At 42.7% G+C, this 219,752-nt stretch overlaps 3 protein-coding genes and 1 non-coding gene across 22 annotated transcripts; 1 reads left to right on the top strand and 3 right to left on the bottom strand.

Annotated features, from left to right (window-relative positions):
* Positions 1 to 3,330: 3,330 nt before the first annotated feature.
* On the bottom strand, positions 3,331 to 132,916 carry LOC129859393 (E3 ubiquitin-protein ligase MARCHF8-like). 6 transcript variants are annotated; one of them, XM_055929132.1, is made up of 8 exons: positions 132,525 to 132,916; positions 102,979 to 103,168; positions 36,490 to 36,540; positions 16,370 to 16,449; positions 7,670 to 7,850; positions 6,105 to 6,240; positions 4,572 to 4,586; positions 3,331 to 3,964 (listed from the first exon to the last, which is right to left on the bottom strand). In XM_055929132.1, exons 2-8 carry the CDS (start codon positions 103,072 to 103,074, stop codon positions 3,660 to 3,662), a joined length of 864 nt encoding a protein of 287 aa, XP_055785107.1. In that variant the 5' UTR covers positions 103,075 to 103,168; positions 132,525 to 132,916; the 3' UTR covers positions 3,331 to 3,659. The 6 variants fall into 6 exon arrangements, with proteins under 6 accessions (XP_055785107.1, XP_055785117.1, XP_055785127.1 ...); XM_055929142.1 differs by having other exon boundaries at positions 132,699 to 132,916; XM_055929152.1 differs by having other exon boundaries at positions 132,786 to 132,916.
* trnav-uac (transfer RNA valine (anticodon UAC)) lies at positions 86,408 to 86,477 on the top strand. The gene has a single exon. It is a non-coding gene; the product is annotated as a tRNA-Val (tRNA).
* Positions 132,917 to 152,702: 19,786 nt separating the features above from the next.
* zfand4 (zinc finger, AN1-type domain 4) lies at positions 152,703 to 183,520 on the bottom strand. 3 transcript variants are annotated; one of them, XM_055929109.1, is made up of 11 exons: positions 183,467 to 183,517; positions 182,996 to 183,094; positions 181,427 to 181,744; positions 168,901 to 168,976; positions 167,899 to 167,966; positions 167,451 to 167,640; positions 165,633 to 165,783; positions 164,040 to 165,308; positions 163,475 to 163,526; positions 157,751 to 157,868; positions 152,703 to 156,132 (listed from the first exon to the last, which is right to left on the bottom strand). In XM_055929109.1, exons 3-11 carry the CDS (start codon positions 181,608 to 181,610, stop codon positions 155,997 to 155,999), a joined length of 2,244 nt encoding a protein of 747 aa, XP_055785084.1. In that variant the 5' UTR covers positions 181,611 to 181,744; positions 182,996 to 183,094; positions 183,467 to 183,517; the 3' UTR covers positions 152,703 to 155,996. The 3 variants fall into 3 exon arrangements, with proteins under 3 accessions (XP_055785084.1, XP_055785075.1, XP_055785093.1); XM_055929100.1 differs by having other exon boundaries at positions 183,277 to 183,509; XM_055929118.1 differs by lacking the exon at positions 182,996 to 183,094 and having other exon boundaries at positions 183,467 to 183,520.
* Positions 183,521 to 184,153: 633 nt separating this feature from the next.
* On the bottom strand, positions 184,154 to 219,488 carry washc2c (WASH complex subunit 2C). 12 transcript variants are annotated; one of them, XM_055929014.1, is made up of 32 exons: positions 219,218 to 219,488; positions 218,458 to 218,601; positions 218,004 to 218,168; positions 217,302 to 217,397; positions 217,042 to 217,215; positions 214,439 to 214,532; positions 209,177 to 209,238; positions 208,974 to 209,027; positions 208,573 to 208,665; positions 208,254 to 208,356; positions 206,769 to 206,834; positions 206,012 to 206,133; positions 205,751 to 205,823; positions 205,388 to 205,441; positions 204,912 to 205,103; positions 198,392 to 198,561; positions 198,051 to 198,152; positions 197,797 to 197,889; positions 197,493 to 197,594; positions 197,300 to 197,401; positions 194,751 to 194,920; positions 194,547 to 194,664; positions 193,931 to 194,176; positions 193,410 to 193,595; positions 193,200 to 193,331; positions 192,896 to 192,994; positions 192,703 to 192,783; positions 187,452 to 187,508; positions 186,684 to 186,899; positions 185,764 to 186,510; positions 185,320 to 185,482; positions 184,154 to 184,945 (listed from the first exon to the last, which is right to left on the bottom strand). In XM_055929014.1, the coding sequence occupies exons 2-32, from the start codon at positions 218,599 to 218,601 to the stop codon at positions 184,797 to 184,799; spliced, it is 4,425 nt and encodes a 1,474-aa protein (XP_055784989.1). In that variant the 5' UTR covers positions 219,218 to 219,488; the 3' UTR covers positions 184,154 to 184,796. The 12 variants fall into 12 exon arrangements, with proteins under 12 accessions (XP_055784989.1, XP_055784981.1, XP_055784963.1 ...); XM_055929006.1 differs by having other exon boundaries at positions 192,703 to 192,786; positions 208,974 to 209,024; positions 219,218 to 219,487; XM_055928988.1 differs by having other exon boundaries at positions 192,703 to 192,786; positions 219,218 to 219,486.
* Positions 219,489 to 219,752: the final 264 nt, after the last annotated feature.

Here is a 219,752-nt window from a genome sequence, read left to right as displayed (position 1 = left end):
GAGGGGGTCCTAAAATGTACACTGTACATTGAAACCGTGTCCACAGATATAATACAAATATAATATCTATTAATACATATCTGTGCTGGTCCTGAGAAGCATTAGGCCCTTATCAAACATGCTTCTCAAATACTACACTACCCACAACTCCAAACCTGACTTTTACAATTGGAGAATACAATGGAGCTTTACATTTCAGGAAATACAGATGTTGAAAGAACAATTTTGTTTGTCGTCATTGTACAGTAGAAGTGTCATGGACGCCGCATTGGTTGGACCTCTTGTTATGTATATTTACACTGGTATCAAAAACATTGTTGTTAAAAATGTGTGTTTGCTGGAATGGCTGTATAGGGCCTGAGAGGACCCTGGGAATGTGGTTCTCCCACAGATACAAAAGCACTTACACAACAGACTGTAAGCCCAAAACCGTGCTGCCTTGAGAAGGCCACAACTCCCCTGTTTAGACTGCACTTCCCTACTCCCAACACTAGATGGCAACCCAATCAGGTCCTTACCCCCACACTTTTTTGCTGACAGTTCCAATAGTTCATGTTCTGTCATGCTCTGCACTTTTACAGTATTGTAATTAAGTCAAGAAATCATGTTATTGCATTTCTGTGCAGCTTGAATTTTACATTATATTAGACTCTTACCAAGTTACATTTAACCAGTGGTGGAAAAAGTACTCAATTGTCATACTTGAGTGAAAGTAAAGATACCTTTTAATAGAAAATAACTCAAGTAAAAGTCAGTGACCCAGTAAAATACTACTTGAGTAAAAGTCTAAAAGTATCTGGTTATAAATGTACTTCAGTACAATGGTGGATAAAGTACTCCTTTCTCATACTTGAGTAAAAGTAAATTATTTAAATTAAATGTATTATATTACGCAAATCAGACAGCACAATTGTTTTAACTTAAAAAAAATACAGACAGACAGGGGCACACTCCAACACTCAGACGGTTTATAAACGCAGTATTTTTGTTTAGTGAGGCCGCCAGATCATAGGCAGTAGGGATGTTAACCATATTGCGGCCCTGCCTGAGCAGTTAAAATGCAACGAGTACTTTTGGTTGTCAGGAAAAATGTATGGGAGTAAAATGTACATATTTTCTTTAGGAATGTAGTGGAGTAAACATTGTCACAAATAAAAAGTAAAGTACAGATACCCCCAAAACATACTTAAGCAGTACTTTGAAGTCATTCTGCTTAAGTACTTTACACCACTGCATATGACTAACAACACAAGGCATTTGGCTCAGGGAAACAGTGTCTTTATTGTCAACATATGGCAACTCTGCTTTACTGGAGAGAAGCCATCAGATGTTACTTTAGAAAACATTATCTGGACTGAAACTGATCAATTTACAAATGCATCTAATCAAACCCTCATAATGCCAGATGTGATCCAGAACGATACATTAAGTTACATTGAATAATAATTAGTGAAACAGCAGGTGGGTTAGGGACTGATCGTTGTAACGTAATACATCAGAGTTATCGTCGTTGGAAACTGGAGCCTGTCTGACTGTGCAACAGAGACTTTAGCTGGACTGAAAAATGTATGTTGTGTCGCGGGTCTCTGTATCAGGTGATTGTCCGTTGCTCACCTGAGTCTCACTGACTGACTGTATGTATAAAACTAAACCAAAAAGACATGCTACAGTATAACCCACCCACGATCATCACCATAGTAAAAATAGGCTCAGTATTGTCTCATAGGGCCTCTCATAATAATGATAATAGGCCCTGTATCCTATCTCTTACTGCCTCTGAGCAAATTCACATAATCTTATGTAAATTTGGATTTGAATAATCCCATCTGCATGATCATTATTAGTGTGGTCAGAGAAGTCAATAGGAGGATAAGAGAACAGTCTAAATATAGCAGGCTGTAGCTTCCTCAAGGCATCGTAAAACCCATGATTACTATTATTAAAAACTGCACATGGAATACCACAAGTACTGTATCATTCGCACAATAGAAAAAACATGACCGATTGGTTGGTTTTGGTTGGTGTTATGATGATGACTGACATGGGAGATTATTTAGCGATTTCCTGTGAATGAATGGTTGGTAGAAAATGCTTTTAAAAACGTTACATTCTCAGAGCCTTCAGAGAGTTCTTATGGTAGAGGGAGGTAATGTCAGGTGGATGGCTGTATCTGATGTTATCGCAAAGTTGTGTTTTGGTTGTATTAAAAACCACAGGGCTTGAGTAAATAGTAGGCCATATTTAGCATTACTTTTAGTGTTAAGTGAAAAGTGCAAAGATTATTTCATCAGAATTCCATTTCCCCCCATCATTCATTGCTTTTCACGATTTCCATCCAAGGGAGGGCAGGTCTGTGTGTGGGACAGAAATGTCAAATATAAAACAAGGGATTTTTACACAAATCTTCCTATTTGTTGCTGTACAATTTCCCACACTTATCCCTGCAAACAAAAGTGTCCATAGGACATCCCCAGAACGTCAGGATATTGTATCCTAAATTTGTCAGGACACTGAGTCATGGTCTTGTGTTTTTGTCTACTTCCCGGTTATCAAAACCTATTTGTAATGTTCCCTATTGGACATCAAATGACCTTATTATTATTATTATTATTATTATTATACCAAACTGGGATCAGTACTGAACGTCCCCTTATCGTCCTGATGTTAATGCCATGTTTTAATATTCCTAGAATGTTCTCAGAACGGCAGTGGAATAACATTTAGCCAAAACCCTAAAAGGGGCCTAATGGCAATGTTGCTTAGGACGTCCCCTGTTTGCTGGGATATACTATAAAGTACTTTATTCATATTAAAAGAGAAGAGGGTTGAGAGGGGTATTGGTAGAAACCAAAAAGTGCTTCAATGCATGGTCAGATCCGGTCCAATCCAGTCAGATCCAGTCTGATCCAGACCCAAACTCAGAGAGGCGGGGGAGCGGGCCTTAGCGGGCTCTCGGACGACAGCAGTACGGTGGCAGTAGTTGGAATGTTCAATGTTCCAGAATGTTCTAAAATATTCCAGAGAAACGGCGGCGCTACACACTGATCCATGATGGTTTAGCCCATGATTTACAGGAAGTAAAACAAATAAACCAAACAAACAAGCTAACACACTAAGCAACAAACAAACAGCTCAACAGAAACACTGAAACCTCTGGAGCCGAGTGAGATCCTCTGTCACAGTCCTGTTCCCCCAGAGGGGGATATATGTGTGTGTGTGTGTGTGTGTGTGTGTGTGTGTGTGTGTGTGTGTGTGTGTGTGTGTGTGTGTGTGTGTGTGTGTGTGTGTGTGTGTGTGTGTGTGTGTGTGTGTGTGTGTGTGTGTGTGTGTGTGTGTGTGTGTGTGTGTGTGTGTGTGTGTGTGTGTGTGTGTGTGTGTGTGTGTGTGTGTGTGTGAGGGGTCAATTGGCCCAGTGAAGGAGGTCTAGTCCTGGGAGAGGGGAGGGGACTGGTCCATACTGTTTCAGACTGTGTGGAGATGGGGGCAGGGTGAAGGTGGGTCACTCACACCTTAGTACAACCCCCATACTATAGTCTTATGCATGTCTGTGTGTTTTTTACTCGGTTTGCTCGTGTTTGTGTGTGTATATGTTGGTCAGCCAGAGTGTGCCTGTGTATTAGTATATGTAAAATGGTGTGGGCGCTTCAGTAATATGTTGGTCAGACATGTAGCACTTCCATACTGTAGTCCTCTGTCTCTGTGTACTGGGAGGAGTTTGTGTCAGACTGGGTGAGGGCCAGAGCCTCCTTGTGCTCCAAACTGGGCTCCATGAGGGGCAGTTTCTCGAACACTTGTTTTTTACACATCTCTGGGCGGTTCTGGACGTAGATCACCCGGTTGTAGGCCTTGAGTCTCCTCCACAGCTGGATGTAGACTTTACACTGGACATACATGAAGACCAGGCCACCCGTGAAGCCGATGGCTACCACCACCAGCTTGGTCCAGAATGGCCACTCCAGGATACCTGGGGTTAGAGTCAGAAGAGCGAGAGCGAGAAGAAAGAAAGAGGGAGGGAGAGTGAGAGAGAGACATGTAAAATACATTGCCAACAGTCACAAATATTTATATGCTTATCTAGGATGCAGATGCTACAAGAGATGGAGGGTGAAATAATTGGATCAGTTCTACCATGAGGAGGAGAGTAGGGTAAAGAAAGGGAGGGTATTGTACTGTAGGAAGGAGGAACAGGAACTAGGCTCTATCTCAATTCCTCTTTCTGCAATTCCTTGCGTCCTATCTCCTCACCTCCTTCCCAAACAGATTGGAGAAGAAGGTCCAAGGTCCCTCCACTCTGGCCTTCTCCAATGCGTTTTAAAAACATTTTACATTTTAGTAGGCACTCTTATCCAGAGCAACTTACAGTTAGTGCATTCATCTTAAGGTAGCTAGGTAAGACAACCACATATCACAGTCATAGTACAGTAAGTACAACTTTTCTGGGGGGGGGGGGCAAAGAGGGAGGATGACAGGAATCAAGGTAAGATTCAATTAGAAAAAGCCCTATACACCAAAGCCCAGTCTCACAGGAAATTACATAAAACATGGTTAACGGTCAAAGGTGAAAAGTTTACCTGGGATTCTTCCGGCTGCATGGGTGAAGAGATTGCCATTACAATGTATTACCAGTGATAGACAGAGAGGGTGGAGAGTTTATAACTCAGTTTATCATGCACTTATACTGCTTATTCACTTACACTGGTGAAAAGAGGGTGGGGCTCTATCCCCTCCCCCGACTCCTCTCTCTAGAGTACAATAACAGCTTAAAGGGGAGCTGAACTTCCTGATTTAGCCTTGGTTTCAATTCTCCTCATTAGGAAATGCGACTGAGATGGAGATTTTTTGGAGGCGTGCTTTGATGTGGGTGTCTCTTGTGTATGTGTTCGAACGTGGGGAGCGTTTTGTCTTTTTACTCTGCCAAAACAGTGCACAGTTACAGCCACTCACCCTTCTAGACAACTTGAAACAGTCTAACCAGGTCTTGTGTCTGGAAGTAGCCAAGACTACCAATCAAGATAGGCAACGTCTTTCGCCAATTAGCTTCATCCGGATAGCCTATCTATGGGGCTAGTTAGGGACCGTCAATACATTTCACAATGTAAATGGATCAATATTTTCATGTTGCACACCTTTAAGTTGTTTTATTAAATGCTTTCAATATTTGTATATGCATTTCTACAATTTAGAGTTGGTTTGAGGTTAATTAATTGAAATTTGGAGCTATTGACATTTAAAAATATTGTCCCATGTATATTGTGTAATTTACTGATGTTCCCTAACTAGCTCCATAGGGATATCGAATTTCAGACAATTTTGACCATGGGCATTACTATCAGGTCGCGTGCAGATGCTCTAAGAATTGATGATTACTTGGATGATGCCAGCTGTGGACATGTGGGCAGGATTGAAATAAACCAAATTCAAGGAAAACTGTTACGATACCCTTCATTCAGTGACATACCATTTTTTCCTAATTATCTCGCAAATCTCTGTTTTGAATGAGACTAACTTTATGACCAAAAGTATCATAGTTTGTATATTTCACACTAGAATACATGTTTCTGACTAATATCATAGGCTGTTTTCTACCCGAAGAAGTTGTTAATTGCCTTCAGTTGCTCTTTACCAGACCCAGAAAAACAGTTCTAATTGTCACCATGCTGAGAGTGCTGTCTACCAAGTGACTTGATGTAATAAGAGAGAGATAAAGAGAGAGATACAGTGGGTACTTACTCGTTATTACAAATAAATATCACAAACACTGACTTTAGATTTATAATGATCCTCACAACATGTCAATCTGCGCGAACGGGCCTGACCCGAGAGTAGGGAAAGGGGATACCTAGTCAGTTGTACAACTGAAATGTGTCTTCCACATTTAACCCAACCCTTCTGAATCAGCGCGGGGGGCTGTCTTAACTGACAACTACGTCACAGTGTGTGTGTCACGTTGTACTGTACTAGAGTTGTGTGTTGTGGTGCTTTGGCATGTTATGACTGTATTGAGTGAGGGGTGTAATGAGGTTTTTGCCATGCAGTGAAAGTATTTAAGGGTGTGCAGTGTCCACTCTGAGGGGTGTTGTGATGGTTTTGGTGCCTGTGATGACCTGCTCTGATCTCGTCTGCAGTGCGGTCAATGAGCACGTAGAGGGACCACACCACGCAAGTTATGGCGATGACATGGAACGTCACAGAACACATGATCTTCCTCCTCTCACTAGACGTCATCTGGAGCTTCTCCCACTGAGAGAAAGAGATGAGGGAGGGAGGGAGGGAGGGAGGGAGGGAGAAAAAACGAAAGCGTTTAAGTCAGATACACACACTTAAATACTCCATTGTGTTCTCTCGGACAGGGTTTGGGCGATTGACCATCAATGGACTATGAGCAGTCTGGCAGAAAGTGCTCGCATGCCTCTCTTCACAAGCTGCTTAAATGAGTGCTAAATATTTGATGGCCATCATTCTGTCCGTGTTATGTGGATCATTCAGTTACACACTGATGCTGGTTAACTATTTATCAGCTGTCCAGTACTACTCAACCTCTTACAGATCCAACACACGGGACTGTTTCTTTATTGATCCATGAAACCCATTGAAATCAATGTTCAAAGTCAAATACATGACGAAAGGTTTTGCTACATTATACCTCCTGAATATCAGATGCAATCTCTCAATAACCTTCATAGATGTCAACATGCTTTGAAATGATTTATGACAAACATGAAATGAATGTAGACAATTTATTGGCATTGATTTGAGGAAAGGGAGAGATGAGAGTGGAGGAGAGGAGAGGTATGACAGAATATAGAATGGGGAGAGGACAAATTAGAGAATAGGAAGAAGAGGAGCAGGGAGGGAAAGTGGACTTCTCTTCCTATCCACTGTTCCTTGGCAGAAAGGAGGTATAGATCTGTCTTCCTTGGCGATAGATCCCAGTGTGCCAGTCCTATAAACCAATATCCTGGCACCATGACTTCCTGAATAATGCAACATTTACAGAGGAACAGAGGTAGATAATAAAGACACTTCATCCTGATGGAGAGGAGAGGAGGAAGAGGAGGAGGGGGAGAGAGGAGAGAGAGGTCAAGGAGGAGGGAGAGAGAGGAGGAGGAAGAGGAGGAGGAGGGAGAGAGAGGAGGAGGAGGAGGAGGCAGAGGGAGAGAGAGAAGGCAGAGGGAGAGAGAGGACGAGGAGGGAGGATGAGGCGTAATGAGAGAGGACGAGGAGGGAGGATGAGGCGTAATGAGGATTTGGCCTGGTTTCCATGGTATTGTACTGAATTAACCCAGGATCTAAATTAACCCGGGGGGGGGGGGGACGGGGACGATAACTATTAACAGAATTTAAGTGCTTTTGTTCAGTTTATCATTTTAATTAAAATGTTGAATCTGCAAGCGTTAAAGATTGATAAATGCCTTAAATAAGACTGTATCATGTCAAAATCACTCGAAACCGAAAAGCCGAAAACCCAATGTCACGCTACTCTTATCAGTATTAGATAAATAAAACAGCTTTCTGTCTTCTCAGTGTCTTCGAGTGGGATTCACATCTGCATGTTCTGGTCACAGTCATCTCTGGGAGTGTAGACTAGAACAGAATGAGTGTAGTATGTGCACACACACACACACACACCCCCTCACCCCCACAAACACACACACACCTTCAGTCTCACCTTGCGAAGGGGTTTGAGCTTGGTCTCCATGATGAACTGGTACTTGCAGAGTTCACAGCAGCGTGTGTCCGAGGACTTGATCCACTGCTGCAGGCACGCCTGGTGGACAAAGCGTAGGCTGCCCGTACAGTTGCACGGTGTTATCAGTGGGCTGTCATCGTCTCCTTCGCAGTGACAGATCCTACAGAGAGAGACACAGACACAGATTAGTAGACCATAGCAGATATTCAGACAACAGACAGTCTCTAGACAGTTACTGACACAGAGTTAACACACTCTCAGTGACCCTAGAGGAGTATACAGACAGGACTCCAGAGGCAGAATACAGCCCAGACAGAGACACAACTCAGTGATGTTACCAGGAAATGTAGATATCAGAGTCTATATCAGACACAGACAGACATACTGATCACATCTGAACTAATAACACAACCCCAACACAGAGACTGTCCCCAAGAGGAAACTCAATAATGACAAACTAATGTAATTATTCCCAAATCAACTTCACAGTCATGAATCATTTGCTGTTTTCTGAGAGACATGGGTGGGAGGTGTCATAATACCCATAAAACTGGAAATTGGAAATGGTTCCAATAATTTCCCCACCATAAACTTTTCCCATAGGGGATTTTAGAAACACTTAAAATAAGGGCTGTGTTTTGTGTAGTCTTACCCTGGCGTAACATTTTCATAACCATGTAAATCTCTCTCGGACAAGGTGACTTCTAAAATCCCCTATGGGAAAAATGAATGGTGGAAAAACGATTGGAACCATTTCCCTGTTTGACCGCTAGGTTTTATGGGTATTATGACTCATACTGTGGTACTCATCCCTAGGGAAGGCCTAGAATGACATGTATAGTTTGTTACAGTTTGGCTTACAAACACGACAACTTAAAGGTCTTTTACATCAGCAGCATTCAGCGTTGAGGGGCATGAGATCACTATAGTGACTCTGCGCACACACACGCCACTCTATTGAGAATTCTGAGCAACCTCCCTAATAATAAATAATATAAAACGAGAGCAGGAGCACAAGACGATTGAAATTTCGGGCAAATGTGGCCTTTGTCAGAACACTGACCTTGCCCTCTAACAGAGCTGAGCCGAGACAGAGATGAATCCTCAATGAGCCTGCTTCACAACACAAGGCTCCAAAAAGGCCTGGCTGATTTGAAATAGGAAAATATGAGGTGGTTTTATGTAAAATAGAATAGGATTGCATTGAGTAAAGGGAGCTATGGGACAAAGTGGTTTTACGTAAAACAGAATAGGATTGTGTTGAGTAAAGGTAGCTATGGGACAAAGTGGTTTTACGTAAAACAGAATAGGATTGTGTTGAGTAAAGGTAGCTATGGGACAAAGTGGTTTTACGTAAAACAGAATAGGATTGTGTTGAGTAAAGGTAGCTATGGGACAAAGTGGTTTTACGTAAAACAGAATAGGATTGTGTTGAGTAAAGGTAGCTATGGGACAAAGTGGTTTTACGTAAAACAGAATAGGATTGTGTTGAGTAAAGGTAGCTATGGGACAAAGTGGTTTTACGTAAAACAGAATAGGATTGTGTTGAGTAAAGGTAGCTATGGGACAAAGTGGTTTTACGTAAAACAGAATAGGATTGTGTTGAGTAAAGGTAGCTATGGGACAAAGTGGTTTTACGTAAAACAGAATAGGATTGTGTTGAGTAAAGGTAGCTATGGGACAAAGTGGTTTTACGTAAAACAGAATAGGATTGTGTTGAGTAAAGGTAGCTATGGGACAAAGTGGTTTTACGTAAAACAGAATAGGATTGTGTTGAGTAAAGGTAGCTATGGGACAAAGTGGTTTTACGTAAAACAGAATAGGATTGTGTTGAGTAAAGGTAGCTATGGGACAAAGTGGTTTTACGTAAAACAGAATAGGATTGTGTTGAGTAAAGGTAGCTATGGGACAAAGTGGTTTTAAGTAAAACAGAATAGGATTGTGTTGAGTAAAGGCAGCTATGGGACGAAGTGGTTTTACGTAAAACAGAATAGGATTGTGTTGAGTAAAGGTAGCTATGGGACAAAGTGGTTTTACGTAAAACAGAATAGGATTGTGTTGAGTAAAGGTAGCTATGGGACAAAGTGGTTTTACGTAAAACAGAATAGGATTGTGTTGAGTAAAGGTAGCTATGGGACAAAGTGGTTTTACGTAAAACAGAATAGGATTGTGTTGAGTAAAGGCAGCTATGTGATAAAGTGGTTTTACGTAAAACAGAATAGGATTGTGTTGAGTAAAGGCAGCTATGGGATAAAGTGGTTTTACGTAAAACAGAATAGGATTGCGTTGAGTAAAGGCAGCTATGGGATAAAGTGGTTTTACGTAAAACAGAATAGGATTGCGTTGAGTAAAGGCAGCTATGGGATAAAGTGGTTTTACGTAAAACAGAATAGGATTATGTTGAGTAAAGGTAGCTATGGGACAAAGTGGTTTTACGTAAAACAGAATAGGATTGTGTTGAGTAAAGGGAGCTATGGGATAAAGTGGTTTTACGTAAAACAGAATAGGATTGTGTTGAGTAAAGGCAGCTATGGGATAAAGTGGTTTTACGTAAAACAGAATAGGATTGTGTTGAGTAAAGGCAGCTATGGGATGAAGTGGTTTTACGTAAAACAGAATAGGATTGTGTTGAGTAAAGGCAGCTATGGGATAAAGTGGTTTTACGTAAAACAGAATAGGATTATGTTGAGTAAAGGTAGCTATGGGATAAAGTGGTTTTACGTAAAACAGAATAGGATTGTGTTGAGTAAAGGCAGCTATGGGACAAAGTGGTTTTACGTAAAACAGAATAGGATTGTGTTGAGTAAAGGCAGCTATGGGATTAAGTGGTTTTACGTAAAACAGAATAGGATTGTGTTGAGTAAAGGCAGCTATGGGACAAAGTGGTGGTAATTCTCTGGCAGAAAAACCAACCACTGTAGTTGAGATGGTCACAGTTTGGTTAAAAAAAATATTGCCCTTTCTCTCACCCAATACGGGTGGCTTCACTTCAAAATGAATGTAAAATGAAGGCATAATTTGTGTTCAAACAGAGTAAAGGGCAAATCCTTGAAGATTAATACTTAACATGAAACTAGTGATTTTCCTCAAGGCCTAAAGACACTTGAAAATGACCTGCCATGGTAATTTACTGACAAAGTCTTCTTAGTTGTCCTTGACAAGCGTTATAGAGCCATATTACATTGAATTACAATGAAAACAGCATTTTGCATGATATTCAGTCAGAATAAAATAACAAAATGGAACAGAGCAGAAAAAAAGAAAGGAAAGAACAGAGACTGAGAGCACAGAAATAAGTTGGTCAAAGGAGTGCCTCCTGTCTGATCATAACCATGAGGTGATCACGATCTCACACACACACACACACACACACACACACACACACACACACACACACACACACACACACACACACACACACACACACACACACACACACACACACACACACACACACACACACACACACACACACACACACACACACACACACACACACACACGCACACACACACGCACACACACACGCACCTTGGTTAAGGGGGGAGGTGAGTATAGCGAGTCAGTTAGGAGGATAATGAGTTTGATCTGCCCAAAGCCTCACAAGATTAAACGACAACATGAACAAAGGAGGAGTCGAGGTGGAGGAAGATGGAGTGGGATGGAGGTATAGATGGAGGGATAAGAAGAGGTAGTGTTTATTGCTGGGGTAGGTTGTTGTGGTGTGTTTGTATGCAGCTCTGCAAAGCACTGAGAAAAACAAGTTGATTCCCTCAATCCGTCTCACTAATTTAGAAGAGTTAACGAGAGATTTTAATCAACACGTACCACACCAGACTGAGTCCATAATGTTATTCATAAAGTATGTGTACTAGTATTCTAATTTGTGAGACAGTGCTTTACCAGACGACTGTGAGTTGTTCCTAAGCTCTCTGTTGATTGGCAAATAAATTGGCTGTATTGGTGTACATTTTATGCACTGCTGGCTTGCTGGTAATATTACAGAAACAGGGATTAAATTTGCTCCGTCAGCCAGAACACGTCTTGTTGCGCAGAGATAGTGAGATGGCAGGTGCCAGATCTCGACATGGAACGTATTCAAATGCCAGCGGGAAACACGGGTTAAAATGATGATGGAAACAGGATGATAGAGAAACAAAGATAACTTCATTATAACGACTGTGTATTCCTGCAGAGATGTAGGATCTTCATTTTACCTACATTGTCACAGCAAAATTATCTTGCAGTAACAGGATTTGAACGTTTAGTCCATATTGTTGCTTGATCAGTGGTTAGGCTATTAGATGGCTTAAAGTATACATGAAAAGTGCAATGCTGTTAAAATAATCACGTGTTAGTATAGGTTTTCAGTGAATTTATGGAAATCAAGAAGCTCATCTGCATTTCCTCATCTGAAAATTCTCAGCAACAAAATTCTGTCTCTCCAACTCCCACTGTACTGATATCTCTTGCAATACATTTGTGCTGGCTCGATTTCTGATCATTTCCTCTTGTTCAGGTCGACTCAAACCAGGGAGAGCCACTCCAATAATGTGTCAGAAAGACTGTTCTATTAGGGTAATAGCCAGGACAGAACAGAACAGAGCAGACAAAACAGGAAGGATTTGCATAAGTGGTGATCTCAGTCCATCAGGGTTGGGTGTCAATTCCATTTAAATTCCAGTCAATTCAGGAAGTACACTGAAATTCCAATTCCAATCTCTTCAATGCTTTTCAATGAGGAAAATGTGTAATTGGAATTTGGTTTACTTTCTGAATTGCCTGGAATTAAATTAGAATTGTCTCAACCCTGCAGTTCATGTGTGCGTCCAAAATGGCACCCTATTCCTTCTATAGTGCATTACTTTTGACCAGGGTGCATAGGCCCATATAAAGGGAACAGGGTCCAATTAAAGCTCCTTGGGCTCCCGAGTGGCGCAGAGGTCTAAGGCACTGCATCTCAGTGCTAGAGGCGTCACTACAGACACCCTGGTTGGAATCCAGGCTGTATCACAACCGGCAGTGATTGGGAGTCCTATAGGGCGGCGCACAATTGACCCAGCGTTGTCCGGGTTTGGCCGGTGTAGGCCGTCATTGTAAATAAGAATTTGTTCTTAACTGTCTTGCCTAGTTAAATAAAGGTTATTTAACCTCTGACTCTACAGGAAGTACAGAGCAGTGGCGGTCGGTGACATTTAAGATGAGGCAGGACAATGTTTTTTTTAATGAGCATGGACTTATTACTATTATAGCATATTGGATGACTCTCATTCATATTCCATTCACCCAGCTCAATGTAACAGCATAGGTTTAGGCTACTACATGATACTCACCTTTTCCCTGTACCCATCATGAAGTTGCTACACCCTAACTTGGCCTATGAATGAACGTTTACAGGTCAAGAGAAAAATTTGAGTAATCAAGGTGGCAGACAGTGACACATTCAATACCACCTTGCACACTCTTGCCTGCATCTATCAGTTGCAAACAAGAGTTTCTATTGGACACATTCAGGTATGTTTATCCCCGTTTCTTTACGTTTTCTTTTGTTTAAGAAATGTTTTTCAACAGAATCGGCGGAATGAATACACCCCTGATCACATGCAGACACAGTTCACATTCTTAGCAGCCACAGCATGATAATTTTACTCATTGTATAATTCCTCATCGTATCTACGCTCTCTCCTCCTCTCACCTTTTCCCTTCAATTGTGGACTTAATTGCACAACACATCAGTTGTCTGTGACCAGGCAAAACAACCTTTCCAAACCAAACCTTCAAATCATTACCGCTACACACAGCCTACATCGTTGTCAGCATATTAGCTCACGTCATAGTCAACATAGCTACTAGAACTAACGCGTTAGTAAACCCACTACAATCATGCAGTGCGGTGTACATTCAGCAATCAGTTTAGCAGTTACACCGGCAGAAAATAAAACCAAAAGCTTACCTTGATTTGGAAGAGGTTCCAGCGTTGGATAGCCATAGCCAGCTAGCTAACATAGCATCCTCCACTGTTTGAGCCTGGTGTTTGAGTAGGCTAAACTAGCCAGCTGCATTCACTAGCTAAGTGAATATACAACAAAATATAGCTAGCCCTCTTTCGCTCAATCTCTCTAGCTTCTCCTTCATTTTTAAAGAAATTAATTTGTTAAAAACTGCTCAACTATTGTCTTTCTCTCTCTGAGTCAACTACTCACCACCTTTTATGCACTGCAGTGCAGCTTATGCAGTGCAGCTGTAGCTTATTCTTTCAGTACTAGATTAATTCTCTGAACCTTTGATTGGGTGGACAACAGTTCATGCTAAAAGAGCTCTGATAGGTTGGAGGATGTCCTCCGGAAGTTGTCATAATTACTGTGTAAATCTATGAAAGGGGGTGACAACCATGAGCCTCCTAGGTTTTGTATTGAAGTCAATGTACCCAGAGGAGGAATGAAACAAGCTGTCCTCCGCCTTCACCATAGTGCTACACTACAGAGTGCTTTTGAGGCTACTGTAGATCTTCATTTCAAAACAGTGTGTTTTAATAAATTATTTGGTGACACGTGAATATATTTAGTATAGTGTTATCTAAAAAGGATAACATTTTTAATGTTTCACAATTTTTATTAAATTCACTGAGGAGGATGGTTCTCCCCTTCCTCCTCTGAGGAGCCTCCACTGGTACAGAGGAGGAGTGATAAATCAGAACACCTTCATCCAAAAGCACTTGCTCCCTCTCGCCCTTTCTTTTTGTCTTTCTCTCTCCTCTGTCTGTGTCTCTCCCCCTCGCCACCACCACGCCTGCTGTCTCTGTGGATAACCAGCAAGCTAATTATTTAAATTAAATTTTTCAATTTAAAAATAAAATACACCCACGCAAGCATACTTGGAGAATAGACCAAAATGTGACTGACCATTCCATTCCAGCTAGTCCCTGATCGCACAGTCACTACCACTTCACAGGAGGGATGGGCAGGGCTCTACCACGTCATATCACAGGAGGCGTAGGCAGGATCCAGCCATGGAATTCTATGTGTCTCTACCACATCACAGCACGGGGGTGAGCAGGAGAAGTCTACCACTTCACAGCACAGGGGGGTCACAATCCAGGAATCACCCACCTGCAGCAGTCTCCGGACAGCGAATAGGGCGAGAGCGGGCCTGGCGTGAGAGGCCCCATTTTGTCCAAATGGGCAGGTGACGAACACCGGTCTAGAATTGAAAAACGGTCCAGATCACTGTCTTCGTCCATGTAGCAAAGGGGGGCTGCCCCAAGCCGACCCGAATCCCCGCTTCTGGCACCACTTCCTGGGGCTCCAGCTCCAGCCCCTGTCCAAGTTCCGGTCCTTCCCAGGGGGATCTCAAACACATCGTCATCCCCCAGGAGGCCCTCTGTTCCCCCCCAGGGGAGGCTCATTGCGCCCCATTAGGGTGCTGGAGGATTTGGTGATGTGGAGGCGGGAGGCATAGCTACCCAGCTCAGAACACTGCAGACTGGCAGAGGTAGAGGAGCGAGAAAAGGGGAGGAAGAGGCGGAGGAGTTTGGAGCTGGGCGGGTGGAGGTGGGAGTTAGGAGGTGGTGGAGGAGGAGGAGGGACGCCGGAAGAGTGAGGTTGGAGGCAGTGTTCGTGGGTGAGGTACTTGTAGTTGTTGGTGAATGAGGGAACGAGGTGAGGGTGTGTGCGGGTGAGTGTGTGCGTGGGGAAGGGGGGATGGTTCGAGGCCGGGTGTGGGAGTGTGGCTGCTTTGCCATTGAACATCTTGGACTTCTGGTCCGTGTTGGGTTGTTTAGGTTTTACATCCAGCTCTCCTTCAGAACAGGTCCGGTCTATGAAGTGCAGTCCGCTACAGAGGCTGTCCATGCGCTGGTCCACATCGTTCAGAGAGTGAGAGAACTTCAGCGTCCCGTTGACGGTGGAGGGGCGGAGCAATGAGAGCCATTCCGTCCCGAAGGAGAGCCCGCCCCGGCCTTTGGAGGGCTTGAAGGCTGGGGGGGTATCCAGGCAGAGTGTTGTCACAGAGATGCCTCCTCCTGACCCCTGAGAGGTTTTGCTGTTGGAGTTCATCAGAACCACAGTGGTCTGCAAAGGCTTCTGGGAGCCCTGGTCTGGAGATGTGGCGGTAAGGCTGTGTGTGTGGGATCGTAGGGATGGAGGTTGGAGGAGGGGAGAAAGGAAGGGATGGTCGGGCAGACGATAGCAGAAAACCCATACAGGAGAGAAGGATAGATGGATAGCAGGATGGAGGAGAGATGGGTAGAAAAAATATATATGAAATGAAACAAAAGGCCAGCATGCAATCAAACAAAAAAAATAAAGGAAAGGATGGAGAGTTAAATCAGGGAAACTCCCTTCCTGACCTTGCACAAAGGGGTTGGCATAAAGCTGAACACCATTTCTGGACAATAAAGTATTATTCTTCAGTACAGTGTAGTACTCCTCACTGCCATATCTAGCTCCCGTCTATTCTGTTTAGCATCAGACAACACCATATGTAACCCATCTGGCACCTTGCTTTCAATCAACTAAATCAACTAAACATGGGACTGCTAAGATCCAGAGCCAGTAAACCCTCAGCAGCCCAAAGCATTTGAAGGATGTACACCAGCAGATGTCATGGTTGGAGGGTTAAAGGTCAGGGGTTCAGGGGTTAGAGTTTAAAGGTTATTGTTTAAAGGTGTGTGTACAGTACCTGCAGATGTCCTGGTTGGAGGGGGTGACCGATGACCGTGAAAAGCTGCAGGGGGCGTTGACGGAGGTAGGACTCCCCGCCTGAGGAAGAGAGAGAGAGAGAGAGAAACCAATATAATTCTGATTAGTCTCATCGGCATCACCAGAAAAATAGTAACATTGGGCTTCATTTACAATAAAGAGAAAGAGCTGGCCTTCGATTAGCTCTGTATCTTCCTCAGATAGCAAGCCGTTAGCTAGCTAGCAAGGGTATTTTCTGAGACTGCCAAAGGAAATATCTCCAACGTTAGAGAACAAGCAAATAGCTTATGTAGAACTTCATCCAGTCCATTTTACTACACTTCCACGGAATGCATCATAAACATGGCATGTACTGACGCACAGCGTGATAAAAACAACAACCACACTGACAGAGTCCAGGAGATAAAAGGGATTCAGAGCTGTCAAGAGTGCCGACCAAACTTATACAAATATACACAGTACAGCTGGCTGTTAGTTCACATTACATTACCACTAGCTGGCATCTGACGGAATTATTTCAAACGGCAAAACATTTGAAAAAAACAACAACTGGAAAACCAGTTTCAAAACTTAAAACTACTTCTGCAGATACTCGTATTTTCAGTTAGTCGGTTTATTAATTATCTGTTAATTTAAAGGTTGAACGTGAAAGTGTTAAAACATTTTCCATGGACTCAATGAAGTACTTCAAAACTGCCACGCGAGCCTGGATTTCAAACGATCATGGTCATGGCGTGAATAAGCTCTATACCTCATTAAAACACTCATTAGCAGCACTGGTGTGGTAGTAACAAATGGGATCAGAAATCCTTTTGTCTATAACCTTGGTGTAGCCTTATAGTCAGTGGTAGTAGAGGTGTGTTGTAATATTATGTCCCGGTACATCTGGTGTAGGCTAGTGGTTAGAGCATCGGGCCAGTAACCGAAAGGTTGCTGGATCGAATCCCAGAGCTGACAAGGTAAAAATCCCACTGTTCCCCAATCATTGTAAATAAGAATTTGTTCTTAACTGACTTGCCTAGTTAAAAAAAGGTTACATTTAATAAATAAATAAAATCAGAAGCCTCCCAGGCTACAGGCACTGTGTGCATTAGCCTCTACTACCCACTAATTACCTATTGACTACATCTGTAACTATAGGGCAATTTATAGCTCAGGGGTTGGATGAGATCAATAAATTATTCAATGAATTCAACTCTGCCTTCACCTTCTCTCTCTGCCTGTCAATTCAAGGGCTTTACTTGCCAAAGCAAGTGAAGTGGATAATGAACAAAGTGAAATGAACAGTAAACATTACACTCACAGTTCCAAAAGAATAAAGACATTTCAAATGTCATATTATGTCTATATACAGTGTTGTAGCAATGTGCAAATAGTGAAAGTTCAAAAGGGAAAATAAATATGGGTTGTATTTACAATGGTGTTTGTTCTTCAGTGGTTGCCCTTTCTTGTGGCAACAGGTCACAAATCTTGCTGCTGATATGGGAGTTTATCAAAATTGGGTTTGTTTTCAAATTCTTTGTGGATCTGTGTAACCTGAGGGAAATATGTGTCTCTAATATGGTCATACATTTGGCAGGAGGTCAGGAAGTGCACCTCAGTTTCCACCTCATTCTGTGGGCAGTGTGCACATAGCCTGTCCTCTCTTGTGAGCCAGGTGTGCCTACGGTGGCCTTTCTCAATAGCAAGGCAAGTGAAGTGAGTCTGTAGTCTGTACATAGTCAAAGCATTCATTTAGTTTGGGACAGTCACAGTGGTCAGGTATTCTGCCACTGCGTACTCTCTGTTTAGGGCCAAGGAGCATTCTAGTTTGCACAGTTTTTTTGTTATTTCTTTAAAATGAGTCAGGTAATTATCTTTTTGTTTTCTCATGATTTGGTTGAGTCTAATTGTGCTGCTGTCCTGGGGCATTGTGGGGTCTGTTTGTGAACAAAGCCCCAGGACCAGCTTGCTTAGCGTAACTCTCTCTCTCACTTTGTTGTCTGATTGTCGTGCAATCTTGCACACACACACACACACACACACACACACACACACACACACACACACACACACAAATACATATGAAGAAAAATAACCGCATGTAGGGGTGTGATGATCAAAACAGAGGAACTGTCTTTAAAATCAATAAGACGAGACAATATTTAACTGTGGAAGTAGAACATTTACATAGTGTGTTATTACACACCAGCAAGACGGGGAAAATGAGGAAGGTACTGTGTTAACTATATAATTCTCAGATATACTGGCTATAATGGCACTGGAGAGGATGGCTGCCGTTTTACGGGTTCGTAACCAACTGTGCTATTTTGTTAGTTTTTATTCTCATTGTTTGTAACTAATTTTGCACATAATGTTGCTGCTACCATCTCATATGACCAAAAAGAGAGTCTGGACATCAGCACAGCAATTACACACCTCGAACTGGACAATTAAAAAAAATAATTAATGAGTCTGACACAAAAGATATACTGCTTTGTCGAGACAAGGCCCAAATCCCCATTAAATCCCCGACGAGTAGGTAAACCACCGCTACCCTCCGTATTATTGGCCAACGTGCAATCATTGGAAAACAAACTGGATGATCTATGATTAAGACTATCCTACCAACGGGACATTAAAAACTGTAATATGTTATGTTTCACCGGCTAAACAACGATAAGGATAAAATAGAGCTGGCTGGCATCTCCGTGTTTCGGCAGGACATAGCAGCTATGTCTAGTAAGATGAGGGGATGGGGATGTGTGTCTATTTGTCAATAACTGCTGGTGCGCGATGTCTAATATTAAAGAAGTCTTGAAGTATTGCTCGCCTGAGGTAGAATACCTCATGATAAGCTGTAGACCACAATATCTATGTTATTGGTAGTCGTCTATTTACCACCACGAACCGATGCTGGCACTAAGATCCCACTCAGCGAGCTGTGTAAGGCCATTAGCAAACAAGAAAATGCTCATCCAGAAGTGGTGCTCCAAGTGGCTGGGGACTTTAATGCAGGCAAACTTAAATCTGTTTTACCTCATTTCTACCAGCATGTCAAGTGTGCAACCAGAGGGAAAACTCTAGACCACCTTTGCTCCACACACAGAGATGCATACAAATCTCTCCCTCACCCTCCATTTGGCAAATCTGACCAATCCTTCTGATTCCTGCATACAATCACTGAAAAAACTAAAGCAGGAAGTACCAGTGACTCACTCAATACGGATGTGGTCAGACGATGCGGATGCTACGCTACAGGACTGTTTTGCTAGCACAGACTGGAATATGTTCCGGGATTCATCTAATGGCTTTGAGGAGTATACTACCTCAGTCACTGGCTTCATCAATAAGTGCATTGACGACGTCGTCCCCACAGTGACCGTACGTACATATCCCAACCAGAAGCCATGTATTACAGGCACCATCCGCACGAGCTAACGGCTAGAACTACCGCTTTCAACGAGCAGGACACTAATCTGGACGCTTATAAGAAATCCTGCTATGCCCTCAGATGAACCATCAAACAGGTAAAGCGTCAATAGAGGACTAAGATTGAATCCTACTACACCGGCTCTGACGCTTGTTGGATGTGGCAGGGCTAGAAAACTATTACAGACTACAAAGAGAAATCCAGCCGCGAGCTTCCCAGTGACGAGAGCCTACCAGACGAGCTAAATGCCATTTATGCTCGCTTCGAGGCAAGCAACACTGAAGCATGCATGAGAGCACCAGCTGTTCCGGGCAACTGTGTTATCACTCTCTCCGTAGCCGATGTGAGTAAGACCTTTAACCTGTCTAGGACTGGGCGGAACCCCTCGCCAACAGCCAATAAAATTGCAGGGCGCCAAATACAAAACAACAGAAATCTCATAAATCAAATTTCTCAAACATACAAGTATTAGGCACTATTTAAAAGATAAAATTCTCGTTAATCCAGCCACAGTGTCTGATTTCAAAAATGCTCTACAGCGAAAGCTCCACAAACGATTATGTTAGGTCACCACCAAGTCACAGATAAACACAGCCATTTTTCCAGCCAAAGAGAGGAGTCACAAAAAGCACAAATAGAGATAAAATTAATCACGAACCTTTGATGATCTTCATCAGGTGACACTCATAGGACTTCATGTTACACAATACATATATGTCTTGTTCGATTAAGTTCATATTTATATCCAAAAACCTCAGTTTACATTGGCGCCATGTACAGAAATGCCTCCAAAATATCAGGAGAAATTGCAGAGAGCCACGTCAAATAACAGAAATACTCATCATAAACTTTGCCGTTTACTTGACGTTGACGTTTACACTTGTTCTTAACCTGTCTGGCTCCGGCGTTACGCTAGCGGAACTCCTCCCACATTCCACTGAAAAGGCAGAGCGTGAAATTCAAAAGATATTTTTTAGAAATATTGAACTTTCACACATTAATTAACCTGTTAAAGCTGGGGGCGCTGTTGTCACTATTTATGGTAATCGTGTAATTTTTGAAACGGCTTCCTACAAAATTCTTGATCGTACAATATGCATATTATTATTATTATTGGATAGAAAACAGTCTATAGTTTCTATAGGAGTTGAAGTGTTGTCTCTAAGTGGAACAGAACCCATTCTACAGCAATTTCCCTGACATGGAGTCAGATTTCAGAAATTTTGGCCACTGTTCTGGAGTCAGTTTTAAAGCCAATGTTATTCCTATGAGTATACGGACACTGCTTACGTCTTCCCCTGGATGCCTTTACGTGATGACGATTTGAATGGGGTCGATTGCGCAATCACAGGCACTATAAATTAAAAAACCCTGTAGCTAGTAACTCCTTTGCAGCTGCGTCATGCGCGTGGAGGACACCGACCCGCACCTGTTCCAAGCATTAGTGTTGGGAGTAATCTTTCTCCGGTCATGTTAAGACTCGTTATAGGAGTTAAAAACATCATAAGGTAGTTAATTTAAAGCGTTTTATAGCAATTTATATCCGTTTAGTGCGATTTTGGGACATTTATTTCTGAGACGCTGTGAATCTCTGGGCACGCTTCCAGTTCATCCCGAACGCAGTTGGCATTTCCACATGGCAAGAGGACAGCTTTCCACCAAAAGACGATTAGACCCAAGAAAGGATCCTTTGCCCAAGATACTGATGGAAGAACAGCTCAAAGTAGGAAATTTTTATTATGATAAATCGTGTTTCTGTCGAAAAATGTTAGTGGCTTAGGACGCCATGTTTTTTGACGTAGCTTCGCTTGGCGCAAACTGTATTGAAAAGTAAGGATAATTTAAAAAATGTAATTCCGCGATTGTATTAAGAATTAAATTGTCTATCAATCGCTGTCCACCCTATATTTTTTAGTCACGTTTATGAGTATTTATGTATACGAGTAGATCACTGTCTAATATGGCGCACGGACATTTTCTCACCAGCTGGGCTATATTTCTCATTGTCTAACCATGATTTTGGTGGCTAAATATGCACATTTTCGAACAAACTGTATATGTATGTTGTAATGTGATGTTACAGGGGTGTCATCTGAAGAATTCTGAGAAGGTTAGTGAAAAAAATAATATATTTTGGCGATGTTTACGTTATCGCTCTCTTTGGCTAGAATCAATGCTGGGGTAATGTTTGCACATGTGCTATGCTAATATAACGATTTATTGTGTTTTCGCTGTAAGACACTTAGAAAATCTGAAATATTGTCTGTATTCACAGGATCTGTGTCTTTCGATTAGTGTATGCTGTGTATTTTTACGAAATGTTTGATGATTAGTAGTTAGGTAAACACGTTGCTCATTGTAATTATTCTAGTCCATTTGTGACGGTGGGTGCAATTGTAAACTATGCCAGCTACCTGAAATATGCACATTTTTCTAACAAAACCTATCCCATACCATAAATATGTTATCAGACTGTCATCTGATGAGTTTTTTTCTTGGTTAGGGGCTATAAATATCTTAGTTTAGCCGAATTGGTGATAGCTACTGGTGTTGGTGGACAAATAAAAGATGGTGGATTATGCTAATGTGTTTTTAGGTAATAGATTTACATCTTTACATATTGTGTCTTAGCTGTAAAACATTTAAAAAATCGGACATGTTGGCTGGATTCACAAGATCTGTGTCTTTCATTAGCTGTATTGGACTTTAATGTGTGAAAGTTAAATATTTAAAAAAAATATTTTTTTTGAATTTCGCGCTCTGCCTTTTCAGTGGAATGTGGGGGGGGTGTGCCGCTAGCGGCACCCTCATCCTAGACAGGTTAACAAGTCCAATACAGCAAATGAAAGATACACATCTTGTGAATCCAGTCAACATGTCCGATTTTTAAAATGTTTTACAGCGAAAACACCACATATATTTATGTTAGCTCACCACCAAATTCAAACAAGGACAGACATTTTTCACAGCACAGGTAACATGCACAAAGCCAACCTAACTAACCAAGAACCAACCAAACTAACCAAGAAACAACTTCATCAGATGACAGTCTTATAACATGTTATACAATAAATCTATGTTTTGTTCGAAAAATGTGCATATTTGAGGTATAAATCAGTTTTACATTGCAGCTACCATCACAGCTACCGTCAGAAATAGAACCGAAGCAGCCAGAGTAATTACAGACACCAACGTCAAATACCTAAATACTCATCATAAAACATTTCTGAAAAATCGATGGTGTATAGCAAATTAAAGACAAACATCTTGTGAATCCAGCCAATATTTCAGATTTTTTAAGTGTTTTACAGCGAAAACACAATATAGCATTATATTAGCTTACTACAATAGCCTACCACACTACCGCATTCATTCATCAAGGCACGTTAGCGATAGCAATAGGCACGTTAGCGATAGGGAATAAACCAGTAAAATATATTAATTTTCACTAACCTTCATAAACCGTCATCAGATGACAGTCCTATAACATCAGGTTATACATACACTTATGTTTTGTTCGAAAATGTGCATATTTAGAGCTGAAATCAGTGGTTATACATTGTGCTAACGTAGCATCTTTTTCCCAGAATGTTTCCCAACTATTCTGACCAAATAACTATTCATAAACGTTACTAGAAAATACATGTGGTATAGGAAATGATAGATACACTAGTTCTTAATGCAATCGCCGTGTTAGAATTCTAAAAATAACTTCATTACGATATGCAGTTTACGTTATGGCGAGAGCGTGCCCAAAACCTGGCCGCAAACGACTAGTACAACATGTTCGACAGATATTTGAAATAGCATCATAAAATGGGTCCTACTTTTGATGATCTTTCATCAGAATGTTGTACAAGGGGTTCTTTGTCGGGAACAATCGTTGTTTGGATTTAGAATGTCCTCTTCTCCAGTCAATTAGCACGGAAAGCTAGCAAAGTGGCGCTAAGCTCTCCTTCCTGAACAAAGGCACACAACGCAACACGCCTAACGTCCCGAATAAATTTCAATAATCTAATAAAACTATATTGAAAAAACATACTTTACGATGATATTGTCACATGTATCAAATAAAATCAAAGCCGGAGATATTAGTCGTCCATAACGACAGCTTATCAGAAGGCAAATCCAGGTCCCTTCACGCGCTCTCCAGAAAACAGGAAACTGGTGACACGTCATGCCGAGAGCTATTATTCGACCCCAGATCAAGTTATTCACTCAATTTCTTCTCTCACTGCCTGTCGACATCTAGTGGAAGACGTATGAAGTGCATGTATTCTAATATATATCAAGGACATTAATGGGCAGGCCCTAGAACAGTGCATCGATTTCAGATTTTCCACTTCCTACCAGGAAGTTTGCTTCAAAAGGAGTTCTGTTTTACTCACAGATATAATTCAAACGGTTTTAGAAACTAGAGAGTGTTTTCTATCCAATAGTAATAATAATATGCATATTGTACGAGCAAGAATTGAGTACGAGTCCGTTTAAATTGGGCACGATTTTCCCCCAAAGTGAAAACAGCGCCCTCTGTCCTCAACAGGTTAATGCAACTGCTGTGTCAGATTTCAAAAAGCTTTACGGCAAAAGACAATATTCAATAATCTGAAAACAGCGTTCAGCCACAAAAGCAAGCCATACAGTTGCCCGCCAAATTGTGCAGTCAACAAAACTCATAAAAAGCATTATAAATCTTCACTTACCTTTGCTGATCTTCGTCGGAATGCACTCCCAGGACTCCCACTTCCACAAGAAATGTTTGTTTTGTTCGGTAATGTCCATCATTTATGTCCAAATAGCTATTTTGTAGCGTGTTTGGTAAACAAATCCAACGTCAGGAAGCGCGTTCACTAAAAGCTGACGAAATGTCCAAAAGTTCCGTAACAGTCAGTAGAAACATGTCAAACGATGTATTGAATCAATCTTTAGAATGTTTTTAACATAAATCTTGAATAACGTTCCAACCGTAGAATTACATTGACTTCAGATGAGTGATGGAACAGAGCTCCCTCTCTCGCGCATGGTCAAAGAATGGTCAGGTCATGGCAGACCTGACTAATTCCCCTCTCATTCGGCCCCCCTTCACAGTAGAGGCATCAGACAAGGTTCTACAGACTGTTGACATCTAGTGGAAGCCGTAGGAAGTGCAAACTCATCCATATCTCGCTGTGATTTCAATAGGATCTTGGTTGAAAATCGACCAGCCTCAGAATTTCCACTTCCTGTTTGAAATTTTTCTCAGGTTTTTGCCTGCCATATGAGTTCTGTTATACTCACAGACATAATTCAAACCGTTTTAGAAACTTCAGAGTGTTTTCTATCCCAATACTAATAATAATATGCATATATTATCAACTATGACTGAGGAGCAGGCCGTTTACTCTGGGCACCTCTGTGCACCTTTCATCCAAGCTACACAATACTGCCCCTGCAGCCATAAGAAGTTAATGCAACCGCTGTGTCAGATTTCAAAAGACTTTACGGAAAAAGCATAATCTGAGAACGGCACTCAGAGGCCAAACCAGCCAGAGAAATATACGCCATGTTGGGTAGTCAACATTATTCATATTATTCATATATACAGTGAGGCAAAAAGTATTTAGTCAGCCACCAATTGTTCAAGTTCTCCCACTTAAAAAGATGAGAGAGGCCTGTAATTTTCAACATAGGTACACTTCAAATATGACAGACAAAATGAGAAAAAAAAAATCCAGAAAATCACATTGTAGGAGTTTTAATGAATTTATTTGCAAATTATGGTGGAAAATAAGTATTTGGTCGCCTACAAATAAGCAAGATTTCTGTCTCTCACAGACCTGTAACTTCTTCTTTAAGAGGCTCCTCTGTCCTCCACTCATTACCTGTATTAATGGCACCTGTTTGAACTTGTTATCAGTATAAAAGACACCTGTCCACAACCTCAAACAGTCACACTCCAAACTCCACTATGGCCAAGACCAAAGAGCTGTCAAAGGACACCAGAAACAAAATTGTAGACCTGCACCAGGCTGGGAAGACTGAATCTGCAATAGGTAAGCAGCTTGGTTTGAAGAAATCAACTGTGGGAGCAATTATTAGGAAATGGAAGACATACAAGACCACTGATAATCTCCCTCGATCTGGGGCTCCACGCAAGATCTCACCCCGTGGGGTCAAAATGATCACAAGCAAAAATCCCAGAACCAAACGGGGGGACCTAGTGAATGACCTGCAGAGAGCTGGGACCAAAGTAACAAAGCCTACCATCAGTAACACACTACGCCGCCAGGGACTCAAATCCTGCAGTGCCAGACGTGTCACCCTGCTTAAGCCAGTACATGTCCAGGCCCGTCTGAAGTTTGCTAGAGAGCATTTGGATGATCCAGAAGAAGATTGGGAGAAGGTCATATGGTCAGATGAAACCAAAATATAACTTTTTGGTAAAAACTCAACTTGTCGTGTTTGGAGGACAAAGAATGCTGAGTTGCATCCAAAGAACACCATACCTACTGTGAAGCATGGGGGTGGAAACATCATGCTTTGGGGCTGTTTTTCTGCAAAGGGACCAGGACGACTGATCCGTGTAAAGGAAAGAATGAATGGGGCCATGTATCGTGAGATTTTGAGTGAAAACCTCCTTCCATCAGCAAGGGCATTGAAGATGAAATGTGGCTGGGTCTTTCAGCATGACAATGATCCCAAACACACCGCCTGGGCAATGAAGGAGTGGCTTCGTAAGAATCATTTCAAGGTCCTGGAGTGGCCTAGCCAGTCTCCAGATCTCAACCCCATAGAACATTTTTGGAGGGAGTTGAAAGTCCGTGTTGCCCAGCAACAGCCCCAAAACATCACTGCTCTAGAGGAGATCTGCATGGAGGAATGGGCCAAAATACCAGCAACAGTGTGTGAAAACCTTGTGAAGACTTACAGAAAACGTTTGACCTCTTTCATTGCCAACAAAGGGTATATAACAAAGTATTGAGATAAACTTTTGTTATTGACCAAATACTTATTTTCCACCATAATTTGCAAATAAATTCCTTAAAAATCCTACAATGTGATTTTCTGGATTTTTTTTCTCATTTTGTCTGTCATAGTTGAAGTGTACCTATGATGAAAATTACAGGCCTCTCTCATCTTTTTAAGTGGGAGAACTTGCACAATTGGTGGCTGACAAAATATTTTTTTGCCCCACTGTAAATATTCACTTACCTTTGATGATCTTCATCAGAATGCACTCCCAGGAATCGCAGTTCCACAATAAATTTTTGTTTTGTTTGATAATGTCCATCATTTATGTAAATTTATGTCCAATAGCTTCTTTTGTTAGGGCGTTTGGTAAACAATCCAAAAGCGCGATCTGGTCCATTCGGACGAAACCTTCAAAAAGTTATATTACAGGTCGAAGAAACTTGTCAAACTAAGTATAGAATCAATCTTTAGGATGTTTTTATCATAAAAGTTCAATACTGTTCCAACCGGAGAATTCCATTGTCTGTAGAATTGCACTGGAACGAGAGCAACCTCTCAAGTGAAAGCGCAGGACTGAGAACGAGGCTGTAGGCAGACCCCTTAGTAAAACAGCTCCCATCCGGCCCCCCTTCACATGAGCAGCCTGAAACCACATTCTAAATACGATTGACATCTAGTGGAAGCCGTAGGAAGTGAAAAATAACCCATATCCCACTGTGTATTCGATAGGGGTGAGTTCAAAAACTACAAACCTCAGAGCCTACCAGACGAGCAACACGGAGGCATGCATGAGAACATCAGCTGTTCCGGATGACTGTGTGATCACGCTCTCCGTAGCCGACATGAGTAAGACCTTTAAACAGGTCAACATAGACAAGGCTGCGGGGCCAGAAAGATTACCAGGAAATGTGCTCCGGGCATGTGCTGACCAACTGGCAGGTGTCTTCACTGACATTTTCAACATGTCCCTGATTGAGTCTGTAATACCAACATGTTTCAAGCAGACCACCATAGTACCTGTGCCCAAGAACACAAAGGCAACCTGCCTAAATGACTAAAGACCAGTAGCACTCACGTCCGTACCCATGAAGTGCTTTGAAAGGTTGGTAATGGCTTACATCAACACCATTATCCTAGAAACCCTAGACCCACTCCAATTTGCATACCGCCCAAACAGATCCACAGATGATGCAATCTCTATTGCACTCCACACTGCCCTTTCCCACCTGGACAAAAGGAACACGTATGTGAGAATGCTGTTCTTTGACTACAGCTCAGCGTTCAACACCATAGTACCCTCAAAGCTCATCACTAAGCTAAGGATCCTGGGACTAAACACCTCCCTCTGCAACTGGATCCTGGACTTCCTGATGGGCCACCCCCAGGTGGTGAGGGTAGGTAGCAACACATCTGCCACGCTGATCCTCAACACTGGAGCCCCTCAGGGGTGCGTGCTCAGTCCCCTCCTGTACTCCCTGTTCACCCACGACTGCATGGCCAGGCACGACTCCAACACCATCATTAAGTTTGCAGACGACACAACAGTGGTAGGCCTGATCACCGACAACGACGAGACAGCCTATAGGGAGCAGGTCAGAGACCTGGCCGGGTGGTACCAGAATAACAACCTATCCCTCAACGTAACCAAGACTAAGGAGATGATTGTGGACTACAGAAAAAGGAAGACCAAGCACGCCCCCATTCTCATCGACGGGGCTGTAGTGGAGTAGGTTGAAAGCTTCAAGTTCCTTGGTGTCCACATAAACAACAAACTAGAATGGTCCAAACACACCAAGACAGTTGTGAAGAGGGCACAACAAAGCCTATTCCCCCTCAGGAAACTAAAAATATTTGGCATGGGTCCTAAGATCCTCAAAAGGTTCTACAGCTGCAACATCGAGAGCATCCTGACTAGTTGCATCACTGCCTGGTACGGCAATTGCTTGGCCTCCGACCGCAAGGTACTACAGAGGGTAGTTCGTATGGCCCAGTACATCACTGTGGCTAAGCTGCCTGCCATCCAGGACCTCTACACCAGGCGGTGTCAGAGGAATGCCCTAAAAATTGTCAAAGACCCCAGCCACCCCAGTCATAGACTGTTCTCTCTACTACTGCATGGCAAGCGGTACCGGAGTGCCAAGTCTAGGACAAAAAGGCTTCTCAACAGTTTTTACCCCCAAGCCATAAGACTCCTGAACTGGTAATCAAATGGCTACCCGGACTATTTGCATTGTGTGCCCCCCAACCCCTCTTTTTACGCTGCTGCTACTCTCTGTTTATCATATATGCATAGTCACTTTAACTATACATTCATGTACCTACTACCTCAATTGGGCCGACCAACCAATGTTCCCGCACATTGGCTAACCGGGCTATCTGCATTGTGTCCTGCCACCCACCACCCGCCAACCCCTCTTTTATGCTACTGCTACTCTCTGTTCATCATATATGCATAGTCACTTTAACCATATCTACATGTACATACTACCTTAATCAGCCTGACTAACCGGTGTCTGTATGTAGACTCGCTACTTCTATAGCCTCGCTACTGTATATAGCCTGTCTTTTTACTGTTGTTTTATTTCTTTACTTACTTATTGTTCACCTAATACCTTTTTTGCACTATTGGTTAGAGCCTGTAAGTAAGCGTTTCACTGTAAGGTCTACAGCTGTTGTATTCGGCGCACGTGACAAATAAACTTTGATTTGATTCTGTAAAAGGTCAATCCAATCATTGTGTCTGCCAATCTGTATGACTACAACCTCAGATCTGAATGGAACAGGCATTAATGATAATCGGCTATACATTTTACTAACATTTATGCAATATACTTTTTACTTATCTATCCATTATCACCAGAACGTCTGTATGAAGCGGGTGATGAAACAAACAGAAAACTAAAAAGCTTCTATCCAAAGTGACTTAAAGTACAATGTATGCATACATTTTTCAGAAATGAACCCACAGTCGTGGCATTGGCAAGTTCTAACAGAGCCTGTTAATGTGTGTCAGAATGTACACATAATTTACCATTCCTGTCATTCTCCTCATACCTCAAACACATCTCTATCCAACTCTCTGTTCTTCTCTGTTTGCACAGCCAACATTTCCTTGTTCTTTAAATGTAATTTCCCTTTAGGTATTTCACCTCAGTGAACAAAATGATGGTATGAGTCTTACTGAGGCCAAAGACCAAAGCAAATAACTCAGGCTTGGAGAGACCAAGATGAGGCAGACTCAATCCAACCTAGTAACCATGATAATGACACTTACCGCAATAACAACTAGAAGTAGGCACTGTGTGCTACTGAGACCAGATTCTAATAAAAAAAACGTATTCTACTGCCAATATGGGGCTCCCGAGTGGCGCTGCGGTCTAAGGCACTGCATCTCAGTGCTAGAGGCGTCACTACAGACCCTGGTTTGATTCCAGGCTGTATCACAACCAGCCGTGACTGAGAGTGCCATAGGGCGGCGCAAAATTGTACCGAGTTAAGGTTTGGCCGGGGTAGGCCATCATTGTAAAATAAGAATTGGTTCTTAACTGACTTGCCTAGTTAAAAAAAGGTTATATAAAAAGAGTGAGGAAATCTACAAGACGGAGATGGCCTATATCTGGGTTATGTTGGCAAGACTGTGGCAACTGTATAGCAGTACAAATCAAATAGTATTCGGTCACTTCCTCACAGTCTAACCAAGGTGAAGGAACTGAAGTAAAACGGAATGTACAAGAGGACTATTCAGCCACATAGGAACATGTAAGGTCAATAGAAAGTCCATTATAATTAAAATGTTTATGCAGTTGCATGGCAGTGCAAAAGAAATAGTATACTGTCGCTACAAACAGCAAAGTGCAGTGCGCTCCAAAGCAATGGTCAGTTGTCAGCATTGGAGAGAGAACGAGAGACAGTGATGTAGGCCTAAACAGTAGCAAACTCCTGCAAACCATAGCCACGGGAAGTAGGGGTGCTGCAGCACCCCTTGATAAATCCAAAACATGTCCCCACCAAATTTGTGCACTAGGCCTTTATTACTCCTGTATGAATGTAGAAAATAGCCCCTCTTCTCTGACTAACTCATATGGTCTCTGACTCCCCAGTAAACTACTCTGGTATGATAAGATGCTGTTTGCCATACTACTCTGGTATGATAAGATGCTGTTTGCCATACTACTCTGGTATGATAAGATGCTGTTTGCCACGCACGCACGCACGCACGCACGCACGCACGCACGCACGCACACACACACACACACACACACACACACACACACACACACACACACACCACACACACACACACACACTGAATACTAAGAGCTGCCTGCCTCACGCATGACACATGTTCATAAACACGCCTGAGTGCTCAGTCAAACACGCGCCATTGTGTGACTAAAAGTGTCTGCCTGGATATAACCTTGTCCCAAGGCTATTGTGCACAGTGCATATACAGTGCCTTCAGAAGGTATTCACACCCCTCGACTTTTTCCACAATTTATTGTGTTACAAAGTGGGGTTAAAATTGATTTAATTGTCAAATTTTTGTCAACGATCTACACAAAATAGTCCGTAATGGCAAAGTGGAAAAATTATTATTATTATTATTATTTTTTAAATAAAAAACTAATATAGCTTGATTACATGAGTATTCAACTCTCATAGTCAATACATGTTAGAATCACCTTTAGCAGCAATTACAGCTGTGAGTCTAAGAGATTTTCACACCTGGATTGTATAATATTTGCACATTATTCTTTTAAAAATTCTTTAAGCTCTCTCAAGTTTGTTGTAAATCATTGCTAAACGACCATTTTCAATTCTTCCCATAGATTTTCAAGCCGATTTAAGTCACAACTGATACTAGGCCACTCAGGAACTGTCACGATCTATCACAAGGATGACGCTGGAGAGACGAAGCAGGTACGGGGAGTAACATTTAATAAATAACGGACATGGAACGAGACATAAACAGCTTAGCAAACAGAAAACAATCAATGCAGAAGCGGGGAACAGAGCTGGGGACCGACACATATAGGGGAGAAAATGAACAGGTGATAAGAGAGTCCAGGTGAGTCCAATAACGCTGATGCGCGTGACGAGGAAAGGCAGGTGTACGTGATGGATGGCAGGAGTGAGTGATGCAAGGCATTCTGGCGCCCTCAAGCGCCAGGGGGGGGGAAGAGCGGGAGCAGACGTGACAGTATCCCCCCCACTAGGGGCGCCACCCGGCGTCCCACCTGGGCAAACCGGCCGAGACATGGGCGCTGGGCAAGCCGGTTGAGGCGTGGAAGCCCGACGAACCGGCTGGAGCGTGAGAGCCTGGCGAGCCGGCTGAGGCATGGGAGCCTGACGATCCGGCTGAGTCCAGACGCCTGTCGATCCCGCTGAGGAAACCCGATGATCCGGTGGATTGTGACGTGGGATGGGAAGCCACCGAGCCAACCGAGGCAATGAAACCTCTCGAGCCAGCCAGGGCATGAAAGCTCGACGGGCTGGCTTAGGCACCCCCGGTTCGATCGGCGGCAGAATCCACCCCCGACGTCACCGACAAAACAAAAAACAAACAAACAAAAAAACTCCTGGACAGGCTGGGCAGACAAGAACTGACGATCCAGCTGAGGCCCGACGTGGGATGGGCGCCATCCGAGCCAACCGGGGCAAGGAAACCTCTCGAGCCTGCTAGGGCGTGGAAGCCCGACGAGCAGGCTAGGCACCCCCGGTTTCATCGGTGGTGACCCAGAGCCGATGCCACTATACCAACCAGAACGCCAGTACTCCCCGATGCTTCGTGTGATGGCTTCTGCATTCTGTCACGATCTATCACAAGGATGACACTGGAGAGACGAAGCAGGTACGGGGAGTAACATTTAAAAAAATAACGGACATGGAACGAGACATAAACAGCTTAGCAAACAGAAAAACAATCAATGCAGAAGCGGGGAACAGAGCTGGGGAACTGACACATATAGGGGAGGAAATGAACAGGTGATAAGAGAGTCCAGGTGAGTCCAATAACGCTGATGCGCGTGACGAGGAAAGGCAGGTGTACGTGATGGATGGCAGGAGTGAGTGATGCAAGGCATTCTGGCGCCCTCAAGCGCCAGGGGGAGGGAAAGAGCGGGAGCAGACGTGACAGGAACATTCAATGTCGTCTTGGTAAGCAACTCCAGTGAATATTTGGCCTTGTGTTTTAGGTTATTGTCCTGCTGAAAGGTCAATTTGTCACCCAGTATATGCTAGAAAGCAGACTGAACCAGGTTTTCCTCTAGGATTTTGCCTGTGTTTATTTTCATGATAAAAAACTCCATAGTCTTTGCCGAAGACAAGCATACCCATAACATGATGCAGCCACCACCATGCTTGAAAATATGAAGAGTGGTACTCAGTGATGCGTTGTGTTGGATTTGCTCCAAACATAATGCTTTGTATTGAGGACTTAATGTTGATTTCTTTGCCACATCTTTTGCAGTTTTACTTTAGTGCCTTATTGCAAACAGGATGCATGTTTTGGAATACTTGTATTCAGTACAGGCTTCCTTCTTTGCACTCTTATCAATTAAGTTAGTTATTGCGGAGTAACTACAATGTCGTTGACACATCCTCAGTTTTTCTCCTATCACAGCCATTGAACTCTGCAACTGTTGGACTCATGGTGAAATCCCTGAGCGGTTTCCTTCCTCCAGCAACTGAGTTAGAAAGGATGCCTTTCTTTGTAGTGACTCTGCCTATTTATTTACCATCCAAAGTGCAATTAATAACTTCACCATGCTCAAAGGGATATTCAATGTCAGATTTTATTTGTATTACCCATCTACCAATAGGTGCCCTTTGTGAGGCATTAGAAAACACTTATCACTGGTCTTTGTGGTTGAATGTGTGTTTGAAATACACTGCTCGACTGAGGGAGCTTACAGATAATTGTATGAGTGGGGTGCAGAGATAAGGTAGTCATTCAAAAAATCATGTTAAACACTATTACTGCACACGTCACAGTGAGTTTATTATCAACTTCTTATGTGACTTAAGCCAATTTTTACTCCTGGATTTATTTAGACTTGCAATAAAAGGGGTTGAATACTTACTGACTCAGGACATTTCAGCTTTTTATTCTTGCAAAACGGTTTTCGCCAGGCATAAATGGGACCAATGTCATCCAAAAAGTTAAACTTTTGAATCATCTGTCCATAGAACATTCATCCAAGAGTCTTGATGATCATCCAGGTGCTTTTTGTCAAAATTGAGTCAACCTTTTGGATGACATTGGTCCCATTACGCCTGGCGAAAACCAAACACTGCATTCCACAGTAAGAACCTTACACCAACAGTCAAGCATGGTGGTGGTAGTGTGATGGTTTGGGGATGCTTTGCTGCCTCAGGAGCAGGATAACTTGCCTTAATAGAAGGAACCATGAATTCTGCTCTGTATCAGAGAATTCTACAGGAGAATGTCAGGCCATCTGTCTGCGAGCTGAAGAGCAGCTGGGTCATGCAGCAAGACAATGATCCAAAACACACAATCAAGCTACATGAAAGTGGCTAAAAAGCAACACATTTTAAGTTTTGAAATGGCCCAGTCAACGTCCAGACCTAATCCCAATTGAGATGTTGTGGCAGGACTTGAAACGAACAGTTCATGCTTGAAAACCCACAAATTACAGAGTTAAAGAAGTTCTGCATGCAAGAGTGGGCCAACACTTCCAAAGCATTTGGTTGCAGTCATTGCAGCTAAAGGTGGTACAACCAGTTATTGAGTGTAAGGGGGCAATACATTTTTTACACATAGGAATTGGGTGTTGCATAACTTTGTTAACTAAATAAATAAAATAAGTATACTTTTTTTGTTGTTGAAAACTCAGGTTCCCTTTATCTAATATTAGGTTTTGGTTGAAAATCTGATAACATTCAGTACAAAAAGGCTGAACAATCTTTTCACAGCACTGTGCATTTGCACGTACATGTCTTAACGACAACAACATTCTCAGTACCAAAATAAAACCCTTTTACTTTGTACCTTAGTTGAATGCACTGAATAAGTTGCTCTGGATAAGTGTCTGCTAAATGAGCAAAATGTAACAATTAACAATTGCAACGCACACTGGGTATTATTATTTTCCTTTTTGGGGGGGCGGAGCTCATTAAGATAATGATCTCCTTTCTTGTTACCAGGGTGGCATTACATCCTGCCTACTCATGCCACCCGGCTCAAACATGGCCAATGGAGCATTGCCACGGCGACGAAGTGACCCTGACTATTAGCAAATGTAAAGGCTTTATCCCACTAAGAGGCTCACAGGCTGCTCAGGAGAACACAACCAATCTGTCCCTGGCAGAGAGAAGGGAGCGGGGGAGAGGGATAGTGGAGAGAGAAAGAGAGATACAGAGGGTAGATCGAGTGAGGTATGGGGACTAGTATTGTTCCAATATAAGGAGGAGGTGAGACTGTGGCTGCATTCCAAACACTTAAAATACACACCCTCTCCCCTCAGCCCTCAAATGAAGTGGACAATTCTGATGATGCATCATGACGTAGCGGCAGGTAGCCTAGTGGTTAGAGCATTGGACTAGTAACCGAAAGGTTGCACGATCGAATCCCCGAGCTGATAAGGTACAAATCTGTCGTTCTGCCCCTGAACAAGGCAATTAACCCACTGTTCCTAGGCCGTCAATGAAAATAAGAATTTGTTCTTAACTGACTTGCCTAGTTAAAAAATGAAAAAATCGATGTCTGACGAGTTGACACTTGCAGGGCGAGGGAAGAATGAATTCCTTTTAAATGGGCCGCTCTTGCCCGGAAATTTGTCACTCGTTCATCAAAGTTGTGTTTTCAGTCAGCATGGAACTGTTGTGTGCCTTACATGCGATATGATTGCATTTCATATCTTGGCTAGAAGACAATGCATCCGCAGACATCGAGTGTTAGCCATCCTAATACATGAGGTAAATCGAAAACTACAATGTATAAGTGTGATGTCAGGGAAAGTTGTGTGCAAGCTAACATTTCCAAAAGCTAACCAAACAAAAACATCATTACTTTTATGATAAATGTTTGAGCCGTCATGTGCATAGAGCACAGTTTCTAACTTATTTACATTAGTTTTTACTTACACTTGTATGTAGACTTCTCCATATTAATGCTGGTTTTAAGTTTTGGCAGACTTTTCTTAGCAGATGTACAATCATCGCAAATTGAATTATGGGGCGTTTCAGGCCCCGGAGTGAACATAATTGTACACTCGCAAACTCGATCAAAAACGAGGGCTGATGGGCTTTCGTTGCCAACTTCCCTTGCTTGGCTAATCATTTGGCCCGACGACAAAGATGGCCGCGGGGATTCTCCCAAGGGCATAAGGCGAGGGTAAGTGGAGGAGGGTGCGTCTTTTATGAGTTAGAAACGCAGCCTGTGTGTTTGGAGACGTCTCTCTCAATAAGAACTGATCAGAGAGCTGTACCTCTGACTGTGGAAGTGACTGGCATGTTAGGACCCCCTAGAAGTCTAGGCCTGACTCTCTTTCTCTACAGGATGTCCCCATTCTGTCCATCACCCTCTGTGTTATTCTCACTTTTCTATCTTTCTCTCTCGCTCTCTTTTATCTCTCTCTCTTTCTATCCCTCTCTCGTCAAAATAATTTTTTGGTAGCCCTCAGTTCTTTAATCCCCTCTTTCTCTCTCGGTTGCCCTCTGGTAGGTACAGGTCTGTCATATACCATTCATCCTGTATGTTCCATCTCTGTCCTTACCTTGGAAATATTGCTGGACCTGCTGGCAGAATGACCCAGGTGCTTCTCATTCTGAAAAAGAGGAACAGAAAGACAATATTAGACACATTTAGTCATTTTGAAACACCAACCACTGTAGCAGCAGATACTGTAAGTCATATCAACGTTTGACTTGGCCAATAACCGAAAGGTCGCTGGTTTGAATTCCCGCGCTGACTAGGTGAAAAATCTGTCCTTGAGCAAGGCACTTAACCCTAATTGCTCCAGTAAGTCGCTCGGGATGAGAGTGTCTGCTAAATTACTAAAATGTAAATGTAAAATACCTTCTATCTTGAACTGTGTTAGAAACATAAGAGACAACAAGGAGAATCTGTTATAACTTTTGCAGTGATTACACATGATAACTGGTATGGCTGGTAATGATTATTACATTTTTATAGCACTGCACACTTACCAGCTGTTTGGTTATGGACATAAAACACACCTACGCAGGCATACTACGTCTCTCTTGCTCTCGCTCTCTCTGTCTATACATTACCATACTGATGCTTTCACAACAAGTTCAGTGGCATAGTCAGAAGATTTTCGGAAGACGATGAAAACTAGTTGATTAACTTGTTTCATGCTGAAGAAACAGACTGACACGCACCAGCATCCACTTTTTTCTTCTAATTACTCGATCCCTTCCCTTGTGTCTCGTCTTCCATAGTTGCCATGGTGATGCTAGTGAGAGGTCTGTGTTAAGTCTCCATTCTCTCCCTTCCATCCCAACCTCTCTCTCTCTCCATGTATGTCTGTGTGTTAAGTCTCCATTCTCTCCCTTCCATCCCAACCTCTCTCTCTCTCCATGTATGTCTGTGTGTTAAGTCTCCATTCTCTCCCTTCCATCCCAACCTCTCTCTCTCTCCATGTATGTCTGTGTGTTAAGTCTCCATTCTCTCCCTTCCATCCCAACCTCTCTCTCTCTCCATGTATGTCTGTGTGTTAAGTCTCCATTCTCTCCCTTCCATCCCAACCTCTCTCTCTCTCCATGTATGTCTGTCATTGGCCGAACTTCAGCCTAAAGATACATAAGCAAGCAACAACACACACACACACACACACACACACACACACACACACACACACACACACACACACACACACACACACACACAACTCCCCCACAAAAAAGCACCCACCCACAAACATGTATACAACACACACACACAGTATGATTAACGACTGAACTGTGAACTGGTGGTGTGCCAGCATCACACTATTACTTATCTCTGAGGGAGGCAGGGGCTGTGAATGATCTGCTGTCAAATAGCAGGTAAGCATTCAACACACGCATGCACACTCACTTCTGATAAACAGACCCTGATGAATCCACACACAGCACATGCATCTGAGAACCTGTGTTTATTCATCTGTGTGTGTCCATAATGGTTGGCTCATGTGATACAGGTTCTTTATGAAGAGCAGACTTAAACATACAGTATCGTACTGAGAAACAGAGCAACAGACAGATACAAGGAGATAAGAAGAGAGAGTGAGAAGAGACGATAGGAAGTGAAAAAAAGAGACAATGAGATAGAGAAGGAAAGAAAGAAAGAGAGAAAGGGAGAGCGATAATAGGGGGAACATAAAAAAAAATTGTCCTCTGTTTCCTCGAGTAATGGAGTAATGATGAGGAACTCATGGTTGCCATGAGAGCCGCTGCGGAGGGGAAATAACAAGGCCACTAATACAGAGCCTTCCCTCCAATTTAATAGGGCAGGATGATTAGGATACGAGGAGAGGAGGAGAGACTGATAGATAGATGAGAGCAGGGAAGTGCTGAACACTCTCCACGCTCAGATTAGAGAGGAAGGTCTTTCGTCCCAGTAAGGAACTGAAGCAGCATTTATGTTCTCTCTCGCCAGCTCTCTCAGTCAAATATGTCACCAGTCTCACTGGGTTTGAGAGTCGTCTCATTGAACACACACGCACGCACACACACACGTCTTAAGCCTGTGTGTTTATCTATCTGTGTGTGGTCATAATGGCTGGCTCATGTGACATGTGTTCTCTTTGGTTCTTTTCACTCATTATCTTTATGAAGAGTACACAGCGTCGCAAACTTATATGCTTTATGATGGACTGAAGCCATCTGAATTCTAGACAGAGATATACAGTACACTGAGTATACCAAACATTAGGAACACCATCCTAATATTGAGTTGCCCCCCCCCCCCCCCCCCCTCTTTGGGTGGTGGACCATTCTTTATACACACGGGAAACTGTTGAGCGTGAAAAACCCAGCAGCGTTGCAGTTCTTGACACAAACCTGGCACCTACTACCATACCCCGTTCAAAGGGACTTACATTTTCTGTCTTGCCCATTCACCCTGTCAATGGCACACATACACAATCCATGTCTCAATTGTCTCAAGGCTTGAAAATAATTTTTTTAACTCTCTCCTCACCTCTACACTGATTGAAGTGGATTTAACAATTGAAATCAATAAGGGATCATAGCTTTCACCTGGATTCACCTGGTCAGTCTGTCATGGAAAGAGCAGGTGTTCCTACTGTTCTGTATAACCAGTGTACAGTACATGAACATAACACATACAGTATCATACTTATACCGAGAAACAAACAGATAAAAGGAAGATAAGAGGGGAACAAGAGTGAGTAAGATAACAAGAAAAGGGATGATCGAAAGAGAGAAATATAGACAATGAGATTAAGAAGGAAATATATATAGAGAGAAAGAGAGTGATAATAATCTTATTTTTTGTCCTCTGTTCCTTCGCTAGTCTAAGATGTAGTAATGATGAGGAACTCAAGGTTGCTATGAGAGCCACTGCTGAGGGAAAATAACAAGGCCACTAATACACAGCCGACCCTCCAATTTAATAGAGCAGAATAGGAAGAGGCGATGAGGAGAGATGGATGGATGGATAGATGAGGAGGGAAGAGCAAAGTGCTGAACACTCCAGACAAAAGAGAGAAGCATTTCATTCTGGCAAGGAACTAATCGACTTTCTCTGTTTATGTCTACCTTTCTGTGTCCTTCTCTGCCTTTTCCTCTGTTCTTCGCTCCCTCCCTCCCTCCCTCCCTCCCTCCCTCCCTCCCTCCCTCCCTCCCTCCCTCCCTCACACACACACACACACACGCACACGCACACGCACACGCACACGCACACGCACATTATCAGTGGTCTATAAAAGGACTAAGTCTCGTGAGTCATCCATTATTCTGTGAGAGAAACTCAAGTTTCAAACATCTCTGTCTCGCTCTCTTCTCCCTCCCTCTTCTCTCTCTCTCCCTCTGTCTCTCTGTGGACTGGGTAACAACTCCTGGCTGTGATGATCCAGGCATGTGTGAGGGAGGTAAAGGGAGGCTCAGGAGGATATGACAGAGGAGAGGAGACATTTTGTCTTGGTGGTTCACGGCTCCGAGGCTTTAAGTCTCTGTTCAGGGGCTAAGAGCTTCAGGGCCTCTGTGTGGGCTGCCCCTTGCCTCTGTCTGAACCCTGAAGACTTTCACAATGTTCCATCTTATCAGAACAGAGTAATGTTGAGGAATTCTAATCTTCATAAGTTCCCCTCATCTCCAAATCAGAGTTTGTCAGAAGTTTTAATTTCTTAAAAGTAGTCGAAAGTAGAATTATATCAACTATATCATCTTCTTTCCCTGTACCAGACAGTTACCTCATAACCATAGATATATAATGTGGATATCAGTTCTATTAAGTGTATTTCTATTTCTGACCCGTCATCTATTTCTGCATATAGCCTACAGTACAACCAGCCTACTACAACGTCCCCACCCACAGATTCAAAACAACGTGACATCAGCTAGTCTATTAGCCTCCGGAAGCTAATCAAATCAAATTGTATTAGTCACATGCGCCGAATACAACAGGTATTACAGTGAAATGCTTACTTACGAGCCCCTAACCGACAGTGCAGTTTAAAAAAATATGAATAAGAATAAGAGATAAAAGTAACAAGTAATTAAAGAGGAGCAGTAAAAAAATAACAGGGGGGTTCCGGTACAGAGTCAATGTGCGGGGGCACCGGTTAGTTGAGGTAGTATGTACATGTAGGTAGAGTTAATTAAAGTGACAGTGCATAGATGGCAGTGGTGTGGAGAGGGGAGGGGGGCAATGTGAATTGTCTGGGTAGCCATTTGACTAGATGTTCAGGAGTCTTATGGCTTGGGGGTAGAAGCTGTTCAGAAGCTTCTTGGACCTAGACTTGGCGCTCTGGTACCGCTAGCCTTGTGGTAGCAGAGAGAACAGTCTATGACTAGGGTGGCTGGAGTCTTTGACAATTTTCAGGGCCTTCCTCTGACACTGCCTGGTATAGAGGTCCTGGATGGCAGGAAGCTTGGCCCCAGTGATGTACTAATGCTAATTAGCACCGAATTACTAACTAACTCAGCTATGCACAACTTAAATAAATTACCCTTTAATTAAAGTCTCAAGTAGCAGAACATGTTTTAGATTTTCTTAGGAGCTCATGCGTTGGCGGAAATCTGTCTGGGCTAGCTGCTTACATACAATAGGTTACCGAATCAAACCGATATTTAATATTGTATCTCTGGGTTATATACTAAATAGGAAAAAGTTTAAATCCATTTGAATTGAATCACTTTTTGAAAGTTTACCTATTTTGCATACCCCACCATACCATGAGACACCCTTTATCACTGGAAAAGATTAATGTTTGAGATTGATATAATTTAAAGCTTACAAACAGGGTTGTCAAACAGTTTTATAATTTCTTGAAAAAAATGCTTTTACATTTTTACAAAAATATTATTTTTTTTACCTTAAACTACATTTCCCCCCCAAATTTGCATATGTTGTAGTGTAGACCCTATTTTACATAATCAGAGGTATTGAATACAGGGTGGGTGTCAGATTTTGGCTGATAAATGTACTAAAATATAAATATAATTGAAATCACATCAGAGAATGCTGACTTGAATGGGAATATATGTTGTTTTAAATTATACTGTCAATCCTCCATAGGAAACCTATTGAAATCATAGAAATGTAGATAATAGAATAGACATGACCATTTAAGTTGACATCTGACGGTGGGTGGAGCGGTGGCCATCTTTGTGGTTGTAATTAGAAGGTAACATTTCAATTCAATTTCAATTTCAATGGTGTACCAGCTAAATTGCGGTGGTGTGAATTGAAGGGATAGGTCCCTATGATTGAAATGACACCCACCTGTATTCAAGAGCATGTTGTGTCTTAACCGATGGCAGGCATAACACAAAATGACAGATGATGTAAAGTAGGGTCTAAACTACAACAAATGCAAATATGAAAAAAAATCTGAGTTGACATTTTTTGATAATTTACTTTAAAAGGTTAAATGTCAATTTGTCCATTTTTTTGTTGTTGAAATTATCAAATCGTTTGACAACCCTGTTTGTAAGCTTTTAAATGATATCAAACTCATACCCCCCGGTATGCAAAATGGGTCAACTTTGAGCTCCTCTTTCTCCTGAATGTTTTGGCACTTAGCAAAAGAGTGCCACCTGCACTGCTATTTTGGTTATTAGTTAATCTGACTATTCTCTCATTGATTTCCTTTACTTATTTCAGCAATTTGAGTTTTCAGTATAGTTGTCCAATGTTGGTGGAGCAGATTATTCTGTTTTAAGGTTATTCCTGAATCACTATGATAAATATAATCGTTTTTCTTCAGTGTATTTTTAACATAGCTGAGATGTACTTTGAAGTACAAAGTGTAGGAATACAGGTGAAATCAGTCATTGATACAGACATGGTGGTGCAGCAGGAAGATCAAAGAGGTTGTGAATTCAACTCCCAGGTGATGTGAAATAATAATTACTGTATGAATAAAGATACACAATGTAATCAAGTATGTCAAATATGTAAGTTGAAAACACTATGTTAAAAGCACTGTGCTATTATAAGCACAGAGCTGTGACTGGATGAGTGGGATATTATTTTTGAAGACATCGTATCGTTTTGACAATATCGCAATATAATTTCTGCGCTAGTTTTCCTTCATTGCTTGTTTTTCCAACTTCTTTTAAATTATGGAGCCAATTTGATGATCAAAACTAATTTTCTCATGGCTCTCTCTTGTCCCTCTGCAGCAGACATATGGTGAGAAATATCAAATCATACTTTATTGGTCACATGCGCCGAATACAACAGAATACAACCTTACCGTGAAATGCTTACTTACAAGCCCTTAACCAACAATGCAGTTCAAGGAAGAGTTAATGAAATATTTACCAAATTAACAAAGGTAAAAAATTATAAAAAGTAACACAATAAAATAACAATAACGAGGCTATATACAAGGGGTACCGGTAACGAGTCAATGTGCGGGGGTACTGGTTAGTCAAGGTACATATAGGTAAGGGTAAAGTGACTATGCAAAGATAATAAACAGCGAGTAGCAGCAGTGTAAAAACAAATGTTGTCAATGCAAATAGTTTGGGTGGCCATTTGATGAATTGTTCAGCAGTCTTATGGCTTGTGGGTAGAAGCTGTTTAGAAGCCTCTTGGACCTAGACTTGGTGCTCTGGTACTGCTTGCCGTGCGGTAGCAGAGAGAACAATCTATGACTTGGGTGACTGGAGTCTTTGACCATTTTTTGGGCTATCCTCTGACACCGCCTAGTATATAGGTCTTGGATGGCAGGAAACTTGGCCCCAGTGATGTACTGGGCCGTACGCACTACTCTCTGAAGCGCCTTGCGGTCAAAAGTCGAGCAGTTGCCATACCAGGCGGTGATGCAACCGGTCAGGATGCTCTCGATGGTGCAGCTGTAGACCTTTTTGAGAATCTGGGGACCCATGCCAAATTTTTTCTGTCTCCTGAGGGGGAAAAGGTGTTGTCGTGGGGGGGAGGGGGAAAAAGGTGTTGCCCTCTTCACGACTGTCTTGGTGTGTTTGGACCATGATAGTTTGTTGGTGACGTGGACACCAAGGAACTTGAAACTCTCGACCCGCTCCACTACAGCCCTGTCGATGTTAATGGTTGCCTGTTCTACAGGAAACTAGACACAGGTCCTCCAGAGAACATTCCCTTGGGACCATCACGCAACGTCCTAAGAACTAATAAAATTAAAGTCTTGAGAACACCCTAAAAAAGGTCCTGACATGGCCCTCAGTGACATCCTGGGAACTTACAGGGAACCAGACAATACTGGGACCTGTACTGAACGTCCTCTTATGGTCTCGAGGTTAACGTCATGTTTTAATGTTACTAGAATGTTCTCAGAATGTCAGTGGGATAACTTCTTGGCAAATTGGCAAAACCCTTAAAGGGACTGAATGGGAATGTCGCATCATTTCCTTAGGACATCCCCTGTTTGCTGGCTTAATACAATCATCTAGTATGACATTCCAGGATGCACTTGCACACACACACACACACACACACATCCCTCAACATACACAATGGACAGGATATGTGAAAGCATTATCATTCACTGTCCCAGAGAGTACATAAGAGAGGCGAGAATTATATGGACTGAAGAGAGGGATGATTACATGGTGATAGGCTAAAAGAGAATGGCTGAGAAGGTCCACGGGGACTCTAGAAACTCCTATAAAAGGGTTTTCTGTTAAACAGAAACATCACATCTACTCAGGACAGGAATATTGCAACATACATTTTTATAAAACCCATATAAAAACAGACATATCAATGACATGTTTAATTTAACAGAACATTACAACAGACATTTAGATTTTATAGCAGCATCAGAAGAAGCCTGGGTATGTGGGTAATGAATTATTTAAACAAGCAGCTTCTCTCTCTCTGTAGGAAAGGTGCCAGAGATGTCACTCTTAATCATCTACTGTCAGATCATATGCCAAAATGTTTAGAAAAGAACTGAGGGTGAGAGACAGAGGGACAAAGAGACTGGGAGGGAGAAGGAGTTGGAAAAAGAGAGAGAGAGAGAGAGACAGACAGTGGGAGGGAGGGAGAGCGAGATGGAAATAAAGAGAGAGAGGGGAAGTGGGGAAAAGAGAGATAGTAGAGATAGCAAGCAGAGTCAGTGAACATGAGGAGAACGGAAGGGAGGAAACAATTAAATCATCAGAACTAATGGTCTGCAAACAAGCACACACACAGACAGACAAACACACGCTCACACACAAAAAAAAACACAAGCATATATATACACACACACACACACACACACACACACACACACACACACACACACACACACACACACACACACACACACACGTTGATGAGGATAATGGGGAAATCTGTGTGATGTGAATGACTAATCCTATCCATTGATCTCTCCATAGAGGTGGACACATGTCATTTACATATAATAACCACAGCTCAATGACCTGGAGGTTATACAGACCAGCACAGACCGCACTGTGTGTGTCATATACACTGAGTATACAAAACATGCTCTTTCCATGACATGATGTCACTTGTTAAATCCACTTCAATCAGTGTAGATGAAGGGCAGGAGACAGGTTAAAGAAGGATTTTTAAAGCTTGAGACATTTTTTTATTTTATTTCTTATTTATTTTACCGTTATTTTACCAGGTAAGTTGACTGAGAACACGTTCTCATTTGCAGCAACGACCTGGGGAATAGTTACAGGGGAGAGGAGGGGGATGAATGAGCCAATTGTAAACTGGGGATTATTAGGTGACCATGATGGTTTGAGGGCCAGATTGGGAATTTAGCCAGGACACCGGGGTTAACACCCCTACTCTTACGATAAGTGCCATGGGATCTTTAATGACCTCAGAGAGTCAGGACACCCGTTTAACGTCCCATCTGAAAGACGGCACCCTACACACAGGGCAGTGTCCCCAATCACTGCCCTGGGGCATTGGGATATTTTATTAGACCAGAGGAAAGAGTGCCTCCTACTGGCCCTCCAATACCACTTCCAGCAGCATCTGGTCTCCCATCCAGGGACTGACCAGGACCAACCCTGCTTAGCTTCAGAAGCAAGCCAGCAGTGGTATGCAGGGTGGTATGCTGCTGGCGTGGATGGATTGGATTGTGTATGTGTGCCATTCAGAGGGTGAAGGGGCAAGACTAAATATTTAAGTGCTTTTGAACTGGGTATGGAAGAAGGTGCCAGGTGCAGCGGTTTGTGTCACGAACTGCAACGCTGCTGCAACGCTGCTTCCACAGTTTCCCGTGTGTATCAAGAATGATCCACCACCCAAAGGGTGGTGGATCATTCTTGATACACACGGGAAGCCAACTTGACAACTGTGGAAAGCATTGGAGTCAACATGGGCCAGAATCCCTGTGGAACGCGTTCGAAACCTTGTAGAGTCCATGTCCAAACAAATTGAGGCTGTTCTGAGGGAAAAAGGGGGTGCAACTCAATATTTGGAAGGTGTTCCTAATATTTGGTATACTCAGTGTATATTCGGCAGCACACATACACAACTGGGTATATTGAGTTACTGGTAGTGAATCATATTCTTAGGACATGAGAGAAGGCACTTCAGAGACTTGGTGAACACCTCATCTCAGACGATTCTCACCACTGGTTCACTGGCAGCACATACGGAGGCTTGGCCTCAAACACACGAACAAACACGAACAAACACACGAACACACACAAGGCATGAGATTACACAGTTGCTAGTCCTCCCGGGTAGCCATCCTTCCAAATCCATCTCGTTAACCCTCATGTGCCTCTGCTCAATTATGTCCTATAAATGTGTTTACTAATGCATGTAGACACATACAACCTGCTTTGCCTGTGTATGAATATCTATCACTGAAGAGCTTATACAATATCATTGTGCAGAATATGTATCTGAGACAAGCACACCATACTGTATTTCTCAACATGGCAGAGAAACAGGCTCACACAAGAGTTCAACCTTACAGCGCTCTAAAATATCTCTGATTCCTGTAAAGACAGAGACACACAGGATTACACTCCATACCAAATACAGAGCCATATCTGTAACAGACTACTCCGAAGAATATGGAGACAACTAACACAAGCAGGCGCACACACACGCAAGCGCACAAACACACAGACAGTTTTTCCCTTGGGGACCCAAAAGGGTGCGCATTTTAGTTTTTGTCCTAGCACTACACACCCGTTCCCACTAATTAAATATGTATGGGTTTATATGTAGATAGAGTGCAGTCATTGACCCCTCACTGTATTCCCCAAATCTTCCCAAACTCACACAAACAGAGGCAGGATAGGGTGTATCCTATATCACTGAAATAATCTGATCACACAGGAAGAGTGCGGTGTCTACTGTCTAGGTATGGTTTCCTGTCTCTGTCAGCATACGGTGACTTCTAGGAAGGAAGATGCAAGGCTGAACACATGCAGATATAGGTTGTGATGACAAAGTGGTCAGCGAACAGAGGATGCGGACCAGATGAAATGTTAGAATGTGAACTATGCACAGTAACAATAATCACCAGCGGTTGCTGTCAACCACAACACAGGACTCCAGTTCCAGTTGTAACCAGAGCCATGTATTTACACTGAACCAAAATATAAACGCAACATGCAAAGTGTTGGTCCCATGTTTCATGAGCTGAAATAAAAAATCCCAGAAATATTCCATAAGCACAAAAAGCTTATTTCTCTCAAATGTTTGCACAAATTTGTTTGCATCCCTGTTAGTGGGCATTTCTCCTTTGCCAAGATAATCCATCCACCTGACAGGTGTGGCATATCAAGAAACTGATTAAACAGCACGATCATTACACAAGTGCACCTTGTGTTGGGGACAATAAAAGGCCTCTTTTAAAATGTGCAGTTTTGTCACACAACACAATGCCACAGATGTCTCAAGTTTTGATGGAGTGTGCAAATGGCATGCTGACTGTAGGAATGTCCAGCAGAGCTGTTGCCAGATAATTTAAATGTTATTTTCTCTACCATACGCTGCCTCCAATGTCGTTTTAAAGAATTTGGCAGTACTTCCAACCTGCCTCACAACCACAGACCACTGGTAACCATGCCAGCCCAGGACCTCCACATCCGGCTTCTTCACCTGTGGGATCGTCTGAGACCAGCCACCCAGACAGCTGATGAAACTGTGGGTTTGTACAACCAAATAATTTCTGCACAAACTGTTAGAAACCGTCTCAGGGAAACTCATCTGAGTACTCGTCGTCCTAACCAGGGTCTTGACCTGGCTGCAGTTCGGCGTCGTAACCACAGCCAGCCCAGGACCTCCACATCTGGCTTCTTCACCTGCGGGACCATCTGAGGGGGAGGAGGAAAGCCCTTTTGTGGGGAAAAACTCATTCTGATTGCCTGGGCTTGGCTCCCTAGTGGGTGGGCCTGGCTGCGAAGTGAGTGGGTCTATGCCTTCCAAGGCCCACCTGCACACCAGCACAGTCGTGTGAAATCCATAGATTAGGGCCTAATGAATTTATTTCAATTGACTGATTTCCTTCTATGAACTGTAACTCAGTAAAATCTTTGAAACTGTTGCGATTATATTTTTGCCTAGTATATTTAGAGCCTAAATATACACACATATCCTAAATATATGGCTCTGGTAAGAACCGGCATGGGATGACCCTGTTTGAGAACCAAAGTGAGAAGTACAAGGCTACGAGACAATAGGAGTGGGATATAGACATTGCCCATAAGACACTGATCTAAGATCAGTTTTTTCTTTCTCCCTAATGGCTATGGTTAGGATTTTGGAGGGTAAGGTAGGGTAAGCTGATCCTAGATCTGTGACCGTTAGTAAAATTATAGCGACAGTACACACTACATGAGACAGCAGCGATCATTAGCATTTGCTCAGCAAAACCACAGTCTCACAGTTAGCTTGTAAACTAGTGTAGGTCTGAGAGAGAGGAAAAAGACTGTTTTTGAGTGAGAGAGAACTAGAGACATCTCTGTAGTCTCAGAAATCCCAGACCTAGAACAACAGCACTTTGTTGTAAATATTTAGGGGTCAAACTGGTGGCAGTTGTGAAAAAATACAATAGTTTGAAAAGTTTGTGGAGTGAATTGAAAACAATGCAATTGTTGATTAGATGCTTTCCCAAAATTATATAGGTTATTTTTCTCTTGAACCATATAGTCTATCCACTAGAAACTCATGGACATTATGGTCACAGATATAATTTTTTTTATACTATATATGAATAGTGAGAATCATGCCAGATTTTCTTGGCCAATTCAGGGAGGGCGCTCCTCAGACAGAAAAATCGCCCAACAAATCATGTGTTTGGGTAGACAGAGCTTAAAAAGAATCCCCTCGGAAACATGACAGAGGTGGACACACAATGCAGACGCAGATAGCTAGGATAATGTTAGCCACAGCCAGTCAGTGGTTGTAACGCTAACGTCATGGTGCATGCAAACTACTGTACTCACTTAAAATACACTCATTGAAAATATCCTCCGTGAGCTCCATCTAGCTAGCTTGAGGAAATGCTTACGGCAGGGCTCTGGACGGATTTTCCGGCGCCCAACTCCGCCCTTTCCTCTGCCAAACTGACGTTGGTTTAAGTACAGACGTGTATGCTGAAAGATTGGTACATTGAGGGAGGCAAGTCTGACTGAAACCACATTTCCACAGAAACAGCTCCTAAAGTAGGCCTGCAGCGGGGTACAGGAAACAGCCTCTGTGTGTGTGTGTGTGTGTGTGTGTGTGTGTGTGTGTGTGTGTGTGTGTGTGTGTGTGTGTGTGTGTGTGTGTGTGTGTGTGTGTGTTTGTGTTTCTGAGAAAAAAAATACTTCACAATATCAGGATTGCTAATTGCACTCTCTCTCATCTGCTTGTCATCTTCTTCCCCCCTCTTTCTGTCTCTCATCCAATCTTACCCTCTTTTCCTCCTCCTCTTCCTCCACCCTCTCATCTGCATCTCACCCTTCCATTCCCCTACTCCTCCTCTCTCTATATCTGCTTCTCATCCATCCCTACTAAAACCTCTCCTAATTGCATCAGTGTGTCAGAATAGGAACAGGAAATGGGAGACCAGTATGTACTGATTTGTCACTGCAGGTCTGCTCCCTGAATAAGCAATTTCTAATAGTTAGCAATGATAAAGGGCTGTCTGAATGGTGCTAAGCTACTGGAATTGCTAAGGCACTAGTTAGAGGAAAGGAGGTTGTCTCATTGAATGAACTGGAAGGGAGGAATGGATAGAGAAAGATGGGAGAAACAGAGAGAGAGAGGAGCGAGAGAGAGATTAGACGACAAACAAAAGAGTGAGAGAGTGAATGACAGAGAGAAAGAAAAAGAGAGATGGTGAGAAAATGAGGGAGGAAGCAAAAAGTGAGTGTGTGTCAAAGTACTTGTTTTGGTAGCCAGATAAGGACGCAGGTGTCAATTGGAAGTCAAGGTATTTCCTCACAAGTATAAGTTGGTTTGCTTTTCTCTCCTCTGAATCACTTGAGTCATTATTTATGTTAGAGTACAGAGGTGCATTCCAAACAGCACCCTATTTCCTTTATAGTGCGCTACTTTTACCCCCTTTTCTCCCCAATTTCGTCATATCCAATTGGTAGTTACAGTCTTGTCCCATTGCTGCAACTCCCGTACGGACTCGGGAGAGGCGAAGGTCGAGAGCCATGTATCCTCCAAAACACAACTCCACCAAGCAGCATTGCTTCTTGACACAAAGCTCGCTTAACCCGGAAGCCAGCCGCAACATAGTCTTGGAGGAAACACCGTACACCTAGCGACCGTGTCAGCGTGCACTGCGCCCGGCCCGCCACAGGAGTCGTTAGAGCGTGATGGGACAAGGACATTCCGGCCGGACAAACCCTCCACTAACTCGGACAAAGCTGGGCCAATTGTGCGTCGCCTCATGCGTCTCCCGGTCACGGCCGGCTGCAACACAGCCCGGTATCGAACCAGGATCTGTAGTAACGCAGCTAGCACTGCGATGCGGTGCCTTAGACCGCTATGCCACTCGGGAGGCCCTATAGTCCAATATTTTAGACCAGAGCCTTATGGGAATAGGGTGCCATTTGGGAAGCAGAGCAGAGCTTGAAAGAACAGATAATTACTTCAGTCCAGTTCACCATAATTAACTGTGTTGACTGGCTGGGCTCGCAGCTCTCCTGTGATCAGACAGACAGACAGACACAGACACAGACACAGACACAGACACAGACACACACACACACACACACACACACACACACACACACACACACACACACACACACACACACACACACACACACAGAGAAAGGCGAGTTCAGAACAGCAGAGATCACAGTAGAGAAGAGCACAGTCCTTGATTGTTAATGACAAACACTAACAAAACACTGTACTTTCTAGAGTGCCTTGAGAAAGTATTCATAACCCTTGAACTTTTTCCACATGTTGTTGTGTTTACAGCCTGAATTTAGAAAGGATTACATTTCGATGTTTTGTCACTGGCCTACCCACAATACTCCATAACGTCAAAGTGGAATTATGTTTTCTTTTTTTTGAGTCAATAAATATTCAAAGTAAAAATGTAAAAATGTGCTTAACAAGTCACATAATAATATGCAATAATAGTGTTCAATTTTTAGTCTTTGATTTTTGAATGACTACCTCATCTCTGTACCCCACACATACCATTATCTGTAAGGTCCCTCGGTCAAACAGTGAATTTCAAACTCAGACTCAACCACAAAGACTAGGGAGGTTTTCCAATGGCTTGCAAAGAAGGGCACCTATTGTAGGTGGGTAAAAATTAAAAATATCATGCTCCCTTTTAGCATGGTGAAGTTATTAATTACACTTTGGATGATATATCAATAGACCCAGTCACTACAAAGATACAGGCGCTCTTCCTAACTCAGTTGCCAGAGAAGAAGAAAACTGCTCAGGGATTGGCAAATGGTGACTTAAAAACAGTTACAGAGTTGAATGGCTGTGACAGGAGAAAACTGAGGATGGATCAACAACATTGTAGTTACTTCACAATACTAACCTAATTGACAGAGTGAAAAGAGAGAAGCCTGTACAGAATAAGTGTTATGTTTGGGGCAAATCCAATACAACACATTACCGAGTACCACTCTCCATATTTTCAAGCATAGTTGTGGCTGCATCATGTTATGGGCATGCTTGTAATCGTTAAAGACTGGGGAGTTTTTCAGGATAAAACAACTAAAATGGAGCTGGTTCAGTCTGCTTTCCACCAGACACTTGGAGATGAATTCACATTTCAACAGGAAAATAACCAAAATCACAATGCCAAATCTACACTGGAGTTGCTTACCAAGAAGACAGTAAATGTTCCTGATTAGCCGAGTTACAGTTTTCACTTAAACCTACTTGAAATCTATGGCAAGACCTGAAAATGGTTGTCTAGCAATGATCACCAATAAATTTGTCAGAGCTTGAAGAATTTTGAAAAGAATAATGGGCAAATGTTGCACAATCCAGGTGTGGAAAGCTCGTAGAGACTTACCCAGAACGACTCACAGTTGTAATCGCTGGCCAAAGGTGCTTCTACAAAGTATTGACTCAGGGGTGTGAATACTTATGTAAATGAGATATTTCTGTATTTCATTTAGTTTTTTGGCAAAAAAAATCATAACAAATGTTGTAATTATGGGGTTTTGTGTGTAGATGGGTGAGAAAGAAAATCTGTTTGATCCATTTTTTATTCAGGCTGGAACACAACTAAATGTGGTATAAGTACTTTCTGAAGGCATTGTAGGTGTATAACGTCACAAAACACTTGTTATTTGTTCATCTCAACAACACAAGCTGAAAGAAAGCCTCTCTGTGTGTGGGCATGATGAGCATCTTCAAACGGATGTCTGATGGCGATATCAAACAGAGATACAGTGTGTCCTGCACAACCAGGATGCTTCCTTCCCAACAAGGAACAGGGATGAGTCCATATAGGAAGACAGGGATTGACTGCCAAACCCATTCAAATTCCCTGTTCCCTCTCTCCCCAACAGGTTTTAAGCTCCCGTACTGACATGTGACTACTAAGCTCTTTCTTCCCATCTCCTCTCCTCTCCCCCATCCCTCCATCCTGCTTAGAGATTTACACAAAGCTCTGTCATTTGGTGCATAAGTCAATGATGTGATGTGCTACACTGTGGATTTGAGGAGAATCACTCATATTGCTCTCCCGTTGTGTGTGTGTGTGTTTTAGGGATGTTTGGGTCCAAAATCAGACAGGGAAATTATATGATTTGCACCTGTCTATCTATTAGCCTACCGAGGGTATATTCCTGAACAGCAGTGTGTGTGTCCACGTGACCGCTACTTACAGCAAGTCACACTCCAGAGTAGGTAATAAAGGAAGCATAACCAGAGCATCAGAAGAGACAGAGTGAGAGAGAGACAGAGAGAGGTAACAAATGGGACAAACACCTAATTGAGACTGTGTACAATCCTCTGTGTACAACGTAAAACACCAAATAATGCATGCAGAGCAGAATTAGGCCGATACCCGCTAATGATCAAAATCCGGAAAAGAGCTGTTAAATTCTACAACCACCTAAAAGGAAGCGATTCATAAACCTTCCATAACAAAGCCATCACCTACAGAGAGATGAACCTGGAGAAGAGCCCAATAAGCAAGCTGGTCCTGGGGCTCTTTTCACAAAAACAAACAGACCCCACAAAGCCCCAGGACAGCAACATAATTAGACTCAACCAAATCATGAGAAAACAAAAAGATTACTTGACATATTGGAAATAATTTACAAAACAACAGAGCAAACTAGAATGCTATTTGCCCCTAAACAGAGAGTACATAGTGGCAGAATATCTGACCACTGTGACTAAACCAAAATTAAGGAAATCTTTGACTATGTAGACCCATTGAGCATAGCCTTGCTATTGAGAAAGGCCGCCGAAGGCAGAACTGGCTCTCAACAGAAGACAGGCTATGTGCACACTACCCACAAAATGAGGTGGAAACTGAGCTGTACTTCCTAACTTCCTGCCAAATGTATGACCATATCAGATTACACAGACCCACAAAGAATTCAAAAATAAATCACATTTTGATAAACTCCCATACCTATTGGGTGAAATAACAATGTGCAATCACAGCAACAAGATTTGTGACCTGTTGCCAGAAGAATAGGGCAACCAGTGAAGAAGAAACACCATTGTAAATACAACCTATATTTATGTTTATTTATTTCCCATTTTGTACTTTAACTATTTGCACATCATTACAACACTGTATATAGACATATTGACACTTGAAATGTCTTTATTCTTTTGGAACTTTTGTGAGTGTAAGGTTTACTGTTAATTTTTATTGTTTATTTCACTTTAGTTTACTATCTATTTCACTTGCTTTGGCAATGTTTACATTTGTTTCCCATGCCAATAAAGCCCCTTGAATTGAATTGAATTGATAACGAGAGAGGGGAAGAGTCAATGAGAGACCACGTGGATCTGGGAGTAGAGAAACACCATGTTATTGAGTTCACCTACCAGACCATAGTCTGCTGAACCAAACACACACACACACACACACACACACACACACACACACACACACACACACACACACACACACACACACACACACACACACACACACACACACACACACACACACACACACACACACACACACACACACACACACACACACACACACACACACACACACTCTTTCTCTGTCCCGCTTTCTTTACATTCCTCTTGTAACGTCTGTCACCCTTTCAGTCAGTTCTACACTCATTTAGGAGTAAGATACAGTCTCATTCAGAAGTCAATGCATAGGAGAGTAACACTAGCTCTCAAACTCCAAGTGCCGAGATCCAAACCAGAACATTTTACATTTATTTTAATTCCCTTCCATTCATTTCACAGCATGGCCCTAGTCGTTATCCAGGAGGGACTTGGCTCTGGCCCACCAGCGGGTCTGACCTGCTATTTGGATTAACTGGTTTAGAGTGGCGGTTGAAAGAGGTGGGAAATTGGACCATCCTTTCATACTGTGATGGTGGCAGATGCTCCCCTCACATGCACTCACACACACGCATGCCCCCCCCCCCCCCAATACACGTGCATGTACCCCACATCCCCAATAAACACACAAACACATATAGAAGACAGATATATCAAGAAGTCTGCTAGACGCCCTCAATCTCCCACAAATTATCAAGGAACCTACCAGGTACAACGCTAAATCCGTAACCATGGGCACCCTCTTAGACATCATCCTGACCAACTTGCCCTCTAAATATACCTCTGCTGTCTTCAACCAGGATCTCAGCGGTCACTGCCTCATTGCCTGCGTGCGTAATGGGTCCGCGGTCAAACGACCACCGCTCATCACTGTCAAACGCTCCCTAAAACACTTCAGCGAGCAGGCCTTTCTAACCGACCTGGCCCGAGTATCCTGGAAGGATATTAACCTCATCCTGTCAGTAGAGGATGCCTGGTTGCTCTTAAATAAGCATGCCCCATTCAAAAAATGTAGAACTAAGAACAGATATGGCCCTTGGTTCAGGAACTAATATACTCAGTCAGTTAGGAAAGCTAAGGCTAGCTTTTTCAAACATAAATTTGCTTCCTGTAGCACTATTTCCAAAAAGTTTTGGGACACTGTAAAGTCCATGGAGAATAAGAACATCTCCTCCCAGCTGCCCACTGCACTGAGGAAAGGAAACACTGTCACCACCGATAAATCTACGATAATCGACAATTTCAATAAGCAATTTTCCACGGCTGGCCATGCCTTCCACCAGGCTACCCCTACACCGGGCAACACCTCAGCACCCCCTGCAGCAACTTACCAACCCCCCCCCCATTTCTCCTTCACCCAAATCCAGATAGCTGATGTTCTGAAAGAGCTGCAAAATTCTGTATCCCTACAAATCAGCCGGGCTAGTCAATCTGAACCCTCTCTTTCTAAAATTATTTGACGAAATTGCTGCAACCCCTATTACTAGCCTGTTCAACCTCTCTTTCGCATCATCTGAGATCCCCAAAGATTGGAAAGCTTAGCCCCGAACACTCTACTCAGCCAACTGGATGTAGTCTATCACAGTGCCATCCATTTTATCACCAAAGCCCCATATACTACCCACCACTGCGACCTCTATGCTCTCGTTGGCTGGCCCTCACTACATATCTGTCGCCAAACTCTCTGGCTCCAGGTCATCTATAATTCTTTGCTAGGTAAAGCCCCGCCTTATCTCAGCTCACTGGTCACCAAAGCAACACCCACCCTCAGCACGGGCTCCAGCAGGTATATTGCACTGGTCATCTCCAAAGCCAACACTTCCTTTGGCCACCTCTCCTTCCAGTTCTCTAATGCCAATGACTGGAACGAATTGCAAAAATCTCTGAAGCTGGAGTCTTATATCTCCCTCTCTAACTTTAAGCATCAGCTGTCAGAGCAGCTTACCAATCACTGTAAAACTACACAGCCAATCTGTAAATAGCACACCCGACTACCTCATCCCCATATTATTACTTATTAATTATTACTCCCCATATTATTACCCTCTTGCGCCCCAGTATCTCTACTTACACATCATCATCTGTACATCTATCACTCCAGTATTAATGCTAAATTGTAATTATTTTCGCCTCTATGGCCTATTTATTGCCTAACCCCTTAACTCTTCTACATTTGCACACACTGTATATATATCTCTATTTTTCTTTTCTTATGTGTTATTGACTGTACGTTTGTTTATGTGTAACTCTGTGCTGTTGTTTTTATCGCACTGCTATGCTTTATCTTGGCCAGGTTGCAGTTGTAAATGTGAACTTGTTCTCAACTGGTCTACCTGGTTAAATAAAGGGGAAATGATAATAAATTAAAAAAGGGGGCAACTCTGCAGAGAGTTGCAGAGACAGAAGTGATGAACACACACACACACACACATGCACCACCAGTAGAGTATTTTATCTAGCCGCCTCTTAAGAGGTGCTCCCAATAACCACGGAGACAGCGGGCCTCCCCATAACAACCACAGAAAGGAAACTGCTCTTAAGAGGTGCTCCTAATAACCACGGAGACAGCGGGCCTCCCCATAACAACCACAGAAAGGAAACTGCTCTTAAGAGGTGCTCCTAATAACCACGGAGACAGCGGGCCTCCCCATAACAACCACAGAAAGGAAACTGCTCTTAAGAGGTGCTCCTAATAACCACGGAGACAGCGGGCCTCCCCATAACAACCACAGAAAGGAAACTGCTCTTAAGAGGTGCTCCTAATAACCACAGAGACAGCGGGCCTCCCCATAACAACCACAGAAAGGAAACTGCTCTTAAAGCTGGAATCCGTACATGGTGAAACTGCCACGTCTGTTTGCAATATTACAACAATGAAGAAGTTACTTCAAACAACAAACACAGTTTGTCCCCCTTGGGCATCATTGTTAGGTAACGTGTGATAGAACAGCAGAGTATATACTGAGATCATTTTATTTTTACTATGCTGGATGCTCCTCTCCTCCATTTCATCAACAAAACTAAAACAATAACAAATGAGCTGCGGTGAACAGTGCTGTTGTTTCACCTTCTGCAGATTTCAGCTTTAACACATTGCTTCTCCCGCTCGCACACACACACACACACACACACACACACACACACACACACACACACACACACACACACACACACACACACACACACACACACACGTCGGTGGTTTCTCTTACTGCGTTTAAAAACACATAAATACACACACAAGAACGCTGAAGGATGTCCCCCAAGACAAACAAACACACACACTAAGACAATACAAAACTATCTGCTGTCAGTATCAACAACACCAATGAGAAAGAGCCCGTCATACCTTCATCTTCCAACAGGTATTCATGGCTGCTAGATCCTTGATCCCTACACACGCCCTCAGAGACACACAGACAGACAAAGAGTCCTGGGGGGGTTACATGCCCCTGTGTAAATCCTCTCCGAGGGAGATGAGACAACCGTTAGTTAATACAGAAATGGAAGCGCAGCAGTGTCACCCAGCTGTCTCCTTGGCGATGGCAGCTCCAATAACACACCCCTAGACAAAGACAGACAGAGCAGTAATAGAGAGATAGAGAGAAGGAGGGATAGAGGGAGGGAGAGAGAGAGACTGAAAGGCTGTCCTATATTTGCCTCTCACAGAGAGAGAGGCTCTGAGCTGCTGCTGCTATACTTGTCTGGGCTTGCCCTCTCCCAGCTACCCCCCCCCCCCCCCACACACACACACACACACACACACTAAGCCAACCCGGCAGGGCAGCAATCTGATTGGCCCCAAAAAAAACACTTCCTCCAGCTGATCCCAATGAGGGGAGCAGCGGTCTAAGGCGCTGCATCTCAGTGCTAGCGGTGTCACTACAGACACCCTGTATCTATTCCAGGCTGTATCACAACCGGCCGTGATTGGGAGTCTCATAGGGCGGCGCACAATTGGCCCAGCGTCGTCCGGTGTAGGCTGTCATTGTAAATAAGAATTTGTTCTTAACTGACTTGCCTAGTTAAATAAAATGTTAAATATTCCCTATGCTCACTCAGCTTAACCAGTGCCTACCCCTAACCTCACTCAGCCTGTCACTCGGCTACAAGCTCGATTGACACGCACGCACGCACGCACGCACGCACGCACGCACGCACGCACGCACGCACGCACGCACGCACGCACGCACACACACACACACACACACACACACACACACACACACACACACACACACACACACACACACACACACACACACACACACACACACACACAGAGCCTTAGGTGCGGGCTTGTCCCATTTAGATGGGAAAACACATGTTCATCTCCCTCCACCAATCAGAGATGACCTTACTTCCTGGCCCTCCAATCATCAGCGGGGAGAGAGACAAGTCTATCTACCCAATTTTTCACAAACTCTACGCACACTCACAAGACAATATATGCACACTATACTTTATACACACTCACTCTCACACACACACACTATGCTGACACAAAACCCACACACATTCACATATACACATTCACACACACACACTCACAACCACACACACATGCTTCTGCTACTCTGTTCTGTATTTTACTCTTATTATCTATCCTGATGCCTAGTCACTTTACCCTGCCTTCATGTACATCAGTGGCAGTCGGTGTCGTTTAATATGAGGGAGGACTGTTTTTTTATTAAGCATAGCCTTAATTCTATTACAGCATATTGGATGACTGTCATTCATATTCCATTCATCCATCTCAATGTAACAGCGAGAGGTTTAGGCGACTACATGATACAAACATTTTCACTATACCCATCATGAAGATGCTACAACCTAGCATACGAACAAAAATTTTAAACATAGGTGCACAGGTCAAGAGAAATTTGAGTAATCAAGGTGACAGACATTGACACATTCAATACCGCCTTGCACACTCTTACCTGCATCTAGCTGATCTAGAAAAAAACTTTCCAAGCCAAACCTTCATATCATAACAGTTAACTGCTACAAACAGCCTCTACATCGTTGTCACCATATTAACATCCTAGTCAACATAGCTACTAGAACTAACACGTTAGTAAACCCGCTACAATCATGCAGTACGGTGTACATTCAGCAAGCAGTTTAGCAGTTACACCGACAGGCCCCAGTGGCAATACATTTATAAAACCAAACACTAATTTGACTTGGAAGATTATCAGTGTTGCATAGCCATAGCCAGTTCAAATAGCAGCCTTCTCTGTTTGAGCCGGGTGTTTGAGTAGGCTAAACTAGATAGCTGCATTAGCTAGCTAAATGAGAAAAAAATACAACAAAATCTCCCTCCCTCCTTCACTCACTCCCTGCATTTTGGAAGAAATTAATTTGTTGAAAACTGTTCAACTATTGCCTTTCTCTCTCTTTGAGTCAACTACCCAACACATTGTATGCACTGCAATGCTAGCTAGCTGTAGCTTATGCTTTCAGTACTAGATTAATTCTCTGATTCTTATTTTTTTAAATTTTATTTAACATTTATTTAACTAGGCAAGTCAGTTAAGAACTTGTCAGTTATTTACAATGACAGCCTACCAACCGGCCTCCTGCGGGGACGGGGCTGGGATTAAAAATAAAATTTAAATATAGGATAAAACACACATCACGACCAGAGGGACAACACTACATAAAGAGAGACAACACTACATAACGACAACACTACATAAAGAGAGACCTAATACAACAACATAGCATGGCAGCAACACATAGCATGACATTGATTGGGTGGACAACATGTCAGTTCATGCTGCAAGAGCTCTGATAGGTTGGAAGACGTACTCCGGAAGTTGTCATGATTACTCATTAAGTCTATGGAAGGGGGTGAGAACCATGAGCCTCCTAGGTTTTGTACTGAAGTCAATGTACCCAGAGGAGGACGGAAACTAGCTGTCTTCCAGCTCCACCATAGTGCTACCCTACAGAGTGCTGTTGAGGCCACTGTAGACCTTCATTGCAAAACAGTGTGTTTTAATCAATTATTTGGTGACGTGAATATATTTAGTATAATTTAATCTAAACATGATAAATGTTATTTTATTCCTTGTCTTAGAATTTTTTCTTTTTATTACAATTGTGTAACTCTACATCATTGGGAAGGGCCCGTAAGCAACCATTTCACGGTAAAGTCTACACCCGTTGTATTCAGCGCATGTGACAAATAAAATTAGATTTGAAGTCAGAGGGAGTTCAGTTGACAGAGATTCATTTATTAGAGACATCCTCACAGCTGGATCCAAGAGCAAATCTAGATCTAGAGCCCCAATGGGTGTCAATTATATTAGTGTTACTGTTTATACATGGATGCAATTAATTTAGCACCATACTGAGTAGAACTGTAAAGATGTCAGAGAGATCAAATCTAATTATATTTGTCACATGCTTCATAAACAACAAGTGGACTTGAAATGCTTACTCAAGCGTCTTTTTCCAACAATGCAGAGTTAAGATTTTAAAAATCAATAACAAATATAAATGATATTAGAGGGAGAGAGGTAGGGAGGGAGGGAGAAAGAAGGAGAGAGGTACAGACGGAACAAGAAAAGGAGAGAGAAGGGGTGAGAAGGGGAGAGAAAGAGGAGAAGAGAGGGGGAAAGAAAGAGGAGGAGAGAAGAGGAGAAGTGCTACACACTGATATCTATTGAGTGGAAAAGACAATGATGAGAGATATGAGAGAAAACATGCTCATACTCCCAGATATTTAGAGTGGCTGAGAGGCTAAATCATTTTTTGGCAATAGACTATAAAAGTCTGTCTGTTTTATCGTATAAATACAGCATTATCTTATTTTGTATACAGGTATCATATTATTGTATTAAGTTGATGATCAGTTGCTGGTGGACACCAGGCTGTCTGTCTGATTTGATTCAAGACTAACTCCTGACTGAAGAAACAGAAGGCGAAAAAACTGCAGGCTTTGTCATGACATTAAATCAATCAATTGGGGGTGGTGGAGCTAACAAACAAAAAACAATAGCCAATCAGTGTTGAGTACAGTGGCATCCATGCCGCCAGCCTTTGTGGCGACAGCTTTACACAACACACGTTCCACATGACATGGTCAATTTGGCATCAACCAGCAGGCATGACGCTGTGTTTCTATGTTCACATTTAGGCTAGCTTAGGACATAGAGTGGGTCTATGTTAAGCACACACACACCCACACCCACCCACACCCACACACACACACACACACACACACACAGTCAGAGAAAATCTCCCACGTCTCGGGAGACTCACAGGGAGCTTAACCATGAGCCAATCAGAATAGGTCAGGCCACAGCTGTAGTGTGTGAGTACCACAAGAGGCTGCTGAGGGAAGGACGGCTTAGTCCTCACTTCCCCCTATCTGAGATACCTACTGCAGCCCTTATCCTCCACATACAACACCCGTTCTGCCAGTCAATTTGTGACAGGTCCCCAAATCTCTTCATTCAAAGACTCAATCTTGGACACTCTTACTGACACTTCACGTGATATTTTGTTGTCTCTACATTCTTGCACTCTGTGCTGCTGTCTGTGCCGAATAATATTTGTACCATGTTTTGAACTGCTACCATGTTGTGATGTTGCCATATTGTGTTGCTGCCATGCTGTGTTGTCTTAGGTCTCTCTTTATGTAAGAGAAAGGGGGGATACCTAGTCAGTTGTCCAACAATGTATTCAACTGAAATGTGTCTTCCGCATTTAACCCAACCAGTCTGATTCCGAAAGGTGCGGGGGACTGCCTCAATCGACATCCACGTATTCGGCCCCCGGGGAAGTGGGTTAACTGCCTTGCTCAAGGGCAGAAAAACATATTTTTACCTCGTCAGCTCGGGGATTCGATCCAGCAACCTTTCGGTTACTGGCCCAACATTCTAATCACAAGGCTTTATGTAGTGTGGTGTTGTGGTGGCTCTCTTGTCGTGATGTCTGTTTTGTCCTACCAAAATGCTTTTTGCCTTTTGGTAGGCTGCCTAGTTAAATAAAGGTTAAATAAAAATAATGTCTGGAATGGAGTTAATGGAATGGTATCAAACACATGGAAAACCAGGTGTTTGACGAGTTCGATACCATTCCATTGATTCCATTCCAGCCATTACTATGAGCCCGTCCTCCACAGTTAAGGTGCCACCAACCCCCTGTGGTGTGCATGTGTGTGTGTACTGTGTGTGTTCCCGGGGTTTTAGGTCAGGGCCAGGTCAAAGGACAAAGAGCTAAGAAGTGCTTTCACTTTCACTGAGCAACGCTGCTAATCGGCTTTGGGCGGGTAAACCCAGCCCTAAAAGGCCCTTACTGCTCTGCTCATGGACTTTGACCAGCAGTCATCACGCCACAGATTAACTGAAACAGCACAACAGCCCATAAAACACACAACTACAGTGCTCTCTGGGCATTACTGACAACCATATACGGTTTTATCAGAATGGCTCTATTTTTCTCAACTGACCACAATAAAAAAGTGGTCAGATGAAGCAGATGCTAAGCTACAGGACAGTTTTGCTAGCAAAGACGGGAATATGTTCAGGGATTCCTCCGATGGTATTGAGGAGTACACCACATCAGTCATTGGCTTCATCAATAAGTGCATCGATGATGTCGTCCCCACAGTGACCGTACGTACATACCCCCAACCAGAAGCCATGGATTACAGGCAACATCTGCACTGAGCTAAAGGCTAGAGCTGCCGCTTTCAAGGAGCGGGACTCTAACCCGGAAGCTTATAAGAAATCCCGCTATGCCCACCAACGAACCATCAATCAGGCAAAACGTCAATACAGGACTAAGATTGAATTGCACTACACCGGCTCTGATGCTCGTCGGATGTGGCAGGGCTTGCAAACCATTACAGGCTACAAAGGGAAGCACAGCCGAGAGCTGCCCAGTGACATGAGCCTACCAGACGAGCTAAACTACTTCTATGCTCGCTTCGAGGCAAATAACACTAAAACATGCATGAGAGCACCAGCTGTTCTGGAAGACTGTGTGATCAGGCTCCGCAGACGATGTGAGAAAGACCCTTAAACAGGTCAACATTCACAAGGCCGCAGGGCCAGACGGATTACCAGGACGTATACTGCGAGCATGCGCTGACCAACTGGCAAGTGTCTTCACTGACTTTTTCAACCTTTGTAATATCAACATGTTTCAAGCAGACCACTATAGTGTCTGTGCCCAACAACACTAAGGTAACCTGCCTAAATGACCACCGACCCTTAGCACTCACGTCTGTAGCCATGAAGTGCTTCGAAAGGCTGGTAATGGCTCACATCAACACCATTATCCCAGAAACCCTAGACCCATTCCAATGTGCATAATGCCCTAAAAGATCCACAGATGATTCAATCTCTATTGCACTCCACACTGCGCTTTCCCACCTGGACAAAAGGAACACGTATGTGAGAATGCTATTCATTGACTACAGCTCAGTGTTCAACACCATAGTACCCTCAAAGCTCATCAATAAGCTAAGGACCCTAGGACTAAATGCCTCCCTCTGCAACTGGATCCTGGACTTCCTGATGGGCCAACCCCAGGTGGTAAGGGTAGGTAACAGCGCATCCGCCACACTGATCCTCAACACAGGCACCCCTCAGGGGTGCGTGCTCAGTCCCCTCCTGTACTCCCTGTTCACTCATGACTGCATGGCCAGGCACGAATTCAACACCATCATTAAGTTTGCAGATGACACAACAGTGGTAGACCTGATCAAAGACAACGACAAGACAGCCTATAGGGAAGAGGTCAGAGACCTGGCTGTGTGGTGCCAGGACAACAACCTCTCCCTCAACATGATCAAGACAAAGGAGATGATTGTGGACTACAGGAAAAAGAGGACCGAGCACGCTCCCATTCTCATCGACGGGGCTGTAGTGGAGCAGGTTGAGAGCTTCAAGCTCCTTAGTGTCCACATCACCAACAAACTAACATGGTCCAAGCACACCAAGACAGTCGTGAAGAGGACACGACAAAATCTATTCCCCCTCAGGAGACTGAAAACATTTGGCATGGGTCCTCAGATCCTCAAAAGGTTCTACAGCTGCACCATCGAGAGCATCCTGACTGGTTGCATCACTGCCTGGTATGGCAACTACTCGGCATCTGACTGCAAGGATCTTCAGCGGGTAGTGCGTACGGCCCAGTACATCACTGGGGCCAAGCTTCCTGCCATCCACGGCCTCTATACCAGGCGGTGTCAGAGGAAGGCCCTAAAAATGGTCAAAGACTCCAGCCACCCTAGTCATAGACTGTTCTCTCTGCTACCGTACGGCAAGCGGTACCGGAGCGCCAAGTCTAGGTCCAAGAGGCTTCTAAACAGCTTCTACCCCCAAGTCATAAGACTGCTGCACATCTAATCAAATGGCTACCCAGACTATTTGAACCCCTCCCTTTACACCCCTGCTACTCTCTGTTGTTATCATCTATGCATGCATAGTCACTTTAATAACTCTACCTACATGTACATATTACTTCAACCAACCGGTGCCCCCACACATTGACTCTCTACCGGTATCCCCCTGTATATAGTCTCGCTACTGTTATTTTACTGCTGCTCTTTAATTACTTGTTACTTTTATTTCTTATTCTTATATATTTTTTCAACTGCATTGTTGGTTAGGGGCTCGTAAGTTAGCATTTCTCTGTAAGGTTTACAGTATACCTGTTGTATACGGCGCATGTGACTAACAAAATTTGATTGGATTTGATTAGATTTTTGACAATAGTACTATTTCACAAGGTTATAGGTCTCTAACTTTTATTCAGCATTACTGTGTAACACCAGAATATCTTGACCTTCTCCAACACAACACTGGCTGCTGTGGGCCTGCTGTAGGACAAATCTGATTTAGTAATCAACTCAGTCTCATCGCTGAGCTTATTATACTGATAACTGTGTAAAGCAAGCTTGACCTTGAAAAGAATTTGCAGTATAAAATTGGAATGGTTATAGCCTCGTACAACCAGCCAGATCTCGCAAGTTTACATCATCAGTCTGGTAATACGAGGCAAGAATAGTTATTCCCCAGAATTAAATAAAACATTATTATATTGTATCTATGGTTATTCCTCTCTACGTACTCGAGCCAATAGTAAATAATATACTGTCAGAAGACTGGACCAAATTTGGACATTTGCAAGATGATAAGCTTATGCTAATTTACATGTAAAAGGACCAATGAGCACCAACATGTGAAGTTCATAGGAGCATGTTAAATTGGATTTTAAATGAAAGCTAAGAGTCTAGTTTTTTTTTTAAATTAAGGTATATTCATTTTTATTTTATTTTTTACATTTTCCTTCCTAAACATTTGGAATAAGCAAAGGCTTTGATTTCTTGTCAAACAGATAGGTCTTAGAAAACACCTGAAAAAAATCTTAAAATGTATTAGAAATAAATCAAAACACAATAATGTTGAAGTAAAGAACCCTGCCAACTAATATCAGAATTTTGTCTGACTTCTGTAAGTTTAAGAAACATTGCCTTTTGCTTTAAAATTCCCTTACAAAAACTCACATATCTTTAAGATATTTTCAAATGTCTCTCCTTCATGAGGAGGGAGGATAATGAAAGTTCATAAAAGTAACAAGGTAGACCTATCATTTAGTTATAGTGTTTATACTGATACCAAATTGGTAACAGAATTTCAGAAAAATCAGTAACAGATTTTCTGCAATTGAATTGCATACAATGGGAAATCATAATAGTCACAAACCATAGTTGGTTCACCTGCTACTGTCCTCCCTTCCACTGGCATATGTTAGCTGATAACTGTTTTAAAAAAATCTTTCTGTCATCTGGGGCGGCAGGGTAGCCTAGTGGTTAGAGCTTTGTACTAGTTACCGAAAGGTTGCAAGTTCAAATCCCTGAGCTGACAAGGTACAAATCTGTTGTTCTGCCCCTGAACAAGGCAGTTAACCCACTGTTCCCAGGCCATCATTGAAAATAAGATTTTGTTCTTAACAGACTTGCTGTTAAATAAAGGTTAAAAAAAATCTGGTGGTTCACAAACAAACTTGTGAAACATAAACGTCTATGATTGGTTCAAATTTGGTCTGAACCAACCAAATTGTCTTGTTTGGTGGCGGAGCTCATTAAAATAATAGCCAGTGTATAGAATAATATCCAAATATGCAAAGGAGGATATTGCATATTTGTACCTATTTAGGATACATCACCACAAAGAGAAAGACATTCATAGCCATAATTCAATTCATGCATTTTTTCGTAGTACAGATAACCCATGATAAAATTCCGTTACCGCAAATCTGTTACAGGGTGTAAATCTACTTCACTTACTGTAATTCAATAACCAAAGAAGATGTTTTCAAACTCAAGGTGTCATGTCATAGCTGACATCACATTCTTTCTGCAGATATCTTTGAATCATAATTCAGAGCAGATATTTAACAGAGTTTTGGGAAAACGTGGTCACAAAAAAACAGGGAGATTTTACAGAAATTCTGTTACCAAACTTTGCATCTGCACAGTTCTGTTTTTGTAAAATGTTCAGTATAAATTGTTACAAGTAGTCCTTGTGCATAGAGTTGTATACTTTGTTTGGTATACATTTTAAGTGAAACATTTTAATCTCAGCGCAGTGGAATTGCCCTTATAAATACTCATAAATTATAGCGTTGTGTATTCATGTGTGTGCGTGTTTGAGTGCGTGAGTGTTCGTCTATGCGTGCTTGCGTATGTGTCCGTGTGCATGCTCATGGTTGTGTAGGCATCCACCAAACGCTAAGCGGACTATGATATTAGGCTGACTTGAGTGCAGGTCCATTGACTAATGAGTTTGATAAGAGTGGGAAGGCAAATAGCAGCATAACATGAAATTACTGTTGACATGCGGTTAACTGTGCTAATTATAGCCTTTCATTATACTGACAGGTCTCTGTGACTGACAGGACAATACTGCTATTATGTTTACCTGACGCCTCATTCATCATCATACAAGAGAGGTTTAAAAACCAAGAGACACAACATACAATCACTTCCTGTTACGTGCCCAAAGTCGATTAAGCAGGCTGGACTATGATTTGATTGTATTGTTGTCAATGAGGAGAGAGACAAATTATTCACTAATTAATAGGTTTGATTAGAATCTGACTCATATTACACATGCATGAGAGTAAATTGGCCTTCATGTTCATATAGGCTCTTGAATTATTTCACATTGTGAAAAATGTATATTTCAAGCGACAATATTTACAACTTTATTGTCCCTTCTGATCAGGAACTGAATGATCAGTTCATGTTGAACCATCAGTAACATGAATTGATTCATTATAGACTTCCAGGTAGAAAAGAAAACCAGCAGAACGTTGGTTCCACCGGTGCACAAACTGTGCAGAAATAATACAGAACTTTGTAACTGTAAGTTTGTGTTGAATCAAACATTCATATTGCTTCAGCTCACCAGCAATACCACTTCATATTGTAGTGTAATTTGTGTAGAATTATACAGAACTTGTAACTGTAATTTTGTGTAGAATTATACATTTAGATTACTTCAGCTCGCCGGCATTGATATTGCTTCAGTAAAGCTTTCCATTTACCCATGGGTGCAAAATCGGCATGGCTAGCCTATTATGTAAAGGCATGCACTGTGTAGGCATAGAACATCATGTTCTAATGACAACCTGCATTCAAGTGGACTATAAGGCAGGTACAGAGTAGATGGAGAGCAGCAAAGTAGAGGAGATTGAAAAGGAAAAGTTGTGGAGGGGAGAGAAGAAAGAAAAAAGACAGAGAGAAAAAGTGTGATAGACAAGTAGAGAGGGAGGAGAAGGAGAATTTAGCATAGTGAAAAAGGGCATAGTGTGAGAAAGGATGAGAGGGAGGGAGAAAGCGTTAGAGAGAAAGGAGAGGAGAGAGATCGAGGGAAGGAATAGGAGAGTGAGGAGGTGGTGAGAGAGAGAAAGGGAGAAATGTTGAGACAGGAGTGAGAGAGAAGAGAGAGAGGTTCCACACACTAATCTCTATAGAGTAAAGAAGACATCCGATCTCCTGTGGGGTGTGAAATTACCCTGTAATAGTCATTTCAGTTCATTTTCAAATATACACTCATACATACTGACCACAGCAGTGTACAGGGGCTGCCTGGGCTGCACAGCATGCCTTTACCCAACAGTTCTATTAAAGCATACTGGAGAGATGGGTGGGTGGGGTGGGGTGTGTGGATACAGGATGGAGGGAGTATACTGTATCAGCCCTATTCTCGTCGACAGGGCTGTAGAGTGGAGCAAGTTGAGAGCTTCAAGTTCCTTGGTGTTCACATATTTTGGCCGTGAAACGAGGCTACTCAGGCAAGAAAAAAAACTCACCCAAATGTATAGCCCCGTTGGAAAATATAAATTAACTGTTTAAAAATGTGGGGGGGAAAAAATATATAATTATTTATTTTTTTAAATGTGAAGATTTTTATTTGGAGTACCCCCGACGGCATTGTGCGTACCCCAGTTTGGGAATACCTGGTCTACACCTACCTGTTGTTTATGAAGCATGTGACAAATAACATTTGATTGATTTGATGCACACACCACCAGACTTCATCCACGGTGACAGAGTGAGGACAGGCATTGGCCAACAACCAACTCAGCCCCCGTTACAATCTACTCACAACAACAAATCACCTACAGCATTTACTGCTTATAATCTTTGAATTTATCTTAGTTTAAATCAACACCTGGGGCCTGTAATAATCTTCTAAATCTTCTAAATAAGATAATGTCTGGACAGTGTATCAGGGTGTTAATGGCAGTAGACATCAGGGTGTTCTGGTGGCAGTAGACAACGTTTCTGCACTAGTGAGACAATGGACCCTGGCAGAGAGACCCGAGTGCATCTGTGGTCGCTTAAATGCATTACGGTATCACAAAGTCACATAATTAAACCTCTGCCTGGAGTGTGTGTGTGTTGCACTATGAACTTCACATGTTGGTGCTCATGGATCCTTTTACATGCGTTTTCATTTCTCTAGGAGGCTATGCTAGTTGGCGTTGCCGCGGCTAAAAGGTTTGGAGGGAAAGAACAGAGGGACATGTTCAAAGGCTGTGTGCATGGAGACCGTGGTGGTAAAGTCTCACAGGAACTGCAGTGTTTGGGTGTGTGTGTGTGTGTGTATATATCATTCACAGATCTGATATGCTGACCTACTAAGGGGTTCAGTAACAGTTTCTAGAACACACCAAATGTCAAGAGTCAAACTTTCTAATTTCACTTGAGAAACTCTTAAATCTCTCTCTTCTAACTTTTACAAAGTGATAATATAACTTTATTGTTTGCAATGACTATTACTGTAATTGTTGACTGTATTGCAATTATACTGCAGAGGCATGAAAGAGCCCAGTCAGCCAGTGATGACATCATTACTGGACACCAGATGATCGTCCTCCTCTGACCGTGACAGAGAGATGGGAAGACCACTGCAGCTTCTGATAAGGACACTTTGCACACACAAACACACATACACACTGGGGTGATACAATGATTCAAGGGCATCAGAGCAGCAGGTCTGTAACTACTGTTTACTGCTACTGTTTACACTGTAGGATCAGTGCTTTTTAAAGGGGAAATCCGCAGTTGAAACAATAACAAAGAGCACCACCGTTATTTTTTCGGTAAAAAGCTGAGGGATGGTGCTGGAGAAATGTAACCACTCTCAAATTCATAGACAAAGCTATGGATGCAAGGATATCAAAATTATAGTTTTAACCAAGTTGAGATCATACAGTGTTTGTTTACATTTACTTTGTTTACAAACATTGGAGTAAAACAAGCGTATATTTGGGTTTCTGATGGGGTACGGCAGTTGAACTATGAGGCATTTATAAGTTATATTTTTCAAGAATCAATGGGTACATATCGGGTCGTTCCATTTGATTTCAATCACTTCTTGACTGCACCCCTTTTGATTTGAACTAAACTTTCCATACATATTTCCCATGGTAGAGGTGGTCAGACTGACTTTTTGGAACTGAATGCCAAAACATTCAAGATATAAATGTGCTCATAGTTGACCCATTTTGCATGCCCCACCATACCATGACACATCAATGTCTTCATCACTGGAAAAGATAAACAGTTGAGGTTGATATAATATATCAGTTGTTTTAAATGACACTGTCAATATTCCATAGGAAACCTATTGAAATCAGAGAAATATAGATAAAACAATAGACATTACCATTTAAGTTGACATTTGTCAGTGGGTGAACTGCCGGCTATTTTTTGGTAGTAATTGGAAGTTAAAATATCAATCCAATTTCAATGGCGTACCATCTAAATTGCAGTGGTCTGAAGGGATAGGTCCATTCTATGAATACTATTTATATGATTGAAATGACACCCACCCTATATTCAAGAGTATGCTGTGTCTCAACAAATGGCGGGCACAACACATACACCTCAGATGATGTAAATTAGAGTTAAACCTATAATATGTGCATCAATATTGATAATTGACGTTAAAGGTAAAAAATAAAAATAAAAATGACAACCCTGCTTGTAAGCTTTTATATTATATCAAATTCAACTGTTTATATTTTCCAGTGTTGAAGACATGGATGTCTCGTGGTATGGTGGGGTATGCAAAATGAGTCAACTTTGAGCTCCTCTTTCTCCTGAATGTTTTAGCATTCAGGTCCAAAAAGTGGTCAAAAAGTGATTAAAATCAAATGGAACGACCTTATCCACTGAATGCCTCAAATTTCAGAAAATGCTCCTTACTGAATCAATACCTGGTTTCCCTGGTGAAAAGTAGGACATCACTGTAAGATACACGAAAACAAAATCCTTCTACATCGTTATCATTAACAATGAACTGTTCCTAATGCTATAATTGGGTGAAAATGTTAAAAACAAAAACAGAGGGAAAGTTGTGTGTGTGTGTGCATGCATACTTGCGCCTGTCTATGTGTGTGCTGTGCCTGGGGAATGTTGGTTGCTGTCCAGGCTGTTCACTAATTGAGTCTGGTCATGGAGTGCACAGGATTCCTATTCCCTATATAGTGTACTACTTTTGACCACAGTTCTGAGACAAAACAGCACTGGACAATGGAGCTTTGGATGGGAGCATAAGTGCAGTAGCTAACTGTGCTGTGCACGTATGGTAAGCATGGAATGCATACTCAGTTTTAAGGCTTTGCTTTCCCCTTATAAGGGATGCTCTGCTTTCTCACCAGATCTCTGGGAGCGTAACATGAGGTGTGAGAACTTCCAGAATGACCACAGGGGATGTTACTCATCACATAAATGTACATAATATCACAACATACAGACACACAGACACTCTCTAACTCACCCACACACCATTTCCTGAATGCAGAGCATACCAGATTAGTATGTGATAAAACATCAAAACATGCCACAGCGGCATCATTTCTCTTCTGGTGTGTGGATCTCAGAAGGGTTCCTGGCAGGCCAGGGTTAGAGAAGTACCTCATCTATGCCAGCAGAGAGGTTGTTTAGTATCACTACTCTTGCTCACACAGCCCGGGGCACACAGCCCGGAGCACACAGGCCGGGGCACACAGGCCGGGGCACACAGGCCGGGGCACACAGGCCGGGGCACACAGGCCGGTGCACACAGCCCGGTGAACACAGACCGGGGCACACAGCCCGGTGAACACAGACTGGTGCACATACAATATGCCGCGCAAACTTCTTACAGCTTCATCTGGCTGTGGGTTTACATTTATATCATAGTTTACAATCACCGCAGGGTACACCTACCCACCCACCCACCCACACACACACCCATTCCCCTCCCACACACTTCCTGTCCCCCTGCTGTGATGGATGAATGGTGTAGTAATGAAAACTGCCTCCCCTGCTCCCCTGTTCTCGCCCGTTCCTCCCCATGAAGTCCAGACTCATTTGGCACCCCGAGATATGGTCAACAGCAGAATCACATTTGCATTTAAAACCAGTACATCTCACAGCACCACAGATTGAGTGAAATGTCCATTTGCATTTTGAGTGCCTGAAAATCAAAAGCCTAAAATGTCAATCAAAGATGGTGATGAAGGGAGTGGAGAAAAACAGAGAAAAAAATATGTGGTTTAGTATACTGTAATTTGTCCTCTGGTGCCTGTTGCTATTACAGTAGTACGTCTACAGTGAACGTTATAGCTCTGACTACAGTAGTTCAAAGTCTGGAAGTTCAGAAATATGAAAAAGGTAATGGAAACATTCACAACACTTGGATCTTGAACTCTATTGCACAGGCAGTAAATCATTTAGGTGTTAACATGTTGACATGACATGTTCTATTATCAATACATACCTGTGTCGCTCTTACCCTCGTGACCTAAAACAACTCTCAAGCCGTAACCGTAACTATTGGGATGAACAACGCTAAACCTGACCTTAGATCAGTGTTGTGTCAATATGATGCCTTTGATCAGAGATACTGGATATAATGACAAGATGCTTGTGTCTCTGACCTAACAATGGGAATTGTTGTCCACAGAGCGGAACGGCGGGCTGTCAATCTCCTGCCTATTCCTCTCTTTGGATTGATGGATACAACTTCTTATTTGAATACTTTTTTAAATATTCGATGAGAGGTGTTGACGTCAACCGCCTGTATTCGATGGAGAGTGAAATGCTAGCCTCATGAATAGGCAAAGGACGTCTCGAATTTCAACAGGGACAACTCCAATATAAAATGTTTTTTTCTCAAAGCTGCTGGGATGTCACGTGCATCACACTTACAGTGCATTCGGAAAGTACTCAGAACCCTTGACTTTTCCACATTTTGTTACGTTACAGCCTTATTCTAAAATGGATTCAATCGTTTTTTCAATCATCAATTGTTAATGACAAAGCAAAAACTGTTTTTTATAAATTTTTGCAAAAAAACAAGAAACAAAAAGGGAAATATCCTTTACTCAGTACTTTGCTGAAGCACCTTTGGCAGCGATTACAGCCTAGAGTCTTTGGGTATGATGCTACAAGCTTGGCACACCTGTATTTGGGGAGTTTCTCACATTCTTCTCTGCAGATCCTCTCAAGCTCTGTCAGGTTGAATGGGGAGCATTGTTGCACAGCTATTTTCAGGTCTTTCCAGAGCCAAACTGAGCAATCGGGGGAGAAGGGCCTTGGTCAGGGAGTTGACCAAGAACCTGATGGTCACTAACAGAGCTCTAGTCTTCCTCTGTGGAGATGGGAAAACCTTCCAGAAGGACAACCCTCTGTGCAGCACTCCATCAATTAGGCATTTATGGTAGAGTGGCCAGACTGGAAGCCACTCCTCAGTAAAAGGCACATGACAGCCCGCGTGGAGTTTGCCAAAAGGAACGTAAAGGACTATCAGACCACGAGAAACAAGATTCTCTAGTCTGATGAAACCAAAATTGAACTCTCTGGCCTGAATGCCAAGCGTCACGTCTGGAGGAAACTTGGCACCATCCCTACAGTAAAGCATGGCAGTGGCAGCATCATGCTGTGGGGATGTTTTTCAGCGGCGGGGACTGGGAGACTGAGAGCAAAGTACAGAGAGATCCTTGATAAAAACCTGCTCCAGAGCGCTCAGGACCTCAGACTGTGACGAAGGTTCACCTTCCAACAGGACAACGACCCTAAGCACACAGCCAAGACAACACAGGAGTGACTTCGGGACAAGTCAGAGTCTTAACCCAATCTAACAGAGACTTAACCCAATCTAACATCTCTGGAGAGACCTGAAAATAACTGTGTAGCAATGCTCCCCATTCAACCAGACAGAGCTTGAGAGGATCTGCAGAGAAGAATGGGAGAAACTCCCCAAATACAAGTGTGCCAAACTTGTAGCGTCATACCCATAACCTGTTTTTGCTTAGTCATTATGGGTTATTGTGTGCTAAGTGAAAAAAAAACATTTAATACATTTTTTAATAAGGCTGTAACTTAACAAAATGTGGAAAAAGTCAATGGGTCTGAATACTTTCCGAATGCACTGTATAAAGCAACACCTCCCCTTTAGCATTGCTGTCTCTTCTATAGATGTCATATCCTTGTATTGCTACTGCTGTTAATTCGTCATAAAAAAAAAAAATTAAGAAGAAAAAAAAAGCCTGGACTCGAACCCAGAATCACAGCTAGCACTGCGATGCAGTGCCTTGACCACTGCGCCACTCGGGAGGCCACTGTTACCACTCTTATTTACACTCTTCCTTACCGTGAGCTGTTTTCCAGCAACATCACAAGTCTCTTCCTCTCTCCTGTGCTTCACACTGTTTATGCCAGTCCTCCATCCTCTCTTCCCTATTCCTTCTCTCTCCCTCTCACTCTTCCTTCTCCCCTTCTCTCTTCCCTCTCACCCCTTTCTACTCTCTCTTTTCCCTATCCTTCTCTTCATTGCCTTCCCTTTCTCTCCTCTAATTCTTCACTCCTCCATCTGTAGAGAGGTCAAGGAAGGGTAGAGAGTCCTGCTGTTAGCTGGAGGGCTGTGTGTATCTCTGTTAGAGAGGCTGGACTTAATGTTCTACTGCCCGTATAGTCCAGTAGTCAACAGGGAAAAAACCTCACACACATCTCCAACAACCATGATTGCTTTCCAAATGGCTCCCTATTCCATTTATAGTGCACTACTTTTACATTACATTGCTTATGCCTAGGGACAGGGATTTTCCTTGTCATGTAAGCTGTTCAGTAAAATCTCCTGCCCCTACCAAATCCCCAAAAGCAAAGACTGGGAAATCACCTCAGGTAGGTTTCGTTTTATAAGAAGCTTTGCACAAAGGCTGGCTGTAAGCCAAAAGAAGATTCCAAGATGTGTACTGGGTAGCGCCCAGATTTGATCGCTTCCGGGTTCCAAACATCTGGAGCTCCAGTGTAGCCCTGAGAGTTCTCTCTCGCTCCTCAGCTTCCATGAAGAATTCTTATAAGAAACCATCAAAACAAAAGCCTATAATATCCATCCTAAAATGAATTTCAATAGTCTACAAATCAAATCAAAGTTTATTTGTCACATGCGCCAAATACAACAGGTGTAGACCTTACAGTGCAATGCTTACTTACAGGCTCTAACCAATAATGTAAAAAAGGTATTAGGTGAACAATAGGCAAGTAAAGAAATAAAAACAACAGTAAAAAGACAGTGAAAAATAACAGTAGCGAGACTATAAAAGTAGCGTGGCTACATACGGACACCGGTTAGTCAGGCTGATTGAGGTAGTATGTACATGTAGATATGGTTAAAGGGACTATGCATATATGATGGACAGAGAGTAGCAGTAGCGTAAAAGAGGGGTTGGTGGGTGGTGTGTGGCGGGACACAATGCAGATAGCCCGGTTAGCCAGCACTGGTTGGTCGGCCCAATTAAGGTAGTAGGTACATGAATGTATAGTTAAAGTGACTATGCACATATGATAAACAGAGAGTAGCAGCAGCGTAAAAGAGAGGTTGGGGGGGGCACACAATGCAAATAGTCCAGGTAGCCATTTGATTACCTGTTCAGGAGTCTTTTGGATTGGGGGTAAACACTGTTGAGAAGCCATTTTGTCCTAGACTTGGCACTCCGGTACCGCTTGCCATGCGGTAGCAGAGAGAACAGTCTATGACTGGGGTGGCTGGGGTCTTTGACAATTTTTAGGGCCTTCCTCTGACACCGCCTGGTGTAGAGGTCCTGGATGGCAGGCAGCTTAGCCACAGTGATGTACTGGGCCGTACGCACTACCCTCTGTAGTGCCTTGCGGTCGGAGGCCAAGCAATTGCCATACCAGGCAGTGATGCAACTAGTCAGGATGCTCTCGATGTTGCAGCTGTAGAACCTGTTGAGGATCTGAGGACCAATGCCAAATCTTTTTAGTTTCCTGAGGGGGAATAGGCTTTGCCGTGGCCCCTTTGTCGTGCCCTCTTGGTGTGTTTGGACCATTCTAATTTGTTGGTGATGTGGACACCAAGGAACTTGAAGCTCTCAACCTGCTCCACTACAGCCCCGTCGATGAAAATGGGGGCGTGCTGGGTCCTCCTTTGCCTGTAGTCCACAATCATCTTCTTGGTCTTGGTTACGTTGAGGGATAGGTTGTTATTCTGGCACCACCCGGCCAGGTCTCTGACCTGCTCCCTATAGGCTGTCTCGTCGTTGTCGGTGATCAGGCCTACCACTGTTGTGTCGTCTGCAAACTTAATGATGGTGTTGGAGTCGTGCCTGGCCATGCAGTCGTGGGTGAACAGGGAGTACAGGAGGAGACTGAGCACGCACCCCTGGGGGGCTCCAGTGTTGAGGATCAGCTTGGCGGATGTGTTGTTACCTACCCTCACCACCTGGGGGGCGGCCCGTCACGAAGTCCAGGATACAGTTGCAGAGGGAGGTGTTTAGTCCCAGGATCCTTAGCTTAGTGATGAGCTTTGAGGGTACTATGGTGTTGAACGCTGAGCTTTAGTCAATGAATAGCATTCTCACGTATGTGTTCCTTTTGTCCAGGTGGGAAAGGGCAGTGTGGAGTGCAATAGAGATTGCATCATCCGTGGATCTGTTTGGGCGGTATGCAAATTGGAGTGGGTCTAGGGTTTCTGGGATAATGGTGTTGATGTGAGCCATTACCAGCCTTTCAAAGCACTTCATGGCTACGGACGTGAGTGCTACGGGTCTGTAGTCATTTAGGTAGGTTGCCTTTTGGACTATGGTGGTCTGCTTGAAACATGTTGGTATTACAGACTCAATCAGGGACATGTTGAAAATGTCAGTGAAGACACCTGCCAGTTGGTCAGCACATGCCCGGAGCACACGTCCTGGTAATCCATCTGGCCCCGCAGCCTTGTGTATGTTGACCTGTTTAAAGGTCTTACTCACGTCGGCTACGGAGAGCGTGATCACACAGTCGTCCGGAACAGCTGATGCTCTCATGCATGCCTCAGTGTTGCTTCCCTCGAAGCGAGCATAAAAGGGATTTAGCTTGTCTGGTAGGCTCCTGTCACTGGGCAGCTCGTGGCTGTGCTTCCCTTTGTAGTCTGTAATAGTTTGCAAGCCCTGCCACATAAGACGAGCGTCGGAGCCGGTATAGTATGATTCAATCTTAGCCCTGTATTGATGCTTTGCCTGTTTGATTGTTCGTCGCAGGGCATAGCAGGGTTTCTTGTAAGCTTCCGGGTTAGAGTCCCGCACCTTGAAAGCGGCAGCTCTACCATTTAGCTCAGTGTGACTGTTATCTGTAATCCATGGCTTCTGGTTGGAGTACGTACGTACAGTCACTGTGGGGACGACGTCCTCGATGCACTAATTGATAAAGCCAGTGACTGATGTGGTGTACTCCTCAATGCCATCGGAAGAATCACGGAACATGTTCCAGTCTGTGATAGAAAAACAGTCCTGTAGTTTAGCATCTGCTTCATCTGACCACTTTTTTATAGACCGAGTCACTGGTGCTTCCTGCTTTAATGTTTGCTTGTAAGCAGAAATCAGGAGGATAGAGTTGTGGTCGGATTTACCAAATGGAGGTCGAGGGAGAGCTTTGTACGCGTCTCTGTATGTGGAGTACAAGTGATATCGAATTTTTTGCCCTCGGTTGCACATTTAACATGTTTATAGAAATTTGGTAGAACTGATTTAAGTTTCCCTGCATTAAAGTCTCCGGCCACTAGAAGTGCCGCCTCTGGGTGAGTGGTTTCCTGTTTGCTTATTTCCTTATACAGCTGACTGAGTGCAGTCTTAGTGCCAGCATCTGTCTGTGGTGGTAAATAAACAGCCACGAAAAGTAGAGCTGAAAACTCTTGAGGCAAGTAGTGTGGCCTGCAATTTATCACAATATACTCTACTTCAGGTGAGCAAAATCTAGAGACTTCCTTAGATTTCGTGCACCAGCTGTTGTTTACAAATATGCACAGACCCCCCCCCCCCCTCATCTTACCGGAGTGTGATGTTCTATCTTGCCGGTGCAGCGTATATATCCCGCGAGCTTAATATCCATGTCGTCATTCAGACATGATTCCGTGAAACATAGGATATTACAGTTTTTCATGTCCCGTTGGTAGGATATTCGTGATCGTACCTCGTCTAATTTATTGTCCGATGATTGCACGTTGGCGAGTAATATTAACGGTAACGACAGCTTTCCCACTCGCCTCCTGCGGGTCCTCACGAGGCATCCCGCTCTGTGTCCTCTCTTCCTGCGTCTCCTCCTCTTGCAAATAACGGGTATGTTGGCCCTGTCGGGTGTTTGGAGAATGTCCTGTGCTTCCTGCTTGTCGAATATTTTGTTTTGTCTAATCCGAGGTGAGTGATCGCTGTCCTGATATCCAGAAGCTCTTTTCTGCCGTAAAATACAGTTGCAGAAACATTATGTACAAAATAAGTTACAAATAACGCGAAAACCCCCCACATAATAGCACAATTGGTTGGGCGCCCGTAAAACTGCTGGCATTTCTTCCGGCGCCATTGGTTCCCTCTCCTCTCCACTAATCTGAAACCACCAATTAGGTGAAATCGGAATAGTGGATGCCAACTATACATTTGCAGAGCCAAGCAGAGGAAGCCAGTTAAGACTATTAAGATGCACCCCTAGTATTCGTTACATAACCTTGTTCATGTAATTTGGTGTTAGACTTATGTCAACCGTAATGAGCAAAGATTAGAGAGAGGTTCAATCATGGACAGATACAGGGAACAGTCAATGCTTTCAGGTAAACTGGAAGTTATGAACCAAGACAACAAGCTATTTCCATGAAGGATTAAGACAATCAAAATTTTGTTCAGACATGACTCACAGTTTCACAGTCTGAAAATAATTTTCGGTTGAACTAGATTCCTCTCCACTCCCATCTCCAGAAGAAAAAGATAGAAGGCAGAAAATAGCCTGGATGTTCTTCTTCCTACGACTAAATGGCACCCTATTCCCCAATTAGTGCACTACTTTTACCTGGGCCGATAGGGTTCTGGTCAAAAGTAGTGGATTATGTAGGGAATAGGGTGCTATGTAAAACAAAGCCTTAGTCCTTTAAGGCTAACGGCTAGGACGGTAAAGAGTGATATATCAAGTCAACTCTGTCATAGGATGTATCATTAGATGTGAAAGAGCACAGTGCCTAGTAGTCTTGGTAATCATAGAAGTACTGAACAGCAGAAGAAAAACCCGGAGAGTGAGTGGAGAGTGCAAATTGAGACTGAAGATAAATCAGAGTTTTTGCTTTTTAGAGTGACACCAGCAATATTCGTCCTGAAGACTCCATATCCATGTCATCATTATTATCATCTGAAGCTGTGGAAGCTGAAGCTGTGGAAGCTGAAGCTGTGGAAGCTGAAGCTGTGGAAGCCATCACCCAAGAATCTGCCAGATCACCTTGAATTAGTTTTCGTTTTTTTAAAGTGACTTTGAGATTCTGTGTGTAATGAAAAGCTCTATATAAAATACATTTATTATTATTATATTACTACATAGATTTCCATAGTACATCATATATAGTTGTTGATGATTAACATGCATACAGCTTCAGCCCCCTTTATCTTACATAACACATAATATTTCAACACATACTGTATATGTATTTAGTATACTGTTATCCTACTTATACTGCATTAGCAGTAACGAGATTACCCAACCAAGAGAATGAAGGGAGAAAGTTTCGTGAAGGCTTACCCTGGCATGACATTTTGATAGCTGTGTAAATCTCTCTCGAACAAGATGACTTTTATCAATATATTCGCCTGTATTTACCCCCAACAAATGAAATGCTAATTAGCTACTAATGTGGCTATCATAAAGAACTACAAATGTCATGATGATCTGGTTGAGACTGCCGAATCGAAGCAAAGGTAAGAATCTCTGGATTAACTATCTAATGTTAGCTAAATGTAGTAATTAATTAATTGGCTACATTTCTATAAATTGATAACTCTAAACTGTTTTGGACAAGTTTAAAATGTACATAATATCCGTTAGCAAAGGTGTCAGCTACAGATGACACCTTTGAGGAGCTTGCAGGGATTTGTAGTCTTGCATGATGCATGACCATTTTCGAATCTGAGAGTAAATTGAGCCAAATATATTAATAAAAGTCACCTAGTCCGAAAGAGATTTACATGGTTATCAAAACTTCACACCAGGGTTAGCCTACACAAAACACAGCCCTTATTTGAACTGCTTTTAAAATCCCCTGTGGGAAAAAATGGTGAATGGTGGAAAAAATGATTAGAATAATTTCCCTGTTTGACTGCAAGGTTTTATGGGTATTATGACTCCTCCACTGTGGGGCCAGTAGTACAGCAGACCATGCTATTACAGTCCACAGCAGATGATAAAAGGAAAGTTCACAGATTGGAAAGTATGAGTGGCAATGAATCCAATGATGTAGAGTCACGGTATGCAGTGCTTACCCTGTGACAATCACATTTTTTAAAAGCTGTTATGAAATATATATATATTTTTTTTTTAAGTAATTATTTTTATCTACAGTAATGTTTTTTCTCAATGATTCTGCTGTGGACTGTAATAGCATGGTCTGCTGTACTACTGTCCCAGTAGTGACATAAAGACTTAGTCTGCTCTGCTGTGCTGGCCCAATGTCCCCACTGATAGTGCTGATGTGGAGATGGGCCAACCATAGAAATATATTCTACATTATATTTCTGTGAGGCCAACACTGTACAGTTTATGAAAACATTCAGAGACGTTTTTTCCGCTCTTGTAGCAAACCAAACTGTAGAGATGTGTGCTTAAGTAGAGGCACTTTGTCCACAGTGTTTTGGAAAGGCTGTGGAAAACGAACCCATATCAAAGTTGAACTGATCTACTCATGGTACTCTAACAGTATACAGTATACAGAGTAATAATACCCATAAAACCTAGTGGTCAAACAGGGAAATGGTTCCAATCGTTTTTTCCACCATTCATTTTTCCCATGGTGGATTTTAAAAACAAAAAATAAAAATGCTAAAACTACCTCAAAACCCCAGGAATAGCTATTTCATATTTTACGCATGCGTATTGCCTAAACATGTTGTGTGGGTATTTCCTGCCAATGCCTACGGTAAGCTGTGCACACTTGGGCGTCTACATAATTTGTCCCTCGCATCCCTTAAACTGAACAAAGCTAGCTAGCAAAAACAACCTGACAAATGGACACTACTATACTGCACCTCAAACAATTTTACAAGTTGGAATAATCATGTAACGCACCGTTTGGAGGGTTCGAAGAGTGCAACGTCAACTATAATGAAACTTAAGACCAGACGGAGGCAGCATACAGCATACAAGATGTGACTTCATTCATGACACTCAGGGCTCCTGAGACACTGCATCTCAGTGCAAGAGGCATCACTGCAGTACCTGGTTCTATTCCAGGCTGCATCATATCTGGCCATGATTGGGAGTCCCATAGGGCATTGCACAATTGGCCCAGCATTGTCCGGGTTTGGCCAGGGTAGGCTGTCATTGTAAATTAACGTCATTGTTCGTAACTGACTTGCCTGGTTAACTTAAAATAAAAAATGACAGGCACAGCAACTACCATCAAGCAGTTGGTCAGGTGAACAGTGACCAACAAGTCATTAATCATTTTTACCCAGACTTTTACATATCTTGGACATTTCATTTTGCTTTGTGGCAGTAGTGGGAATGGGGCTTCTCCGCAACTCAATGCAGGTCCGAGCTTTGGCTTCTACAAGATGGAATGTGACTAACTACACTACAACCATTCTAGCTCCATGCATGGCTGCCCTGGGCGTGTGCATGCAGACTAAAACAAATGGACGTGGGGTTCTGCTTTGACTTCAACTACGCGCTCACCAAAAGGAAGGACAGAATAATAGACTTAAATTAAAGTAAAGGTCTGCCTAAATGCATTTTACTTTGCAAGTTAGGCTACTGTAGAATCATGTGAATAGACAACATCCTTTGAATGCATTTGATTTATCAAGCAAGAATTGTTTTTGATGAGACATGTTTTGAACTGCATTTTCAGTCATTTCAATTGTTGATATGGAATGTTGTTAGAACCATATATATATGGTTCTAACAACATTCCATATCAACAATATACACATATATACAGTCGTGGCCAAACGTTTTGAGAATGACAAATATTAATTTTCAAAGTCTGCTGCCTCAGTTTGTATGATGGCAATTTGCATATACTCCAGAATGTTATGAAGAGTGATCAGATGAATTGCAATTCATTGCAAAGTCCCTCTTTGCCATGCAAATGAACTGAATCCCCCCAAAAACATTGTCCATTGCATTTCAGCCCTGCCACAAAAGGAGCAGCTAACATCATGTCAGTGATTCTCTCGTTAACACAGGTGTGAGTATTGACGAGGACAAGGCTGGAGATCACTCTGTCATGCTGATTGAGTTTGAATAACAGACAGGAAGCTTCAAAAGGAGGGTGGTGCTTGGAATCATTGTTCTTCCTCTGCCAACCATGGTTACCTGCAAGGAAACCCGTGCCGTCATCATTGCTTTGCACAAAAAGGGCTTCACAGGCAAGGATATTACTGCCAGTAAGATTGCACCTAAATCAACCATTTATCGGATCATCAAGAACTTCAAGGCGAGCGGTTCAATTGTTGTGAAGAAGGCTTCAGGGCAGCCAAGAAAGTCCAGCAAGCGCCAGGACGTCTCCTAAAGTTGATTCAGCTGTGGGATCGGGGCACCACCAGTACAGAGCTTGTTCAGGAATGGCAGCAGGCAGGTGTGAGTGCAGCTGCACGCACAGTGAGGTGAAGAATTTTGGAGGATGGCCTGGTGTCAAGAAGGGCAGCAAAGAAGCCACTTCTCTCCAGGAAAAACATCAGGGACAGACTGATATTCTGCAAAAGGTACAGGGATTGGACTGCTGAGGACTGGGGTAAAGTCATTTTCTCTGATGAATCCCCTTTCCGATTGTTTGGGGCATCCGGAAAAAAAGCTTGCACGGAGAAGACAAGGTGAGCGCTACCATCAGTCCTGTGTCATGCAAACAGTAAAGCATCCTGACACCATTCATGTGTGGGGTTGCTTCTCAGCCAAGAGAGTGGGCTCACTCACAATTATGCCTAAGAACATAGCCATGAATAAAGAATGGTACCAACACATCCTCTGAGAGCAACTTCTCCCAACCATCCAGGAACAGTTTGGTGATGAATAATGCCTTTTCCACTATGATGGAGCACCTTGCCATAAGGCAAAAGTGATAACTAAGTGGTTCGGGGAACAAAACATCAATATTTTGGGTCCATGGCCAGGAAACCCCAGACCTTAATCCCATTGAGAACTTGTGGTCAATTCTCAAGAGGCGGGTGTACTTACAAAAACTCACAATTTCTGACAAACTCCAAGCATTGATTATGCAAGAACGGGCTGCCATCAGTCAGGATGTGGCCCAGAAGTTATTTGACAGCATGCCAGGGCAGATTGCAGAGGTCTTGAAAAAGAAGAGTCAACACTGCAAATATTGACTCTTGGCATCAACTTCATGTAATTGTTAATAAAAGCATTTGACACTTATGAAATGCTTGTAATTATACTTCAGTATTCCATAGTAACACCTAACAAAAATATCTAAAGACACTGAAGCAGCAAACTTTGTGGAAATTAATATGTGTGTCACCGCACATCACTGCATGAATCCATAGGGAGGGATTAGGTGAAATTAAGCTTTCATCGGACAGGCAGATTGAGAACAGGAGGAAAAGGAGTCGAAGACCTTGAGGAAGAGGGAGGTTGAATGAAGGGCATTCACAGGGTGAGAAAGGGAGGAGAGTGTTTGTGAAACAGAAAGCTGATCTCATCAGATATAGTATAAGAGGGATAACAGGTCAAATTAAGGTCAATTAAAAAAGAGAAACATAAAGAGAGGAAGCGAGAAAAAGATAAATAGGGGAGAGAGAGAGAGGGGAGCTCAGATAGACAGCCATTTATCTGAGTGAATTACCCGGGGTGTGTAAATTCTAAAACACAAATCAACATGGCATTTGTCACAAAGGATTAAGCAGAACCCTGACACAGACAGGCCATGGCCTACGGTGGCCTAGCGGACTAGGCCGCTGCCTCCGTTGAACATTTACCGCTGCAGCATGGGTTCGAATGCGGCCCGCTGCAACACTACATTGCCAAAAGTATGTGGATACCTGTCCGTCGAACATCTCATTCCAAAATCATTGGCATTAATATGGAGTTGGTCCCCCCTTTGTTCCAATTCATCCCAAAGGTGTTCGATGGGGTTGAGGTCAGGGCTCTGTGTAGGCCAGTCAAGTTCTTCCACACTAATCTCCACAAACACTTTCTGTATGGACCTTGCTATGTGCACGGGGACATTTCCTGTTTCAGCATGACAAGGGCCTTTCCCAAGCTGTTGCCACATAGTTGGAAGCACAGAATCCCCTTCACTGGAACTAAGGGGCCTAGCCTGAACCATAAAAAACAGCCTCAAACCCTTGTTCCTCCTCCACCAAACTATACAGTTGGCACATTGCATTCGGGCAGGTAGTGTTCTCCTAGCATCCGCCAAACCTGCCAGATGGTGAAGCGTGATTCATCACTCCAATCCAATGATGGCAAGCTTGGCATTGTGGTTGGAATTGCACATTGTGATCTTAGGCTTGTGTGTGGCTGCTTGGCATGGAAACCAATTTCATGAAGCTCCCGACGAACAGTTCATGTGCTAACGTTGCTTCCAGATCCGTTCTGTGAGCTTGTGTGGCCTACCACTTTGCGACTGAGCCATGGTTACTCCTAGACGTTTCCACTTCACAATAACAGCACTTACAGTTGACCGGTCAGCTCTAGTGGGACATAAATTTGAAGAACTGAGTTGTTGGAAAGGTGGCCTCCTGAGCTCTTCAGTAAGGCCATTCTACTGCCAATGTTTGTCTATGGAGACTGCATGGATGTGAGCTTGATTTTATACAGCTGTCATCAACGAGTCTAGCTGAAATAGTCAAATCCACTAATTTGACGTGGTGTCCACATACTTTTGGCAATGTAGTGTATTTTACGACACTCTCCTCTATCTTTCAGCTCCATCTCTCTCTATCAACTAAACATACAAATACTTAAAAATATATATATATGAATCATTTCTCCCTAGCCTCTTTCTCAAAACGCATAAGAGAAAATGGTTTGAGGGACAGACAGACAGATCATGGAACAGAACACCGAGCGATAGAGAGAGAGAGAGATGCTAGGTCTGGTGCACTGCCAGCACTACCACCTCCTCACTAGAGATAATGTAGTACAGAACTCTGACTGATCTACTTACTGCATGATGCTCCTGTTATATGGTTTTAAGCCTCTGCTTTGGAACGGGCTAAGCCAGATCTGTCCTTCCCTCCACAGAGGGACAAATGGTGTGGATTTTAAGGATTGTGGTATGTGTGTGTGTGTATATGTTTCAAGTTATATTTGTCGCATAGACAAGTACAGTGAAACTCTGTGTGTGTGTATTTATGTATTTGTATTTATTAGGGATCCCCATTAGCTGTTGCCAAGGCAGCAGCTACTTTTCCCAGGGTCCAAACACTAAGGCACTTACAGTACATATAAAACAAAAGATAACGCTACATCATAACCTTATTATACCACTACATATCTACAATACAATATGTATAATACCACTATACAACAATATTAGAATGTACGCGTGTGCAGAGTGTGTGAGCTATCGTGTGTGTGTGCGTATGTGTGTCTTCACAGTCCGCGATGTTCCATAAGGAGTAGTTTATATGTTTTTTTGTATAATCTGATTTTACTGCATGCATGAGTTACTTGATGTGGAATAGAGTTCCATGTAGTCATGTGTAGTACTGTGCGTTTCCCGGAGTATGTTCTTGACCTAGGGACTGTGAAGAGACCCCTTGTGGCATGTCTTGTGGGGTATGAATGGGTGTCTGAGCTGTTTGCAAGACATTTGAACAGACAGCTCGATGCCTTCAACATGTCAATACCTCTCACAAAGACAAGTAGTGATGCAGTCAATCTCTCCTCTACTTTGACCCAGGAGAAACTGACAGGCATGTCATTGATGTTAGCCCTCCGTGTACATTTAAGGGCCAGCCGTGCTTCTCTGTGTTCTGGGACAACTGTAATGTCCCTCTTTGTGGCACTTGACTATATGACTGGACAGTAATCCAGGTGCGACAAACCTAGGGCCTGTAGGACTTGTTTTATTGATAGCGATGTCAAGAAAGCAGAGCAGCGCTTTTTAATGGGCAGACCTTGTCCCATCTTAGCTACCGTTTCATCAATATGTTTTGACCATGACGGTATACAATCCAGGGTTACACCAAGCAGTTTAGTCTCCTCAACTTGCTACATTTCCAAATGATTCATAACAAGATTTAGTTGAGGTTAAGGGGTTTAGTAAAGGTTTGTCCCAAATACAATGCTTTTAGTTTGTGAAATATTTAGTACCAGCTTATTACTTGCCACCCATTCTAAAACTGACTGCGGCTCCTTCTTAAGTGTTGCAGTGATTTCACAGTGACAGGTCATCAGTAAAGGTTGAAAAAAGTAAGGGGCCTAGACCACTGCCCTGGGGACTGCCCAACTCTACCTGTATTATGTTAGAGAGGCTTCCATTAAAGAACACCCTCTATGTTCTGTTAGACAGGTAACTCTTGATGCACGAGTTACCGTGTGGCTCAGTTGGTAGAGCATGGCGCTTACAATGCCAGGGTTGTGGGTTCGATTCCCACGGGGGGCCAGTACAAAAAGAGTATGAATGTATGTACTTGTAAGTCGCTCTGGATAAGAGCGTCTGCTAAATGACTTAAATGTAAATGTAATAGCAGGTGATGTAAAGCCATAACACATATGTTTTTACAGCGGATTATGAGCAATGTCAAAAGCTGCACCGAAGTCTAATAAAACAGCTCCCACAAGCTTCTTATTATCAATTACTGTGAAATAGTATTGTATCTGGTCAAAAACAATTATTTAAAAAGGTTTATTAAGGGTTGGCTGATTGGTCGGCTGTTTGAGCCAGTAAAGGGTTTATTGCTATTCTTGGGTAGAGGAAGGACTTGTGTGTGTGTATCACTGAAAGTAATGTTTCGGGGTTATAATTGGAGTGTATCATCACCTCCTCGAGCCTCTTTCACCAAAAAAACAGGGGGGAAAGAGACATTGTTGGAAGATAAAAGGCCTAGTGAAGAGTTTCATTCCAAAACGCTATATAAAAAATATGAAAGAGATTGGTGTGTTTTTTTTCATTAACTTATCATGGCATTGGGATTTTCAATTGCAGTCAGAGAAATAAGTAGTACTACTCAGTTTTCCACAGTCAAATGTAGTAACTACATTTTTAATAAAGAAATGTTTAAAATGATACATTTGTGACATCAATAGAATGTTTTTACAGCTAAAATAATTCAATATAATATGAGACCTGCATATAAACATTTACATTTAACATTTTAGCCATTTAGCAGATGCTCTTATCCAGAGCGACTTACAGAAAGTGCCTTAAGATATCTTAAGATAGCTAGGTGAGACAACCACATATTATAATCAGATATACAGGATACAAACATTCCGTTCCAGCTAAACAATGGGTATATAGCGTTTTGCAAACATCTAAAATCTATGAATGAAACAGAAATATTTTACACATGAAGGTACCCATAATAATTTCTGATGATAAATTACACTCAAAAAAATAAAAAAATTGTGGATATAGCATTTTGGAAATAAACTCTTCACTTGTTCTTTCAACGCTTAGTCCTATAATTAAGTGATGCATCTTAAAAACAAGAACTATGCACTGGGGACTTCAGTTAGAGGCCAGGTCCCAAATGGTATCCTATTCCCAATTTAGTGCACTACTTTTGACCAGAACCCTGGGCCCTTGTCCCCAGCCGTCTCAAGAGATAGTCAAGCATCAACAAGTTATCCACTGCTGGAAGTCAACCACACACACAGACACACAGACAGACAGACACACAGACAGACAGACAGACAGACAGACAGAGACAGACAGAGACAGACACACACACACACACACACACACACACAGACACACAGACACACACACACACACAGACACACACCTCAAGACTGAAACAACTGAAGCCTAGGCAGCCTATCTGTGAAGTAATTCCCAGCACAGCCGAAGGCCCCAGTCAGTCAGAACCCTCTGCTTCTCTGTTTCATATTCTTTCCTCCAAATGTACACTGAACAAAAATATAACATATATAAAATGTTGGTCCCATGTTTCATGAGGTGAAATAAAAGATTCCAAAAATGTTCCATATACATTTGTTTACATCCCTGTGAGCATTTCTCCTTTGCCAAGATAATCCATCCACCTGACAGGTGTGGCATATCAAGAAGCTGAATAAAGAGCATGATCATTACACAGGTGCACCTTTTGCTGGGGACAATAAAAGGCCACTAAAATGCAGGCTTTTCACACAACACAATGTCAAAGATGTCTCAAGTTGAGGGTTTGGGCAATGCTGAATGCAGGAATTTCCACCAGAGCTGTTTCCAGAGAATCTAATGTTAGTTTCTATACCATAAGCCACCTCCAACGTCTTTTTAGAGATTTGGCAGTACGTCCAACCGGCCTCACAACCGCAGACCAGTGGTGGCAAAAGTACCCAATTGTCATACTTGAGTAAAAGTAAAGATACCTTCATAGACAATTTGTCAAGTAAAAGTCACCCAGTAAAATACTACTTGCGTAAAAGTCTAAAAGTACTTGGTTTTAAATATACTTGAGTATATTTAAAAAGTAAAAGTATAAATCATTTAAAATTCCTTTTATTAAGGAAACTAGACGGCACTGTTTTTTTATTTAGCCAGGGGCACACTCCAACACTCCGACATAAATTACAAAAGAAAGCATGTGTGTTTAGTAAGTCCGTCAGATCAGAGGCAGTAGGGATGACCAGTGATGCTCTCTTGATAAGTCTGTGAACTGGACACGTTTCCTGTCCTGCTAAGCATTCAAAATGTAATGAGTACTTTAAGGGTGTCAGAGAAAATGTACGGAGTAAAAAGTACATTATTTTCTTTAGGAATGTAGTGAAGTAAAAGTAAAAGTTGTCAAAACTATAAATAGTAAAGTAAAGTACAGATACCCATAAAAACGACTTTAGTATTTAAAGTATTTTTACTTAAGTACTTTACAACACTGCCGCAGACCACTTGTATGGCGTAAAGTGAGCGAGCAGTTTGCTGATGTCAATGTTGTGAACAGAGTCCCCCCAATGGTGGCGGTGGGTTATGGATTGGGCAGGCATAAGCTACGGACAACGAACACAATTGCATTTTATCGATGGCAATTTGAATGCAGAGATAACGTGACGAGTTCCTGAGACCCATTGTCGTGCCATTCATCCGCCGCTATCACCTCATGTTTCAGCATGATAATGCATGGCCCAATGTCACAAGGATCTGTACACAATTCCTGGAAGCTGAAAATGTCTCAGTTCTTCCATGGCCTGCATACTCACCAGACATGTCACCCATTGAGCACATTTGGGATGCTCTGGATCGACGTGTACAAAAGCGTGTTCCTCAACCATTGAAGAGGAGTGGGACAACATTCCACGGGCCACAATCAACAGCCTGATCAACTCTATGTGAAGGAGCTGTGTCGCTCTGCATGAGGCCAATGGTGGTCACACCAGATACAGACTGGTTTTCTGATCCACACCCCTACCTTTGTTTTAAGATATCTTTATTTCAAGTCATGTGAAATCCATAGATTAGGGCCTAATGAATTTATTTCAATTGACTGATTTCCTTATATGAACTGTAACTCAGTAAAATATTTGATATTTTTGCATGTTGCATTATGGTTTAGAGTTCTCAAATCTCAAGTGGCACAGCAGCACACACACACACACCAACTGAGTAACACCACCAGCTGACCAAGGTCTTCACTTCATCAATCCACAACTTAATCTTTATTTCCCAAAAATGTTTGAGAACCACTAACAAACCTAAAGTGCCTTCAGAATGTATTCATACCCCTTGACTTTTTCCACATTTTGTTGTGTTACAGCCTGATTTTTTATTTTATTAAATTGATTAAATTGAGATTTTGTGTCACTGGCCTACAACACAATACCCCATAATGTCAAAATGGATTTAAGTTGTTATACATTTTTACAAATGTATTAAAAATGAAAAGCTGAAATGTCTTGAGTCAGTAAGTATTCAACCCCTTTGTTATGGCAAGCTTAAATAAGTTCGGAAGTAAAAATGTGCTTAGTAAGTTGCAGGTCTGCAATAATAGTGTTCAACATGATTTTTGAATGACGACCCCACACATACAATTACATGTAAGGTTAAGGTTTTCTAATGCCTCGCAAAGAAGGGAACCTATTGGTAGATACGGGAAAGAAAAGCAGACCTTGAATATCAATTTGAGCATGGTGAAGTTAATAATTACCCTTTGGATGGTGTACCAATAGACTCAGTCACTACAAATATACAGGCATCTTTCCAAACGGAAAGAAAAGCTCTCAGGGATTTCACCATGAGGCCAATGGTGACATTAGAACAGTTACAGAGTTTAATGGCTGTGATAAGAGAAAACTGAGGATGGATCAACAACATTGTAGTTACTCCACAATACTAACCTAAATGACAGAGTGAAAAGAAAGAAGCCTGTTCAGAATACAAATATTCCAAAACATGCATCCTGTTTGCTCACTGTAATATATCTACTGCTGTACATATCAATCTTAGTATATATTTTTGGTGTATATACCCATAGATTGTGTTTGGATTATGGATACAGTATATTTGGGTTGTTAATTGGATTCATTCTGACATTTGTGATTTCTTGTTTTTGATTATTTGTGTACCTGACATTAGGAGCTAGTAACACAAGCATTTCACTGCACCCGCTATGACATCTGTTAAACTGTATACGCGACCAATTAACTCTGATTTGATGAGCTTCACTAGATAGTGCACTACGACCAGGGGTCGCACTTTACTTTACTTTATTACGTTTATTTTTTCAGGGAAAATGCACACAGTAAATCAACATTCCAGTAAAAGTCCCGGATTTAGCCAGCCGGCTAATTTTCAACACTATAGGGGTCGTTCCACAAAATGAGTGCCATTTGTGCACCAATTCTCATCGACGGGGTTGCAGTGGAGCAGGTTGAGAGCTTCAAGTTCCTTGGTGTCCACATCAACAACAAACGAACATGGTCCAAACACACCAAGACAGTCATGAAGAGGGCACGACAAAGCCTATTCCCCTCAAGAAAATAAAAATATTTGGCATGGGTCCTGAGATCCTCAAAAGGTTCTACAGCTGCAACATCGAGAGCATCCTGGCTGGTTGCATCACTGCCTGGTACGGCAATTGCTCAGCCTGTGACCGCAAGGCACTATAGAGGGTAGTGAGTACGGCCCAGTACATCACTGGGGCTATGCTACCTGCCATCCAGGACCTCTACACCAGGCAGTGTCAGAGGAAGGCCCTAAAAATTGTGAAATACTCCAGCCAACCTAGTCATAGACTGTTCTCTCTGCTACCGCATGGCAAGCGGTACCGGAGCGCCAAGTCTAGGTCCAAGAGGATCCTAAATAGCTTCTACCCCCAAGCCATAAGACTCCTGAACAGCTAATCAAATGGCTACCCAGACAATTTGCATTGCCCGTAGCGGGATTTCTTATTTTATTTTAATTTATTTTTTTACTTTTTAACTTTTACCCCTTTTTCTCCCCAATTTCATGGTATCCAATTGGTAGTTACAGTCTTGTCTCATCGCTGCAACTCCCGTACGGACTCGAGAGAGAGGCGAAGGTCGAGAGCCGCACAGAGCCGCGGGTCGTGGGCCGCACTGCTTCTTGACACAATGCCCACTTAACCCGGAAGCCAGCCGCACCAATGTGTCGGAGGAAACACCGTGAACCTGGCGACCGTCAGCGTGCACTGCGCCCGGCCCGCCACAGGAGTCGCTAGTGCGCAATGGGACAAGGACATCCGTACTGGCCAAACCCTCCCCTAACCCGTACGACGCTGGGCCAATTGTGTGCCACCCCATGGGTGGTAAAGGGATTGATTCAATATGCACATTGACAATGCCATCCCCACAGTGACTGTACGTACATAACCCAACCAGAAGCCATGGATCACAGGCAACATCCGCACTGAGCTAAATGCTACAGCGGCCGCGTTCAAGTAGCGGGACACTAATCCAGACGCTTATAAGAAATCCCACTATGGGGCCTCCCGAGTGGCGCAGTGGTTTAAGGCACTGCATTGCAGTGCTAGCTGTGCCTCTAGAGATTTTGGTTTAGAGTCCAGGCTATGGTTTAGAAACCAGGCTCTGTCGCGATTGGGCGTGCTCAATCCTCCTTTTCTTGTAGTCCACAATCATCTCCTTTGTCTTGATCACGTTGAAGGAGAGGTTGTTGTCCTTGCACCATATTGTCAGGTCTCTGGCCTCCTTTTAACCTTATTGTTTACATAATGTTGCTGTTACTGTCTCTTATGACCGAAAAGAACTTGTGGACATCAGAACAGCGATTACTCACCGAGTACTGGAAGAAACTTTTTCCTTTAACGAGTCAGACGAGAAGGATATCCTGCTTTCACTGGAACAGGCCCAGATCCCCACCTTTTGCGTGAAGAAAAGACCCAGGAAAAGGAGCCGCAGATCGGGCAGCTTTCGAAGAATCCGTTCTTCTTGCTAACGTGCAATCATTGGAAAATAAAATTGATGACCTATGATTAGATTATCCTACCAACTGGACATTAAAAACAAACATCTTATTTTTCACCGAGACGTGGCTGAACAACGATACGGACAATATACAGCTAGCGGAATTTTCCATGCACCGGCAGAACAGAGATGCTACCTCTGGTAAGACGAAGGGTGGCGGTGTGTGTCTATTTGTCAATAACAGCTGGTGTGCCATGTCTAATATTAAAGGAGTCTCGAGGTATTGCTTTCCTGGGGTAGAGTACCTTATGATAAGCTGTAGACCACACTATCAACCAAGAGAGTTCTCATCTATATTATTTGTATCTGTCTATTTACCGCCACAGAACGAAGCTGGCACTAAGACCGCTCTCAACCAACTGTATAAGCCCATAAGCAAAGAAGAAAATGCTGGTGATCTGCTTGAAACATGTTGGTATTACAGGGAGAGGTTGAAAATGTCAGTGAAGACACTTGCCAGTTGGTCGGCGCATGCTCGGAGTACACGTCCTGTTAATCCGTCTGGCTCTGCGGCCTTGTGAATGTTGACCTGTTTGAAGGTCTTACTCACATCGGTTGCGAAGAGCCTGATTATACAGTCATCCGGAACAGCTGATGCTCTCATGCATGTTTCAGTGTTACTTGTCTCGAAGTGAGCATATGAGTTATTTAGCTTGTCTGGTAGGCTCGTGTCACTGGGCAGCTCTCAGCTGTGCTTCCCTTTGTAGTCTGTAATAGTTTGCAAGCCCTGACACATCCGACGAGCGTCGGAGCCGGTGTAGTACGATTCAATCTTAGGAAGGGAAACCCAGCCGCGAGCTGACTAGTGACACGAGCCTACCACACCAGCTAAATGTCTTCTATGCTCGTGTTGAGGCAAGCAACACTGAACTATGCTTGAGAGCACCAGCTGTTCCGAACAACTGTGTGATCACGCTCTCTCTCTGCATTGTTGGGAAGGGCACATACGTAAGCATTTTGTCTGTGTCCCAAATGGCACCTTGTTCTTTATATAGTGCAGTACTTTTCACCAGAGCTTTATGGGAGGGAATAGGGTGGCATTTGGAATGCAACCTAACTGTATAACTTTGTGTCTCACAATGTGTTGCTTCAATTTGTTTCAGAAGCATATTTTTCCCAAACACAATTTCATATGGATACAGTGTTAACACAGTGGATTTACTCAGATATGTGAGAGACAGTCTGTGTGTGTGTGTGTGTGTGTGTGTGTGTGTGTGTGTGTGTGTGTGTGTGTGTGTGTGTGTGTTTTAAAAATAAATAGATAAGAGAGACTGAGAATAAATTATTTATTGAGCATTTGAAAAGCGTTGAGAGTTTCTTTCTGAGGAAGCAGCTGACTAACACAGAGTTCTAAATAGAGGCAAATGCTCCCTCTCTCCCCCCTTCTCTTTTTTTTGGAGGCACAAAAAGACGAGGTGTGTCTGTTTCGGACAGATGGGCTGCACTCTGAGTGTGGTTGTGCCTGCCGTTTAGTCAAACACAAACACACACACTTCCGCTAATCAGAATGCAGGGTAAGCAATAGCTATTTCTCTCCTCCGCTCCATCCCCCTCTCCTCCACTCCTCCGATGGATCCAGAGGGAGGAGAGGAATCACCTCCATTTATCCCTCCATCCCTGAGAGGAATAAACGGATCTTAGCCGCAGGGAGAGAGGGATTGGTGCAGAGCAGAGGGATGGAAGGAGGGATGTTAGCAAATAACAGAACAACAGAGAGAAGTAGGCCAATTAGAGCATATCCTCTGTCAAGGATGCAGACAAAGCATGGATATAGTACGTAACTTACTGAATGACTGCAGCCATCTTAATTCACAAACTATTATGGACTCTTCAATCTGAAAGTGTCTGCAGCTAAATCAGGCTATGTCAAGTCCACCATATGTACAGGTTTACTGGGCTCTTGTGAACACCTGTGTTGACATGCTGAGGTATTCAGACCCTGATAAACAATATACCGTGTTATTGAGTATTTTGTTGGTAAGAAGACAGACACCAGACAGACAGACAAACAGAAAGACATGTTGACAGCACAACGCTTTGTTTAGCAGATCTACAGCTGACCACTACTGCCAGCCTTTCACACACACACAAACAAACACACACATACACCCTGCGTGTAAAAAAAGAGATAAAAGAGAGACATACACACACTCATCCTCCCGTGTGACCTTATGGCTCAGTATAGTAGCACGAAAACGACTACAAACTGAAAGCTTCTCCATATTAAATCACTTCAGCTTAACAGTGGAGCCTCTATACACACAGACACAGGCAGACACACAAGAACACTATATAATACAAAAGTATTTGGACACCCGTTCAAATTAGTGGATTCAGCTATTTCAGCCACACCCGTTGCTGACAGGTGTATAAAATCGAGCACACAGCCATGTAATCTCCATAGAGAAAAATTGTCAGTAGAATGGCCCATACTGAAGAGCTCAGTGACTTTCAACGTGGCACAGTCATAGGATGCCACCTTTCAAAGAAGTCAGTTCATCAAATGTCTTCCCTGCTAGAGCTGCCCCACTCAACTGTAAGTGCAGCTATTGTTAAGTGGAAACGTCTAAGAGCAACAACGGCTCAGCCGCGAAGTGGTAGGCCACACAAGTTCACAGAACGGGACTTCCGAGTACTGAAGCGCGTAAAAATATCTGTCCTCGGTTGCAACACTCACTACGGAGTTCCAAACTGCCTCTTGAAGTAACGTCAGCACAAGAACTGTTTGTCGGGAGCTTCATGAAATGGGTTTCCATGGCCGAGCAGCCGCACGCAACCCGTGCAATGTCAAGCATCGGCTGGAATGGTGTAAAGCTCGCCGCCGCGTTCTCTGGAGTGATGAATCACTCTTCACCATCTGGCAGTCTGACGGACTAATCTGGGTTTGGCGGATGCCAGGAGAATGCTACCTGCCCCAATGCATAGTGCCAAATGTAAAGTTTGTTGGAGGAGGAATAATTGTCTGGGGCAGTTTTTTTTATGGTTCGGGCTAAGCTCCTTAGTTCCAGTGAAGGGAAATCTTAACACTACAGCATACAACATTCAAGACGATTCTGTGCCTCCAACTTCGTGGTAACAGTTTGGAGAAGGCCCTTTCCTGTTTCAGCATGACAATGCTCCCGTGCACAAAGTGAGGTCCATACATAAATGGTTTGTTGAGATCGGCGTGGAAGAACTTGACTGGCCTGCACAGAGCCCTGACCTCAACCCATCAAACACCTTTGGGATGAATTAGAACGCCTACTGCGAGTCCCCGACCTCACTAATGTTCTTGTAAGCAAGTCCCCGCAGCAGTGTTCCAACATCTAGTGGAAAGCCTTCCCAGAAGAGTGGAGGCTGTTATAGCAGCAAAGGGGGACCAATTCCATATTAATGCCCATGATTTTGGAAAGAGATGTTTAACGAGCAGGTGTCCACATACTTTGGGTCATGTAGTGTATGTCTAGGCTACAGAAATTGGTTCAATTATGGACTAAAATAAATGTGTTAAATAAATAAATGAAGAATATTGAATATTGCAGAATATTGAATATTGTATATAAATGTATTTTCGTTTAATCTAGTTTTTACACCATCCATTAACACCAACCATTCACTATAAAACATTTGTTTATCAACAAAAAAGCTAGGCAAAAATAATAGGTTTAAAAATAAGTGCGCCTAAAACATTTATTTCAAATAACCTAAAAATACAACAAAATAAGAGTATGCCACATGACAATGCAGTGCTATAGAAACAAGTTCATAAACAAATTGTCCAAGAATGTGCTTAGTGGTCTGGTCTCATACATAAGGATTTGGAGTCATTGAAAGGGTGGGACGAATGCGAACACACCAAGCTTCCTGATCTCTTGGGCGTAGTCGGTGCTGTTCAATTATTTTTGTCGCACTATGGGAAGCATTTGTATTTTTCACCAAATGGCCTGTTTCATGTGAAAGAAGCAACCCCAGTTGTGAGTCCCAGGAAGCACCTTCATAAAGGCTTTAAAAGCAGCTGTCTCTAAGTCAGTCACAACTTGGTCAGTTTCTTCCTGGGTCTTCAGGCTTCTCTCCTTCAGGCCATTCATCACCTTTCAGAGCATTGTCTGGGATATCGTTGTGTTCTCCATATAACTTGGAAATAACCCCATCAGTGAGGGTTATGCGACCACGGCATTTGAAAGCATCATATTCGGTGCACTTCCAGAATAACTTATTTGTGGCGTTCGTTCCCATCTGTAGGTGTAGCCTTCATTCACCAGGATAATATTTCAAATAAAATCAAATTTTATTTGTCACATACACATGGTTAGCAGATGTTAATGCGAGTGTAGCGAAATGCTTGTGCTTATAGTTCCGACAATGCAGTAATAACCAACAAGTAATCTAACCTAACAATTCCACAACTACTACCTTATACACACACGTGTAAAGGGATGAAGAATATGTACATAAAGATACATGAATGAGTGATGGCACAGCACGGCATAGGCAAGATGCAGTAGATGGTATAGATTACAGTCTATACATATGAGATGAGTAATGTAGGGTATATAAACATAAAGTGGCATAGTTTAAAGTGGCTAGTGATACATTTATTACATAAAGATGGTAAGATGCAGTAGATGATATGGAGTACAGTATATACATATGAGATGAGTAATGTAGGGTATGTAAACATTATATTAAGTGGCATTGTTTAAAGTGGCTAGTGATACATTTTTACATAATTTCCATCAATTCCCATTATTAAAGTGGCTGGAGTTGAGACAGTATGTTGGCAGCGGCCACTAAATGTTAGTGGTGGCTGTTAAACAGTCTGATGGCCTTGATTTTCAGTCTCTCGGTCCCTGTTTTGATGCACCTGTACTGATCTCGCCTTCTGGATGATAGCGGGGTGAACAGGCAGTGGCTCGGATGGTTGTTGTCCTTGATGATCTTTATGGCCTTCCTGTGACATCGGGTGGTGTAGGTGTCATGGAGGGCAGGTAGTTTGCCCCCGGTGATGCAATGTGCAGACCTCACTACCCTCTGGAGAGCCTTACGGTTGTGGGCGGAGCAGTTGCCGTACCAGGCGGTGATACAGCCCGACAGGATGCTCTCGATTGTGCATCTGTAGAAGTTTGTGAGTGCTTTTGGTGACAAGCCGAATTTCTTCAGCCTCCTGAGGTTGAAGAGGCGCTGCTGCGCCTTCTTCACAACGCTGTCTGTGTGGGTGGACCAATTCAGTTTGTCCGTGATGTGTACACCGAGGAACTTAAAACTTTCCACCTTCTCCACTACTGTCCCGTCGATGTGGATAGGGGGGTGCTTCCTCTGCTGTTTCCTGAAGTCCACAATAATCTCCTTTGTTTTGTTGACGTTGAGGTTATTTTCCTGACACCACACTCCGAGGGCCCTCACCTCCTCCCTGTAGGCCGTCTCGTCGTTGTTGGTAATCAAGCCTACCACTGTAGTGTCGTCCGCAAACTTGATGATTGAGTTGGAGGCGTGCATGGCCACGCAGTCGTGGGTGAACAGGGAGTACAGGAGAGGGCTCAGAACGCACCCTTGTGGGGCCCCAGTGTTGAGGATCAGCGGGGTGGAGATGTTGTTTCCTACCCTCACCACCTGGGGGCGGCCCGTCAGGAAGTCCAGGACCCAGTTGCACAGGGCGGGGTCGAGACCCAGGGTCTCGAGCTTGATGACGAGTTTGGAGGGTACTATGGTGTTAAATGCTGAGCTGTAGTCGATGAACAGCATTCTCACATAGGTATTCCTCTTGTCCAGATGGGTTAGGGCAGTGTGCAGTGTGGTTGCGATTGCGTCGTCTGTGGACCTATTGGGTCGGTAAGCAAATTGGAGTGGGTCTAGGGTGTCAGGTAGGGTGGAGGTGATATGGTCCTTGACTAGTCTCTCAAAGCACTTCATGATGACGGAAGTGAGTGTTTAGCTCAGTTACCTTAGCTTTCTTGGGAACAGGAACAATGGTGACCCTCTTGAAGCATGTGGGAACAGCAGACTGGGATAAGGATTGATTGAATATGTCCTTAAACACACCAGCCAGCTGGTCTGCGCATGCTCTGGGGACGCGGCTGGGAATGCCGTCTGGGCCTGCAGCCTTGCGAGAGTTAACACGTTTAAATGTTTTACTCAACTCGGCTGCAGTGAAGGAGAGCCCGCAGGTTTTGGTAGCGGGCTGTGTCAGTGGCACTGTATTGTCCTCAAAGCGAGCAAAAAAGTTATTTAGTCTGTCTGGGAGCAAGACATCCTGGTCCGCGACGGGGCTGGTTTTCTTTTTGTAATCTGTGATTGACTGTAGACCCTGCCACATACCTCTTGTGTCTGAGCTGTTGAATTGCGACTCTACTTTGTCTCTATACTGGCACTTAGCTTGTTTGATTGCCTTGCGGAGGGAATAGCTACACTGTTTGTATTCAGTCATGTTTCCGGTCACCTTGCCCCTGATTAAAAGCAGTGGTTCACGCTTTCAGTTTCACGCGAATGCTGCCATCAATCCACGGTTTCTGGTTTGGGAATGTTTTAATCGTTGCTGTGGGTACGACATTGTCAACGCACTTTCTACAGAACTCGCTCACTGAATCAGCGTATTCGTCAATGTTGTTGTTGGACGCAATGCGGAACATATCCAAATCCACGTGATCGAAGCAGTCTTGAAGCGTGGAATCAGATTGGTCGGACCAGCGTTGAACAGACCTGAGCGCGGGAGCTTGCTGTTTTAGTTTCTGTTTGTAGGCTGGAAGCAACAAAATGGAGTCGTGGTCAGCTTTTCCGAAAGGAGGGCGGGGGGGGGGCCGTATATGCGTCGCGGAAGTTAGTATAATAATGATCCAAGGTTTTACCAGCCCTGGTAGCACAATCGAAATGCTGATAGAATTTAGGGATTTTTGTTTTCAGATTAGCCTTGTTAAAATCCCCAGCTACGATGAATGCAGCCTCAGGGTGTGTGGTTTCCAGTTTACATAAAGTCAGATAAAGTTCGTTCAGGGCCATCGATGTGTCTGCTTGGGGGGGAATATATACGGCTGTGATTATAATCTAAGAGAATTCCCTTGGTAGATAATGCGTACGACATTTGATTGTGAGGAATTCTAAATCAGGTGAACAGAATGACTTGAGTTCCTGTATGTTGTTATGATCACACCACGTCTCGTTAATCATAAGGTATACCCCCCCAACCCCTTTTCTTACCAGCAAGATGTTTGTTTCTGTCGGCGCGATGCGTGAAGAAACCAGCTGGCTGCACCGACTCCGTTAGCGTCTCTCGAGTGAGCCATGTTTCCGTGAAGCAAAGAACGTTACAGTCTCTGATGTCTCTCTGGAATGTTACCCTTGCTCGGATTTCATCCAGACCAGACCAGAAGATTGCTTCGTTTGCCCCTTTTACGGCGTTGTTGTTTAGGGTCGCCGGCTGGGATCAGATCCATTGTACTGGAGGGAAGGCAAAACACAGGATCCGCTTCGGGAGAGTCATATTTCTGGTTGTAATGACGGTGAGTGGACGTTGCTCTTATATTCAGTAGTTCCTCCCGACTGTATGTAATGAAACCTAAGATTATCTGGGGTACCAATGTAAGAAATAACACATAAAAAAACAAAATACTGCATAGTTTCCTAGGAACGCGAAGCGAGGCGGCCATCTCTGTCGGCGCCGGAAGTAGAAGACGCACAGAGAGGATAAATTCAGGTTCCATTGCTTGTTCTGACATCCTCTAATAAGCTGACCACGTAAATTTAAGAATCTGTGTTATTCAATTATTGCACCCACACTGCTCGTGCACGTCAACGAGCGTCTACGTTGCCAAGGGCTAAAATAGCAGTCATTCTTATTTCTGACGCAGATCGTGCTGCAAGTCCTGCCTCTCCCATCTCCTCATTGGTTTATAGAAGCAGGTACCCACGTGCCATCTCCTCATTGGTTATATTATCATTGGTTATGTTATTATACCCAGGTGGGTGATTGAAAGACAAACTGTTTTGCCGGTAGTTGTGGTAATACTACGAAAGTTTAGATGCCAATCACCATATAAGTTCAAAGATGAAAAAGCCTGGATGGAGGAGAGATGACGAGAAACGATTTGGTTGACCGTTTTATGTGTGGATTAATTTTCAGAGTAGAGGACCTTGTGCATTTTCAGGTAAAATAACAACCTAATGTTTATATCCCAGGACAAATTAGCTAGCAACAGCAAGCTAGCTAAATAGGAGAAATTAGCTAGCAAGTGAAAGCTAATTAGCTAAATTGCCATAAATGTTTAATGCTTTTCGACCTGTCCCCAAATTAATGTCATTGGTTCAGAGTTTGTTTTGATATTTTAACCTGCGTGTCGTGATCGCATTTGGTGTAGGGGGACAAAATATATTTATGCACGATGTCGCACGCGCGCAGCCGGTATGGGTTCCGTGTAAGAATAACGAATGCTGAGGGTAGCAGTGCAAGATCTTCTTAAGCAGAATATTTGGATTATTAGCAGAAGATTATTAGCATATGAACGATTTGCAATTCGATTGCTGGACTATTGAAGCCATCCAACCAAACCATTTATTCAGATCTGGCTGTTCAAAGAAGATAGTTTCAAAGGTAATCAATTGGACATAGTTATTGTTAATTAGCAGCATACGGCGTACATTTGCATTCATTCAGTTAAAAAATACTAAAATAGTTTTCTTTAGTTTGTGTGCATATTATTATTTTACATTTAAGTATGACCTCCTAAAACTAGAACTGTATTTTGGGCCTCATGGAAATGTAAAATGTCAATACATTCTAAAACATTTTACTTGTCCAAAATCGTGCTGAAATAAAACACTTTTCGATCCTTGTATTAATGGCAGTGTTGTTTGCCTATCAATATAGTAAGCATTTATCTGTGAAAGTAGACATCGAATTTGAACCCCGTTTCAACAAATCATCATCTGATTCAGAAAATGATTTCCAGAATGACAGTAAAGTGAACAGCTGTTGTGATAGCACGCAAGGTTTTTCTAGAATGTCTCAGACGTTACGAAAAGGATAGTCCAAACTACACAGGGTAAAAATGTTGGCCTTTAGCATTTTTAAACAGGTTCAAAAGCAAAAGAGCTTTATTTTCTTGTAATGCATTTTATTCAATGGCTTCACCGAAGTGTCCTCAAGCCAGGGTTGGGTGGCACTTCACAACATTCCAATGTTATAGTCTTGTGAATTTCTCATGCATATTTTTTGATTGAAAGTGGGAACAAATTGGAGAGATGGACAAATAACGTTAGTGATTTCAAAACAAAATAGACTACATTTTCATTCAAATTATAAAGACATGAGGTGAATATCAAAAAAGTTTTAAAAGATGTCTTTGCCTTAAAGTTGTACCTCGGATTAATATTTTATATAATGGCCTATACAGTAAACTCAAAATATGGTATTCTGTTGTTTTGAAATAGGCTACGTTTTCCATATCATAATGAGACTCAATGAAACGACACAGGCCAAATGGATTTTGTGATGTTTTCGTATATTAAATTGACTTATTAGACTGTTAAATGTAGGGTAAAAGTCAGATATTTTATATAAACATTGGATTTCCGTGGTCTGAATTTCATTATAATTTTTGCTTTCAGTAGGTAGGCCTACCCATGTGTCTCTCCTCTCTCTGAAAGCCTGCTCACTGATGTCAATACCAATGCTGATAATTGTGACTTGATTGAATTGGAACGATGTGAATAATGATAATGATAGTGAGAGCCTATTATAGACTAACCCTTTAATCATAGGCTATTGTTACTTTGTGTCTCTAAAATCACAATGTTTCCATTTCTATAGTCATGTGACAGAGTATTTATTTTTATTGAAACCTCCAAATGTTGGCTTTTTACCAGATCCATTTTTTCTGCATTAAAATGTTTTATTTTCATTAGTGAACAAAATTCAGTATGCTATAGCCTGTAGATAATTTCTGCCCATATGAACACATGTATTTTAGGCCATATTAAGAACAGCTATGCTTGATTTAATGAAAAGCAGCTAACAGACACAAAATTTCACATTCTTCAATAAAAGACTCATAAACAGAAACAGGAAATAGTCTCCACAGCTGGCTTCACAGTTTCCCCGCAAAAAAAGGCCTACAAGAAAACTCAATGTATCTCCATAAAGTTGAGTGAACGAGGGGGTCTGTGCGCTGCGTAGTACCGTCCACAAAATGGCAAGCAACACACTACACACATCCTACTGTGACCGTCCAACTCAGCATAGTAGCACAAAACCGTCCACAAACTGAAAGCTTCTCCATATTAAATCTCTTCAGCTTAGCAGTGGGGACTTTACTGTGATCTGTTCTCTACTCACACACACACCCCAATCTGTCTTCGTGGAGTTCCTGGAATCACAGCTACACCAAACCGGTATTAAAACATGACAAGGTGTGGGCCACAATGGATCTTGCCATTAGTCTGTTTAAGAAAGTGTGTCATCCTGCCAAAAAGCATGTCATACCAAACGGTGTCCCCCTCCAAAACACCCCACTAGAAAACCATGATCTTTGACCCTACCTGTTTGTCCTTGTCCTTGGACTTTCCACTGCCGCTGACCCGGGAGGAAGTGACATCACGGGGGATGACAGAGATCTGGTGCAGTGGCATGTTCATCCCCGCGCAGCCCACCGGACTGGTCGGGCTCACACACACACTTCCTGTCTCGCTGGCATGACGGGCTGAATCGCTACTCCCAGGCTACACTGCTCTGGAGAGGAGAATAAGTAGAAAGAGGAGATACAGGTTTAGACATACAGCACATAAATAACACTACTCACATTTATTTTCACAAGATATGCATTTATTTTTTGTAGACATTTTCTTTTCTTTCCTCCAACAGTATGACTGGTCTGGTTCTGGAACTGTGGGTGGCTAATCAGAGTGATGATAACACATTGACAGAGAAAAGAGTCGGAACAGCCCATGCTGTGAAGTCTATAAAAACTATTGTCTGAAAATAGAATAATAGCACATTGATCGAGAGGGAGAGAATGAACCACGGTCTGAATAGAACATAACACACTGACTGTCCACATTGACAAAGGTCTGAATTAGAGCTGGGTGATACGGACAAAAATCTATATTGCGATAAATTGCCTAAATTGATGCGATGACGACAAAAAGAACGATATGTATATAACAATGTCCACCACAGAGGTCATTTCCATGTTAAAGGACCCATGAGCACTAAACATCACCCAGAAAAAGTCTGAAAAGGTATTATAAAAACATCAAAACACAATAATGTTGAATTCAAGACCCCTACCAACTAATATCAACACTTATAATAAGAATTTGTTCTTAACTGACTTGCCAAATTAAATAAAGAGTAAACACAAATAATAATATTTAGTTTGGGATAACATTTTCTGCCTTCTGTAAGTTCAATAAACATTGCCTTGTGCTGTGAAGGCTGAACCACAGTCAATCAATCAAATGTATTTTATATACCCCTTTTGACAACAGTAGTTGTCACAAAGTGCAGCACCATGATAACACAACAACAGGGAGGGAGGGAAGAGGTAGAAGACAGGAAGATGGTGAGGATGAGGGGTATTGATGCATCACTAATCTAGTGCTGTCTGGAAGTAGAGGTGGGTTCTCTCTCAGTAAAGGTTAGGGATATCTCAGGGGACTATAGGGGTTTCTGGTATTCTCTCCCTCAGATCCCAAGGACATTATAGACAGTGAGGACAAGACACAGGGAGACTAACAAGGGGACCTGATACCATCACAGACAGATGAATTACATACCAGGGCTTTCCATTAAGGAAAGGCTTTCCATTATGTAATGAGAGAGAAGGAGAGCAGGAGAGAGGGAGACAGAGAAAGAGAGATGGGGCAGACTGAAGGAGGGTGGAGAGATGGAGAGGGATAGAGAGAAAGAAAAAGATAGACAGTGAAAGAGAGACCTCCAACATGCAAATGCTTATGAGCTTATCTCCAGTGTGAGACAGTGAGTCCAGAGAAATGTCTGCACAAACCACTGTTTCCCCTACACACTAGTGCTACATGGACACTGACCCAGCCTTCACCATCCTACACACACACACACACACACACACACACACACACACACACACACACACACACACACACACAAAGCCAGGCTTTATGCAGATACAGGGACAAGGTCATGTGTTTGTAGGCAGTACTGCCATTTTGTTTCACCTCTGTTTGGACCGCTGTAGACCCCAGCAGCATTATGAGATATACACACACACGTGTTGGCCCTAGCCCTACTTCACATATCGCTTGCTTATCACTAGATAACAATTTATAGTTGAACAGAATCTGCTAGAAAGATAATGTACTCATACAATTTGAATTATCTGCAAAAGAACAGGCCTTAATCAATATACTGTAGCTATTACTTCACCAATATAGCCAACTGAACAAGCAGAGGACTGAAGCCTTTACAGAAGTAAGCCTGGTTCTAAACTAATCTTTAGGCCTGTAGGTGGGGCCTAAAATAGAGATTGTACTAAATATTTCAACTCCATGTGGGTTACATTTACGTTCTGGACAATCAATGATACTGTATATGTCTGGGCCATCACTGTTTCGGTAACCATCTGGCCAATCAATAACTTCCTGAAAAGGTCTGATCGGTCAGAAATTAACCTTGTTGCCATGGCACCAGCTACAGAGGTCATTATGACTGGAGGCTTGTTCGGTTTTACAATAACATGCTGAAACACACAAAAGAGAGTGCGAGTGGGCTCTGATTTCTGTCAGCACGCACAGTCACACACACTGCTTGAGTCTAATGATTCATACACCATTCCCACTTGGCACAGACGTCATTTCACCCCAGGTGGTGAAGGTAGGAAACCACACCTCCACCCCGCTGATCCTCAACACTGGGGCCTCACAAGGGTGCATGCTCAGTCCACTCCTGTACTCCCTGTTCACCCATGACTGCGTGGCCAAGCACGCATCCAACTCAATCATCAAGTTTGCGGATGACAACAGTAGTAGGCTTGATTACCAACAATGATGAGACGGCCTACAGGGAGGAGGTGAGGGCTCTGGGAGTGTGGTGCCAGGAAGACAACCTCACACTCAACGTCAACAAAACAAAGGAGCTGATTGTGGACTTCAGGAAACAGCAGAGGGAGCACTCCCCCATCCACATCGACGGGACCGTAGTGGAGAAGGTGGAAAGCTTCAAGTTCCTCGGCGTACACATCACGGACAAACTGACCAAAAATGGTCAACTCAGACAGACAGTGTGGTGAAGAAGGCGCAACACCTAAAATCCTCACAAACTTTTACAGATGCACAATCGAGAGCATCCTGTCGGGCTGTATCAGCGCTTGATTCGGCCAATGCACCGCCCGCAACCACACGACTCTCCAGAGGGTAGTGCGGTCTGCCCAACGCATCACCGGTCTGCCCAACAAACTACCTGCCCTCCAGGACACCGACAGCACCCAATGTCACAGAAAGGCCAAAAGGATCATCAAGGACAACAACCACCCGAGCCACTGCCTGTTCACCCCACTATCATCCAGAAGGTGAGGTCAGTACAGGTGAATCAAAGCTGAGACAGAGAGACGGAAAAATAGCTTCTGTCTCAAGACCATCAGACTGTTAAATAGCCATCACTAGCACATAAAGGCTGCTGTCTATATACATAGACTTAAAATCACTGGCCACTTTAATAAATAGAACACTAGAACCTTTAATAATTTACCCATCTCATCTCATAATTTACCCATCGTCTATCTATTTTTATATTCTTAATTCCATTCCTTTACTGGATTTGTGTGTATTGGGTATATGTTGTGGAATTGTTAGATATTATTGCACTGTCGGAGCTAGAAGCGCAAGGATTTAGCTACACCCACAATTACATCTCCTAAACACATGTATATCTTCATTTAACATTTCATATTTATTTTTATTAGGCAAGTCAGTTTAGAACAAATTCTTATTTACATTGACGACCTTGCCTTGTTCAGAGGCAGAATGACAGATGTTTACCTTGTCAGCTCAGGGATTCGATCTAGCAACCTTTCGGTTACTGGCCCAACGCTCTAACCAGTAGGCTACCTGCCGCCCCAAAATATGTATGTGTACATGACCAATAAAATGTTATTTTATTTCGTTTTAATTTACATTTGGTTGAGCTGTCACCATGTCATTGGATTTAGGTTAAAGGTTTGGTGAAAAAAACTATTTCCTTACGTTGAGGACTTTTTGCAAATACAATCAATTTTCCACATTGATTCAGTCAGTTTTTGCACAGTGGGTTGTGTCTTGCTGCGAGTTTTTAATAAGTGATTGACAAGTTCGCCGCCATTGGACTCTGGAGCAGTGGAAACGCGTTCTCTGGAGTGATGAAACATGCTTCACCATCTGGCAGTCCGACGGACGAATCTGGGTTTGGCGGATGCCAGGAAAACGCTACCTGCCCCAATGCATAGTGCCAACTGTAAAATTTAGTGGAGGAGGAGTAATGGTCTGGGGCCATTTTTTATGGTTCGGGCTAGTCCCTTTAGTTCCAGTGAAGGAAAATCTTAACGCTACAGCATACAATGACATTCTAGACAATTCTGTGCTTCCAATTTTGTGACGAAGGTTTGGGGAAGGCCTTTTCCTGTTTCAGCATGACAATGCCCCGTGCACAAAGCGAGGTCCATACAGAAATGGTTTGTCGAGATCGGTGTGGAAGAACATGACTGGCCTACACAGAGCCATGACCTCAACCCTGTCTAACACCTTTGGGATGAATTGGAACGCCCACTGCGAGGCCAGGCCTAATCGGCCAACATCAGCGCACGACCTCACTAATGCTCTTGTGGCTGAATGTAAGCAAGTCTCCGCAGCAATGTTCCAACATCTAGGGGAAAGTCCTCCCAGAAGAGTGGAGGCTGTTATAGCAGAAAAGGGGGGACCAACTCCATATTAATGCCCATGATTTTGTAATGAGATGTTCGACGAGCAGGTGTCCACATACTTTTGGTCATGTAGTGTATCTAAATCAGGCCCAAAGAAATCCTGCACCCCCCGCCAAAAAATATTTCTGCCGTCTCGAACTGTAGCCTACAGCGCATTTTCTATATTAGCGGGTTAGGACCTGGTGCAGGCCTCATATGTTCTCTTTTTCCACATATAGGTTGTGCGGTTGTGGATGAGTTATTATCAATTGCAGGTGGGTGCGGGTGAAAAAACAGCTGCCCGCACCACTAACCCATTGATTCTTAAAGAATATAAGTTATAAATGCCTCATGAGTTCGTTCAACTGTCAAACCCAATCAGAACCTAAAATATAAGCTTGTTTTACTCCAATGTTGTAAACAATGTAAATAAACATTTTATAGCCTCAAAACTCTCTCTCCCTCCTCTCCCCTCATCATATCCACAACAACAGAATTAATAAATGAATAAAGAGTGTGTTCTCACTAATCGTTAGCTCACTGGAGTCAACGAACCTTACAGATACATTTTTATAATATCATAATAGACACAGGTATATATTGGAGTACAGTAATAACAATCACACATCTTTCATTATAAGTTTCCAATGATACCACCGACTGGTATTGGACACGTGTGTCAGCCTGTAAACCTTATTGATGGTCCAACACAAACTGAACTGTGTGAAGGGACACACAGTTCAGTCCAGAATATCTTCAGATAACAAACTTTCATCAAAAGGCAATACAGGCTGGTTGTGACAATAACTGAATACCACCTCTGTTTACACGCTTCATAAAGTCCCGTTGTGTGTGCGTGCGTGTTATGCTTTCCGAACATCCCACATCTACTGTCTGTGTCTGGGAAAAATGGAACTAAAATGGTCTGTGGGAAAACAGTCAGAAAATTCTAACTGATTATTCTGCTGAGGTGAATTGTTTTTACGAAACCATTGATAAACTGATTACAAACATTGACGCAACCTTTCCACCTGTGAGATCTAAACCTGGCCTCGGTGTATACAACCCAGTTCTTTCTCTGCTGCAGGCCCTTGTACTTTCATTATAATAGGAATGTTTCTCCGTAGAGGCCTGTAAGAATGGAACCTGTATAAAGCTCTAGCTCTGGTAGTTCCAGTCAACAGTGATTTCATTGCAGCCATGAGCAAGGTCTTGAATAAATCTTTCCCTTATGGATTTAAATTTAAAGACAGTACTATGCTGTTTATCAAGTCTCCAGATCTGTTGTGTAAAAATCTATTTCAAATGTATTTTAATGAGCCAACCTGGATAAAAGGTATGTTAAATCAAATGTACACCTACATGATACATAAATTAAGCGTCCACCCATGAAATTATCTTTCAAAACAGAACTGCTGTATAAATCTACACATCCATGACGAATGAAAAGGCCTCCTGTGTAAAGCGGTAACTGCTACTTCAGGGCGACAAAACAGGCAGCCTGAGCCCTTGAAGGACCACAAAGGCCGTAATGACATGATCAACCAGAGAATGGTAAGGTACAGTACATCATCAGCCAGAAAATGGTAAGGTACAGTACATCATCAACCAGAGAATGGTAAGGTACAGTACATCATCAACCAGAGAATGGTAAGGTACAGTACATCATCAACCAGAGAATGGTAAGGTACAGTACATCATCAACCAGAGAATGGTAAGGTACAGTACATCATCAAAAAGAGATAATACTCCCGATCCATTCCAGCTGAGCCGGCACTTCTGCCAAGGTGATATATCGGGGTTGTCAACTGTTTCCAGTTTCATTGCGTACCAATACCATTCAGCTCAGCCACCATGTGTGGTAAGTGCTCTGGCACAAAATGTCAGCTGTGGAATGGGATGAGTTATCCCCATATAGCCCTAATGTGAAGTGCTTTGAGGCTTTGTCAAAAGCGCTATATAAAAATGCAACCAACTACCTAGTGCCATCAGCCACCGCCTAGCTCCTATCTCTGTTGTGTGCTTCAGAGGGGCTTTGCAAACAGCCTACATTCCAACCACCACAGTTCTTTACACTGCAGGCACAGCAAGGTCTGACATCCTCCACAGAGAGAGAGAAGCTATTCCAGAGCATCAATATTCATTCTCCCTATGGAGGCTGATAGACAGACATAGTGGAGCACAGAGCACAGCAGGGATAGATTGAGTTACTGTAGGGAACAGTAGAGAGGCAGACATAGTGCAGCTCAGAGCAGGGCATGGTTAGATTGAGTTACTGTAGGGAACAGTAGAGAGGCAGACATAGTGCAGCTCAGAGCAGGGCATGGTTAGATTGAGTTACTGTAGGGAACAGTAGAGAGGCAGACATAGTGCAGCTCAGAGCAGGGCATGGTTAGATTGAGTTAGAAGACAGAGGGTAAACCAGAACAACACGAATACCGGACTGTATTACATCCATTGCATTACAGGCCTGAGTCATTCCACCTCAAAATGCACAATAAAGAAATGATTTCTGTTGTTAGAAACAGTTAAGATTAGCATTCCTGAAACATTACCTTGTTGAAATATAATTTGATCTCTGAGAAATTAAGCTAAACTGAATGAGTAAGACATGGGGAATCCAACAGAATTAACAATAGCCACCCAAAGACCCCTCCAGGCAGATTCCACCCTCAACAACTAGTATACAGTATCAGTTATCTATGTATAACAAGTAGTATGGAGCTGCTGCTTGGAGTATTGATTCTTCATCCTTTGTAATGTATTCCCTGTGAATCTGGTGATGTTTTTTTCCCGTTCAGAAAAATCTACCATTGAAGTCACTTGCATTATTTACCGTAAATTAGTGTGAACGTACCATATGTTGCCCACTAGATGTCGCTGTTCCTGCTACTGCCACCACACCCTTTTATCCATTTTGCTGGTCTCTTGTGTTTGTTACAATGTTTCACAACATTTTCTTTGCAACTTTGGTAGGAAACCAATACCTTTTGCTCATGATGAAAATAATAGTCCCGTATTGATGTCACTTGTTAAATCCACTTCAAATCAGTGTAAATGAAGGGGAGGAGACAGGCTAAATAAGTATTTTTTTGCCTTGAGACAATTGAGACATGGATTGAGTATGTGTGCCATTCAGAGTGTGAATGGGCAAGACAAAATATTTAAGTGCCTTTAACGGGGTATGGTAGTACATGCCAGGCACACCGGTTTGAGTGTGTCAAGAACCAAGGTAGCCGCTACTCTTCCTGGGGTCTGACAAAATTAAGGCAGTTAAACAATAAAGAAAATATTATAATACATTCATTACAGAATTCATAACACACTAAGTGTGTGCCCTCAGGCCCATACTCCACTACCACAAATATACAACGCAAAATCGATGTGTACGTGTGTGTATAGTGCGTATGTGAAGAGACCTCTGGTGGCATGTCTTGTGGGGTATGCATGGGTGTCTGAGCTGTGTGCTAGTATTTTAAACAGACAGCTTGGCACATTCAGCTTGTCAACACCTTTTACAAAAACAAGTAATGAGGAAGTCAATCTCTCTTCCACTTTTAGCCATGAGAGCTTTACATGCATGTCATTAATGTTAGCTCTCTGTGTACTTTTAAGGGCCAGCCGTGCTGCCCTGTTCCGAGCCACCTGCAATTTTCCCAAGTCCCTCTTTGTGGCGCACAATTGGCCCAGCGTCGTCCGAGTTTGGCCGGGGTAGGCCGACGATGTAAATAAGAATTTGTTCTTAACTGACTTACCTAGTTAAATAAAGGTTTCAATCTGGTCAAACACAATTTTTTCCAAAAGTTTACTAAGGGTTGGTAACAGGCTGATTGGTCGGCTATTTGAACCAGTAAAGGGGGCGTTACTATTCTTGGGTAGCGGAATGACTTTAGCTTCCCTTCAGGCCTGAGGGAACACACTTTCTAGTAGGATTAAATTGAAGATGTGGAAATATCGTCCGCTATTATCCTCAGTAATTTTCCATCCAGATTGTCAGACCCTGGTGGCTTGTCATTATTGATAGACAACAATACATTTTTTCACCTCTTCCACACTGACTTTACAGAATTCAAATGTACAATTCTTGTCTTTCATAATTTGGTCAGATATACTTGGTTGTGTAGTGTCAGCATTTGTTGCTGGCATGTCATCCCTAAGTTTGTTTATCATGCCAATGAAAAAGTAATTAAAATAGTTGGCAATATCAGTGGGTTTTGCGATAAATGAGCCATCTGATTCAATGAATGATGGCTTCGAGTAGTTTTTTTCCCCCAACATTTAATTTAAGGTGCTCCAAAGATTTTTACTATCATTCATATCTTTGTTTCATAGTATAGTTTATTTTTATTTAGCTTAATCACATGATTTCTTAATTTGCAGTACGTTTGCCAATCAGTTGGGCTGCCAGACTTATTTGCTATATCTTTTGTCTCATCCCTCTTAAACATACAATTTTTCAATTCCTCATCAATCCAATGGGATTTAACAGTTTTTACAGTAATTTTCTTAATGGGTGCGTGCTTATTATTAACTGGAATAAGTAGTTTCATAAATGTGTCAAGTGCAGCGTCTGGATGCTCCTCATTACACACCACAGACCAGCAAATATACTTCACATCATCAACATATGAATCCCTACAAAATGTCTTGTATGACCTCTTATACACTATATTAGGCCCATACTTTGGAACTTTGGTTTTCCTAGATATGGCTATTATATTGTGATCACTATATCCTATGGATTTGGATACTGCTTTAAAGCAAATTTCTGCAGCATTAGTAAAGATGTGATCAATACAGGTTGATGATTTCATTCCTGTGCTGTTTGTAAATACCCTGGTAGGTTGACTGACCACCTGAACCAGGTTGGAGGAACTGGAAGTATTGGAAGTATTTTTCTTGAGTGTGCAGCTTGATGAGAGCCAGTCAATATTTAAAATCACCCAGAAAATATACTTCTCTGTTGATATTACATACATTATCAAGCATTTCACACATATTATCCAGATATCACACATATTATCCACTGTTAGCACTTAGTGGTCTATAGCAGCTTCCCACAAGAATGGGCTTTAGGTGAGGAAGCTGAACCTGTAGCCATATTACTTCAACAATATTAAACATTAGATCGTCTCTAAGCTTTACAGGCACGTGTTTCTAAATATATAGAACACAGCACCGCCCCAGGTGGCATTTCTGTCTTTTCTGTAAAATGTTATAACCATGCTACCACTGTATCAAAGGTATTATCTCAGTGAGTTTCAAAACATCAATGTCATCTGTTACAAGCAAGTTATTGACTTCATCGACCTTGTTTCTCAGACTGTGGGAAGCATTGGAGTCAACATGGGCCAGCATTCCTGTGGAACGCTTTCGACACCTTGTAGAGTCCATGCCCCGACGAATTGAGGATGGTGAAAAAAAAAGATGAATGCTCCTCACTGCAGGAACAATCGGTAGGCTAATGGCTCGATAGCCTCACTAGGGTCCAAAATATGATACAACATTTTAAAAGCTAATGATACTTATATGGTATTTTTAAAGATAGTGATTTAATCAAAGTGTTGACAATGGAGTAGTCAACTGCTGCTTTCTGTGTAGCAAAGGCCATGTTTAACACCTGTTCATTCTTCAATCATATTGCAGATAGCTGAGAAAATGCATATTAAAAGGAATCAAGATTCTTTAAAAAGAAATCTGTGGGTCAGTTGTTAAACAAGTATTTATTTTAAATAAATAGCATACTGAAATTCACAAAGAGTTGCAAACGCTTGTTGAAATTCTTTCACTAATTGAACTGATGTCATTCTATCTCTTCTCTTAACACGTATGGACCCAGAACTTAACTGACCATCTGTTCTGTTTACTTTAGAGACACATTTTTCCATTTGAAAAAGTCCCCATCACACAATTTGTTTGATTTTAAATGTAATCTTTGATAAAAAAAAATCTAGATAATTTGGGCTATTTACTTAATTTTTTCTGTTTGAATAAAATACATTATTTGAAGAACAAACAATTGTGGCAATTAATATCTTGCAGTAAAATACTTTAGTCTCAAGAGAAAACAGGTTCAATAAATATTTTCAAAAGGTTTAATATTCTCTTACCAAGAAAATAGTCCTGATCATACTGGTCAAAGGTTTTAGAACACCTACTCATTCAAAGGTTTTTCTTTATTTTTACTATTTTCTACATTGTAGAATAATAGTGAAGACATCAAAACTATGAAATAACATATATGGAATCATGTAGTAACCAAAAAAAGTGTTAAACAAATCAAAATACATCTTAGATTATTCAAAAGTAGCCACCCTTTGCCTTGACAGTTTTGCACACTCTTGGTATTCTCTCAACCAGTCACCTGGAATGCATTTCAATTAACAGGTGTGCCTTGTTAAAAGTGAATTTGTGGAATATCTTTCCTTCTTAATGCGTTTGAGCCAATCAGTTGTGTTGCGACAAGGTAGGGGGGTATACAGAAGATAGCCCTATTTGGTAAAAGACCAAGCCCATTTTATGGCAAGAACAGGTCAAATAAGCAAAGAGAAACAACAGTCCATCATTACTTTAAGACATGCAGGTCAGTCAATACGGAGAATTAAGAACTTTGAAAGTTTCTACAAGTGCAGTCGCAAAAACCATCAAGCGCTATGATGAAACTGGCTCTCATGAGGACTGCCACAGGAATGGAAGACCCAGAGTTACCTCTGCTGCAGAGGATAAGTTCATTAGAGTTACCAGCCTCAGAAATTGCAGCCCAGGCCTCCCGGGTGGCGCAGTGGTCTGAGGCCAGCTGTGCCACCAGAGACTCTGGGTTCGAGCCCAGGCTCTGTCGCAGCCGGCCGCGACCAGGAGGTCCATGGGGCAGCGCACAATTGGCCTTGCGTCGTCCGGGTTAGGGAGGGTTTGGCTGGCAGGGATATCCTTGTCTCATCGAGCACTAGTGACTCCTGTGGCGGGCCGGGCGCAGTGCACGCTGACCAGGTCACTAGGTGTACGGTGTTTCCCCTGACACATTGGTGCGACTGGCTTCCGGGTTGGATGCGCGTTGTGTTAAGAAGCACTGCGGCTTGGTTGGGTTGTGTTGTGTTTCGGAGGACGCATAGCTCTCGACCTTCACCTCTCCTGAGTCCGTACGGGAGTTGCAGCGATGAGACAAGACAGTAACTACTAACAATTGGATACCACGAAACTGAGGGAGAAAAAGGGGGTTAAGCCCAAATAAATGCTTCACAGAGTTCAAGTAACAGACATCTTAACATCAACTGTTCAGAAGAGACTGTGTGAATCAGACCATGGTCGAATTGCTGCAAAGAAACCACTACTAAAGGACACCAATAAGAAGAAGAGATTTGCTTGGGCCAAGAAACATGAGCAATGGACATTAAACCGGTGGAAATGTGTCCTTTGGTCTGGAGTCCAAATTGGAGATTTTTGGTTCCAACCGCCGTGTCTTTATGAGATGAGGTGTGGGTTAACGGATGATCTCCACATGTGTGGTTCCCACCATAAAGCATGGAGGAAGTGATATGTTGTGGGGGTGCCTTACTGGTGACACTGTCAGTGACTGTCAGTGACACTGTCAGTGATTTATTTAGAATTCAAGGCAGCAATACACCCTCCCATCTGGTTTGGGCTTAGTGGGACTATCATTTGTTTTTCAACAGGACAATGACACAACACACCTCCAGGCTGTGTAAGGGCTATTTGACCAAGAAGGAGAGTGATGGAGAGCTACATCAGATGACCTGGCCTCCATTGAGATGGTTTGAGGTGAGTCAGACTGCAGAGTGAAGGAAAAGCAGTCAACAAGTGCTCAGCATATGTGGGAACTCCGTCAAGACCGTTGGAAAAGCGTTCCAGGTTTTTGAAAACGTATTTAACTTTATTTAACCAGGTAGGCCAGTTGAGAACAAGTTATCATTTACAACTGCGACCTGGCCAAGATAAAGCAAAGCAGTGCGACAAAAACAACACAGAGTTACACATAAACAAACATACAGTCAATAACACAATAGAAAAACCTATGTACAGTGTGTGCAAATGTAGAAGAGCAGGGAGGTAAGGCAATAAAATAGGCCATAGAGGCAAAATAATTACAATTTAGCGTTAACACTGGAGTAATAGCTGTGCAAGTAGAGATACTGGGGCGCAAAAGAGCAAGAGGATAAATAACAATATGGGGATGAGGTAGTTTGGTGTGCTATTTACAGGTTGGCTGTGGGCAGGTACAGGTAAGCTGCTCTGACAGCTGATGCTTAAAGTTAGAGAGGTAGATAAGACTCCAGCTTCAGTGATTTTTGTAATTCGTTTCAGTCATAGGCAGCAGAGAACTGGAAGGAAAGGCGGCCAAAGTAAGTGTTGGCTTTGGGGATGACCAGTGAAATATACCTGCTGGAGCGCGTCCTACCAGGTGAAGCTGGTTGACAGGATAACAAGAGTGTGCACAGCTGTCATCAAGGCAAAGGGTGGCTACTTTGAAGAATCTCACATTTAAAATACATTTTGATTTATTTAACACTTTTTTGGTTACTACACGATTCCATATGTGTTATTTCATAGTTTTGATGACTTCACTATTGTTCTACAATGAGAAAATAGTCAACAAAGAAAAACCCTTGAATGTGTAGGTGTTCTAAAACTTTTCACCGGTAGTGTAGGCCTAGACGATATCCCAAAAACTAACAATACACTGAATTCATATATTTCTCAGTTATTTAAATTGTAAACACAATACAACACATTTTTCAAATCTGAGAGGTAAACTCAATAAAGTATTTAATAATTTGGCTGTTTATTTCAGATGGAATCAAGGCATTAGAATGTACCAGAGGCCACCAAAATGGAGCTCGTTTGGCAATAAATAAATTCTTAACCCGGCGGGCACGGTCCGGGGATTCCTAGCTGGCTACTTTTTCTATTTGGCTGGCCACTATGTGCTTAAGGAAAACACTGACCAGATTCACAGGGAATGTATTAAAAGTACTGAAGTAGCAATACTTCAAACAGCAGTGCAATATTACCTGTCAAACATATAGAACTGATTCTGTATACTGGTTGTTGGGGTGGGATTGGCGTGGGGTGTCCGTGAGTGGCTTTTGATCATTATATTGGATTACCCATTGTTAGGAAGAATTATGGTCCAAATCAGATGTTAGGTACTATATTTATTGAAGATTTTATTTTTACCCTATAAATTAAAATGGCCAATATGGGTGCAATCAATTAGCTTAATTTCTCCGATATCAAATTATATTTCAACAAAATAATGTTTCAGGAATGTTACTTTTGTTGGTTTATAACTACAGAAACGATTTCAGAACAATCTGAGATGGTGGGTGACTTGGCTTGATGAAATGACATTCACACCTATCAGAAACAAAGAAGAGAGAGCGAGAGTATTTGTGTGTGCGTGTGTATTTCTGTTGGCTAGCTTTGCTTCCTCACTGTCATACTGCATACTGAAAGCTACGTGAGTTTTGACTCATCTGATGAAATACTATCACATTCTTTCTACATTTACAAAATTGCTGTAACAATGTAACAATACTTGGAAAGAGCAGATATGTTTAAAAGAGAATACTTCAATATGTTACAAAGAGAATACTTCATTTGCTGGGCTAGAAAAAGACTGACAGAGACAGAGAAAGAGAGACAGAGTAAGAGCGAGAAAGAGCATGAGAGAGACTGATCATATGTGATTATGACTTATCGTTGTTTCATCTACCGAAGGCTTTGTTTATGTATCTCTGTTTGTCCAACAACACAATTGTTCTTTCTTTGAATGTACACTACCGTTCAAAAGTTTCTAGTGTATATGAGATGGATGCTGTTTATTTATTTATTTAATTTATTTTAACCCCCTTTTCTCCCCAATTTTCTTGGTATCCAATTGCTAGTGATTACTATTTTGTCTCATCGCTACAACTCCCATACGGGCTCGGGAGAGACGAAGGTCGAAAGCCATGCGTCCTACGAAACACAACCCAACCAAGCCGCACTGCTTCTTAACACAGCGCGCATCCAACCCGGAAGCCAGCCACACCAATGTGGAGGAAACACCGTGCATCTGGCTCCCTTGGTTAGCGCGCACTGCGCCCGGCCCGCCACAGGAGTCGCTGGTGCGCGATGAGACAAGGATATCCCTAACGTCCAAACCCTCCCTAACCCGGACGACGCTAGGCCAATTGTGCGTCGCCCCACGGACCTCCCGGTCGCGGCCGGCTGCGACAGAGCCTGGGCGCGAACCCAGAGTCTCTGGTGGCGCAGCTAGCGCTGCGATGCAGTGCCCTAGACCACTGCGTCACCCGGGAGGCCGAGATGGATGCTGTTTTCGAGGAGATAAATACTCATAGTAAATGCTGCCACCTCAGTCTGATCATAGTGCAGTGACATCATGATTAGCATCACAGTGAAGACACAGGTTCATCCCAATATTCTCTCCTTCATCCTGAAGTGTGCACTTGTCCACTACTCCCCACAAATTGAAACACTTTGACATGCATATTATCAATGCTGGCTCTCCAGGTATACAGTTGAAGTCGGAAGTTAACATACACTTAGGTTGGAGTCATTAAAACTCATTTTTCAACCACTATACACATTTCTTGTTAACAAACTTTAGTTTGGGCAAGTAGGATAAAACATCTATTTCGTGTATGACACAAGTCATTTTTCCAACAATTGTTTACAGACAGATTATTACACTTATAATTCACTGTATCACAATTCCAGTGGGTCAGAAGTGTACATACACTAAGTTGACTGTGCCTTTAAACAGCTTGGAAAATTCCAGAAAATGATTTCATGGCTTTAGAAGCTTCTGATATGCTAATTGTCTTCATTTGAGTCAATTGGAGGTGTACCTGTGGATGTATTGCAGGGCCTACCTTCAAACTCAATGCCTCTTTGCTTGACATCATGGGGAAATAAAAGGAAATAAGCCAAGACCTCAGAAAAAAAATTGTAGACCTCCACAAGTCTGATTCATCCTTGGGAGCAATTTCCAAATGCCTGAAGGTACCACGTTCATCTGTACAAACAATAGTACGCAAGTATAAACACCATGGGACCACGCAGCCGTCACACCGCTCAGGAAGGAGACGCATTCTGTCTCCGAGCGATGAACGTACTTTGGTGCGAAAAGTGCAAATCAATCCCACAACAATAGCAAAGGACCTTGTGAAGATGCTTGAGGACACCGGTACAAAAGTATCTATATCCACAGTAAAACGAGTCCTATATTGACATAACCTGAAAGGCCGCTCAGCAAGGAAGAAGCCACTGCTCCAAAACCGCCATAAAAAAGCCAGACTACGGTTTGTAACTGCACATGGGGACAAAGATCGTACTTTTTGGAGAAAAGTCCTCTGGTCTGATGAAACAAAAATAGAACTGTTTGGCCATAATGACCATTGTTATGTTTGGAGGAAAAAGAGGATAGCTTGCAAGCCGAAGAACACCATCCCAACCGTGAAGCACAGGGGTGGCAGCATCATGTTGTGGGGGTGCTTTGCTGCAGGAGAGACTGGTGCACTTCACAAAATAGATGACATCATGAGGAGGAAAATTATGTGGATATATTGAAGCAACATCTCAAGACATCAGTCAGGAAGTTAAAGCTTGGTCGCAAATGGGTCTTCCAAATGGACAATGACCCCAAGCATACTTCCAAAGTTGTGGCAAAATGGCTTAAGGACAACAAAGTCAAGGTATTGGAGTGGCTATCACAAAGCCCCAACCTCAATCCTATAGAAAATTTGTGGGAAGAATTGAAAAAGCATGTGCGAGCAAGGAGGGCTACAAACCTGACTCAGTTACACCAGCCCTGTCAGGAGGAATGGGCCAAAATTTACCCAACTTATTGTGGGAAGTTTGTGGATGGCTACCCAAAACATTTGACCCATGTTAAACAATTTAAAGGCAATGCTACCAAATACTAATTGAGTGTATGTAAACTTCTGACCCACTAGGAATGTGATGAAAGAAATAAAAGCTGAAATAAAAATCATTCTCTCTACTATTATTCTGACATTTCACATTATTAAAATAAATTGGTGATCCTAACTGACCTGAGACAGGGAATTTTTACTAGGATTAAATGTCAGGAATTGTGAAAAACTGAGCTTAAATGTATTTGGCTAAGGTGTATGTTAACTTCAACTGTATGTAAGGGCCAGACATTCTGCTCTGTTCTGGGCCAATTGTAATTTGCCTATGTCCCCCTTTGTAGCACTTTGCCATATGACTGGACATTAGCCCAGGTGTGACAAACCTAGGGCCTGTAGGACTTGTTTTGTTGATAGCGATGTCAAGAAAGCAGAGCAGCTCTTTATGACGGATAGACCACTCCCCATCTTAGCTAACGTTTGTTGTATCAATATGTTCTGACCATGACAGTTTACAATCCAGGGTTACACCAAGCAGTTTAGTCTACTCAATTTGCTAATTTTCCACATTATTCATTAGAAGACTTTGTTGAGGTTTAGGGTTTAGTGAATGATTTGTCTCAAATACAATGCTTTTAGTTTTTTAAATATTTATGACCAGCTTAATTTATTGCCACCCAAGAAATAAGCTGGTGTGTTTTGGTGTATGTGTGTCATTTCAATCTACATCATGTTCTTGAACAATCAAAAAGGACTGGGTACAATGACTAACATAGTAGGAATTTGCTCTTGAGTACACACCTTTGTGTCTGCTGGCCTTTGAAGAGATTCTATGAAATAAGACAAGCTTCTTTAGACTGGTGATATGATAGGGCAGGGAGAAAGAGACTCTAAAAGCGAAAAATGAAGCACGCATGTCCACACATAAACCACCTTATTACCTCAGTTATAAAGAATGAATGACTTCATCAGAGCCTTAGAAAAGCCACTGGATGTTGTATAATGTACAATATCCTCCCCTGGCCATGAAATTGTCTTCTATAGACACAAACTTCATCAGTGACTTTGAAACCCCGCTGGACTGTTTTATAAACAATCCTCTCCTGACTACATTTTATACTGTTCTCTCCTGAACATGAGTTCTCATAAGAGGAAACTCTGTTCTATAGACACAAACTAATATTAAAGATGATGAGGAGGAGGAGATGAGTGAGGATGGGCAAGTATTTAGTTTGTATCTGTAGTGATGCCTTATTCCTGAAATATACACTGCTCAAAAATATAAAGGGAACACTAAAATAACACATCCTAGATCTGAATGAATGAAATATTCTTATTAAATACTTTTTCTATACATAGTTGAATGTGCTGACAACAAAATCAGACAAAAATGATCAATGGAAATCAAATTTATCAACCCATGGAGGTCTGGATTTGGAGTCACACTCAAAATTAAAGTGGAAAACCACACTACAGGCTGATCCAACTTTGATGTAATGTCCTTAAAACAAGTCAAAATGAGGCTCAGTAGTGTGTGGCCTCCACGTGCCTGTATGACCTCCCTACAACGCTTGGGCATGCTCCTGATGAGGTGGCGCATGGTCTCCTGAGGGATCTCCTCCCAGACCTGGACTAAAGCATCCGCCAAATCCTGGACAGTCTGTGGTGCAACGTGGCATTGGTGGATGGAGCGAGACATGATGTCCCAGATGTGCTCAATTGGATTCAGGTCTGGGGAACGGGCGGACCAGTCCATAGCATCAATGCCTTCCTCTTGCAGGAACTGCTGACACACTCCAGCCACATGAGGTCTAGCATTGTCTTGCATTAGGAGGAACCCAGGGCCAACCGCACCAGCATATGGTCTCACAAGGGGTCTGAGGATCTCATCTCGGTACCTAATGGCAGTCAGGCTACCTCTGGCGAGCACATGGAGGGCTGTGCGGCCCCCCAAAGAAATGCCACCCCACACCATGAATGACCCATCGCCAAACCGGTCATGCTGGAGGATGTTGCAGGCAGCAGAACGTTCTCCACGGCGTCTCCAGACTCTGTCACGTCTGTCACGTGCTCAGTGTGAACCTGCTTTCATCTGTGAAGAGCACAAGGCGCCAGTGGCGAATTTGCCAATCTTGGTGTTCTCTGGCAAATGCCAAACGTCCTGCACGGTGTTGGGCTGTAAGCACTACCCCCACCTGTGGACGTCGGGCCCTCATACCACCCTCATGGAGTCTGTTTCTGACCGTTTGAGCAGACACATGCACATTTGTGGCCTGCTGGAGGTCATTTTGCAGGGCTCTGGCAGTGCTCCTCCTTGCACAAAGGCGGAGGTAGCGGTCCTGCTGCTGGGTTGTTGCCCTCCTACGGCCTCCTCCACGTCTCCTGATGTACTGGCCTGTCACCTGGTAGCGCCTCCATGCTCTGGACACTACGCTGACAGACACAGCAAACTTTCTTGCCACAGCTCGCATTGATGTGCCATCCTGGATGAGCTGCATTACCTGAGCCACTTGTGTGGGTTGTAGACTCCGTCTCATGCTACCACTAGAGTGAAAGCACCGCCAGCATTCAAAAGTGACCAAAACATCACCCAGGAAGCATAGGAACTGAGAAGTGGTCTGTGGTCACCACCTGCAGAACCACTCCTTTATTGGTAGTGTCTTGATATTTGCTTATAATTTCCACCTGTTGTCTATTCCATTTGCACAACAGCATGTGAAATGTATTGTCAATCAGTGTTGCTTCCTAAGTGGACAGTTTGATTTCACAGAAGTGTGATTGACTTGGAGTTACATTGTGTTGTTTAAGTGTTCCCTTTATTTTTTTGAGCAGTGTATATATTTTTTTAACAGTTTGAAGTTAATTAAATATGACTCATAATTAACTCCAAATTTCTCTCCTGGACTTAGTAAAATTAATTTGGTTTAAAAATATAACACAATAGGGAATGAGTGATAATGTACAAATCAATCTTCTGCTACTCAAAACTCACTTTTAACTACGAGGACTTTCTTAAGAATCACCACCACATTGTGTCACACCATGAAAAGAAATTAAGATGAATAGTTAATTGGAGGATAGCTCCTAAAAGCTTTCAGACGTTCCGATCCCATTCTCTCTCCAAATTACTCTAAGAGAACAAATTAGCTGATTTGCTAGCAGACAATAGAACAGCACACTCGCTTGGCTCTCTCTTCTTCTCTGTCTGTTTTTCCCCACATTCATTGACAGATTTGAAACGCCTCTCTCCAGATGTAGCTTCTTAATTGGGAAGTTTAAATATAATCTCTCTCTCTCTCTCTCTCTCTCTCTCTCTCTCTCTCTCCTCTCTCTCTCCTCTCTCTCTCTCTCTCTCTCTCCTCTCTCTCTCTCTCTCTCTCTCTCTCTCTCTCTCTCTCTCTCTCCTCTCTCTCTCTCTCTCTCTCCTCTCTCTCTCTCTCTCCTCTCTCTCCTCTCTCTCTCTCTCTCTCTCTTCTCTCTCTCTCTCTCTCTCTCTCTCTCTCTCTCTCTCTCTCTCCTCTCTCTCTCTCTCTCTCTCTCTCTCTCTCTCTCTCTCTCTCTCTCTCTCTCTCTCCTTAAATCACCACAGCAGCTGTGGACTCATGTTTTTCTTTCCTCTTTATTTCATCATCACTTCATCATGATGGACGGTTGGATCCGTTTTACTTCATTTGCTGCCATTTCCCTGTCACCAATTAATTTACTGCTGTGCTTTGGACTTCATCAACCTCAATTGGAACCTTATTCTTATACCATTTTCCTCTCAGACTCCTATTTTAGATGGGTGTATGCATGCTTGTGTTTGAAGGCTATGCAGGGCCGGCCCTAGACTTTTGGGGGCCCTCAGCGAGATTTGGTTGGGGGACCCCCACACCTCACGGGCATGACATTTTAGTGGCCCCCTTCTTGATGGCGGAGAGAAACATTTGAATTTATTTAGTTTATTTCCGGCAATTCTACGTGTTTTGCCATGGGGAGTAGAGAACATGTTGCAGTTCTAAAGCAAGATTTCTGCAATTCTACATATTTTGCCATATGAGAAGTTTAGCAATTTTATAACGTATTTCAGTCCATTCTTCTCATTTTGCCATCGGGTAGAGATATTTTTTCGTAGTTTTAAAGCTAATTTCCTGCAGTTCTACACATTTTGACTAGACTTATGCCATGTTAATGATATCTATGTGAGAGTGACTAACAAAATAAATGTGGGCCCCGTAGAGGTCAGGGCGCATTTGCGCATGCCCTGTGTGCCTGGTTGGTATTCGGCCATGATACCTGGCTAGACTACCTTACCAATCTAAAAATTGTTAGCTGACATGGCTAATTGAGGGACTGTCAGTGACTGACATAACAAGAGGAAAAACTGCTGATGCACAACCAAATGTCAAAATTGCACTTTGTGTATTCTACTCTTCTAACTCTCCACAGAAAGTTGAGTCCGCGACTTGAGTTATTTTTTGGAGGGGTAGGGAGCCCCTAGAGGCCGGGGGCCCTAAGGGACCACTTATGACTGGAGTACTGGCCAACAAGCCAGTAGAGTTGTATTGTATTTGGTTGTATTCATGTCAATAGGAGAGAGTCCAGCTGCCATGACACTTGTGTGATCAAAGAGGTGTTTCCAATGGGTAGACCGATTCTATACATCTTGGTATTATCTTTGCTAATTATCTTTGAGAGAGAGAGAGAGAGAGAGAGAGAGAGAGAGAGAGAGAGAGAGAGAGAGAGAGAGAGAGAGAGAGAGAGAGAGAGAGAGAGAGAGAGAGAGAGAGAGAGAGAGAGAGAGAGAGAGAGAGAGAGAAAGAGATACACAGCATAATGATAACAGACTATGCACAAACCTAGGTAAGGATACAATTCAACAAACCTTGCTTTTGTAGGCTTGGCTATCGCGCAGCAGCGGCGCAGAATAGAGGTGTCTCGCGCAGTCTGTGAACATTTGGTTACGACAATTAAAATATGAAAATTAAATGTAAATTCTCATCGGTCACCGACCTATGGTTTATCTAATTATTATTAATGCACACCAATATGTATGTAATCACAATCACGCCACCAATATTTTCTTTTTTTTTAAATACTATTTAAAACTGTTGAAATGTGTAATTAGCAATTTAAATAATATAATATTTTTGAGATAGTATATCATACATATAGGTTATGTTTCCTCATTTGTTGCATTATGTGGATATGCCCATCTATCCATGTTGAAGAGACTAGCACAGCAGAGCTGCCAGCAAATGTGTGGCGGGCTGGCATTTCCCCCAGCACTTTTGATTTGGTTTAATAAAAAATATTGGCACAAAAACTTTGAAAAAACATTGGAAAAGAGGAAGAAAGTACAGTTGTTTAGACTGATTTGACTCATGATTTAAAATGTATGGGAAACAAAAAACATTGATTTCCAAGTTTAAAAAACCATACAACTCTATGCACAAGGACCACGATTAACAGTTGTGTCCACGTTTTCAAAAACCTCTTAACTATCTGCTCCGAATTAAGATTCAACGATGTCTGCAGAAATCATTTTCTGTCATCTATGACTTGACACACTGACTTTAAAAATATATATTTTTGCCTATTGAACTACAGTAAGTGAAGTGGATTTACACCTTGTTCCGGAATTGCAGTAACAGAATTTCATCATAGGTCCCTGATCTGTACTACACAGAAATGGTGTGGGTATAATTTGTGGAATGTTCCAACAGGAATTTGATACAAAAACTTCGTCAATAACAAGGTTATCAACAAACAACGCATACAAAGTTGTATAGCGGCAGAATAAGATACCAGGTTGGGAATGGGCTATTTAATTAAAGTTTTTCACTCACCACATTTATTCCGGAAAATGTCGGTCCTCACTCTGGTAGCCTATGGACAAACATTAAGAATAACCTACGTGGTGAGTTGATGCCTATTCGTCAACTTGTTGAATTGATCGTGCTACTTTGCATGCGTTGTTTGTTGGCAACCTTGTACTTTACAACGTTTTTGGAACAGATTCCTGTTGGAATGTTCCACAAAATATACCCACCCCAGAAATGCATAATGATGGATATGAATGCAATTCTCTTCATGGTGATGTATCCTGAATAGGTACACAAAATGTATAAATATGCAAAATCCTCCTTTGCATATTTGAGTATTATTCTACACACTGGCTATTATTTTAATAGCTCTGCCATTAAACAAGACCAAACCAATCATAGACGTCTATGTTTCACAAGTTTGGACATCAAAGTAGTGTAGAGCTTAGTAGAGTACCATAGAGCACAGAACAGTAGAGTATAGTACAGTAGAATACAATATAGTGTACGCAACTCTACTGTGCTCTACTGTGTACTGTACTCTACTGTACTATACACTGTTCTCTACTGTACTGTACACTGTTCTCTACTGTACTATACACTGTACTCTACTGTACTATACACTGTACTCTACTGTACTATACACTCTACTGTACGATACACTGCACTCTACTGTACGATACACTGCACTCTACTGTACGATACACTGCACTCTACTGTACACTGCACTCTACTATACACTGCACTCTACTATACACAGCACTCTACTATACACAGCACTCTATTATACACTACTGTACTATACACTGTTCTTTACTGTACTATACACTGTTATTAACTACTATACACTGTTCTCTACTGTACTCTACTGTTCTTTACTGTACTATACACTGTTATTAACTACTATACACTGTTCTCTACTGTACTGTACTCTACTGTTCTTTACTGTACTATACACTGTTATTAACTACTATACACTGTTCTCTACTGTACTGTACTCTACTGTTCTTTACTGTACGATACACTGTACTCTACTGTACTATATACTGCACTCTACTATACACGGTACTCTACTGTACACGGTACTCTACTGTACACTACTGTACTATACACTGTTCTTTACTGTACTATACACTGTTATTAACTACTATACACTGTATTCTACTGTACACTGTATTCTATTATCCACGGTACTCTACTATACACTGTACTCTACTATACACTGTACACTGTACTCTACTGTACTCTACTATACACTGTTCTTTACTGTACTATACACTGTTATTAACTACTATACACTGTACTCTCCTGTACTACACACTGTATTCTATTATCCATGGTACTCTACTATACACTGTACTCTACTATACACTGTACACTGTACTCTACACTGTACTCTACACTGTACTGTACACTGTACTGTACTGCACACTGTACTGCACACTGTACTCTACTGCACACTGTACTCTACTGCACACTGTACTCTACTGCACACTGTACTCTACTGCACACTGTGCTGTACAATACATTGTTTACTGTACTATACACTGTTATTTACTGTACTATACATTGTGTACTCTACTATACACTGTACACTCCTGTACTCTACACTGTACTCTATTGCACACTGTACTCTACTGTACATTGTGCTGTACAATACATTGTTTACTGTACTATACACTGTTATTTACTGTACTATACACTGTACTCTACTCTACACAGTACTATACACTGTACTCTACTGTACTATACACTGTACAATACTGTACTATACAGTACACTGTACTGTATTATACACTGTTATTTACTGTACTATAAACTGTACTCTACTATACACTGTACTCTACACTACTGTACTATACACTGTACTATACAATCTACTGTACACTGTTCTTTCCTGTACTCTACACTGTTCTTTACTGTACTCTACACTGTTCTTTACTGTACTCTACACTGTTATTTACTGTACTCTACACTGTTATTTACTGTACTCTACACTGTTATTTACTGTACTCTACACTGTTATTTACTGTACTCTACACTGTTATTTACTGTACTCTACACTGTTATTTACTGTACTCTACTGTGCACTGTACTCTACTGTGCACTGTACTCTACTGTGCACTGTACTCTACTGTGCACTGTACTCTACTGTGCACTGTACTCTACTGTACTATACACTGTTCTTTACTGTACTATACACTGTACTCTACTGTACACTGTTATTTACTGTACTATACACTCTGCTGTACTATACAATGTACTCTACTGTACTATACAATGTACTATACACTGTACTATACACTGTACTCTAATGTACACTGTTCTCTACTGTACTATACACTGTTCTTTACTGTACTATACACTGTTCTTTACTGTACTATACACTGTTCTTTACTGTACTATACACTGAACTATACACTGTTATTTACTGAACTATACACTGTTATTTACTGAACTATACACTCTGCTGTACTATACACTACTATACACTGTACTCTACACTGTTATTTACTGTACTCTACTGTACACTGTACTCTACTGTACTATACACTGTACTCTACTGTACACTGTTATTTACTGTACTATACACTGTTATTTACTCTACTATACACTGTTCTTTACTGTACTATACACTGTTCTCTACTGTACTATACACTGTACTTTACTCTACTGTACTATACACTGTACTCTACTGTACTGTACTGTACTCTACTGTACTCTACTGTACTCTACTGTACTCTACTGTACTCTACTGTACTGTGCTGTTCAAACTTGGAGCCCAACTGTGGTGTATGACTAATATGATTTATCTTTGCAATTCTATTGCAGTTACAGATTTCTTTCCTTCTGAAAATACCGTTTGATAACGGAATTTCCAGTTTTAATCACTTAATAATTCAAAAACAAAATTGATATCAATAAAAGCACTAACTAATTGATAGGACTACCTTGTTACTTCTGTGAACTTTCATTATCCTCCCTCCTCATGTATATCTTAAAGATATGAGTTTTTGGTAACGGAATTTCAAGTCACAAGTCAATGTTTCTTAAATACAGAAGGCAGAGAAATGTCTCCAAAACTAAATATAAGTGTTGATATTAGTTGGCAGGGCTCTTTAGTTAGTATTTCTAATACCTTATAAGAATGTATCTAAATCCCCCTTTCCATCTGTTAGACCAGAAATCAAAGACTTTGCTTATTCCCAATTTCTCAGCAGGAGCATTTTTGAAAAATCTATTGCAACAAAAAAAACTAGACTCAGCTTTCATTTGACACCCAATTTGATATGCTCTAATTAACTTCACATGTTGGTGCTCATGGGTCCTTTTACACGGAAATTACCCTAGGCCTTTTTAATCCAAAATGATTGACTGGAATTAATCAATCAACACAATAGTGATAACATACTGTGCCAGTTCCATTTTAATTACAGATGCAAAGGCCTACAGGATACAACTCTGCAAATAAAGCAAGCTCAGCCCTGTTAGTTCTATGGTCCAATCACAGTTGTTGTCTGTGTAAAGAACCCCCCATCGCCCTGTTAGTTAAGTTTTAAAATGTAATTATCAAATTTTAGTAGTCACATGCGCCGAATACAACAGTGAAATGCTTACTTACGAGCCTCTAACCAACAATGCAGTTTTTTTTAAACGTAAGAATAAGAACTAAAAGTAACAAGTAATTAAAGAGCAGCAGCAAAATAACAATGGCGAGAATATATACAGGGGGGTACCGGTACAGAGTCAATGTGCGGGGCACAGGTTATTTGAAGTAATATGTACAGTGGGGAGAACAAGTATTTGTATACTGCCGATTTTGCAGGTTTTCCTACTTACAAAGCATGTAGAGGTCTGTAATTTAAAAATCCAGAAAATCACATTGTATGATTTTTAAGTAATTAATTTGCATTGTATTGCATGACATAAGTATTTGATCACCTACCAAACAGTAAGAATTCCGGCTCTCACAGACCTGTTAGTTTTTCTTTAAGAAGCCCTTCTGTTCTCCACTCATTACCTGTATTAACTGCACCTGTTTGAACTCGTTACCTGTATAAAAGACACCTGTCCACACACTCAATCAAACAGACTCCAACCTCTCCACAATGACCAAGACCAGAGAGCTGTGTAAGGACATCAGGGATAAAATTGTAGACCTGCACAAGGCTGGGATGGGCTACAGGACAATAGGCAAGCAGCTTGGTGAGAAGGCAACAACTGTTGCCGCAATTATTAGAAAATTTGTCGTACCTCTTCACAACTGTCTTGGTGCGTTTGGACCATGTTAGTTTGTTGGTGATGTGGACACCAAGGAACTTGAAGCTCTCACCCTGCTCCACTGCAGCCCCGTCGATGAAAATGGGGGAGTGCTCGGTCCTCTTTTTCCTGGAGTCCACAATCATCTCCTCTGTCTTGAGGGAGAGGATGTTGTCATGGCACCACACAGCCAGGTCTCTGACCTCCTCCCTAAAGGCTGTCTCGTCGTTGTAGTGATCAGGCCTACCACTGTTGTGTCATCGGCAAACTTAATGATGGTGTTGGAGTCGTACCTGTCCATGCAGTCATGAGTGAACAGGGAGTACAAGAGGGGACTGAGCACGCAAACCTGAGGGAACCTCAGCTGAGGATCAGCTTGGCAGATGTGTTGTTACCTATCCTTATCACCTGGGGGCGGCCCATCAGGAAGTTCAGGATCCAGTTGTAGAGGGAGGTGTTTAGTCCCAGGATCCTTAGCTTATTGATGAGCCTTGAGGACACTATGGTGTTGAACGCTGAGCTGTAGTCAATGAATAGCATTCTCATAGGTGTTCCTTTTGTCCAGGTGGGAAAGGGCAGTGTGGAGTGCAATAGAGATTGCATCATCTGTGGATCTGTTGGGGCGGTATGCAAATTGGAGTGGGTCTAGGGTTTCTGGGATAATGGTGTTGATGTGAGCCATTACCAGCCTTTCGAAGCACTTCATGGCTACAGACGTGAGTGCTACGGGTCGGTGTTCGTTTAGGCAGGTTACCTTAGTGTTCTTGGGCACAGACACTATGGTGGTATGCTTAAAATATGCTGGTATTACAGACTCGGACAGGGAGAGGTTGAAAAAGTCAGTGAAGACACTTGCCAGTTGGTCCAGTGCATGCTCGGAGTACACGTCCTGGTAATCCGTCTGGCCCTGCGGCCTTGTGAGCGTTGACCTGTTTAAAGGTCTTACATTGCCTGCGGAGAGCGTGATCCCACAGTCTTCCAGAACAGCTGGTGCTCTCATGCATGTTTCAGTGTTGCTTGTCTCAAAGCGAGCATAGAAGTAGTTTAGCTTGTCTGGTAGGCTCGTGCAACTGGGCAGCTCTTGGCTGTGCTTCCCTTTGTAGTCTGTAATGGTTTGCAAGCCCTGCCACATCCGACGAGCACCAGAGCCAGTGTAGTACGAATCAATCTTAGTCCTGTATTTACGCTTTGTCTGTTTGATGGTTCGTCGGAGGACATAGCGGGATTTCTTATAAGCTTCCGGGTTAGAGTCCCGCTCCTTGAGTCTAGCCTTTAGCTCAGTGCAGATGTTGCCTGTAATCCATGGCTTCTGGTTGGGGTATGTACGTACGGTCACTGTGGGGACAACGTGATCGATGCAATTATTGATGAAGCCAATGACTGATGTGGTGTACTTCTCAATGGCATCGAAGGAATCCCGGAACATATTCCAGTCTGTGCTAGCAAAACAGTCTTGTAGCTTAGCATCTGCTTCATCTGACCACTTTTTTTATTGATCTAGTCACTGGGGCTTCCTGCTTTGATTTTTGCTTGTAAGCAGGAATCAGGAGGAAAGAATTATGATCAGACTTGCCAAATGGAGGGCGGGGGAGAGCTTTATATGTGTTTTTGTGTGTGGAGTAAAGGTGGTCAAGAGTTTTTATTCCTCTGGTTGCATATTTAACATGCTGATAGAAATTTGGTAAAACAGATTTAAGTTTCCCTACATTAAAGTCCCGGCTACTAGGAGCGCCGCCTCTGGGTGTGCATTTTCTTGTTTGCTTATGGCGGAATACAGCTCATTCAATGCTGTCTTAGTGCCAGCCTCTGACTGTGGTGGTATGTAAACAGCTACAAAAAATACAGATGAAAACTCTAGGTAGCTAGTGTGGTCTACAGTTTATCATGAGATACTCCACCTCAGGCAAGCAATAGCTTGAGACTTCCTTAGATATCGTGCACCAGCAGTTATTTACAAAAATACATAGTCCGACGCCCCTTGTCTTACCAGACGCCGCTGTTCTATCCTGCCGGTGACCCGTATAACCAGCCATCTGTATGTTGATAGTGCCGTCATTCAGCCACATCTCCGTGAAGCATAAGATATTACAGTTTTGAATGTCCCGTTCGTAATTTAATCTTCTACATAAATCATCTATTTTATTTTCCAAAGATTGCACGTTTGCTAGCAGACTGGACGGAAGTGGGGGTTTATTCAATCGCCTACGAATTCTCAGAAGGCAGCCCGCTCTTCCGTACCCTTTTTCTCCACCTCCTCTTCACGCAAATCACGGGGATCTGGGCCTGTTCCCGAGAAAGCAGTATATCGTCTATCGTATATCAGCCTCAATAAAGGAATACAAGGATTCTGCCAGTCTGTGGTGAGTAATCGCAGTCCTGATGCCCAGAAGTTATTTTCGGTCATAAGAGATGGAAGCGGCATCATTATGTACAAAATAAGTTACAAACAACGCAAATAAACAAACAAAAAACACAATTGGTTGGGGGAAACGTAAAACGTCTGCCTTCTTCTCCAGCGCCATCTTAACAAGTACAAGGTTGCTGTAGTTTGACATGGTTTTAAGGGTTTCATCATTCCTAGGGCCAGGAGTTTTTCTAGTTCAAAAAAACAAACATTTACCTGCTTAGAAAAAAAAATCTGGTCCCATCATAGTCCATATAAAATCTGTTTGTTTTACATCTGATTTATTATTGTCGTACCATACAACTAGCATCCAGAGTTTTATCTGGTTAGCCTACTAGATCAGGACAAACTCTGGGCTCCAGGAAAACAATTTGTACCCCACCACATATCCTATCTGTACTGTATCTCAAAATATTTACTTACATCGATATTTTCTTATTGTTTGTTTTGGTAGCAGGAATGGGCTTCCATACAGTGATGGTACATTGAAGAACAGCGCAATATTATTTAGGGTAGCCAATCCGAGAATATTCCATCTGATTATCTCACAAAATCACAAATAAAGGACAATTAATGCCAACACTGGAAGAAGAATAGCCTAGTGGTGGCATTCTCAAAGAGCAGAGGAATGTGACAGAATTATTGTGCAAACAAAATTAAATCAATAACAGCAAACCTACTCGCCAACCGGACAAAACTGTATTTACACCTAGGCTATTTAGCCTTAGCTGACATGAAATATATTCAGAATAAAGCAGCTGATTCGCTATGGGTCCATATCGCACATACTATTTGTGAAGTAGGCTAATGTCACACCCACCTTATTTTTATGCTGTAGAAATACTGTCAGTTATGTATTTATGTAGGCTACAGTGATCGTGAAATGCAGATATTCACACAATCCGTAGTCTCAGCTATTCCATCAAGACATGCGTCGTCTCTGTGATAATTGTTTATATAAGGCGCAGCAGTTACAATGTAGCCAGACATTTACATTTTCCGAAGTTCTCCGCGGCGATGAAACGCTCACTTCCCCCGTTCAAAATGCACACACGGTGCAGAGCAAGAAAAGATCACCCACCGGCGCTTTCTCCCAGGCTAAATGGTGATGATGTTCAGTATATTTCATAGCGCCCATCCGCATAAGTATGCTTCACTGACTTCCGCGTTACAATTGAGTGAAAAAATAGGACGTGTAGAAGAAACGGCTTTAAGGCTGGCACGTCAGAGAAGGGGGGGCTTACTTTTCTCTGCTTTTGATAGATTTAAACACAATTGGAATCACCATGGTCACAACCATAAACGGTCAACTCCATCTGCCTGATAGATTAAAATACAATATTAATTTCATTAGGTTTGAAAGTCATAAAGCCTCTGAGGAAATATTAAACTGCTACTGTGTATACCACTTGATTGAATAAGAAAAATACAATTTTTGTCAACTCCGACAGATTTTTATCCAATGTCAACTCCATCAGACAGATGAATGTGTTTATTGGGGATTTTCAAATGAATAATTTCCCTCTATTTCATATGTTCGTAATTAACTTTTATTTTTTACAGGAAAAAATGTCTGTTTTGAGTATCTGTTGTCAACTCTGTCAGTGGCTTGTCAACTCAGTCACTGATGACTAAACCCTTAAAATACATCTTTTGTTTATATTGTAATCACTGTTCTGCAACATATGTTAAAACAATTGAAGTATTTACAGTGCTAGACCTAAGGGATAATGTTTGCTTTATAAATGTTGTTTTATGTTCTAAATCTAGAAAAACATGACAAAATGCAAACTAAATTAGCCTCTGAGAATTTAATATACCTATAAAACAAAACAAAAATAAGTTTGGAGATTTGTATTACAAAATTGAATAATCTAATGTTCGCATTAAGCAATCGAGGTCTATAAACACTTGTTCGACAATAATGGTAAAAATGAAATGCCTTTTATGGTGTCTGACCGAATTGACATATATCCAGTTAGTTGCATTTGATTAAAAAAAGTTTAAATTGTCCTGTCTTTCAAGAATCCTCGAGCTCTAAAACAGCAACAACAAAAAATCTCAGCCTCATGGCAAAAATGGTAAAATAACATGAGATTAGCTAAGGGGTGTGGCATGAAACTGCATTAAACCACTGTTGATTGGGGCTTGTCATATTCATGTTGAGATATTTGCATGATGATGATGATGATGAAGATTAGGAAGTTGAGGATGATTTAGGATTTTAGTTGACTGTTAAAATGTACATACATCTGACAATTGGAGACCCAAGGTTGGTTGTCTCACAGGTTGGTTGTCACATTGCTGAGAATATTTTGTCAGGGGTTGGTTGGGAGATTATATATATTTTTGCCCACGCACTACTTTTGGGAAGAAATATGTTTAAAAAAAAGCCATGATTTTTATTATTAATCAAATTAAAAATGCAGGTTTTTCAGCAGCACCCTACTTCCCTAGTATGGTTGTCACATGAAAAGTGTGGTTAGTCACTATCCACACCATTATAATGAATCCTAAGCTCTTTGGGCTTGTACTATAAAAAGCTCCCATCGTTGCCTCTATCTCACACACATATTTTTTCTGCCACACACTCACATACGCACACATGCATGTGCAAACACACACAAATGTATTGAAAATGTAATATGTTCTTCTCACGGCATAAAGTGCTGAATTTTGTTAGGAATATCGTTCAATCAAAGAAAGGCTATTTCTAAGACTTATATTGCTTCATTTCCTGTTACAAAAGGAATAAACTACTAGCAAACGTTGTGACAACAAATAGCATACTGTATAACTTCCAATCCCTGCGATGGGGCTGGTGGTCACAAGTTGACAGAGTGTGTTTGATGGCTTATAACCCCATGTTGGAATAATAAGATATGAGGTTAAAAACGGTCCCCATTTCAACCCAAGACGTTGGTCTTTCTCCTAATATTGAAAGAGTCTTGTAAGATATACTGGTGCTGAGAAATACACAAGAGTAAAAAGCCCCGGTCTCCTCTAGCCATGATGTATTCATTATGTTTCTTCTTCTAAGACATATAATACTGAATAAACACTATGGCTAACCTGAAAATTTTACTTTTATTCTAAACCCATAGGCCTACACGTTAAAGTCTTATAGAGTTGCTATACTGAATAGTGAGTGAATCACCCTATTCTAACAATTTACCCTCTGTTGACAGAGCGCTCCTGCTCCATCTCTGAGAGGCCTGTCATTGTGTTTGGTGTGATTAATGATTCCCAGTCTGTCTCTGTGTGGCTGGGGTCTGAAGCAGGACAACAGGGCCTCTGTGTGTGTCTGGAGTGTGTGGGCACCTCACAGGGATGGGAGGGTGCCAAAGGGACGCGTGTGTCTGGGCCACGAGTGAGTTTGTGTGTGTGGAGTGTCTGCGTACGTTCAAGAGAGAGCGAGAGAAAGAGAGGGGAATAGAGACAGAAAGAGAGAGAGCATGATTAAAAAACACTGATTGTCAAGGACAGAAATGCAGTTCAATCCATAGACTTATTGCAAGAGAGAGCGAGAGAGAGAGAGAAAGACAGAAAGAGAGAGAGAGATATTCGGATTAATATTGTTGTTGTAGTTGTTGTTAATGGTAATCCCATGTCCACTACTACTGTTATTATTGCTGTTGGTCCCACCATTTATTTATATATAAATATATATATATATTGTATATATATACATATATATTAGATTTTTATTTTTCGATATGTATACTTTGACAATGTAAGTAATAACGAACTTACCATGTCAATAAAGTCAATTGAATTGAATTGAATTGAATTGAGGGAGAGAGCTCATGGGCTCCTGAGTTCTTCTGAAAAATTATAGAATTAGAGTTGGAGAAATGTAGATAAACTCACATTTTTTTGCAAGGACTTATACAGGATACTAACCTCAACATTAAAACCTTCAATCGAAATCAAAATTCCATATCTAAAACCTTGATTTTGGACAAAATTACCTGAATGGACTATTACTACCAAGGACTATCAAGAAAAAACTTAGAACAAACTAAAACCTGCAGAAGAAACACAGCGGAACCTGGAAATACCATCCAAGACAATACTGAATGAGTAATATTCAGTCTGAACCTACTTCTGGAGCCAAAAAGTAAAAGATAATCATCTCTAGGTAATTTTGTTACATAAAGCTAAGTAAATAAGTACACTAAACTACCAAGCTGCTAGGAGAGAACAGACCTGGTGGCACCTTCAATTAGTACTGAAGTGTGAAGTCAGATGTGTGAAAACTATTGAGCCCAACAATGGCAGGAGAGTTTCCCAACCCCCACCCCACCCAAATGCAGAGGCCTTTGAAGCCCCAATGGCTTATTCCTGTCCAGAGGACATTACAATACAGTACCCCGTGTATATTAAAAATAACACTGCAAGGAATACGTTTTTTTAAAAAAGCTCCTCAAGGACAATCCAGAGACACTATTTGCTGACTGCTACAAGGAGGGGAACTGCAACTTAATTTCCCACACAGACCATCCCCTGGCATGGCACAGAGCTATAAGGCACAGAGCTATAAGAGCACACTACCCGATGTAAAGAGAGAGGGTATTGGCCCAGGGTGGAAACTAAACTCAGAATACTAGACATTGAGGAAATTTAAACAACTTCTGTCAACGTGTACAAGTCTGGGACAGTAATGGGGCAGGGCATCCTCATGCAGTTTCAGCAGGACTTTTACGGGATCAAAGTCCAGCAGCATACCACCCTGCATACCACTGCTGGCTTGCTTCTGAAGCTAAGCAGGGTTGGTCCTGGTCAGTCCCTGGATGGGAGACCAGATGCTGCTGGAAGTGGTGTTGGAGGGCCAGTAGGAGGCACTCTTTCCTCTGGTCTAAAAAATATCCCAATGCCCCAGGGCAGTGATTGGGGACACTGTCCTGTATAGGGTGCCGTCTTTCGGATGGGACGTTAAACGGGTGTCCTGACTCTCTGAGGTCATTAAAGATCCCATGGCACTTATCGTAAGAGTAGGGGTGTTAACCCCGGTGTCCTGGCTAAATTCCCAATCTGGCCCTCAAACCATCATGGTCACCTAATAATCCCCAGTTTACAATTGGCTCATTCATCCCCCTCCTCTCCCCTGTAACTATTCCCCAGGTCGTTGCTGCAAATGAGAACGTGTTCTCAGTCAACTTACCTGGTAAAATAAATAAATAAATAAAATAAAAAAAGAGAGAGCAGGAAGAGCTCTCTCTCTCTGTGACGACTCCCCCATTCATAGTGAGTCTGATCACACCTCTTCAAACTGTCCTGCAGATGAGGAATGTCACCCCCCAGCAATGAACACACCCAGGTCCCACAACTGCACTGTCCCTTCATAATTTTATATTCTATTTTTATTTCACCTTTATTTAACCAGGTAGGCCAGTTGAGAATAAATTCTCATTTACAACTGCGACCTGGCCAAGATAAAGCAAAGCAGTGCGACACAAACAACAACACAGAGTTACACATGGAATAAACAAACATACAGTCAATAACACAATATTGTGTCTATATACAGTGTGTGCAAATGAGGTAAGATAAGTGAGGTAAGGCAATAAATAGGCCATAGTGGTGAAATAATTACAATTTAGCAAATAAACACTGGAGTGATAGATGTGCAGAAGATGAATGTGCAAGTAGAGATACTGGGGTGCAAAAGAGCAACAACAAAAAAATATCTATAAATAAAACAAATAACAATATGGGGATGAGGTAGTTGGATGGGCTATTTACAGGTGCAGTGATCTGTGAGCTGCTCTGACAACTGGTGCTTAAAGTTAGAGAGGGAGATCTGAGTATCCAGCTTCAGTGATTTTTGCAATTCGTTCCAGTCATTGGCAGCAGAGAACTGGAAGGAAAGGCGGGCAAAGGAGGAATTGGCTGTGGGGGTGACCAATGAAATATACCTGCTGGAGCGCGTGCAATGGGTGAGTGTTGCTATGGTGACCAGTGAGCTGAGATAAGGCGGGGCTTTACCTAGCAAAGACTTATAGGTGACCTGGAGCCAGTGGGTTTGGCAACGAATATGAAGCGAGGGCCAGTCAACGAGAGCATACAGGTCGCAGTGGTGGGTAGTATATGGGGCATTGGTGACAAAACGGATGGCACTGTGATAGACTGCATCCAATTTGCTGAGTAGAGTGTTGGAGGCTATTTTGTAAATCACATCGCCGAAGTCAAGGATCGGTAGGATAGTCGGTTTGAATGTATGTTTGGCAGCATGAGTGAAGGATGCTTTGTTGCGAAATAGGAAGCCGATTCTAGATTTAATTTTGGATTGGAGATGCTTAATATGAGTCTGGAAGGAGAGTTTACAATCTAAAGAGACAACTAGGTATTTGTAGTTGTCCACATATTCTAAGTCAGAACCATCCAGAGTAGTGATGCTGGACGGGCGGGCAGGTGCGGGCAGGTGCAGGCAGCGATCGGTTGAAGAGCATGCATTTAGTTTTACTTGCATTTAAGAGCAGTTGGAGGCCATGGAAGGAGAGTTGTATGGCATTGAAGCTCGTCTGGAAGTTAGTTAACACAGTGTCCAAAGAAGGGCCAGAAGTATACAGAATGGTGTCGTCTGCGAAGAGGTGGATCATTGAACCCTGTGAATTGAACCCTGTGGCGCCCCCATAGAGACTGCCAGAGGTCCGGACAACAGGCCCTCCGATTTGACACACTGAACTCTGTCTGAGAAGTAGTTGGTGAACCAGGCGAGGCAGTCATTTGAGAAACCAAGGTTGTTGATTCTGCCGATAAGAATGTGGTGATTGACAGAGTCGAAAACCTTGGCCAGGTGGATGAATACAGCTGCACAGTATTGTCTCTTATCGATGGTGGTTATGATATCATTTAGGACCTTGAGCATGGCTGAGGTCCACCCATGACCAGCTCTGAAACCAGATTGCATAGCGGAGAAGGTACGGTGGGATTCGAAATGGTCGGTGATCTGTTTGTTAACTTGGCTTTCAAAGACCTTAGAAAGGCAGGGTAGGATAGATATAGGTCTGTAACAGTTTGGGTCGAGGGTGTCTCCCCCTTTGAAGAGGGGGATGACCGCGGCAGCTTTCCAATCTTTGGGAATCTCAGACGATCCGAAAGAGAGATTGAACAGGCTAGTAATAGGGGTTGCAACAATTGCGGGGGATAATTTTAGAAAGAGAGGGTCCAGATTGTCTAGCCTTGCTGATTTGTAGGCGTCCAGATTTTGCAGCTCTTTCAGAACATTGGCTATCTGGATTTGGGTGAAGGAGAAATGGGGGAGGCTTGGGCAAGTTGTTGTGTGGGGTGCAGGGCTGCTGACCGGGGTAGGGATAGCCAGGTGGAAAGTATGGCCAGCCGTAGAAAAATACTTATTGAAATTCTCAATTATAGTGGATTTATTGGTGGTGACAGTGTTTCCTAGCCTCAGTGCAGTGGGCAGCTGGGAGGAGGTTCTCTTATTCTCCAGTATTCTACAGTGTCCCAGAACTTTTGGAGTTTGTGCTACAGGATGCAAAATTCTGTTTGAAAAAGCTAGCCTTTGCTTTCCTAACTGCCTGTGTATATTGGTTCCTAACTTCCCTGAAAAGTTGCATATCGCGGGGGCTATTCGATGCTAATGCAGTACGCCACAGGATGTTTTTGTGCTGGTAAAGGGCAGTCAGGTCTGGAGTGAACCAAGGGCTATATCTGTTCCGGGCTACATTTTTTGAATGGGGCATGTGTCACGTTCCTGACCTGTTTTTCCTTTTTCTTGTATTTATTTAGTTGGTCAGGGCGTGAGTTGGGGTGGGTTGTCTATGTGTTATTTTCTATGTTGGGGTTTTGTGTTCGGCCTGGTATGATTTTCAATCAGAGGCAGCTGTCAATCGTTGTCCCTGATTGAGAATCATACTTAGGCAGCCGGGGTTTCACGTGCGTTTTGTGGGTGTTTGTATCTCGTGTCAGTGTTCGTGCCACACGGGACTGTTTTCGGTTTGGTCACGTTTGTTGTTTTTGTATGTGTAGTGTTCAGTTTACGTTCATTAAATAATGACCACTTTCCACTCTGTGTGTTGGTCCGATCCATGCTCCTCCTCGTCCGAGGAGGAGGATTCTGACTGCCGTTACAGCATGTTTATTTAAAATGGTGAGGAAAGCACTTTTAAAGAATAACCAGGCATCCTCTACTGACGGAATGAGGTCAATATCCTTCCAGGATACCCGGGCCAGGTCAAATAGAAAGGCCTGCTCGCTGAAGTGTTTTAGGGAGCGTTTGACAGTGACGGACGTTTGACCGCAGACCTATTATGGACGCAGGCAATGAAGAAGTGATCGCTGAGATCCTGGTTGAAGACAGCAGAGGTGTATTTGGAGGGCAGGTTGGTTAGGATGATATCTATGAGGGTGCCTGTGTTTACGGATTTGGGGGTTGTACCTGGTAGGTTCATTGATCATTTGTGTGAGACTGAGGGCATCTAGCTTAGATTGTAGGACGGCCGGTGTGTTAAGCACGTCCCAGTTTAGGTCACCTAACAGTACGAGCTCTGACGGTAGATGGGGGGCAATTAATTCACATATGGGTTCCAGGGCACAGCTGGTGGCAGAAGGTGGTCTATAGCAAGCGGCAACAGTGAGAGACTTGTTTCTGGAAAGGTGGATTTTTAAAAGTAGAAGCTCAAATTGTTTGGGCACAGACCTGGATAATATGACAGAACTCTGCAGGCTATCTCTGCAGTAGATTGTGTAGGAGTAAGTGACATATGTAGGTAGATATCACACCAATTAAACAATAGATAGGAGTATACTAGAAAATAGTATAAGAAGGCAGATGTGAGTGCATTTGCCATTCTGGTAAATACAGGAAACCAAAGATTAGCAGATGGTGTAGTAGTGTAGTAGTAACATAAGATACATGGATAACATGTGGAGATGGAGGATGGTTGAGCATTGGAGTGACGAACCACATGTTGACATGGGTCATGGGACCGTGGTGATGGAGGTCTACTGGGGGACATTCTGGCCCTCTGACCCTTTGACCCTTGTATATTCTCCATTGTGCTGACAGATTGACCAGACAAAGCGCTTACTAGGCGCTTTGACACACTAGATTTATAGTCTATCCATTCCACTAAAGAAAAACATACATACCAGAGAAATATGCCTATAAGCAATTGGATACCCTAGGGATAGCGGGGACAGAACAAAGAGTGCATTGATTTAGTGGTGAGGGGAAGGACACAGAGTATGTTGACACTAAGATAGAGGGTCTGACCACTATTATAATTTAACTGAAAGCAGATGATGAGCGTTAGTATGTGTGAACAAGCAGGAAGCCTGAACTAAAAAGATAATGATGTTGAAGAATTAGGGGAAGTATGTTTATTTGCATATAGGGTGGACTCATATGCTATTTGGGTATAAAGAGCGAACCAGTGCTCTGGGTGGGGGGGTGTTCAGCGGGACATTCGAGATGGTTATACAATTGTAAATAAAAGCATGTTTTGATTTCACAAGTTCTGATAAAGCGTTATATTTCTGAGATGATTTTCCACGACAATTGCAAGTCCGTCCCCTTTGGCAGTTATATCCTGTCGTAAAATGTTATAGTTAGGCATGGAAATGTCAGTGTTTTTGGTGGTCTTCCTAAGCAAAGATTCAGACACGGCTAGGACATCCGGGTTGGCAGAGTGTGCTAAAGCAGTGAATAAAATAAACTTAGGGAGGAGGCTTCTAATGTTAACATGCGTGAAACCAAGGCTTTTATGGTTACAGAAGTCAACTAATGAGAGCGCCTGGGGAATGGGAGTGGAACTAGGCACTGCAGGGCCTGGATTAACCTCTACATCACCAGAGGAACAGAGGACGAGTAGGATAATGGTACGGCTAAAGGCTATGAGAACTGGCCGTCTAGTGCGTTCGGAACAGAGAGTAAAAGAAGCAGGTTTCTGGGCACAGAAGAATAGACTCAAGGCATAATGTACAGACAAAGGTATGGTAGGATGTGAATACAATGTAAACCTAGGCAGTGAGTGACGATGAGAGAGGTATTGCCTCTAGAGACACCATTTAAACCAGGTGAGGTCACCGCATGTGTAGGAGGGGGAACAGAAGGGTTAGCTAAGGCATATTGAGCAGGGCTGGAAGCTCTACAGTGAAATAAGACAATAATCCCTAACCAAAACAGCAATGGACAAGGAATATTGACATTAGGGAGAGGCATGCGTAGCCGAGTGATCATGGAGTCTAGTGAGTAGCTAGGTGGGCTGGAGACACAGCGATTCAGACAGCTAGCAGGCCGGGGATAGCAGGCTAGCAGAAGGGCCTTAGGGGGATGTCGCGATGGAAGAGTCAGTTGTAGCCCCCTCGGGCGGTTACGTTAGCAGATCAGTCGTGATGGATCGCCAGGGCTCCGTGTAGTAAAATTGTCCATGCCAATTGGCAAAATAAGTATTGTAGCCCAAGAAAATTGGCTGATGGACCTCTTCAGCTAACAGTCCGATATGCTCTAGACAGCTAGCAGGCCGTTGCTAGCAGACTAGCAGATGGGCATTCGGGGTACGTCACGTCGGAGGAGCCTGTTGAAAACCCCCTCGGGTGGATTACGTTGGTAGACCAGTTGTGAAGGATCGGCGGAGTTCCGTATCGGCAGTAAAAGGGGTCCAGGCCAATTGGCAAAATAGGTATTGTAGCCCAAGGAGTGGCTGATGGACCTCTTCAGCTAGCCGGGAGATGGGCCGAGCATAGGCTAGCTCCAGGCTAATTGGTGCTTGCTTCGGGACAGAGACGTTAGTCAGGAGTAGGCACTCGGATAGCAGCTAGCTAGCTGCGATGATCCAGGTGAAAAGGTTCAGAGCTTGTGGTAGGAATCTGGAGATGTGGGGAAACATTTCCTCAGTGAAAACAATGTACTGAGCAAATGTCAAATTGGCTTCTTACCAAATTATCACACGACAGACCACGTATTCATCCTGCACACCGTAATTGACAAACAAACAAACAAACAAACACACCAAAACAAAGGCAAAATCTTCTCATGCTTTGTTGATTTCAAAAAAGCTTTCGACTCAATTTAGCATGAGGGTCTGCCATACAAATTGATGGAAAGTGGTGTTGGGGGAAAAACATACGACATTATAAAATACATGTACACAAACAACAAGTGTGCGGTTAAAATTGGCAAAAAACACACACATTTCTTTCCACGGGGCCGGGGGGTGAGACAGGGATGCAACCCGATCCCCACCCTCTTCAACATATATATCAACGAATTGGCGAGGGCACTAGAACAGTCTGCAGCACCTGACCTCACCCTAGTAGAATCTGAAGTCAAATGTCTACTGTTTGCTGATGATCTGGTGCTTCTGTCCCAAACCAAGGAGGGCCTATAGCAGCACCTAGATCTTCTGCACAGATTCTGTCAGACCTGGACCCTGACAGTAAATTTCAGTAAGACAAAAATAACAATGTTCCAAAAAAGGTCCAGTTGCCAGGACCACGAATGCAAAATTCAATCTAGACACCGTTGCCCTAGAGCACACAAGAAACTATACATACCTCGGCCAGGTAACTTTCACAAAGCTGTGAACGATCTGAGAGACAAGAAGGGCCTTCTATGCCATCAAAAGGAACATAAAATTCGACATGCCAATTAGTATCTGGCTAAAAATACTTAAATCAGTTATAGAACCCATTGCCCTTTATGGTTGTGAGGTCTGGGGTCTGCTCACCAACCAAGAATTCACAAAATAGGACAAACACCAAATGGATACTCATTTTGAGACTCATTTTGCAGAATTCTGCAAAAATATCCTCAGTTTACAACGTAAAACACCAAATAATGCATGCAGAGCAGAATTAGGCCGATACCCGCTAATTATCAAAATCTAGAAAAGAGCTGTTAAATTCTACAACCACCTAAAAGGAAGCGATTCACAAACCTTCCATAACAAAGCCATCACCTACAGCGAAATGAACCAGAAGAAGAGCCTCCTAAGCAAGCTGGTCCTGGGGCTCTATTCACAAACACAAACAGACCCCACAGAGTCACAGGACAGCAACATAATTAGACCCAACCAAATCATGAGAAAACTCAAATATAATTACTTGACACATTGGAAAGAATTGACCCCCAAAAAATGGTTGGCCCTAAACAGGGAGCACACAGCGGCAGAATACCTGACCACTGTGACCGACCCACAATTAAGGAAATATTTGACTATGTACAGACTCAGTGAGACAAAAAAACAGAGCAAACTACAGTATAATGCTATTTGGCCCTAAACAGAGAGTACACAGCGGCAGAATACCTGACCACTATGACCGACCCACAATTAAGGAAATATTTGACTATGTACAGACTCAGTGAGCATAGCCTTGCTATTGAGAAAGGCTGCTGAAGGCAGACCTGGCACTCAAGAGAAGACAGGCTATGTGCACACTACCCACAAAATGAGGTGGAAACTGAGCTGTACTTCCTAACCTCCTGTCAAATGTATGACCATATTAGAGACACATATTTCCCTCAGATTACACAGACCCACAAAGAATTTGAAAACAAATCCAAGTTTGATAAACTCCCATATCTATTGGGTGAAATACCACCATGTGCAATCACAGCAGAAAGATTTGTGACCTGTTGCTACAAGAAAAGGGCATCCAGTGGAGAACAAACACCATTGTAAATACAACATATATTTATGTTTGTTTATATTCCCTTTGACTATTTTCACATCATTACAACACTGTATATAGACAAAATGACTTTTATAATGTATTTTTTATTTTTGAACTTTTGTGAGGGTAAGGGTTTACTGTTAATTTTTTATTGTTTATTTCATTTATGGTTATTACATATTTCTCTTGCTTTGGCAATGTAAACATATGTTTGCCATGCCAATAAAGCCCCTTAAATTAAAATTGAGATGGAATTAAATTGGGAAAAGATGACAAAGAAAAAAGAAAAAAAAATGTAAATCCACCTACCAGGATAAACCTGTCAGACGGGTTGTGCTTGATCATCTTGTGCATGACCCTTTCCACCCTACATTCATTCCACAGAGACACATTATACCAGTGTGGCACGCACGCACACACACACCTAAATGTGTCTCTGCTACATTATCCAAGTGTCATTATTAATCTCAGACCCACCATTAATGGAAATGAATACAGCTTTTACTGCCTTGGTGTGTTCCATCACAGTCAGTGGAGTGGAACCGTCAGAAACAGAAGGCTGAACAATTCAGAAACAGAAAGTCAAATCAAACAATTTCCTGTAAGTGCGTCAGTAAATAAACACTGCGTTTCTCAGGCACAGGACACCAACAGGGGACTCTGGGGATGGTACATAAATCATAACACAAAGTGCAAAATAGTTCTTCTGACGTTAATGGAGACTCATTGACAGTATTTTGTCCTTCGGCACTTAAACCAGTTAAATCAATCATGGCCGTCTGTGGCCTACTCCAGTCAAGCACTCCTCTCTGCCTCGCCTTGCCAAACCTGGGAACACTTGTCGATTCTATTGACTTCATTTAGCCGGCTATTTACTTGATGTCGAACATTGCATTTATTGCTTTTTTTCCTGGAATAGATTTGCTTGTCTTTTGAGATGTATGATCAATATACTACAATGAAGAATCATTTTGGGCTGCTATTGTTACATTTTCTTCACAAAGTTGGAGGGAATTTGAATGTGCAATGATATAATTACAGAATTCTACTCAACAATAACAAAAAGAGTAACACCAATTGATAACAATTTACAGAAAGCCTGCAGGTATAAGTAATTATAATGCAGATAATACATTATAAGACTTCTTGTGAGCATGCATAACCCCTTTATAATGTCTTATAACCATCTGATAAATGTTTTTTGCCCAATCATAATCAATTAGGTAACGTCACCTCCACAATGTTCTCTTATGGAGGGTAAAGGAGTGGAGAAATAGGGATACCCTTTTCAAGTCCCTGGCCAGAGTTAAGCTCTGCATACAGGAGAAGGATCTTAGGCAGGGACAGGAGATGAGATGTGTGTGTGCCCTTGCATGCATATGTGTGAGTGAAGGAAGGATTTGAGACTGTGGTCCACTGTAACTGTTGATGTCTTCTAAAGGCCCCTGTGTCTGAGGTCCACCACAATGAGCACCTTACTTTCCTCCTGCTCTAGAGGAGCTGGTTCTGTGAACTATGCTGGGATGGTGAGTAACCTTTGTCCGACACCTGAACATTGTGCTGCTTGTGTTAGCTTCTACTCAGAGATGAACTCTTGGCTTTAGCTCAGTGGGCTAACATAATCTCGAGTTGCGCAGAAAACCTGGGCCAAAATGTAGGTACAACAGAATTGTCCAGATCTTTCACATCAGTGTGGATGAAGGAGAGTAGACAAGAAGAGGAGACAAAAGAAGGAGACAAGCAGAGGAGACAAGAAGACAAGATGAGGAGAGGAAACAATGAGAGAAAAGGACAAGAGGAGGCAAGGCAAGGTTCATACGAAGAGGAGGAGTAGTGATTCGACCAAAATGCAGCGTGGTTATGTGACATAATGATTTATTAAACAAGACGAAACGAAATACACTTGATAAACTACAAAACAAATAAACGATGTAGACAGACCTGGACACGAACTTACATATAACGTGAAGAACGCATGAACAGGAAACAGACTACATACAAAACGAACGAACGATACCGAAACAGTCCCGTGTGGCGTAACATACAGACACTGACACAGGAGACAACCACCCACAAACAAACAATGTGACACCACCTACCTTAATATGATTCTCAATCAGAGGAGATGAAAACCACCTGCCTCTAATTGAGAACCATATCAGGTACCCATTAAACCAACATAGAAACACAAAACATAGACTGCCCACCCAAACTCACGTCCTGACCAACTAACACATACAAAACAGGTCAGGAACGTGACACAAGGGGAGAACTCACAGATCCAAGTCAGTGCTTCTCGACAGCCAAGGCAGTTTGTTTCCAGTAAAGTGAATGCACTTGTGATCCACTTCTCCTTTCCAGGGGGCTCATTTATAAATGTTGCGTAGGTACAAAAGAAGCCGTACGCCACTTTCTAAGCAAACTTTGGGATTTATGAAAAACAAACTTGACGGGAGAATGTATGGACTTTGACCCATAGGTATGCACATAAACTGGAGAAATGAGAAACTGCGACTCCGATGGCAGAAGGATGAAACTCGAGAAACGCTTTGAAATTGATACCATTGTGTAAAACGAATCGAAATATTACCTCTCACATATTATATATGAAAAGTTCCCAGGAGTTCACACAAAAAAACACACAAAAAACATGATTTATGTCACGATCGTTGATAGAAATGGACCAAGGCGCAGCGTGCGTAGAGTTCCACATGTTTTAATAAAATGAAACTCACCAAAAACAATACAGAACAAACGAAACGTGAAGTAAATGCAGTGTTCACAGGCACTACACAAAAACAAGATCCCACAAACAGGTGGGAAAAGGCTGCCTAAATATGATCCCCAATCAGAGAATACAATAGACAGCTGTCTCTGATTGGGAACCATACCAGGCCAACTACTTCTCAGATAGAGTTCAGTGTGTCAAATCGGAGGGCCTGTTGTCCGGACCTCTGGCAGTCTCTATGGGGGTGCCACAGGGTTCAATTCTTGGGCCGACTCTTTTCTCTGTAAACATCAATGATGTCGCTCTTGCGGCTGGTGATTCTCTGATCCACCTCTACGCACACGACACCATTCTGTATACTTCTGGCCCTTCTTTGGACACTGTGCTAAGTAACCTCCAGATGAGCTTCAATGCCATACAACTCTCCTTCCGTGGCCTCCAACTGCTCTTAAATGCAAGTAAAACTAAATGCATGCTCTTCAACCGATCGCTGCACGCACCTGCCCGCCCAGCATCACTACTCTGGACGGTTCTGACTTAGAATATGTGGAAATATTAAGCATCTCCAATCCAAAATTATATCTAGAATCGGCTTCCTATTTCGCAAACAAAGCATCCTTCACTCATGCTGCCAAACATACCCTCGAACACTGACTATCCTACCGATCCTTGACTTCGGCGATGTAATTTACAAAATAGCCTCCAACACTCTACTCAGCAAATTGGATGCAGTCTATCACAGTGCCATCCGTTTTGTCACCAATGCCCCATATACTACCCACCACTGCGACCTATATGCTCTCGTTGGCTGGCCCTCGCTTCATATTCGTCGCCAAACCCACTGGCTCCAGGTCATCTATAAGTCTTTGCTAGGTAAAGCCCCGCCTTATCTCAGCTCACTGGTCACCATAGCAGCACCCACCCGTAGCATGTGCTTCAGCAGGTATATTTCACTGGACACCCCCAAAGCCAATTCCTCGTTTGGCCGCCTTTCCTTCCAGTTCTCTGCTGCCAATGACTGGAACGAATTGCAAAAATCACTGAAGCTGGAGACTCATAAATCCCTCACTAACTTTAAGCATCAGCTATCAGAGAAGCTGACAGATCATTGCACCTGTACATAGCCCATCTGTAAAGAGCCCATCCAACTACCTCATCCCCATATTTTTATTTATTATTATTTATTTTTATTTGCTCCTTTGCACCCCAGTATCTCTACTTGCACATTCATCTTCTGCACATCTATCACTCCAGTGTTTATTTGCGAAATTGTAATTATTTCGCCACTTTGGCCTATTTATTGCCTTACCTCCCTAATCTTACTTCATTTGCACAAACTGTATATGGACTTTTCTATTGTGTTATTGACTGTACGTTTGTTTAATCCATGTGTAACTCTGTGTTGTTATTTGTGTCACACTGCTTTGCTTTATCTTGGCCAGGTTGCAGTTGTAAATAAGAACTTCGTTCTCAACTGGCCTACCTGGTTAAATAAAGGTGATTAAAAAAATTACAATTTAAAGACACGGTTGTTGCATTCATCCATGTTCAGTCCTGTGGCCTTCACCAAGTGAGATCCTAAGCGAATATGTTATCATTAAAATGACATTATTTAACTCAATACAATATGTATTCCATTAGGCCTTATTTTGAGGGCCGAATTTTACCCTAATACAGTGGCTTGAAACATGTTTACAGTCCACATCAGGTCTGCAAGTAGGGTTTGAAAATTCCAGTAACTTTCCCAAAATTACCAGATGTTTTCACAGAAAACTTTTCCAAAATTCCCAGGTTATCAGAATTTTGCAACCCTACCTGCAAGTCACATTATGCTGACTTGCAAAGTGATATGTAATTCCTATTGAAATCCAGCCAGAGTTAGGATATCCAATAGTTGGAATTTATTCACCCGCAACCTGCATTTAGAATGACTGTTAGGGTAGGGAACATTGTGAGGTGACTACTTACACATCAAGTCCCTGGAACAACCCTTTCAGTAACAGGTGCAAAAAATCTAACTAACTGGATTAGTTTAGAAACATGCATGTTATTTATCTTTTGGTAGCATACAATAAATCAAAAACACAGATATTAAAAACAATTCCCAAAAATCTATTGTTGTTTTACAGTAACTTGGCTGCCAGTAAGTTACGGGGGAAAAATATGTTATATGGTGTTTGCTGTTATTGTAATCCAGTGATAGTACCATTACTGGTACTGTAATCTATTGTAATAAAATATTACATTCATAATATATTTTCTCTTGCTTCAGAGGATGTGCTTTGATTTTGCTGCCCTTGTGCTTTTTGTATGGCATTCTAGTTTGAATATTCACAAATACAGTAAGTGAACTGCTAGTGTTTTATGTAGTATTTTTTACCCACAATGCAATGTAATTTACGGTAATCTACTGTATTCAGTTTATACAGTATGTTACTGTTGATTATACAGTAATTTACTGTAAACATTACGGGACAATTTTTTAAAAGTGTAGCTAACTGTCTGTTAGAATGTAACAAATATGAGAGACAGTGCCCTGCTTTTCAAAATGAACATAAAATGAAGTAGAGTACACACTCACATAACAAATGTTTTGCTGTATACCGTGGTACATCCACAACAGATAACTCAACTTCAACTGGATTTCAATCGATTGAGAATTTCTCGTCCTTTATCTGATTGGTTGGAATAGCAGCCTCGTGAGCCCGTTTCACAGCAACTCTCCTGGCTTACTGATATGAATTGCCTTTGCAAATGAACCATGCAGCACACGTACACAATACAGCATAGAAACTCATGATAATAATCAATATGAAAATATTCAAAACAAAGCTCACTTAAATGACATAATTTACTTTGGTAACCTATCTATTGTCTTCCTATCGATCTAACCTATCGTTACCACGAATATCACGTTTCGGTCACAAACCATTGCGCTGGAGGTTGGACATTTTTTAGAGGAGTATCAACCAGAGACCAAGGATGGTTCCCTTTATGGTGCACTACTTTTTACTGGGGACTATAGGCTCTGGTCAAAAGTGTGTTCGAAGTAGGAAATAGGCTTTCATTTGAGACGCAACCCAAGAGCCAAGCCTTTAGTCCAGACTGGGAGGATCAGCCCTGAGCAGTACCGTCCAACCATCTGGGCTGTTCTGGCACTATTAGAAACAGACTGCCTGGCCATGGTCTGCATCTGGGGAGTGTGTGTGTGTGTGGCTGGACCAACCATGTGAATCCATTTATTGAGACATCAGATCTTTTCCTAATTTTCCCATGAGTGAGATTTGGAGCAGTGTTCTACCTTTTCCATGGTAATGGAATACTGATTTTGTAACGATAGCACGTTATAAGATGTGAGTGGTTAACGGATCCTTTCCTTTTCCCTTGCCTAAGACCGGCTTGATTATATTTCTCACAGACACACACACTGCTATGACAAGTTTTTGAGGTCAAGAGTGTATAACAGAGTTCTTATATCTGCAGATAAGATCTAGACCCTGTAATGAGAGAATCTAAAGGCAGAAATCTGTTTCCCAGCCACTGTATCTCTACTCAGACAACTTATTCAGGAAACTATCTAAATCAATTTCCTGAATGAGTTGTGGCTAATTACACTTTGAATAAAAATGTCCCATAACCATAGATCTAGGATTAACTATCCCTCCCAAACCCTCAATGATTAGATGGTAAACGCATAACCAACCTTGGATTATGATGTCATTCAATGGTGGATACAGAACCAGGCCAGTCTAGTACAGCTCAGTTTGGCGCTATAGTGTGAATCAGGCACAACAGTATTGGGTCTGAGAATACAGCTTTAGCCTTTGACATTGTTTAATTGACAGGGTAAACCTTTAAGAAGCTCCATCTCCATATCAAGGGGTGCTGTAATATGCTCACCTCCTGTCTGCCCCTTCCTCCTGTTCAAATTGCCATCGATAAAATACAATTGTGTTCATTGTCCATAGCTTATGCCTGCCCATACCCTAAACCCACCACCACAATGGGGCACTCTGTTCACAACGTTGACATCAGCAAACCACTCGCCCACACAACGCCATACACAGTCTGCAGTTGTGAGGCCGGTTGGACGTACTGCGAAATACTCTAAAATGACGCTGGAGGCATTAAATTAACATTATTATCTGGCAACAGCTCTGGTGGACATTCCAGCAGTCAGCATGACAATTCCAAACTTCGCCAAAACTTGTGTCACAAAACTGCACATTATAGTGGCCTTTTATTGTCCCCAGCACAAGGTGCACCTGTGTAATTATCATACTGTTTAATCAGCTTCTTGGTATGCCACACCTGTCAGGTGGATGGATTATCTTGGCAAAGGCGAAACGCTCACTAAGGGGGATGTAAACAAATTTCTACACAACATTTTAGAGAAATGTTTTTGTGCATATGGACAATTTCTGGGATTTTGTATTTCAGCTCATGAAACCAACACTTTACATGTGTTTATACACTGCTCAAAAAATAAAGGGAACACTTAAACAACACAATGTAACTCCAAGTCAATCACACTTCTGTGAAATCAAACTATCCACTTAGGAAGCAACACTGATTGACAATAAATTTCACATGCTGTTGTGCAAATTGAATAGACAAAAGGTGGAAATTATAGGCAATTAGCAAGACACCCCCAAAAAAGGAGTGATTCTGCAGGTGGTGACCACAGACCACTTCTCAGTTCCTATGCTTCCTGGCTGATGTTTTGGTCACTTTTGAATGCTGGCGGTGCTCTCACTCTAGTGGTAGCATGAGACGGAGTCTACAACCCACACAAGTGGCTCAGGTAGTGCAGTTCATCCAGGATGGCACATCAATGCGAGCTGTGGCAAAAAGGTTTGCTGTGTCTGTCAGCGTAGTGTCCAGAGCATGGAGGCGCTACCAGGAGACAGGCCAGTACATCAGGAGACGTGGAGGAGGCCGTAGGAGGGCAACAACCCAGCAGCAGGACCGCTACCTCCGCCTTTGTGCAAGGAGGTGCACTGCCAGAGCCCTGCAAAATGACCTCTAGCAGGCCACAAATGTGCATGTGTCTGCTCAAACGATACTACTACTACCACTACTAGTATAGCGCACTACATTTGACCAGAGCCCAACCCCCTGTACCCTACCGTGCACATATTTTGACCAGAGCCCTAGTAGCTAGTAAGTAAGCCTTGACTAAGTAAGCCTTGTCCGAGCCAGAACATCTCATAGGCTCCTGCCCTATCTCCTGTTTCTGTAGCATGAGGCAGATTGATGTACATGTACACCCCCTAGACAGGCTGCTAGTCTGTCACAGGGGCTTAGCCACAAGCCATCTCCCAAATGCTGAGTACCAAGCAAAGGCATCAGGTCCCATTTTTACAGTCTTTGGTGTGACTCAACCGGGGATCGAACCCCAAACCTTCCAATCTCAAAGCAGACACTAACCACAAGGTCACCGAGTTGGTCACCTAGTAGCTAGTGAACTAGAATAATATCTGAGAGTCAATTTCAGACGCAGTCATCCTCTCACTTCTCCAGAATGTTCCAAGGGACATTGTTAAGAATTGTGGCACGTGGAGGAGAGGTCCATTCAGTACTGTAGTGCTTGAGGAACAAAATTAGGCCATGGATTGTTGGAGGCTCTCAAACAGCAGACAGGGACATTTTATTTTATTACAAGACATGTTGATACAATTAGGCTGAGGGAATGAGGTATGCTAAGTAGTGAAATGGAGGTATAGTAAGTAATATATGACATTTAGCAGACATTTTGGGTGGCCCTGGGAATTGAACCCAAATTCCTGGCTTTGAAGTGCCATGATATACCAACTGCGCAAACACAGCAGATATGGATGGATGCCAGAATTCACATGCTGTTGTCAAGCAAAATTATAGCTTATCTTAAATGCCCAATGCATTCAAAAAATAGATTTTCCTGTGTAATTAAAAATTATATTTCCACAATATGAGGTTGGAAAAATACTGTGAAAATGATGATAATGTCCTTTTAGTGTAAGATCTATTTGAAGAGGCCGCATTAAATTTCAGCCTGTTTTGATGGGATGGCGTTTTGGCCTGACCTGACCTTTATCACCTGGTGGTAAATTATATAATAGACCAATAAGAAAGAGTTCCAAACCTCTAAGCCAATAACAGCACATTTTCAGTTTCCCCCTCCCCACTCAGACAGTCTTAGCAAAATTCTTGCTTGAGAAATTGCCCTTTGCGAAGAAGCCATTTTGGTTTATTTTTGATCATTTTAATTTAAAACAATCACTCCGAGGTACTTAATTGTTAGCCAGAAATGATTTGATATTGAAATAAAACTGCTGCATTGGACCTTTAAGCTACATCCAAGTACAATGACAACTGCTGAACCTGTAATGGCTGCATCCACATTCCAGTCATTTCACAGATGCTCTTTACACAGACAAATGACCAGTTCTTGCAATCACTTTTTTTTTTTTACTATTCAGTCAAACAAGTTCACAGCCATATGTTAGATTATTCCAGCCCATCCAATATAGTAACTAAAAGCTTTTGCAACAGCTGTGCAATTTAAAATACAAAATAAATAAAAAATGTATGGCAACCATAAACCAAAATGATATATGCCCTTCCCCTGCTACCATACAGCATGTTTGACATGCTATTTGCATACTTATGTCAAAGCTGACCTTGAATTAACATGAAAGTAATCGATTTTATAGTTTATCATCAACGGGGAGTGTTCAGTATTATATCACTTAGTAAAAGATGCGTTGTAACATTGATGCCAGAATGCATGTGCCCATAGAAGAAGTGGCGAGCGCCTTCAAAGTATTCACACCACTTGACTTTCTACACATTTTGTTGTGTTACAGTCTGAATTTAAAATGGATTCAATTGAGATTTGTTTGTCACTCGCCTACACACAATACTCCATAATGTCAAATTGGAATAATGTTTTTAGACATTTTTACAAATTAATATAAATTTATATGCTATAATGTCTTGAGTCATTAAGTATTCAACCCCTTTGTTATGGCAAGCCTAAATAAGTTCAGGAGTAAAACTGTGCTTAAGTTACAAACTGCATGAATTGACTGAGTGCAATAACATTGTTTAACATGATTGTTGAATGACTACCTCATCTCTGTACCACACACACATACAATTATCTGTAAGGTACCTCAGTCCAGCAGAGACCTTCAAACAAAGATTCTTCCACAAAGACCAGGGAGTTTTTCCAATGCCTGGCAAAGAGGCAACTATTGGTACATAACTGGGCTTTATATCTTTTGGCCATGTGAAACCGCTCTTAATTTGGCCCATGGAGCTGGTAGGCAGCCATATTGGAAAACTGCTGCCCTAGAGTTTTTCAGCTACCGTAGATAAGTAAAAAAAAAAAAAAAAAAAAAAAAAAAAGCAGATATTGAATATCCCTTTGAGCATGGTGAAGTAAATTACACTTTGGATGGTGTATCAATACACCCAGTCACTGGAGAGGAAGAAAACCGCAAGGGATTTCACCATGAGGACAATGGTGACATTAAAACAGTTACACAGTTAAATGGCTGTGATCGTGGGAAAAAAACTGAGGATGTATCAACATTGTAGTTCCTCCACAATACTAACCTATTTGCTGAGTGCAAAGAAGGAATCCTGTACAGAATAAAAATATTTCAAAACATGCATCCTGTTTGCAACAAGGCACTAAAGTAATACTGCAAAACATGTGGCAAAGCAATTAACATTGTCCTGAATACAAAGCGTTAGATTTGGGGCAAATTCAACGCAACACATTACTGATTACCTCCCATATTTTCAAGAATAGTGGTGGTTGCATCATGTTATGGTTATGCTTGTAATCGTTAAGGCCAGGGGAGTTTATCAGGATATAAACATTTACTAAATGGAGCTAAGGGTAGGCAAAATCTAGTTCAGTCTGCTTTCCAACAGATACTGGAAGATTAATTCCCCCTTCAGCACGACAATAACCTAAAACACAAGGCTTAAATCTACTTAATAATCTATGGCAAGACCTGAAAATGGTTGTCTAGCAATAATCAACAACCAAATTTGACAGAGTTGGAAGAATTCTTAAAAGAATAAATGGGCAAATATTGTACAATCCAGGTGTGCAAAGCTCTTAAGAGACTTACAGCTGTAATCGCTGCCAAAGGTGATTCTAACATCTATTGACTCAGGGGTGTGAATACTTAAGTAAATGAGATATTTCTGTATTTCATTTTCAATAAAGGTGCAAAAATGTCTGAAAACAGGTTTTCACTTTGTCAATATGGGGTATTGTGTGTAGATGGCTGTAACAACAAAATGTGGAATAATTCAAGGGGTTTGAATACAAAAACATGATTGACAGTAAGACTACATAAAAACACTTCATTAAAACAACAAACACAGAACTGCAAGAGCCTACAAAAAAACAAACTAAGTCAAACATTGGTATATAAATATGATAATTCTAAAGTGCATCTCTCAAAGACTTGTCGCATGAAAACGTGATCTGCAGTCCTATTTTAAGAAACAAACAAATCTGACAAAAAAATACAGATAACGTTTACGCTTGGAGACGTGCACTTCTGTTCCGTTAAAACATGAAATAAACTGACATCTTCTGCTTTAAAAAAGCATCTATGTATAGTACATGCAATACTTTTTTGCTAAGGAAAAAGATCAAGCTTACAATATACGAAGTGGATCAACAGTTTGTTCACATTGTCCGGAGCAGAGGCGATAGCTAGCTGATAGAGTTTGTGTGCTAATATCCTCTGTTCTCTGTTTTGTTCACACTTGGCATTTCGATGTCATTAAGTCAAACTTGGTGATTAAAAAGCACACAATGGTGATCAAGATCCTTCCTTCCTTTTTGATTTTAATCATTCAGGTAAATCGAGGAAGGAGGAGTGCAGGGATAGAGGGGGGGACAGGGGGAGGGGCTCAGATCTTGGGCAGCTTGGGAGCGTTGACGATGGGGTTAGTTTCCTGGAGGAAGCGGCGTCCGGCACTCTTGTAGTTGTACGTGCAGTCGTGAGTCTCTGCGTAGCGGTGGGTGGCGCAGAAGTTACTACCACACCTGAGAAAACAGGAACACAACGGCCCTATTTATATATGCCACTCGGACTGTTATCCAAAGTGACTTACAGTACAATGAGTGCATACCTTTTTAAATACAGTACAAGGAGAGCATACCTTTTTAATTACAGTACAATGACAGCATATTTACATTTTTTGGGGGTGTTTAGGAGGTCACAGCAGGAATTGAAACCACAACTTTAGCCTTGCTAGTGCTGTGCTCTTACCAACTGAGCGACACAAAATGATTAGAAACCCATGTCTTTTATGGCCATTTGGAATCTGGCTGGTAAAGGGTCCTTCTAAACATCATCAATACCTTGATGTGTTGTCTGCATTTTCAATCAATTACAAAATGGATTACATCTCAGTTGACACATTCAGTCAATTACGAGCCCAGTACTGAAACACCTAATTATCTAGAGATTCTTGTGGACACTTATCTCTAACTTTTTTTTAATAGCTTTAACCCTTCTCTATCCCAGAGGAACTGAAACAGAGACAACAATCCACTTGTGTAGAAAAACTGGACTTAGACCACTCTACTACTCGGGAGGCCGAAGGCACTGCATCTCAGTGCGTCTCTGCAGTCCCTGGTTTGAATCCAGGCTGCATCACATCCGGCCGTGATTGGGAGTCCCATAGGGCGGCACACAATTGGCCCAGCATCGTCCAGGTTTGACCGTCATTGTAAATAAGAATTTGTTCTTAACTGACTTTCCTAATTAAATAAAGGTTAAATTCAAAAAATAAGTCCCACTCCACATTGCTTTAACTGTGACTGAAATCTGTTTTCAGATAAGGGAGAGACTATAGACCAGAGATCAACCAGATCCAGCCGCGGGAGGATTCTTTCTTGAGGGGATGGTCAGGGGGCCGGAACATAATTACAAATCATTTGCAGACTAAAAACTGATTGCAAGAAGCCCAAACATATAATATTTGACAAAAACATAATTTCAAACCTAGCATACATTTGTCTACAATCACATATCTCTATTATTTGCGGGAATACTTTGGAATAGATTTGGCAAATTACAATAACTTGGAGTTGATTTGCTGCTGTTTTACAAGAAACCTACTAAAGATAAGACTATTGAGACACACACACCAAGTGGAACACTTATCACAGATTACTCAGCACTAACCAATCACAATTTCAATCTTTTGAACACAGCTTGACTCCAACATTAGACTGTTATAGTGTTATGATGAGAGATTACACAGTTCCAGCACACACTGTGTGCCCTTAGCAATGACAGGGGAGGTTGTGATACTTGATACGGGGTTGTGGTGGTGACTGGTGAGGGAGCACGCAATATCGTGCTGTTGATGACATGGCATAGTCTAGGCATACCTAGCAGTAGTAAAGATACACACATAAAACAGACCATATTGAATTAGAATGAGTAATGAGGGAGGGAGTAAGGGGGGAGAAAGAGGCTGGTAGTGAGTGGGAGAGGGTGAGGAGGGGGAGAGAGCTGGCACAGACAAGTGTTTTTTCCTACCTTGAATTCCTAGTTGGTAGCAGGCTTTTTGACAAATAGGAGGAATGGAAGATGGAGTGTGAGCGAGTGATGGAGGGAGGGAGAGAATGATGGAGGGATTGAGAGATGTACCTGCACTCGTAGCTGGTGGCGAGACCAGTCTTCTTGCCACAGAGGAAGCAGTGTTTAGAGCTCTTCTTCTTCCTGCTCAGCGGGACCTTGACTGGAGGCAGGTGATATGTCGGGGTGCCTGGTAGAGATAGTAACACAGGATAGTTGTGTTCTACTTTGAGGAAAGAAATTCTGGTTTACTTTGAGTAAACTAAATAATATAGTAAGCCAAGAACACTGAATAAAACTAAAACATATCAGGAGCAGTCAGTCAGGCCTGGTGTATCAACACAAAATTATGTTTAGTTACCTAACTATTACTAAGGCAACATGTAAACGAAGAGACTATTAAAAGAAATGTATCGATTGGGTCTGGTGAGGGAATTGTGATCACATCTTAGACTCCTCACATCGCATGGAAATGGTTATTTTCCTACTATTAGTAGCTTAGACACTAAAACTTGTTTTAAAAAAAATATATGGAAATAATAACTGAAGGATATCCCTAGTTCCAGTGTGGAAATATTTAATTTTCATACATTGTTAAACATAGTTTTTTTCTACGCCAAACACACTCATTCACAAGCTCTCTGTTCTCTTTTCCAGCTCATAACTATTCCAACACAAGTCACTCTCCGCCCAAGACAATCACACCCGTGGATGCAACCTTGTTCAGTTTACGAGGCGTGGAGATAAGGTTCCTGGGCAAGGGTAACAGGACAAAGAGAGAGAAGGGGGAGGGGGGGAAGAGACAGCAAGAGTGAGCAAGAAAAACAAACAGCAGACAGAGAGATGGACAGAGAGAGAGAAACAGAAAAAGAGAGTTCACAGAGCTAGAGAGAGACATGGTGGAGCTCAGAGAGCTAGTCCACACAATCCAGACAGAACAAACCCACAAAACAGACCAGCACAACACCACCCCCCCAACAAGACCTGGAGGGCAACAGGTGGAGATGAACGTCAGAGATTCGGATGCTCTACGGACTGAGGTGGGAGAACTTAATTATTAAAAAGAGGCACACATGGCACTGCAGGATGAGGTCAGAAAGCTGAGGTGTGACAGAAAGCAGGACACTCCCCCAGACAAGCCAGCAGAACAGCCCACCTCAGACCAGAACCACAATGGGACAGACAACACAGGACCCACCAACCCAAGACTCCACTCCCTCCAACAGCCCTCCTGTCAGCACCCCCAATCGCACTCCTGACAACACCCCTACACACACAAAAGCCAGAGATTGTGCTCCTCATTGACTCAAATGGCAATTACATTCAAGAGGATAAACTTTTTCCCTAACACAAAGTGGCTAAACTCTGGTGCCCAAACACTAGGCATGCCCTGGAGCTCCCCAGCCACATCATAATTCACACAGGCACCCGAGTGGCGCTGCGGTCTAAGGCACTGGATCTAAGTGCTAGAGGCTTCACTACAGACCCTGGTTCGATTCCAGGCTGTATCACAAACATCTGTGATTGGGAGAGCACAATCGGCCCAGCGTCATCCGGGTTAGGGTTTGGCCGGGGTAGGCTGTCATTGTAAATAAGAATGTGTTCTTAACTGACTCGTCTAGTTACATTTAAAAAAATGACCCGAGGGCCCAGCAGGAAAGGGTGGCAACAGCACTCGTGGGAGTGATTAAAAAAGCTTCTTCCACTTTCTCCAACGCCCAAGTGGTTATCTCCACCCTGCTACCACGAAAATACTTTCACCCTGCTACCATATAGCAAGTATTTCATAAGACTGTGACTCAAAACCTAATGTATACCTGGCCCACCACTCCACCCTGGACTTGAAGCGCCTTTACGACCAGGTCCACCTCCACAAGGCTTCAATCACAACTTTTGCCAGGAAGGACATCCCCAGCAACTCACATAGGAGCAACATAGAAATGGACACCCCTCCCAGACCAGCGAGACACCCTCCCAGACCTGCAAGACCCCCTCCTGAAGGACCTGCACCAAGAGAACCCACGCCAAGAGGACCTACACCCAGACCACAGCTTCACCAGCCACACACCCAACCAATCTCATGGGGGCTCTTCTTTGGGTTCATTTCGCTGTAGGTGATGGCTTTCTTATGGAAGATTTGAGAATTGCTTTCTTTTAGGTGGTTGTAGAAATTATTGGCTCTTTTCCGGATTTTGATAGTTAGCCGGTATCAGACTATTTCTGCTCTGCATGCATTATTTGTTGTTTTACGTTGTACACAGAGTAGTCTACAGTACTACTGCCAAGAGATGAGCTACAGGTGTACCTACCATAGGAGTCCCCTCGAAGTCTACCATTGACTATGTACATACTGAGACCACCCCAAACAAACTCTGAACACACCCTATATAGGCCCCCCCATATCAGACCTATGCCCCTTCTGCCCACCCCATGCCCCCCGCGGCAAGGACCTAAACATGACAGCAAGATGTATGCTCAGGCCGTGAGCAGATCAACAGGCCCAACCTCCACTATTACATCCACCCAAGCCCCATCCTGCAACGTAAGAGCTATGTATCAGATGCTCTGCTCACGTTACTGTGATGGTCCGGGCCTAAACCACACAAAAACAACACTAGACACTATGGAACACAAAGCCTTCTCATCCTGGAATATACAAGGTCTGAGGTCATCTGCCTTTGGCCTAAAGAGCAGGAACCCAGACTTGAAAGAAACTGGAAATACTGACATTGTCATCCTACAAGAAACATGGTATAGGGGAGACGTACCCACTCATTGCCCTCTAGGTTACAGAGATCTGGTAGTCCCATCTACCAATCTACCAGGTGTGAAACAGGGAAGTGACTCAGGCGGTATGCTAATTTGGTTTACAGCAGACCTAACCCCACTCTATTAGTCAAAACAGGAACATTTTACATCTTGCTAGAAATTAATATGTGCTACCTATATCCCCCCAGTAGAATCCTCATACTTTAATGAAGACAGCTTCTCCATCCTAGAGAGAGATATCAACCATTTCCAGGCTCAGGGACATGTACTAGTCTGTGGCGACCTACATGCCAGAATTGGACAAGAACCCGACATCCTCAGCACACAGGGGGACAAATGCATATCTGGAGGTGACAGCATTCCCTCCCCCATATTCCCCTCTAGACACAACTATGACAACATAACCAACAAAAACAGGTCACAACTCCTGCAGCTCTGTCAGACGTTGTGTATGAACATAGTCAATGGTAGACTTCGAGGGGACTCCTATGGTAGGTACACCTGTAGCTCATCTCTTGGCAGTAGTACTGTAGACTACTCTGTGTACAACGTAAAACACCAAATAATGCATGCAGAGCAGAAAGTCTGATACCGGCTAACTATCAAAATCCGGAAAAGAGACGATAATTTCTACAACCACCTAAAAGAAAGCAATTCTCAAATCTTCCATAAGAAAGCCATCACCTACAGCGAAATGAACCCAAAGAAGAGCGCCTAAGCAAGCTGGTCCTGGGGCTCTTTTCACAAACACACCCCATAGAGCCCCAGGACAGCAACACAATTAGACCCAACCAAATCATGAGAAAACCAAAAGATAATTACTTGACACATTGGAAAGAGTGACAAAAAAACTGAGCAAACTACAGTATAATGCTATTTGGCCCTAAACAGAGAGTACACAGCAGCAGAATACCTGACCACTGCGACTGATCCAAAATTAAGGACATCTTTGACTATGTACAGACTCAGTGAGCATAGCCTTGCTATTGAGAAAGGCAGACCTGGCACTCAAGAGAAGACAGGCTATGTGCACACCTCCCACAAAATTAGGTGGAAACTGAGCTGCACTTCCTAACCTCCTGCCAAATGTATGACCATATGAGAGACACATATTTCCCTCAGATTACAGAGACACAAAGAATTTGAAAACAAATCCAATTTTGATAAACTCCCATATCCATTGGGTGAAATACTACAGCAGCAAGATTTTGTGACCTGTTGACACAAGAAAAGGGCAACCAGTGAAGAACAAACACCATTGTAAATACAACCTATATTTATTTTCCCTTTTGTACATCATGACATTTGTAATGTCTTTATTCTTTTGGAAATGTTGTGAGTGTAATGTTTACTGTTACCGACAAACAGAGACCGGCCGGCAGACAGGCAGAGAATGGCCGACCGACCGAGAGACAGAGCGACCGAGAGACAGACAACGACAGAGACCGACAGACAGACAACGACAGACAGATAATAGGGATGAAGGCTAGGCGTAACAGGACTGATATAAGAAGGGAGGTTAGTGTGACACAGTAGAACCTCCCACCCAGGCAATGGGCCATGAGATTGGGTGTTGAGTTGTGTGGTCCTCACTAATCTGCTCTGATATACTGCTACAGAACATACTCAAAAGGCCATCCACACTAAGACGAGCTGTTTGAAGGGAATCAGTTTGAGCAAGGCGAGACACATAATAGCTAATCTTGATTACATAATGAGTAGTTATTTGGGATGCAAGGTAATTTGTAGATTAGTGATCAGTGAAGTTCGACTGCAATGTAGCCAAACACGTTCTGCTGTCCTTGGCTCATTGTGTGGTGTGTATGGGTTATTGTGTGTGTGTATGGCTCATTGTGTGGTGTGTATGGGTTATTGTGTGTGTGTGTAAACATGAACATAAATCTCCTCTCCTGTTGATGGTGCTCATTCTGCAGCTGTATCATATTAATACCGAATGCCATTGCCGTGCAACGCTCATATAACATGCATTGGCTGCTTTCACATAATATGTGTGTGTGTGTACTTGCTGTATGTGTGGTGTGTGTGCCCCTACTGGCACTAACCCTAGGTCAGTGAGCTGTTTTGTTACTGTGTTCATGCGTTCATGTGGTGTGTCTGTCCATGCGTCAATTTGTGTATGTGGCCTCAGTCTGCCTCTACCCCTAGGTCTGTCAGAGAACTGTTCCGTCTCTTTCTGACAGTGTGTGTGTGTGTCTTCGCTCCGTGGCAGTGTGTGTTGGTGACCGCCCATCCTGCCTAATCAGGCCAGAGACACAAAGGCAACAATCTGCAGGGCAGCCTAATGCGGCAGACAACAGGCTCGGTGCTAGGCTACTAGCATAATAATGTTGCTTTCAAAGATTTGGGTGGTAAACGCACCAGCAACAAGCAGCTTTCTTCATCTCAATAAACAAGGTATAAATAGAACCACCAACCTGGGGGAATTGTGATTATATTTGGAATTTTCATAAATTCATCACATTCCCTCTTGGACTCAATGAGATGAGGATCAGAGAATGACTCATTACTCAATTCTTATTTTCTTAATAGGATGAAAGGACAAAAAACATATTAAAGACTTGTTCTGCTTTTGAAATGGCACCCTATTCCCTAGTATATAGCGCACTACTTTTGATTGGGGCTTGCATTTGAAATGGCATGCTATTCCCTAGTATATAGCGCACTACTTTTGATTGGGGCTTGCACTTGAAATGGCATGCTATTCCCTAGTATATAGCGCACTACTTTTGATTGGGGCTTGCATTTGAAATGGCATGCTATTCCCTAGTATATAGCACACTACTTTTGATTGGGGCTTGCATTTGAAATGGCATGCTATTCCCTAGTATATAGCGCACTACTTTTGATTGGGGCTTGCATTTGAAATGGCATGCTATTCCCTAGTATATAGCGCACTACTTTTGATTGGGGCTTGCATTTGAAATGGCAAGCTATTTCCTAGTTCACAACTCAAGACTACTTTTGACCAGACCCAGGTCCCTGGGTTTTTAGGGTTGTCCCACTCACCTAGTCTTCTTATTGAACTGGAGCCTCCAGCTGATCCCAGGCTGTTGGTTGACTGAAACGATGACAAGAGGTTTCAGACAAGGTCAATAGAGTACCACGAAACACAGCCCTTATTTTAAGTGTTTCTAAAATCCCCTATGGGAAAAATGAATGGTGGAAAAACAATTGGAACCATTTCCCTGTTTGACCGCTAGGTTTTATGGGTATTATTACACCTCCACTGTGGGGCTCAATCAACACCGCACAAAACAGTCTGGTTACCAGTCTGTTTAGTGATCGTTCCACTCCTTAAAACTCCTGGTCATGCTAAACATTGTTTGGCAATGACAGAGTACAAGGAGGGGAATGTTTGAAAAACAGGTTATGGATTTCAGGCTATGCAAAAACTATACAGTGTACAACAGTACAGTACATCACAATACAACACAAATGCACTATCACTGTGCTTCTTATAGTTGCTTATTCCTATTTAGGCAGTTCATCATTGAGTCCTCATTTGAGGATAGTGCCCATTTTCCATCCTAGCTGGGTTGTAGTATCTCAATAGTCTGTCCTTACTACTTACCATGTAGGAGGTGGCTGCTCTTCGTATCCGGTCCTCCTGGAGTAGCTGGATGTTGGCTGGGAGGGAGAGAGCCGTGGAGCCTAGCGTGCCAAGCCCGGAGGCCCCAACAGCGGGAAGCCCCAACCCGAGTCCCAGGCTCGGTTCTAGGACTCCCCTGCTGCTCCCTAGGGACCTAGAGGAGGACAAGGAGGCCAGGAGCTCTGTGTTGCGGAGGGACCCGAGAGGCTCCATACAGGCCTGGTTGGCCAGCTTGGTGATGCCACGCGCCTCGCTTTTACTGATCACCTCCGGCCACTTGCCTGGGGAGTCCACATTGATGCCTCGCAAACGAGAGCCTTGAGGAGGAGAGGAGGGGCTAGCAGGAGGAGGAGGGGCGAGAAGAGTGGTGGGGTGGGAGGAGGAGTGGAGATTGGGTCGTAGGGGTGACGTTGCTGAGCCGGAAAACTCAAAGGGTTGTGGTAGTCTTGGTCTACTTGAGGGGGAGGATGATGAGGAAGGAGAGTCGGGAATATGATGAAGGGTGTTGCCAAGTAAAGGTGTCCTCTCCCCTTTCCAGGCTAGCCTATCAGAACCAGCCATTGCCCAGTTGTTTAAAGAGTTCATCCCCACAGCTTGGGAGAGAAGAGAGGGGGTGGAAGGGAGCTGGAGCTCTGCTCCAACCCCCAGGGCTCCTAGCCCATCCAACCCACCTAGATCCATCTCTGGCTGGGAAGAGATATCCAGGCTGAGGGGATCTGAGAGCAGGTCTCCTCCGTATAAAGCTCTAGGCGGTGTGGGCTCCAGCAGGCCCACCACCTCCTCCAGCAACCCCAGGCCCAGTGCCTCTCTTCTGGGGTCAGGCAGCTCCGTGGCCCCACCAACCTGACCCCTGCTGGAGAGCACGGGGAGCTGCGGGTACACACAGTCCCTCATGAGCCTGGTGCTGCCGATCTCCAACCGGGATACTTTGGGAGGGGGTCTGATCGACTTGGGGATGGACTCCCATGGCTCCTCCTCTTGGAGCATGTAACAGGACGAGGAAGAGAAATAGGGCAGAGCTCGGCCGCTACTTGACAGGTGGGTGGAGGCGGAGGCAGCAGCGGGAGGGGAGGGAGTTGTGGATCCCTGGTCCCTGATTGGAGGTAAGTGTGAGGCGGAATGATGGGATTGGTTGATCTCGGGCAGGACGCGGAAGAGGCGGTGGTGTCTGGGTCCAGAGGGGTCCAGAGAGCTGCTGCAGGGCCGGGGACCGACGGGGGGAAGAGGTTCCAACTTGGCAGACTTCTTAGGCTGGGGGGTGGAGACAAGAGAAAGAGTCATAGTGTGTTTGAGGGCTTCAATTTGAGCAAGGCGAGGAAGAGAATCACTCATTTTGATTAGATAATGAGTAGTTACTTAAGATGCAAGTTTATTGGTAAATCATTGAGTCACACATTGAGGCATTGTCACAAGTGGGCTTGCATTTTGAAGTTTTAGGTTTATGATGCTGTTAGGCACTTTGCCAATTAGATGCTTTGCACAATAAAGATGTATTTTTACTTCCTTGCTAACCGTGTTAATGGCTAGAAATGAATTATATCCTATGGAAAGAATTAGGAAGTCAAATCTGTCTACCTTCTTGTTGATGTTCATGTCCTCCATCTTGGCTTTGAGCAGCTTCATCTTGTTCATGGTGATACAGTTTTCCAGGGTTGGCTGGACCAAAGGCAAGCCCTCACTGTCGTTGTCCTCCTCCTCAGAGAACATGTTGTACACCGAGCCACCACTGGAACACACACACAGACATATAAACAAAGATCACACATGGACAGGCTTTTTACGAGGGAGAGATCAACAGCTCGACACAATCAGAATAACAGACATCCTGTTCTAAACTGTCCTGTCCTAAACTGCTTCAGTTCAGAATGATGACACACGTTCACCCATGCTGACCTTGACCAGTGATCTATTGAGGAAGAATATAAACCTGGTCTATTTTATAGACTCTCTATGTGTATGGGAACTACATGACATGACCAAAAGTATGTGGACACCTGCTCATCGAACATCTCATTCCAAAATCATGGGTACTGATAAGAAGTTGGACCCCCCTTTGCTGCTAACTAACAGCCTCCACTATTTTGGGAAGGCTTTCCCCTAGATGTTGGAACATTGCTGCAGAGACTCGCTTCCATTCAGCCACCAGCGCCTTAGTGAGGTTGGGCGATAAGGCCTGTCTCTCAGTCAGCGTTACAATTCATTCCAAAGGTGATCGAGGGGGTTAAGGCCAGGGCTCTGTGCAGGTCAGTCAAGTTCGTCCACATCAATCTCGATGAAACATTTCTGTATGGATCTCACTTTGTACACAGTTGCATTGTCATGATGAAACAGGAAAGGTTCTTAACCCAACCTGTTCACACAAAGTTGGAAGCACAGAATTAGAATGTCATTGTATGCCATAGCTTGAAGACTTGCCTTCACTGGAACTAAGGGGCCTAGCTCGAACCATGAAAAACAGCCCCGACCACTATTCCTCCTCTACTGAACTTCACAGTTGGCACAATGCATTCAAGGCAGGTAGTGTTCTCGTCATCAGCCAACCCCAGATTCGTCCGTCTGACTGCCAGATTGTGAAGCGTGATTCATCACTCCAGAGAATGTGTTTCCACTGCTCCAGAGTGCAATGGCAGTGAGCTTTGCACCACTCCAGCCGACACTTGGCATTACGCATGGTGATCTTTGGCTAGTGTGCGGCTGCTCCTTTGCACCACTCCAGCCGACACTTGGCATTACGCATGGTGATCTTTGGCTAGTGTGCGGCTGCTCGGCCATGGAAACCCATTTCATGAAGCTCCCAACGAACAGTTCTTGTGCTGATGTTTCTTCCAAAGGCAATTTGTAACTCAGTAGGGAGTGTTGCAACCGAGGACATCATTTTTTTTGTTACGTGCTATGCACTTCAGCACTCGGCGGCCCCGTTCTGTGAGCTGTGTGGCCTACCACTTCACGGTAGAGCCACCGTTGCTCCTAAACATTTCAACTTCACAATAACAGCACTTACAGATTAGCGGGGGAGAAATTTGACAAACTCCCTTGTTGGAAAGGTGGCATCCTATGACAGTGCCACATTGAAATCCACTGATCTCTTCAGTACAGGCCATTCTACTGCTAATGTTTGTCTATGGAGATTGCATGGCGGTGTGCTCGATTTTATACACCCGTGTGGCTGAAATAGCATAATAGGGTCATTTGAACGGGGCGTCCACATACTTTTGTGTGTATGTATATATGTGTATAGTGTGTCATTTTGCCACCTACCCAAATAAAGCGCACTGATCTAAAATGTGTACAGTGTCTGAGTGGAAAGTGCTTTAAAAACAATGTAGTTGAATTGGGACGGGAACATTTTTATTGCACTTCGAAGTGCACTTATCTGGAGTGGCCTGTATTCACCTGAATGATTCTGAGACAGGGGTCAGAGTTCCGTCCCCTCGGTCGACGACCCGGAAGAAGTTGAGCTGGTCTCCCTCTCGGTACACCAGGAAGGTGACCTGCTTGTTGCTAGGCATACTCTTCTCCCAGCCCTCCTCCCTGCCTCCCTCCATCAGCTCTGCCATATCCTTCAATGGGTCTTCCACAGACACTGAGGGAGAGAGAAACCGGTCAGTCAATCAATCAACAACCAAGTCTTTCATGGACACTGTACAAGAGAGAGAATCAACCAATCACTGAGTCCTTCATAGACATGAGGGTGAGAGACTGTTTCGACAGGGTTCATCTCAACATGTTGCTACAGAGGTTACAGGATTAAAACGGCCACAAATAGGTGAATTTAATCTGTGTGAATACTTATGGGTGTACAGCAGTGAACACCGAGAAATCCAAACCCATCTCAACATACCTCTCCTGGTGTTGATGGGTCCTCCTCTCATGGCCAGGACCAGCTTCAGTGTACAGCCCTCAGCAATACTGCAGACACACAAGATAAATGTCAGCAATGCTGGTTGGTGGAAACTGTCCCAAGTCCTTTGGAAGGTTAAGCTACCATCGTATTGCTTTGCCTTACAGCTAGCTGGATCGCTCATGCATGGGTCATGTTCATTACTACACGCAGCGAGAAAAAAAACAATGACTCCCCGTTTTCAGTTTTCTTCTGTTTGGTGCCTAATGAACACGACCCTGGAAACACAAACCAGGCAAACGATAATCATTCTGGAACAAACATCCTTCCTCCGTCAGTCTGCGCTCCAGATGAACTTATGCACATGTCTGGGAATTCTGCTGGAATTCTAGCAAAACGTCAGTTCTATGCAAATCCAACCCCTCGCACCCTCCATTTCTAAGACTTCAAAGGATGTTTTGTTGATCCTCAGACCTAACTAAAACTCACCGGGGACCGATCATGTGGAAAATTAAGTGACAAGCGTTCATGACGCAACCACCATCTGCAACCTGTAGACCGGGTCTGTATCTAATAAAACTGAGGACTCACTACTGGGATAGGCTAGCTCTCCAAACACATTCAATACGTGACTGTCTGTCTTATATCAATCAACCAAAGATGTAGATTTAGCTAAGGGTTCGGGGGAAATAATGTATTTACTACAAGGGGAATTACTTTCTAAGCAAATAGCCCTCTACAAGTTACCCACTACACTCATTTCGATTAAACATAAATTACAAGATCAAAGTCGATGGTTAATTTACAGGGCATTGCTGTATATGAAAATGGGTTCCCATTCCCATCACAACCCATTCAACAATTCTTTTTTTAAACAGTTGTGAACAGGGTCGTGTTCATTATGACACGGAGCAAGAAACATTTGAACATGCTTTGCAACGGAAAACAAAAATGAACGATTCAGTCAGTTTGGTTCAAAATGAACAACATTGGTAAACTCACCTGTAGTCATGCAGACAGTATTCATCCTCCAGCTCCAAGTTGTTCCAGATCAGGTGTTGCTGGGCAACGGGGATACCTGCAGAGAGATTTAAATACATTTACATACACAGCCCTGATTGGCGAATAGGATCGTCTAGACCAGGGCTATTCAACTGGCGGCCCACAGGCCAGATCCGGCCTGTTTATCAATTTAGAATGGCGCTTTGATCAATTCTGAACATTTACACATCAGCAAAAAAATCCCTGCAAAAATCCAATGTTCAGTGCCAACAGGAGCCAACGTTCAATATTTTCCAATGGGAGAATCTGCTTTCCTGTAGTCCTGCCCATTAAGTGCTGTCAATCAATACCACCTAACATAACAGTTACAGACAATCAATCATAGCTGCTAACAGTGGTACAGGGTCTGTCCGCCCACCTATCGGCACTTCCACCGCAGATGAGATCACTACGCTGCCTGATACACAGAGCGTGCTTTGTGCTTAACTCAGAGGCAAGCTAAAAAACAACATGGACTCCGTTATGGCCATTATAAACTTTATTTAATCAGCCTGCAATATTCCTTGTTTCGTAGTCTGCTGATACATGATCTACTTTTACATAATGATGTTCAGTGGCTAAGCAAGGGTAATAATGCACCTAAGAGAGCAGCCTGTGTGAGCTTAGGGAGGAGATGGCTTTCTTGTGTTGGCAATCACAGAGAAGAGCAACTAACACATAACTAGCGAAATTGGGTGAGGAGTTCGTATCAGAGGTTTGTCTTTTAGAGTCACCTTCAATCAATTGAATGGACTTCATTTAGGACCACAGGGGAGCGATAAAAACAGTGACATAATTGAAAAACAGACATCTTTTCAAAATAAGTTATTTTCTCCAGGGATTTGAGCCCAAACAAACCCCCCCCATTGCGCAACAATAGTCATCAGTACAGATCACTCACTCCCGTGATGTCAGAGTTTTTACATAAACTGAAAGCGAACTTTGCAACTATATTTGATGAGTTTAAGTCCCCGGAGGTGCTGCAGTTGATTATAGGGATTCGTTCTCAACAGATATGCATTGCATAAAAAAGGTTTCTATATGTAAAGAAAAAACAACAAAGAAATAGAAACAGAATGTGATGCTGGTCAACAGATGCCCTGCATAAAAAGTGGCCTATTTGTAAATAAAAACTAAATATGAAGCTTTGCATGTAAAACGGACAGGAAAGTAAAGTGAAACAAAAATATAAATGCAACATTTTACTGCATTTCAGTTCATACAAAGAAATCAGTCAATTTAAATAAGGGCCGACTATGGATTTCACATGACTAGGAATATGGATCTGTTGGTCAGATACCTTAAAGATGGAGCGGAAGTTTCAACACAGCACCCCTATCAGTCATCTAGTGTGTATATATAAATCATTGGTTCCAATCCCCGAGCTAACAAGGTGAAAATCTGTCGATGTGCCCTTGAGCAAGGCACTTAACCCTAATTAATCCTGTAAAACGCTCTGGATAAGAGCATCTGCTAAATGACAAATTCACAAAGTAGGAGTGCTAATCTAGAATCAGCCCCCCCCCAATCTATATAATAATATTCATTATAACCTAAAAAGGCAAAGCTGACCTCATACTCTGAGACGCTTTATGAATACAGGCTCAGATGAGTTGTCTGCAGGGGAAACACATTTTCTGCTTATTTGTTGAGAGGTTAGTTTCAGACAGTCGAAGTTCCGCTCCAGCAGACAGCCAGGCTCGGTGAAACTCTGCCCAGCAGAAACACAATCACCACTATTACAGACCAGGAAGATGACTCATACCCCCTACAGGACATAGCATGCTACAACACACTGATGCAGGGCAAAATGCAAACTACACTCTGAAGACCATGATACAATTTATCTTTATTTAACTAGGCAAGTCAGTTAAGAACAAATTCTTATTTACACTGACGGCCAAACCCGGACGACGCTGTGTCAATTGTGCGCTGGCCTATGGGACTCCCAATCACGTCCGGTTGTGATACAGACTGCATTCGAACCAGGGTGTCAGTAGTGACACCTCTAGCACTGAGATGCAGTGCCTTAGACAGCTGTGCGACTCGGGACCCGCTATATATGGTCATTCACATTAACAGAACATGCAAGTCCAGGATGCAACGATGTGCGCTCCTTCTTAACAAATTCTGATGTGCACTTTGGACTTGTTAGAAAAACTGTTCACATATACTTTTCCTCAGCCATCAAGACAAGTAGCGCACAGCAAAATCACTTGCCTGTCAATCTACTATAGTAGAAAAGTTTAGGCTACCTATTCTATTAGTCAATTTGTTGAGAAACAAATAGCCTACTCCAAGCAGACTCTGGGACAGTTGTGGAAGTCAGACGATAGACACCCCCCCCCCAAAAAAGAAATAAAAATAAAGAAGCATTGAGTCTGATGCAACAGAATGTTCAGTATAAAATGTTGGTTAACTATTATTTCTTCAAATTATAAATGCAGCAAAGCACACAAGGCAGTGGGCTACACGTGAATGTTCGTTCCATAATGCAATTAGCAGGAAAACGCCATTGTCAAAAGGGCACTGAACATACAAGCGGTTTCATGTGACAAGAAAATATCTGTGGGAAATTTTGAAAAAGAGGAGCACTAATAGGCTACTTTGAAGCAAGGTAAGACATACCTCATTTTATGTATTAAAACTTTCAGGTTTCAAACAAAGTACGGTACCAGTCAAAAGTTGACACACCTACTCATTCAAGGGTTTTTCTTTATTTTTACAATTTTCTACAGTGTAGAATAATAGAAGACATCAAAACTATGAAATAACACATGGAATCATGTAATAACACCCCCTCCAAAAAATATTTGAGATTCTTCAAATTAGCCACATTTTGCCCTGATGACAGCTTTGCACACTCTTGGCATTCTCTCAACCAGCTTCATGAGGTAGTCACCTGGAATGCATTTCAATTAACAGGTGTGCTTTGTAAAAAGTTAATTTGTGGAATTTCTTTCCTTCTTAATGCGTTTGAGCCAATCAGTTGTGTTGTGACATGGTAGGGGTGGTATACAGAAGACAGCCCTATTTGGTAAAAGAACAGGTCAAATAAGCAAAGAGAAACAACAGTCCATCATTACTAAGACATGAAAGTCAATTAATCCGGAAAAGTTCAAGAACTTTTAAAGTTTCTACAAGTGCAGTCGCAAAAACCATCAAGCAATATGATGAAAATGGCTCTCATGAGGACCGCCACAGGAAAGGAAGACCCAGAGTTACCTCTGCTGCAGAGCATACGTTCATTAGAGTTACCAGCCCCAGAAATAAATAAATGCTTCACAGAGTTCAAGTAACAGACACGTCAACTGTTCAGAGGAGACTGGGTGAATCAGGCCTTCATGGTCGAATTGCTGCAAAGAAACCACTACTAAAAGGACACCAATAAGAAGAGACTTGCTTGGGCCAAGAAACTCAAGCAATGGACATTAAACCGGTGGAAAATGAGTCTTGGCAAATTTGAGATTTTTGGTTCCAAACGCTGTGTCGTTGAGATGCAGAGTAGATGAAAGGATGATCTACACGTGTGGTTCCCACCATGAAGCATGGAGGAGGTGGTGTGATGGTGCTTTGCTGGAGACACGATCTGTGATTTATTTAGAATTCAAGAAACACTTAACCAGCATGGCTACCACAGCATTCTCTATATAAGGTACCGCAGTTGACAGTGCATGTCAGAGCAAAAACCAAGCCATGAGGTCGAAGGAATTGTCCGTAGAGCTCCGAGACAGGATTGTGTCGAGACACAGATAAGGGTAGCAAAAAAATGGAGTTTGCCAAAAGGCCCCTAAAAGGACTCTGACCATGAGAAACAAGATTCGCTGGTCTGATGAAACCAAGATTGAACTCTTTAGCCTGAATGCCAAGTGTCACGTCTGGAGGAAACCTTCCACCATCCCTACGGTGAAGCATGGTGGCAGAATCATGCTGTGGGGTTGTTTTACAACGGCAGGGACTGGGAGACTAGTCAGTATCGAGAGAAAGATGAATGGAGCAAAGTACAGAGAGATCCTTGATGAACCTGCTCCAGAGTGCTCTGGAACTCAGACTGGGGCAAAGCTTCACCTTCCAACAGAACAATGACCCTAAACATATAACCAAGAGGGCAGGAGTGGCTTTGGGAAGAGTTTCTGCATGTCTTTGAGTGGCCCAGCCAGAGCCCGAGCCCGAAACCGATCAAACATCTCTGGAGAGACCTGAAAATAGCTGTGCAGCGATCCTACCCATCCAACCTGACAGAGCTTGAGAGGATCTGCAGAGAAGAATGGGAGAAACTCCCCAAATACAGGTGTGCCAAGCTTGTAGCGTCATACCCAAGAAGACTCAAGGCTGTATTTGCTGCCAAAGGTGCTTCAACAAAATACTGAGTAAAGGGTCTGAATACTAGTTTTTTACTAGGCATTTAGCTCGTCTGGTAGGCTTGCGTCACTGGGCAGCTCACGGCTGTGCTTCCCTTTGTCGTCTGCAATAGTTGCCCTGCCACATCCGACGAGCGTCGGAGCCAGTGTAGTACGATTCAATCTTAATCCTGTGTTGACGCTTTGCCTGTTTGATGATTCGTCTGAGGGCATAGCGGGATTTCTTAAAAGCTTCCAGGTTAGAGTCCCGCTCTTTGAAAGCGGCAGCTCTAGCCTTTAGCTCAGGGCGGATATTGCCTGTAGTCCATGGCTTCTGGTTGGGGTATGTACGTACAGTCACTGTGGGGACGACGTAATCAACACACTTATTGATGAAGCCAGTAACTGGTACTCCTCAATGCCATTGGAAGAATCCCGGAACATATTCCAGTCTGTGCTATAAAAACAGTCCTGTAGCTTAGCGTCATCTGACCACTTTCTTATTGACTGAGTCACTGGTGCTTCCTGTTTTAATTTTTGCTTGTAAGTAGGAGTCAGGAGGATAGAATTATGGTCAGATTTGCCAAATGGAGGGCGAGGGAGAGCTTTGTACGCGTCTCTGTGTGTGGAGTAAAGGTGGTCTAGAGTTTTTTCCCCCTCTGGTTGCACATGGAACATGCTGATAGAAATTATGTGAAACAAATTTAAGTTTCCCTGCATCAAAGTTCCCGGCTACTAGGAGCGCCACCTCTGGATGAGCGTTTTCCTGTTTGCTTATGGCCTTTTACAGCTCATTGAGTTTGGACTTAGTGCTAGCATCGGTTTGTGGTGGTAAATAGTCAGCTACAAAAAATATAGATGAAACTCCTGGTAAATAGTGGGGTCTATAGTTTATCATGAGATACTCTACCTCAGGCGAACAAAACCTTGAGACTTCATTAATATTAGATTTCATGCACCAGCTGTTGTTTACAAACATACACAGACTGCCACCCCTTGTCTTACCGGAGGCAGCTGTCCTATCTTGCCGATGCAGCGTAAACCCTGCCAGCTGTATGTTATCCATGTTGTCGTTCAGCCACGACTTGGTGTAACATAAGATATTACAGCTTTTAATGTCCCGTTGGTAGGATATGTGATCGTAGCTCGTCTATTTTGTTATCCAATGAGTACGTTGGCTAATAGGACTGATGGTAGAGGCAGATGACCCAGTCGCCGTCAGATCCTTACAAGGCACCCCGACCTACATCCCCGATATCTCTGTCTCTTTCTCATGCGAATGACTGGGATGTTGGCCTTGTCAGGTGTTTGAAGTAAATCCTTTGCGTCCGACTCGTTAAAGAAAAAAATCTTTGTCCAGTACGAGGTGAGTAATTGCTGTCCTGATATCCAGAAGCTATTTTCGGTCATAATAGATTGGAGCAGAAACATGATGTACAAAATAAGTTACAAATAATGCAAAAACACACACACAATAGCACAGTTGGTTAAGAGCCCGTAAAACGGCAGCCATCTCCTCCAGCGCCAATCAGTCATTCAGAAACATAGGATATTAAAGTTCAGATCACAATGTTAGGATAGACTTGAACCGAGTTCGTCCAGTTTATCCTCCAGTGATTGCACGTTCGACAATAGAACGATCAGGTATTCTGCACGAGTGTCGAGATTTGGGCCTGGTCCATGATTAGCAATATGTCCTTCGCCGCCGACTCATTGAAGTATAAATCCTCATCCAAATCAAGGTTAGTGATCGCTGTTCTGATGTCCAGAAGCTCTTTTTGGTCATAGGAAACAATGGCAGAAACATTATTTACCGAAAAAGTTAAGATCAGCTAAAAAAAAAACTACAAAAAGCCACAATTCTTCAGGAGACCGTAAAAAGGCTGCTATTCCCTGCAGCGCCATTCTGTAACACAGCTCTGTATGGGTTTTGACTGACAGCCGTTCTGAACTTGAGCACCACATGCGACAAGAAGTTGCCCCCATCCCTCCCAGTAATTAGGCAACTTTTGCAAATGCTTTGTCTGAGTGAAGGAAATGCTGTAAATTATAATAAATACCACTGATGTCATGTCACACAAGCAAGCCATCAATATACAGAAGTATATATTTTTAAACCTGCATGTTTAGTTAAGAAATTCATGTTAGCAAGCAATATTAAACTAGGGAAATTGTGTCACTTCTCTTGCGTTCATTGTACACAGAGTCAGGGTATATGCAACAGTTTGGGCTGCCTGGCTCATTGCGAACTAATTTGCCAGAATTTTACATAATTATGACATAACATTGAAGGTTGTACAATGTAACAGCAATATTTAGACTTATGGATGCCACCCGTTAGATAAAATACGGAACTGTTCCGTATTTCACTGAAAGAATAAACGTGTTTTTGAAATGACAGTTTCCGGATTAGACCATATTAATGACCTACGGCTCATATTTCTGTGTGTTATTAAAATTAAGTCTATGATTTGATAGAGCAGTCTGAGCGGTGGTAGGCAGCAGCAGGCTCGTAAGCATTCATTCAAACAGCACTTTACTGCATTTGCCAGCAGCTCTTCGCAATGCTTCAAGCATTGCACGGTGTATGACTTCAAGCCTATCAACTCCCGAGATTAGGCTGGCAATACTAAAGTACCTATTAGAACATCCAATAGTCAAAAGGAATATGAAATACAAATGGTATAGAGAGAAATAGTCCTATAATAACTACAACCTAAAACTTCTTACCGGGGAATATTGAAGACTCATGTTAAAAGGAACCACCAGCTTTCATATGTTCTCAGTTTCTGAGCAAGGAACTTAAACGGTAGCTTTTTTTACATGGAACATAATGCACTTTACTTCCTTCTCCAACACTTTGTTTTTGCATTACTTAACCAAATTGAACATGTTTCATTATTTATTTGAGACTAAATAGATTTTTTTGATGTATTATATTAAGTTAAAATAAAAGTGTTCATTGTTCATTCAGTATTGTTGTAATTGTCATTATTACAAATATATTTATGAAAACATATTTAAAAATCGTCCGATTAATCGGTATCAGCTTTTTTGGTCCTCCAATAATCGGTATCGGCGTTGAAAAATCATAAATCGGTCAATCTCTAATAAATATATATATTTCAATTTAGCCCTATCAATATAGGCCAATTCCCACAAGCGTACCATTTTTTTTTATTTATTTCACCTTTATTTAACCAGGTAGGCAAGTTGAGAACACGTTCTCATTTACAATTGCGACCTGGCCAAGATAAAGCAAAGCAGTTCGACACATACAACACATAGTTACACATGGAGTAAAACAAACATACAGTCAATAATACAGTGAAAAATAAGTCTATATACAATGTGAGCAAGTGAGGTGAGATAAGGGAGGTGAAGGCAAACAAAATATATATATAAATAAAAATATAAAAAAGGCCATGGCGGCGAAGTAAATACAATATAGCAAGTAAAAACACTGGAATGGTTGGTTTGCAGTGGAAGAATGTGCAAAGTAGAGATAGAAATAATGGGGTGCAAAGGAGCAAAATAAATAAATAAATACAGTAGGTAAAGAGGTAGTTGTTTGGGCTAAATTATAGATGGGCTATGTACAGGTGCAGTAATCTATGAGCTGCTCTGACAGCTGGTGCTTCAAGCTAGTGAGGGAGATAAGTGTTTCCAGTTTCAGAGATTTTTGTAGTTCGTTCCAGTCATTGGCAGCAGAGAACTGGAAGGAGAGGCGGCCAAAGGAAGAATTGGTTTTGGGGGTGACCAGAGAGATATACCTGCTGGAGCGCGTGCTACAGGTAGGTGCTGCTATGGTGACCAGCGAGCTGAGATAAGGGGGGACTTTACCTAGCAGGGTCTTGTAGATGACCTGGAGCCAGTGGGTTTGGCGACGAGTATGAAGCGAGGGCCAGCCAACGAGAGGTCGCAGTGGTGGGTAGTATATGGGGCTTTGGTGACAAAACGGATGGCACTGTGATAGACTGCATCCAATTTATTGAGTAGGGTTTTGGAGGCTATTTTGTAAATGACAACACCGAATTCGAGGATTGGTAGGATGGTCAGTTTTACAAAAGTATGTTTGGCAGCATGAGTGAAGGATGCTTTGTTGCGGAATAGGAAGCCAATTCTAGATTTAACTTTGGATTGGAGATGTTTGATGTGAGTCTGGAAGGAGAGTTTACAGTCTAACCAGACACCTAGGTATTTGTAGTTGTCCACATATTCTAAGTCAGAGCCGTCCAGGGTAGTGATGTTGGACAGGCGGGCAGGTGCAGGCAGGGATCGTTTGAAGAGCATGCATTTAGTTTTACTTGTATTTAAGAGCAATTGGAGGCCACGGAAGGAGAGTTGTATGGCATTGAATCTCGCCTGGAGGGTTGTTAACACAGTGTCAAAAGAAGGGCCAGAAGTATACAGAATAGTGTCGTCTGCGTAGAGGTGGATCAGAGACTCAACAGCAGCAAGAGCGACATCATTGATGTATACAGAGAAGAGAGTCGGTCCAAGAATTGAACCCTGTGGCACCCCCATAGAAACTGCCAGAGGCCCGGACAACAGACCCTCCGATTTGACACACTGAACTCGATCAGAGAAGTAGTTGGTGAACTAGGCGAGGCAGTCACTTGAGAAACCAAGGCTGTCGAGTCTGCCGATGAGGATGTTGTGATTGACAGAGTCAAAAGCCTTGGCCAGGTCAATGAATATGGCTGCACAGTACTGTTTCCTATCGATAGCGGTTAAGATATCGTTTAGGACCTTGAGCGTGGCTGAGGTGCACCCATGACCAGCTCTGAAACCAGATTGCATAGCGGAGAAGGTATGGTGGGATTCGAAATGGTCGGTAATCTGTTTGTTGACTTGGCTTTCGAAGACCTTAGAAAGGCAAGGTAGGGTAGATATAGGTCTGTAGCTGTTTGGGTCAAGAGTGTCCCCCCCCTTTGAAGAGGGGGATGACCGCAGCTGCTTTCCAATCTTTGGGGATCTCAGACGACACGAAAGAGAGGTTGAAAAGGCTAGTAATAGGGGTGGCAACAATTTCAGCAGATAGTTTTAGAAAGAAGGGGTCCAGATTATCTAATCCGGCTGATTTGTAAGGGTCCAGATTTTGCAGCTCTTTCAGATCATCAGCTGACTGTATTTGGGAGAAAGAGAAATGGGGTTAGGCTTAGCTGAGGGCAGGGCAGTGCTGTTGACCGGTGTAGGGGTAGCCAGGTGGAAAGCATGGCCAGCTGTAGAAAAATGCTTATTGAAATTCTCAATTATAGTGGATTTGTCGGTGGTGACAGTGTTTCCTATCTTCAGTGCAGTTGGAAGCTGGGAGGAGGTGTTCTTATTCTCCATGGACTTTACAGTGTCCCAGAACTTTTTTGAGTTTGTGTTGCAGGAAGCAAATTTCTGCTTGAAAAAGCTAGCCTTGGCTTTTCTAACTGCCTGTGTATATTGGTTTCTAGCTTCCCTGAAAAGTTGCATATCACGGGGGCTGTTCGATGCTAATGCAGAACGCCATAGGATGTTTTTGTGTTGGTTAAGGGCAGTCAGGTCTGGAGAGAACCAAGGGCTATATCTATTCCTGGTTCTAAATTTCTTGAATGGGGCATGCTTATTTAAGATGGTGAGGAAGGCATTTAAAAAAAATAACCAGGCATCCTCTACTGACGGGATGAGATCAATATCCTTCCAGGATACCCCGGCCAGGTCGATTAGAAAGGCCTGCTCGCTGAAGTGTTTCAGGGCGCGTTTGACAGTGATGAGTGGAGGTCGTTTGACCGCTGACCCATTACGGATGCAGGCAATGAGGCAGTGATGGCTGAGATCTTGGTTGAAAACAGCAGAGGTGTATTTGGAGGGCAAGTTGGTTAGGATGATATCTATGAGGGTACCCGTGTTTACGGATTTGGGGTGGTACCTGGTAGGTTCATTGATAATTTGTGTGAGATTGAGGGCATCAAGCTTAGATTGTAGGATGGCTGGGGTGTTAAGCATTTTCCAATTTAGGTCGCCTAGCAGCACGAGCTCTGAAGATAGATGGGGGGCAATCAGTTCACATATGGTGTCCAGAGCACAGCTGGGGCAGAGGGTGGTCTATAGCAGGCAGCAACGGTGAGAGACTTGTTTTTAGAGAGGTGGATTTTTAAAAGTAGAAGTTCAAAGTTCAAATTGTTTGGGAACAGACCTGGATAGTAAAACAGAACTCTGCAGGCAATCTTTGCAGTAGATTGCAACACCGCCCCCTTTGGCCGTTCTATCTTGTCTGAAAATCTTGTAGTTAGGGATGAAAATGTCAGAATTTTTGGTGGTCTTCCTAAGCCAGGATTCAGACACAGCTAAAACATCCGGGTTGGCAGAGTGTGCTAAAGCAGTGAATAAAGCAAACTTAGGGAGGAGGCTTCTAATGTTAACATGCATGAAACCAAGGCTATTACGGTTACAGAAGTCATCAAAAGAGAGCGCCTGGGGAATAGGAGTGGAGCTAGGTACTGCAGGGCCTGGATTCACCTCTACATCACCAGAGGAACAGAGGAGGAGTAGGATAAGGGTACGGCTAAAAGCTATGAGAATTGGTCGTCTAGAACAGAGAGTAAAAGGACGTTTCTGGGGGCGATAAAATAGCTTCAAGAAATAATGTACAGACAAAGGTATGGTAGGATGTGAATATAGTGGAGGTAAACCTAGGTATTGAGTGATGATGAGAGAGATATTATCTCTAGAAACATCATTGAAACCAGGTGATGTCATCGCATATGTGGGTGGTGGAACTGAAAGGTTGGATATGGTATAGTGAGCAGGGCTAGAGGCTCTACAGTGAAATAAGCCAATAAACACTAACCAGAACAGCAATGGACAAGGCATATTGACATTAAGGAGAGGCGTGATTAATCGAGTGATCATAAGGGTCCAGTGAGTAGAGGTTGGTTGGGGTCACGGCGATCCAGACAGCTGGCCGGGTAGCTGGCTATCAGTAGCAAGATAGCATAGGATGGAGGTCTATTTTTAGTCACCTCGTGCGTTTCCGTCTGTAGATTAGTGGGGTTCCGTGTGGTAGAGGGGATCAATCCAATTGGCAAAATAGATATAGTTATAGTGACCCAAGAAAAATTGTACGATATACTAATTCAGATAGCAGCCGAGAATACAGCAAACGATTAGCGGGCCCCAGATGAGCGTTCAGGTAACGTCGCGACGGAGGTGCCAGTTGGATAACTCCCTCGGGCAGATAACGTTGGTAGTCAGTCGTGAAGGCCCGGTGGGGCTCCGCATTTGTAGTAAAACAGGTCCGGATAGGTGATTGTAGCCCAGGAATGGCTGATGGAACTCTTCAGCTGGCTAGCTCCGGAATAATTTAAGTTTGCTCCGGGATCGACGTAAGCCAATAGACACACGGTTTGCAGCTAGCTAGCTGCGAAATCAAGGTGTAAATGTCCAGAGCTTGCGGTTGAAATCTGGGGATATTGAGAAAAATAGGTCCGGTATGTTCTGGTCTGAGTCGCGTTGTACAAAAGTGCCGATAGATTATCGAGCTAAAGGAATAGCTGATGACCACAAAATGTGGTTAGCTGAAATACTAACTTTAGCCAGTAACCCGGCTAACTTCTGGGTAGCTTCTGGCTAGCTTCTGGCTAGCTTCTATTGTGGATTTTCAGATTTGAGGTAAATAATACTTTTTTTTTTGTAATTGGTGAGGCGGGTTGCAGGAAAGCTTTTTGTAGTTGAGTTCTTGGATAATAAAATATATAAAAGATATGCGAAGGTGTAAAAAAATATATATATATATACAGGACACGACAATACGAGGACAAAATGACATCTGACTGCTATGCCATCTTGGATTAAGGGGTTAAATGGTTAATGTGTGTGTGGAAAATCAACTACACAGATCCTTAATCTTTGCTTAGCGGATGAGCAGGGAGATGGGGAGTTTTAGATGCTGTGAGGATATTTCTTTTTCCAGCACTACTAAAACAGAAAAGCCATTCTTTGCAATAGAATACATTTGTAGGAGTCTGAGCTTTTGATTACTCATAGATAGACCAACACTCAAAGATTATTTCATATTTTGAAGTGGAGCCGGTCCTGCTTAAGTAATGTTAGGGGAAGCTGTATAGACACCACCACGCTAGGTCAGTAAGAGTGACTGCTGTTATGTACCATACCTTCCAGCCTCTGGATCTTGGCCTTGACAGAGATGACTGTCTCAAATGGCGAGACGCACAGCTCGAAGCAGGTCCCAGTCAACGTTTCAATGAACAGCTCCATGGTCTCGTAGAACGGCAACTTGTACTGGAAGGCCCCCACGCTGTCATCATTATAGATTGGTGGCTCCTTCCTGTCCGCCATCTTTGTGTGGTTAGGACTGCTTTAGGGTGAGGGGGGTGTGGGAGGGGCAGCAGCCCAGGGGAAGGGAGAGAGGGATGGGTGTGGGTGCTCTCTGTTGTCACCACGGTTACACATCATGCAGGAAGCCCAAAGCTCTGAGGGAGAGAGGGCGAGAGAGTGATGGCTCAGTACCTTGCCCTTTCTTCCGAGTCTAAGGTCATCTAGGTTTGTTCCTCATACACTGACACCGTGAGGCATAACAGTTGACCCAAAAAAAAACAGCTATGCTGAGGGGAGTTGTAAAGGGGGAGTTGAGTTGACATGCACCTGGTAGGTAAGGAGACCTTTACTTCCTTGACAACACAAACAACTATCAATATGAAACAACTATGGCCTACAATGTGCAAGGAAGCCTAACCCCCTCTGCTAACACTAGTGAGCAGAACGCAAAGCATTCCTTTAATTTGGAAGAAGTGCGTATTAAAATCTTCACACACTGAAATGTCACCAACTGTCACTTTAGACCTGGCCTATACAATTAGAGAGCAATAGTAAAAAATAAAAATAAACTACAGAATTGAAGAGACAAGTGTAAGAGTTCATAAGTGCCTTCATAAAACATTCAGCAGGCCACAAGGCCCAGGCCACAGCTCTTGGCTGCAGTATAGTCTAGCTAGCTGAAGCTGACTAGCTGTTAGCCTATGTAATGCCATCAGGAGGAGTGTAGGGTATCAAACACACAGACAACTCCATGCAGGCATAGGGGACTGGAGGCCTCTTGACAGTTAACCTGTATGTTATGTGACTGCATTAATATTTCATTTTAAAAGCATGCAAATGTAAAGTTGTGGGCTGATTGATAATCGGAACGACATGAGATGTGGTGAGATTGGAAATCTGTTTAGTGAACTACTAGAGAGATGGGATTTATGTATTTGTTGTGGTTTCAAGCAGATTCAATTATTTTCACACAAACACTGTAAAGACAGAGTCTACTGTATCCCTAGCTGAATTTCTCAGCACCCACAAATGAGAAAATCGGCTACTGTATTCCCAATGTTAAGGGCCTACACTATGACCATTAGGCTTTGATCTCTGCTAAGAAAGAAAACCTCAACACGACAGGTGGTGTGCGATGTGAAGTGGGCTGAATCTGGTTTGAGTAAAAAAAGACTGACTCGCCAGCTACCTAGCCATCAACCCAGTTTTACATTAAAACATTTGAACCTATATATAATTTGTGTCAATCGTGAAAAACAAATTCTTGATCTTTCCGATCCGCGCTTACTAGACAGAAAGGTGGCTACACTTAGCAAATACTAGACAAAGGATGCAGCTAGATAACTAATACATGAACAGAAAGTAATCTTTTCTGTCTCACCAGAACCCCCTTCTTTTTTACTCACCGTAAGAGCATCCAAGAGAGGGTCCCTATAGCTGGCAAGAGTATACCAATGAACAACTGGCTGGCGTCCCAAGACTAGAACCACTCCGTCTTTAACTAGCTGGACATAGAACAATAGTACAAATATAGATAGTAACGTTATTAACAAAGCAAATGCATATATTATCTAGCTAGCTATTTCGTATACCTAACTACATAGGTTGTGACTAGGTAGCCAGAACCAGTTAGCTCACTAGCGTTAGCTAGCTAGCTAACCACTTTAGCAACCCAAACAATGGCTACCTTGCTTGGGTCGATGGCTGCTGCAAGCTGCTACGCGTACTCTCCTTTTCAGATTCGGCATTCTAGATTATAATGAAACGGTTCTACTTATCTCCGTGTTTTAAAATGACAGTGGAAAGCTATCCTTATTGCCCATGAACAGTGGTAGATCGGTAACACTTGGGATTTTCCTGAACTCAACTCATCTCACCTGTCGAAAAAAAACAGCGGCTCCTGACCAGCCCATTGTGACTTCTCTTGATTGACAACAAAGGCACCATGACGTAACGTGTTCTCTCTCTGTAGGTGAACCAATGAGGAGTACACAGAGGCGGGACACATTGTTCGGTCACAGTGATTGACCATTTCTCCTAGAAAAAGAACACTGGCTTCGGAGCGAGTTATTAAAAGATTACTGGTAGCCTAACACACTAACCTTTCATTTGTGTAATGATGGTTGTCTTTGTACTACACTTGAATAAGTTGATTTAAAAGTGTACAAATTATAATTAAGCAATCATAAAATTCCATCAGTGATGAATGGATCAAAATATAGCTTTTTCTTTTTATAAAATGTAGGCTCCTATATCAATGATGGAGAATCCTCTTTAAAATGTATCAGTGCAGTCAATCAACATTTAAAGTCAACTAGCAGTCAAGACATGGCAGTGAAGTCCATCCTTAAAGCACAGAAGTTGAATTTTAATTAAAGGGAAGGAACCGTGTAAATCTAGAATAAGGTGCCATTTAGAATCACACAGAGGTGCTAAGAACAGCCCTGTTCCTCTTTCAGGCCATCTTCCTTATTTCGGCTGCATTCATAATTCCACTACTCATGATCTTAACAAAAGGCTTTAAAGCAGTGCTGCAGATCTTTGAAACAAACTTACAACACCCATTTCAAATTTCATAAAATATCATTTTTAGTTTAAAAAACTGAAATGTCAGTCATCACAGGCAAATTGACAAATTTAACAATTTCATATTAATTGAAAAACAAAAACATTTGCTTGTTGTTGCTAGGATAGTCAGTCAGTTAACATTGACTTCATAACTATGATATGGCACAGCCCAAAACTTAAACACAGAGCTCTCCAACTATATTTATAAATCATTTACTATTTATTTATCAGCTGGTCTAATGACAGCTAAGAATATGCTTATAAAGTGCTGCTATCATGGATATTAAATAAAGACAAATAGCATTTAATAACTGTTACTTTGTCTGTTATCAATCATAGATGAAGATGTGAAGTGTATATCAGAATCCTCCCCTTCAACATTTCTTGCTGTGTTTTAATTTCTGTCTGAGGTTATGTCAATCAATCAATGGTTTTTATATAAATAGTCTCTATATGAACAGTTTTAATATCTCCAACCCTTTTTTCAGTCCTCCAAAACAACATGTTATTCGGCACAATTGTACAATTAGGACACCAAATGGCACCTTATAACCCCACATAGTGCACTGAACTATCTAGGGAATAAGGTGCCATTTAGGATACACACAAAGTTTTAGCTCCTCAGGAACGGTCCACGGTTCAGTTCCCGCCCAGAGCGTTGAGAGGGTCGTCAAAGATGTTGCCCGAGTCGTCCGCTGCACTGGTGTCCTGGGAGGGAGGGTTCTTCTTGGACTTGGATGGAGGCTGCTTGGGCACTGGCTTCACAGTGCTGGGAGAGAAGATGTCATCTGTGGAGAGAAGCATGGACAGTACTGTAAATGTTTCAGTTCAACCTGGTGGCAATGGCATTGTAAGACTGTATGTGTGTTTGTTTTTGTGTGTGCACCATTGGAGGCTGCTGAGGGGAGGATGGCTCATAATAATGGCTGGAAAGGAGTGAATGGGATGGCATCAAACACATACCATTCCACCGATTATGCTCCAGTCATTACCACAAACCTGTCCTCCCCAATTAAGCTGCCACCAACCTCCTGTGGTATGCACACATACCTGTATTTGTCTGTGCGTGTGTGTGGTGAATTTCAACATACATGTTGAAACAGTTGAGGAACAACAATGCAAGTTCTAGATATTCTGAAATATGTGCTCTGCAAATACTCACCCATATCATCATCAAATATTGATTTAGTCTCCACCTTCTTGGACTTCTTCTCTTTTGGTTTTGAAGTGGACGTCATATCAGCAAAGATGTCAACGTTGTCATCAAACAGACTGGCATCCAAGGATTTCTCTTTGTGCTTTTTGGGTGGAGTCGTTGCTTCATCCTGTGATAACAGTAACAGACACATTCAGACAAGAAGCAGACAGACACATGCACACACACTTTCCAAGGAATATATTGATTTCCCTCTACCTCCTGTTGCAGAGATCGTGACTGTTGGATAAACAGACGTGCTGACCCAGCACGCTCTGTGACAGACCAACTGCATTTACACTATTACAATGAAAAGTTCGTAAATTCCAGGCCGCAAAATTAATTTAAACTGAAATCATAAACAGACTGACTGTTCAATTGACTGACACAATTGATCATCATGACCAATACCTGGAAGATGTCCTGCTTGGGAGTAGAGTTGCTCCCAGCCTTAGAGTCTTTACCACCAGCAGTAGTGGGAGTGGAGCTCTTTCCTAGCCCAAAGATATCCTCTTCATCCTCCTCCTCCAGGAAGGAAGATGCCTTGGCCTTCTTAGCTGACCTCGGCTTTACCTTCTTGAACAGGTCACCCATGGGGTCGTCAAAGAGGGATTGAGGGGTCGTCTCTTTCTCCTTCTCACTCTCATTCTTTGATGTCACTTTACCCTCTGTAGTCTTTGTTGTGGGATTGGGGGATGGCGTGGTGAGTATGGGTGAGGGGATGGTGGGGTTGGGACCTGGGGTAGACCCAAAGAGGGTGTCGGACCCAAACAGGTCATCCTCGTCAAGAGAAGGCAGCACCTTCACCTTGCTACCCTTAGAAGAGTCTTTCTTTAGAGGGGTGTTTGACACTGGTAGTGTAAGCACTGACGGTCTGACAGAGAAATCGGTGAGCAGTGGTTTGGAGGGTAAGGAAGCAGGTAAGGAGGAGGGTAAGGCAGAGGTTGGGGCTTGGTAAGGTAGACTAGGCAGAGTTAGGTTAGGTAGTCCCGGGCTAGGCTGGGTTGGGTTAGATAGTGCTGGGCTAGGCAAGGTTGGGCTGGGTCCGGCCTGGTCCTCTCCCTGGTTCTCGTCTCTCTGCTCCACAGATCTCTGAGCTGACGTCTGCCGTGCTGCCCTGGTCTGGGGCCTGCGGCGGATGGAGCCTTTAGCTCGACCCTACAGGAAAAGAAGACACATGGAGTCATAACAGGGGCTTATTTAGGAAGTTACAAGGTTAGAGCTTTATACATTACATTTCTATAATATAAGGATCCAATGTAGGTGTTCCATGTTTCCCTCACCCTGTTCCATTATGTCCACCCTACCCCAGTGCCAGACCCCTGACCCACCTTGTTCGCACTCTGTAGCGTGGACACCTGGACCGGATTCTCGAAGCTAACCCCTCTGTTACTGGGGGGCTTGGTCCCTGCCGAACTGAGGCTAGCACTGGGGCTGGGGCCTGAGGAGCTGGGACTGGGGCTCAAGCCTGGGAGTACACTGACCCCCCCTGGGATCCGAGAGAACGCGTCGGGCAGGAGGGCAGCAGGGTTGATCACCAGGTTGGCCTGAGAGTGAGGAACACATTTGTTCACAAGTGTTGACCCAATTTCATACCAACTAAAGGCCTTTATAAGATAGGGTTTTGTAATCAGAGCACAGTACAGTGAATACACATGCAAATGTTTATAATTTGGATTGGTCCTCAATTGGATTTACAAGTAATTTTGTTTTTGCAGTCCCTCATGATCATCAGAACCAAGCAGTAGACAAAACAGAGGAAGTGAGACCAATAATAAAGATAAAGAAAGTAATAAAATGTAGAAGTAGGAATAACATCTATTCATGAGGTTTCAGGAAGAATAAAGGCTGAGCATTCACTTTCAGTTTGACGATAAAAAACAAAACCTTGTGAGAATCAATTTGACAGTCACACGGTCTCAGTTTAGCTTTTAAGCCAGCAGTGGAAAAGAAAAGACGATATGTTTCACGTCAAAGGTGGAGGTTCAAAGATGACTGACAGAAAACATGTTGGGAGAATGAAAGCTCATTCAGAAAAATTAAAGAAAAAGTAAAATATTGAATAATAAAAAGACTGATTTAACATTTCAGAAGATTACTTGGAGTTTTCCAATCCGTGAAGGCTCTTTAGATTTTACAGGACTTGGTGTCGGCTTCTGTGCAGTTGAATGACATAGATCATGTTAAGTAATCTAGACAGGAGTATCTCCAAAAGCAATGTAAACAGTATAATAACTATCAACTGAGAGGAGAGAACATAACTGTCCACAGATATCCTTCAAATTCAGAAGAAATGTAAGGCAACAATACCAGTCCAAAGTTTGGATACCTACTCATTCAATGGTTTTTGTTAATTTTTACATTGTAGAATAATAGTTAAGACATAAAAAAAAAGAACATATGGAGTCATGTAGTAACCAAAAAATGTGTTAAATCAAATATATTTGAGATTCTTCAAAGTAGCCACCCTTTGCCTTTATGACAGCGTCGAACACTCTTGGCATTCTCTCAACCAGCTTCACCTGGAATGCTTTTCCAACCGTCTTGAAGGTGTTCCCACATATGCTGAGCACTTCTTGGCTGCTTTTCCTTCACTCGGTGGTCCAACACATCCCAAACCATCTCAATTGGGTTGAGGTCGGGGGATTGTGGAGGCCAGGTCATCTGATGCAGCACTCCATCATGCTCCTTCTTGGTCAAATAGCCCTTGCACAGCCTGGAGGTGTGTTGGGCCTTTGTCCTGTTGAAAAACAAATGATTTTCCAACTAAGCGCAAACCAGATGGAATAGCGTATCGCTGCAGAATGCTGTGTTAGCCATGCTGGTTAAATATGCCTTGAATTCAAAATAAATCACAGACAGTGTCACCAGCAAAGCGCCATCACACCACCTCCTCCATGCTTCACGGTGGGAACCACACATGCAAAGATTATCCGTTCATCTACTCTGCGTCTCACAAAGACACGGCGGTTAGAACCAAAAATCTCACATTTGGACTCATCAGACCAAAGGACAGATATCCACCAGTCTAATGTCCATTGCTCGTTTTTCTTGGCTCAAGCAAGTCTCTTCTTCGTGTCCTTTAATAGTGGTTTCTTTGCAGCAATCCAACCATGAAGGCCTGATTCATGCAGTCTCCTCTGAACAGTCCTCTGTTACTTGAACTCTGAACCATTTATTTGGGCTGCAATTTCTGAGGCTGGTAACTCTAATGAACTTATCCTCTGAAACAGAGAACTTTGGCTCTTCCTTTAGTGTGGCGGTCCTCATGAGAGCCAGTTTCATCATAGCACTTGATGGTTTTTGCGACTTCACTTGAAGAAACTTTCAAAGCTCTTGACATTTTCCGGATTAACTGACCTTCATGTCTTAAAGTAATGATGGACTGTCGTTTCTCTTTTCTTATTTAAGCTGTTCTTGACATAATATAGACTTGAGCTGTGTTCGAATAGCCATACTAACATACTGTATACTTAATGAGTATATACCATACTATTAGTTCATTTTAGTATACTTTAACCGAACCGTATCCTTACAGTTGAGCATACTAAATCTTGGCCTGTCTACCGGAAGTTGATGCTGCTGCTATGCAACCTCTTGCTAGCTAGTTAGCATAACAAATGACTAGTTAGACATTTTACGACTTCGGGTGTGTTCTTAAATTCAATCTGGAGTGCCAGAGTGTGCTCATAATTCAGAGCGTTATCAGATTGTTCGTTTGTAAATGAAGACGGTTTCGCTCTCGGAGAGTACACTGGATGCGTGGGCCGAGGAGTCGGATTGATTTGTGCGTTCTGGCCGTACAACGGCAGTCAAGCACCCAAGCTAACGTTGGCTTCCAGACACAAATGAAACGACTCTGACCATTTTACTCGCCCTAGCAGAGTTGGTTAGGCAGTTTTCATGTTATCCAGAGCGTTGGTGACTAACCGTGCTGCTGGAAACAACTGAATTACGTTTTTTTTGTCAACGTTTACTGACACCGGCCATATTCAACGGGTGTTGAGTGCTCGTAAATGAATTATTCTGCGCTCTGGTACACTAAAACGAGTGCTATGAAATCGGAATGGATAGCCAGAGCGAATTTACAAAAGCACCCGAATGTGCATTGAGAATGCACTACGACGATACAATTTAGCTATGCTAAGAATGACGGGAAAAATCAAGTCACTAAACGTTGGGTTATATACTGGCAAATTTAATGTACAAGTAGCCAACTAACATACCGGTACATACTGCTGTAATAATATGCTATGTGGTTCATAAGGACAGAGTAGCTAACAAATTGTCAGCCAACATAACTTGTAAGGTAACCTATTTGAAAAGTCATAACTTTATTACATTGCTCAACATTTGTCATCATTAGCAATGAATTTCTATCCGATCTCGTTGGACATAGACTGTATATTTTCCACCATTATCTTCAAATCAAAAAACCATGTGAAGCCACGCCCATTCCTGAAGAATTGGATTATGGGCCCTAAAGTACGGAAATAGTGTCCTTTTATCCTTCTCTTTTTTTTTAATACATTTTATTTAATTCGATTTTTAATTCAAAATACAGATCAACAATTTACATTCTTACATCATACAAAACAGAACGCAGGTATTAACGAAAAAATACTGGAACAAACAAAAAGTATAAAAAAAATAAACAATTCTAGTGCACTTGTAATCACTCAGAAAAAAATCTTATTGTAAAGATTTAGGAAAATGTTAATCTTGGTATTGTTCACTAGGGTTAATGTTTTAATAAAATTGTTAAATTCAATCAAAAAAATATGTAATTTTGGTATAGAAGTTTGTAATTTTTGTTTGTGTATGAAGTATTTTGCAAAAAGAATAAAATAAAAAAAATCACAATCATTTTAGTGGTTTTGTTATCATTGCAATAGTAGCATATTATACAGTCGTATGAAAAAGTTTGGGCACCCCTGACAATTTCCATGATTTCCATTTATAAATAATTCGGTGTTTGGATCAGCAATTTCATTTTGATCTATCAAATAACTGATGGACACAGTAATATTTCAGTAGTGAAATGAGGTTTATTGGATTAACAGAAAATATGCAATATGCATCAAAACGAAATTAGACAGGTGCATAAATTTGGGCACCCCAATAGAAAAATCACATCAATATTTTGTAGAGCCTCCTTTTGCTAAAATAACAGCCTCTAGACGCTTCCCATAGCCTCTAATGAGTGTCTGGATTCTAGATGAAGGTATTTTGGACCATTCCTCCTTAAAAAACATCTCCAGTTCAGTTAGGTTTGATGGTTGCCGAACATGGACAGCCCGCTTCAAATCATCCCACAGATTCTCAATGATATTCAGGTCTGGGGACTGGGATGGCCATTCCAGAACATTGTACTTGTTCCTCTGCATAAATGCCCGGGTAGATTTTGAGCAGTGTTTTGGGTTGTTGTCTTGTTGAAATATCCAGCGCCGGCGTAACTTCAACTTTGTGACTGATTCTTCAACATTATTCCCAAGAATCTGCTGATATTGAGTGGAATCCATGCGACCCTCAACTTTAACAAGATTCCCAGTACCGACACTGGCCACACAGCCCCACAGCATGATGGAACCCCCACCAAATTTTACTGTGGGTAGCAAGTGTTTTTCTTGGAACGCTGTGTTCTTTTGGCGCCATGCATAACGTCCCTTGTTATGACCAAATAACTCAATCTTTGTTTCATCAGTCCACAGCACCTTATTCTAAAATGAAGCTGGCTTGTCCAACTGTGCGTCTGCATACTTCAAGCGACTCTGTTTGTGGCGTGTGTGCAGAAAAGGCTTATTTCGCATCACTCTCCCATACAGCTTCTCCTTGTGCAAAGTCCGCTGAATTGTTGAACGATGCACAGTGACACCATCTGCAGCAAGATGATGTTGTAGGTCTTTGGAGGTGGTCTGTGGGCTGTTTTTGACCGTTCTCACCATCCTTCGCCTTTGCCTCTCCGATATTTTACTTGGCCTGCCACTTCTGGCCTTAACAAGAACTGTGCCTGTGGTCTTTCATTTCCTCACTATGTTCCTCACAGTGGACACTGACAGCTTAAATCTCTGCGATAGCTTTTTGTAGCCTTCCTCTAAACCATAATGTTGAACAATCTTTGTTTTCAGGTCATTTGAGAGTTGTTTTGAGGCCCCCATGTTGCCACTCTTCAGAGGAGAGTCAAAGAGAACAACAACTTGCAATTGGCCACCTTAAATACCTTTTCTCGTGATTGGATGCACTTGTCTATGAAGTTCAAGGCTTAATGAGCTCACCAAACCAATTGTGTGCTCCAATTAATCAGTGCTAAGTAGTTACAGGTATTCAAATCAACAGAATGACAAGGGTGCCCACATTTTTGCATAGCCTATTTTTCACATCTGATTTAATTTCATACAACTTAATATTGCTACACTAAAAATCTTTGTCTGGACAATACCCCAGTACTCAGCTTTTATTAGAAAATGAATGGCATGCCACTGTGATCATTGTCTGTGACGACAGAATAAATTATTATGCAGCCTCAGAGGGGTGCCCAAACTTTTTCATACGACTGTATATTTCATGTCGAAAACATTAGGTAGTGTTCATAATGGTAAATAAGTATTTTGCTAAGTTTTCCCAAAATTCTGATCAATTTACATTCAAAAGAACAAGTGAGACAGATTCTCGCCTGTTTCACAGAAATAGTGTCCTCCGTGTGTATACTTCCTATTCGTGACGTAAAATATGATTGGGAGTATGAGTATTCGAACACAGCTCATGTCTTTTACCAAATAGGGCTAGCTTCTGTATACCACCCCTACCTTGTCACAACAAGGAAATAAATTCTACAAATTAACTTTTAACAAGGCACACCAGTTAATTGAAATGCATTCCATGTGGCTACCTCAAAGCTGGTTGAGAGAATGCCAAGAGTGTGGAAAGCTGTCAAGGCAATAGTTGGCTACTTTGAAGAATATCAAATATATTTTGATTTATTTAACACTTGTTTTGGTTACTACATGATAAGTCTTAACTATTATTATACAATGTGTAAAATAGTCAAAATAAAAACTTGAATGAGTAGATGTGTCAATTTTTGACTGGTACAGTACGTACTCCAGAGGCGGCGGGTGGGAGGAGTTATTTTGGACGGGCGCATTGTAACGGTTGGAATGGAATCAATGGAACGAAGTCAAACGTGGATTCCGTATCTTTGATGTGTTCCATTTAAGCCATTACAATGAGCCTATTCTCCTATAACTCCTTCCACCAGCCTCCTCGGACACCCTTTAACCCTTTAATCATAAGCACATGGGCAATCACTTATTCTGTATAGACTAAGACTTGTAGTTTAATCAGCCTTACCTCACTCTCTGTGACTGGTGCTGTGACAGCAGGTTTTGAGGATGGCTTGTCTTTAGTGGGTTTACTGGGCTTCTCCGATACCTTCTGAGGATGCAGGTCAAAGAAAGGACAAGGACTGAGGATGTACAGTCCCCGGTAAAGTCATCAAGTTGTATTCATATTGTATTGATTGAGGTGATTTAGAATAGGGTACCGGAGGAGGAGCTTTGTGCTTGACAGAGCTGAAGAGGTCATCTTCATCATCACCAAACAGCGTTGGAGCTGTCGACTTCACTGAGCTAGGCCTGGAGCTCTGAGACAGGAACACAGCATTTTATCATCACTACTATCATTCGTACAATTGATTTATCACTCAAAGGGGTAGCAAGAGGTACGTGCGTCAATGTGCTGATGCAATACAAGACATCCACCCTGGTCCTGGTGAGTGCAGGTGTCTTGCTCTATCCCAATACTAACACTTATATCCTCTCACTAAGCCTACTGTCCCTAGAACTCACCATAGACTTGTCAGGTGTGGCGAAGATGTCAACGTCAGGGTCGTTGTCTCTCTGCTGAGTCTGACTGAAGAGCAGTTCCTCATCCTGGAACACCCCGGTACTACTCTTGGTACGAGGACGCTCCTCCGCAGGCTAACAAACAGACACAGGATTTACAGACACACACACACAGACAGGAATTGTCAGTAGTATGAATAAAATAATTTAAACCTTTAGTGTGTTTTTGGCAACAGGTTTGGTCGGTATGGAGATAGGGGCAGTCCAGTCACCCTCCTCTTCCACATCATCAAACAGACTGAGGGTGTTCTTCTTTGTTTTGGCCTCCTTCTCCATGGGGGAAGGGCCCTCAGACAGGAAGTCATCACCATCCGGGTCGTCCAATGGGCTCTTAGTCTGCTTGTTTAGGCACAGGAAGACAAAGGCGTCAAAGTGAGTACAGCACCTCACACTCACAGGCATAGGAGCAGGGCTCAATCTCAATTCACCTTCCTCTCTCTTTGCCTCTTTCTCAACTATATTGGAGGAATAGGTCCAAGGTCCCTCACCTCAGGTCTTTATTGTCCAATGGGTTTTGAGAAAGAGACGAGGAGAGATAGTGAGAAATCACAGAAAGATTCATTTAGAAAGGTCCCAAATGGCCAAAACTAGGTTATGGTTAGGATTGGGTCAGTTTAGCTGATCCTAGATCTGAGCTTGGGGGAATTTCTACCCAAGTCTTATGTACATCTCACCTTGGCTGCTGCCAGTCTGTCTCCGAGCACATTGATCCCTCCAAACAGACTGACGGCCCCTACTGGCTTCTTCTTACTCTCACTGCCCTCTAGTGGAGAGGACAGGGATGGCACCTCAGGACTTTTGTATTTCGTTACCCTCTCCTCCTCTGTAGGTTTCTCCTCCACTAGGGGAGGAGGTGGTGCCTTCACCTCTGGTTTGTCTATCTGGAGCAGCGAGGGGGCTGGGGAGGCTACAACAGGTGCCTAGAGAACACGATAAGGGCACAGGAGAAAAGGGTATGAGCTGGGGGATAAAGGACTGAAATAGCATTGATTACAGACATAGCTATCAATGCAGGGATGTTACCACACATACAGTATATTTATATGAACAGTACGTCAAAACAATACTTCCTTACGACAACGATGTTCATTCAATAATATATTGTTTTAAAATAATAGACAAGAGCCTAGACATCTATGAAGTATTATCTTTTTTAACAATTCCATTGTTGCCTTGAAGGCTTTTCACCTATAGGTTATTCATACATGCCCAAATGGCACCCTATTCACTATATAGTGCACTACATAGGAAATAGGCTGTGGACAGACATAATCTGTAAACCAGGCTTACTTCAGGGTCAGCTGTAGTAGAGCTGTTGTTGACGTTTGTTTTGAAGCCGAAGAGGGATCCCTTATCTTCATCATCCTCATCTTCAAACAGGAGAGACACTCTCTGGTGCTTCTTCTGACTGCACCAACACACAGACATTTACACCACACTAAGACGTCATACTACAGATTGAGTATTTTTGTCTACTATTGCTATGACGTTTACCTCGACTCCTTGGTAGCAGCAAAGAGATCATCATCATCCTCATCGAACAGGCTGTCTTTAGGAACTGCTTTGACACTGGGTAGACTAGATGGGGCACTAGTACTGGACTTCATCCCTCCAGTCTTACCCTCTGTCTTACCAGCACTAGGCTTGGAGCCCATCCACTGGTCCTGATACAGAAAGAATACAAAAGGGTTAAATAGATATATGTTGAAGTAATAGAAACAACCTTCACAAGTAAGCCTGGTTCAAAATCTACCTTTCTGGTGTCTGCAGATTTGTAGGAATAGGATGGGTGTAAGCTATATTAAATCAAACTTTATTTGTCACATGCGCCGAATACAACAAGTGTAGACTTCACCATGAAATGCTTACTTACAAGCCCTTAACCAACAGTGCAGTTAAAGAAGAAAATATTTACCAAGTAGATTAAAATAAAAGTAATAATAAAAAGTAACACAATAAGAATAACATTACGAGGCTATATGCAGGGGGCGCCGGTACCGAGTCAGTGTGTGGGGGTACAGGCTAGTTGAGGTAATCTGTACATGTAGGTGGGGGCAAAGTGACTATGCATAGGTAACAAACAAAACAGTGAATATGTAAATTGTCCGGTGGCAATTTGATGAGTCGTTCAGCAGTCTTATGGCTTGGGGGTAGAAGCTGTTGAGGAGCCTTTTGGTCCTTCCGTCCTTTTGGTCCTTCCGGTACCGCTTGCTGTGCGGTAGCAGAGAAAACAGTCTATAACTTGGGTGACTGGAGTCTCTGACAATGTTATGGGCTTTCCTCTGACACCTCCTATTACATAGGTCCTGGATGGCAGGAAGCTTGGCCCCAGTGATGTACTGGGCCGTTCGCACTACCCTCTGTAGCACCTTACAGTCAGATGCCGAGCAGTTGCCATACCAGGCAGTGATGCAACCGGTCAGGATGCGCCCGATGGTGCAGCTGTAGAACCGTTTGAGGATCTGGGGACCTATGACAAATCTTTTCAGTCTCCTGAGAGGATAAAGGTTTTGTCGTGCCCTCTTCACGACTGTCTTGGTATGTTTCGACCATGATAGTTCGTTGGTGATGTGGACCCCAAGGAACTTGAAACTCTCGACCTGCTCCACGACAGCCCCGTTGATGTTAATGAGGGCCTGTTTGGCCCTCCTTTTCCTGTAGTCCACGATCAGCTCCTTTGTCTTGCTCACATAGAGGGAGAAGTTGTCCTGGCACCACACTGCCAGTTTTTAGACCTCCTCCCTATTGGCCGTCTCATTGTTGTCGGTGATCAGGCCTACCACTGTTGTGTCGTCAGCAAACTTGATGATGTTGGAGTCGTGTTAGGCCACACAGTCGTGGGTGAACAGGGAATACAGGAGGGGACTAAGTACACACCCCTGAGGGGCCCCAGTGTTAAGGATCAGCGTGGCAGACGTGTTGTTACCCATCCTTACCACCTGCGGGGCAGCCCGTTAGGAAGTCCAGGACCCAGTTGAGGAGGGAGGTGTTTAGTCACAGGGTCCTTAGCTTATTGATGAGCCTCGTGGGCACTATGGTGTTGAACGCTGAGCTGTAGTCAATGAACAGCATTCTCACATAGGTGTTCCTTTTGTCCAGGTGAGAAAGGGCAGTGTGGAGTGCGATTAAGATTGCGTCATCTGTGGATCTGTTGGGGTGGTATTCGAATTGGAGTGGGTCTAGCGTGTCTGGGAGGATGCTGTTGATGTGAGCCATGACCAGCCTTTCAAAGCATTTCATGGCTACCGACGTGAGTGCCACGGGGCGGTAATCATTTAGGCAGGTTACCTTCTCTTCCTTGGGCACAGGGACTATGGTGGTCTGCTTGAAACATGTAGGTATTACAGACTCGGTCAGGGAGAGGTTGAAAATGTCAGTGAAGACACCTGACAGTTGGTCCGCGCATGCTTTGAGTACACGTCCTGGTAATCCGTCTGGCCCAGCGGCTTTGTGAATGTTGACCTGTTTAAAAGGTTTTTTTCACATCAGCTACCGAGAGCACTATCACACAGTCATCCGGGGCGGCAGGGTAGCCTAGTGGTTAGAGTGTTGGACTAGTAACCGGAAGGTTGCAAGTTCAAATCCCCGAGCTGACAAGGTACAAATCTGTCGTTCTGCCCCTGAACAGGCAGTTAACCCACTGTTCCTAGGCCGTCATTGAAAATAAGAATTTGTTCTGAACTGACTTGCCTAGTTAAATAAAGGTAAAAAAAAAAAAAAAAAATCCAGAACAGCTGGTGCTCTCGTGCATGCTTCAGTGTTGCTCGCCTTGAAGCGAGCATAAAAGGCATTTAGCTCATCTGGTAAGCTCGCGTCACTGGGCAGCTCGCGTCTGGGTTTCCCTTTGTAGTCTGTAACAGTTTTCAAGCCCTATCTGAAGCGGTCCTAAGCCCATTGGATGGCAGAGCCATCACCATATTGCTTACCTCTCCAGGTATTTCAGATCTGTGAATACCAAAGGGTTAGTGGCTAAAGGAGGGGGCTAAGGGTTCTTTTCTGACAGGCTGAAGATTATGTAGCAAGGTTCCCTTCCCTCCCATTACCTCATCATCACTGAAGAGGGAGCTAGAGACAGGCTTCTTGACTTTTGGAGTGGCGGCTTTAGCTTGGCTTGGTTTAGACTTCTTCGCAGACGCAAACAGATCCTGCATGATGCAAGAAAGGGGTTAGATATGAAGACGCAGTTACAAATTATAATATTTTTGGGACCGAAATAGGTCAGGCTCATTTTCTCACTTCTTCCTCCTCGTCATCGAAGATGGACAGAGGAGCTTTGCTGGATTTGCTCTGTGTTGTGGGTTCAGGTTTAGACTGACTCTTAGGGATGGTTTGAAATATCTAGAAAGACAGGGACAGAGAAAGGTGAAGTTACATCTGTAAAACAAGACCATGCTTCATGATCAACCTAACGTTCTAAGCATTAATTGTACGACTCATGTAGATATTGATGTAGTTGATAAGCATGAGAAGTACCTCCATCAACAACCTTCAGAAAATGGATGCATACTTGAGAATGAGTGTTAAAAAAAAAGAAGCACACCTGTGAGTCCTCATCGTCAGAGAACAGACTCTCCGCCTGGGGTTTTTCTGTATGCTTAGTAGGGGTTTTCACCACATCTGGAGGAGGGCCGTTCTGTAATGAACAACATGAGGGAAGAAAAGGAGCGCAAGAGAAACAAAGAGAGAGTTAGGAAGAAAGAGTGAGGGAGATATAAGAGAGAGAGAGATTGTAGATAGATAAATATAGATAAAGAGATGGATGAGAGAGATGGGTAGATGAAAGAGGAGTCCCACCTCCTCCGACTCTTCGCTGGTGGAGGGCTGTCGTTTCTTCAGTGCCTCAGTTAGTAGGCTCTTGGTACCAGGACCAAACATGGAGACGCCTCCCGCTGGCATCTAAACACAACACACAACCATCATTACCACAACTCATCACTATAACCAACAATCATCAGCATAATTCATTACCAAAACCAAAAATCATCAACAGCACAACTCATCAACACTACTGTAAGTAAGAAACTTATAATCATGATAACCAAGTGCCCTAAATCCATTATTGTAATCACTCTAAAATCATGAGTCAATCAACACTTGTTAATATGGAAACACAATGTACACGTGTGTATATTCACCTTTTTCTGAGGAGCCTGTTTCACCTCTTCCTCCTCCACCACCACCTCCTTCCTGCTCTGTAGAGTGGGCGGGGCGACAGAGCTCTCACTAAAGATGTCACCATCCTCATCTTCATCATCTCCTCCAAACAGATCCACTGTCTTCTTTTGCTTGGATTTCTTCTGTCCAGCTGAACACAGGTAACACATTAGTGCTTGCGCTGAATACAGTTTTAGTGCTTCAATCTATAGCTAGATGACTCCTGATATCTCCAGGAGTGATAAGTATAATTTTGGTCTTAAACTGTTCTAGTACTGTCTTTTTGCTAGCTAGGGCCATCTGCTTTAAGTGCTGTCTGTCTTCTCAGTAGCCTACTAGGTTTGTGAACTGCTGACAACTTGCAGCTGATTGTTGACACCAACCACTATTAAAGGGATATTTCAGTTTAGATTTCCACTTACTTTTAGTTTTGAAGCATCATCCAGACAGTTGGTATGGTCTGAGTTCCATTCCTGAGATTTCTCTGGCTGGCTTAGTTGCTTGCATGAGCCATATAGTAGTAGTAGTGGCCAAACTCACCAAAATAACGTGCTTCAATACGTCCCCACAAGAAACTCTACAGCCATCTCACGTCTTGTGGGCTATACATGCATATCAATATCAAAACACTTAGCTATTTTCACTATTACGAGCATAAATGTGTATAACTTCAATTGTGCTTACTTCCTGTTTTCGCGTAGTCACGCCTACAAATTATGGTTCTCGAGGCAAGCGCAGTGCAGACACAGCATTCAAGCTCTACACCACCCAAAATCATTCAATCAAAACATGTCTGAATCGGACAGCTACGAGCCTGAAAAGGATGCATACTTTGCAGAACCATATTTATACTGAACAAAAATATAAAAACAACATGCAACAATTTCAAAGATTTTACTGAGTTACAGTTCATGAGGAAATCAGCCTATTAAAATAAATAAATTAGGCCCTATTCTATAGATTTCACATGGCTGGGAATTGGTCACAGATACCCTAAATAAATAAATAGGGGCGTGGATCACAAAACCAGTCAGTATCTGGTTTGACCACAAGCAGCGTGGATATCTTCGCATAGATTTGATCAGGCTGTTGATTGTGGTCTATGGAATGTGGTCTGTCTTATTCCAATGGCTGTGCAAAGGTGCTGGATATTGGTAGAACTGGAACACAGTCATACACGTTGATCCAGAGAATCCCAAACATGCTCAATTGGTGACAAATCTGGGGAGTATGCAGGCCATGTATGTGGCACATTTTCAGCTTCCAGGAATTGTGTACAGATCCTTGTGACATGGGCCATGCATTATCATGCTGAAACATGAGGTGATAGCGGCGGATGAATGGCACGACAATGGGTCTCAGGAACTCATCACGGCATATCTGTGCATTCAACTTGCCAAAGACAAAATGCAATTGTGTTCGGTGTCCATAGCTTATGCCTGCCCATACCATAACCCCACCATGGGGCACTCTGTTCACAAGGTTGATATCAACAAACCGCTCGCACACACAACGTCATGCGCGCTGTCTACCATCTGCCCATTATAGTTGGAACTGTGATTCATCCGTGAAGAGCACACTTCTCCAGCGTACCAGTGGCCATCGAAGGTGAGCATTTTCCCATTGAAGTCGGTTACGACCATGGTGAGGATGACGAGCACGCAGTTAAGCTTCCCTGAGACGGTTTCTGAGAGTTTGTGCAAACCCACAGTTTCAGCTGCCCGTGTGGCTGGTCTCAGACAATCCCGCATGTGAAGAAGCCAGACGTGGAGGTCCTGGGCTGGAGTGGTTACACATGGTCTGAAGTTATAGGGCCGGTTGAACCTACTGCCAAATTGTCTTTACTTCTTTGGGATATGGGGCAGTATTTTCACGTCCTTGTGAAAAGCATGCCCAGAGTAAATGGCCTGCTACAAAGCCAAGCTAGAAAATGCATATTATTAGTAGATTTGGATAGAACACACTCTGAAGTTTCTAAAACTGTTTGAATGATGTCTGCCAGAACTCATCAGGCAGGCAAAAACCTGAGAAAAAATCCAACCAGGAAGTGGGAAATCTGAGGTTGGTCGATTTTCAACTCAGCTCCTATTGAAGATAGTGGGATATTGGTAATGTTGCACTTCCTAAGGCTTCCACTAGATGTCAACAGTTGTTAGAACCTTGTCTGATGCCTCTACTGTTTAGTGGGAGCGAAGGAGAGAGGATTGAGTCAGGTCTGCCATGAGATGACCATGCGCGTTCACGTGAGAGCGAGCTCTGTTCCATCGCAATTCTGAAGACACAGGAATACTCCGGTTGGAACATTATTGAAGAATTATGTTAAAAACATCCTAAAGATTGATTCAATACTTCGTTTGTCATGTTTTTACAGACTGTAATATAACTTTAACTTTTCGTCTGTACTTTCCGCTGGACCTGCCCGCGCGTCGTGAGTTGGAAAGTGTACTGAACGCTAGAACAACAAGGAGGAATTTGGACATAAATGATGGACATTATCGAACAAAACAAACATTTAATGTGGAACTGGGATTCCTGGGAGTGCATTTTGATGAATATCATCAAAGGTAAGTGAATGTTTATAATGTTACTTCTGACTTCTGTTGACTGCATAATATGGCGGCTATATTTGTGTCTTGATTGGGCTCTGAGCGCCGACTTAGATTATTGCATGGTTTGCTTTTTTCGTAAAGCTTTTTTGAAATCTGACACAGCGGTTGCATTAAGGAGAAGTGCATCTAAAATTCCATGCATAACTGTTGTATCTTTTTTGGCAATGTTTATTATGAGTATTCCTGTAAATTGATGTGGCTCTCTGCAAAATCAAAGGATGTTTTGTCACTTCTGAACGTAAGGCGCCAATGTAAACTCAGATTTTTGGATATAAATATGAACTTTACCGAACAAAACATACATGTATTGTGTAACATGAAGTCCTATGAGTGTCATCTGATGAAGATCATCAAATGTTAGTGATTCATTTTATCTATATTTCTGCTTTTTGTGAATCCTCTCTTTGGCTGGAAAAATGGATGTGTTATTCTGTGAATAGGCACTCACCTAACATAATTGTTTGGTTTGCTTTCGTCGTAAAGCCTTTTTGAAATCGGACACTGTGGCTGGATTTACAACAAGTGTATCTTTAAAATTGTGTAAAATACATGTATGTTTGAGGAATTTTAATTACGGGATTTCTGCTGTTTTGAATTTGGCGCCCTGCAGTTTCACTGGCTGTTGAAGAGGTGGGACGCTACCGTCCCACATACCCTAGAGAGGTTAAATGATGTTGGAGGATGCTTATGGTAGAGAAATGAAAATGTTATTCTGTGGCAACAGCTCGGGTGGACATTCTTGCAGTCAGCATGCCAATCGCATGCTCTCTCAAAACTTGAGACATTTGTTGCATTGTCTTGTGTGACAAAAGTACACATTTGAGTGGCCTTTTGTTCCCAGCACAAGGTGCACCTATGTAATGATCATGCGATTTAAATCAGCTTTTTGATATTCCACACCTGTCAGGTGGATCGATTATCTTGTCAAAGCAGAAATGCTCACTAACAGGGATGTAAACCAATCTGTGCACATTTTACAGAAATACAGTAAGCTTTTTGTGCGTATGGAACATTTCTGGGATCTTTTATTTCAGCACATGAAACGTGATCCCGACTTTACATGTTGTGTTTATATTTTTTGTTCCTTATATTTAAAGATAATCAAATTTAGCTATTTTGTAGGTTTTTTCAACTTTGTGCGTGTTTTCTATACCTGCTCGCTCCTCTCCCTGTAGGCTTTTTACAGATGCTCCCCACCCCTTGCTTGCAACCTTTCTAAATTTGGTGTACACTGCACTCACAACCTATGTAGAATTCTTGGTCTCAGCGTCTGGAACTGCCGATCTGTGGTCAAGAACGCTGAGTTCATCTCAGTCTATGCTGCTCTTCAGTCCCTAAACGTTTTGGCCATGACGGAGACATGGATCACCCCAGCGAACACTGCTACTCCAGCTCTTCTCTGCCTACGTGTTCTGTCATAGTCCGAGACAGGGCTACTTATTTGTGGAGATTCTCTTTTCTCCCTGACTCAGTTGTCTAACTCCTCATGTGAATTCCATGCGGTCACTGTCACTTGTCCACTCAAGCTTAACATTGTGAGTTCCTCAATGAGTTTAACAATGTGATAAGCACATTTCCTGACAATTGCTAACCGCTTTTCGTACTAAGTGACTTCTACCTCCCGATGTCTGCCATCAATTCATTTCTTTCCCCTTCTTGGCTCTTTTGATCTCACCATTTCCCAGTCCCCCCAGGCAATACTCTTGACCTCATCTTTACTAGAGACTGTTAGCCTACTAATCTCACTGCAACCCCCCCCCCCCCCCCCCCCCCCTTCCAGGTCTCTTATCACTACTTCGTTTCCTTTTCTGTCTCCCTCTCCTCCAATCCTACCCACTCAGACCCTACCCAGATTGCCATGCGCCGACGCAATATTCTCTCCCACAACTCTCTCCTATCCCTTCTGCTAAATCCTTCTCCCTCCGTTCTCCTGATTCTGCCTCTTCGATCCTCCTTTCCTCCCTTTCCACATCCTATGACTCGCACTGTCCCCTTTCCTTCCGTCTCGGCCCTCCCCTCCTGTTCCATGGCTCATTGAGAGCTTACAGAAACTTCCGGGGGACCCAACATTTTTTCACACCCTCCCCTCTACCTTCTCTTCCTCTGTATCCGCTGCTAAAACCACTTTCTATCACTCTAAATGTCAAGCTTCTGCCTCTAACCCTATGAAATGATTTTCCACCTTCTCATCCCTCCTTAATCCTCCACACGGATGACTTTGTCGACACTTTGAAAATAAGGTTGACGACATCCGCTCCTCATTCACTCAGCGTATTGAGTCCACTGGCCCCACTCACACAGAACTACCCTATGCCTTTCTCCCATTTCCAGATTAAATCCTGCGACTAGTGAAGTCTGGCTGCCAAAGAACCTGCCCGCTTGACCCCATCCCCTCCTCCAGACCATCTCTGGAGACCTCCCATTCCTAACTTCCCTGATCCCTGACCACTGGCTGCGTCCCCTCTGACTTCAAAATGTCAAGAGTCGATCCACTCAAGAAACCAACACTTATCAAAAACTACAGATCGATATCACTTCTTACTTTTCTTTCAAAAACACTTGAGTGTGCTGTCTCTGACCAACTCTCTCGCTATCTCTCAGAACGATCTTCTTGACCCTAATCAGTCAGGCTTCAAGACGGGTCACTCAGAGACGGCTCTCCTCTGTGTCACAGAGGCTCTCCGCACTCCCAAAGCTGACCCTCTCCTCTGTTCTCATCCTCCTAGATCTATCCACTGTCTTCGACACTGAACTATCATATCCTCCTCTCCACCCTCAGGGCTGGGTGTCTCAGACTCGGCACACTCGTGGATTGCTTCCCACCTGCCAGGCCGTTCCTATCCGGTGACGTGGAGAGGATGTGTTTCTGCACCACATACTCTCACTACCGGTGTCCCCCAGGGCTCAGATCAAGGCTCTCTCCTCCTCTCTCTATACACGAAGTCACTCGGCACCATCATATCCTTACATGGTCTCTCCTATCATTGCTATGTGGGTGACACTCAACTACTTTTCTCTTTCCCCCTCCTTCTGACACCCAGGTGGTGACACACATATGTGTGCCTGGCAGATGTCCCATCTTAGATCTCTACCCACTACCTCAAGCTCAACAAGACAGAGCTGCTCTTCTATCCAGGGAAGGCCTGCCCACTCCAAGACCTCTCCATCACTGTTGACAACCCCACGGTTCTCTGCAAACATCAAAGCAGTGACTCACTCCTGCAGGTTCATGCTCTACAACATCTGTAATGTACGACCCTACCTCACACAGGAAGCGGCGCAGGTCCTAATCCAGGCACATGTCATCTCCTGTCTGGACTACTGCAACTCGTTGTTGGCTGGGATCCCTGCTTATGCCATCAAACCCCTTCAAATGATCCAGAATTCTGCAGCCCGCCTGGTGTTCAACCTTCTCAAGTTCTCCCATGTCACTCCCCTCCTCCGCACACTCCACTGGCTTCCATTCAAAGCTCGCTATGCTCAAAACCTACACCCCAACCAGAGTACTCCATTCTGCCACCTCTGGTCCCTCCCAAAGGCCTTTTGTGAACTAACACTTGACCTTTTTCCTCCTTACTAGCTCTGACTTTGTTGATAGCTACTTTGAGGAAAAATGTACTTACTATGACTGAGATATGTGGTTGTCCCACATACCTATCTTAAGACGAATGCACTAACTAAGTTGCTCTGGATAAGAGCGTCTGCTAAATGACTCAAATGTAAATGTAGTGAGGCAAAATGTTAGATGTGAAACTCATTGCATGAATGAAAATAGGGTGAAAATAGGCTGACTCTTAACTTGAAATTCATATGCCTAAGAGTAAATTATGTACTTGCGATTCTTACTGATATTTTACAATCGTCGATTTAAGTCAGTCAAACAGTAGCCTACCTGAGCTGGACTTAAGGCTTTTGTCAGTGAAGAAGTCATCCTCTTCATCGTCATCGAACAGCCCCCCTCCTCCTCCCCCTAAAGAGGTCTTTCTAGGGGCTGATGTCTGGGTCTTGTTGGATTTGGATAGACTGCCGTTCTCTCTGCCCTCCACTGAAGCAGGGTTATTGGGAATGCCAAACAGGCTGTTCTCTATGGGGAAAAGAGGAGGACAGGACAGACTCAGAGGATGATCTTCTCAATACCATTACAGAATTGTCAACATGTAGTCAACTGTGTGTAGTCATGTTATGTAGCAGTATTTAGCTTGAATTGAACAAATTCCATTCCACTGAATAAATTCCAATTCCATTTCAAAAGGGTAAGAGTGAATCTGTAGAGGCATTATGTCCTCAAGCCCCCCAAAAGTGTCCGACAGTTATTACTATCTTATAATCAATGTCGCCTTTGCTGTCCTTGGGGCATGTTTCTGTTACCTGGGAATATTGACACAGCCACTGAAGGAATCTTCTTAGCAGACTTGACAGGTTCTGGCAGAAAAATAAGAGAAATACAAGTTCTGTAAACAGGTCCAAGTCTCAATACTGTCCAGGAAAAAGCATCTAGCAAAATTTACACGGTAACCCACGACAACTAAATTAGAAACCGTGACCACAGTCAGTCATTGTACAAAATTAACAACATTCTCAATTAATAACATGCCCAAACTGAGAGAAAGGGGAAGCTACTATTTGAACTTCCCCAACAAGAAATGTTCGTTTACAAAACATTTTGCTACAAAGTGCCCTAAACAAAAACGGCCTTGGTGTTTCAACGGTTAGTTGTAGGGCCATTATTACCTGTGGCGTGAGCTGTGTTCCTGGTCTTCTCCTCTGCTACAGGCTGTTCAGGTGCATCAGAGAACAGATCTCCCTGGACAACAAACATATCATTAGGTCTGCTATGGATTCAGACAAAATTAATTAAAAAAAAATACTCTTTGGGAGCCTTTAACAAGCCAGATAGATTTTGTTCTATCATTTTAAATGAAATTACAATTGGTAAGTCACATTTAAAAATTAAGATATGGAAGCTACAAAAAGGCATTCAGGTTAGCATACTTCATCGTCATCAAACAGTCCTCTCCCTCCGCTGAAGAGGCCTCCTTTCCCTCCGAACGGAGAGAAGTCCTCGTCCTCCATCTTCGGCGGCCCAAACAACTCCTCACTGTCATCTTCAATAGCTACAACAACAAACAATCAGGTCTTGTGTCTACAAGAAACATACAAATAAATAAAACAAATAAATGGAATGTCATTTTATTATAAAATTACATCTAATTCAGTTACTTTGAAGCGAGACTACCTCCACTGATGTTATTCTGACTGAAGTGTTAGCTTAGCAGGGACCACATACACTGAGTGTACAAACATTCCGAACACCTGCTCTTTCCATGACAGACTAAACAGGTGTATCCAGATGAAAGCTATGATCCCTTATTGAGGTCACTAGTTAAATCCAATTAAAATCAGTATAGATGAAAGGGAGGAAACAGGTTAAAGAAGGATTTAAGCCATTCAGAGGGTGAATGGGCAAGACAACAGATTTAAGTGCCTTTGAACAGGGTATGCCAGTTGGTACCAGGCATTGGAGTCAACATGAGCCAGCACCCCTGTGGAACGCTTTTGTCACCTTGTAGAGTCCATGCCACGATGAATGAGGGCAAAGGGGGGGGGTGAAACACAATATTAGGAAAGTGTTCCTAATGTTTGGTATACTCAGTGTAATTGGATGCATAGTGTGTGAGATTAGGTGCTTGTTCACGACGCAAAGTAACGGAAACCCTCCTTTACATAAGTGAGTGAATGAATGTCCTACCCTGTGGACTCTCAGGCTTGGGCTCTTTCTTTGTTTGACTCTTCTTCTTAGAGGCAGACGATAACGCTTCATAGAGGTGACATGGGAAAGGAAACATGAGCATGCACATGCAGAACAATAATATGAAGTGAAACATCTATGTACTCTTGTAATTCACATCACATTTGATGTATGGCCTACATCAAATGAAAACATATTTTCAAGTCTATATGGAGCAAACAGTGATGATACGATTCAAACAGGGAGGAAAGATGATTGACTTTAGGCAGATTTTTCTTCAAGTGCCAAACAGTTTCTGTATACAAATTAGGGCCTGGTGTTTTGCGCAATCACATAGCAAAATTTTATCCTGTATTTTCAGCATGAATTGAGAATTACAGCAAAAATTTAAGCAATTGTCTGAGGATGGTGCTGGACCATCTGACATAAAAAGGAAACAGGTTGGGCAAGGCAATAAGTTATCTATAGCAGAAACACACTGGTACCCAGGCTAGTAGAGAAGATCATACAGAAACAGGGAGTGTGTGCAGGGCCGGCCCGCCCATCAGGCAGGATTAGAGCGGCAGATTGAATAGGGCAGTATTTTCCGAGCTAAACTGACCAAGACGCACCCACTTTGACGAAGACAGGGGTGCACAATATCTATCTTGTCCATGCCCAGCGCGCCTCTCCAATGCTGCTGTTGGAGAGACGCAGCGGCACTCCACCAAAGCGCCGTCATTTTTCCAACAAGTAGAGTGTCTACAGCCTCTGGCTCCCTATCAAATGGCAATGTGCTTCGATGTGAATATGAATTAACATGTTAACACACCATACCCTAAAACAGGACAGGTCAAAATACAATTTTCCAACGGGTAGTCTCTCTATAGCCCTGGCAGATGGCCTTGGTGCCCTGGCAGATGGCCTTGGTGCCCTGGCAGATGGCCTTGCCCCTAAAATCATTCAAATTCTACTTTGCGGGTATAGGAGGAGGGCGGCATATACGCCATTGCTTTAATCTATAAGAAAGTAGAACTAAAGGAAATCTAAGATGTGTCAAATACATTATATCCAGCTCAGGGCTCCAGCTATGCATTTGGCTTGCTAGCTAAGCAGCTATATGTCAAGATGAAGCTTATTGGTTACAGCAGAGACTTTCAATCCCCTCTTGTTGCCTAAATTGTTTTGTGCGTTAAAATTCTAAATAAAATACATTTAAGATATGTTACATTCGGTAATATTGTATGCCCCGGTATGGTACAGAAATGGTGTGAAAATCTGGATACCGCCCAACTTCAGTGTTGAACAGTTTGCAATACAGGTCATCATAGCTGCGGGAAGTACCTCCTGAAATCATAATTTATTATAAAAATATAAATGTGTGCGCATTGGACCTTTATTACTCAGACAAAAATAGTAGTCAGCAGCACAGGGAAAACAATCTCTCTGCGACCCCACTCCTAAACATCTTCCTGCAGCCATGCAGGTTATATCAAGTCAACTTACATGTGCGATCTCCCTCCGGCTTGCTGATAGGTTCCCCTTTGATTCTGGCGGCCAGCTCATCAGCAAAGGATGATGGTCCTGTGTTCTGAATGTGACACAAAGACTTACGTAAAAGAGAGGTGGAATAGAACATTTAATATTCATGCAAGGGGACATGTAAACATGCTATTAACTAACATGTTATATTAAGTCATGCATATAAAGTATTAGCAATGTTGACTTAACTGGATAAATAAAGGTAGTAATATTTAATAAATGACCTGTTTGTAATAATGTTAGTATCATTATCCAGCAGGAAAACATTAAATAACAAGCATACCGTTATGCACTCATCGTCGTCGTCATCTTTGTCCGATTCTCCGAATATGTCTGATTCTTCCCCCTCGTCGTCATCACTCAACATGGACGACTTCTGCAGAGGAAATCATTCAATGTCATCCATGCTGTTGCAAATTGCATTTACATTCCTGACTAAGATAAGAGCGTCTTCTAAATGACTAAAATGTCATCATTACCATCGTCACCATAAACAATAGCATTCTTATGGCCAGTGTCCAGAGTAGGTAGGATTCAATCAATCACACACTTTTCTGTTGTTTCGTCTTTGATTAAATTGGCAAATACCCTAATCATCCCTTGTCAGAATTGTTCACACAAAGATATCCACCAACTCTGGGTTTGAACGTTGACCCTGACAGTCAAGAGTGAAATTGTCCTCACCTTCTTAATGCTGCTTGGCCCCTCCTCGTCCTGGTCAAAGTCTTCGTCTGACTGCTGTTCACAAACACCACAGGGATAATACAATTATCTGAATCAAATAGAATTTTCTGTATTTTCACCTCGTTTGGATTAAGATTTAAAATTATGCCAACTTCACTCTGAAAAACATTGTTTCTTTCTGGATGAGTAGAGAAAAGTCTTACATCAGCATCTTTGCCATCTTCGCTGTCGATAACACTGTCCCGATCGCTGTCGATTGATATTTCTATATAGTAAAAAAACAACAGTTTCACAAAAAATACATGACAGAGGTTCTTCGACAGAGGTTACTCTTCCCAACGATAATAAAAAAAAAAAACTGTACTTTTGGGGGGTTTGAACCGGTTCAGAACTTTATTTTACTGGTCGGACATGTAGAACGGAAAAAATAAATAATACAATTTAATTTCCAACCCCTGCTTCCCAGTACGTGGAGGAAGCGTATTGTGATGCACTCTCCAAACTGTGCCAAGAGTTGCTGGGCAAAAGTGTGAAAACTGCTTTGTTACATGTAGAACCACATTTACCCCTAAAGCATATATGATCAAACATTAAGTGATGCAGCACTGGCATCTACTTACATCTGATCCTACCCGGAGCCAACTATTTTTTTTAAATCCCTCTTTATGTTTATAAACAATGTTCAAACTTCAGCAATAACAACTTGCTAAAGCAAGCATCAACTCTGGCTCCAAACAAACCCTCCTTGCGCCTCTCAGAAATGGCAATCATCCCTGTGGCAATTGCGCACAAAGTACAGTAAAAAGCTCTGACTTTAGACACCCTCGGTGTGGTAAAAGGTTTAACATTAAAGGCTTTATTTCATGTAACACTATGAACGTTAATTGCATCTTACGTTGCCCATGTGATATGGCCATAAAATGTTTATTGACGAGTTCATCTGACTCTGAGAAAGTAGACAAAGGGCTTCATTGCCAAAATCCTGAAGTATCCATTTAAGAAAAGAATTAGTGAGCATAAGAGCACCATAAGGCGTAATGATGACAATTACCCTGTTGCCTGCCACGAACAAAATGTTCAGTGCCTTTACGTTTTCAGGGTATTAAAAAAGTGTACCTTTCACCCAGAGAAGATAGTGGCAGCGCTATCAAGGAGCAGGAAACTAATTTGCATGCTTATAAGAAACCCCACTACTACAACGAACCATCAAACAGGAAAAGCATCAATACAGGACTAAGACCGGCTCTGACGCTCGTCGAATGTGGATTACAGGGAAACACACCCACGAGCTGCCCAGTTACGCAAACCTACGTGACGAGATAAATGCTTTCTATGTTCACGTCGAGGAAAGCAACACTGAACCATGCATGAGAGCACCAGCTGTTCCGGGCGACTTTGTGATCAAGCCAATGTAGGTAAGACCGTTAAACAGGTTAACATTCACAAGGCCGCAGGACCATATGGATTACCAGGACGTGTACTCAGAGCATTCGCTGACCAGCTGGCAAGTGGCTTCACTGATATATTTTTGTATTTCTCCCTGACTCATGTCTGATGTACAGTTGAAGTTGGAAGTTTACATACACTTAAGTTGGAGTCATTAAAAATCATTTTCAACCACTCCACAAATTTCTTGTTAACAAACTATAGTTTTGGCAAGTTGGTTAGGACATCTACTTTGTGCATGACAATCCATTTTTCCAACAATTGTTTACAGACAGATTATTTCACTTATAATTCACTGTATCACAATTCCAGTGGGTCAGAAGTTTACATACACTAAGTTGACTGTGCCTTTAAACAGCTTGGGAAAATCCAGAAAATGATGACATGGTTTTAGAAGCTCCTGATAGGCTAATTGACATAATTTGAGTCAATTGGCGGTGTACCTGTGGATGTATTTCAATGCCTCTTTGCTTGACATCATGGGAAAATCAAAAGAAATCAGCCAAGACCTCAGACAAAAAATTGTAGACCTCCACAAGTCTGGTATATCCTTGGGAGTAATTTCCAAATGCCTGAAGGTTCCACATTCATCTGTACAAACAATAGTACGCAAGTATAAACACCATGGGACCACACAGCCGTCATACCGCTCAAGACGCGTTCCGTCTCCTAGAGATGAATGTACCTTGGTGCGAAAAGTGCAAATCAATCCCAGAACAACAGCAAAGGACCTTGTGAAGATGCTGGAGGAAACAGGTACAAAAGTATCTATAACCAAAGTAAAACGAGTCCTATATCGACAACCTGAAAGGCCGTACAGCAAGGGAGAAGCCACTGCTCCAAAACCACCATAAAAAAGCAAGACTACGGTTTGCAACTGCACATGGGGACAAAGATTTTATTTTTTGGAGAAATGTCTTCTGGTCTGATGAAAGAAAAATTTAAGTGTTTGGCCATAATGACCATTGTTATGTTTGGAGGAAAATGAGGGACGCTTGAAAGCTGAAGAACACCATCCCAACCATGAAGCACGGGGTGGCAGCATCATGTTGTGGGGGTGCTTTGCTGCCGGTTGGGACAGGTGCATTTCACAAAATAGATGACATCATGAGGGAGGAAAATTATGTGGACATATTGAAGCAACATCTCAAGACATCAGTCAGGAAGTTAAAGCTTGGTCGCAAATGGGTCTTCCAAATGGACAATGACCCCAAGCATACTTCCAAAGTTGTGGCAAAATGGCTTAAGGACAACAAAGTCAAGGAGTGCCCATCACAAAGTCCTGACCTCAATCCTATAGAAAATTTGTTGTCAGAACTGAAAAAGCATGTGTGAGCAAGGAGGCCTACAAACCTGACAGTTACACCAGCTCTGTCAGGAGGAATGGGCCAAAATTCACCCAACTTGTGGTGGGAAGCTTGTGGAAGGCTCCCTGAAACGTTTGACCCAAGTTAAACAATTTAAAGGCAATGCTACCGAATACTAATTGAGTGTATGTAAACTTTGACCAACTGGGAATGTGATGAAAGAAATAAAAACTGATATAAATGATTCTCTCTACTATTATTCTGACATTTCACATTCTTAAAATAAAGTGGTGATGTAACTGACCTAAGACAGGTAATTTGAACTAGGATTAAATGTCAGGAATTGTGAAAAACTGAGTTTAAATGTAATTGTCTAAGGTGTATGTAAACTTCTGACTTCAACTGTACATGTTTCAAGCAGACTACCATAGTGTTCTTGAGCAAAGGGACAAAGGTAACCTGCCTAAATGACTATTGTCCCGTAGCACTCACATCTGTAGCCATGAAATGCTTTGAAAGGCTGGTCATGGCTCAAATCAATACCATCATCCTAGACACCCTGGACCCACTCCAATTCGCATACTGCCACAATAGATGCACAGATAGTGCAATAGAGATTGCATCACACACTGCCCTCTCCCACTTGGAAAAGAGGAACACCTATGTAAAAAGCTGTTCATTGAATGCTGAGCTGTACTCAACACCATTGTGCCCTCCAAGCTCAATTAACTAAGGACCCTAGGACTGGACACATGCCTCTGCAACTGGATTCTTGACTGGTGGTGGGTAGGCAGCAACACATCCGCCACTCTGACCCTCAACACGGGCCCCTCAGGGGTGCGTGCTTAGTCCCCTCCTGTACTCCCTGTTCACCCACGACTGATTTGCACACGCACGACTCCAACACCATCCTTAAGTTTGTAGACGACACAACGGTGGTAGGCCTGATCACCAACGATGGTGTGGTGCCAGAACAACAACCTCTCCCTCAATATCAGCAAGACAAAGAAGCTGATCGTGGACTACAGCCAACGGATTCACATTTACAAGGCTGTAGTGGAGCGGGTCGAGAGCTTCAAGTTCCTCAAGTGTGCACATAACTAAGGGTCTATCATGGTCGACACACACCAACAAAGTAGTGAAGAGGGCATGACAACACCTCTTCCCCTTCATGAGGCTGAAAATATTTGGCAGGGGCCCTCAGATAAAAGTCTATAGCTGCACAACCAGAAAAAAAACTTTAATGTTAGCTAAGTGACTAACATTAGCTTGCAAAATCAATCTTCCTGGATTAAGATCCCTGCTGTCTAATATTTGTTTTGTGCATGCTGCAAACTGCGTTTTGAGATACTTGCATTTGCTGGATTGTCTGTCTTAGTAGTGAATGATTGTATGCGCTCGTTAGCATTTACCTAGCATCCACTATGGTGGTTCCGTAGTACTTTTGTGAGCATTCTGGTAAGTATATATATTTAATATTTTTACCTTTGCAAAATAAAAGTGAGCCCCTTGTGTGCACTACTGCTATTACTGTATATCCCAGGATGGCACAGGCACGGTACGGAAATCTGAGTAATGCCCTCCAACAGAGGGTAGTGCATACAGCCTAGTACATCACTGGGGCCGAGCTCCCTGCCATCCAGGACCTCTATACCAGGCAGTGTCAGAGGAAGACCCTAACAATTGTTGAAGACTCCAGCCACCCTTGTCATAGACTGTTCTCTCTGCTACAGCACGGCAAGCAGCACCAAGTCTGGTCCAACAGGACCCTGAACAGCTTTTACCCTCAAGCCATAAGACTGCTAAATAGTCGGTTAAATAGTTAACCAAATAGCTACGAAGAATAGCTGCATTTACCTTTTTTTTCTCATCACATATGCTGCTGCTACTGTTTAATATCTGTCACTATATAGTCAAGTTATCATTACTCATTGTGTATGTATTATATGTTTTACTTTCTATTATTTCTCTCTGCAATGTTGGCAAGTAAGCACTTCACTGTTAGTCTACACCTGTTGTTAACAAAGCATGTAACAAATAAAAATGTGACTTGAACACTGAGAAAACGCGGTGCAAAAGGGAACTCTTTTGGACTCAAACACATCCATCAAGGCTTACTGATGATTTTGACATGAGGGCCATTATTTAATATGTTTCCCCCTAACCCCTGGCTTTATGTGGTTCCTGTCATTTATTACTTTTTTTAGCCTGAGGCTTTTCCTGGTCTTAAAAAAAAGAAAAAAGAAAAGAAATGTGTGTTAAGTGTTTATGCATTATGAAAAAACACATAAAAGGAATTGTCAAAAATATACTGAAACAAAAAAATATAAACTGTCTCGAAGTCAGACTTTCCCTGAGATAACTGATTACTGATGTGCCTCCTGGCGTTTGCGTACACAGGTTTTGCTCATCATGTCTGATTGCATTGACACACGTTGCCTATATGTGGTCTCTGTCATGTGTTTTGTATGCTCTGATGAAGGTCTGACGACCAAAAGCGCAGCCTAAATAAATAGAGAATTGTGCATTGATCCGGAGTGTGAACAGATTTCTTTTCATTACAAAAAAATACATGAGAAACATTAATGTTACACAAGAAACACTATGCTTGGAAGAGAGTATTGAACACTAACAATATAAACACATGCTAAGAAAATACAGACTTTCTTTCAGTAGAAATAGTATATTCAGAACAGAGTTGAAGTGACCTACCTTCACTGGAAAGGTCTCCCAGTCCTACGTCGTCTTGCTCCATAAAAAGTTGAGAGCCAATAAGATACGGTAAAGGCCTGTCCACATACAGGTCCTACAGACACAGCGAGAGGTGGGTTGGAGAAAGAAAGAGGGGGGAGAAAGCAGACAGAGATAACATTGGTCAACACGGGCAGAACCATTCATTACTCAAAAACACCCCTTTTACATCAACAATTGTCACAAAGTACTTATTACGACCTAGACCCAAAAGAGAAATCAGAAGCAGAGTGGCAAGGAAAGATTAGCCAGGGAAGAAAACTTGAGAGGAACCAGACTCAGAGGAGTGCCAATCCTCCCTTAGATGTACTGGATAGGTATTAATTAGGGGTGTAACTGTTAACCAAACCCACAGTTTCGGTACGTATTGCAGTTTTGGGGACACGGATTGATTCGGTTTCAGAAATGCCAACAGTTACTGTAGTTAATTTTTGTTGACTTACGAAAATACAAAGTGTTGGTATTCCTGATGACATATACACTACATGGCCAAGAACATCTCATTCCAAATTCATGGGCATTGATATGGAGTTAGTCCCCCTTTGCTGCTTCAACAGCCTCCACTCTTCTAGAAAGGCTTTCCGCTACATGTTGGAACATTGCTGTAGCGTTAAGATTTCCCTTCACTGGAACTGAAGGGCTTAGCCCGAACCATGAAAAACAGCCCCAGACCATTATTCCTCCTCCACCGAACTTTACAGTTGGCACTAAGCATTGCAGCAGGTAGCGTTGTCCTGGCATCCGCCAAACCTAAATTTGTCAGTTGGAATGCCAGATTTATCACTTCAGAGAACGGGTTGACTGCTCCAAAATCCAATGGAGGCGAGCTTTATACCACTCCAGCCAACACTTGGCATTGCGCATGGTGCTCCTAGACGTTTCAACTTCACAATAACAGCACTTACAGTTAACTGGGGCAGCTCTAGCAGTGCAGAAATGTTACGAACTGACTAGTTGGAAAGGTGGCATCCTATGACGGTGTCACGTTGAAAGGCACTGAGCTCTTCAGTACGAGCCAATGTTTGTCTATGGAGAATGCATGGCTGTGTGCTCGGTTTTATACACCTGTCAGCAAAGGGTGTAGCCGAATCCACTAATTTGAAGCGGTGTTAACATACACTAAATGGCCAAAAGTATGATTATGAGTCATATAATTAAGCAATACGGCACCAGGGGGTGTGGTATATAGCCAACATACCACTGCTAAGGGCTGTTCTTAAACTCGAGCTGTGGTATATTGGTCATATAACACAAATCCCTGAGGTGCATTATTGCTATTATAAACTGGTTACCAATGTAATTAGAGCAGTAACAAGAAATGTTTTGTCATACATGGGGTATACGGTCTGATATACCACTGTCAGCCAATCAGCACTCAGGGCTCAAACCACCCAGTTTATAATGCTTATAAGAGCACAAATCAGGAATACCACACGTTGTATTTTCTTAACTGTAAACACACGATTGCTCATCAACAACACTAAAATAAAGTGCAATATGTGTGTGAAATCAACATGTAAACATGGCTCAGACATTGTATAGGCCTATGCTATAATGTTTTCTAACAAAGAGAAAACTGCCCACTTGTGTGACTCTCATAAAGGGGGTGTATCTGTAGCACGGTCCTTCTCATTTCCCACTCTGGCGTCAGGAGGCTGTCACTGTTAAGTAGCTCTCTGTAGCCCTGGAGGTCCATCCATCTGTAGTAAGCGGAACACTGGGTGCATTGGCCAATTCTTTGACAACTTCTGCTTTAGCTTTCTTATATAGAGTGGGTACTACCTGTTTGATGAAATGGGTGCAAGAGCTGGAAGTTCGTAATGTGGCTCGAGCACTTTCACGAAGTGTTACAACCCCCTATTCTTCTCAACCACCGAGAATGGCTGCATATTCATGGAAATAAACATACCTAATCACCCTTGTAATTTCTTTGGACAGGTCAGAATCAGCTGCTTGAACACAGAGGGAAGACAAAGTTGTGTTGTTATTTTGCTCCGGTGGTAGGAATACTAGGTTGATGTTCGCATAAATGTGTCAACATGTTTGAGGTGACGGCAGCTACATAGACCATTCTCGTTGAGCTGTGGCGACAGACTCTCTGTCCATCACCGTTGTAATCTACTGGAAGGCCAGAATGTTCCCAAACTGGAAACAATGGAGAATCCTCCTGTTTTGTCAACCCCACCATTAGCCATCATACAGAACAAGTTTCCGGCTGTGCCTCACAAAAGGACAGTTTGAAATGCGCCAATTAAGACATTCATTTTGATTACAACGTGCCCATAGACTTAGCGTGACATTTTTTTTCAGCTCAGATTTACTCAAGAGGCATACAACATAGCATAGGCATAGGTTAGGTAGGGAAGGATTAGGTATGCCTAGGTCTTTTTTTAAGTATTAATTCGGGTTCACAGTGAGGACTGAACCAAGGTCCCTGTACCAAACGGTTTGGTACGAATACACGTATTACACACCTAGTATTAATCCTAACATGATATCTGCAGGCATAAGTAACTTGAATTTCATCTGTAATCCTGTATGTTTCCAGATGATTCCACCCTCACCTTGGGCTCTAGTATTGGCTCCACTCTGTCTGTGGCCTCCTCGTCCTCCGAGTCAGAGTTTCCTGCTTTGATGTCCAATTGTTCAAAGGCAGAGTCTAGCACCCTCAGACCGAAATTCACTGCTTCCTGGACCTTAGGGATAAGCTCAGCTTCCTTCTGCTCACGAGTCTTCTCCTGAGGGGGAATTGAATTTAACATTAACCCGAGGGAGGAAATTAAGATGTTATGTGTAGACCTGTGACATCACAAAAACGACATACCCGGGAAGGAACAGGTAGATTATTTACCAGTTCAGGTTGTCTCTCCAAGGTCTCAGCCTTTGGCACTGGCTCCTCCACCTCCTCATCATACACTCTCTGAGGTCAACAAATACAAAGATCAGTAACATCACACAATCAATACAAGAATGAGTTAGAATCTATCAAACATAACACCCTCTGTGATATAGTCAGCAAACAGCGGCGCCACCATCAGTAACCACATGATTAAATACAAGAGGACTCAGTTCCTCATAGTCCCAGGGGGATGACTTTCACATTTTCCTTACCATGTAACACAATTAATATTTTCTTAATTAGGTTAAAATCTTGTTAAATTTCAAAAGGTCTGGAAAATGTCAAACACAGCACAACCATCATCTAAAGAAGAGAGGCACCTAGCTCAACAGAGGAACAAGATATGGGTCGTGTTCATTTAGGCACACCATAGTAAAATTAACGAAAAAAAAAAAGAAAAAAAAACTGTAACAAAGCATCTTAGAGTAGGAGTGCTGATCTTGGATCTGTCAAATTACCCTTAATCATTATGAACTAAAAAGCTAAACTGATCCTAGATCAGTACTCCTACTCAGAAGCTTTGTGAATACGGTCCCATGACAAGACTCTCTGCTTCAGTCCATTTTCTTCCGTTAAAATTATCTAACGAACACAACCATGGTATTTCCTGTTCACACCACAACATACGTTTTCAATGAACTGTGTGTTGGAAAGCATGAGGAAGTCATTGAAGACGGTATGCAGGCAGCAGTCTGTGGCCTTTGTGTCCCTGATCAGTCCATCCAGCTGCTTCTCTATCTCATGAGTCTTTGACAGCATTCTCTGGGAGAAGTCTTGCAGGAACAGGAAGAGCTGTGGAGGAGGTGATACCAACATCAGTTTCATATTCATCTATTCAATAGTGTATCTGATTGTCCACAAGTAGCCATTGTGTTCGGCCCTAAGATAAATAGTTAGTAATGCATTCGCATGGAAGAGATTATGTTTACAATACTGTGTGATTCCTCTACCCATAATATGTAGATTAAGAGGATTACACATTGCTGAATGCAGACAAAACCGGAAGGTAATCAGAGACTGAATAATAACTCAGGAGATACTAGCCTAAATGAAGGCCATAAACAAATGCCAATTAGCCTACCCCTGAGTCTGCAGCCAGGGACCAGTTGGCGCTGGTCTGTCGCATTTCTTCCAGTGTCCAGGGTCTCTCCCACACCTGGCCATCCTCCCCGGCGTGGTTGCTCTGGCTGGGGACATTCGCCATGCCATCCGGCAACCCGCTCATCTGAAACAATGTGGGGCTTGTTCAATGGTAATAAACAGGAGAAAACATTTCAAACGGGGCTTCAGCGTGGCAATTGCAAAAACCGATTCTGTTGCAAAAAGTTTCGCCTGTTGGAAACTGTTGACTCCAAACGGAAAACTAAAGTTTCTATTGGATAAATTCAGTTAGGTCCTTCCCCGTTTCGTTCGGTTCTTAAACGATAAACGGTTTCCGTTGCAAGACGTAATGAATAGATTACATCCCTGATCTGTCGAAAATAACCCCAAATTATAATTTATAAGCGACAGGCATGCATTGGCAAATGCGAGCTAAATGACCTGCCACCACCGGCCTCTTTCTTGCATGGAATCCAGATTAGCTAGTTAGCAAACTACGAACACAGCAGTGCAAGGTTTCATTTGGAAGTCACAAAATGTTCTTAGGAATGCTAGTTAGATAGTTAGTTGAGTGAATGTTTATGCACCGCCTGAGACTGGCTTGTTAAAGTCAAAGATATATATAAACCCTTCTATATGTGTTATCACACGAGCTAACAGTTAGCTAGCTAACGTTAGCTAGGCAGTGATTAATTGAGAGCCTACTCTCGCACTTACATGGATCTTCTTATTAAACTCACCTTAGTTACTGTTGGCAAATGTTGTCCACGATAGTAGAATATGAGCCCAAACCAAACGACGTGAAAAGAGAATCGATTATGCTAAACTCGACCGTTTCCTCATTGGGCTTCTGACAGGTCGGCCATGTTCTGTCTGTCTGGAGACAATCAGCTGACCGCAGTCACCTGACTAATGTGGCGGGGCAACACCAACGCAATACCGCATTACATTCTCTAACGTGATCAATACATTATGGTGGATGTAAATAATACACAACAGCCACGTAGGCACGGGTGGGCCTGGGTCACCCACCGGGGAGCCAAGCCCACCCAATCAGATTGAACAAAAAAAGCTCTCTACTTGTCAGTGTTCCGAACGGGACATTATTTGTCTTTTTACCTAAACATGCAAACACCATCAGATAGAATTCATAGCTAGCAGTGCACTGTAAAAAAATATATATAATAATCCAAGAAGGCTCAAGGTCATTGGCCACAGATAAAATGACGTCAAATCACGTTATATCTACCTATCTTTGATTGGACTGATCATGTC

This window comes from Salvelinus fontinalis, chromosome 1 (genome assembly GCF_029448725.1).
Source record: "Salvelinus fontinalis isolate EN_2023a chromosome 1, ASM2944872v1, whole genome shotgun sequence".
Taxonomy (NCBI): domain Eukaryota; kingdom Metazoa; phylum Chordata; class Actinopteri; order Salmoniformes; family Salmonidae; genus Salvelinus; species Salvelinus fontinalis.
This window is presented reverse-complemented; position numbering and strand designations above follow the sequence as displayed.

Bases quoted from the DNA above. Each gene is read 5' to 3' on its own strand.
- zfand4 (XM_055929118.1), bottom strand. From the start codon at position 181,610: ATGGCGGACAGGAAGGAGCCACCAATCTATAATGATGACAGCGTGGGG. The intron at 163,527-164,039 runs GTAAGTAGTAAG...TCATCGTTTCAG, and splicing joins GAGCAGCCACCTCCTACATG to TCAACCAACAGCCTGGGATC. The intron at 156,133-157,750 runs GTACATCTCTCA...CTGTTTTCTCAG, and splicing joins GCCACCAGCTACGAGTGCAG to GTGTGGTAGTAACTTCTGCG.
- LOC129859393 (XM_055929132.1), bottom strand. From the start codon at position 103,074: ATGAACATGCCACTGCACCAGATCTCTGTCATCCCCCGTGATGTCACT. The intron at 36,541-102,978 runs GTAGGGTCAAAG...CCTCTTTTTCAG, and splicing joins CCAAGGACAAGGACAAACAG to AATGAGAAGCACCTGGGTCA. The intron at 7,851-16,369 runs GTACTGTACACA...CTCTCTCTGTAG, and splicing joins TCCAACCAGGACATCTGCAG to GATCTGTCACTGCGAAGGAG.
- washc2c (XM_055928988.1), bottom strand. From the start codon at position 218,601: ATGAGCGGGTTGCCGGATGGCATGGCGAATGTCCCCAGCCAGAGCAAC. The intron at 217,398-218,003 runs GTATGTTGTGGT...TGTTGACCTCAG, and splicing joins ACACACAGTTCATTGAAAAC to AGAGTGTATGATGAGGAGGT. The intron at 205,442-205,750 runs GTAATAATGGCC...TTTTTCTGCCAG, and splicing joins GAACACAGCTCACGCCACAG to AACCTGTCAAGTCTGCTAAG.